Raw genomic sequence first — 279010 nt, forward strand, 5'->3', positions numbered from 1 at the left:
TGATTTAACCCCTCCTTCCATATTATAAATTCCATTGTGTATTTTCTGTAGTCGTCAGGATCATAAGATTACGTAATTTTAATTTTTAAATCCAACGTTGGACTTTGACTATTGGATTGTTTTTTTTTCAATTTGGATCCATTTATTTGAGTCCAGACATAAGAAAAACGTCAGAACTATTTAAATTTTTTGTTTATTTATGTTTGTAGTCTTGTAAATGGATCGGAGTATATTTTTCCCGATAAAAGTGTGAGTTGTCTCTTCATAATTTTATATGCTGTGCCTAAGTTTTGGTTAATACGTTTATATTTTACTCCTTTTTCATAATAAAAATATTAATTATGCCGTCTAAGAAACAAGGCTATGCCCAAATAATAATTCTACCCAATCAAAATTCAATCTAAATCCATATCTAACTGGCTATACACTATCTTTATCATCGATTTCCACTAAATATTGCATGTAAGAACATGTTTAACGCGTATAAGGGAAAAAAAATATTATGTTAAAAAAATAGACTAATTCATAATGTTAAAAATTCGAAGTTATAAAATATAATACTCCTTTATCAAAGTAAAATGGCTAAATATTTAGAATCGACAATGAACTTTAGTCGGTTTTCTAGGATTAAGGGTAGTTATACTTTTATAGTCCATAAAATGATTATTGGCTTAAACATTCTGATAAATGCATTGTTTTCAAATGGATTGGATTTAGTGAGAAGAATATAAAGTGAAGACCGCTCAATTATAACAAGTGGCCCACCCAAGTTAATTAGAAGTATGAAATTATAATAGTACTATTTGAAATAGAAGTATAAGTGTGGAAAATGGATATTGGAGAAAAAAAATGACAAATTCATTGAATTTGAAGAATTTTTATATCCCACTAATCCATTATGGGCACCCAATTTTGACTTCACCCTTTACCTTTATTTTTCATTAGAGAGAAAAGAGAAATTAAATCCTTTTTTTATTTCTTTACTCCTTTGATGATCTAGAGCTATAATGCCTAGCGAGCATTGTGAAATTTCATTTAGTAGTATTTAACTTCTAAGTAAAGGAGATATTAAGTGAAACTTCAGCTCAGTATACTACGTGGGTGTTCGGTTGACAAGATTAAATCTCATGATTAAATATGTATCATGTTTGGTTAATAAGATTGAACCCTTCAACTTTTTTTTTAAAAAAGAAAAAATTAACTTCATATATTTATATCATATATATGAAGGAGGAAATTACAAATTAACTCCTATAACAAGGAGGAAATTACAAATCAACTCCTATAACAAGGAGGAAATTACAAATCAACTCCTAGATGGATAGTCTCATGATAATTAGTCATAGGCCCCTCCAACTAAAATAATCTCATAACTTAATCTTAGATGGATAGTCCCATGATATTAGCCATGGCAACCGAACGCCACCTACTAGTACATCCTGCATTTATATGGCTTACTTTGTTATGCCATATATATAATCCAATAAAAATTGCATAGAGTTGTAATTATAATTATGAGTTGGAATTTGTGCTCTTGTTATTCTGCTGTTTTCTCAATAAAAGACAGCTTATATGGCTATATGCTTTCAGGGCCGACTCTCATAAAATTAATCAGAGAAAATTATAATTATGAATACTAAGTATTTTTATTTACTGAACAAATTTGTGCGTGCCATTCACAACCACCAGTCCTTAGTTTTTTTGTTAATTTTGACCAGTCTCCAGATTTTGTATACCAAAAGAAGATGGAATTTGAATTTACTACTTTTTTAGGTGAGACGAATCTATACTTGATTATTAAAATAATCTAACATTGTTGGTAAAGTTTAAGGCGGCACTACTATTTCAATTTTTTCATAAATAGTAGTATGATACATCTCTCTCTATATAGTAGGAGTATATACTAGTCAATTAAAATTTAAAGTTAAAAACATTACATCACATTGTTTTTTCCACTAATTACCGCCTTGAAAATGTTTTTTTTTCTAATTCCGTCAGTTATGTTCAGTTTGCACGAATTTCATTTATATATACGCGATGATTAATGATATTTACATTTATATTACGTACAAAGACTTGTCACCTTTGATTATACTACTGATCTAAAAAATTCCATCAAGACTTGTCAAATTCAATTCATATCTAGCTACAGTCCAGTAAACAAAACATAATTTTTCAACGAGATTCACAAATTAGACAGTTAAGCTCATTACAACTGACGAGACTTTTAACAAAATAAATATACATATAAAATTGAATGAAAATTCGATGAAGCAACTGTTATAAGTTTCATAATGGGTTAGCCGTGGGTCATGATCATTAACAACTATGGATTATTAAAGCTTTTCAAGTCAAAAAATGGAAATAGAAAAAAAAAGAGAATATTAAAAACGTTGGATTATTCCCAATACGCGCCACGGATATCGTTTGACTCTATCCATGACCAATCCAATCCCTATAAATACCCCCAAATTCATCTCCTCTTCACCATTCAATCCAAACTAACTAACATTTCACCATTCCCACAAACATTCCGTTATTACGATGCCCTCCACCACAACCGATCACGGCGGCGCCGCCACCGAAATCGCCGCCCTCCATCCCGACATCATCCAATCCCACATCCTCAACCGCCTCGACGGCCCCACCCTCGCCTCCACCAGCTGCGCCTCCGCCCAGCTCCTCTCCCTCTCCTCCGACGACCTCCTCTGGCGCCATATCTGCAACTCCACGTGGCCTTCCACCGCCCACCCCACCGTCCGCGCTGCCATCTCCTCCTTCCCCTCCGCCCACCGCTCCTTCTACTCCGACTCCTTCCCCTCCGTGTCCTCCACGCGCCGCCGCCGTACCTCTCACGCGCCGCAAACGCAATTACTGATCTCTGCTATCGACGTCTATTGCGACGACAAATTGATCTATTCAAAGGTGAAGGAGACAGACACCCTCTCCGGCTGGTTCCAGAGCTCCCCCTTCCGGATCGACCTCGTCGATCCGAAGGAGGCCGTGAACGCGCCGCTGAAATTCGACGGCGATGACGGCGCGTGCATGGAACTCGCGAGGGCGCGTCTGAGGGTGAGCTGGATCCTGATCGACGCGCGGAAAAAGCGCGCGGTCAACATCGCAAGCGCCGCCGCGGTGGAGGCACGGCGCCACTGGCTCACCGAGGACATTCAGCTGCGCTACGCCACCGTCGTCGACGCCGGCGACGGGGAGCTGGTGCAGTGCGCGGCGTTGCTCACCTTCGGCGGGAAGGACGGCGGCACGTTTCAAATTAGAGAGATAAGTATGCAAATTGAAGACATGGAGGGGAAAATCCTCACCGGAGCCCACAGTTTGGGGGTAATTGACGCCGCCATGGACGGCCGGAGATTGAGGAGTGAGGTGAAGGCGCAGAGTGAGGCGTTTGAGATGTTTTTGAGGATGAAGATACAGTCTAGAGAGAGAAAGCAGAGGAGAGAGAGGAGCTTGGACATGGTCTGCATAGCCGCCGGAGTTGCTATTTTCGTCGGGATTTGGGCGTTTGTTTTGTCAAGATGAAAATTAAATTGAATTTAGATAAAAAAAATACAGTTAAAACGGGTAAAATATTCGGAAAAGTATTGTGGAGTATTCATTTTTTTTGGGGTGTGAAGATAAAGATAAGATTGATTATTATTTTTAATGAAACCCACCAGCTAATTAAGATCGTTTGGTGCGGTCACGAATCATTAATTCGTGGTTTGATATTGTATTAGTATTTCATTATCAAGTCAGAAATTAAGTTTATGTGAAAAGGATTTATGCCAAACCCTATGGTTACAAAATCATAATCACTATATAATTTTCTCTATGCTAATTGCCTACTATTATACCAGATGCTAATTAAATAAGATTAATAATTTAATATTGTGTTTATTTAACCAATATAGTCAAATTTAAGTTGGGGATAGCTCTAACTAGTTTCCAAGAAGATAATTGAGTTTATGGTATTAGGTTTAAATCACGATAAATAGTAGTATGGGAGTTTCATCTATCTATTATGGTGGCTCCTTGTGCGCGCCGATAACATCATCGTTTCCTTAAGAAACAAACTAAAATTTACGGTTTCGGTATTCTGTCGGTCCAGGTTAGAGTCTTGGGTCATGGAATCACATTTTTTTAGTTTAAGATTTAAATTCTGGCATCTAGTTCAACTGGTCTTCAAGAGGGTAATTGAGTTTAAAGTTTCAGATATAATGTTGGAATTGTGCTTGGTCAAACGACTTTGAATAATAATAAATGTTACAAGACATTTAATTTTGTGAAATTAAATGTAATAGCGACGATCTACGTTCCGAGTAGATGACCGTAGTATATTCATTTTCTCAAATCCGATTCCCGGTGAATGAGAAATAATATATTAAAGTTGGTCACAATACAACTAAAAATGAGCTATGTGAAAAACTAAAGGATTAATTAACTAAGTATTAATTATCCCACATCGGGGATGATAAACTTCTTTGATGAAGTATTTAATAAGATGAATTATTATGTGTAATAATTATCGTGGAACAAGACGGGTGACAAAGCCCACACGCGCGCACCGCTGTCGCCGGGAGCCGCGAGTCGCGCACCGCGACCCGGGTGCCTTGTGCCTTGGTCTTTGGGTGGTCCTGGTCCACGTCATGTTCCCGGTGGACCCCGACGCATAACGGGAGACAAAAGGTCCCCGATGGACCCCGACGGTCCATGGTGTAGCATATCCAGGTGCGTCGTGTCTCTTCAGCTCCCAATGGCTAGTGCACTAGTCAATAACCCCCGGCGGTTACAGTCAAGCCATAATGGCACACATAATGGCGGTTGACTCCATCAATGCCCTTGCGGGTGGACTTGACCTATAAACAGGCATGCATCCATTGCATTCAGTATAGAACATACACAAGCATTCTTGCATACACGCTCTCTCCCTCTCTGCATAATCTTCTCGTCTCGCTCTCTCCCTCTCTGCATAATCTTCCCGTCGAAGCTCTGCCCCCGCCTTACTCCCGTTCGCCGGAGCTCTGCTGCTAGCGGTTATTACCGGGGCGTATCTCGTCTTGCGGAAAGAGGACTCCTCGACTCGGCTTACATCTTTACGGTTTATTGTTTCGAATTCTTCTTTGTAATTTCAATTCAGTTTATTTCCGTTTAATTTCTCAATTCTTCATTGGGTTGTATTACACCCGATTAGTGTATCTTTGTATCACAGTCATTCTATAACCAACAATCGCAAGACGAGATATACTTACCGTTGAAGAAGGAGTTTGGACTTAAATTGAATCTAAAACTTTCGAAACTAATACCTTCCTTAGCATGGAGATGGATCTCGTTGCTACGTTCGCCGTCGCCGCTTTCCCTGACTCCAACACCGACGTGCCCATTGTTACCCGCTGGCTTCCCGTCGGGTCCCCGCCATGACCACGACTCCCGTCGAGTCCACATCATTACCTATGACTACCCATAACGCCATGAGAAATTACTAACCCGTTTGGGTTGATTGGTGCATCCACCTTTGGTGGCACCGATGGTTCCACATTAAGTGGTTCCATGGGATCCTTGATAGGATCGATTGTTGGACCTTTCGAGGTCAACACAGGTGTCGGGGCCTTCGGGACCAACACGAAGAATGACGGTTCCACTTTTTGTGGTTCCGCGAGATCCTCCAATGGATCGTGTGTTGATTCCTTTGGGATCAACACGAGTGTTGGTGCCTTTGGGGCCAATACACAAATTGACGGTTCCACTATTAGTGGTTCCTTGAGATCCTCTAACGGATCAAGTGTTGAGGCTTTCGGGATCAACACGTGTCACGTGTGTTGGGACCTTAGGGGCCAACAAGAGAACTGGGGTTCCACTTTTAGTGGCTCCATAGAATCCTCTAATGGATTGAGTGTCCGGGTCCAACACGAGAGTTGATGCCTTTGGGATCAACACGACTGGCTTCAATGTGGGGGAGAGACCTCTTGAATGTGAATGGTCGGTAAGTCCTACGGGACGTCTCCCGTAGTGCCCATGGATAAGGTCGTTGGGCGTGTCCCATTGGTCTCAAGGGACGTCTCCCGTTCGTCGGGAGACATGGGAGACGTTTTGATCCCGTCCGTGCCTTAAAAAATGTTCGAAGACATTTGGCACACATTGGTCCCAAGGGACGTCTCCCGTTCGTCGGGAGACATGACGGACATTCGACTCCCGTCCGTGGCATGGGAAATGTTGGGAGACATTTATCACCCGTTCGTGCCTTCAAAATGCCGGGAGACATTTCGCTCCCGTTAGTGCCTTAGAATATGTCGGGAGACGTATGGCACACATCTGTACCGTGGGAAATGTCGGGAGCAAATTTTGCACTCGTTGGTCTCCTGTTCGTCGGGAGACATGGGCTCCCATCCGTGCCTTGGGAAATATCAGTAGACGTTTTGCATCCTTACATCCCATGTGAGATATCGGGAGAAATTTTGCACACGTCTGTCTCTTAGGAGATGTCGGGAGCAAATTTTGCACCCGTCGGTCTCCCGTTCGTCGGGAGACATGGGGAGACATTTGGCTCCCGTTCAGATGTCGGGAGAAAGATGAAGCCACCAACCAAGAAGCTTGGTGGAGCCAAATTTATCAAACATGCCAAAGACAACATAGCCGTCGTGGTAACTGAAGAAGTCAACCACGTCGAGGACAAAGGTGGTTGGTATATCGACAGGGCGTCACTGCTCACGGGTGTGCCGATAAAAGTAAGTTCTACACTTACAAGACTGTTGAGGGGAGAAATCTCAACATGGGGAACCAAGTCTCGTCCAAATGTGTCGACTTTGGAGATGTGGTCCTCAAGATGACGTCCGACATGACAATCACTCTAAGAAAATGCTACATGTCCCGGACATATGCAAGAACATAGTTTTTTGATCAATACTTGTAAATAGGGGTTTAAACTTGTATTTGGAAAACCCATCGGAAAATGTTATGTAACCGTGGGTTCTTTTTAAACTAAGTGTATCGGCTATTCATCGCATTGAAAAACCATTGGCTAATAATGAAAATGCAATTACTTCTTCCTATATGTGGCATTATAGATTAGGACATGTGAATCCTAATGCTATAAAAGTTTAGTAAACTTGGATTTACTAAAGACAAAAGAAGTCAATACCCAAAACAAATGTGAGACTTGTCTTGAGGCCAAAATGACTAGATTATCGTTTCATTCTATTGAACGAAACATGAAACCCCTTGAAAATTCACATTGATGTATGTGATTTAAAATTCGTGCAAACTAGAAGTGGTATAAAATACTTTATCACGTTCATAGATGTTGCACAAGATGTTGTTATCTTTATTTTTTAAGAAGTAAAGATGAAGCAAATGAAGTGTTCAAAAATTATAAGAACGAAATCAGGAATCAACTTGGATTGTAAATCAAAATGATTCAAAGTGATAGAGGAGGTGAATACGTAGCCCCGTTTGAGGAATTATGCAACACAAGTGGTATAATTCTTTAAACGGTTGCACCATATTCACCACAATCTATTGGTGCTACAGAACGCAAAAAACTGAACTCTTAAAGAGATGATAAATGCGTTACTGATTAGTTCAGGGATGCCCCAGAACATGTGGGGGGAAACTGTTTTGACAGCCAACTACATCCTAAACAAAATCCCACTCAAAAGCAAGGATGTTACTCCTTATGAGTTGTGGAAGAGAAGGAAGTCGTCCTACAAATACCTCAAAGTGTGGGGGTGTTTGACAAAGGTGATGGTTCCTCTGCCGAAAGAAGTTACAATCGGTTCTAAGACGGTTGATTGCATCTTTATTGGGTATGCACTTAATAGGAGTGTTTATCGATTTGTTGTCTACAAGTCTGAAATACCAACTGCGACCATAGGAATAACAATCGAGTCAAGAAATGTAGTATTTCTTGAAAAATATATTTCCTCTCAAAGACAAGGAAAATGTTGCATCCAATTCTGAGATGAGAATTGAGGATGAAGCCACTAGTTCTGAATCAGCGGATGAAGAGTCAGAATCGCACAAGCGAACAAGGCCCGATCCAAACGATACAATACTAAGACGTGGTAGTAGGATCAGTACACCAAAGACAGTTGGTCCTTACTATAGTGCTTTTATGTTGGATGAAGAACTAACATTGATAAAAGTAGCCTTTGCTGGGCCAGACGGGCTGCATTAAAGAGAAACTGTTCAGAGCGAAATTGATTCAATTTTGCTAAACCACACTTAGGTGTTGGTTGATCTACATGAAGGTGCTAAACCTTTAGGATGCAAATGAGTCCTTAAAAGCAAGTTTAAGGTCGTTGGAACAGTTGATAAGTATAAATGGTGACTTAAGATGAAATCTATATGGAACAACCTGAAGGTTTTGTAGTACCTGGACAAAAGAGAAAGGTTTGCAAACTGGTTAAGTCCTTCTATGGATTGAAACAAGCGTCGTTGCTTGAAATTTGATAGTGTGATGTTATCAAATGAATTTAAAATCAACGAATGTGACAAATGTATCTACATTAAGAACACTGATAATGGATACGTTATAGTGTGTATCTACGTTGATGATATGTTAATCATGGGTAGTAACACCTAAGTGATTAACTATACGAAAACCATGTTAAAGAGAAACTTTGACATGAAGGATATGGGTCTAGCCGATGTGATTTTTGGAATGAAAAATTCTAATTCAAAGGAATCATTTTGACGCAATCTCATTATGTTGAGAAAGTACTAAAGAGATTCAAAGCCTTTGATGGCATGTCAGTTGAGACACCTATAAAGCTCAATGTTCACTTGAGCAAGAACAAGGGCGAGCCTGTTGCACAAGAAGATTATGCACAGGTCATTGGATGCATTATGTATTTGACTAATTGCACTAGACTTGACATTGTTTGCGTAGTGAACAAGCTGAGTCGTTACACGAGCAATTCAAGCAAGGAGAATTGGAAAGCTCTTGTAAGAGTTTTGAGGTACTTGAAATATACTCAAAATCATGGGCTATAATTCTCGATATACCCCCCTGTACTTGAAGGGTAATGTGATGCGAACTGGATATCCGATAACAAAGACTCACTTTGAACAAGTGGATATGTCTTTACTATTGGGGGTACTGTCTCGTGGAAATCCATGAAACAGACATGTATAGCCCGATCAACCATGGAATCGGAATTCATAGCTTTAGACAAAGCTAGTGAGGAAGTCGAGTGGCTTAAGAAATTCCTTGATGATATTCTATGGTGGTCTAAGCCGGTGCCTCCAGTGTTGATTCATTGTGATAGCTAAGCTGCTATAGGAAGGGAAAATAATGGCATTTACAATGGTAAGTCTCGACATACTCGTCGACGACATAATACCATGAGACATTTGATCACAACAGAGGTGATTACATTTGACTATGTGAAGTCATTGGGTAATCTAGCAGATCCGCTAACCATATGGTTAAATCGTGATCAAATGAATAGATTGTTAGAGGGAATGAGTTTAAAATCCACACACTAAAGAATTGTCATAGTGGTAACCCAACCATGATGACTGGAGATCCCAAGAACTTGGTTCAATGGGAAAACTAAGCTATGAGAGTTCGTGTGAAACACTCATCTATATCTATTCCCTAGAGAGCAATAGAGTGTTGAAAAACTTGTCTAGTGGCGAGGTTAAGTCTATGACTTTTAATGATCCCTAAAGGATCTCGTTGAGATGAAGTTCTCAACGAGACCAAGTATGACAAGATACTTAACGAGGAATCACCTATGTAAGTGTGAAGTGGGGCCGCTTCAAACAATACACTTATGAATCCAAAGTGGTGTCCAAGGCCTGAAATGGACACAAAACGTGAGAACGGATGAGGTTGAGGTGTTTAAGTGTTAACATCATTGTCTCGGTGCACGCCGTGGAGGAATAGTTCAAAGCATCGCTCTACTAGTTCGCTTGTGTATCCGATGGTGTTGACTATGGATGGTTCAAAGACAAAAACTACCTATCCTTATTCTTACATACCTCTTGAGGGTTGAGCTTGTGTCTACATACATATGCATTTGGCAATTTCCACTCATGTGGGAGATTGTTGGAATCGTGCTTGGTCAAACGACTTTGACTAATAATAAATGTTACAAGACATTTAATTTTTTTTAAATTAAATATTATAGCGACGATCTACGTTCCGAGTAGATGACCGTAGTATATTCATTTTCTCAAATCCGATTCCCTGTGAGTGAGGAATAATATATTAAAGTTGGTCACAATACAACTAAAAATGAGCTATGAGAAAAACTAAAGGATTAATTAACTAAGTGTTAATTATCCCACATCGGGGATGATAAACTTCTTTGATGAAGTATTTAATAAGATGAATTATTATGTGTAATAATTATCGTGGAACAAGACGGGTGAGTGCGCGCGCCGCCGCCGCCCGTGAGCCGCGAGTCGCGCACCGCGCACCGTGACCCGGGCGCCGGGTGTCGGGTGCCTTGTGCCTTGGATCTTGGCAATTGGTCTTTGGGTGGTCTTTGGGCTGTTCTTTGGAGCTGGTAGTTGAGCGTGGTTCAAGCCCCGCTTATTCTTTTTAGACTACCTTAAACTCCACGCTATCCCCGGCGGGTCCTGGTCCACGTCATGTTCCCGCTGGACCCCGACGCATAACGGGAGACAAAAGATCCCGCTGGACCGCGACGCATAACGGGAGACAAAAGGTCCCCGATGGACCCCGATGGTCCATGGTGTATCCCGTCATGTAGCATGTCCATGTGCGTCGTGTGTCTTCAGCTCCCAATGGCTAGTGCACCAGTCAATAACCCCCGGCGGTTACAGTCAAGCCATCATGACACACATAATGGCTGTTGACTTCATCAATGCCCCTGCGGGTGGACTTGGCCTATAAATAGGCATGCATCCATTGCATTAAGTATAGAACATACACAAGCATTCTTGCATACACGCTCTCTCCCTCTCTGCATAATCTTCCCGTTGAAGCTCTGCCCCCGCCTTACTCCTGTTCGCCGGAGCTCTGCTGCTAGCGGTGCTGCTACTTCAGAGACGAAGCCGTTTTATCTTTGGGGACGACACGCCAAACCGTGAGCGCTACCGGGGCGTATCTCGCCTTGCGGAAAGAGGACTCCTCGACTCGGCTTACATCTTTACGGTTTATTGTTTTGAATTCTTCTTTATAATTTCAAATCGGTTTATTTCCGTTTAATTTCTCCATTCTTCGTTGGGTTGTATTACGCCCGATTAGTGTATCTTTGTATCACATTCATTCTATAACCAACATATAAATAGTCATTCTATAACCAACATATAAATCCAACGATAGTAATATGAGAGTTTCATCTATTATGATGGACTGCTTATGCTTGTCAATAACCTTTCTTTAAGAAATAAACTGAGATTTACTTTGATTTACCGACTCAAGATAGAGTCATGTGGCGAGGGAATCAGTTTTCTAGTTTAAGATTTAAGTTCCGCATCTCTTCGCAAAATTGAAGACGTGTGTAGATGCATCTTTCTTTCACGAGACTTTCATTGATTCCAAATTAAATTAGGTTTAATTCAAATATACACAGTCTATAGCCATAGACAGGTTGTTACTACTTACTAGTCGTGGTTATCGGGAATTATAATTTTTTGACTCGTATGCATGGTTTAGCTTTAGCTATGACCCAGTATTTTACTTTGCAATATAATTGATGACGTGAATTTTTGATTAATTAAGAAGCACTCCATAAAACCTACATGTAATATAATATTAAATGATTCAAAGAATAAGAAAAATCCATACTGACCAAAATCTCATGTTTTTTATAAGATTTAATTATTTTATTCTTGCAATTTAAAACAGAAGGCTAAAACTAATACTCATATTACATTTATAACTGAAAAGAAGATAAAGAAATTAAAATGCCACCAAACTTGTCAAAGATGGAATGATTTGAGATAAGGCGGGCATATGATGTCAAAGTTTCACCATATTGTTTCCTAACTAATTAATTTGATAACATCATAAGTATGATTTTGATTTTTGAGCTATAGTGATATTTTTATTTAGGTACTATCTGTCATGCATAAGGTACACGCAAGCCACTTAATTAAATTTGGTTTCTGGTTTCTGGTTTCTTTCAATACACTAAAAAAATCTAGCTATTTGATTTTCCTTGACAACCATATGTCATCTTATATTTTGTTAGGGAATACAGATGCAACATTTTTTATGGCGTCTGAGTGCACGACTTCAACGCAATTATTTGCAAATTATACTTAGAATATATTTTTGTTTCAAAATGATTCACTCCATTACTAAATCATTTTCACGGAAAGTACTCCCTTTTGTTCCATTTAAAATGTTCACATTATGGAGTGATACAAAATTTTAGGAGAAATTATTCGGTAAAGTAAATAAATAAAAAATGTACTAGTTAAAAAACTTTAATGAAGAGAGAGGAGATAAGTATTTATTTATAAATATAAAAAATGAATATCTTGAGTGAGATAAATTAAAAAAGGAACGTTAATATTTTGAGTGGGTGGGACGAAGAGAGTTTGGCTTAGGGCATCCGCAATGGGCGGACGATAGTCACTCCCTATCCTCCGCGACCGAAGTATAGGGAGGCGGACGATGGCACGCCCGATGGCGCGCATCGTCCGCGCCATCCATCGTCCGCACCCATTGCGGCTGTCGCGGACGATGGCCATCGTCCGTGCCATCGTCCGCCCCATTGTGGAGGTCGCGGACGATCAACCGCGGACGATGGCACGCGGTTTCGTTTTTTTATAAATACCGTTCATTTGTAACATTTCATTTCACTCGATTTCATTTTCGAAACTTACAATTACATAATTACTACGAAATGGATTCAAGCCCCAATAGTCCTACGTTTAGCGCAGGGGCGCATTGGCCGGGTACAGAACCCGACGATTATCGTTCGTTCGACACCAACTCCCATTACGATCCTGATTTCAGTACGGAATCATATGGGTTGTCTGACATGGAGCCGTCTCCGCACCGCCCAACCTCAGCGGCCGATCCCGACCCCGCCGCGACCGCTTCTTCCCCAGCCAGAAAGAAGCGGAACCGGCAGCGGGCGCAGAAGTTGCCGCCTCCCGGTGATTGCGATGAGTACGCCCCCGTCCGTACGAACTACAACGACGACGAAACTCTCACCTTGGCCCGGTGTTGGGTAGATATATCGGAAGATCCGATATTCGCGAACAACCAGCGATAGATCGCGTACTGGGAACGCATCGCGGACCTCTACAATTCGGTGAAGCCGCCGACCGCGTACAAGTGCAAGCGTGAGCAACTCCGCAAGCACTGGGATCAAGTCAAGAAGCAAGTGAACTTGTACGCGGCGGAGTTCGAGAAGTTCACGCGGTCACAGGGGAGCGGCGAGAGCGCGAGCGACGTGCGCACTAAAGCGCTGTTGTCGTACCGGTCGATGTACGGCGACTTCAAGCACGAGGCCATCTGGGCGCTCTTGAGGGACAAGCAGAAGTTCCAAGGTGGAATTCTGCACACTGGTGCGCCGAAGAGGACGAAGACCACTGAAGCTGGTGATACACGAGCATCGGCAGCGGCAACCACCCGGTTGACCTCAACCGGACGTACGTGGATGAAGGGAGTTCCGGCACACCGGTGTCCTTCCAGCGTCCTCCCGGCGTCAAGGCTGCGAAGGCCAAGGGGAAGGCGACCGCGACCTCATCGTCGACCGCTGCAACCCAAGCTCCGGTCTCGGTAGAGCTCCCGACCCAGACGGCCACCACATTTGAGTCATTAGCAACAGCGTCGATGGCAAGGACGATGTTGCAGACGCACAGGGCCCTCAAGAAGTGTACCGACCCCGACAAAGCCGAATATCTCCGGGCGTTACTCGATGAGCTGCGTCGGAAGTTGGGAATTGGTCCGACTTAGTTTTTTTTTTATTAGTTCAATGATGTAACTTTTTTTTATTTAAACTTCGCCGTTTATTATTTAGACCGTTTTTTATTTACTCGTTACTTGTTATTTGAAAACAGTTAAATTAATTAAACAAAACAATAAAATGATGATGTGGCGCGCCATAGGGCGCACCTTAGGGCGCCCCACTGCAGGTGGGAAGTTAGGAGGATAAAACTGCTGACGTGGCGCGCCATAGGGCGCCACATTGCTAATGCTCTTAAATCAACGTAACATAGCCGACTACACAAATGAAATTTAATGAAAAGTAGTACTCCTACATTTAATATCAATTCTCTTTATATCATGGTATCAAAACAATTTATTTACATAATTTTGCCCTTAGTCAAGAACATGATTAGTATTAGTGAGATTATAGATGTAGAACATGATTTGCATATAAGACTTCAATCTAAGAAATAGTACTATGAAGGAATATTTTTTTTGAACGAAAATCCCATTCATGAACTTCAAGGTATTTTCACCCAAAAGAGTTTAAAACAGTTATAAAGTAGCTCAAATAATATTGAATCAAAATTAATGAACCTCAAAAGATATTTTTTAAAAGTTGTATACCAAAATTAATATCTGCAAAGTTCGACGACTAGAGAAAATATTTCCTCCAATACTATTGTGAACATACACGTAGTAGAAAATGTACTCCCTCCGTTCCCTCATAATTGAGACGAAACTTTTCATCACAGAGTTTAAGAAATAGAAGTTGAGTGTATTAAATAAATAAATAAAAAAGTAAGAGAGAATAAAGTAAGAACGGAAAAAAATTACTACATATGAAAATGACTCAACTATGAATGAACTTTTTAAAATAGAAAAATAACTTAAATATAAGGAACCGAGGGAGTAACCAATTTTTCGGTAAGGAAGAATAGATGATTGGGTACAATTTTCTGGATGGTTTTCTAAATTATGAAAAAATTAATCAAAATTTATGATTTTATTTCCATTCTAGCTTTGATTATATAAATTCTAAAGTAGTTAGAAATTGTACAGAAATCGGGATCCAGTTTTCTTGAGCAGAATGTCTACAGAGAGAGAAGTGCAGAAATCAATTGAGAAGTAAATGTGAGATTCGTTCCACACGTGTCTTATGTTGAGCAACACGTGTTTTATTTTGAAGTCGTACGCGTACAACACGTACGTTTGTAAAATCACCACGAATGGCCACGTGGCGTGCGCCAGAGCCACGCGTGACTCCACTAGCCGGCCCGGGAGTGGGTGTCGTCACGCTTACCAATAAATAATTTTTTTAAAAAAATTGAATTTAATAAAAAAAATTTAAAAATAAAAAATGGTCGTATGACAGTTTAACGGTCATTTTTAATTTTTTTTTTCTTTTTTTTTTAAATTTTTTAATCAAAGACGCCCTTTGTGGGCGGGGGTTTAGGCAGACCCCCAACCCGTAAATAAGATCAAAATGTAATGTTCTAAAAACATGATCTTAGCCCAAAAGTGACTAAGATCTAAACAAGAACATGAAGATGTAAAGTAGAAGTCCCACAAGTCGGGATCCTCCAATCTATCAAGTGGAAAACGGATGACTAAATACACTAAAGGGATAGTCGAAAAAGGACCAAAATCAACCACCAGAAGAGCTAGATCAACCCACATCTCTACGTCGGAAACGAAAGTTAGGATATCCCAGCTGATCCATCAAAACCCGAATCATAGCCAAAAGCTCCGCTTCAAAGCTCGATGATGCAGCTATCGGAGCACAAAAAGCCCGCAGAAGGCCTCCATCAGAACCACGAACCAGTCCTCCCTCCCCCGCCGCCAGTGTCGATGTAGAGAAGGCCCCGTCTGTGTTCAGCTTCACCCAAGGTGCATCAGGTGGATGCCATAGGACCATGAGCGACCGCAGAACACGCTGTCTGGGGAGAAAGGCATGAAATCAACTGACGGCGAGCATCCCCTCCAATGAGTCGAGGTGATCCTGCCGGCCAGAACAAGTACATGCAGATGATGAGTGACCTGCCAAATAACATGTGAATAACGAAAAGGACGACCGCCATGCTTGCAGCCGTTCATCTCCGTCCAAAGAAACCAAGCAATCAAACAAGGAACAAGAAAACTAATATGCATGGCGGGAGCCCTCTCGAAGGAGGACCTCCGCCAGTGACCTAGTCTAAGTGCAATATCAGTGCTCGTGTGAATCGGTGTGTGCGATGAAGGAAACCAGGCATCGAAATACTCCCATGCAGAAACCGCCGACTGACTTGAAAAAAAGACATGGCTGAGAGACTCGACCGAATGAGACCTACAACACTGACACCTAGACGCTAACTCAATTCCCCTCCTCTGCAACTTTTCATCCACCAGCATCCTACCAAATAGTAACCTCCAAATGAACACCGACATGGTAGGAGTCAACCCTTGGTTCCAAATAAGACCAAAAATCTCCCTCTTCGGCAGTCTAGTCCGGATGCTCTCCCAGGCTGAGGTCACAGAGAACTCGCCATGGCTAGTCAGACTCCACCGCCTCACATCCTTCGCCCCTAACTCGATCGGCGTGGCTTTGATCTGGTCTATCACATCGAGAGGTACGCCAAACCTGAAAGATAAACTATGCAGCATATCCTCATCCCATGCATGCTCATGCCAATATGATGCAACGACCTGAGATAGGGGAGGATCATTTCCCGGGACGCACAGACTCCGGATAGAGCTAGCCCCAAGCCAGACATCATCCCAGAAGCTGATCTTCCCCTCACCCAAGGACCAACGAATATACTCATGCATGTATGACCAAATACGATGCAAACGACGCCAGGTAGGACTATCATGTGATCAACAAGGGGATGTATGCAAATGACAAGGAAGGATACTATACTTCTGGGTCATGAACTGGGCCCAGAGAGAGTCCTGAGCTAGCAGTCTCCACCACAGCTTGAACCCAAAAGCCACTGCCACCTCCCTGAAGCGGCGGATATCCAAGCAACCCTCATCACAAGGCAAGCAAATCTGTCTCCAAGAAATCCAGTGCAACTTCCTCTTCTCTCCAACTGTGCCCCAAAAGTATCTAGCCAATATCTGTTCCAACTCGTCTAGAAATCCAAGCAGAGGGTTCATAACTTGTAAGATGTGTAGCGGGATGGCGGCCAGGGTACTCTTAATCAGAGCCAAACGACCCCCAAAAGCAAGATGTAGGTGGGACCAGCTGTGGATCCTGTCCACCAGCCTCTGCCTAAGGGGCAAAAGATGGTCTGCCTTCCTCGCTCCTCGGAAAATCGGCACCCCAAGGTATGTAAAAGGCATTGCCCCTCTCTGAAATCCTCCAACCTCCTCCACAATGTCAGCGAACTCAATGTGCTCATTCGCCAAATAGAAGTGTGTCTTCCCATTGTTCACCAGCTGACCAGATACGGCTATGTAGTGATCCAGGCATCCAACCAACTTCTCCACCGCCTCGCTATGTGCCCCCGAGAAAATGATGATGTCATCCGCATAGGAGAGGTGAGTGATAACAGGGGCCTTTTTCCGACATCTATAGACCATCTCGCTATCCCCTTTGTTCAATCTGTAAAGACATCTCGATAAGTAGTCTGCCGCCAACACAAAAAGGGAAGGTGATAAGGGGTCTCCTTGCCTCAGCTCCCTGGATGACTGAAAGAAGCCTGCTGGGCCACCGCTCACCAGGACAGAAAACCAACATGACGAGATGCATCTCCTGATCATATTCACCCAGGTCTGTGAGAATCCCATCGTTTCCAAAACCTTGAGTAGAAACGACCACTAGACTCTATCATACGCCTTTGCCATATCCAGCTTGAGAGCCAGATTGGGCGATCTCCCTCTACTCGAGAGCTCCTTACCAGGTCATGTATCAACTCTTGAGCCAGAAGAGCATTGTCGCTAAGCAGGCGGCCCTTGATGAACCCACTCTGATTCGGTGCAATGACAAGGGGTAGTAGAGGTGCAAGTCTCGAGGCAAGGATCTTTGTGATGATCTTGTTCGTAATATTGCAGAGGCTGATCGGTCTAAAATCTCCCCAAGTGACCGAGTTAGGCTTCTTCGGAATGAGGACGATCATGGTCGCCGTGAAGCTTCGGGGCATAAACGCCCCACTGAAGAAGTCTCCCACAGCTGCAATCACATCCCTCCCAACAGTGTCCCGACATGACTGAAAGAACAATGAAGTGAACCCATTCGGCCCGGATACACTATCACCACTGATCCCAAACACAGCATCTCTAACCTCCTTATCCTGCGGCGGCGAACATAGAGCCTCCTGATCAACTGAGTCTGGAAGTGTATGGATAAGAGATAAGTCGGGCTCTGCAAGGTCCCCCCCACGCCCGATGTCAGAAGCTGCTGAAAGAAGGCTGTCGCAGACTTCCTGATCTCTGTCTCTTCTGTCAGTGCCTGCCCCCCAAACTCGACTGTATGTATCATCGACTTAACTCTCTTCTGTCTGACCCATCCATGAAAGAATTTGGAGTTCCTTTCCCCATCAGCAGCCCATCTAATCGATGTTTTTTGCCTCCAAAATTCTTCCTCCATCTTGGCCGTGATGATGAGGTCTGCAGACACTTTACTGAAATCGGCTCTATGTGCAGGGGTCGGGTCAGAATCATATAGAATCTGTGCATCAAGAACTGTCTGCTCTGCATCCTTTAGGTTCTGGATGATGTTGCCAAACACCTCTCTGTTCCAAACCTTTAAGAACTTCTTGGTCCTGATAAGCTTGAGGTGGAGGTTCATCATGCCATTGTATCTTGTCTCTGCCTCCTAGATTCTGGAAATCTCTCTCCTAAAAGTTTCATGTCTCACCCACATATTCTTTTTTTATTCTATAAATACTCCTCTTTCACACACACAAACACACATATATTCTTCTCAAATCATCTCTCTTTCCACTCCAATTTTCATCTCAAATCATCTCTTTTATTCTTCTCCCAAATTTAAGTCATTCATAGATCCATTTGAGCAAATGCGTCGAATAATGGAAGAATCGCTTGAAGAAGATCGACGTAGGGAGGCGGAGGAAGCCGCGCCACCCCAAAGACGATCCCGGACTTGCATCCATCGTAACCGGGAGGAAGCTGTCGCAAGGTTAGTATGCGACTACTTCCGTGATAACCCGGTATGGGGAGATACCTACTTCCGTCGCCGTTTCCGCATGCGAAAACCGTTATTTTTCCGCATCGCAAATACATTGCCAGCCCGGGAAGAGTTCTTCCAAGAAGGGTTCGACGCCGTTGGCCGTCCCAGCCACACGACGCTGCAGAAATGTACTGCAGCAATCCGTCAGCTTGCTACTGGACAAACGACTGATTTGTTCGACGAATACCTCCACATTGGAGAAAACACTGGGAGAATGTGCTTGATGCAATTCTGCAAAGGCGTCCGGGCAGCCTTCACCACGGAATTTTTCCGGAAGCCAAGCACGGCAGATTGTCAGTTTCTGCTCCACCTTCACGAAGAAGTGCACGGATTCCCCGGGATGCTTGGCAGCGTCGATTGCATGCATTGGCAATGGAATAATTGCCTTGTAGCGTGGAGGGGGTCATACACGAGCGGCCACAAAGGCACCCACCCCACCGTGATACTCGAGGCCGTTGCCGACTACCGGCTATGGATTTTGCATGCGTACTTCATCGCTAACAACGACGTCAACGTGCTCAACCAATCCGACCTCTTCGCCGAAGTTTTGGATAGTAAAGCGTCGGCCATCAACTTCATCGCTAACAACCGGCGATATAAAATGGGGTACTATCTTGCCGACGGCATCTACCCGAAGTGGCCAACCTTCGTGAAGACATTCAACGGGCCGGTGAACGAAAAACAGGCTCTTTTTGCGCAGAAGCAGGAGGCTGCTCTCAAGGATGTGGAGAGAGAGTTTGGGGTTCTCCAAGTGCGCTTCAACATTATCAAAGCCCCGGCTCGTACGTGGTTTATGAAGAGTATGGTCGACATCATGTATACGTGCATAATCTTGCAAAACATGATTTTCGCCGACGAAGGACCTGAGGCGGGAAATTGGTTCGACCCTGAAACCCCCGGAAGCTCTACCGCAAGTAGTCCGCCTCGCAGTGGAGTGCATCCGTCTTTGCAAGATCGGTTGGTTATTCGGGCAAGGACACGTGATTCTACCGCCCACGCCCAACTCCAAAATGATCTAATGGAGCACATTTGGGCAAAATTTGGCAACCGGTAGAGAGAGAGAGCGGAAGAAATTAAATTATGTATTTTTTTATTTTTTAAAGATTTTTAATTATATATTTTTTAAATTTTTTAAGAATTTTAAGTTGTAATTTTATTTTATTTAATGAAGTGTGTTTTTATTAATTGAATTTGTTGGAAATAAAAATAAAAAATAAAATTGAATGAATAGTTAAGGGATAAGATGATTAAGAGATGGTGGGTTGCAGGTTCTGTCTCTTAGTTAAGAGATGGAGTGAAAAGTACAGTGAGGCTCATGAATAGTTAAGGGATGAGACGGTTAAGAAACGGATAAGAGACAGCGTTGCAGATGGTCTTATGTTTGGTATTACTCAAAAATAGTCTTTATTGATGCACGACACAGATTTTATAACTAAATTGATAAGATTTTATAACTAAATTGATAAAATATGAGAGAAAAGAGATAAATTAAATAGCGTCGGAGAAAGAAAAAAAGTGAATAAAAGAATGATAATAAATTGAGAGACACATTCTATTTTTGATATGAGAGTAGTTTTGATGGTCTGAATTAAAATGGAGTAATGTGATTATTTTTTATGGACGAGACACATATTTTTTCTGAGGTGGCTAGAAAACCGCGGTTCAGGTGTGCGGGAGAGGGATATGAGATTTGGTTTATAATTTTCAGTTGAAACCTAAACCCCCTACAAACTAGGTGACACAAATTTACTATGAATCGAAAAGTTAATGATTTTTTAGGGTATAGAATAATCGTTGAAATATTTTGAAGGTGGGATTAAAATTGCAACACCGTCGAAAAGTCGAGATCTAGAATGAATTAACTCAAAATATAACTATAAAGTATAACCCCCCAAAAAAACTATAAAGTATAAACCCAAAAACAATTGGGCTCTAGTTGCCGAAACTCATACGTTTGGTCCAATTCTCAACAACCCCATATAAATTATGGTAGCTTTTCTTTATTTAAATGTGTTTGCTTTGCTTAGATAGATGCATATAGTGCTCATTAGCTGGGTTTATTAGGCGTTTGGTTTGGCAATTACGGTGAATGGAAGGCCTGTCGATAAGACCCAGGCCTGTTGAATGGACGCCGATACACACAGTTAGATCGACAGGCATGTTGAATAGACGCCGATACACACAGTTAGTGTATCTGCCCAAATTGCTACGTTAGTTATCAGCCCTATGTACAATGACTCAGTTAAGAAGTGCAAATTACCAGTATACCCCCACCTTTATTACTGAGTGCTCACCCACTCACATTGTCTGCACTGAATTTTTCTTACGAGAGGTTAAGCGCAATAGTGTCTGAAGACGAATTAGTTGCAAGGTACTTTCCTAATCTGATCTTATATTATCCTTAGTCAATTGTGCGCCGCCGGTCGTCACAAATTCCGACACAACAGTTCCCCTCAACTCCACCGGCCGACGACACGATCCTTTTGTGGGTCTAGTTCCGTAAATGGGGGAAGGAGTGATACCTTCTTCCAATCGTAACTTCTGCCAATGCTATCTCTATATATTTTATGCTCTCTTCTCGGACGTTTGTGTTGAGGAGTCATTTGAAAAACATTACTTCCAAATATTTGTAAGCTTTGCTTAAACAATTGTTCAATGTTTGTTATCTTTGACAATGTCACATTGCACTTGTATGCACTCAATAAAGTGTCGAGGATGTAACTGGAATTCCATGGTTTTCTCCCATTTTTATCAGACAAGGCAAACATCATTAGTACTTAATCTGGAAAATCAAACGCTAGGTAAGAAAAGGCTATCTACCAATTCAAACTCACATTATTAGTACTTAATGATGCTATAATTAAATTGTGAATAAGTTAGATGTATGAAGGTAATAAGTGTTGGAATATGATTAAATAAACTTGATTTTGTAATGAAAATATCTAGATATTATACAAATATCTAGATATTATGTAGAATTATCTAGAGCTAGGCATGAGAAAATATCTAGATATTTGAGTAGAATTAACTAGAGATAGAATTCTCTAGAATATAGATACTCCCTTCGTCCCTAAAAAGTTGTCACCTATTTCCTTTTTCGTCTGTCCCTAAAAATTTGTTACCTTTCACTTTTACCATTTTTGGTAGTGGACCCTACATTCCACTAACTCTTTTATATTCACATTTTATTATAAAACTAATATATAAAAGTAGGACCCACATGCCACCAACTTTTTCAACTCACATTCAATTACATTTCTGAAAACCAGTGTCAGGTCAAATGGTGACGAATTATTAGGGACGGAGGGAGTATTATTTAACAAATATCTATATTTTTAGAAAAAAAATCTAGATATTTAGAATATAAAAGAATTAAGTAGATAATTCTATAATAGGAAGTGGATGCCTATAAATATGAGAGATGTACCATTTTGTATAACTTGAGAAGTTTGAGAATAAAATGTTCCTTAGTTTTCTCACATCACCAACATCCCCTAAAATATTTCTCATATATTCCACTCATTCTCCCCTCGTATATTTCCTCCAAATTAAATTACTCCTCCAACATACTATCTTCGTCCCACATTAAGTGTCACATTTTGCCATTTCGACCCGTCCCACAATAAGAATCGCGTTTCACTTTTACCATAAATGGTAAGTAGACCCTACATTCCACCAATCAATTCTACTCACATTTTATTATAAAACTAATATATATAAGTGGGACTCATTGTCCACTAACTTATTCAACCCACTTTTCTTAACATTTCTTAAAACTCGTGCCTACACTAAATGTGACACTTAATGTGGGATGGAGGTAGTATATCTTATATTTCAACAATAAGTTGGGATAACTTTTCATGGAAAAAAGATTGCGACGAGAAGATATGCAATCAATTTTAGGGTAATCCCTTGTATCATTTTGTATCTAATTAAATAGTAATATAACTATATGAGTTAATTATTTGCATATATCTTATTTCAATCTCTTAAAAAACAATTGAATCTTCTTTGTTTTCTGATATCGATTTTTATCATTCCACGAGATAGCAATAAAATATTTTATAGCCCAAATTTTATTTTCATTTTGTTTTTCCTTTATAAACAATAAATAATTTTTAAAAATATCAAAATTACGATATAATCAGTTGTTTTAAAAAATTGTGGGATTGACTAAAAATCATCAAATTTGATGATATAGTAAGTCATTTTCGAAAAATATCTAAGTTATAATATAATAGGTCACTATTGAAAGTTGTATGATAGACTAAAAATTATCAATTAAATTTTATGATTTTAATTCAATGACAATTGACAGTCAATTTTCTCCTCTGCACCATCTGAAAATTTGAAGATTTTAATTGATGTTAAATTTAAAAAATCATAAATTTGTGTATTAACTTGCCATGTCTTGAATTTATACAGTTTAAAAAAATGAATAAAAATATTTATAATTAGAGGCCAATATTATGATTTTTCCCTTTTTTGTTTGCTATTGGGCAAAAGTAGTGGAGTTGGGATTTTCAAATATCCCATATTAATTTTTTCATTCGAACGAGGAATGTTTTTCTTTTGAGCTGGAAGACTGAAGTTATTTGATCAATAACTTCTTCTTTTATTCATTTGAGTCTCACAAATATCATTATATTCATTTTTTTCATTCGAACGAGGAACGATTTTCGTTCACAAAGTAATCATCCCACGGTTCTCTTTTGTTGCATTTTCTTTTGGAGACAAAATAGCGTCAATCCGTTTCTTCTTCAAGTCCAAACTCCAAAGTTAATTTCACTTTCACTGGTCCTTGAATTACACATTAAGAAAATAGAGAATATATATTGTAGTTTTATTAATAATTGCTACTCCCTCCGTCCCATTGAAGATGATCCGTTTTTCTTTTTTGTTCGTCCCAACCAAGATGACTTATTATTAAATTTGAAAATCCATTTATCTCTACTTTATTGCTCTCTCTTACTTTACTCTCTTCACTTAATACACAAAATAAAGTTGCATAAAATCTCGTGTCGCCCAAGTACTATAATAAATGGAGTTGCAATTGTAATCATTCCACGGTTCTCTTTTGTTGCATTTTCTTTTGGAAAAAAAAAGCGTCAATCCAAAGTTAAATTTCACCTTACTGATCCTTGAATTACACATTACGAAAATAGAGAATTTGAATTGTAATTTTATTAATAATTATAATATATGTGCAATATATGATATTGTTAAAAATCTTAATTTTTAAAATAAGGGATAATATGAATAAGGTCATCTCTTAAAATAATATAAAAATAATATTAATAGAATTCAGAGAGACATCCTTATGTATTTTTCAGATAACCTATTTACTCCCATTTTACCAATTAGTAATGTTAGTAGAAATATGTTCATCTCTTTCAGATATATACGCGCATTCTATACACATTAGGAAAAATATACACCCTATGGACAATTGATATGACACGGAAATTGAGACAGAATTGTTAAAGTAAGAGAGATGAGGAGAAAAATAGTTAAAGTAGTATTAGTGGATAGTGAGACCCACATTATTAGTACTAATGTTTAATGATGGTATAAGTTATAAATAAGTTTATGTATAGAGGTAATAATTGGCAAGTGTAGATAGCCTTCTGCCTAAACTGTATCTAAGCTTATATCAAGATACCCTAAATTAGAAACCAAACACATAAGGAAATTGTAAATATTTCATGTAGAAGTATTAGAAATACAGTATATATGAGTGTGAATTGGCAAAGCAGTAGAGATGTTAATGTCTGAGGTGGCGCGACCTTTAAATTTATGTTCATTTACCCATAAAAAATAGAGACATACGATATATATTCAGGATTTAGGATATATTCTAACTGCACTTTTCTTGTATAATTAATTGCGCTCGTATTACATCAATCTATTGTTTATTCACATATAAGAAAAAAACGTTACAAATCATTTTTATTAAAGAAAGTTGAATCACCGCCTGATTTCCTTATAATTTTAGTGAAATTTGAGATGTAAATAAGTGAATGTGTTCGAAGCTTTATACACAGTAGATAATTCATCTAGTGATGAAATTCTATACTTCATTTTTGTTTATAAAGTTCCATGCCAAATTAGTTATCCACACTACTAAACATGCGCTAATATTGGTATACGCGAATAATTCCGTCAGAATTCATAAAGTAAACAAATTAAACAGTAGTTAACTTATCATTATTGGACGCCTCAATTCTAATGTACTGTATTCTTTATTTATTTATCGACATTTGACTTTTAGTTTAGTAATAAAAAATAAATGGAGAAACTATTCAGCTAATCAAAATTGATTAAGTATTTATTTCACTCGAGTGGAACTGGAGATTGAATAATCATTTTATACATTTCATTGATTATTTTTTTAAAAAAAAATACTATGATAAATACTCTTTCATTCGTTAAAAAGTGGCATAACCGAAACATACAAAACATACCTTCAACGACCAATATTACACAAGCGACCATTTTATTATTGTAATTATAATTTAAAAAAAATTTATTTTATTCACGTACTATTTCAATTAGGAGTATACGAAATTAAAAATGATTACGTAAATAATGTATGAGACATATATGAGATTACGTAAAGAAGGGATGGCAATGAAATCGGTGAGAGACATGTGTTTGTGTTCTATTATTCTATCCAATAGTAGAAAATGACAATAGTTCTAATTTATTTTATTTTGGGTAAAAACGACAATATATCAAAAAAAGTTGGCCACAAATAAGGAAAAGACAGCAGGTTGGTTTCGCGTGTCGCTGAACAGCAAATCTGGCCTTCTTCTCCAGCTGTACATATGAAACTCAATAATTGACAGTTACCACTGAAACTCAATAATTGGTCGCCATGAATGGGTACCGCAAAAGGCGCGGCTGATTATAGTAATTTTTGACTGATTGGGAATTCGATCATTCTTTCACTTTCGATCACAAAAGAAATCAAAAGCAGAGCTGCGGTGGGTGCAGGACTACTTTCGCTTTTAATTTTCAATTTCTTTTAATTCGAATATACATTCCCCCAAATTATCAATTAGTAGGGTTCAATTTGGAAGCGAAAATGGAAGGACAGAATGGGAAGGTGAGGAAGAGAGGACTCTCATCGTCGTCTCCGTCGGCGCAGAATTACAGGTTGAAGCGCACCTTTTTAATGGGGAAAAGGAGGGGATCCACCACTCCCGTTCCCACATGGAAAATGATCGCCTCTCAATCTCAATCTCTGCAACCCTCTCTCTTTGGGGGAAATGCCAAGGATTTGTCGGTGTCGGCTCGAAAACTCGCTGCCCTTCTGTGGGAGGTTGATGGGATACATTCGCCTACACTGAAAATGGAAAATTCGGAGGGTGAAAAGACTGCAAACAAGAGGATTTTTGAGTCATCTAAATTGAGCACTGTTTCTGAGGTGAGCCACTGTAGCTGCATTTCAATTTTTTCTTTTCTGGGATTCATCACTGGAGTTGAATGTATATGCAGATTAGTTTAATGGGTTTCCTTTTAATTTGAATGCTCCAGGTGATGTTGGATCCGGCTAAACTGTGCAGCTGTAGAAGAAGACAGCCATCTGATTCCCAAAAGCCACAGCGAGCTAGTAGCAATCTGAGAAATTCCACTTCCATGGAACATGTATAATTCTCCGATTTATTTAGCTTTAATAAATTGTTGTTAATTTTCAGTAGTCTAGGCGTTCCTGGTGTCATTTGCTCGACTTCATATGCTTTGTTTTAGGGCTCGTATATCTGTATATGAAATATGATTGGTTTCGTTGCTTAATCAAATCGACTGGATAATGTTTTAACTGCATTGGCAATTTTTTCGAGCTACACTTTCGTATAAGTTATAGTGAATTGTCTGTGCACATTTTGGTGGTTCTTAATATGTTGATGTCAGTTTTTTTTGGGGTAGCTCTTGATGAGATATTAGTATGTTGTTTTGGCCAAAAAGAAGATGATAGCTTATTCTTGGACGTATTTTTAAGTTTTGTAACAATGAGATCACCTTAAGATGAGTCATATATGCTACTATTGTGCCCTTCATCGTTGTCTTTCTCGTTCGAATGTGTGTGCTTGGAAGGTGTTGTTGCTGACTAACATGTAAAACCTAGGTTGATGGAAAGCAAAATCATGTCCATGTGCTGAAGAATGATCTCAAGGATGTATACAAGGGTCTGGCTGCTTCTAAGCAGCTGCTTGATGTATTGTGTCGCGTTGGGGGTCTTGAGCAGCCTGAGAGTATTAGCTCCACGCTCGTCTCAGCTCTGGGATCTGAACTTGACCGCTCGTGTAAAAGAGTGAGTAAGCTAATCCATGGACAGACGAAGACGGAGAGTAGTGTGATTGATGACGTGTTGAAGCAGCCCAAAAATGGCATTCACCATGCTGTTCCATACCCAGTTGGAGAGCTCGAGACAGAGAAGAAACTAAGGCGTAGAATTGAGAAACTGAACCGGAAAACTGAGGCAGAATTAGCAGAGACAAGGGCATCTCTTGCAAGGACGGCCAAGGAGCTAGAGAGCGAGAAGAAGGCACGAAGAAAGGTGGAGCAAGTGTGTGAGGAGCTGGCACGAGGGGTATGGGACCTCAAGAGGCAATTTTCCAAAGTCCGGGAAGAAGTGGAGAAAGAGAGGGAGATGTTCCATTTGGCCGATCTGCTTCGCGAAGAGAGGGTGCAGATGAAGCTCTCCGATGCTAAGTGTCTGTATGAAGAGAAGAACGCACTTGTTGACAAGTTGAGGAATGAGGTTGAGGCCTATTTAGAAGGCACAAAGTGTGGGAAAGAAGGGGATGGCTCTCCTAGGCAGGACAAAACAAACGAACTTGAGAAAATGTTGAAGGAAACGTTTCAAGGCTTACAACAAAACCAAGGTAAAGAAAAAGGTGCAGCTGTGAATCAAGAAGAAGAGGACTCAGATGATAGTGATCTCCACTCCATTGAATTAAGCATGGAGGAGATCAGCAAGAACTTGATATGGGGTGATGCTGTCAAAAATGGATCAAAAAGGAACTTTGTTGATACATCAAGTAAAGGGAGAATATCCAAGAAGCAACCATTCATTCAAAACCAGAAACTGCAGGTGTCATTGTTATCTGAATACAACACAAAATGAGCAAGAAAGAGTTTGGGATTTTTCTGCAACTATTCAGGAACCGGAAAATGAGTTCTTATTTTCTTTCTTTGCAGAAATCAATTGTATAAATCAAGCTACTGTCTGCAGGCAATCAAATGTCATATCTTGTGATATTTTTTTTGAACTCCATTGATCATTGATCTTGTGTGATCATTTTATAACTCTACCATAATAGAATTTGACTGAAAGGCCTGAATTTTGGCATTACTTCTTGTTTGATCCACCATGTTCAAAGAAAACGATAGCACGACAAAATCGGCCATAACTCACATACACATTTGTATGCATCACATCATATCATTGATAGTATGATTTTTAACATTTTATGGGATATTGTGAAGGGAAGAACACAGTGGCAAAGCCATCACAAAGAGATGGATGCCGATAAAGTGTTGGTTATTATACTGTATTGAGCTTATTGTTACAAGGTGATTTATTCAAGACAACAAGACAGGGAAAGCTGATGCAATGGTAGTGTCATTTGTGGGAAGTGAAGGTAACCGGTTTCATAGCTCGCTCGTTGACAATGAGGCTGAGAATGTCCGGTCTAGAATAGTGGCCAACAGCATCAAACGAGAATTTGGCACGCGCCACATCCTTCAGATCCAAATCAGCAGTGAGAAGTCCCTCCCCTTCGAAATTGGGCCCGGCTAAGACCTCCCCGGAGGGGGCAACGATGACACTGCCCCCAGCGGCCACCACAGAATCTGGTTGGAGCTCGTCTTCCCACTCTGTGAGTAAGTACTCAGGAGGGGGCGGATAGTCCTTCCTGAGGCAGAACTGACCAGCAGAGAGCACGAAGACGCCCCCTTCTATGGCGATGTGCCTCACCGTTGGCTGCCAAACTTCTCTGTCATCTGAGTTGGGTGCACAGTATATCTCGATCCCTTTAGCGTACATTGCTGTCCTCAGCAGAGGCATCTTGTTCTCCCAGCAGATAATGGCACCCAGCTTCCCGATGGGGGTGTCAAAGACAGGAGTGGTGGATCCATCACCAAAGCCCCAGACGAGGCGCTCGGCCGTGGTGGGCATCAACTTCCTCCTCTTGCCGAGGTAGCAGCCTTGAGGGTCAAAGAAGACAACACTGCAGTATAAGGTATATCCCTCTCTCTCGATCACTCCCGTCACCAGATACACCTTGTAGTTCTCCGCTATGCTCGCCAGCCGATCCATCTCCGGACCTGCACATCACAGCACGATATTATCCGCTTTGGACTAAAGTCCTCACGGCTTTATTTTTTGGACACTTCCCAAATAGCCTCATACTAATGGAGTTAGAGCCGTCCATATATATTGTTTTTCAACTTTACTAGTTCCCGAATGTGGAATATGGTTTGCACCCCCACACAATTTTATACTAGCATTGCTGCTGAGTGAGTAAATACGCACCGGGAACGTCAATGGCGGAGTCATAGTATTTGCGGAACTGTTCGCCGGCAGTGGGGGTGAAGTGGCCGATGGTGGCCCCGAAGATGGATCCACGTGGATAGCCACCGATGAATGCTTCGGGAAACACCACCAATTGTGCTCCATTTGAGGCTGCTTCCGCCACCAGCCTCTCTGCTTTATCTGCTTTGTCATAAAAAAAAATTAGCGTTCGTTTGCTAGGGTAGATAACTCATCTATCTTAGAGTTATATGATAAAAAATGATTGGAGCCGGCTGATTAATGATAAATGTAACCGAGAGTGGCAGGGGTGTCGTAGAAGACACTGGCGGCTTGGACAACCGTGGCGCGGATGGTGGTCGGGGCGGTGGCCTCATCCTTCACCGTCGTCGGAGTCGGAACTGAAGCCATGTTTTGAAGTGGTGTTGGTTTTTTGTTGCTAAGTGATCATGTTTGGTTTAAGGAAGAATCTAATTTATAGGAACATGGCGGCGATGTGATTTTAACAACTTGGTATATGCTATTGTAAACTGTAAACCGATTTCAATAACTTGATACGTAAGTGATTACGAAATCAAATCGTTGGCTGCTTAATTTAAATACGACAAACTCTTGGCTGCTTAATTTGTTTATTACAAACTAATGAAAGATCGGTTTGATTGTGTGATATCAATGATTATTTTAAACTAGTTGTTCAAATTTCAAAACTAGGGAAATTATCGACTAGTATAGTTTCTACTAAAATCCAAGTCTGTATACAGTATATTTTGATCTAGAAACTTTGGAATTCAAACAGAGGCAGGTTAATAATATAATAATTGATGCGTTCTTCAACGTATATTCCATGAAGCCTTTGATAATGTGCTTTTCTTGTTCTTATAGAAGAATAAGTTGATGGGCTTCGGTTGTAAACTCGAGCTCAAGATAAGTAACGTCAAATGAGGTATTTAGACTTATATGCTTGATTTGTTGAACTTTTTTGTCTAAAATTATGTTGAACTCTTTTACTCGGCTTGGAGTCGGAATGGTGAGCTTACAAAGTTGGCGATCAACCGGAACGATACAAGGAGAGTTTTGGACTAAGTTAGTGGAGCAATATAGGAAAAAAAGTCGCTTTTAAAATGCCTCCACTGACTACTTTGTTTATGAGGGAGGCCATGGATGACATTAAACTATTTGCTAACCTCATTATCATTTTTTGGCACAATTCTCTTTTACTGGAGTTAATAAATGTCCTTTTTCATCATTATATTGCTTTTTAATCATAATTTAATGTAAATATTCAGTCCTTTAATAACAACTTAGCTTATGAATAATTTTTTACTTTATTTAACCATGAGATAATAGGAAAATGATCAATACAAAATCCAAACCTTGAGATTTGCCAATCTAATAGTCAATAATTAAATAAAAACACGGATGGTCATTATAAAGTAGTTTTAGGTCATATTATAAAATTCGGGTTTGAGGTCATTTTAAGATCATTTTATGTCATCATTACTATAATGACGTAAAAATAAGCTTATGATGACTTAAAAATGACCTTTGTATGCTTGGTTTTGCATTTTTGTATTAAGAATGGGCTTTGCATAGATTACAACCCTATATTTAAATTTCTTATGAGGTACTCCTACTTAACGGAACATAAAACATTATTTTTCCTAGGCCACGTGTATACGAACTCCATAGTTTGAGACTTTTAGTATATGTTGTATGGAGACTATTGCTAGTACTTTCTTGTTAAACTGAATTCTCAGAGTGAAAGCAACCAAATTTATGTTGATATCGTTGAAAGTTTTTTTGATGGACCTTTATGGGGAGAGACCATACATTCTAAGTTTCCGCCATTAACAAGTTTTGAGTTGAGATTTCAAAAAAACTTTTACATAGGAGTACTACTTACACACAAGTTGATACAAGGAGATTTATTCAAGACAAGAAGAAAAGAAAATATTAATGCAGTGGTAGACTAGTGTCATTTGTGGGAAGTGAAGGAAACCGGCTTCATAGCCCGCTCGTTGACAATAAGGTTGAGAATATCTGGTCTAGAATAGTGACCAACCGCATCAAAAGAGAATTTTGCTCTCGCCACATCCTTCAAATCTACACACAAACAAATACTCCACCTCATTACAAGATTATCAAAATTAAGTAAACCAAACCAAGACAATATAATGTACCTAAATCAGCAGTGATAAGCCCCTCCCCCTCGAAATTGGGCCCCGCCAAGACCTCCCCTGAGGGGGCAACGATGACGCTGCCCCCCGCGCTGACCACAGAGTCCGGCTGGAGCTCGTTCTCCCACTCTGCCAGCGAGTACTCAGGAGGGGCTGGAAAGTCCTTCCTGAGGCAGAACTGGCATGCGGAGAGAACGAACACGCCCCCTTCTATGGCGATGTGCCTCACCGTTGGCTGCCACACCTCTCTGTCGTCCGCGTTTGGCGCGCAGTATATCTCGATCCCTTTCGCGTACATCGCTGTCCTCAGCAGCGGCATCTTGTTCTCCCAGCAGATCACGGCCCCCAGCTTCCCGATGGGGGTGTCGAACACGGGAGTGGTGGATCCGTCTCCGAAGCCCCAGACGATGCGCTCGGCTGTGGAGGGCATGAACTTCCTCCGCTTGCCGAGGTAGCATCCTTGAGGGTCAAAGAAGACAACACTGCAGTATAAAGTGTATCCCTCTCTCTCGATCACTCCCATCACCAGAAACACCTTGTAACTCTCTGCTATTCTCGCCAGCCGATCCATCTCTGGACCTGCACACCAAAACTCCACATTAGTATGATGCTCGTCTGCTTTGGACTATTGTAAGTTCTCATGGTTTTGTTTTTGGAACAATTTTCAAAATTCTTCATTCTAATAGAATTAAGGTAGCCTTTATACATTGCTTGCAATTTTACTTATTTTTCGATATATGATCGAGGCATCAAAATAAGTTCGCTACTAATTTCGGCTGGTAAAATTACTAGGGGACATTCTGAGGCCAATCCGCTACTAATAGCGACAAACTATATCTGCTACTAATTTTTGCTGATAAGTTTTTATAGTGTGGTTTGCACCAAAACAATACTAGTATTGCTGAGTGAGTAAATATATACCGGGAACGTTGATGGCAGAGTCGTAGTATTTGCGGAACTGTTCAGCGGCGGTGGGGTTGAAGTGGCCGACAGTGGCTCCAAAGTTGGATCCGCGGGGATACCCGCCGATGAATGCTTCGGGAAACACCACCAGTTGTGCACCGTTCGAGGCTGCTTTGGCTACCAGCCTCTCTGCTTTATCTGCCTCGGACATGAAAATAAAATGTGTAATATATTAGTAACTTTTTATGTTGAGTTACACCATATAAACTAAATGTTTCAAATTAGTACAAACCGAGAGTGGCAGGGGTATCGTAGAACACAGTGGCAGCTTGGACAACTGTGGCACGGATGGTTGTTGGGGCGGCGGCATCATCCTTCACGGTCGGAGTTGGAATTGATGCCATATTTTTTCAAGTGGTGATGGGTTTTGTTGCTAACTGATTATTCATACGTAGAGACATTTTATTTATATAGGAAAAGCGCGGCTGCTTTGATCAGCAACTTGGTTTATTAAAGTGCGACTTCAACAACTTGCTATTAAAAGTAACGCGACTACGTGGGCCGCGAAGAAAGTAATGGAAGATGCGTTTGATTGGGATAATATCAAAGATTATTTTCAATTAAAAGTAGGGAAATTATTGACAAGTTTGTAGTAGAATCCAAGGGCTAAGCAGTATTTTAAAGACCTAGAAACTTTTGAATTCAAAGAGAGGCCAATGTCGTTATGCATATCAGTGTGCATGTATCCACCCTCTTCACTATTTGGCTGTTTCTATAACAATTCACACTATTTAACGTTACATATGTTTGGGTAGAGACGTAGATAAATTAATAGTTCGGGCCGAGATTAAAACGCGGACCATGTTTTACTTAAGCTCGGTCCAGGTCTGCAATATCAATATATTTAGAAAATATCATTTGCTTAAGTTTTATATTAATAAACACACTATAATTATAATAATTATTACAATAATATTTATTAAATATAATGTATATACGTCTAAAAATATAGTACATAATAACTTTTGTACAAATAGTACATATAAACAGAATATTCCATTCGTCCCATAAAAATATGAGCATATGATATGGCATGGGAATTAAGATAAAATTGATAAAGTAAGATATGTGAGAATAAGAGTAGTTAAATAGTGTTGGTGGATAGTGAGACCTTATTATTATTAATGTTTGAATGGTGGTGTAAATAACTTATGTATAAAGGTAATAAATTGAGATGAGCGAAAATGGAAAGTGCACATATTTTTATATTTTATGGGATATAGGGAGTATTAGATTTGAATTTAGAATGTCATTTATGACCTTAAATGATTAATAGATATAGTGACAAAGAAAAAGCTGTAAATGACCTGCCTAAAATGTGATAAATAATTTTTTAGAAACTTGTGATGGTATTATTTCAATTTCACACTTAAAATGCAAATATTATTTTCAAAAATCACCTTTTCTTTTAACACGCTTGAAAAGAAAGAGTGTGATTTTCAATATTTTTCATGGTAGATAACAATGCACAAGAAATTATAATTCACTTAAAAAAAGTCACTTTGTAGACTCGATTTTTTTTCACAAAATTATAGACCCAATAGAACCTTTTTTATGTACTCTCTCCGTCCCATAGTAGGAGGGACTCTTATTATAGGCACAAGATTTAAGAAATATAAAGAATAGTGGGTTGAAAAAGTTAGTGGAATATGAGACCCACTTTTTTTTTATACAGTATTGATTTTATAATAAAATGTAAGTGAAGCGAGTTAGCGGAATGTGGACCGGACATACTTACCATTTATGATAAAAATGAAGTGTGCCACTTATTGTGAGACATACCTTGTAGGTGAAGGTGACACGATTGTGATTGTGGTGCGAATGCCACTTATCATACCCGTTAGCCACATGAATGCGGACTTGGGTGAAAAAATGAAGGTGAGAGCGGAGATGAGGGGTTTTAAACACGCATTCCCGGCCGGGTACGCATTTTTACCAATATTCGAAACTACTACAAAAATAGGAATCACCCTAAAGTAGAAAACCAGGTTTCAATTTAATAAATGCATTCTTATATTAGTATATACAATGAAAATTGTGAATGATATTAAGTTAGTTAGTGGTAGTTTATAAAAGTATAAGCACAGCTTTGAAAACGTTTTTAATTAGATCCATAACGTTCATTTTTTAAAATATACTGTAATTGAACTTTGCTCTTTTCAAATGTTAGCACACATCTCCAATTTTACTATTTTCGGGCACAGATCCAAACTGCGGACCATAATAGGAATAAAATATCAAGTTCAACACTTAAAAAATCAAGAACAATTAACTTAAACTAGTCATATTCGAATACTAACGTTATACTAGTACCCTAAAAAAAACATTAGGAGAAAATAGAAAAATAATATTATCATCTCAAGTGGTCAATGTTACTTTACTCTATAAAATATTGACAGTCAAAATATTCTGAATTATCTACAGCTTTGCCTTCCTCAATCCTTTCTGTCAAAATTAGGGATTTGGAGGAGTACTATTTAAATTGGTTCTATCTGTTGGGGATTCTCACTTCTGCAGTCCTCATTCATACGTTGTTACAATCACTTCCAACTCCATTTTCCGATCCCGAGATGTCTGAATCACCGCTCCCGCCCAACCCGCTTCCTCAGCCCTCCGACCCGGAGCCCAGCCCCACCTACCCGGAATCCAGCCCGGCCGACCCGCTTCTGGATACCGATGCCTACATCGACGACCCGTGCCGGAATAGCACGGATGCCGCCGAAGCCGAGTTGCCCAAGCCGGAGTTCGCGCCGGGCGTCGTGATTGCGGCTGAGCCTATCTCGATGTATGTCCCGGAGGAGGCCGCGCCTGAGCAGCCCACGCCGCGGACGGCTAGGCGGAGGGATCCCGAGGAGATGGCCAAGCGGCCGAGCTGGCTGCCGGAGGACTGGAAGATTGAGTTGAAACAGCGCGTATCTGGAGCCACAGCTGGACTCTATGATCCAGTAGGTTTTGTTTTTTAATTCTCTTTTTTTTAGCTCAATTGATATGTGTTGGAGTGAATTTGCTGTGATTGATTGAGAGATGCTATTTTGTGCAGTTTTGACCTAAATTTTGTTATCTCGTTTGGTGAAGCTTGCTTTTGTTTTAACCTAGCTTTGGATTGTTTGGTTTTTATGATGTGTGCAATTGAATGTATTTGGTTTATTGTTTATTTTTCAGTGTTTAAGTAGCAGTCTTTGTTAAGCAGTGAGCAGATTTTAGGGTTTTTAGGAGTCTCGACTTGAAGGCTTGTTAAGTTGAGTGGGATTATGTTGAAATTGAGAGTACAAAATAGATAAATAGCAATAACTTAAGACTAAGCTTGTTGGAGTTTATGGTTGGTTTAATCTGAGGTGGCTAAATGAGTTAAACCTAAGGTGGCTAAATGAGCTAAACCTAAAGTGGCTAAATGAGTTCAACCTAAAGAAGAATAATCAGCGTAAACCTGTATTCAAGTTTGCTCGCTTTTTCTTGACCGTGTTTGTCTGTTAGTATTAATTTTCTTGATTATTTATGTGGTTGGTTTATATATAGTAGACACGTGGTAAACGCGCGTCTGGTAGTTTTTATTATCTTTCCTTTCCTGAGAACATACTTGCCGTTGTAGGATTTCTAGCTTCGAAAAATGTTTCTTCCTGTCCACGTGTATATCCTCACTTTGGTTGCTTATGTTTAATGTTTTGTTGAGCTGGAACTCAAAGTTTGTCGTGTATTGTGGTTCGTAAACTGGAATTCGCTTTTTGTCATGTAATGTGTATTAATGGAAGTTGGAAAAGCTAATATAAGAAGGAAGCTCAAGGGAAATTAGCTGAGCATGTAGGGGCTGGGGAAATATCAAGTATTTGCCTTTATTTATTGTGGGGCTGCTTGAAGATTAAGCTCATTAATTGGATCGTTTACGTGTTTTAATACCATCCACATGCATTTCTAATTCTTTGTGGTATTAATAATTGTACAGGATACCTTTTTAACCCTTCACCCTCTTTAATATGCCAGTAGGGCATAGGCCACACGTGTCAGTCATTGCTCGTGTCTTATTCGAGAACTTTACTTTTAAGGCACTTTTTTAGTATCTGCTAGCTGTGTCATTTACTTCGTAGGTGTCTTTTTCTTCCATTTCCAACTTATTGCTACTTGTTTAGTAAGAATGCTCCTTAAACGTACTTAATTGGTGACATGAGCTTCCAATTATAAATTATCCTTCTCTAGGAAATAACTTTTTCCCCCCTTTTCAAAAATAATGATGCATACTAAGACATGTTTTCTTATTTTTCTAAAACATTGAATATTTTGGTTAGCCGCGATTTGGGGTTACTAGCATTCCTCCCCCCTTTAGTAAGTGATTTTTCCATTTTGCACCTATGACCTTCCAAGAGTGAAGCTACATAGCCTACATTGTCTGCTCATTTGGTGGATCTGATCCATTACAATTACATTAATTAAATATGTGTTGTTTCTTTCTCTAAAGTGTCAATTTCGTAGTTTGAGCACTTTGATGCACTCATTTACTTCATATGAAGTGTCTTTGTGTGATTCCTGAGCTTGTGAAGGTAGTGGGTATGTATTTGATATGTATGCTGCTAGATAAAATGTACAAAAGTTAATAGCTTGGTTATAACAAGGTTTGTTTAAGGAAACCATACTAGACATAGGCTACTGCTGTGTTGTATGCTTCCTAGCATCCTCCTTTGGAAGTATAATTGTCTGGTGAGAATTTGGCATCTGAGATCAGCATGGAGTGATCAGTTTAAAGTTGTATTTTATACTTCAGTTCGTTGGTGGCATGTTGGTCACTTTACTTTTACATGGAAATAACATTTGCATCGATCCTGATTCTGCAGTATTACTGTGAACCAACGGGGCAACACCGTTTCCGTTCGAAGGTAGAGGTGCTTCACTTCCTGGAAACAGGAAGTAAGCCAACAAAGAGGAAAGCGGCCTCTGAAAGTGAGAGTACTAAGGTGAGTAAAAATCATTCATTCTTTTGCTACACGGAATTAGAATTTAATTGGAATTAGAATTCCACGGTTTAATTCCAAATCCTTTGTTCGGTAAAAATGATATAATTGATATGCGTGTGTAGTGTGTCCGCAGTGTCTGTGCAGTGTATGTGTGTGTGCAGTGTGCTTGCAAATCTGTGCAGTGTGTGTAATGTGTAATTCAAATTATCTTCTTTTGATATGAAATTCAAATTATGGAATTGGGAAAAATTGGAATTGTAATTCAATTCCAAATATTTCGAGGAACCAAACATTGGATTTGGAATTGAAGACTCCAATTCCAATTCCAATTCTGCAGCCCCAATTCCATGATACCGAACGAAGCTTTGGTGTCACCAACACTGCTGTTGAATTCTTTTTTCTGGAATTTTTTGCTTCCTGAATTCTTTGGTGCTTATTGCTTCTGCAGCCTTCGAAGAGTCTGGCTAGCCAACCGAAAAAGAAGTCCGCCACAAAGCGGAAGAAAACAGAGGCGGTTGTTGCTAGCAGTGAACAACCAGCGCCTGCTGTTAATGGCGCCCAGGAAGATGCCGCCCAACAGGCATGAAGTGCGCAGATGGTAAAGCCAAGCGCGAGCATGACAGGATCTCTAACTGAAACTCAGCGCTTGTTTTTATTACCATACTTCAGCATAGATTCTGTTGGTAGACATTTGCTTATGTAGGCTTAAAACATTATTTTGCCATTGTTTGTGGTTCAATTTGAACTAGATTAGACTTTTCATTTTTAGGTCTGTGGAATGTGAAGAGAACTCTTCTGTATTTTCCAATTGAAATTATTTTTGGAAGCCCTCTTCAAAGATAGTTTGTCATAGAAGTTTCCCTGTAGAAGTAAACCGTTGTAGAAACTCTGTTCCAGCTGGTTAAGTGCATGAGGTTGCTCCAGATTTGGACATGGAATTGTCCATGTGTTAAATAAGGTTGGGTTAACTTGAGGTCAAAGGTCTCGAGTCCGAATTCTGGCCTTCGCCTTTGAAGTCAGCTTTGGCACATTTGGTAGGGGTTGCAGGTCTCATTCATCATAAAGAAAAAAGGCAACACCTGCTTGCAGTGTGCAGAAGATATAAATAAAGAAACTAAAAACTTAAGATGAATTATAGTATTCAAATCGTTGGATTGTCACAACTCACAAACATGTATTGTTAGGTATTCTAGGAGAGTTAGTTCATAAAATATAGTAAAGAATTTTAATTCCAATTCCTAGGTAGTCGAGGAATTGGAATTAAAATTCTATAGAATTGAATTTGATGGAATTGAATTAAAATATAAATCCAAATCTTTAGCTTGGTATATGAAATTAAATTTGAAGAAATTATATAGTGTGTGTTGTGTGCATGTGTAGCGTGTGTGCAAGTGTGTGTGTGCACGCGCGTGTGTGTGTAATGCGTGCAGTGTACCCAATTGTATTCTATTTATACTTTTGATATGAAATTGGAATTGTTACAATTCAATTCCAAATTCAAAATTTTTGCAGTACCAAACATTGAATTTGAATTTGAAGTCTCATATTCCATGATACCAAAATGATCGCTCTATGATTCTTATAAAGTTTTCATAATCCCAATTCAACCTAAATGATTATAATAATTGGTTGATTACACATTCAAATTTTCATATTTTAAATATCAATAAATTGTCAAATAAATCATAAAAGATTGCCAATTTCTGGTTAATACTTTTTAAGATATGAAAAAAAAATCACAAAAAATTAATTTTTTCCAATTATCTCATTCTTCTCTCTTTTTTAAAAAAAACTCCTATATAAATGAGGAAATTACAAATGATGTCAAAAAGGACTCGAACTCGACACCTCATACAATACAATAATGTCTAAGAGTGTCCACTATGGAGTGGACGCGGCTATAGCCGCGAGGGTGGGCGGTCGGCGGGCGGACTATAGTGGCAAGGTTGTCCGCCCTGGGGGCGGAAGCGGCGGACGTGCGATCGCCGGGTGAGGGGCGAGGACGCGGCGAGGGGGACATAGCCGCTCCTATAGGCGCGACGACTATAGTGCGGAGACGACGAATCCATCCACTCACAATACCACTCCCCACCACTTATTTTTCACCATTTTCACAAAATCCATCCACTCACTATCTACACAACCACTCTCTAAAAAATGCACCGAGGAGACGACGAATCACCCGACTCTCAGGAATCGGGATATGGCAGCAATCCATCAAACCCCTCGGCCTATCCTTCGCAGCCATCGGGTTTTGGCTGGTATGCTTCTCAGCCGTCGGGCTTTGGCGGATATACGCCTTCGTCCCAGCATTAGAGTTGGAATCAATCTCCCTCACCGTGGGCATCGAGTCCACAAGAGGCTCATCACTCGGATTGAGAGTCGACTGAGGTTGGTTTATAATGCGCCTGGGGATACCGCTGCCGGCAGCAGCGAGAGAGAAGAAGAAGAAGAAGAAGAAGAAGAAGACGAGGAAGCCGACTCCGACTCCGACACCGAGTAGACGGTGACGGAGTTTTGTAGTTGTATTTTATTTTAATTATTCGTTGTATATTTTTACCGGTTTGCAATACAACGAATATTCGGCCCTAATTACCTCATTTTCTAGTTATTTACACTGCGATTATATAAATTACAGTTGATTGAAACTAAAAATATTTTAAAATGAAGATTGATTATAAAATGTGGGGGCTATTGGAGGTGTCTACTATAGTGGCGGAAATAGAATTTTGGGGTTGTGGACAACAAAATTGGGGCTATGGACAAAAACTGGGGCGGGGCTATTGGGCGTGTTCGCCTTATAGTGGACACCCTAAGCACCGCTAGGACAAAGGCTCTGGACATCTCATTCTTCTCTCTCCCTGTCAAATTATATGCTGATGTGACAACCAATTTAAAATACGTGGATAAAACGTTGGTTCAAACTTAATTAAACATTGCCATTTTATTCATGTATTTTAAATTGATTGTCACGTCAGCCGGACTAGAGTAGGATGAGATCATTGTGAAAATTTAATTTTCTCAATTTATTTTTCATATTTTGAAAAACATTAAAGTTGAACGAATTAAAAGTTTACCCTTTTTTATGATTTATTTTGCAATTCTCCATTTAAACAATAACGAAGTTCGATTTCTAGAGAGGTATATATTGCACATAGAGCTAGTACGGAGTACTATAATTTAAAAAAAAAAAGTGTGTTACAATTTGACATCAAAATGACAACCTTATCATGTTATTGTTAAAGCTTTCGATTTATTTTTCTTAAAGAAACTAAGAAAAGGAATTATCTACTAAGTAGTCCATCAGATACATAAAAATATAGATATTTTTTATTTTTGTTCATCCTATAAAAATATAGGCCTTTATATTTATGAAAATTTATCTCTAACTTATTACTTATATACATCAATTTATTTACAACTTATATCATTATGATTGACATTACAACTTATTAAATACTAATAATAATGCATGTCTTAGAGCATCCACTACGCGTCCCGCGCGGCTCGCGTTCCGTCCCGGAGGGACGGTTCTGCCGCGGGACGCGTTGCAACCCTCGTCTCGTCCCGTAGCCCGTCCCCAGCCCGTCCCGTAGCCCTCATCCGCGAGACAAGGGACGCGCCGGCCCGTCACGCGCCCGGGCGACGTGGCGCGCCCCCGATGCATGCGTGACGCCCACTCGCTGGCCCGCGAGTGGGCGTCGTCACGGATGACGCAATAATTCATTTTTTTTAAAAAAATCGATTTTTAAAAAAAAAAAACGAATTTTAATAAAAAAAAAATTTCAAACGGTAATGTTACCGTTAATTTTTTTAATTTTATTTATTTATTTACTCTATAAATAATCCTATTTCATACTCATTTCACACACAAACACACATCTATTCCTCTCAAATCCTCTCTATCACTCCAATTTCCATCTTAAATCAACTCAAACAAATGAATCCTTTTGAGCAAATGCGTCAATTAATGGAACAATCACTTGAAGAAGATCGATGACGAGAGGCGGAGGAAGCCGCGCCACCCCCACGACGCTCCCGGAAGTACATCAATCGGAACCGGGAGGAAGCCGTCGCACGGTTAGTACGCGACTACTTCTGCGATAACCCGATTTGGGGAGATACCTACTTCCGTCGCCGTTTCCGCATGAGTAAACCGCTATTTTTCCACATAGCGAATACTTTGGCGGCCCGGGAAGAGTTCTTCCGAGAAGGGTTCGACGCGGTCGGCCGTCCCAGCCATACGACGCTGCAGAAATGTACTGCAGCCATCCGTCAGCTTGCGACTGGACAAACGGCCGACATATTCGACGAATACCTCCACATCGGAGACACCACTGGGCGCATGTGCTTGCTCAACTTCTGCAGAGGCGTCCGAGCAGCCTTCAGTGACGAATTTCTCCGGAGGCCAAGCACGGACGATTGTCAGTTCCTCCTCAACCTGCACGAACAAGTGCACGGATTCCCCGGGATGCTTGGCAGTGTCGATTGCATGCACTGGCAATGGAAGAATTGCCCGGTGGCTTGGAGGGGGTCCTACACGAGCGGCCACAAAGGCACCCACCCAACCGGTACTCGAGGCCGTTGCCGACTACCGGCTTTGAATCTGGCACGCGTACTTCGGGGTCCCTGGCTCGAACAACGACGTAAACGTGCTCCACCAGTCCGATCTCTTTACCGAAGTTTTGGATAGTAAAGCGCCGGCCATCAACTTCGTCGCCAACAACCGACTGTATAAAATGGGGTACTATCTCGCCGACGGCATCTACCCGAAGTGGCCGACCTTCGTGAACACGTGCGGCAGGCCTGCGAACCCAAAGCAGGCTCTTTTTGCGCAGAAGCAGGAGGCTGCGAGCAAGGATGTGGAGAGGGCGTTTGGGGTTCTCCAAGCGCGCTTCAACATCATCAAAGCCCCGGCTCGTTCCTGGTTCATGGAGAGCATGGTCGACATCATGTATACGTGCATAATCTTGCACAACATGATTGTCCGAGACGAAGGACCCAATGCAGGAAATTGGTTCGACCCCGAATCTCCCGGAAGCTCAACCGCAAGTAGTCTGCCGCGAAGTGGAGCGCATCCGTCTATACAAGAACGATTGGCTATTCGGGCAAGGACACTCGACTCTAGCGGCCACACCCAACTCCAAGAGGATCTAATTGAGCACATTTGGGAAAACTTTGGAGGAGAAGATTAAATTATGTCATTTTTTATTTTTTTAGAATTTTAATTATGTCTTTTTTTCTTTTTTTAAGTTTAAGTTGTAATGTTGTTTTAATTTTAATGAATTGTGTTTGTTTAAATTTAATTGGGTTGTAAAAAAAATAAAAAATGAAATTGAATGAATAGTAATTAAGGGACGGAGCGTTGCAGGTTCCGTCCCTTAGTTAAGGGATGGAGGAAAAAGGACAGTGGGGCACTCAAATAGTAGTCAAATAGTAGTTAAGGGACGGTATAGAGACAGCGTAGTGGATGGTCTTATTATCCACTAAATTACTTTAACTATCATTTTCCTTCTTTTTTTCCACTTAGTAATTGTGAATTAATTCCTATGTCATTTTAAATACATAGTACTATATTTTTATGGAACAAAGGGTAATACTTTTTCTGAATATGTATTTAACTAATTTAAAAAATAAACTGAACACAAAATTTAATTAGGCGTTAATCGTGCTCCCAATCTCCATATAATGCAGAAACAGAGAGAGTAACCCAAAGCCAATTTTGTTCTCATAATCTGCTGCCATTACTGACTTCAACAAATTGTGGAAACTTGCGCAATTTGTGCTTTCATCTTCATTTCTTAGCTTTAATCACTTTGCTTTCCCTCCCAGTTTTCACCTTACGCTGAAGCAACCACTTAGACTTTTCTCAATAGCTCCGTGCAACCAAACAAAGCGTTTTCGATGATTTCACTACCTATTTTGATTAATTCCGATGCTGTTCGCTACAATTTTCAGTTTTGATCTGTAAGTTTGTTTTCTGCTCGACTTCAATTCGTTTTTCTTCTCACCATTTAGACTTTGTCAAAGTTATAGCCAACTGAAACGCAAATGAAAAATTAGAGCTTTGAATATGAGTTTTGATTTGGCTAATATTGTCCCAAGGTCGGATTTTAAGTTGAATGTGGAAGGTATAAGTTCATTACATTGGAATTGAAAAATATTGATGTTGGGTAATGGGTATGGATTATCTTCAAATAATTTCCTCTTTTTGATTTAGGTATTTATGAACTCTCTGTGCACACATCATTTGTTATCATGATTATTATTGGTTATCAATTAATTTTGTGGTTTCTGGTGTGTGTGTATTTACTATTTGTGTAGGTTTTGGGGAAGACGATAGATAGGTCTACAGGAATCATGTCGAGACCAATGCTACTTGTCTGTCTGTTGCTGATACTGATCATTACATCCCAATTTGAATGGAGGCAGCAATTAGTAAGTGACATGGATACGAATCCGGCAGAGTCTCAGAAGCAACACCAGATCTCAAAAAGGGAGGAAGGTGTCAAGGAGAAGGTATTTGTTGCTTCCTCTAATCTGTATTGATTGGTTATGTTTGTTCTGTGTGCATTTTTTTTTGGTTTTTGAGGTTATATATGTTTGTCATATGTCTCTGTTTCTGATGGTGAACTCTAGTTCCTGTCATGTGTTACTTGTTGAAAGTGGATATTATACACTATTAAAGCAATTGAGCAATTTCCTTTTTGCTATCTTCGCTTGTTTCACTTTGTATCAGTATTAAGATTTAATCAGCGTGTACTCTTTCCTCAAGCACATTTGGTGTATTCAGTGTATATGTATAATGTATATCACTAATTCACCAACCACCTGTTTCTCAAACAGAAATTGGAAGTACAATACCAGAAAACATCTTAACTGAATAAATGAGAAATGAATTTCCTAGAGATTCTTTTCCTTTTGATAGGGTTTATTGTTACTCTCTTGTAATGGCTGGGTACTTAGTTACGTATTTCTGCGCTGTATGCTTAACGATTAAGGGGAATGGTGCATTGTGTAACTGCAAGGGCTTATTTGATCCTCTTCCCGGTGATGATCTCATGATAGCTGCCTGCGCCAACTAGGCAACTACCATCTATCCCTCCAGGGATTTCATATGATTGACGCCGGACATTGAAGAGCCTCTTATTTCAACTAACATTCACATATCATAATTGTTAGTTTTAGCAACTGCTACACCACCTCCTCAATGTTTTCCTTGGCCATCTGTTATCAAGAAAGTTAACTCATCCTCTTCTCCATTACTTAGAGAAGTGACCTAAGAAAAGTGCATAATTGCAGCTGTGCCAAAAACTTTAGTTTGTTGTTGCGACCTTGGGGGATTAACAAATAACGAAAGAGCATGTAATTCCTCTGAGCCAAAAAGACCAGGTTAGAAACACCAGAGGAACTATAAAAAATGAAGCCAGCCTCCTGTTGTTGGATAGCGAACAAGTGCTTCTTCACTGAGAAGTGGTATTTCATGTCTCACTATTACTAACAAGTGAGACGATAGACCTTGAGAATGAAAAGGGTGTCCAAACTTCCATTTAACTAGTGTGCTAGCCAGTAGGAAAAGGCATCTTTTCCACTATAGGGTGGTTGGTATTAAGTAAATGACACATATTGGGTTATATTTCGAATAAGGAATTTCCTTTCCCTTGGGTCTAAGTTCTGTGTGTTGTGTGTGTAGTGATTAAATTTCCTTCTATTCCGTGGCATAGTTGACTCTTCACCCCCAGCTTTAAGCGCTGGAGCTAATGCCACTCTGACTTAGAGGTGAAATCAAACCAAATCCAGTCAATATGTGTTACTCAAGCCCGACTTAGTCAATCATAGGTTTACGGTTTACCTAAAAAACATCCCTCCTCAGCTTAATCAAGTATAGATATTTGGGCTCGAGATCAACTTCATTGTTGCCATTATCAGATAGACTGATTGTAGGGGCTTGATTATATGATCTTATAGGATACATGACTGTAGAGATTCTCTTTACTTGATTAAGTATCTTAAACAGTTTAATTATTTCTAACAAATTTTCCTATCAGTATACACAGAATCCCTTGGTCTTCCGTTGAGTTCACAACTGTAAACTCGACAAACTCGATTCAACTTGCTTAACTGAATTGCTTACAGAAATTTTTGAAGACCTATCACAATCTCGATTAGAAAGGCTGAAATGTAACTAACTTCATGCCCATTCATGGTAAACTGTCCTTAAATAACTAAACACTTAAACGGTGAATTGGAAAATATACTAGGTTGTATAAAGATTGAGATTGTATTTATCCAAGGATCGTGTATCTCGTTCTTCTCGGGAGTTACAACTTGATTAATTGTTACCAAAGCACTGTCCCAAACCTTAATAGCTCAGAGGTTGGCATGGTTCAGTTACTCCTCACTGACTCTAGTCACTCTCTACCTCCCTCTTAAGTTTATGAACAAATGAAGTAAGGTTCTAAAACTCTTCATATAGTTGCAGTTCTTACTGTGAAGGTAATGAGTAGCTCGTATAATATAATGAATTTAACTACAAATTAGGAGCTTGATCTTTCTGCACTATCGTGTGCTAAACAAGGCAAGGATGATTACTGAGCTTTGTTTATTCCTGTTGGTGCAGATAATCTTGTCACAGGAAAAGAGCATCCAGAAACTGAACGAGGTTGTCAAGAGTCTCAGGGAACAACTACAGCAATGCCGGAGCAGTAATGAAACGACGTGGAATGCCACTTTCAGCTCCTTATCCGAAAGCATGACTGAGCTTGAGCGCCAACATAGTTTAGAGGACTGAACCCAATGTCTTCAATTTACAGAATGCTTGTGTAATGTCTGAATTGTTTTTTGTTTTGTTTTTGGTCCAAACTACTTTGTTGTAATCAAATTAAAATGCACCTCTTGTGGTATTATGTGTTAACAATTAATTGTAGGATAGATTGGGTGATAAATAGATGTTGCTGCGGCTGCCACCGTCTGTCTTTATTGCCAATTATAGAACGTTGAAGTTGCGGAAATAAGAAAGACATGGATTTCATTATCGTACAAGTCTAGAGATGAGGCGATGTATTAATAATTAATTAATGAGGATGTATTATGTAGGTCAACTGTCCTTTTCTAATTACTTAAGTTACGCCCATATTAACTAAATGGGTTAGTATTTTTTTAATTCTATTAATGCCTTTAAGTTCAAAAGTTTTTATATTGTTTTGATGATAGAAACTGCGAAAGTTGATATCAAATTTATACGCACTATATTTTAAATATTGTCATAAAACTGAAAAATGTGTGACTGGTTTTAGAAAGTGATAATAGTTAAATTTATTAGTTATAGCAAATTTAGTCTCTATATTTTGTCACTTGTATATTTGTGTTGACATGATACAATAACAACAAAATAATGATACGAATTTACATGATTAAAATATAATTTATGTTAACCTAACATATAAGATTATATTTTTAAAAATAAATAAAATAATAGTATTACTCCTATTATTTTTAATGGATATACCCAGACCCAACTCGTTCTTTTATGAACCCAGCTCGAAATTATCAAGTTTCTAACGGATTAACTCGATAAGGACACATATCTAATAAGATTTGACTTAATTAAACTCAATAATTTTGTGCATGTTTGTGTCAAATTCGTGTTACGTCAAAATTGCAAGAGCGGGAAAAGGGAGGGTTTGATAATAGAGAATTAGTAGAATCCAACATGAGTGCAGGTTTGATGTGATATGACGTAAGGAGGTGGAACAATCCATTATCAATATGGTCGAACATTACTAAGGTTGGTTGAAAATAAGTACCTCAAACGTAAATTGAGTATTTATGGATCGATGAAAATTAAAGAAAGAGCCATACAAATAAATACTACATGTATATGTCTTCACTCACCACCATATTTAACTACCCGCTTCACATATATTTAAGGATTCTGTTTCATCTTCTTCAATATGTATGTCACTATGTGTCAGTGTGGGTTGCTCCAAAAAATTTAAAGTTTCTATAAATTAATGATTATATATAGTCTTGAATTGTTCGATAAATAAATATACCATGACCATCCCTACGTCCATGGCATACTGTCGAGAAGCTGAAAATATTAATTTGGGATCTTCTATCCCACATTTGGTTTCACACTACCAATTTTTTCGGATTTTTATAATAATTTCCAATTTTAGTGAGTAATTGACTAATAGGATTGATTATTTTATAATGGATATTGATACCTAATATCATGGAACTTTCAAAAAGTTGGGCTTTTCCCACGAACTTTGAAATTAACAAATAATATCACGAACTTTACCATGAATTTGTTATTTCCCACCAATGCAAAAATTAAGGCAAATAATTTTATTTTACGATTTTTTTTCGTAATTTCTCGACAACAACTTCGAGAGTTTCAAGTTTTTCAATCTTTGAAGATAATTTTTCTTGAAGCACGCCCTCCAAAATTGCTCTTCAATCTATTAATATAGCCAGAATTTTTTCATTGGTGGGAAATAACAAACTCAGGGTAAAGTTCGTGATATTATTTACCAATTTCAACGTTCATGGGAAAACCCAACTTTTTGAAAGTTCCGTGATATTATGTGTCAATATCCCTTTTATAATTAATGTATAGGAGTATTATATAATTTAAACTTTAAATTTAGTACTAATAAATATTAATGAGGATTTATTCCATAGCAATAAGTTTTAATGCTGTAATGATTATTAAAACTAAAATTGATAGTGGGGTTCGTGTTTGATTCGAAATAGTGATGCATGGTTAAATTGGAATCATATTGATAATTTTGATTTTATAATCAAAACTATAAAAATAGACCTAACTGAAATTAGCTTTGTAGGTCAGGCATTCAGGGTTCGCTCGACTTCATGACCAAATCTCACTCGGCCGAGTAGGTTCCTCTGACTCCCTCTTCCGCGCCTCTACTCGGTTGAGTCGCTTAAGGGTCAAAATGCCACTCGATCGAGTTAAATTCTCTAATTCCCTCTTCTGCACCTTTGCTCGGTCAAGTGACTTAGGCCATCTGCAATGCTGTCTCTTATCCGTCTATTAACCGTCTCATTACTTAACTATTCATGGGCCCCACTGTACTTTTCAGTCCATCTCTTAACTAAGAGACAGAACCTGCAACCCTCCATCTCTTATCCGTCTCTTAACCATCTCTTAACTTACTATTCATTCAATTTAATTTTTTTTATTTCCAACAAATTCAATTAATAAAAACACATTTCATTAAATAAAATAAAATTACAACTTAAAATAAAATTACAACTTAAAATTCAAAAAAATTTAAAAAAATACATAATTAAAATCTTAAAAAATAAAAATTACATAATTTAAAATACAATTTTATAGAAATGAAAAAAAACTACTCCGCCGGCGAATCATCCCCCCGAAGGCGGTGGCAGTGCACTCAAGCTACCTGGATGCGGAATATCAATTTGTCTTGCCATATACTCAATTCCGGCAAGATGGGCTTGATATTGTGGAGGCGTCGTGCGGGAAGTGTCCGCCATCGTGGCGGTCAAGTACATGGACAATAGGGTGTTCAAGCCCGAGACCGAGCCTGCCTGGCTTGATTTGCCTCGGCCCTGGGTGCCCGGCGTCGACGAACCGGAGTCGGAACCACCCAAGACATTGTAATGCCCCTCAGTCGCCAAATGCGTTGATGTCAAACCCGCCGAAGCTGCCACCGCCATAGTTGCCGTAGCCGGGCATTTTGTGATGACAATTGGAGAGGTTAGATGAAAATTGAAGAGGAAATGTAGATGATTTGGGAAGAATAGATGTGTATTTGTGTGTGAAATGAGGATGAAATATGAGTATTTATAGAGTAAAAAAACGGTCGAAAAACGGTAATATTACCGTTTTCGATTTTTATTTTTAATTTTTTTATTAAATTCGAATTTTTTTAAAAAATGATTTATTGTGTCAGCATGACGAAGCCCACTCGCAGGCCGGCGAGTGGGAGTCACGCATGGCGCCGGAGCGCGCCACGTCGCGCGAGCGCGTGGGGAGACAGCCCGCGATCCATCTCGGTGGGACGGGCGTCTCGGCGAGACCGGGACGAGATGGGACGCTGCAACGCTTCTCGCCGCCGTCTCGTTTCGGCAGGACGAGATACGAGCCACCCGCGGGACGCGTTGCGGGTGGCCTCAAGGGCAAAAGTGCCACTCGGTTGAGTTATATCCTCTGACTTCGTTTTCCACCCCCTTCACTCGATCGAGTAGTATTGTGGCACAAGCACCACTCGGCCAAGTCAACTCTTATGTCTCTCTTTCGGTAGTGCCGATTCGATTGTGTGGCTTTAGGGAAAAAGGCCACTCGGCCGAGTCACTCCCTCATACTTTCCTTCAAGTCGCGTCTACTCGGTCGTGTGGATCGTAGGATGCATGCCACTCGACCGACTTCAAGCAACATCTTTTTCGGTTCATCCTTTCTTAATCATTGATCTTCTCACTTGGATGACGCTCCAGGTCGCCTTGATGGTGTTGTTCCATGATGCGAGGTGCCTTGATTCACATCAAATTGTCTATCTCCAATATTTTGCTTTGGTTCAAAGAATGGACAACAGAGAAGAAAAAGGGAAATGAAGTGAAAAGAAAATGTTTATTTTAACAAAACGATTTCATTTTGCAGCGATACAAAAATGTGTCGTTTAAGTAGTTGGATGTTTTGTCAATGTATAAATTGATTATTTTTAAAAAATTCCTCCAAGTTATGATATAGTAATATTGACTATTTAAAAGATTTTATTAGAGATTGACCAAACTTGGTGATTTTTTCGTCAATAGCCTAACTTACCTCCGGCTTAGTATATGGATTGAACTCCGGCTGAACCCCTATTTAGTGTGAAATTTGTTCGCATGTACATCATCATAAACAGCTATATTCCTCGAAACAAAGCAAAATATTCATGATTCAATAAATATTCAACCAAACAATTGATTCCAGGAAAAAAGTAGTTGACATTTTGATGTATGGTGCTTCATCACCTAGCTAACTATTATCGCTTGATAAATTGTCTCATGGCTAAAGAGTTCTACCATTTTTCATTAAAGAGAATTCACAATAAAACATATAAATTGGTATGGTTGTTAACAATTTGAAGCAAATGCATGCCATGCAAATGCAGTTCTTGGTGAATCATTTTTGAAGTTGAGGTAGGCGTTACAATCTCCATATAGTTTTCCAATAATTAATATCAATTCAGATGGCAGTTACGCAATTAATGAAATTTGAATTGCTTCTGCAAGTACTAATATGTTAACCAACAAATTTCAGCATTAAATGTAACCATTAATTAGGCACATCATAGCATGTAGTTGCAAATATTTACTTAAATCCCAGCAAAGTTCTTGTGATTTCAAACCCTATAATCAATTTTATTCAATTCATTTTCTCCAAACCTATTCACCAATCTGTGTACCCTATTCGCATGCACAGTCAATTCTTGATTTTAATAGGATTTGGTCCCAATATATGCTCTCCTCTCTCTCTAAAGTCTATATATATACAACCCCCTTAGACAGCTTGGACACACACCAACAATTTCAAATATACATATTTCTACAGATCTTCCAACACCTCTTAGCATCAAGAATCCCAAATTGCATGCAATACAACTCTCTAGTAGAAGGTATATAAATTCTTAAATTGTCACTTTTTCTTGTTTCAAAATTAGGTCATGAAAGTGGATTATTATATCTTCTATCTTTCCATATTTTGTTTACTCAATTTGTTTAATTAAGTGATTCTAAGTGTACCCTTATACTTGTTTTAAGCCTTACTCCAATATTTGAACTCAGTTTTAAAACTATCATAAAATAAGAACTTGAGAATTTATCAGTTTGAAGTACAAAATATAAGGTGGTACAAACCACAGAGTATATCAATTGACAGCACAAACCATATCAGTTTGCAACCGACAAGTTTTCAAGTTCTCATTTTAGATAGTTCTCAATTAAACCATTCGCTATTCGACCTATATAGTTTTCACTTTTGTAGCAAAGATGAAGTATGATTGTGAGAGCCCACAACTTGAGCTGAAACTGAACTTGTCCCCTCCGGGGGAACACCGACAAGTGGTGTCACCAAAAGGGTCGCCCCGGAGCTCATGTGTGTCGCAGGAGACAAGCCCAGAGAGGTACTCGAGCAGCCCGGAGGCGATGTCGATGATGCTGGTGGGGTGCCCTCGCTGCCTAATGTATGTCATGTTGTTTCGGGATGATCCAAAGTGCCCTAAGTGTAAGAGCACTGTTTTGCTCAATTTCTTAAATGACAGAACCAACACCAACTGATAATATCATCCCTCCTAAGCCCTCCTATATTTTGTTTTGTTATTTTTGTTTTCCAACAAAAAATATCAGTCTCATCTTTTCTTGATGTGTAAGACGGATATAAGAAATGAAGAGTGAGGGGTTGGTTTTGTAATTTCACTTTTTGAGTTATGCTTATGCTGCTACTTCTGTATCATAGCAAATATTTTTAGACCCGTGTTTTGTTGTTGGACTACCACTCAAAAAAACATCAAAAAAAAGAAACAGAAAAGTTAGAAGAAAAAAAGGATTGTTGATGGGCTAAATGTGTGAATTTTTCCATAGAGGAGCACTACACTCCCTATACTCATATAGATACAACATCCTACCAATCTGGACCCCTTTAATATTGAGATGTGTGGTGTAGATTCCATAAACTCAGCTTGCATCATTTATTCAATTTGTTGCATCGAAGGGTAAAATTGTCAGTTCCCATATGAAAACAGGTCTTCCAAAATTGAAGGCGCAAGATTCAGGATCAATCAATATACATCCCCATCAACTCAAATTCAATTGAAACATCTCAACTGAATCTTTCTACTCCCACCATAATCGGTCACATATCTCCACTCCTACCAAATTTGATAAACCTAGATGCATCTCATTGTTTTTCCACACCCCACCTAAAAACCTTCACGAAATTTAGATACGAAGTTGCATCTCCTAAAAGAGAGCGCAAAGAAGATTATGTTGGATACAATAATTTTATCCACACATAAAGCCATTTCTTTCTTCTGCTTTTGACATGTAATCTCAGTTCCTTCAATTTTTTTAATCGATGTTTAGACAATATTTTTTATTTAATTTTATACGGTTTTCAGTTTGTTCTCAATGGCTAAAAGACGCGGTATTTAGAAATCCCCGGCGACTGACGGCGCTGAAACTTTTGGAATGGTAAGTTTTGGATTTGTTTTCGGTAAATTTCTGGTGTGGGAATTTAGGATTTATATCAAATTGGAGCACAAAGTGATCTATGCTTTCTGGGGTGGGGGTGGTGATTTTTTTTGTTCGCAATCGCACAACGGTTTGATATGATATACATGTATTCCAAAGATTGCTTAATTTGAGCCCGACTTTGCTTAAATTGTTGGAAAGATTGCTAAATTTGAGAGTAGAGAGGTTTCAATTTATTCGAACGATTGCTTATTTTGGGTGAGAATGTCACGACCACCCTTTAGGGTTAACAAAACGGGCGATCGTGATTAAAAGAATTTAATAAATAGACGAAAAGAACTAGGGTTTCAACACAAGTTGGACCAACAATTAATATCCCAATAAATAACCATGAGTTTGGTATTATCCAACAAGAAATTCAAAATATCCATTATCCTAACAATTAAAGTTGTCGGCCCAAATAAAACATAATTAAACGAAACGTCACAGCGGAAACGACCAAGAGTAAGAGTGACGTCATGTGTGAAGACACAACGACACTCAAGGTTCAAAGACAACAATAATATCTTAAATTCACTTGCTCGACACCACCACATCCTCGTCGCCGCTCAACCTGCACATAGGGAAAACACATGCAGGGCTAAGTATTATAAAAAAAAATACTCAGTGGCTCATGCCGAAAACATTTTCAATAAATAGTAATTTATCATGCCATTCACAAGTAACCACCGGGGTTTAGCTTTAGAAATGTCCGAGGCACTCAAAATCATTTCCATTTAAAACGTCGCCTGATAAGTCATTTTCCCATTGACGTTAGCCATATCTGGTCATACATGACTTGGAATGTGGCCACAAACCAAGCCACTAGACCGGTCAGCCCGTACGCTAGCACACAGTCTACCATAGGTGTACACTAATCCAAGTAGGGTTTGCGGCCCTACGAGGACCCGAATTCGATTTAAACAATATTGGCCAGAGCCACATCAGATAGGCACGTTAAAGCAAAACACGGCATGATAAACACATTTTCATTCTCATAAATAAAACATTTAGGACCTTTGTCCTTATTTAAAAAGGAAGCCCACCTCGATTGCTTAATCCGAAACTATTTTCTTTCCTTTGCGTTCACGATTCCCTTGCGAGATATCACCTTTAGAATTAAAATAACACATAAATCAACATACTTTCAAATTAAATAAGTAAAAATGCATGCATCCTAAGCGAAGTTATTTATCTCGGTTTTCGATTATTCGGCGGCCGCTTACACCCCTAATTCCTCCGTTAGCTCCTCGTATTTTTTCTCAACGATATCGAAATAAAATTCCCAAAATTAAAAAAAAAAGTAATTAAATTATCGCAAGCATTTTCCCCTCGAACTATATTTATTTCGGACTTAGGATATAATTATTCATTCGTTGAAATATTCCGGAATTAATTAAATAATTCGCCACTATTAATTATCGGCCCAAAGATTTATTTAAAAGCCTCAAGTTTAATTATTTCCCCCACTTTATATCTCCAATTAAAATTTTCAAGCCCAAACAATTAAATGAGAGCCCAAACATCCAATTTATATTGTTGAGGCCAAATTTCTTTCCTTAAAAAGACACAAGCCCAAACTTAAATTAAATCCCACAAATTATAAGGCCCAAATTCTAATAAAGAACAAAAGCCCAATGTTTTGAAAACTACTCCCACCCCACGTCTGTCACACTCTCTCTCCTTCTTCTTCTCTTTTCTTCTCTCTCGCCCAAATTGCAGTCAAATTCCCCATCGTCGTCGCTTCTCCGATTCACCCTTCGCCGGCCGCCGCTGCTGTGGGAATCACGTCGTCGCTGCTGTCGTTGTTCGATCCAGCCGGGGAGTGCCGCTGCCGGTGGTCGTGCAGCCGTCGCCGGGAGGAGCTGCTGCTGCCGTCGGGAGGAGGCTGCTGCACTGGACCTAGCCGCTGCGTCGTTGCTGCTGCTGTACCGGGATCGATATCGCGATGCCGCTGCCCCGCGCACACCGCCGTCGCTGCCGGGAGGTGCTGCCTCCGGTCAGCCCCCGATTCCGCCCCGATTTCCTCCCCGAAGGTAAGTTCTTTATTTGATTTCGTGAATTAAAATTTATTTCTGTAGTTTAGTTTGCTTTGATTCATTCGATTAGGAGATATATCACAGATTGTGGCAACAGTAGGGTGTAAAATATATGAATGCAGTAGTATGAAATTGGAAATTTGGATGGGAGAGGTGTATACCTTCAATTTGCAGACGGATTTTGAAAGAGTAGATGATGAATCTTTTCCCGATTTTAATTCTGGTTTTCTGTAGAGAAGAGTGAATGAGTTGATTTCAGAGCATGTAGAATAGAGAGAAAAATTCTGCAGAGTTTACCTTGAATTGAAGTTGTGAAGAAGAAGGCTTGGTTTTCTTGCTGCAGAGGACGTGTAGAATAGGCATAATGAATTGGTTGGGTGATTAAATTAAAGGGATGAGTGGTTTGGATGTGGGAGAGATTTAAGGGAGTGGGGAGAGAGGGGAGAACGGTTTTGACGTGTGTGAGGGGAGGAAGAATTCGAAATTCCCTTTTTTTTCTTCTTTGAATTAATCTGAATTTATTTGGTATTTATTTGCAGTTCACGGAAGAGGAATATCTACTCACGGAGGAGGAAAATCTGCGTAGAATATTTAATTAAAGATATTTTATTTTAATTAGTTTAGTTTAATTCACAACCCATTGTATTTTATATTAAATTGTGCAGTCCGCAACTTATTTATCACGGACTGGATTTTTATAACATTTATTTAATTTATCGGATCCAACACAGAATTGAGTCCAATAGATATTCTTCACGGACAGGAATTAATTAAATTCGCGCAGTCATTTATTTCACAAATCTCTAGTCCAGCAACAATTAATTCACGGACTTCGCAAAATAAAAGCATTAATACAAGTACTTTAGGGTTCGAAAAGTGGGGCGTTACATCCTACCACCCTTAACAGAAATTTCGTCCCGAAATTTTTACCCTCAAGTAAAGAGTTCCGGGTACAATTCCATCATTTTATCCTCATTCTCCCACGTGGCTTCTTCATGCCCATGATTTTCCCAAAGTACTTTCACACAAGCAACAGGTTTATTTATCACATTCTGGATCTTTCGGTCCAGAATAGATTGGGGTCTCTCCTCGTAGCTCAAGTCTGGGTTCAACGCGACTTCTTCGAAATGGATCACGTGTTTTGGGTGGAACACGTATTTCCGTAACTGCGACACATGGAAAACGTTGTACACATTTCCAAGGCTTGGTGGCAGCGCCAATCGGTATGCAACGGGGCCCACTCCTTCAAGAATTTCGTAAGGTCCAATAAATCGTGGCTTCAATTTGCCCTTGACGCCAAATCGTGTTATCCCTTTTGACGGAGATACCTTCAAGAAAACTTTATCGTCAGCTTGGAATTGTAAATCGGTTCGTCGGACATCCGTGTATGATTTTTGTCTGTCTTGAGCTTCTTTTATCCTCTCACGAATTTGTCGAACGATTCCCACCATCTCTTCGACTGCATCAGGTCTGAGTATTCTTCTCTCGCCAACTTCATCCCAGTAGAGCGGCGATCTACACTTTCTTCCGTATAATGCCTCGTACGGTGCCATGTTTATCGTTGCCTGAAAACTGTTGTTGTAGGCGAACTAGATCAGTGGTAGTGCTGCCTCCCAACTTCCTCCTCGGTCGAGTACCACGGCTCTCAACATATCCTCGAGAGTTTGGATTGTTCTTTCGGACTGTCCATCGGTTTGCGGGTGAAACGCTGTACTTCCAAGCTCCTTCTGTAAACTTACCCAGAATCTTGAGGTGAATTTCGGGTCACGGTCGGACGTGATAGTCACTGGGACTCCATGCAATCGAACTATCTCCCTTATGTAGATTTGAGCCAATTTGTTGGACCCATAGCTTATGAGAATCGGTATGAAATGCGCACTCTTGGTAAGTCGATCTATAATTACCCAAATGGCGGTGTTCCCTCTCAGAGTCCTTGGCAAACCTGTCACGAAATCCATGGCTATGTGCTCCCATTTCCACTCAGGAATTTCCAGTGGTTGTAGCTTCCCATACGGTCGTTGATGTAGAATCTTCACTTGCTGGCAGACTAAACATCTCTCGACGAATGACGCTATATCCCTCTTCATACCATTCCACCAAACGCATCTTGCTGAACTCGCGAATCAGGCTTTCCTCTTTGGTGAGAAAAGTGGCCAGTTGGGAATGGTCCTTCCGGCTCAATGCATCTGCCACTACATTTGCTTTGCCGGGGTGATAATTGATGCCACAATCGTAGTCCTTTACCAACTCGAGCCATCTTCGTTGCCGCATGTTCAGATCTTTCTGCTCGAAGAAATACTTCAGGCTTTTGTGATCCGTGCAGATCTCACATCGGACTCCGTAGAGATGATGTCTCCAAATCTTTAAGGCGTGCACTACCGCTGCTAGCTTCAAGTCGTGGGTTGGATAGTTCAACTCGTATGGCCTCAATTGTCGTGACGCGTAAGCAATCACTTTGTTGTTTTGCATCAACACACATCCAAGTCCCACCTTTGAAGCATCAGTGTATACCACGTAGTTCACTCCAGGCTCTGGCACAGCTAGAATCGATGCACTAGTTAGCTTTTCCTTCAACAGCTGGAAACTTGCCTCACACTCTGGGGTCCATTTGACTTTTACCCCCTTCTTGAGTTGTTGGGTCATGGGTCTCGCTATCTTGGAGAATCCCTCTATAAACCTTCAGTAGTATCCTGCCAAGCCTAGGAAACTCCGAATCTCGTTTGGTGTTGAGGGTGCTTTCCATTATTATACCGCCTCAACCTTGGCGGGGTCCACTCGGATTCCCTCTGCTGACACAACGTGACCAAGGAAGTTCACTTCCTTAAGCCAAAACTCGCACTTGCTGAATTTGGCATACAGTTTCTCACTCCTCAACGTCTCCAATGTGATTCGCAGGTGTTCCTCATGTTCCTCCTCGTCCTTCGAGTAGACAAGTACATCATCTATGAACACCAAAACGAATTTATCCAAATATGGATGGAACACTCGATTCATCAAGTCCATGAATACCGCACGTGCATTTGTCAATCCAAACGGCATTACCACAAACTCATAGTGACCATATCTCGTGTGGAAAGCAGTCTTCGGTATGTCTTCTCGTCGGACTCTCAACTGATGGTATCCAGACCTTAAGTCCATCTTTGAGAACACACCAGCTCCTCGAAGTTGATCGAATAGGTCATCTATTCTCGGCAGTGGATATTTGTTCTTGAGAGTCATCTTGTTCAACTCTCTATAATCGATACACATTCTCATCAATCCATCCTTCTTCTTCACAAAAAGCACAGGCGCGCCCCACGTTGAAACACTGGGTCTAATGAAACCCAAGCCCATAAGCTCTTGTAGTTGTATCTTGAGTTCTTCCAACTCTTTAGACTCTATTCGGTATGGGGCCTTGGACACCGGTGCCGACCCTGGCTCTAGGTCAATTGTGAACTCCAATTGTCGATCTGGCGGTGGACCAGGCAACGCTTCAGGAAAGACGTCTGGAAATTCTCGTACCACAGCAACATCCTCCACTTTCCTTTCTTTCTTCTCATCTCCTTGTAGATAGACTAGATAGGCAGGACGCCCTTTTCTCAACATCATTGTGGCTTGGAGTGCGGAGATGATGGACGTTTTTTTGTTCATCGGGATTCCATGATACACGATTGGTTCCTTTCCAGGGGCTCGTAATGATATTTGTCTCTCCTTACATCGAATCGTAGCAAAATTTGCAGTCAACCAATCCATTCCCAAGATTACATCGACATCTTTCATGGCCATAACTTGTAAGTTGTGCGCGACTAGCCTAAGTTCTCCCATAACAATTTTTACGTTCGAGCATATTTGAGAAATCTCTATTACCCCTCCCACTGGTGAGGTCACCATCATCTTATGTTCAGATTTAGTAACTGGCAAACTTAATGTGTCCACACATAGTTCCGATATGAAAGAATGTGATGCACCCGTATCAAACAACACAATAATAGGTGTGTCGAGAAGTTCGCCCATACCTGCCAAATTCCAGTTCTCGTAACTCCCTTGTTCAGTCTTGGGTTGTCTAAAACTCAGCGCATATGCTCTAGCCTGGGAGGGAAGTCTTGGACGGTGAGGTTGTTGTTGTCGCGGAGGTTGATCATGATTCGTCCTTGGTGGTGCTGGTGGTGCCCTCGACTGCGGACGGAACCCTTGGTTGTTCTACCTTGAACCCATCCCCGCGTTCTTGCTCGGACACTCTCTAGAGAAGTGGCCATTTCCACCACAGTTGAAGCACTTTGTGGTGTTCTGTATTCTGCATTCTCCGAAATGGTACTTGGAGCACACATTGCATTGTGGTGGTCTGGGTCGGAAGTCACCCCTCTGGCTAGAGAAATTCTGTCTGTCTCCATATTGTGGTCGGTTTTGGATAGGCTGGTACCTCTTGTTTTCATAGTGGGTCTTGTTCCCATCCCACTTCCTCTTCTCCCGGGAATGATGTGGTGGGGGTAAGGCCAGTGTAGCGTTCTCCGTCACTCTCTCCTTGGGCATAGCTGCCTCAACATCTAACGCAAGGCCCAACGCTTCTGCATATGTATGTCTTAGACCCTCACGGAACTTCTCGGCCAGTTTCTCATTAGTATCAACTTGTTCAGGTGCATATTGGGTCATATCGCAGAGTGTGCAATCATGTTCTGTCACTGACATGCGCCCTTGGGTTAAGTTATAGAACTCAGCCGCCTTCGCCTTTCGGTAGCTCTTTGGCACGTACTTGTTATATATTGCCTCCTTGAAATTCTCCCAAGTTATTCTACCCATTTGATCTCGTGGTGTGGTCTTCATCTTGGTATCCCACCAGAAGTCAGCTAACCCAGTTAATTGGTAGGTCACACAAGCTATTCGTTCTGCATCGTTGCACATCAGAATCGTGAAAATACGCTCCAAAGCGCGTATCCAACTTTCAGCCTTTTCCGGCTCTCCCATTCCATCGAAGACAGGTGGTTTTTGTTTCAGGAACAACTTCACAATTTCTCGGTCTACTTGAGGCGGAGGAGGTGGTGAAGGTGGTTGTGGGGTTGTTTGCGCTACACTCTCGTCTACCGTCGTCTGTGGTGTAGTCGCCCGGTTCCCATTCCTTACTTTACGTCTTGGCGGCATTCTGATTCATTACCAATCAAACGGGTTATTATCGCACTTATTCAAATCTATCAATAGTCATGTTGTATAGTTGGAAGGGTCATATAATATTTCACAAGTAGGGATCAAGGGACAATTGCACAACAAGACAAAAGATAATTGTGTCATGGATAGAGTAGGACCATTGTATCATGGTGTAGCAAAAGATATTCGCTCAACAGGATTGCAAAAGACATTTGCACAATAGAATAAAGAGAAACAATTGTATCATGGATTAGCAAAAGATGTTCGCACAATGGGACAACAAAAGACGTTTGGACAACAAAATAACCAAGGGCGGTTACACAATAAGATATCAAGAACAATTGCACAATAGAATATCAAAAGAAAATGGCCCAACAAGGTAGCAAAAGTAGAAGTTTCCATAATAAAACGTTGCCTCTAAGAGATCTCAGTATCAATCATAATCAAAGAAGGGGAAGCCAAAACGTGGAAATAAAATGAGTAATAGTCTTGCAAAACAATATGGTATCAAAACAAGAGAGAAACGAAACAATCTATCCCACGACTATTGTTCCTAAATTTCTCTTTCCTCCCTCTCCCCCTCCTCCTTCTCGGTCTCACCATCAGTCTCCATATTCGGGTTCCCTTCTTCCTCGAAGGGTTCCTCCTCTTCCTCATCTTCTTCTTCTTCAGCGCGTACTGGTGAAGGAACTATCGTGATTATCTACTCGACCTCCCTTTCTATTCTTAAAGGGGCTGAAGTGCGCATCCCGAGCCTTGTTCTTCTGGGCACGCGTGAGACATGTGGCTCACTATCGTATCAATACTTCTTTATGAGAGCTTGATCCGGCGGAAAGATCTGCGGAGGTGGGGAACGTGGCGGTCCATCGGTTGCCCTCACTAAGGCCGGAAGTAGTATCTCTAGAAGGCCGGGCAAGTCCCCTCGCGGTGTGTACTCAAGCGGACTATACCATATGAACGATTCTTCCGCCTGAGCCACCCATTGGCTCCAAGATGGCGGTAGGGTGTGAATAAGCTTTACAATTCCAGCATGGTGGGTGGCTTCCCCGAACGCATAGGAGTCCATCCACAGATCCCAAAATTCGGCGACGTAACTCATGAGATCGACCTCTCCATCCCATTCATATTCTCGGTACTTCTCAACGGGGTGGTTCCTATTTTTGGCGTAACGATTACGCATTTAAGCAAAGTACGATCCGGCCATCTACATAGAAGGAAACCTCAACATCAGCTCAAAGATAGGAAAGAATAAGGAAGATATATGGCTCAAAATGATGCTGAGAGTAATAAGTAGATGCATATGGATGTGTATATAAGATAAGGGTATGATGGTTGTATCACTCCAAGAATAAACTTTTGCTCTCAAGGTAAAAGGTTCGCTCATTTTGTTTGATTTTGTATCTCATCATATCACAGTACGTTGAATTCTGTTTCCCATAGGCTACTTGCCTCGTATTTAGTACTTCCACGTTTATTTCCGTCGCGAGATTATTTATTACGTACTCAATAGGTACATATGGTTAGACGCAAGAAGTTCATCGTCATAGGCATGTATTTCATATTCTATATCTTTGTACCTATCAAAATTGACATGTATCATACCCGACGTTCCACAACTCCCAAGACCATGTAAATCCCACCATATATGGGATAAAATAAAAATTACCCAAACGATCACGAAAGTTCAACAACCTTCGCATACTTTTCACAAATATACAATTTCTCATGCTTGACAATAGTCATCATATTATGTTTCACAACCAAACAAGAGCAATCTTATATATCATACCACATTTCGAAAAAAGTAAGTTTAATTTCAAAACCATCGTATTGACTTCAATCTCCAAAATCAAATTCTTTTTCCATTGCAACTTTCGACATTCAAAAGTCCAATCCCATAGTCACCAAAATACTTTTACCTCTTTCTTCGCGGTTGGGCGTGACGAGTTGTGGTGTTGAGCCTTCGATGTTTATACCTTAGTCAATCAATACAAGAACAGATTTTGACTCAAAAGGACTCTTGGGTACAGAGCGGAAAGAAACTCAGGCTCTGATACCAAACTGTCACGACCGCCCTTTAAGGTTAACAAATACGGGCGATCGTGATTAAAAGAATTTAATAAATAGACGAAAAGAACTAGGGTTTCAACACAAGTTGGACCAACAATTAATATCCCAATAAATAACCATGAGTTTGGTATTATCCAACAAGAAATTCAAAATATCCATTATCCTAACAATTAAAGTTGTCGGCCCAAATAAAACATAATTAAACGAAACGTCACAGCGGAAACGACCAAGAGGAAGAGTGACGTCATGTGTGAAGACACAACGACACTCAAGGTTCAAAGACAACAATAATATCTTAAATTCACTTGCTCAACACCACCACATCCTCGTCGCCGCTCAACCTGCACATAGGGAAAACACATGCAGGGCTAAGTATTATAAAAAAAAATACTCAGTGGCTCATGCCGAAAACATTTTCAATAAATAGTAATTTATCATGCCATTCACAAGTAACCACCGGGGTTTAGCTTTAGAAATGCCCGAGGCACTCAAAATCATTTCCATTTAAAACGTCGACTGATCAGTCATTTTCCCATAGACGTTAGCCATATCTGGTCATACATGACTTGGAATGTGGCCACAAACCAAGCCACTAGACCGGCCAGCCCGTACGCTAGCACACAGTCTACCATAGGTGTACACTAATCCAAGTAGGGTTTGCGGCCCTACGAGGACCCGAATTCGATTTAAACAATATTGGCCAGAGCCACATCAGATAGGCACGTTAAAGCAAAACACGGCATGATAAACACATTTTCATTCTCATAAATAAAACATTTAGGACCTTTGTCCTTATTTAAAAAGGAAGTCCACCTAGATTGCTTAATCCGAAACTATTTTCTTTCCTTTGCGTTCACGATTCCTTTGCGAGATATCACCTTTATAATTAAAATAACACATAAATCAACATACTTTCAAATTAAATAAGTAAAAATGCATGCATCCTAAGCGAAGTTATTTATCTCGGTTTTCGATTATTCGGTGGCCGCTTACACCCCTAATTCCTCCGTTAGCTCCTCGTATTTTTCTCAACGATATCGAAATAAAATTCCCAAAATAAAAAAAAGTAATTAAATTATCGCAAGCATTTTCCCCTCGAACTATATTTATTTCGGACTTAGGATATAATTATTCACTCGTTGAAATATTCCGGAATTAATTAAATAATTCATCACTGTTAATTATCAGCCCAAAGTTTTATTTAAAAGTCTCAAAACTTAATTATTTCCCCCACTTTATGTCTCCAATTAAAATTTTCAAGCCCAAACATCCAATTTATATTGTTGAGGCCCAATTTCTTTCCTTAAAAAGACACAAGCCCAAACTTAAATTAAATCCCACAAATTATAAGGCCCAAATTCTAATAAAGAACAAAAGCCCAATGTTTTGAAAACTACTCCCACTTCTGTCACACTCTCTCTCGAGAAAATCGGGTTTCTAGGCTATTTGGCCTTTAAAATTACGTAAATGTACCCATTTTGTTATCAATTCCATTTATGGGAAAAACGCCAATGAGAATGACGTGTTTTTAAAGAAAAACGCCAGTGATATTGGCGTGTCTATACGCAAAACGCCAACACAGTTGGCGTTTTATAATGGCACCGTATTTTGCTCGTATTTTTAACCAAAATACTTAAACTAAAACACGCCAATTTTTTTGGCGTGTTTAATACACAAAACGCCAATCTTGATGGCGTGTTTAAGTTATAAAACGCCAACTTCACTGGCCTGTTTAAAAGTAAACCCGCCTTCCGCAGTGGCGTTTTCCCTTTCAAGTTAAAAGCGCCAACTGTATTGGCGTTTTTCCTTATGAAACATATCATGTATGTCATGAAAAAGTAGCCGATATTATTCAACAAGCAACAATCCCATCAAATTCTGCAAAAGTGCAAGCAATAATTTGATTCTGAAATCACAAATATAATGTATTTTTTTTACAAATATAATGAATTTGAGAAAAGATCATTATATGATGTAGGAAAACGAGAAACAAGACCCATCTTATTTATAACACTGATGTAGGAAAACGAGAAACAAGACCCATCTTATTTATAACACTGATCTATACATTGGTTCTTATTATACTAATTTAATAAAAAATATACTAATTTAATAAAAATATACTAATTTTCTTTTATTTCTCAATTCCCCATGTCATCCCAACCCTTTTCATTTCCATCCATGTTTACATGATTAAAGAATTTTACAAAAGAAGAATGAATGAAACTTTAATAATAAGGGGTAATAATTTAAATTTAAAGAAACTCAAGTTTGAAGAAAAATAGTAAATATTTTTTCTACTAAATCACCCATTAAGAATTTGAGAAAAGATCTTATTTGTGATTTCAGAATCAATTTATACATGCATAATCATATGATTATACAAAAAAAATGAATGATGGTGAGAGTGAGTGAGAGAGCATATGATGGTGGCAAATGGAGTTGAGATTGTCAAAAAGGAACATTTAATTTGGTGTGAAATCTGAATTATTCTAAGGTATAAATAATCAATTGTTAAGACTAAACCATAGAATTATTGAATTTGCCGATAAAAATTTTTTTATTGAATTTGCCGATAAAGTAGTAGATTTGTCCCTCCAAATCCAAACCCACCAATCATACATCACATTTAATTAAATATTTTCCCAATTAATTTAATAAATATAGGATTGCGTGACCTCCATATACAATTCCTGCTTTTCACACCTCTCCGTTTCTCTCTCTTGAAATTGCGTGAGGTTTCCGTGAATGTGACCCCTGCGTTAACTTTCATATTTGGAGCGAAATCTGCTTCCACTTTTGCAGAATTTGATGGGATTGTTGCTTGTTGAAGAGTATCGGCTACTTTTTCATGACATGTTTAACTTAAAGGAAAAACGCCACTGAGGAAGGCGGGTTTAACTTGGGAAAAATGGGCCAGGCGAGTTTAACTTGGGAAAAATGCGCCAGATTGAAACACGCCAGTGGTGAAGGCGTTTTTATCCAAAAAACGCCAACAAACTTGGCGTGTTTTAACATACTGCATTTCGATACAATACGACGACATACGGTTCTAAATTGTAAAACGCCAATGTGGGTGGCGTCTTCACTTATAAACACGCCATTGTGGGTGGCGTTTTTCCCATATATGGAAGAGATATCAAAATGGGTATATTTACGTTATTTTAAACGTAAACTACCCTATAAACCCGATTTTCTCCTCTCTCTCCCTCTTCTTCTCTTTTCTTCTCTCTCGCCCAAATTGCAGTCAAATTCCCCATCGTCGTCGCCTCTCCGATTCACCCTTCGCCGGCCGCCGCTGCTGTCAGAATCGCGTCGTCGCTGCTCCGTCGTCGCCGCTGCTGTCGTCGTTCGATCCAGCCGGTGAGTGCCACTGCCGGTGGTCGTGCAGCCGTCGCCGGGAGGAGCTGCTGCTGCCGTCGGGAGGAGGCTGCTGCACTAGACCCAGCCGCTGCGTCGTTGCTGCTGCTGTACCGGGATCGATATCGCGATGCCGCTGCCCCGCGTACACCGCCGTCGCTGCCGGGAGGTGCTGCATCCGGTCAGCCCCCGATTCCGCCCCGAAGGTAAGTTCTTTATTTGATTTCGTGAATTAAAATTTATTTCTTTAGTTTAGTTTGCTTCGACTCATTCGATTAGGAGATATATCACAGATTGTGGCAACAGTAGGGTGTAAAATATATGAATGCAGTAGTATGAAATTGGAAATTTGGATGGGAGAGGTGTATACCTTCAATTTGTAGACAGATTTTGAAAGAGTAGATGATGAATCTTTTCTCGATTTTAATTATGGTTTTCTGTAGAGAAGAGTGAATGAGTTGATTTCAGAGCATGTAGAATAGAGAGAAAAATTCTGCAGAGTTCACCTTGAATTGAAGTTGTGAAGAAGAAGGCTTGGTTTTCTTGCTGCAGAGGACATGTAGAATAGGCAGAATGAATTGGTTGGGTGATTAAATTAGAGGGATGAGTGGTTTGGATGTGGAAGAGATTTAAGGGAGTGGGGAGAGAGGGGGGAACGGTTTTGACGTGTGTGAGGGGGGGAAGAATTTGAAATTCCCCTTTTTTTTCTTCTTTGAATTAATCTGAATTTATTTGGTATTTATTTGCAGTTCACGGAGGAGGAATATCTACTCACGAAGGAGGAAAATCTGCGTAGAATATTTAATTGAAGATATTTTATTTTAATTAGTTTAGTTTAATTCACAGCCCATTGTATTTTATATTAAATTGTGCAGTCCGCAACTTATTTGTCACGGACTGGATTTTTATAACATTTATTTAATTTATCGGATCCAACACGGAATTGAGTCCAATAGATATTCTTCACGGACAGGAATTAATTAAATTCGCGTAGTCATTTATTTCACAAATCTCTAGTCCAGCAACAATTAATTCACCAACAATTAATTCACGGACTTCGCAAAATAAAAGCATTAATACAATTACTTTAGGGTTCGAAAAGTGGGGCGTTACAGAGAATTTGCTTAAGTTGTTGGAAAGATTGCTTAAATCGAGAATAGAGAGGTTTCAATTTATTCGAAAGATTGCTTATTTTGGATGAGAATTTTCTTAAGTTGTTTGAAAGATTGCTAAATTTGAGAGTAGAGGAGTTTCAATTTATTCGAAAGATTGCTTATTTTGGGTGAGAATTTGCTTAATTTGTTTGTAATTATGCATTAATAGTTTGCTTGTTTGAAAGATTGCTTACTTTGTGCTAAACTAGCATCATACATTTTGGGTTTTTTGTCATAAATTGCTGCACATTTTAAATCATAGAAAATGCAATATTTTTTTACTGTTGATGCAATAAATGTGTATTCATTTAAGAACTGCAATAAATTCTCCGAAAAATTTTGCGAGTCTGATTGCAACAATTTGAAAAGATGTTTCCTAATCTTAATGGAATATGCTCAGATTGAAACACCCGGGGATGGCTCAAACCAAAGATTCAGAGTTTTGTAGACTACGTGTCTAATGTCACCGAGCACAATTGTAATTTTGTAGTGGAATTGTGATGTTTTTATGATCCATTATTTTGGACTGGTAGAATGTCTTTTAATATTGATGCATTTCGTGACATGTTGTGCAAATGTGTATGCTCATGTATTTTTAGACGAGTATTGTATCCAATATGTTTACTGATGCAATTTTATTGGTATTAAATGCGCACCGTATTTGTTCCAGTGCAACGTATATTCTGGTACAATGAAATGCGATGACATGATTATAATGGTGCAATGATTTGAGTATTGTAAGCAACCATATATTTTTAAAATGCAAGCAATTTCTCGTGTATTAAATGTAACCTTTTTTTTAAAGCATACGATGCACTTGGTAAAATATAAAACTTAAATAACCTTATACATTGCATTACAAAAAATTTAATCTTTTATTGAAACTGAAAACGAAATAAAATACTTAAATCCGGGATGAATTACATTTTTAATTAGACCGAAATATTACATTCTAATGAATTATTGATATTCATGAACGCTGTTGTGAATGAAATTATGGAATTCGACATTGTAGAGTTTGAGGTCTTACAGTTAATCAGCAAATTTTTATTTAGGATAATTATAATTAATTTGGATTTGTGATTGCGAGATTTTATGTGTGGAAGAAATCATATAACCTTAAAAGAAAGAAAAATAATTTCCCATATGTAAAATAGTTAATTGATGAGTCTCGTTCTCGGCCTTGGTTACTAGTCAGTATAAGGTGCTTTATCGGATAATATCTGCAAAATAGTTGTTAAAGTGTGCAGGTTGAAGTACTAAATAAGGAGGAAAGGTTCAGAAGGAATTCGAGTGAAAAAACTGCGAAAAGTGTGCAAACTGGTTAGTATGAGCAGAAAATACGCAAACTGGCCAGGATGGATGCTGCAGAACTGGACACGAGAAGGAAGGACTTGCTTGGAATAATCACCTATCTAAAGAAGGGCAAAATTGTCATTCCACATGAAGAGAAAGCCCTAGAAATTAGGGCAAGCCACCCTATAAATAGGAGCTGAACATAAAGAAAATGGAGAATTTTGACACCACTTCACTTAGGACTTATCATCACTACTACATCACTTTTGAGGAGAATAGCTCCACTAGCTCTTAGTTCCATCTAAATCCAGCAGCCTGACTTGAAGAATCCGGCCACCTGCCGGCGAGAAGCATCATGCCTGATTCATTCCAGCCGTCGTAGTTCCAAAAATTCCTCCAGTTTCAGTTTCCGATGAGCCAAACAATCTTTTACTTGCTTTGTTTTTAAGATTTCTTAGTTTAAGTACTTGTTTTTGTTTGCCTTTGACTTGGATTCCAGTAGCTACTTAGTTGGAACATCTTTTGGGTGATAATCTTGAATGCAATGAAGTTTATTGTGGTTTTATTTTGTGCTTCAGCTTGCTTATTATCTCTTTCTGCCTAGTAGCTAGATCTGATAGTTTTACATTGATTTCTGTTGTTTAAGTGCTTGAATCTGCTTTGCTTAGTTAGATCTAGTTTTTCCTCAAGTGCTTACAAGTTTTAATCGATTTAAGTTTCTAAAAAATGCATGGAATTCGTTTCTGCTTGTTTATGTCACCCTGTCCCGCTGACCAGTTTGCGTAGATCTCAGTTTTCTTAGCTTTCGTTCTTGATTTCAAGTTAAATATTGCATTCACGAATTTTCAAGCTTGAGCATTCATCAATGGAGTTTGTCAGATCTTGTTAGTTTAGCTTGGTGAAGAAGAAAATGTCACAATCAAAGAATGGGACCACTTGTGTTGCTTTATGCTTTTGTACTTCTGCTTTTCTGCACACCCAGTAGACAGTCTGTCAGCATGTCCTTTGATTCCATTTACCTTTTGTCTAGCCATTTTTAGTAAGTTTTGTCTAGTAGCTTCTCACATGCACACTCGCACCCTAGTTTATACACACATTTTAATTTCTTTTAGCATGCAGTATTTAGAGCCCACCCTGGCCTACTGGTCAGGAGGGGTATAGGTTCCATTTCATTTTCCGACTAGGTAAAACTCAACCCAAAAAAAAAGCGTGGTAGCTAACCAACCGCTCCCAGAATGTCATCGCAAGTGTATCTCGCCTACATCCATCTCTGTGGGATTCGACCCTTACTCCACTATACTAGCCAGTAGAAGTGGGTTGAGGTATTTTTTTGTTGATAGGAAAGATAGACACAGACCCAACGACACAGCTAGATCTAGGTACCCTCCTGGCCAGTTGACACACATACAGAGTCATAGTCTCATCTTTTGCCTCTATCATTAATGCATCAACAATACACGAGAAGGAAAATATAACTGATTGAATTGATTGCCGTACATATAGGGTCAAAATTGCAAGACGGTTTTTGTGTTTCCTTTTCTACCCTTTAATGCAATAATAAGTATATATGTTGCACAATAACTAAATCCTAGGTGGATCTTTCCAGATCGTCCAACGTGTTAATCTAATGGATGATATTTGTAGGAAGTTGTGAACTCAAAATGTGATATTTTTGAAGTGCATCCCTTTTTCCATATTATGAAATTATAATTTGGACTATATATATTTGTGTAATTAATTCTCCGTGTCACTATATTTAATTTATAAATTTTATTTATATTTATTCATATAACTTGTTTATACAAAATTTGAATTCAAGAGAATGTAACCCAGAGGTTGAACCACTATGCACTTCAAGTAAGATGTCCTTATTCACCCTTTCTGGGAAGAGAACTCTCATTTCCAATATCACTGATATATTTATTCCTATATATGGTTTACATATGCAGCGTTCTAATTTAGTTTTGCAGCAATATTTTTTTTTAAATGATTATATAGATTGGGTTATCTCTACTAATTAATACAGAAGAAGAGGGGACAATGGAGATGAAATGTCAACTTTGAAAGTAATGTAATGCACATTTAACATCGTCATGATTGTCATGTTATTAGTTAAAATAAATTTGAACTTCCGCATATACATTTGAGTCATGCATTTAATCATAAAAGCACAATAGGAGAATTCATATCACATGATTAATCAAACGTGCAAATATACAAGAAACATGGTCATTTCATAACTCCACTGAAAGACCATCGTCTCCCAATCTTGTTTATTATCTCTCTTCCACAAATGTTGGTCTCCTTATTGATGATGGATATAAATACAGATAAATTGTTGAACGAATAATAAGATTTCAATGATTTCAAACAATAAGATATATTCTGGGAGGAGGAAGCCGGAAAGGGAAGCACACGCTCAACATACTTGAATCAAGAATATCCAGAAGAAGATATCGAATGAAAACAAACACGAGATGGAAAATATATTACGATTTCAACCATCATGCAGCAACCTGACCAAATAGGCTCTTGCGTATCTGCATACAAATGTACAAGATTATGTGAAAGAAGTGAAAATGGTAAAATCGTACTCCTACTTCCTAATACATACTACTACATGTAACACGAACCCCCCAAAGTTTACGGACATCTACATGCCCTCAACTGCTACGGCACTACTAGCACATAGTAATATTTGAATTCAGCAAAAAATGTTCATGCGGCTAATGCCAACAACTTTTCTGATACGGAAGGTCTCTGATGATATTAAGTTGAAATGTGTTTTTTTAGTAAATGAAATCTTTACCGCTGAGAGCAAGTTACTGTATACAAATTAAGAGGTATTTCGTACATTCTGAACGATGAAGAAAGAGATTTCCTGAAAGTAAATATGATCTTGAATTTACATTTTACAATTTTGAGTGTGTAGATAACTACAACAGATGGAAAGATGATAAGGTTATCGCATAGAAAATGAAAATAGAGTACCTCTGGTAGCTTTTTCCGGAATACAACCTCCAGTCTAGCATCAAGAGAGTTCTCAAACACAATTTTCCCATCTCTAGAAGCCAAAACTACACCTCCAGAACTAAAACAGAAAACAGGGACAGAGTTACATTTGAGCTTGCTACAATTTTCAAAAAGAATATCAATCACTTCAATAGCTCAGATACTACATGCTTAACAAGCAGAAGAGAAACATGACTAAACCATTATAGGTAATTGTAGCCTAAAGTTTGTTTAGCTGCATAGTTAGCATAAGTTCTTCACATAGTTATTGTTATAAAGGTATGGTGTAACAGTTTAATAGTTCTTAGTTTTACCAGAAACGGTCATGAGCATTGTGATGAGTAGGAGCAGGTGGAAGGTAGACTTGGTCAACTACGATCTCAGGAGAATGAACGTTTGCCTTGTTGGCATATTCCTCCTTTGCTGTGTCCAAGATGGGCTCCACATACTGTAAGTCAGATTCACGACAGCGCAATAACACAGATGGCTCTTTTAGCCTCAGCAAACCCTGCAATGCAACAATACCATTAGAGCGACGGCAGATGCATGAGTGCACGAAAAGAATTAGGTAAATATTCGAACATAAATTAATATCTTAATACTAAAAAAGTCATACGCACTGTACACCTAATTGCCACTTGAAAGGTTATAGAAATTCAAGGCAATGTAGATAAAGAATGGCTATCAAAATAGTGATGAAGCAGATTGTAGAAAAGTGAATGTTGCATTTTGTCTTTCACCGATATTCACATTCATTACTCATATAAACACAGTGTTGTTAGGGTCGAGGGGCGCACCGGGTCGATGGGGTGAAAATTCGGGTCGCGGGTCGACGAGTTGACGGGGTCGAGAGACCCACAAAGCTAGGTTAATTTTTTTGCCTTTTAATATTAAATAAAATAAATATATTGCTCTAATGTTTATAATATATCAAATAATATAAATGTAGACGCAATTCATGTGAATAGAGATAAAATGGAAAATAGAAATGATCAAAATATCAAAACAATTCATAAGTCATAACACAATAAATAATTGAAACCATTGTCTGAAAATATCAAAACAAAGGAATATATGAAGGGTGGCAGCAACAGATCTTTGAATTGTTTATTTGTTTAGGAGTGAAGAGGCCGAATTCTAAAGTGTAGAAAGTAGGTTTGAAAAGTTTGATGTGGTGCATGCATATATATAGAGAATAGTGATTGAGAGAGTCAGAAAACATGTGAGAGATTTGAGAAAATCAGAGATAGCATGTGTTTAGGGCGACCCAGGCGACCCACTCGACCCAGCCGACCCAGCGGCGACCCTGTATCTCGATCAACCCACCCATGTTGGGGCGGTGATGGTCTCGACCCGGGCGACCCGAGCGACCCGAACGACATTTTGACAATACTGTATAAACACGATCTATGTAACATGATTAAATAGTTGCACCACCTGCTACAGTGCTACTAGAATAGTTTTGTGAAAGAAAATAGGGTTATGCACAACCTACTAAAGAACGGCTATTTAAATAACCATGAAGTAGATTATGAAATATGAATATTGAATTTTGTTCCACACAGATTCACAATCATAACTCGCATAAACAAGATCTATGTAACAGGACTTCGCAACAATCTGCTTAAGGACTGGACGAAACTTCGATATAATGAAGTTTAATGATAGACGATAAGTCGCTAACTACAATATACTCAAGGAATCAGCATGCCAAACCTGAACAATGAGATCCTTGAGGAGTTTCTCATAGTTTTGCTGGTCACCACCAATGTTTAAAAGCTCCTTTGACGCAGACTCCTTCATGGAATTGACTAAATCATCCTGAGCCTGAAGAACCTTGAGCCGAGAAGCATTCAGCTGCATAGAGTACTCACTGCAAGAACAGAAAACGAGCATAAATTTTATCTCTACACATGGGCGAATCTAGCCTATTTAGGTGGTGGGGCAAATGCCCCTCCTCAATTCTTGTTTGCCTTTATAAATTTGTTATAAAATTTTAAATATATGTTAAAAATTGCACTTATTGCCCCTGCTCAAATATAAATTTTTTTCCTATATATATCATTTTGCCCCTCTTACAATAAAATCCTTGATACGGCCCTGTCTCTACACATCCACAATACTACTAATGCGACCATATTTACTTCAATACTCTAAGCAAATAATCTTAAGCAGAAAGTGATATCTCTAATTTAATTGGGGAACTACATTGTATTGTCCGCAATTTTCTCCCGATCACTTCTGCAGATCATTCAATTACTATCTACATAGTCTAGTTCGCATCTTAAACATACTGCATTGACAAAATACTGAAGAATTTAGATAGAAAAGAAGTTTGACAAACCAAATGAACTCACATTTTCTTCCGAACTTGGACTTGTTTGTCTTTGCGCTCATACTCTTGTCTGATCTTCTTCTTCTCGGCTTCCACTAGCTGCAACTTCTCGATATTGAATTCCTACACAAACAGCAAAATCAAATCATCCTACAGTTGCAAAAAAAATTAACTCAGCGAGTCTGATGAATAAAATACGGTGACCGGAGACAATAGAGAAGCCGTACTTCCTCGGCGGAGACGGAGATCTCGTTCGCCTTCTCCTCGGCCTCTTGGCGGATGAAGCTGACCATCTGCTGGATCTGCTTCGATACATCGGCGTCGTTCATCTTCGGATACGAATGAGTTGATAATTTGGGTCGGATTGTTCGTTTCTCTGCGGAGAATACTGAAGTAGAGATCGCGGCGATAGAACGGATGCCAAAAGGATTGGATTTAAAGTGAAGGCGATTCTGATTGATTGCGACGACAGATATACTTTCATGTGATGCACGATTCTGTTTTGCTATTTCTTTTATTTCGGTTTTGCCCCAAAAGTTCTTCTATTTGCGATTATATATCTATAGACTATATACTTCATTCATCTCATTAAATATGCAACATTTGTTTTAAATATGCAACATTTGTTTTTCGGCATGAAATTTTATATAGTGTTATTTTGTGAGTTAACGAAGAGAGACCTAAATCTCTCATAAGTCCAACTTGCTTCCTGATCGGGAAGCTCTTACACCCAAATTAGAATTTCGCCAGTAAGATCATCTAGAAATGACTTCCAATTATAATATAAACTTTATATTTAATGCATATTATGAACTTTATAAATTGTTGAAATATTGGTTCTATAATTATTTCGATATAAATATAATCTGCAAAATGGGCAGCAGCTCTACCAGCTCTAACTTTGTCAAATATGAGCTATGTATGTGAAAGAGCAACTACAACACTGTTTATGAACAAAAATGGCAGAGGCCAAGCGCCCCTTATCAGCATTCTATGCGAACGGCCCCGCTCTCTGACGACACAAACTTGGGTTTCCTGTTCACTTTGACCAGGCACTGAACCACGTCCCCAACCTGTAAATCGTTGCAGTCCTCGATCATGAGTCCGCATTCGTTGCCCTTGCCCACTGCATCCACATCCCGCTGTTCCCGTTTCAGAGATGCGCAGCACCCTTCGTAAACAACTTCCCCACTTCTAAGAAGTCTTATGATTGAAGCCTTTGTGAGCCGACCGTCCATCACCCTACAACCTGCGATTTTCAGATCCACTCCTTTATCTTTGCCCTTTCCCTTAACAGCGAATATGTTGAGCACCTCAGCTTCTCCGCCCACCTGTGTCTCGAGAGTTCCTGGAGCCTTTTCAACAATAAAGTTACCGATATCCTCCAAAAGATGATAGATCACTTTGTGCAGTTTTATCTACAACAGTGTCAGTGTGGGTCAGTAAAACTAGCCTATTTATGTTCAAAGTTAGCAGAGGACATCATACCTTAATCTTTGCTTGAGTAGCTGCGAGAGTGACTTCAGCAGGGGGGTTACGAACATTGAATCCAACAACACACGCATCACAGGCTGCTGCCATATCAACATCAGACTGGGAAACAGGACCAACTCCCGCATGGATGATCTTCAAATAAACCTGTAACAGTGATCAAATCTATGAGTCCCGACAGACACACTTGAACCAGATAATATTTGTATTTCAAGAATTAATACAACCTGTGGACTGTTCAAAGTTTTCAATGCATCGCTGACTGCTTGAACAGTGCCTTGAACATCTGCTTTCACGATGATTGGGACTTCAACTCTCTTCGACCTCTCCTTTTCATCTGCATTCTCTTCATTTTCTTCACCTTCTAGCATCTCTTGCTCCAGCTTTTGCCTCTCATCTTCAAGTTTTTTGAGTCTGTCCTTCTCGGCTTTCTTTTTCCTACCTTCACTGAGCATCTTTGCTCTTTCCTCAGACTCAACAACAACAATGTCATCCCCTGCCATCGGGAGCCCCTTTAACCCTTCAATCTCAATAGGCATGGCAGGCGTAGCCTGTGATATCACTTTCCTTGCCGTGTCTCTTATACATCTAATTCTTCCCCACTCAGAACCAATGACAACATACTTCCCACAAAGCAGAGTCCCTGCCTTCACAATCGCAGTGGCCAGTGGACCACGGCCCTTATCAACCCTTGCCTCAACAACATAAGCTTGGGCAGGTCCATCAATGCGTGTCTTAAGATCCATTAGCTCGGCCTGCAGTAGTAAAGCATCCTCCAAATCATCAAGTCCGCTTCCTTTTATTGCAGAAACTTCAACAACCTGTACATCTCCACCCATCTCCTCCAACGGTAACCCTTCAGATGCGAGCTGGACTTTTACTCGTTCAGGATTCGCATCTGGTTTGTCACATTTGTTGATAGCAACAACAATTGGAACATTAGCTGATTTGGCATGAGCAATGGCTTCGAGTGTTTGAGGCATCACACCATCATCTGCAGCCACCACAAGCACCACTACATCTGTAACTGCCGCGCCTCTGGCTCGCATAGCACTAAAGGCAGCATGGCCTGGAGTATCAAGGAAAGTGATGGATGCCCCTGATTGCATGCCAACCACAAATGCTCCTAGATGCTGCGTTATGCCTCCAGCTTCTTTAGCAGCCAATGATGTTTGGCGAAGGGCATCCAATAGAGACGTCTTCCCATGGTCAACATGCCCCATAACAGTGACAACTGGAGGACGTGGTAACATTTGATCACCTTCATTTGAGTGCATCCGACGGACATTGACCCCAACTTCCTGAAGACATCATTTCCAATTATGATTATAAACAGGAATGATATACTGAAGAAAGTGAACCAACAATTCTTAGAACCAGTTCAACTTTTAGTTTCTTGTCCAGGGTTTTTGTCTTTAGGTTCTTTCTCCAAAAAAGTATTTGTGATGCTTCCTAAAAACAAATAATCAAAGGTACGCCTATATTCATTACGTACTGTACTACCTGTGGAATATTCTGAAACCCAAGACTCAATTTTATAGTTTCATACTCATTAAAAAATTAAAACAACCAATTTGAAGCTAACATAGCATCCAAGTCCAAGGGATTACCATTGCAACAAGCTCTGCTATGTCAATGCTGAGACTTTCGAACTCTGAGTCAGCTTTCTCACCAACATTAGTGATGATGTTCTCAATGGTAGAAATCGACTCTCCAAAACGTTTGGCTAGTTCTACAATGGTCATGCCTTCAAATATTTCAATTGTTTTATCCAAAGATTTTCCAGTTCGTGTAAGTTTAGGCGGCACATAAGGGGTCTCAACTGCAGGTTTGATCTCTTTCTTTCTCTTTGAGAACTTCCCACTAGTTACAACTTTTGGTCTCTTGGAACTCTTAAGACCCATGGAATCATCCCCCCTGTGTCTAGCCAGAAGCTCTGAGCTTGCATGAAAATGCCTGGAAAGGGATATTCTATCACCATCCACACTAACATGATGTCTAATTTATATGGGGCTAAAGAGATATTCTATAACCATCCAAGCTTAAAACTTCAAGTAATGTCAGGTATCTGAACCCAGCAAAAGAAACACTATCTCAGAAATTACTTTGATTGTTGGCTAACAGGCAGAATGTTGCCAAGCTAAAGCTTGAATTATTTATGTTAACGGGCTAACTAAAAAACGGTTTTCAGAACCAAGAGCCAAAGTAATAGGGGTCATTTACAATCCAAGCCCATTCATAATTGCCATAAGATTAAACTCAAAATGAAATCCAAAACAAATAAAAATGTACAAGTATGATTACATGGTAAATCAATAACGTTTTAAGGAAAGCATGAATAAGACGATAAATCTCTGTAGATAAAACTTTTGCAAAAATTATGTACTATGTGCTTGTCCAAATGCAACTCGTAATTGTTAGTAGAATTATTTCCATCCAATCCTCATTTTTCTTTTACTTCTAGGGACATTTTTACAAGATGAATAAAAATACAACTGAAGCTCAAACAAAATACAATTGAAGAAGAAACCAACTAATACTTATTTGCAAAGATCTCTACAAATAAGTCATATGCAGCTTGACAATAACAGTATAACACTGAGTCTGAGTAGAAAGGGTCTAACTAGGCTTTTCTTGAAAAAGTTATACATGGATATTATTTAGATGCTTCCAAACTGATAATAAGATAGATAATTTTCAGAATTATAAGCACATATATTTAGATGATTAGATCACATGGCCTACAAAGCAATAAGAAATGCATTTGCTCAGATAAGTTATAGCAATAAGAAATGCATTTGCTCAGATAAGTTATAGCCATCTTATTTAATATAGGAGATGATGGCCTTGTTTTTTAGAAAATATTACCACACATGGATACACATTTTTCTAAGCTGTCAAATATTTGTCAAATGCTATACGGAGATTCAACTCGACAAAAAGTAAAAAATGCTTTTACAAAGATGAAAATTATAAGAGCAGTGAAAAACTGTAGTAAAACTAAGTTCGCCTCATGTATAAGTGGACTTTTCAAGTATCTAAAGCCTCAAATAGAAAACGAGACTCTAGTAATTTTAAATCAACAAGGCTTGAGATACTAGAACAATTACTTGAACAGATAAATCATATCTTCTAGCTAACACAAACTTGAAAGGTAAAGAAAAAGCAATCATCGAGGTCCTAGAACAAGGCTTGAGATACTAGAGCAATTACTTGAACAGATAAATCATAGGAGTATCTTCTAGCTAACATGAACTAAAGAAAAGGCAATCATTTAACATGCCTATTGCCTAATAAGCAATTATAGGGCTCTGTGATATGATGGTTGCACAATTCACAGAGGCACACTTACTGAAACTGAGTATCCGAGAAGCTAACCGTAGTCAAGAATTCTTGCTACATTGATTATTAGGTAATGTACTAGGAGCAATGAATAAAGCAGCTTTACCTAATTAAACATCTTGTCGCTGGGAAATTGAGATCTTTGTCAGCACCTATAATTGCTGCAGAGTTGCCTGAAACAGATTGGGACACAAGCAGTAACCAAAAATTAAAGTCGGTCATAGATAAATAGCTCTTGCCAATTCATCAAATGCTCCAACTCGATACTCCACATGTTACTGAATGTCTAAATGATATAAAAGAAAAAAGGGGTCGTTAACTAGTCTATAGCCTAGTGCACAAGTTGCAGTTTTCTCTTAATTGATACAAACTTGTAGAAACTGTAATGTACTACAATACGACAATGGAGCTACCGAACCAAATGAACATAAACCTTCAGCGGAAAATAACCATCCATACATCAATGGAACTTAAAATAGGAGCAATTACTCAGCAAATAAATAAGCACCGTTTTACCGTGCAAATGTCTGCAGGAAGCAGATAGAACTCTAGCAACATCTTGACTTTCACATTTTGAAATCGATGCAACAGAACATCTAGTCAATGCTTTACTGAAACTAGCCGAAATACCCTGCACGAAGATTCAATCGACTTAGACATTTTTGCCACTAACATTGATTGAGACGAAGTTGAAGACCAACAACTAAACAACTTACAACAGTAGAAGCAAAGAAAATGAATCATAATTTTGATAATTACAACGGAACACAAATTTTCGTAAAAAGGGATTTCGAGCGACAATCGGTTGAATGCAAAAAAAAGGGGACATTAGACATCCTCAAAACTTTCATTTAGGGAAATTTTCATAAGGCATCAGGATGGTGGGGAAATAAGCAACCTTTCTCCCTGCAGCCCTCCACGCCATTCGAGGACGCCGATATCAACTAATTCAATCGCGGGAAATTCATAAAAGAATGAATCCGGGGAGTGCGTTGTCTATAGACGTTCAGGTGTGGAGTTGCTGTTGCTAACCGGCGGAGTAAGGATGGAGCTAAGAGCGTACGACGGCGGGCGACGAGGCGGCGGAGGTTGGAGCCGAGCCGTGGAGGGATCCAGACTTGAATTCCAATTTTATTATATTTTGGCCACTTTGTATTTTTAATTATTTTTACTCATTTTCTTCGTCCTGTTTAATTTCTAATTATTCTCATGTACAAGTAGTTAGGTCATTCACATTTTCTTTAAGGTGTATAAAATCTTTTGTTTGTTTAATTGAGCTTAAATATTTACGTTAAATTTCTAATGTCTTCACAATTTGAATGTTATTTCCTGAAAGTCACAATAAAAAAGTTTGAGGATTAAACTGAACAAAATCAATTTCAAATGCTAATAACATGAACCACTTGTGAGATTAGTTTTTTTAATAACAGTTCACAATATCATAGTACTCTCACCTCCATACTTTCCTCCTCCATAGTGGTGAAATCATTTTGTCATTTTACCATTTTAATATGTTCCGTAAGAGTGTCCATAGTGGGAGGACACGGCGCCCGCCGAGGAAGGTCGCTGGGTCGCGCCTCCCTATAATGGAGGACGAGGGCGGACAGGGCGGTGGATGGAGCCGCGGGCACGCTGAGTACTCGGCGGGGGACACGGCTGAGTGCGAAGGGGGGCGGCGGTGGTCAGGGCTCCTACTGCACGGTGCCGACGAGCCGCGGAGAGGACATGGCTGTGGGAGAAGGGGGTGGCGGTGGGAGGCGGCTTGTCCAACCACTGTGGACACTTTAACAGCAGAGTCATTTCCCTTTTTTAATAAAAGTCAATACATTTCATCTTACTTACTTTACTCTCTCTTACTTTATTTTCTCTCCATCTCTCTGCCTTTTATTTTCCTACTTTATTATTCATTTATTTAACTCATTAAACACAATTTTTCTTAATCTTCGTGCCAGAAAGAAATGTTTCCACTACTACGGAACGGAGGAAGTATTTGTTAGAAATACTACTCTAGTTTATTAATGGATTAAGTATATATAATCCAATGTCTCATATATCTAAATTTTACATGTATAATGGCTAGTTTATTGATTAAATTTTTAAAAAAGTCTTATCCATACGTTTAAAAGTGATGGATCCATTTTTATTTGTTATATAGATAATAATGCAATCACGTCGATATTGAATCCTTGGCATAACTTTTTTGAATCAGAATTCTATGCATAATTAAATACATATAAGTTTCACAGGAGATTTATAACACCCTTCATTCCCTCAATAGGTGATGCATAATTCTGGTTCATGAAGCGTGGTAAATTTTAAAATCAAGACTTACTATCACTAATTATCTTTTACAAATTGTCTTAATATTATTTTACAATGCTACACAATAGGTACCTAACATGCCATATTTACTAGAACCAGTAATATACTCCAAAAGAGTGTATCAGTGACCCAACGAGGATGCAATGCTGCCGAAGAAGCGAAGAGAATATCCACATAAATCAGCCATACTTCTCCAACAAGAATAAAATTTCGAACAAAGAAGGTTAGGATTTCTGGGATTTATGTTGCCCCATAAGCCATAGGAGAATGTTTCACTATTGAAGCCAACAATCTTACAATACCATACCAAGAAATGGCACAATCTGATTATTACAGACCAAGAAAATCATCCTCTGAATGCTATGTTACATTACAAAAACAAAGGAATAAATTCCTAGGAAATTATCTTGGGTGATGATGTACATGATATGAATTCTTACCGCAGTATTGATTTATTGCTATTGCATTTGTACCATCTACTTTGAAACTGTACAGCCAAGACCACCATATACCTCTCTACTACTCCAACATATCTACAATATACATCCAATATATCGGTAGAGATGACCAACCTTTCACCATCTAATGTACAACAATGCATATTCGTCCAAATTCATCTTCAAATCCCAGTCGGAATGGTTGAAGGAGGCTTTGTGGTCGCAGGTGGAATTTGGTCCGTTGGCAAAGCAGAAGGCGTGGTAGCTTGAACTGGAGACGCTGCAGTCATGTTTCGTGCTGGAGTTTGGGCTCGTGGCGTAGTGATGCCTGCTGTGGCATAATCAGGCACATCCAAGCTCTCCCAGTCGTCGATGATAGCTGTGGTAGGAAGTCATGGAATGCGGTGTAGGATAAGAATGAAATCTATAATAGGCAAAAAAATATTTATACATACATTCTACGCTCCACATGTCAGTGTAGCTTATATCCGCATCCGACGACAGCCAATAATCAGCACCGCTCTGCATAAATCAGATATCAGATTGGAGTTAAAAGAGAAGTCAAGATGCATGTGTTCAGATGTAATGTAGTTTGTTTCTACTCCCTCCATCCACGAAAAATAACCTCATTTCTCCATTTTGGTCCCTTCCATCTAAATCAGTCTCATTTCTATTTATAGAAACTTTCTCATCACTTTGTTTTCTCTCTCTCCTACTTTAGCCACTTTTTCTATTTCTTTCTCCTACTTTACCAATTGTGCATTGAAACTAGTGCCATCCACAATGGGACTTTTTCGTGGACGGAGGGAGTGATATAGTATATGTTTACTCTTGTCACTTCATATATCAGCATTTACTAAGTCATGTTTATCTGCAGTGACTTACATCAACTTCTGGCACTATCTTGAGGATTCCACTCACGAAATCATGTGATGTACTCGCATCGGGACACATCCTTTGAAGCTCTTCTCCCTGCATAGCAGTTTCACTACCTCCAGGATTTGTCCTTGGAGATGGTACAGAAGCATAATCATTAGCCTCTACTCCCAGCACAGCAGGAATGCTTGGATGTTCATCGACAGCATCAACCTCCTCAAATTTTTCCTCATATTGACTGAAGAAATGGGGATAGGAAAGAAGAATAAGAAGAAATAACTCTGATACTACAAATACAATAAATATTTAGGACGGATCAGATCATCACATCCAACTACATTCTGACGAGTTGTAGTATAGTCTTTACCTAGGGAAGCTAAACGAGGAAACATGAAAAGGATGGAGAAAATAAAACATGCCTGACAAGGTAAACGTCGATAGGCCCCATTGTGCTCCGAAGAACTATTCTGTACCTTCTCTGTGGATAATCAACTGCCTGTAGGAGGTTGAGTAACGAATGTTCACTAGTGGTTACATCAGGAACTGTTTCGATTCTCTAAGTTACTCCAACAAAAAGAAGATTAAAAAAAAGGTACCTCATCAGGGTCTGGAACTTCTAAAGTAGTGCCATGAGGAGCTTTGATTGCTATAAGAGTTTCATTCTGGAAGACGCAATATAACTACATTTTAGATCTTAAAGACTCAAAATTTAGGGTAGGGTACACATTGCCAAGCTCATACCTTGAAGCAGGGTAAGCATTTTATATCTTCTTCTGTGACAAAAAGCCACCTAGGAAAACATGCGATAAATGGTTAAGACATACCCCGATCAGCTTAAATAGTTCAGTTCCATGAAAAATAGGTAGATCATTATGCTACCTTTCATTGCCTTTGTCTCCAATCATGCCCCTCAACTTTTCCTGCATTTCTCTGAGATAAAAGAGAACTTATTAGAAGACTTGCACTCTAAATAGTAAATGAGGATTTTGACATTGAGTTTTGAAAGTGTATGAACCTTATGCGGTCATCTAATCGGGACTCCTCGATGTTTAGATCTTCAAGCTCTTCCTGGAGAAAGCAAGTAAAGTCAAGGACATATCTAACATCATTTACAATAAGACTAGTGGCATTGAGGTAAGCCATAAAACTCAATAAAGCTTGCTCAAGGTTATAGTGGTTCCCACAAATATTTTGTAAATGTTCTTGTACATAATCATTAAATAATGTGTTCCATATCTTATGATGCAAAAATATGTCACACTACTCAGGTACTTGGACTCATCAATAACATAATGGGACAATCCAGATGATATGACACTACCAGAAACAGCAAATAGCAAAGAAACAATGAGGTAAAACCTAAAAGGACAATGAAAATGAAGTGAAACAGTGAAAGAAAACTTTGTGCAGCTATACAATTCGTACATCTAATGTTAATTTACCTGTAGAGCAGGTGCACTCTCATCAGCTTCCCCTGGTCTCGCTACATCTAAACCCCTGCCAGATAGGAGGGTAAACATTACTTTCATGGTGTTATCTTATTATTCTTATTGATTCTGAAGGGAATGTGAAATGTTAATGGCAAAACAGAAAACAATTAAATTTAAAGATATTGGACAAGTCTTTTCATACTTCCACTGGATTCTGTTCTTGAGATTCTTCTCTATAAGACCAATGCCTTCAAGAACATTAGTAATATCATATATACGCCTCTTCTGTACCTGTTGAATAAAAAAGATGTCAGTAACAAAACATGGTTACGTGAATCATTGTTTATCAACATAATTACCTCTAAAGTATCTGCAGCTTTATTCAAATCTAGAACACCATCTTCTGCATGTTTGATTAGATTGATGAACTTTTTTGTCAAGAGACCTGAGAGGGTAATATATCTGTTAATGACTTCATCCTCAGATAAACAGAACGAATTGGGACTGGAAGAGTTTCAAGTGAGAGTCACGCAAACACATGAATTCGACAAGGGGAACGGAAGAATGATAGCAACACTAGCATAGGGTTATTTCTCATACCTAGTGAGCTATCATAACGACAAGGACCAACAGGGGTGAGATTATTGCCACTAGGAGACCCTGCAAAAAAAGTGTAAGAACTATTATTTCTAGCCCAATTTGCAAATTTTGGACAAAATAAAAGTATGATAGGAGTATTCATGAAATACAGTTGTGAGTCTAATAAAAAGATATTGCTAGAGAGTTTCAGTAAGAAAAAATTTGATCAAACTCCCACTCACCAACATTTGGCATGGGGGTCTGAGATCCGGCCCTATTGGCCTTTGTCCTTGAAACCTTTTGTTTTCCTGATTTTGCAGGTGGTGGTGTTTGAAAGGGACCTTTCTGGGCATTAACATTGCCAGGACCTGCATTATTGTCAGCAGGTTCCGCTTCAGGTTCTGCTACTCCAGTTTTCCGCTTTAATGGCTTACAGAAAAGAAATAAGCAAACCAAAATCAGCAGCAAAACTGAAAAATTATCCCTCAACAAATTAAGCTTCTTGGCAAGAATAGAGGAGTCCCAAAGGACCATAAATCACATCACATGTCTATGAAAACACTACATTATTCTAGCATAACTATAAACAATAGACTGGATCTATATGGTAACCATGAGCGCATATTCATTGGATTCAATAAATAGCAGTCAGTCATTTAGCTATTTCCTTTAGATCCGAGACCCCAGTTATTTTCAAAAACCAAAAAATACCAAAGACCAATACTCCAACCTTTATCAGCCACATTAGTAGAACAGACCGATCAGCAACCAATCAGAAAGATAAATTCAAACCAATATGGTTCCAACGCCCCAAACCTAAATTGTGCCGACCAACAGTTTAACACCTAGGTTATAAAAGAAGATCGAAGTACTATATAATGAAGTCTACTATGTTCATTGGCTAAGGAATAAGACCAAACGCTGAGAGAAATAATGTTGACAAACCAGAGCTAGAGTTATCATAAGATGCTTCAATTACTCAATGGAACGAAAAAACACAATCTTGTATCTGGACATTACTTCCAACCAGAGTTTTCAACGAGTTCAATTAACTCAACCTTTAGATGTACCCTTGGACCTAGATGAGCCAAATCAATGCAGTAGTTAAAAGTCCAATCAAAAATAGAAAAATTCTGAACATATGAGCAAGAGAGGATGACCAATCGTGCAATGCATCTAAAGCACAGATCAGGTAATCAAGCAATCCAGACAAAGCTGAAGTGTAACACGGATGAACATGAACCAAGCTGTAGATCAGCACCACCCTAAATAACACATAAACAGAACATTGAGGATGAATCACAGGATTATGAAGGTCTTACCCTAATTTATTTGTTATTCAAATAGGCAAATAACTCAGATAAACGCAAAATTTTATGATGGCCTTGAATGAAAAAAGTTCAGCGCTTTTCAACTATAATAGACCTGATCCTACAAATAAATTGAACCTGCTCATTGCAATTTTTTAACATAAACCATTCATCGTGTTATACTAATTGAAAAAGCTTCAAGACCATAACAGAGAAAATCAATGTATACAATCAGATCCCAGAAGAAAATCTATACTCAGACCCTAAAACTGAAAAGTAAATAAGAAATGCTTGAAAAAAACCCGGAAACATTCATCAGCTATACTTAATTCACAAAATACACCAACAGAAAAAGCGAATGCATGTCCATAAGAAACCCTCTAGTCCTATTTCAACGACGCAACTAAAACTGCAAGTAAACACGACAAACCCCAATTCCAAGTTAAGAAGGAAACTCGGAACACTCACAGGGCGCTTGTTGACGATAACGGCTTCAGAAAAATCTTGATCAGAGCGCTGAGCATCACCGCTAGCAAAGTGGTGGTAGTCGCCTCCTCCTCCACCACCAAAAGGCGGCTTCATGGAAGTGAAAGGCAGCTGCTTTCTAGAAGTCGAAGGAGGCGTCTTCCGCTGCATGATGCGATCTCTTTCTGTCCAGCTAAAAAAGGATTCTTGAATTGTGCAATCAATCCAATAATTGATTTTGGAGGTTTTAGGGGTTTGATGGGGAAGGAGTCGAAGGGGTGAAAAGAGAATGCAATTGTGGAAGGTGATGAGAATTGGGATGAGAATGAAGTGAGGGTTTGGAGAGACAACAACAGTAAAAAAGAGGGAAAGAAAATTGAAGAAAACGAGGGAATGAGAGTGAGAGATGCAATGTGGTTCGGATATAGATGTGGAGGGAACCAACTTCATTTCCTTTTTTACCCTTTCCTATTACTCCAATTTGTAAGTAGATTTGTAGTTAATTCTCAATTACTAATATGTTTGATTTATTTTTTAGTTTTAATATATTAGAATATTAGACTAGTGTGACTTTGTTAAATTTACACCTATTTTTTTTGCCATTGAAAAATTACACGGCTTGCTTTATCAAAGTCAACTTCAATCAGTTACTCGATTGCATTACTTCAATATATTCGATTCAATCTGCATGAGTCCATGACTTGCTTTATTAAAGTCAGTGTCATCCAATTGCAATTACATTACTTCAATATATTCGATTTGATTTGTGCTACATTCAATATGTCAACTCTTCGGTAAAAGAAAAAAACATTAGAATGTTAAATTTGTAATAAATCGATATTTGCCATCGAAAAATTAACGTGACTTGCTTTATTAAAGTCAATGTCACTCGATTGCTCGGTTTCATTACTTTAATATATTCAATTCAATCCTTATGCTTTGCTTTATTAAAGTCAACATCACCTAAATATGGTTGCATTACTCCAATATATTCGATTCAATCCGTACTACTTTCAAAATGTCAACTCTCTTAAAAAAAATTGGGATATTAATTTTGCAACAAATTGATATTCGTGGCATTTAGAGTTATATGTTAAGATTCAACTTAGGTAAATGATTATGCATTAATTTCTTAAACTAATTTTTTGATAACTCCAATCACTAGGATGTTGGACGCTGGCAAGGCGAAGCCAACCAATTATTTCAGGCTTTAGAAACGTCAAAGCATAGTTAAATTAAGTAAGCCAGTATAAAACGTTTTACCCCAAAACTAATTAGTATGTTGACATTTTTATGTCATCATAGTGGTGGAGTATCTATTCATGTTCACTATATCGTTGAAATTAGCATTGGATTTTAGATGTTGTAAAATATTGAAAAATATAAAATAAGTATAGTATTTATTATCTAATCAGTCACAACTCTGTGAATTAATACAGTGAAAACTTAAAATTTAGTAGCTAATAGTAGTATATATAATCAGCATTTAACAAAGCCAATGACATATATAGTAAATTAACAAATAATTAAAAGAAAGGTGACTATTGGGTTGTGTCAAAATTAGAATAAAAAATAGCTATAAGTTTCTGTTTCCATTAGTTTTATTTTAATGAAATGGGGAAGTTGGTTTATAAGAAAAAGTGGCTAAATATTCGCGCCTTAAGTTTGCACCGTTAACTACGCGATATTTTGGCGCGTATTTACATTCAATCGTGACACTTTTATGGGCCTTTGTTGGGCTCATTTCTACTTAGGCTAAACAATTGGGCTCAATATGCGGCCCTTCATTTTTCTTTTAATTCTTTCTATTTTACCAGTTGTATTATTTGTTTAAATTTTAGGTTGATGAATAATGACGTAGAAGTCTTGATTTATTAGTTTATTTATTATTTTAATTATTCAGGCTTTTATTGGTATTTATATATTTTTGTGTAATTTACGAGTGCTCCAACTGACCGTCGTTATAAATTATAAGAGCCCTGGTTTGCCTGACATGGCAACAAAATGAAGTTTTATATGGTAACTCTCATTCAGTGGAGGATCCAGGACCCGAAAATGGCGGGGGCGGAACTTATATTTAAATATTAAATATTTAATTTAATATTAATTTTAATAATAAAATAAATAAATATTATATTAATATTTAAGTAGCACTAGCTTCATTAATAAAATATAAACATGCTTCAGCTTGCAAATATGTATTATTCATTTTAAAATAAAAAAATATATAAATATAAACATGCTTTAGCTTGCAAATATGTATTATTCATTTTAAAATATAAAATTATTGTAAATATATGTACATTTTAAATCACTGTAAATATTATATACAAAAGTGATATAAGTAGAGCACTAAATATTTATATTTCAAAAATATTTAAAATGTTTATTTTGTTACATAGAGAATAATTAAGATGCATGGATCAAATTATAAGTACTATAGGATAAAAAAGACTTTAACACAAGATTAAAAATGATTTTAACTAAAGAATAAATATAACAACATAATATATGCAACTTAGTAAAAGTTTAGATTACATAAAGTATTTAAAGGTATTATTTTGATAATAAGAAGAAATATGAATGGATAAAATAAAAAATGAAAAATGAAAAAAAATATGTTTTTGTTGAGGATTGAACCCTAGACATCTTAGTTAAAAATCGAACAACCAAACCATTAAACTACTACATTTTATATGACATTTATTGAAAACAAAAATATTTCTACACTCTACGAAGGGGGCGGATATGCTATTTTCGGCTTGATTCAATGAAAAATTTAGGCTCTCCGGACGGTCGGGTAGGGGCGACCGCCCCCACCTGCCCCCCTGGATCCGCCACTGCTCTCATTGTTTGGTTAAATTGAATTAAGAACTGGGGGACTGGATTGATAGACTTATATTTTATAACCCTTTATTCCCCTAAAAATAGAGATAATAGTCCAAAATTTAATGCAAAATTGGTTAAATATGACAAAGATATAATTATCCATATTTGACCACCATCATCTTATCAAAGATATAGCACCAAGATTTCATTTTCAAGATACAATAAAAATGCCCCTGTTTATTTCACCACCATCATCTTATCAAAGCAACAATTCCCCTGCCCTTTTCATCCTATCATCTTATTGCAACAACATTTCTATTAGCCCATACGAATAATGAGGTCAAATTCGAGCTCCCACAATCTTCACTGCACCAAAATTTTCCATCGTCTTCAGTTTTGGGAGATTCCAGTGGACCCTTTCGGAAAGTTTTCAAGATGTCATCTCAAAAGGTCGGGGCAGCAACATCCGGAGCCTCGAAAGAATCGAGCCCAGACAGCGAAATCTGAGCCCCGAAGCCCGACATGATAAGAATCTAGACATTGTTTTCGGGGTGTGGTATTTTCAACACATCGTTTTCAATATTCACACTTGTGTCAATATATAATTTCCAACTAAATTTACATGCGCATATATCAACTAAGTGAGCTCCTCAACTGTGGAGAGAGGAAAGAGGGCTTCCAAAATACCCAGGCAAAGAATCAAAATTGTATGAAAAAGATGATCAAGAATCCAAATTATCCTACACAGTTTCCACCACCACAATAGAAGTCATGCCTGCTTGCTATTGGATCTTTCCAGTTATTGTGAAAAGGGTAAATACAAGTTGAGGATAAAGTAAAATAAAATAAAATAAAACTACATATACATTCTAGTTGGAGTAAGGCCATCATAATACTATACTCATAGTATGACAAAATTCCCACCATAAGATGCATATGCCAGTGTATCTGAGAAGGATTACAACATCAGAGACTGACAACCACCATTTATGTTCTATCCACTTCCACACCACTATAAGACGGATAATAAGCCTATATTGGGGGAGGATTTCTACTTAAGAAATGTTAAATCATTGAAAAACTATCTTGCCGAACACCATGGAAAATGAAGCATTTGCCGATTCTAGACTGCTTCAAGAGCTGATAAACCTCTAGGTTCTGTGAAAAAAGTATCTGAGGTTATTAAACTTTATCCTACCCCCGAGGCAACACTCAGTATTGTGAAATTTAAATCGGAAGTAGCAGGAATGTGCACGGAATAAGCAAAAACTATCTGAAATAGCGCATCACGCATCCTAGCTCTAAAATGATGTGGTTGAGCAGAAGCAAGAATAAACCTAGAGCAGAAATGGTAGTGCAACTACAGCACGAACCCGAATATACAGCCTTTCAGGTATGGGAGGATTTAGCACTGACATTATTAGCGGCCCTTGACCATGACCACGAGCCCTAATCCAACTTCTCTCACAATATGATTTCCTTATATTATCAAATCATGAAATAGCCATCCGCTCTTTAGCATACAAAACCACAGTTTCTCCCTTGCACCACAGTTTTCCCATAAATTTCAACAGAAACATGCATATATACCAATGTACTGAAGAATAACTTCCATTTATTGGTTGATGCAAGATTGGACATAACAAATCCCATAGAAGCAAGACCTAGAGATGACGTATGTCGTCATGGAGGAAAGTACTGTAATTTAAAATCCACAAACCAAACTAATTTCTCACACAACAATTCCTTATATGAATTGAAGAGATTCAAATCAATGTCCAATGTCCTAACGTTTTATTAGCAATTTCTCCTCTTATGCTATCCCAAAAACAAAACCCCAACAGTTTTGCCCCACAATCGAAACCTTCTCTAGAGGCAGAGGATGTAAGGCAATCAATAAAACTAAGAATGACAAACACAAGCTCCATTGCTCTAAATCTAATAGAAAATTATAATCAACCAACAATAAAAAAATCAAGAGCAGTTTCTACTCTTACGCTATCCCAAAAGCATGACCCCAACAGTTTCGCCCCCACAGTCGAAACCTTCTCCAGAGGCAGAGGATGTAAGACAATCAATAAAACTAAGAATGACAAACTCAAACTCCATGGCTCTAAATCTAATAGAAAAAATTTAATCAACCAACAATGAAAAAATCAAGAGCATAGAGAGTTCCATCATCCAACTATACATAGAACAGGGTTAATCTAGGAATCCAATAGCCTATATATCAAAATACAGAGCCAAATTAGATTCACACCCATTCAACGTCAAATAGCAAAAAGAAAAAGATATCCAACAAATTAAACCTAATTAGCTTTACCAAAGAATCCTCAATTCACCTCAAATCCCGACGCGGCACTGCCTCGCTCCGCCAGTTAAGGCCCCCGACGCCCCATTGGTCGCTAATCCAAGCACCAGATCCCCGCAAAAAACCTTGAGAAACCTCCTCCGAGTCCTCCACGCCTTCGCCTCGAACCTAACCCTAGAAACCACCCTCACATTGAAGTTGACATTGCCATTCTTCCCCCTCTCGCGAGTAATCCCATCCACCGCCGACTTCTCCAGAAAGCTCCCGGCGTCGGCGAATCTCGCCGTGAGAGAGGTCTCGTTCCTCGTGCCCTGGTAAAACGGAGCGACGGAGGTCTCGGAGAGGGAGTACGCTTGGTAGAAAATCGCGGTCTGGACTTGGTCGTAGCCGAGCGTCATCTTTTTGTTAGGGTTTCTGGCGGTGAGCTTGACCTCGGAGGTGAAGGAGGTGAGCGAGTCGTTGCCGATCGTGAAATTGGAGATGGAGAACGAGTCGACTCGGAACTCGGGGAGCTGGGGCCGGAGGACGAGCCAGACGATGAAGGTGACAGTGCCGAAGATGACGACGAGGCCGATCACGAAGGCGAAGATGCGGCGGAGGCAGGTGGCGCGGTGGATGGACTCGGCGTCGTACTGGTAGTTGTGGTGCTGGTAGGGGTTGGTCTGGTAGTAGTAGGCGCTGGGGGGAGGAGCCGCGGCGGCGTAGGGATAGGCGGTTCCGGCAGGCGGCGGACCGGCGGCGGAGTAGCCGTTGGTCTGCGGATTTGCGGCGGGGTAGCCTGTGACAGGCCTGTTGCGGTCGTCCATTGCGGGAATCGCGGCGGATCGTCGGAGAATCGGAAAATCGCACGCAGTGGATGTGTTTTGCGTATTTTTAGAGAGAGAGAGAGATAGAGTTGATGCTAACTATGTTGACACTGCTCTGTAAGCAGAGATTTGGGTGAAGAAGAAAATAAAAAGAATATTGTTGTAAATCTTTTGCTAAATAGGAGTATTCATTTGTGAGAGAGACAACTTTCATTCCTATGTAGGGATTTCTTCATTTATTCGATTAATCTCAAAGAGATTAATAATAAAAAAGGTATAAATTGGGAAACAAAAAACACGGATAAAATACTATTTGATTTCATATAAATGACACAGTAAATGCATATATTGATTACTTAGTTGTTATCTCTTCGATTTTTGTCGCGATGAATTGAAAATGGGGTATTCCTAACTCGGTTGACCTATTATTTTCGTATACAAAGAGGTCGTGTGATTTTTAGTTATAGAGGAAAGTTGTTAAAGATGTCAAATCAAATGGCGCCTTTCGTTACAAACCAAGGCTACTATAACATGGCTTTTCTTTTTTTAACTTATCTTAGGAAGTCTTAATTGTATTTTTACTTTTAAGACTCAACATGTTAAGCCATGCTAAGTTCCACCACCTAAATTAGACCAATTTCTAAATATCAAATGTTTCAAACATTTAAATACTACTCAAATTTTAAGAAAGGTAGTTAAAAAAGAGTGGAAAAGATGAGTAGAAATAGTATTATTCAATGAGCAAAAATTGTGTAGCTTATACCTACCAAATGACGTCATGAATGGATATGTTTAACATTATTTGACACGTGGAATCATAAATAGGTCATGTTTTAACTGTACGTATAAACAAATGAATGCAAATTTAAATCCATTCATAACACCGAAATCAAGGGCTCGATTGTTTGGCAGTATAGACCAACATGTGTTTGCATATAGTCAATACCATATTGATGTTGGCTGAATTGTATAGTTATCACCGAGTGATGTTTGTTTGTCAATATAGTACACTTGTGTTTGTAATTTAGCTGTTTGGTATGGCACACCCATATGTATGATTCCTTTTTAAATTCCCCAAAATAGCCTCATCAATTTCTAATAATTCCAGAAAAGCCCTCCGACAATTTATTTGGCGCGTACCCAAAATTAAGAATGGCGCCTCATATTTTCGTTTTTCACTCAAATTGGGAATTCAACACCCACTTCAATTTATTCGAGCTATTCTGCGATTCCCAGCAGGAGAAAGCTCTTCCAGATTGTGGCGAAGCCGACCGGTCATCGATTTCATCGATTTCGAGTTTCGGTGGTATGTTCGCCTATCACCTGCTCAAGCAATAGAAAATTATCTTGTGTACTGTATAATTGAACATATGCACAAATGAAATAGGGTTAAGGTTCTAAATTTCTGTTAGGTGTTTACCATTTCATTGCCTTCGTCTTTTGCAAAAGTCCGATTATATGTTTTATTATAACCTGAACCAATTTCCCCATCTACACGATAATGCATTCTGAGATTCATAATTTGTGTCGGTTTTGTGGTCATTCTTTGGTTGGGTGGATTACTGATTTATTGGTTCCATGCCTTTTTCTGGGTGAATGTGTAAAATATTAGTAATTAGTTGAAGCTAGCTCCCATGGGTTCCCAACAATTGAGTGCCAATGACACCAACGACAGCCCAATGACAGATGGTAATCCCTCTACTTGGATTTCCTTCATTCCGGTATGATAAGGTTTTCCATAACAATTGACTGGACGAAATGGTTTTTTCTAGTTGATCCAGATCCTCTAATCGGCCGAGGAATTGCAGTCGACAAGTCAAGACGTGTATGGACACAACGCGAGGAGGAGATCCTTATGACAACAATGAAGGAGCTGGCTGCTTCTGGATGGAAATCGGATAATGGCTTCCGTGCTGGCTATTTAACCCGTGCAAAAGAGGCACTTCGCCGCGAATTCCCAAAGACCGACTTATGTGTTCACCCTCACATCAAGTCTAAGATATCTACTTGGAAGAGGAACTACTACTCGCTAATTTTAATACTTGACCGAAGTGGTGTGGGTTTCAATGCAGATGGCAACTACAAAATAGACATCGATGATGAACAATGGGCACAAGTCGTGCAGGTTGCGTCTTAATTGGGAGTTGTGCATTTTTCTGTGTTAGCTTCCTAACTAATGTTTTCTTCCATGTGTATGTCAGAAAGACAGCAATGCGAAATATATGAGGAACAAGTCTTGGCCCTTGTTGAACGACTGGAAAGAGATATTCGGGAAGGACCGCGCGGAGGGAACTCGGGCTGTTGACACAGGGGATGCGGTTCACAGGATCTATGGCTCCAAGGTGCCTTTAAGTGAAGATTCAGAAAAGTATTCCCCACTGACCTTAGACGAACTCTACCCCGACCACGTCTTCCCCGAGGGTATGATACCTGAGATGGTCGACGAGAGTACGTCGGTTCCTGTTGCAGCTGCTCCGCAGGTGCCGCCCAACAAGAACAAGAAAAGGAAAGCTGTTAATTCTATGGACAAGGTAGACAAGATTGATAGTGTCCTTAATTTGATGACTCGCATCCATGAAGACACAAATGACCGGTTGAAGGAAATCTCGAGTCGAATTGGTTATGAGTTCGACCTTAGCACGAAGAGAACGGAGGTGTACAATCAAGTGAAAGGTATGATCGGCCTCACCATAAAGCAACAATTTTATGCAGCCAAAAAGCTTGTGAAGGAGCCCGAGCTTATGGATCTTTTTCGGGGTCTGGATGAGATTTCTCGGCCGGCATTTGTGCTAGATCTTCTGGACACTGATGGGATGCTACATTAAATGTTGGGGTCGACGTATCCTATTATTTTGTCGTATAGGGCCACTACATTATACGTAGTACGTCTTTTATGCATTTGCGGTAGTATATGAAGAACTCCGAACAATATATGAACTCTGTTTAAGATCATGTTATCCATCCAGGCACATGGTAATGTGTGAATGATGAAATATGGACAGTTTTTGGTTACAGTGTGATGCTTAAATTTTGAGATTAGCTCTTGCATGATTGACTATTATATTTGTCGATTATAAAGTACTGGGATTAGCAATGTAATTAACATATGGCATACGCCCAAATTCTTATATAGACTTAAACCATCGATACCTGCATTCCCAAATTACATATCAGTATACAGATTCGACCCATCCGTCGACAAGTACATTCGACGTACAATTCTATAGATGATGCCATAAAAACATAACATTGCTACCCTAAAGTTCCTACTAATTTAAGGATACGACTACTAAGGATGAGGAATTTAAGCAAAACATTACGACATAAGTACCTCACCTTGCTAAACTTACGACAAAATGCATACTATACGGTTGAAACTACATCGACACGACCTATGGTAACGTCTTGCGAGACCTTGGGAGCGGGCTGCAAGAAGCCCCCGAGGAACCTTTGGGTGAAGACACTGTTAGCTTCTTCGCAGGTATGACGCGGCTAGGCGAATTTGAGGATGATAGGTGGTCTAGGTCTAGTTTCACCGAATCAAAATGAAATAGCTTACGGCGAACACGACATGCTGCCCCAGGCGAGGGTGAGTTGACCTCATCAAGATCCACATCCAATTGTTGCATACGCCCACGAACGGGGGCGTTTGGCTCGACAGTGTCAGTAATGACTACGATCTCAGTGTTGTCGGATATGGTTATCACCTCGGTTGCATCCTCTACCTTCACGTCATTGTAACCGAATATAGTGGCTAGCTCGTTAAAATGTGGTTCGTCGCGATGGTAGTACGCACCGGCGAACGCATTCAGCTTGAAAAAAACAAAACGGTTGTTCATAATCCTTTTAAAGAAACAATCACCAATACATGAATTAAAGATGCATATGCGCACCATGAGTACCCCCCTCCAGACTTCTTCATTGGCCACCACGATTTTGTCGGCCTGTTCCCAACGAACGCCGTGAGTGGCGACCAACACCTTGAACGTTTCATATCGCTGCTTCAGAACCATGAGCCGCGTATTGACGTCGCTGCATGAAAGTTCACAACCAAAACGACGGTTAATCAATTTAACACATAATCTAATCATATAATTGGGGAAGGCTGCATCGTCCCTTCCAATGCCATTCCTCATCTCGATGAGGGTGGTGAGCAAGACATAATCCATCTCTTGGATCCATTTTCCACTATAGAAAAATGATGCTTGAGCTGGAATACGGGAGAACATTTTTCAGTTGTTTGTACACAAATGCAAATTTATGGCTTGTTATATAGACATTCTTCCGTGGAAGCTCTACTAATGCATTTGAAGGCGGATTGGAATAGCATTTACCATATGGTAGATATTTGTCAAATCCATTAGGTTTTGGAATAGCATTTACCATATGGTAGATATTTGTCAAATCCATTAGGGTTTTGGTACAAAAAACATTTAATATCTCGCCGGCCTACATTGTCTTTAACATCAATCTTGATCGGACTGTGAAAGCTATATTTTATGATATAGCCATATTAAATGGAAAGTTGACATACTTTGACTTCAATGTGCATGTATTCAAATGCAACGTGGAATCTGTATAGTTACTTAGTTATTGTTTCTCATTTAAAATGTAACATATTGCGCCCTATTTTACTCAATTTACCCCATCCACTCATCTATACATACGAAGAAAATATGTAGCCTCATTAATATGGTCTGTGATTTAAACGTTATGCACTCCATTTATATCAACTCCCACCCACTATCGGCTTTGCAGGAAAGCAATGTATAGGCATGTTCAACTCCTCAATTTATTTTCCTCACCAACCGTCTCAGATATCATAAATTATCTCCACTTTCTCCCACACTTCTCTTTAATGCATTAGCTTGTCATTTCTCTATAGAAAATATGTATATAATCCTTATAGCACACTTCATCGTAAGGAACAAAGCCTAACTTAAAGTTGCAGCACATACACATTCTAATGGGAGGCGAAGGTTCGAACTCCATCCCGAATGTTGATCCGGACTACCAACGACTACCCTCCTTCATCAAGGTTTTCCACCAAGAGCGTTGCAAAGATGACATGGTATGTTGCTTTCACCCGTTCATAAAAGGCAAACTCGCCGGTATGCTCACTACATAGAATCTTATATGTTGCAGCGACTTCCTCCGGAGTTCGTGGCGATTCACGGGTATGACCTTCCGCTCGACTGTAGGCTCGTCTGGCCGAATGGAGTACGATACACGGTGCGAATTCTGAAGCTATCCAATGGGTTCTTTTTCTCTTCCGGATGGCGCGAGTTTGTTCGGGCTACTAATGTCATACACGGAGATCATCTGACCTTCACTTTGGTCGATGTTGGGGTTTTCAACGTGAAGCGGTTTGATAGCGCCACACACTGTCCACCACAGGGAGACGTTGACGGTAAACTCACTTGCCACATTAAAGTTTGTTGGTATTTGGGGTCATATCTGCACAACTCATGAAGTGAATGTAACCGAATACGCAAATTGTATTAGAACAGATGGAAATTTGTTAGAATTCAGTTTTTAAATTTGTGTGTTCGAGGAAACCTTTGAGCATGAATCAAATTTGCATCAACACTGTCATGGTTCTTCCACTTACTTTAAGGGAATAAAATCAACATTGTCAAAACTCTGATTTGGTGTGATTTGATTCAACTCAGTTCAATCGACTGAGCATACTTGTTGTTTTTTCCACTTCTGCTATAAGCTGTCATTGCTTAACCCCTATGAACTCAACGTTGACCGCATTTGATCATAAGAGACTGAAATATATGATCCTTTGTCTGTGTAGTTGTTGTAGACGACGATGAGGCAGATTGTTACTCCCCGGACATCGATACGTCCGACGATTACGTGCCATCGGATATTGAATCTGACACAACCGTGGATGAGGACTACGCGGACGATAGCGGGGCACTAAGCATCGATGGGAACCCTACATTCATCATTGAACTAACCCAGACGAACATCGATCGCAGCATTGAGATCCCGTTATGCTTCTGGAACCGCCATATCCCAATGGGAGCTATTAAAGCGGGAGTGTGTCTGGTGACCGAATGAGGGATGTGGCGATGTACATTGAAACACAGCTCGAGGAAGATATGGGTGAAGCATGGATGGGCACGGTTCAAACACGAGCACAATCTGGTGGAAGGGGTGCGTTGCCATTTTGAGCTCGTTGATGCATTGCTTGTCCAATTTTACGTGTGGTTTGATCATCCTTAGGACACGTTGGAAGATGGGATGGTAGTATATGCAGTACTAGTTAGCTTAATTTTATAATATCGTTTGGAGACTTGATGTGTGTATGCTCAATTGATCCTCGCAAATTTTCGGGTGGTGTTGCTAATATGCTAGATCAGTGGGTGTAATGTATGGTACTGTGGTTCGTATTAATGCTATTATGTTTTTAAATGGTTCCAGTTCTTATGAGATACACAAGGTGGAGTATATTATAATGCGCACTATACGTTACGCAATATATTTGTATCATTACTCATCGAGGTAGTGTGGTAATTTAAACCCTCAGACCATTTCTGGGAAGACTCTCCCAATTTGGTAATGCTAGAATTATGAAGGTAAGAAAAATATCATACCATCATTGAAACAACAATATAATCATACGGATTCATACTTAAAATTGAAAATACGCTAACCAATAATATATTAGTAATACAAGATATAAATGTTGCAACTAAGCAATACATATCAAAGTATCACACTAGAAAATGTAATCAGTTCATAACCACCATTTTTTTGTCCAGTAGGAAACCGCACTTACATAAATGCAAACCTCAGTAATTCAGAATCGAATGGTACCACTTTCACCCGTTCATCCTTTGACCCCACATTGCAGCCGCCAAATCATCCCTCTTCTTCGTCCACAAAGCTGTAGGCGAGACAACATTAATGGTATGCACAACCGGCTCTTCATTGTCACTGGTACCCCCGTCATCGGCTTGAGAAGGTAAGAAGTCCTCGATGGGATCCACTTCTGCATTTGTACGAATGAAGTTGTGCAGCAGGAAGCAAGCAATTATCAAACCGGTTTGCACATCGATAGGGTAGAAACTCGGGCTGCGCAAGATTCCCCAACGCATCTTAAGAACCGCAAAGGCACGCTCAATCACATTCCTTGCTTTTGTGTGCTTCAAATTGAAAAGTTCTTCAGGAGTTTGAGGAGCTTGTGTTCCAGGTCCCCACTCCTTCAAATGATATCGGACGCCTTTATATGGAGTGATGAATCCTTCACTGTTACAATATGCATTGTCGCATAGGTAATAGCAATCTATAAAAAAGGAGCGAAGGTGCATCATAATCATCGCATTAGGACAATATGTAATCATATTTATGTTTTGCATTATCAATGAAAAATAAAAAATTTACACCTTTGGGAACTTTAAGTCCAAGCGGCCGGCTAATAGCATCACGTAAAATTCTGGAATCACCTGCTGAGCCCTCCCATCCCGGCAGTACGTACACAAAGCGGAGTCGTCGATCACATACCGCAAGTGTGTTTGTTGTTACCTGCCCCTTCCTGTTTCGGTACCTTGGGGTATCTGCAATAGGAACCCTTACGTTGATATACGTACCATCCAAAGCTCCAAGACATCCCTAGTGTTTAGTGTCAAAATTAAGGGTCAGACATTGGGGACATTTAAAGAACAAGTCTAAAACCACATGCCAGTTCACATAGTTAACAGACCTTAAACCAGCTCCATCTTGGGTCTGTGCAAGCATCATCAACCGGCTCGGGTTTCACTAAAAACACCTCGTTCAGGGTAAGGATTCCACGGAGCACAATATGCATATATTTCGACACAGTTTGTGAAGAACGCATGAAGTTGTGACCAACAATCCGTGTCTTTTTGTGGTGGGATAGAATGCATAAAAACATAGCAACTTGTTCTTCAACCGTAACAAATTTCTGATCTATTAACCCAACTCGGTCACGCAAAAGGCGACATAATCTACCAAATGTGTTTCTATCCATTCGAAGATTGTCTATACATGATTTATCATTTACACGGACAAGCCTGTCTAACTGTTTTACATGGTATGGAATGGACTCAATCAGTTTTTCTGGTGCATCTCTACCACCACGTTTCCTTTTATTCGGGTTAGGTCTAATCATAGTGAGTAGCATGCTTACCAAGAGGAGATTGATCCTTAGGTTTTTAAGTACTTGCTCAAGCAAAATCAGAACGGGGGTCGATTCCTCACCTTCCCGGTCAACCTATACGGATGATATACAAAGCAGACATTTTTCAATTACAAATCTGTAATATAATTAGAAATTACATCAAACCACATACATCTTAGCCTGCATATTACATACACACGCAACAGATAAGTAATATCTCCAACAATTGTGTATTTTGTGCATAAATAAAACAATGCAAACACAAGAATTGAAGATGAGCATTATAATCCAGCATTTTGTAAAACCACATACATCTTAGCCTGCATATTACGTACACACGCAACGAACAATTATTACCTCCAACAATTGTGTATTTTGTGCATAAATAAAACAGAGCAAACGATCGAATTGAAGATGTGAAAGTAATCCAGCATTTTGTAAAACCTTACCCGCATAATTTGATTTTGCTCGGCCATGGCTCCTATGGGTTTTTTTGGTTCGCCCTAACAAATTAATTCGCCCTAGCTTTTATGCCCACACTGATCTCCGAACTCGATTCGATTCGTGAATCAATCACTAAACCCGACTACTCCACCAATTCGTCACTAAACCCGAATACTCCACCAATTCGTCACTAAACCCGAATACTCCACCAATTCGTCACTAAACCCGAATACTCCACCAATTCGTCACCTACAAACTAACCCCAACCAAAGTCCGGGTACGAGCTTGGAGCAAAGTCGCCGCAGACTATCGAATCTAGGTGGGAATCGGTGAAGAAGGATGGTGGATTTAAAATATGGTGGGGGCAATTACGTATTTGTGCAAGTGTGAGTCCTATCACTCTTTCCTTCTCAAAACTCTAACTCACGAATCAATGTGGACAGAGTTAACACATCATTGGGCCCTAATAAACACAACTCGAAGCGGGTCGTGTGATTCAAAACCGGGTCCAGTGTATTACAAACATGCCAATCAAACACATACATAAGGGTTGATAGTTGCCTCTATCCACCCACAAACACACCAAACAAACGTGCCCCAAGCATATAGAATTACCAAAGTAATGTATACTGTTTTACTAAGATAATCAATTGAGTAATAAAGATCAAAGTTTAGAAATATACTATTAAATACTAAAGTTTTTTATTTTATAAAATAGGATCAATAATTGAGTAATGGACCAATGTAATTGTTCAAGAAAACAATAATCGGTAATAAAATGATAATTATTCTAAAAATAATATGCTAAGCAGTAGCACTATGACTATATAAGGCAATTAATTGCGTACACTCCCCAATCAGTATAACTGAATTAGGTATAGATTTTCTGCATTTAATGGTACAGTTAGCAAATCTAGACTTGATGTCATCTATCATTTTAAATATAAATGCCTAGATTGGATCAATTTTTTTATGGGAAACAGTGCCATTTTCTACCCATTAAATACATTCTTTTTCTCATTTGTATATATGTTTGCAGTTGAAAACTCAAATGTGTCTAAAAACAAGCAGGCACAAGATGATTGGGTGCTGATAAAAAAAATCAAGAAAAAGAAAGAAGATTTGTATCAATCAAATCTTTAATGATGGCACAAAGTAACATAACAAAATGGGATAGACAGGTACTAAGCCGAATACCATGCACCATTGAAGCAGAAGATTTTAAAAAATGGAGCTCAATATCCCAAGAATCTCACACAGATCGATTAAGCATCATGTTTTTACATAGCATTTGCAAGGATAAGGCAAAAAAGATATTGAGTTGTAACATTATATACAATATGCATTGCACTGACAATAATAATAAATGAAGAACCAATTGAGAAATGCTCCAACTATATACTGTAAACCTCAACTAAGGAGCAGGAAAGGAAAGAATAGATATACCGGCATTTACAGATTGCGTCCGCCCTCTTCCAGCATCATCCCTTTGAGACTTTTAGCCAGCCAGATCGCTGTATCCCTCGGGGACACCTTCTCCCTTCCGAAAGGTTTCAGGACGACCATGAGTTCTTCTAGTCGATTCTGCTGAAGCAAGTCAGCAGACAGCTCTAGCAGTCCCTCCAGTGCCTCTGCTCTTTGCCTGCAGGAATTGACATCTAAAGTTTCCTTTACCGATGCCACTGCTTCTTCCCGGTCTGGAGAGGGGTTTGTTTTTGCTGGTTCGGGTTCAGAAGGTTCCAGTGTTGCAACCATAGGGCAGGCAGTCGTAGTTGTCACATCTATTTCCTTGGTGACAAGGTTTTCAAAGAGATTTGAAGTAGGAGTTGCATTCTGAGAGCAAGTAGATTTTGAAGTCGGAGTTTCAGAGGCTGAGGCTGTGGATGGTTGTGGAGCGGATGAAACCTCATCTCCAGTCAGCTCTATTGTTTTTCCAGATTCCGAATCTTGATTGGTTTGTGCCACATGATGCTCAATAGCAGTTTCGACGCTGCTGTGACACACCATGTGTATTACATCATTTGGAGCTGGTGCACCAAATGTATTTTGCTCCACAAACCCTGTGTCTTGCAATAAACTCTTCTGGTTTGGTGAAATGGAAGGGACAAGCTTCTTGATCATGAACTCTTCATCAGCGGTTAATGGTAAGGTGTGGTCCAGCTTGGTCACAGGATCAGGCCTACTGACGGTCCCAGCATTTTCTCCACTCAAAGGTGTATCTTCAGTGATGCAAAACGAGATCTCCATATTCGCAGTAAGGCTCGTTCTCTCATCAGAAGCTCTTTTGACATTCATAAATTTATCATCTGATCGTTCTTGTAGTTTTCCAGAGAAGCATACTGCTGATGCATAGTTACTCCCGCGACATCCAGGTGAAAAAATTTCTACTCCTTCAGATTGAGACGAGGAACGAGTCGAACAGCTGGGTCTAGACTCGTTTATTTTAACTTCAACGGCTTGCTGCATTCTAGTTTGGCAGTTAGCTTCATGATGCTCCCTGAAGCAATTTCCTGTCCTTCCTGGGGGAAAAGGAGAGTCAATAATTTCATATATGGCAGCTTGCTCGGGAATCTGAAGCAACTCTTCAGGTGAGCTAATAAACGCATTCGTTGCATCATCGGAGAGCTCGAAACCTTGGATAGACACTGAAGACGAAGCGGAGTTGCTGCTCTCTGTCTGCATTCTCCTAGAACCTGCAGATAAAGACCTTTCCAAGTGCAGCGTGTTTCCCCTAGAAATATGTGCAGCGCAGCCATAAGGCACTGATTTCGTGATTTCAGCATCTTGAACATCATTAGGACCGGTCTTCGAGTTATCATTTATACAATTCGGAACATCACCCGCTGTTTGCCGGATGCGTACAGGAAATGATGGCCTCCTGGACAGGGCAGGAGGTGTTTTCTGTCTCATCCTTGTTGATAATCCTTCTTCAGCAATGAGCTTTACTTGACCAGAGGGAGGGATACCTTCATGTCTAGCCTTTGTCTTCGGAGGGGTTTCATCAGCAGGTAGCTACAGAGGTCAGTCAACAAGAATATAAACCAGTTTCGGTCGAGGGGAGGGGGAGAAGGACAACGAATGATCCTAAAAACTTTTCGTACCTGATGCTTCAAGGAAGGTGTTCCTTGAACTCGCTTATTGGAATCGACGTTCTTCTTTGATGGTGCTTCTGCATTGCCCTTGGGAGCATAATTAACGAGATTTGGTTGTTTCGTGACTCTTGGAGATGCTTCAATAATCATTCTCTGGCTGCTACCACTGCCTGGTCTCGAGTGGTGGCTTCTATGTGGAGAAATATTTTCTCTCTTTTTTCCTTCCTTAAGAGCTATCATTATATTTTTTATTGTTTTGGGCTGCTTTGCTTCATTGCTCTTTCTCTGCTCCTCAAGCAGTGGCTCGTCGACAACATGTTCCTTGGCATTAACAGGCGACGAGTCCAAAACTTGTGTGACGTCTTCATCAACTGAAGCCGACTCCACCTCAGGGGCCTTATGGCCACGGTTCACTATGTTCTTCTCGCTTGAGACTAAGCTGTCCCTGTCACTGCATGAACTGCTGCTACTTTGGCTCTCGGCCATGTTCCTTCGACTTATGCGACCAGTGGGAGGAGGTGTAATTGCAGCAATCGGTTTATAGGATGGGCGATATTGATCCACGTAAGGCTGAAGATATGGGTGCTTCAGTAGTTCTGATGCCTGACCAAATATTCAGAATCAGGTTATAAGAAGGCATTGTTTACTAATAGCATCGAATACAGAAGAGCGTAGAGGAGGCTCTTACACTTGACCGATGTTCCGGGTTTTTTCTTAGCATGCTCTTGATAAGCGTCTTCCTGTTAAACAAAACACCATTGAGGTGATCCTATATTTCATTTCTAAAAGAAAATGTTTAAAGTTCATTAAAGAGCAATAAGAAAGGCAAAGAGAGGCCATATGCATCTGTAATCAAGTAATATAATGAGAATGATCAAAGATATTATCATGGAAAAAGGAAACAAGGGATCAACGAAGATCAAATATGCTTACAAAGATGGAGAGTAGCAAGGAGGCAATGGGCCGATAGATGATCGATTGATCTTGCTTATTAGTCCAGCCATATCCTGAGACATGAATGCAGTTATTCATTATAAAGACGAGTCCAGACAAAATGCTGCTATATTTGAAAACAAAAAAGGTGATGTCTATTATCGCCTGGAGAATAAGGCCATGATTTTCAAAAAATTTCAAAGGCAATAGGAAACATGGGTAAATTATGCAACTGAACACAATAAGGACTAGAAATCTTACAAAAGCCTTGAAAGCAGGACGATGAGCAGCCATTTCATACATACAGCAACCTAATCGACAAATGAAATGTTACAAAATGGCAAGCCTTTTTCAGTGGGGGTTGAGAATTAAGAGAAATTAATCATCAACATACCAAGAGACCATATGTCAGACTTAAATCCATATGGAATGTCAGCCAGAAGTTCAGGGCACATGTAATTGGGAGTTCCAACTACCTGAACAAAAAATAAGAAAAAGCAGCTTGATTTCAGTGAAATAATACTGGAATTCATTGCATGATAAAACCATTGAAAAGTATGATATTGCGAGATGCTATGCTACATGAAATGCAATACAACATTCGTTGCTTTAGGATGATAGGCTAGTACGTTGTTAACAACCTCGAGCAAATTTTATAAGTACAATTAAAGAATCTTGAACAGACAAAGACCCAGCAATAAATTTCAGTTCCGAAACTGCATCTGTTTGTTCTTCTCATCTAGAATTAGCTGAAATCATTATCCAGTAGTCTCAGCACTGATCAACGCACTTATCAAGCAAAAGACCTATGATGCATTCACTAAAACTTACTATTACTCTGAGACTGCCCCACACTCTCTGCAAATGTTAGTTTAAAAGAATTGTTCATATTCCATTATAAATTCCAAGAAAAATTCTACTATGGAAAACCTTCTACAGGTAATACTTTCTCTGTTGACAGAAGTATTCTACAGCTGCATACTCATAATATGAAAAAAACATCGTAACTCATTTTCTGAAGTAAACTCAATTTCTCCTTTTCTAAATATAATGGGATGATAAAATATTATCTGGATTACAACAAAGTATACAAGGGAAAAACAACCAATACATAGCATTTAATAAATTCCATAAGTATAAATGTACAATCACAAACAAAGACAGAAGGATTTATGCAAGTAAACACATACTGAAGAAGCCAAGTCATCTGCCTTCAATGTTTTGGCAAGCCCGAAATCACCTGATCGATAGGAAAGTTCAAAGATATCATTTTCTGAATATTTAGTCAGTAAGTAAGGTTATGAAATTCAGCAATACAAAAATCATCTTCTAAGCTTACTGCAGAATTTAATTTCATTTTCAGAAACAAAAGTGAATGCTAAGGAGAAATTCTGATTATCACATTTTCTATTAAGCATCATCTTTCAGGGGAGTTGATTAATTCTTGATTAGTATTGAGATTGATTTCTTTTCCTTGATGTAATTTAACTTATTCGATACTATTGTCTAGTGAATTATAGAATTTTCTCCTGAGTCTTGGTTCTGATTTTATCATGAAAGTGAAGAAGTATAACTCACGAAATACTGCACAACTTAAGCCTTTGGCACTAGGAACATGTAAATAAATATGACCAAATAGTGCCTTTAAAGAGCTAAACATTTTTTTAAATAGAAATAAGTTCACCATGATAAAACTAAAGGCTTTGAAGCACAATTGGCATTTTATCTAGAAGAAAATAGAATCTGGGATAATTTCACTAATTTACATCAGGCAGCAGGTATCCTCAATAAGCAGTTTACAGAAAATTATTAAAAGAATTCAGTTCCAAGCTACGCTTAATCAACACTACTAGAATTTTATATTCTCTCTCAAACAGAAGATCAATATTAAAAATTTAAAAGTCGGGATTGTGAATATGTGTTTGTCATTTTCTATTAGCATCATGCTAGATAAAATTTTTTTACTATCTATATGCTTAGAATGGGATTGATTTAAATTCCATTTACTATACGCGAGTAATCAATATCAGTCTCAGAATCTTCATTAACATAAAACAATTAGATTCCTTTCTTCACTTACCTAAACGGACACCTTGATCTTTGGTAAGAAAGATATTTGAGCACTGCAACAAAGGTGCTAAGGAGATCAGTCTACTAGAATCCCATAAGACTACTAAAGGAACATACTAAATAATCTAGTCAACGATGCTTACTTTGAGATCCCGGTGCAGAACATAGTTGGAGTGCAGATACTCAACAGCCAATAATAGTTGAGCAAACCACTTCAACAGTTTCTATAGAGAGCCATAATTAAACAGAAAGACATATTTACAAAAAAATCGTACTATAGATCAAAAAAAGAGGAACACATCTAAAAGATAGGGACTCGAACCTCCTCCGGGAAGTACTGCCCGTTGGCTTTTTTCATCATCTCAGCCCTGTTACAGTTCAATCATAAAAATCTTGAATGCACGAATAAGTATTGAAATGTATTTAGTATCCCAGTTAGAATTGCATCATAACAACACTTACATGTCACCGCCCTCACAGTAGCCAGTAACAATGCAGACATAACAACCCTGTTTTATTTTACGAGAAGATACGTTCAGTCAAAACCAAAATTAGTCATGGAATTATATTGGAGACAAGAAATTAGAAGATTCAACGAGAATGACCTTCTCTACCCAAGCTTCCTTGAACTCAACAATGTACGGATGTTGTATCCGTGCAATTAATGCCATCTGCGTATTTCAAACAGCCATAAAACACCTCTATCAGTTCCTAGTCAAGCACCAGCACACATCAGCCTAAAAATGGGTGATCATAGCACATGAAGTTTGAGTAAGGAAATTGACAACATTGCCTTATCACATAAATCCTCATACATTCTTCAAACAGACAGTGGAAAGTACTTAAAACAAACCAATATTCCCAAAAAATTGGTAAAAATCAAATACAGAAAGAAGGTCAATTTTGAAAAGTATAGATAACATTAACTAAATCGATCTGAATAAGTCAAAAGAAGTCCAATAGAATTCAATAGAAAGAAAAAAAAAAGCAGTTTCACCTCTTGATGAGCTGATCTCCGGCAACGCTCCGTTTGCCGAGCCAACCGAATCTTCTTGAGCACATACCTATGCAACATTTCCAAACTCAGAAAAAAGTTCATAGATTTTCCATAAACTGAAATTCATCATTAGATTGTCTCGTTTCAAACTCTTACTTTTTCCGTTCCAATTTGTGATTGACTAAAATGGCAGCACCAAAAGCTCCACGCCCAATCTGCTCCATTAACTCATACTGATCCATTTTCGATTCCATCTTCACCAATGTTGAATCCCCAAACCCCTCCCTCCCTCTCACTAAATTCCTGATATTCTAAAAAGCTCGCACAGGCATCGAATCCTCAAACACAGAGGAATCTCCGTCGCTCTAGTCAAACTAGTGATTCAAGACTGAATATAAAGCAAACACATGTTACACGATGATGCAATGACATTTAACCTAATTTTTGGATCTTCTGCCGCTTCTCCTTCCCATGCGCAGATCAATCCCAAAGAATGCACATATTTATTCAATCAAATCAAACTCCACACGAAAATTAAGTAAATATATTTGGAACTGAAGCAATTAATGAAATTCCACCAATTCGGAGGAAAGCTGGGCAGTCCAAAAATTGAACTTTTTTGAATGGGTCTTAACCAAAGAAAGCTGTAGTTAATCTGTGTTGCTTGATTTTTTGTTTGTTTATCCATCTCTCTCCCTCCTCTGTCGGGATTATTTTTGAATATTTTCTTGATGTGTTTATGAGCAGTTTTAAATTAAGTGATTAATTACATAGTTTAAGAGTTAATCGTAGTTAGGTTGGGTGGTTGGTGTTATAATTACAACTTCCAAATAATTTAATCGGCCGGTCTTCATGAATATTATACATATAATTAAAACTCAATCAACATATTTAATGTCATTAACATTTCATTTAAATGTGATTAACGTTGAGTTTTCATCTGATGTAAATTTAATTGTCTAATTTAGTGCAAAATGGTTTATTCACTGCGACAGGCCTATCCTATCTTCTGTGGAATGTCAATCAGCTGAAAATGATTTTTTACCGAAACAAAGAGAATGTTTTGCCATAAATTTAAAATGTCAGCTTTATAGGTGAATATTCAATGCATTTCATTACTGCTAGCTAATTGCTATTTTAACTACTATGGGTGCAATTACAAGAATGATCAATTATGAACTCGGTCTCAGCTCAGTTATACTATTTAAATAGGTCAAAATTTTGTTGTGCTTAAATAAGTTATCTGGTTTCACTTGTATATTGTATGTGGGTACGCCATAATTGCAATATTTTTAGACATCCATAAATTTATTTTTCTCAATTTACCAAAGTGCTAATGGATAGAAAAAACTCTCAAATCATCCAATCCTAATAAATGGAAAATGTACTTTAATGATCCATACAACAATATTTAACCCAGTAATTAACATTATCAAGAATTGACTCTGTTTTGTGTTACCTGTTCACCAATCACCATTATTGGATGGTTGGACTTGGGAGCCTTATTTTCCATTAAAAGTAGTACTATAATCTCTGTTTATATATGTATTTTATTTATTTTCTCTCAAAAAAGGGGGGATTGACAAATTCAAAGTTTTAAATAAATTTAGTAAAAGTCAAGATAGATATGACATTTAATCCTAAATAACACAAATACTTATATGCATACAGTATAACATAATAATTGTATATATATATTAATAAAAGATATAGTAGGAGTAGTACATAATTTAAGTGGATGATATGAGATGGAGTACAATTATAAGTGTATAATGGAGTAGGGGCGTCGGAGCAAGAGCACGTGCTTTGCTCCCCTGGCTAACATGTGATGCGCACGTGGCACGTGCTTTGCTTACTCTTCCTTAGTTAATCACCTCTTAGATCAAACCAAGAATTTTAATTGAAGTCCCAAATTTCGACTATAATGTTTCTGTTATTACGTCAAGTTTAATGTACATACTTAGTATAGTTTGTTGGTAGTTGCATAAATGCGATATTTTCTGTTGAAAATTAGAATATCGGATCTATCCATAGCAACAGTGAAAAATTCTGTGATTTATTTTTTTAAGTTTGAAATATGTGAAAAGAATAAAATCTTTCTCGTGATTAGTTTGCCTTATTTATATACGACTTGAAGTTCATAAAATGAATTGTCTAACTAAAGTATTAAACAACATTTAGAGTGTCCACTATAGTATAGGTGCGCCGGCCGCCCCGGCGGGGGCGAAGGCGGGGCAGTCTATAGTGGGCGGGACGTCCGCCCCGAAGCGGACAAAAAAAGGGGCGGAAGGCCTTCCGCCGAGAAATGTGCGAGGACGCGCCGGCCTATAGTGGGGGCGGTTTGCGGCGGGGCGGACGATTTTTTATTTTTTTTAAATTCAATTTAATTTACCTATAAATACACCGCATTTCACTCATTATTTTTACATCATTCCAATTCTTCACTCATACCTTCTCTCACTAAAATTTGTAGATTTCATTGGTATTTAAAATGAACGATTTGTGGAACGAGACGTGGAATTCTCTGATTCAAGAGGTGCAGAACGACGCCGACGCGGAGGATGCGGCGCGCGGCGTAGATCGCGGAGGCTGCGATCCCTCGTGCGATTACTCGTCGTCGGACAATCCAACGAGACCATAGCGGAGCGCACCAGCGTCTAATGGCGGTGTTGCCTCCGCGCCGATCCAGATGGGCGTACCACGGAGCAATGAATATTTGATCCAACGTTTCACTGATATGCGCAGGAGCACAACACATACCGCACTCCAGACCGATTTGATTGAAGAAGTTTGGGCACGTAGGGGAGGTGGCGGCGCAATGTGAACACCATCGTGATGGTCAATAGATTAATATTTCGTTGTATAATTTTTTCAGTACTTAAATAGGACGAAAATGTAGTGTTTAATTTTAATTTCTTCACTTATAGTCGTTTTTTTTTCTAATTACGTATAGTCCGATAATTTTAATTATAATTGAATTAAAATAAACGAAAAAAAATTAGGGTTATTGGAAGTATCCGCCTATAATGGCGGAAACCTTTTTTTTGCACAGATAAAAAAACTGGGACTGTGGACAAAAGATGACAGGGCTATTGAAGTTTTCACCTTAAAGTGGATACTCTTAATTTTACAAACCTTACAGTGATATTTTATAGTACTACTATAAATAGTGGCGATATTGTGTGACAGGAATAATGATACATAATTAGAATTACAAAGATATTTTATACGAATATTAATGATATTACGTGGTAGTAATGATGATATTACGTAGTGATGACGATGATATCAGTATAATATTCATTTATGTAAATATATGCAATTAGTATATACGGACTTCTCCATAATGTTTGATTTCTTATAAAATTATTTTTAATTTAATATTTAAATTTTATTAAAAATAATTTAAGTCAAGAGTGTTATATGAAATTTAATGTTTTGATATACTTATAGGGGTTAGAAAGTATAGTTAGTTTTAATTAGTTGCATAATTAAATCGTTTATTTTTCCATCTGGATAATACTACTATTATTTTTATAATAACAATTCAATATTGTTTTGATAATTCGTGTAAGGTCAATAATTATGTCTTAGTTATGAGTTAAGGAATTGTTTACACTACCGTAACTGGAACTCACAATCTGATTAAAGGAAGCAATCTTATTCACTAATTTAATGATGCTATTACTATATAACTATTCTTGATTAGTTTTGAAAGGCCAAAAAAGCACCCCCTAATTTCCCATGATGACCATTTACTTTATGGTAATTAGAAACCAAACAAAATTCAAGTTGCATAGAAAATTAGAAATGTGTAGCTCATTCCAGACCTTCAAGACCCCACTAATTAATTAGGGAATCAAATCATTAACCACATCAATCATATAATAATAGTGTCATGATCGATTTCTCAATGATGATTTCCCAAACAATGTTTATTTTGTTAATAATTAGGAAGCAAAAAGATGCCACGGTACGATATAACAGAAGAAAATGATCGATTCATTAATTTTAGTCAAGTTTTCACCAACAGAATTAACCATAGAAAACTAAGACGCCATAATGTAAGGAAGTGATAGTTTTTTTTTATTATGTAAGGAAGTAATAGTTCTTGATTAATTGGATGCTAGTTTTTTGTAAATCTTAATTTCCTGTACTAAATTTAAAATCAAGATTCAACAAGACTAACTGAAAACTTTTTAAGCTTGTTATTTAAATAGTCCTTCCATATTATCATTGGACGTGCATAATGTGTAAATTGAACTGTGAAAATCCTAAATCACGTGCCAACTTCTAATTAACTTAATTATTTAACCGTTACACATGTGATGACGAAATTAACAACACATGATTGCAATTAAGCAATATATATGTTCAAAAAAGCCTTCTACCTATTTTGAGTTTCGATGTCTCGTCTAAATCTAGGTCCAAGCGCTCGCTGCATCTTTCTTCGGCTTGAGCATTTCTTTTGTATAAAAATAGACGTTGGAAAGATAAGTTTAAGTTGCAAATGAGGTTGAATTGATTGCTATATATTCGAATGAAATGGAAAACAAGATCAAATATTCATACTTTCATAGACATCATGATGTGTTCTCGTGCGGATATATGATATTAATATATGGCACGCCCAAATATTATTCTGAGAAGAAAAAAAAGTATGTTGGGTGTACCAATAAATGAATTACCAAATCTATTGTTTATTTGCATGAAAATGAAATAGGACCGAACCTTGATGAATAGACATATCTTGGACCTGCCAAGGCCCAATTTGTTTGTCAAATGCAATAAAATTGTTTAAAATTAAAGACATGCATCTAGTCTTTTACAACTAACTAGTATTAATACCGGTGCTATGCACGGGACATATGATTTTCACTTAATGAATCATTCTATAAATTATAATTAATTCAACAGAAATAAAAACTTATATCTTATGTACGCTTTAAAAAAATGTACTTCTCCCTTCTCACTCTAAGTGAAACATTTCCAATTCGGCATAGTATTTTATATTTTTATTTTGTGAGTAGAGTAGATAAGGAATAAAGTAAAACATACTATAACGTAGAAATAATTATGTTTTCATTTTAGTAAATATGTTAATTAGAATAAGACATATCTCATTCATATACTAACACCTTATTAAAATCCATATTTTTTAAATATTAGTTATTTCTGATATACATAAGTGTAATGGTTTAATAATATTTACAATAAAAATTGCGATAAGTAAACATTTTAGCATATGTTTATTATCTGTAGCTTTCAGTATATACTTAAAATTACAACTAATAAAATAATTACTTTTGTTATAAAAAAAGTAAAAAATTATCATTGAAATATTCAAGTATGATATACATTAATGTATTAAAAACTAATTGCAAATTGTACATTCTATATTTATGAGCCATAAAATGATATAAAAATAAAAAATCAAAAAATATTTTCCCAAATGATTTTTTCTATTTTATTACTGCAAATAAAATATTTTTATAGATGAAATAAATTTGATATTTAAATTGAGATAGTTAATCGTGTAAAAGTAATACTTTATGTGGACTAAAATGTATTTTTGTAGACTTAATTTTAATTAATAGTACTCGTATTGTTTAATCAAAATTTAGTGTAGATTAGTTAGAAATGATAAGTACTTCATGAAACCATGTAATTTCATTCAAGTAGTGTGGATCAATATATTCATATTAAATTTATTGAGAAATAAAGAAATAAAAGAAGTCCACTACCTTCATTTTTCTTCACTAAAACGTCAATATAAAAGATAAAGTACAATTTTTACCTCTACATAAGTAAATTGGCTTTCGTTATTTGGGGTAATTACATGTTTCATACAAAATGTTTTACCTTTGTTTCAATTTAGTACAAAAATATCAAGTTTACATATTTCATATAAAAAGTTACATTAGTGTTTTAAATTAATACATTCCGTTAAATATTTTAAACACTGTCAGTTAGTTTATAATTTTTCCAATTTATCATCATAATAAAGGAATAATTAGAGATTTAATACAATTAATTACTCTAAAAAATAATAGTCAATATTAATTCTTCCAGCAATTGATCGTGGTTTAAAAAAATCATGTCCCTCAATATATTCTATTTTTTAATTGTATTCTTTATAGAACACAGTATAAAATAAGTCCATATTTCATCTTTACAAAATGACTAATTTGAGCTTCAAACAGTCAATAAGTCAATATTTAATTTTTACAAAAAAAATTCAATATCTTTTTAGTTGTATTATCCATTGTTACATGAGAAAGCTTCGACAATAAAATGCAATTCGTTAATTTAATGGTGAAGAGTGGTGACTTTTTTCTATGTGTTTTTCATTTTTGTGAGTAATAAAAATAAATGTGTTTGAAATAATTAATGGAAAGTTTTAATTTAAAACTTTTTGTATAAATTTGAAACATTGATGAAACTTTTTGTATGTATAATGTAATTGGAAGTAACGGTGTTAGTAGGGACTTAACAGAATGCATTAATTTAAAACACTAATGTAACTTTTTGTATGAAATATGTAAACTTCATACTTTTTGTACTAAATTCAAACAAAGGTAAAACATTTTGTATGAAACATGTAATTACCCCTCGTTATTTACTCTTATTTCGGCTTTGTTAGAAACACCAACCAGCCCATAACCGTGGCAAGTATATATACCAAGTTTATTTCTTTCTAGGGTTATGAGGAAAAAGCGCCTCCCAAATCCTCTCCAAAGCCGTATACACACACACTCATCTTCATACAATTTGTATATTCAATCGTTCCATTCTATTTCAGTTTTATATATTAAGTTCTTATCAATTTTTACACATTTTTGGTTAAATTTTGCATTCGTCTTTTGTAAAACGAATTTGTAACCCTTTCTTTTGTAAAACGAATTTGTAACCCTTCAAACTCTACGCCCAAAGTATATAATTTGGCGTATTACAATGCCCAGAAACATAGATCTAAAAATAAATTACTTACTTTTTATATATTGAATTGTTTTTCGTTTAATTAGGATATTATTTTTCATTTCATTGTATTTCATCTATTTGGTATTCTACTGTATTTATATATTTGGAATCAATATCTACAAAAGAAAGTGCATTTTTATGGAACTTGACAACTAATGCCGATTAAAAGTAGATCTATAGAGCCATCTCGATCATAAAATTAATTTTTAAATATACAATTTGATATGTATATCTATTGATTTTGTTTCATTCAACTCAAATCTTTTATTATTTGGAGTTTCGATCAAGCCCTGCACAATAAATTGTGCTGTAATTTGCAGGAATTAGACCCGAATTTTTTTTTTCATATTTCTCTTGATTTTCATAGTCTTTTTGATAATTTTTATGTTTCTACGGTTTTTTTTATCAACAATTTATTTGTGCATGTCACTAAACTGTATATACCAAGATTTACACTTCATTCGCAGTGGGCAAACAAATCTTGTCATTCTCAATAGCTCTGCCCTTTGTTCAAAGTTAAGTTTTTTAATTTTATATTGTCATTTAATTTCCATTCAGATATACAGTTGTATAGTTTTTCAATTTTAAAAATTCTTGTTTCATCCTTGTTGAAAATGTCTTGTTTCATCCTTGTTCTCTTCCAAATAATCTTTTATTCTTGTAGGGTTATTGGTTTTTGAACTTACCTTGCATGATGGAGGATTTTATTCTAAAACCTGTCATGGTGGTAATTGTTTTAGCCATTCTTCCCGTTGGTAATGAATTTCTTTTCATAGAATTGTAGTGGAAATGAGATTATTATAAATATATAATTTCAATTCTATTTCTTTGAAAATGATCTTTCTTTACCCTTTCAGAGTTTATAATGTTTAGTGTATTTCTCTTTGAGATTCTTCTCAACTTTTTGACCTCTTCCGCAAAGATTTTTTACAGTTACCTCTTCCACATCTGAAAATTTTCATCTCGTCTGCTCTACTTTTGATCACTTCTTCATCTTCCTCTTCTTCTTGTTCTCCTTAAATCTGTAAATCTTCTTCTAATTATTTATCTCATTTACATTTACATCAGTGCAAATAAACATCATTGAAAGAAAAAATAACTAAAACAGATTCATGGTTTTCTAAAATATGAACCATTAATTTTTTACAACAAATTGAGAGAAAAGAAGTTGATTTCTTGTTTCGAAAATATGCACACCCTCGTTTATGAGAGCTGGTATTTATAGGCAAAGTTTTAGTAAGTCTTCAATAAATTTTAGTAATAAATTCATTTCAGCCTTCAATAAATTTCTGATAGGCTTATTTCATATGCAAGCCCCTGAAGTGAAATTGTTCATGTTGATTGACAGTATATTGATTCAAAGCACATGGGTGAAGATTGAAACTAAATGTTTCTGTAATACTATTATCTCTATTACTCAATATGTAAAATTGGCAGTAATGAATCTATGTAGTGTATGGACAATTACTTTGTATCGATTTGACATATATCTTAAATGACAACTCCAAAAGAATGTATTATAATATTTTAGGTATGCTTAAAATTCTAAAATAAGATTTGGGTATCATTTAATTAAGTTTGGCGGCAAAAAAGTGAATAGCCAAAACTGTGGCTTTATATATTTATGGATGGATAACATAAGATGAATTATCATCAAACAAAAAATTTCAGTGTACTCATAATACTGATTTTTGAAATGGTATCCAATATGATAGTAATTTCGATGCAGTATATGTACCGACTGCATTTCGGCTCGATCTTCAAAACATTGGACTTGATCTAACATTTATCAAATTTCTCGAAATTTATCAAAATGGTGGAGCACCAAACTTTCTAATTAATATTCAAACATTTATGGAAAATTCTTCTTGACATTAGGTATATTGCCCTCTTCAGCATAAAATACCATATCAAGAAAACTGACATCGTATAATTTTCACCACTAAAATAATAAAAAAAATCCCCAAAAATGAGTTAAAACTAAATAAAAATCAGACAACCAAAATCTCAACAGCAGATGATTTAGACTCTTGCTTAACCTGATCATCAACTACAACACTAAAACACGAGGTAGCTTTTTCATCTTTATTCTCCGGTTGTTTGAATCGCGCAAGCGAACTGAGCTCATCAATGGCTTCCGCGATGGCTTCAACGCAGGAAACAATATCACCGAGCAGAGACGCGACTGCAGCAACCGGTATCACGAGCGAGATGTCTGTTTGCTCCTCCCAGAAATCTGATTTCAGCAGCGAATGCAGATTCTTAGACGCGATCCTGAGGTTCGACTCGTGGGAGTCCGGCCTCGTCATCGTCTGCACCGTCCATGCAAGCTCCTTGAGCGCTTTCCCAGATTCTGTGCTCATTCTTGATATTATTTCTTGGATTTCTTGTGGTGCCTGCAAATTCTACCAAAATAAGTCTTCATGTTGTTGTAACAGTGAATTTATAGAAGAGTCAGGATCACTAATTTATCGATCGGGTTTTAATAGTAACAAACCAAAACCTAGCTAGCTAGGGTTACAAAAAATTGACCTAATTTTGGTACATACTTGAGTTTCAGACTGAAGATAGGCGTTGAGGGGTTCGACACGATAGGCGCAGTGTCTCGTTAAGCTTGCGATCTTCAAGTACTGCTTCCATGGATGCCGGTACATGAACTTCCCATGCCCGGGTTCCCATCTCGCAAAATTTGCCTACACAGAGTTTCGCCAGTTATGCGTTAAGATTTAGTTATGCATTGATCAGAACCCTGTATAGTTATGTAGTATATATTTTATATATACCAATGTTTCTTCGCTGCTTTTTGAATCGAGAATAGCCTGCAACCCGACTAGAGCCGGCCTAACACCCTCCGGCCTTGTGAAACACTCGTCGCCAAAAGCTGCAGATTTAACGGAGAGATATTTGTAAGGTTGAGATAAAGGTTGTGTTATTTCATGCAATAAGTAGGTAGGTAGGTTGCTACACTACCTTCCAAGAAATTGCCTAGTTTGTCCATGTTTTTAGCAACAAGATTGTGGAGATCTTCCCCGGCCCACACGGGGTAGACGAGGATGGATATAACGACACAAGTGGTTGCTCCGATGACTATGGTTGAGAATCTCTTTTGCGCTAAATCCACTATTTCATCGGTCCTCAAACCGGATATCGAAACCAGGCAGAATGTCAAGATGAATATCAGCACCCCATAATCATATCTTGCCTTCACTCTAGGAAAAAATCGTATGAATGTCGACGCCACAGCTGCATCAATCACCAAATCGCATGAGTTATCTACCCTACCAAACCGCCACTAATACTCTAGTATAAATAAGTTACAACTATTCATCCATTTATTTATACCTTGTACAAAAACAAACAATCCTATCAAAATCGGCTCCCACGTTTTCCCCGTCACAGTAGCCAAGTGATGAGCCCCGAGCCCTAGTGCACCGGCCGCCAGCGTTGCCAGCCCCCTATTCACCCCTTTCCCAAGCGTCGCGCCTAAAAACAATTTAAAAAAAATAAATTCCAAGACTGGATTTTTTTTTATTTTTTAATAAGCAACTAATTAATTAAGTACGCACCAACGGAGAATTCGAAGACAACAACAACAGTCATGACGGCCCACATTGCAGAGACGCCGAAGCTGCTATAGAGGGGCTGGAAGTAGTAGAACAAGGAGACCAAGGTCAGAGCAAGGCCAACTTTGAGTGAGTGGATGAGCTTCCTCGGATCGTCTCTAGCAATCTTCCTAGCTTGCTCAGCAAACCCGACCACAGCTGCACCTGCATTCAGTGGGATGCCTTTGAGCCACTGCAACCCACTCACAAAAAAGCCAACTCTCTGAGTCTCAATCTCCATCAACACATAAGCTATCAAGAGAGTAGTACTAGTTTTTTACATGAATGACAAGTTGGGGAATAAAGCACTTATATAAGAAGAGTTTTGTCACAAAGAATATATGCTATTTATTTCGTAGAGCGATTGTGTATGCCTTAGATTAACTAGGCAAGTAGAAAGAAGCATAATGTGTGTTATCAAGTGGGGTTCTAAGTTGGGATTGTTTTATCTGTTATCCACAAACAAAGACTCTAACTAAAGGTGAAATGTAAAGAAAAGGGGTTTCACAAGTTGGCATGGTACAAGATTTTTACCAGGAATGGTAAGTTTTTTTGGGCCACAAAGGATCTTGTGATGATGGTTTCACCCCAAGTTTCACAGTGGAAGTGTTTTTATGAACTGGAATGCATACGTTAGTCGAAATCTGCTGTGTATTCCATGAACCTTACATATCACCAGCCATACAAATTGATCAAGTTCATACATCATGGATAACTCAGCACGAGTTTTACTGTATTCGGCCACAAAATTTAGGCCTTATCAGATACATTTATAGCATATTCGTACCCGAATATAAGCAAGTGGATATGCCTTGTTTCCATTTCTCAACATCTGAAGCATTGCATATGAGTATATGACACATGGTAAATATCAGACGAACTAATTAAACGACGGTTTAAGAGATGTATAATCAGAGGTGATTGAAGTTCAGAGCGCTTTTCGTTTGATATGAAATTGCATATCTTGATAGGACATGGCATTGAATATGTTCTTTGCAATAAAGGGTTTCACCACTTTCTCTTCTGAGCAGTTGTGTTTCAGCCCTTGAAAGAGAATATCAGAAGCTATATATAAAAAAAAACGTTCCCTAACTTGCAAAGTTTTCCGAGGCTCGTTTTCTTGTTGCGTATATGTATGTGAGACGAAGGGGAAAGATCCTTGTCCCAGACATGATCTATGGCGTGCAGGCTTTTTCGTGTGGATTTGAGGTGGAGTGATCACAGAGCTAAGCTGCTGCAATATCTCATGCCCAAAAAGGCTAAAACTATAGTCCATTGAATATGTTCTTGAAATGAAAATTTATCACCTTAGAACCCTTGAAAGAGAATATAAATTGTACAGATTTGTAACATTTGATGCCAAGACCACCTACTGCTTATCTTCACATACGGTAGCAGCATCAAATCAGTACCGTCATACGCGCATATATACGTATCTCTTCTTACAACTCAATATCAGAAACCAAGCCAAGAAATCTGACATTCATTAAAAAAACCAAACTGTGAAAACATATACTATTCCCTAATTACAACACCTCCATCAAGATAATACAACAACAAACAAGTTTGGTCTATTTTCCTTATCTACCACATTTATATCCCACCCAAATTCGTATATATATAGAGAGGGTAAGAGCAGAAAGCAGGAGAAAACATATGACTATTTACCAGTTCAGAAGATAATTCTATAACACTCGGCTTAAGCTGGTTCGGACCCTTCGTTTCTCTCGTAGCTGCCATCAAAACCACACAACTGATTTTCCAAGGAAATATATAGTCAAGGCAAGCTTCGGATTTGCTCACTCTTAACTGATTCCTAGCAAACCAAACCACCAGAAGCAGGAACAGAGCTGACTTCGCGAGCTTCTTGAACCATTGCGTTGTTGGATTGTGGGATGCCACTTTTTGTGTTTTGCTCCAAGAGGCGAACTAAAGAGAGAAAGATCTCCATCCTTGTCACATTCCTATTAGCCTGTTGAAGAGTGCATGATTAAGTAAAAAGATCAAAACAAGACCAACTATTGAGAACCAAAGATTTGACTTCTTTCCACAAAATAACTTTAATAGATAAAATCCATTGGTATATTTATTCCTCACAAGCATTACCTCAACAGCAAAGCGTGCCCAGATCTTATCGTTCCTAGTGTCCATGAGCCCCTTCAGAATGGTTAACCCCATTCCCCTAATAACATCAGCTATATCCAGAAACAAACCTCTTTCTTCACAGAGCATCTGCCACAAATACAGAAAACAATGAGAAAAGAAGAAAACTCGCTTATAGAGTGGCAAGTTTTATATAAAAGAAAGGCAGGCAGCTGCAATCTGTTTGCAGGCATCAAGAGTATTACCTCCACAAGCATTTGATGGGGCTGATTTAGATCCTCAACGATGATAGGGCACACCATAGATTGCGATCCTACTTCATATGCCCATGTTGCTCCCCCAAGATTATCTTTCAAAACTAAACCACCATCCTTGCTTATAATCTGAAAGTCCCAACAGAAGACGAAAATGAGATTTCATGTTTATTCGACTGTCATGAATCGCATATTGAAGCTATTATATTTGACAACATTTATGAAATAATCTATACAAAGGCGTAACATCAGCAGTTCTGAATTCTATCTCATTACAATTTGCACATATATTGCACAGTAGGCGAAGAAAAGGTTCATTTTGCACCTTTGAATCTGCATTTTGCTTGAGCTTGTCTGCATGCTTTGTGACACTTTGCAAGAAGAGCATATGTTTGATAGTACGTTCCAGAAGTGCATCGATGCTACACTGTTAACATAACAAAGATATGCATATAAGTGCCATAATCAAAGTGATGAAGTGCTTTATCACAACATGAAATCAATGCGTGTGTATAAATTATTGGCAAGTTATGCATCACCTTAACTCCATTAGGCACAATTTCCCTTAGCTCCTTTACACGATCCTGGATCATTTGACGGTCTTTGGGCCTTGGTCTCGGATTCTCACCTGGCTTAAGCCTCTTACGATTTGTTTTGTTCGGTTCATGTGGTTTTGTAGAATATCCAGTAGGGACACTGTTACTCTGTCTTATATTATGACCTCTTCCGTTCCATGGGTCATAAACGGAACCACTCTGGCCATAGATTCCAGAATCTTCTTTCAAAGACGCTCCTGTCAGTGAGGAAGAGCAAATTATGCCAGCCTTGGCTGTACATTTTGGCATGCCCAATAAATCTCCATCCACATTATCAGAAACACCAATACTCTCACATGGAAGCAAAGCTTTCGAAGCCGACAAGCCACTTGTATCATTCATACTCATGCTACAAGAAATACCGTCGTCCAAGCTCTGCTTCAGGCAGGGATGAGCCTTAGAGACCACAGCATCCAAGAGATGGCGAATTCCAGGGAAAGCAAAGACCCCACTATCTGACTTTCCTTGACTAGAAGAATATATGTTGGGATAAGCCAGAATATTTTTAGATGGAGGACTACTTGTATCAGAGTTATGTGTGGTTGTGGCTGTTTGATCACTCAAAAAAATTTTCCCGCCACTAACAAACCATCTATCCTTAAACTCAGCACCCAAAATATCGAACAAGTCATCCCCAGATTGATGTTTGAAGCATGCATCATATTTGGGCCTATTTACTGGATCACGCTGACGTTCAGTGTTCAGCTTTGCATCATCCCCAGCAAAACCTGAATTTGTTTTTACTTCGGAGACCTGAATGCCAGGTAGAACAGGTTTGACAAGATGGCCTTCACTTACATTGTCTGACAATTTTTTTGGTTCCGTGCATTGTATGGCAGCATGGGACAAAGTAGAGGAACTGCAGAATGATAAATCTTCGGTGGACCTTGTGACGTTCAGAGGAGAATATTGGTTCATCTGTGCAATTGAATTTGAAGGGGTGACTTCAGCCTTAGCCAGTCCATTCATAAATTGGTTCGGAAAGGAAAAGGCTGACATGTTTCCTTCCTCATGGCACTCATACAGCTTGTTGTAAAACGAGCTTGAGTTTGAAGCTTGAAAAGCTGCAATACTGGACTGCATCTGATTTTGGACTTCTCCCGCGAAGTGAAAAGGTATATGACTATTGGATGCAGAAGTCTGGGCTGAGCAGCCAGCGTAGTTTAAATTGTGAGCAAAGAAAGAAGACGCATCGATCATATTTGATTCAAGAGGCGATTCCTTTGGAGCAAGTTCGCTTGATTCATTGTTGGCAGATTGCAGGGCACCAGGTACACTTCCTAGCTCAGCAATTAATGACATCACACCATTGACGAATCCTATATCCTCAGCGATCTGAGACAATAAATACAACCACATTGTCAATTAAAAGGCATCAAGACAGCCTAAGAACATCACATTACATAAGCGGGATAAAATAGCAACTGGCTCCAGATAACAGCAACTATTCTGTAAACGAGACAAGAAAATAACAAAAAAGAAACATTACAAAAACATATATTGCTTCTATTCAGGTATCTAGACGTTAATATTAGCGACTGGAAATAGCCAAACAGAGGATAAGCATACACCAATTTTTTATCTACTAAACAATGTCCTTGCTGCCATAGTTCTACGTGAATAACGACAAAACTGCACAGTGACTTACAGGCAAGTATGAACCAAACTGAGCTACACCATGAGGAAGAATGGGAATGACTGCAACCGTCTGATCAAGGGAATATATTGGAATTAGTTAGATAAGAATATCCTGGTTAATTTACACTAAGATAGTCATAAACATATAAATCTTTCAACCTGCATGCCAGCTGAGAACTGTAGGCAAACGTCCTTCAGAACCTAAAAGGCCAAACAAACGATAAAATGATTACTCCCTGTTTCCATCTGAGAAGTCTATAAATAATCAAATAGTACTATCTTTTGAAGCACCTAGGGCAACTAGAAAGAGCTTATAAGCAAGCCAAACTGAACAGCTAACAAATACACATAGGTTTGGCTTTATACGAAAGAAGTACTGCAACTGTGACAGTTTAAATTGCGTGCTTATTTGGTTAAGGTTAAAAATACAAACAGAAATGTGGCAACACATAGCTCACTGTCACATTTCAATAATTGATGACAGTCAAGTATGAAGAGAGAGGGGCATGTAGCATCATACCTCTGGTGGATGGGTTTCTCTATAATAGTTTTCAGATAGTATCCACTGATGATTACCAGTAAATGCCACTCTTCCAACCAATCTAAGAAAGAAAAAAAATCACATCAGTGACTTATATGTGGAAAGAATTACTCACAATTAGGCGCTATATTCTTCTTACCCTTCTCCTACAACATTAATATGATTGTCTGCCATCATCTTGTTAACAAGCAAATGTACCCTGTTCCCTACTGGTACACCATGTTGTAAATTCGAAGTTTCACTTGAAGCCGAACAAGCATTGTGATCTCGATAAGGAATTTTTGAAATCCCATTTCCAGAAATCCAGGGACGTCCATAACAAGGTGTGGGTTTATAATAACAGTCTTCCCATATTAAAAGACTGCAAAACCAAATTCAACTCATTACGAACAAGGCAATTAGAATACAAACCGAACACGTTGTGCAAGAGTTCAGAAAAAGGAAACACAATCTAGGATACAGGAAAGTTTTGGACAATAAGTTAAGTACATATAGATACAAACAAGAATGCCAACATCAGAAATGAAGCACCGGATATCATAATAGTATTAGAAAAAGCTCCATCAGATTAAAACAAATTATCCTACCACTAAGATTCTCTAGGACAAATTAAAATGGACAGACCAGAAAACTCCAAAACCTAGAGAAAAAACAAAGAAATGAGATAAAGCAAAAGGGGAAAAGAAACAAAGAACGTAACCTTAAATCTATATCATGTCAAATCAAATCTTCTAAACCAATAAATCTGGCATCTTTAGTCACATACCAACAAATAATTGAAGATAAAACTTAGTACTAGTATACTGTTGCGTTCAACAAAAGTAAAGAAGACAAAAGTTGAAATAATTCATGGGGGTTCAAAATTCCGGGAAGAGTGAGATTGCAGAACCAACAACAACTTAAGAAAAGTACACATTAAACAGTACCAGAAATGCAGAAAATCCAACTAAAATCCTATCATTAAGAAAAATTGGGAAAATCCCAGCAACCAAGTAACAAGATTGAGGAGTACTGCTATAAAACTTAACTTTTTTCTCTCTTTTTTGTCATCAGAACTTAACATACACATCCACACAAGAGAAAGGAAAGAATAAATATCTCAAGTTGAGCAAACTTACTTGGGATTTTGGGAACCAGTCTTCCAAAAGACAGCGTAGGACCAATGGTTGACGCCACAAAGAGTCTTTAAAGCCTCTTTGAACAAGTAGCCCATTGTAGCTGTTTAGCAGAATATGAATATTCTCAATGTAGAAATAGATAGTAGTAATATACCCAAAGATTCAGTTTTGAAGGAATGGCAAAAGATTATTCCCCCAAAAGTGAAAGCACAGCAGCCTAACTCCCTCTGCAAGAGCCGCGCCCTGCCTGTTTTGCTCTCAAACCGCCGCTCCTTTTCCTCAATGGATCCAAATTCTCAACTACCAAGAAGCTCCTGCAGTCCATTCCTCGGAGAGAGAAAGAGAGGGAATGAAGGAAGGGAAAGAGAGAATCGGGGCTGAAAAAAGATTGAAACTTGGGAAAGTCTACACTATCCCACAAGCTTTGAGTTCGCAATTGAAGACAACAACTTTCTCCATCCTAAAAAAAATGCAATCTTGCGATATGGGAATTGCTGAAATGTGAATGCTGGAGGTTGGAGAAGTGGGGGGAGGTGTCGGGGTGGGAGAATTCTTGTTTTTGTGGGAGGAAAGTGTGAATGATGCTTCTGCAGCTGCTGCTTTTGCTTTACTTTTTTTTCTTGCACAGATGCAGAGGAGAGGAGTCGATGGTGACTCAGCAAATATGCTTCTTCAAACAGGTCGCTACGTTTGGCTGGAATTGCAATTTATGCCACTTTGACAAGATCGATTCTTACCACCAAATTGCAATTACTTTTTCCCTTCTATAATTAAATACTGTAATAATCAAAATTTAATACTACTAGTACATGTAATAAGAAAAGTGGAGGGGGTGTCAGCTTTTTCTGATATTACTCAATAATTTTGAGGGTGTTGTTTGGGGACCAAGAAAGAATCTTGGAATTGGTTTAGTCAATAACTGTCATTTGAATTAAATTAGTACAGTAAAAAAAAAGAAATTCAAATTAATTTTAAAAATGAAATGCAATAAACACCGCTTTCAAATAAGTTTATAAAGATCTGCGAATTAACAGTTTGGGGTTAGGGGGTTTGGATTTCCATTCTTGAATGTTGTTGAGGAATGATTATGACGGTGTTTATAGTCACTCAAAATTTTGGATCACTTTTGTTTCAAACATCTTTTTATTTGGTTTATAGTTATGGAGAAATGGAGCAACATCAGTGTCGTGTTGTTCGAGTATGATCACTCTAACCTAGCAGTAGGTCGCCGGTGGTACGAATAGCAATGGTGGATGAAATAATTGCAAAAATTTCAAACTTTGTGATTTATTTTTTAGATTTTGAATTAGACATACCAAAATTAGACAAACTTTCATGATTGAATCGACAATTTTCCGTATTATAATATCAGAAATGAAAAATTGAGATAATTTACATAAGTTCCAAGGTTTATCACTTTTCTTAAATACACATTTAGCGTTGAAAATGTCGCTATGTGGAATAGGGTTAGGCTTTCATATACCCTCCCGCGGCTGTTGATTTTTAGGGCCAATTATCGACATGAAACATTTTGTTTTGGTATTAGGATGTTAGGATTTAAAAATTGTTAGATTCTTTTAAAAAAAAAAATTAAAGGCCGAGATATTAACTAACCAAACTTGTAGGCTTGGATTGATGATGAATAGGCACAATTACAATTAAAACCGATGGTGGGGATGATGGTCGCCTTAGGGTATCCACAGTGGTGATAGCCCAGCCATAGCCCAGCCACAAACTCCTTCTGCCACATCATCAATACTAAAAATCCTCCTGCCACATCAGAAATAGCCCAGCCATAGTCTAGTCATATCATAAATAGCCCAACCACATCAATAGCCACATCACTAATAACACAATATACGGAATTTAATTTACGAGACATATACGGGAAACATTAATAATACTATTTTAATTTTAAAAAAAGTACAATAAATTAAAAAAGTACAATAAATTTAAAAAAGTACTAAAATTTTAAAAAAGTACATTAACAATAAAAATTACATTAAAAAAAAGTAGATTACTTAAAAAAAATCACTCGGTGGCTCCCTCGATTAATACAAGTGGTGCGAATGAAAATGAAGTGCAAATCGCGTATATATAGTGTCTCGAAAATTTAAAAAAAAAACAAAAAAACCGCTGGGCGATGCGTTGGGCGATCCCGACGCTGCAATGGCGCCGAGCGGATCGCCCAGCGCCCGTCGACCGCCTAGCGCTAGGCGATTTTTAATTCCGAAAAACCGCTCGGCGGTTTTCGGAAGCTGCAATGGTTCGCCTAGCGACCGCCTAGCGCCAGCGCTCGGCTAGGCGGTGCGCTAGGCGCCATTGTGGATAGCCTTATAGCAATTTATTGCCTTGTCTCTCCAAACAAAAGGAGACAATCTTATTCCCAAAACTAACTACCTAATGTTAAATTCTCTAAATTCTGTCCTACATCGACTTGGTGAAGATCCAATCTAATCTATATAAGTGTGGATAACCCTCCCCCTTATGAGGCCTTTTAAGGGGTGAGTGGCTCATTTCTAATACCTAACAAAAAATGTGAAAATCAAATATACTGCCTGCAGGTGGAGCAAAAAGATGCAGACAGTATGACCACCAAATGCAGAGCATGATAACTACTGCGTTCGAGCAGGCGGCTGAGACGGGATCTTGAAGACGATCTTGAAGCAATGAAGGGGCTGAGCAAGAGCAAGAGCTTGGGCGACGAGGGAGGCTCGGAGCTGTCGAGGCTGAGGTTCGTGGATCGGCAGCAGGTAGGGAATGCGTGGAGATCTCGCAAAGAGGTCTACCTGAGAGAGCGGTGTCGCTGCTTCGGGCTTGGCTGTTTCAACACTTTCTTCATCCGTAATTACTTGCTTTAATTAATTTTGAGTTTGATTAATGGTTAGTGTTAATTAAGTTAATTTGTGCTGTGTGAATATTGTAGGTACCCTAAAAACTCAGATAAGCGAATTCTGGCTAAGCAAACAGGGCTTACCAGGCAGGAGTCAGGTATGTTAATACCGGCAATTTTTATTTTTATTTTTTATGGTAAACAAGAAATTTAAGTAATACTATAATGGAGTTATTAGGGATTAATTATGTTATTGTTGATTAAAAAGATAATTTTATGTGAAGATATATATTAATTATTTAATTGTACGACAAGCTGTACATACAGTTTATTAAATTCATTAAAAGAATGTGGCAAACTTGAGATCTATTCTAGACAAGATTACATCATACAAATATAGAAGTTCTATCTTTATTTCATCAAACTTTTTCTTCTTCTTTTTTTTTGAAAAGACCTCAACTTTTACAAATTTGGAGGTCGTCTTTTCCTTTTCTAAGAACTTCATCCTTTTCACATTACATCAAGTCTAGAATGTGTCTACTCTCTTACAATTCACCACCCAACACAACAACTCAAACCACAAAGCTCAAACTTATATTTAGCACCCAAATAGTAGCAAGGTCTATTGATGAGGCTAAAATGAGGCTTATTTCAGTAGCTAAGTGATTGGCTAAGTGTTTACACAAATAGTAGGGAATTAAGCTCAAAGTGGCTTCTAGAGGATCATTTGATGGACTAGGCATGTGATCATTTGGCCATGGAGTTCATCCTAGTGCCTTATCCTCCCAAATCATTAACACACATGAATGCAAGCACTTCACTCGATAAAGCAAATCAATCCAAAATAATTTCCACAAGACATGCGATTTTCATACTCTCCTCAACTCAAGAAATCGATTGTAATCACAACATGCTCTTTCAAATAAATTCATGCACAAATTCCATTCATCCTAAGCTTCAAAGATCAAGTAAAATCAAGCGAGATTTCCCAACCAGAAAGCCGAAGATAAAGCATGCACCCGTCAATTACATGATTCAAAACACCTTTATCATACAATACACCCAAAAAAACATGCATCAAACATAAAAATCATTCACAATCCCCCCACACTTGAATGCTACATTGTCCTCAATGTATGCAAAGAAGAACATATAAAGTAAAGGGAAAGAAGACTCCCCCAAACTTGGCGTGATATCCAAAGTGCATTCGGGTGGGTGGGTGTATTTTCCTTTTAGGTGTGCTTCCTCATAAGCTCGAATGTGAATCCTATCTCTCCGTTGCTCCTACAAAAAGAAAATTTAAAACAACAAAAAGAAAACAAAATACTCAATTCATAAAAATACATCGAAGGAAAGAATTGAGCGAACAAAACCCTCGATTTATTAAGAGAAAATAAAGAAAACTAAAAACTCATTGGGTTGCCTCCCAACTAGCGCATTTGTTTAAAGTCGTTGGCTCGACTTAGCCTTCTAGCTACAACTCTGAAACAAGAAAATAAAAAGTTAGAAAACTATACAAAAATAAAAACAAAAAGAATCCTAAATTAAATAACCAGTTGCCTCCCCGGCAACGGCGCCAAAACTTGATGTGGTTTTTTCGAGCTTTTAAATCAATGAACTAATGACACACAAGCTTAATAAATTAGCTCTAAAATTACAACCTTTCTGCAAGAGTACAGACGTAGTTGTAGTAAAAGAGTGTCGATCCACAGGGAGGCGTAGGCTATTTAATTCGAGATTGATAAGATAGAATTTGAAAAAAACACAAAACGATAAGCAAAAAATAAAATTTAGAAAATCGGATAAGAAGAAAGCAATGCTCCTATATGTCTCGGGCATATGAATTGGGATACTTCGATGGATTACTACGATCAAGACTATGCTTAAGAGGATTAAGTTTGTTTTACGCTCCCTATCCGCTGAACACTTCAAGGGAATTGTATACCTAGGATAAGCTGAACACGTCTCCAAGGTTTTACTCACTAACCTATCGCCCCTGCTAGGTCGCGCAGCAAGCTTTAGATTAGCTTCTACAATTGTCAAACACGATAATTAGATCATATTAACTTAATGCCCACGCGGAAGCGCAACAGACATCAAACCAAATTCACTGATTAAACTATCGATCCACTCGAGACTATCTCTCTGAACAAGTATCAAATCTCGAGTTCCTTGCACATGAGTAACGGCCAAAATCTATGCTAAAGAGGCAATAGAATAAAGGCTACAAAGTTCTACCTATCTAAACGTCTCAAGATTAGTAGAATAATTAAACCATTCATGAACAAGAACCACACATAAATTAAACCGTAAAAAATCATCAAAGTATCCACAGTTCACCCTACAACATATTCGGAGCAACGAAGGAAATCTAGCCAAACATACTAAAATGAATTACACCAAAAGAACCGTGAACTACATGGTGTTCTCCAAATCTAGATGATGGCTGATCTCCCCCGAGATGGAGTTTGGACTGTTCCTTCCTCTTCTCTCCTCTTGCCTCTTTCTCCTCTTTCTCTTCCCTGTCGTCCCCCCTTATCTGTCGTCCCTTCCTTGTTTTAAATCATCAAAATCGCTGAGAAGAAACCGCCAAAATGCAGTTGGAATCACCATGCCCGACCGGGCGAAATTGGAAGTGGAAATCGCCCGACCGGGCGAAGTTTCTGGAGGCCTCGCGGTGAAACGCCCGACCGGGCGTTACGAGCCATGAAAATCGCCCGACCGGGTGATAAATCTGTCCTCTCGCTGCCTTTCGGAAATCACCCGGCCGGGTGGCCAATTTTAATAGCTTCCTGCGTAGATTTTCACCATCCGAGCTTCCTTCTTTGTTTCACCATTTATTCCTCTTCCTACACCACAAAACATCCTTTTGCAAGCATCAAACGATATAAATCATATAAAGTTAAGGTAATAAGAATGTACAATTTGATTCACATCAGAAAACTCATCTATCTCTCACATACCAGGCCCGATATTGCGTATGCCGTGGGCATCGTGAGTCAGTTCATGCACCTACCTCAAGCTAATCACATGGAAGCAGCATTGAGGATCGTACGTTATCTAAAAGGAACTATAGGATATGGGGTTTTTCTAGCAAAGAGAGAGGACTTGGAGATTGATGGATACACCGATGCCGATTGGGCAAGCAACCCAGTGGATAGAAAATCTACGGGAGGCTACTTTACCTTCATAGGGGGAAACTTGGTGACTTGGAGAAGTAAGAAACAAAAGGTTGTAGCACTGTCTAGTGCTGAAGCTGAGTTCCGTGGAATGAAGAGTGGACTCATGGAAATCCTATGGCTAAGGAGGTTGCTCACAGAAATCGGGTTCCCACCTACTCGAAAAAGTCAGCTCTTCTGTGACAACAAGGCCGCCATCAGCATCTCAGAAAACCCAGTGCAACACGACAGAACGAAGCACGTGGAAGTTGATCGGCACTTCATCAAAGAAAAACTAGACGGCGATATTATCGAGTTTCCGTTTGTCCGTTCGGAAGAACAACTCGCGGACATACTAACCAAAGCAGTTTTGCCGAAAGTCTTTAAGGAAACATTAGACAAGTTAAGCATTGGAGATACCATTGCTCAACTTGAGGGGGAGTGTCAAACATACCAAAGTTGAAGAACATAATTAGAGGAGAAAGATTTGTAATTGATATAGAATTAATATGTAATACATTGTCCTAGAATAGGTTGATCTCTTACCTAAAATACATTGTATTCTCTCCTACATAAGGAGGAAGGACCGAGACAGACTAATACAATTGAAAAAGAATAGAATCATCTTCTCCCCAAATACCTTCGCTATGAGCCTCAATCGCCTAACTCTCGATTACCATCTCTAAGAGCATGTAGTTGTGTTGAAGATTAAATCAACTAGAAGTCTACATATTTACAATCATAAACCAATCGCTGATAGAAGTAGTGTGATTTATGATAGGAGTTGTTGATATTTGATAGACATTCTTACTAAGAGCTAGTAGTTTTTTAAAAGTTTGCATTTCATGAATAATTAAAGATAAAAGTGGAGTGTATAACAGTATTTTTTTTAAAAAAATATTCTCTATTAATCCTTCACAATTTTCAATTTCTTCAAATATACTACTACCTATTAATGCTAATTAGTTACACTAATAACATAGCCCATCAAGCAAATGGGCTGCGGCCCTTATTAAAGAAATCAATTGAGTCAGGATTGAGGCCCTTTCTCGGCCCATAATGGGCCCATAGGCATGAGTTGTCTAGTTCGGAGAAGAGATTAATTCAGATATTATATCTTATTTATCTAAACAAATCTCACTTGATCATAAGAAACTACCTATACTCTCTCGAAAAACAAGATTATGATTATCTCTCTGACATGATATTGTTGTAAAAACAAGGAAATATCATACATACATAAATTTTGTTTAATGATGATTTCTAAGAAAAAATATAGCGAGCTTATTGACACATACATAAATTATATTTGAATTTAGTTTCCAGTTAACAACATTTGCTCTAAGTATAGGCTTGTGCTTGGAAGGCTTTGCTAAACTAAATCTGTGTGTGTTTCATATGTTAAATATTCTAAATTGATGCTTCAAAATTACCACGTTTCTGTAGAGAATAGATGACGTGTGTTGAGAACATGCATGAGTTCACATTAAATTAAAGTGATTGCTTAATAATTTAAACATAGGCCTAAATTAGTTTCATATATCATCGATGAAATTAAGTTAATTTGATTGAAATTTTTTCGAAACTTAGTGTCATAAATTCGAGCATATCTGCATATCTGAAATATTCGAATCTAAAATCCAAAACTTTTATAATTATATCTCAATCAAAACAAAAAATCTGACAAATTCAAAATTATCTGAAGATGTATTTTTTTAATTTTAATACTAGCTATATATTAGGTTTAAAATATAAGAAAAATATTTTTTTAAAAAATATTTTAATTGAAATAAAATTATATACGTATTAAATATGGTTTGGATTTTTTGGCTTTGAAAAGTATCGATTGGAACCAAACCTAATGTGTGAATTAGAAGAAAAATAAATTTGATATGATCCAACAATATCAAACTGAATACTATTATCAAAATACTAGTAGTTGGCAAAAGTCTCAAGTATGGTTTACAAATACTTGAAAAGGATTTGGGTAAGAATTATTTGGCCTAAAAAACAAATACTCCAACTACATAATTACTACAAAAGGAATCTGGAGTAGTATATAATTGGGGTGCCATGGATTTCAAAATTTACCAACTTATTAGGTGGTGCCAATTTTTACCAACTAAACGTAATTTGTATATTAAAGAAAATGAAGCCTATAAACAAATAATTTAGTTAACACTAGTAATAAAGAAAAAATAATTCTTCAACAATTATCATTATTTTCTATTAGAACCTTAATTTAACTCAGAAAATATATTCTTTATGTTGTTAGAGGGAAACGTGTGAAAATAAAGTTGTGATGAACTCTTAATTCTACTTAGTTTTGTTGTATTGGACCCTATAGGAAAGATCTCCCTAGAGCCAATGGCGTAGCCAATGGCTACGCCATAGGCTACTTTACTGAAGTAGTAAAATATCATGTAAGTTTTTTTAATTTTTTTTATTTTATGTGACAGTTATACATGAGCTAATTTACATTTTTAAGAATTTCCTCTCACATATTAACATGACTGAATCAATTTCATTTCTTCCCAGGAATTAGCTAAATATCTGCCGAAGTCATGCACACGTAGACTGGCTCCAGAACTGGTTAGTGGATATATTTTTATCAATCTATCTATATAGTACTTATATACTACTATATTATCTCATTATAATTATATCTGAAACATGACTAACTCAATGAGTTTTTTTAATATTCTCAGTGCTTTTTTCCAGAGAATGTAGTTAATGATATCGAGACGCCATTGTTTCTGTTAAATCCTGTTTTCGACACATATCAAGTAAGTTTTTTTTATTTGCAAAAATATACAAACTTACATGAAAAAAGATAGGGTAAAAGATTTTGTAATGGTATCGATCCATTTCTATATTATGAAATCTTATCTTCTTTTTTGATGGAATCTTATCCATATATTTGGAGAGATGAAATTGAAAACTGTTTATAGAAATTAAATCATTAGCTTGGACAGTTTGAGTTAGTTCATAATTGGTTCCTGTTATATATAAATGAGTTGATATATTCCTGACCAAAGTCGACTAAAAAAATTATTAATCCCATTAATTATAATAAGCAACTAATAATTATGAGTTAATTATGTAATTTCCCAGATATCTGCACTCGTAGTACCAAATCCTCCAATGGACAAAGGCTGGAATTGCACGATTTTTTTTGCCTTTTTTGGCGAATTGCACAGCCGACCAACTACAAATCATTATGGGTAATAAAAATCATCATTACTATTTCATTAATCTTCGATTATGATTAATAGTTCGTACTTTATTTTTTGATTAATCTTTTCCTGCATAATTATTTGAATTTAATTTCAAATTTTCAGACTATGTTTCTCAAGACACTGGAGGGACTAGATGATAATCCATCAAGAGGATTATACATCACTTCGTGTTATATTCACACTATTAGTTATAATCCAAAAAATTGGCAAGGACCACCCACTTTGTAAAATAAGGTAAGGTTTATGGTTTTATTTGTATTTTTGTTTCATACAATTTACCAATAAAGTTGCTTTTTTATTTATATAATGAAACTAAACTAAGTAAATTTTTGTGATATTTCTTTATTATTGTTTTGGGATTTACAGACAGTTCAACAAGCCATAGGTGACTGGTATTTCGAAAGAAACAATGTCCAATTCATCGATCAACATTGGCATCCTATTGATTGCAATAGCACAGCATAGGAATATAGAGCAGTTTCCTGAAGAATAATGAACTAGCTATTGTGCATAAATTATGGTAGTATATAGTGAACTAATTACTATTGCTGAAGAATAATGAACTAACTATTTTTTTAAATATTGTTTTAAATCTTGATGTATATAATATGCAATATTTGGTTTTTGGCACATGATTTTATGCAGTGTTGTTTTGTGAGTTAATGAAGAGAGAGTAAAGTAAGAGAAGAAGAAAAAGTAGAGATAGTGTTGTTTCCGTTTTATAAAACGTTTTATTTTTATTGGGACAACTCAAAAAGAAAAATGTTTCATTTCTAGTAGGACAGAGGGAATATTATCTAAATTTAGTTATTGCTAATGAAATTTATGAAAAATGTTACTCCATTATATACATAAAGTTTTTGTTGCTCTTGCCCCATTGGAGGTGTGAATATCAATGTCATATTGTAGAGATGTTATGTATCAATTGATAAACTCCTAATTTGGTTTGAGTGGCCATGAGAATTTCTTGAGAATTCTATTACTTTTGGTGATAAAGTGGATGTTGATTAATGATTTATTTCCCTTTTTATATCCTTTTTAATTCCACCTCTAGTCATGGTTTTCTGGGTATTGCTATCCTTAACAAAGTACGATAATGACAGAGTATTATTTTTGTTGATAGTTTATAATTTATGCAATTTTCATATTTGTCATCATAGTCGTGATGATTTTTCATTGCAACTGTAATGAGTGTTCATTACATGTATAGTATTTTCATTGATAATATTTCAGCCATTCCAAAGTTACAGAAACTAAAAATAACTACAATTCAGTACTATTTTTCTAGTGAAATTTATGAAAAATAACTACAATTTCAAAAGTTGTTATATATTTAGGACAAAAAGTAGTTAGATTTAATTAACTATTCAGTTTCTATCTTATATTAATTCGTAGTATTTCAGTAGGCTTGTATTGATATCTGTGGATAAAGTTTAGGTTATTAATTAATTTCACAATCTAATAGTAATTCACATTAAGTTTCGTAAATGCATTATGTCTTTTGTTTTTTCTTAAATGGAATCAATGATGATTTTCCATCTACTCTCATGCATGCATATGGCATATGTCAATCACCCATAATTGTTATGGGGATAAATATATTTGCAGTGTGATGGCACACATTTGATGCTATGATGGTGTAAATTCAACTTTACAATAAAGTAAATTTAATATTATAATGAACTGTATTTTCGAATTTCACTTTTCATTCATGGGTATGTCGATTTATCCAGTATAGATAAAGTGATTAATGAGTTTCACCACCAAATCAACCTTAAAAGAGAGTTGGACTTTCATTCAAAATATATGGTCGCCTAATGGTTCACAAATAAACTGAACCAAAATTGGAACCTCTAGCTAGTTATAAAATCGTACTACTATGGTATGTAAGAGTCACATTTTATTATTTTGGTTTATCCCACAATAAGAGTTACATTTCACTTTTACTATAAATGGCAACTAAGATTTACATTTCACTAACTCATTTCATTCACATTTTATTAGAAAAATAATTTTAAAAAATGAATTTCATATTCCACCAACTTTTTCAACACACTATTTTTTTACATTTCTTAAAATTTGTGCAAACACTGACTCCTAGGTATTACTCCCTCCGTCCCACATAATTCGGGTCAGTTTGACCGGGCACGGGTTTTAAGAAATGTTGTTTGACTTTGATTTAAATGAATGTAGGTAGTGAAAAGTGGGTCCCACCTTGTGTATTTATCTTGTATTTTGATGAATATCTTGCATTAGTGATGAATTGAGGATAATTAAATTTGGAAAATTAAGTTTTGTTAATTGTAATTAGTGTTTTAGTGTGCATAAATTGAAATTCAAAGTCCTCAATTGACAATGCTCCAGATTATACACATTCACTGCTTTTTCAAACCAAATTGCCTCTTCTATTAAACTCCACACACTACAACTTCTCAATGTATGTCTGCTGATGATTACAACTGCTTGGAGGGAAATCTAAAATCAAACTAAACTTAAAACAAATTTTTTTGGAGGGAATGTAGTAGGGTATGGCCAACTATCACTAGCTACAAAGGCATACCTACTAAACAAAATGAGATTAATAGAAGTATTGCCCTCAGAAAATTTTCATCATTGGGCAATGGAGTATGCTGCTGGAGGCAGTGCCGGAGACAGTGACGGAGATATCACCGGCGACAAAAACTCGCGCATTGTAGGAGTGGACACCAAAAATCTGATAGCTCAAAGGCTGCTACAACTGAGCCATGAAGGTAAAGTAGCATATGGAGGTTTTGTGAAGACAGCAAAGGACTTTGGAGTGAGCACGAAGACTGTGCACAGAATCTGGGCAGAGGCAAGCCACCAAATCCAGCTTGGAGTACCTGTGAGCATACAAGATCGTGTTAAAGGATTCAAGCGCAAAGATAGAATTCAGCTTGATTCAAACAGAGTAAGAGCTCTTTCATTCCTTGAAAGATCAACCATCCGCAAGTTGGCTGCCAAACTGGAGTTAAGTAAGAGTGCAGTCGGCAGAAAAGTGAAAGCAGGGGAACTGAGGCCACACACAAATGCTGTGAAACCCCAACTTACTGCCGCAAACAAGTTAGCAAGAATGAAATGGGGTCTCATTCATGTTCAGCCTCAGGTGCACAATGGTATGCTCAAATACCACACAATGCACAATGTAGTGCACATAGATGAAAAATGGTTTTTCATGACAAAGACTACGGATAGATACTACATGCTGCCAGATGAGGACGAACCATATAGGTCATGTAAGTCAAAGCGGTTTATAACAAAGGTGATGTTTATGTGTGCTGTTTGCAGACCATACTTTGGAGAAGATGGAGATGTCATATTTGATGGAAAAATAGGCATCTTTCCATTCACAACAAAAGAGCCAGCACAGAGAAAATCCAAGAACAGAGCAAAGGGCACCTTAGAGACAAAGCCAATTCAATCAGTGAACAAGGAAGTCATGAGAGACTGCCTTATTCAAAAGGTACACTATTTTTGTTCCCTTTTCATAATCCAGAACTCACATAAGCACCCCTTATGCAGATCATACCAACAATCAAGGCTAAATGGCCAGATAACATAAGCAAGGACATATTCATACAACAAGACAATGCAAGACCCCACATCATGCATAATGATGCAGAATTTCAGGCAATTGCAAACACAGATGGCTTCACATTCCATATCATTTGTCAACCACCCAATTCCCTAGATTGTAATGTCTTGGATTTAGGTTTTTTCAGAGCAATACAGTCTATACAAGATGACAAGCTGGCTAGGGGAGTGGATGACTTGTTGAGCAATGTGCAAAGCTCATTTGAAGAACTTAGTGCACAAACACTCAACAAAGTGTTTCTAACTCTTCAAACTTGTTTAACAGAGATCTTGAAAGTGGAAGGGGGAAATGGCTACAAAACTCCACACATCAACAAAGATAGGTTGTCAAGGATGGGCATACTTCCACACACTCTAGAGGTTGAAGAACATGTTGTCAAGGCTGCAGTGGCATACCTCCAACAGAGTGAAAATGATGCTGGCACAACATATGACATCTCACATATATGTAGGGCTGTAGGTTTATAATTTCAGTCATTAGGAAGCATTTTTTGGCAGTTGGGTGTGTAAGCCTCAAGATTAGGTGTGGCTTATGCTATCAACTGTTTTTTGACATCTTTTGTACAGCCTCCAAACCTACATGTATAGGGGTGGCTTCTAAAATCCCAATCCCTCAGAAAATTATCATCATAGGGCAGCCTCCTAACCTTGTAAAGGGGTGGCTTCTGAAACCTAATCCCTCAGAAAATTGTCATCATAGGGCAGCCTCCAAACCTTGTAAAGGGGTGGCTTTTGTAATGTCAGTGTATGGCTTTTGTAATCCCTCAGATCTTAGTGTTTATATGAACTCACAAATAAGCCTCCATACCTAACTAGAGGGGTGGCTTTATCATGCATAAAGTATCAGTAATATCAACACACAACAAATCATCACAGGGCCAAAGAGTATCAGCATGCAACACATCACAAGGAACAATATACAACCATCAATTAATCCAACAACCAGAGAACCCCCAACAAATTAACACAGCCTCCAACCAACCTCCAACCCACACAATCACTCCAACAACCAAACTCCCCTCCCCCAAACAAATAACCACAGCCTCCAACCCACACAATAACTCCAACAACCATACTCCCATCCCCCAAACAAATTAACACAGCATCCAACCCAAACTGACCCAACCACAGCCTCCAACCCAAATGACACAACCACAGCCTCCAACACAAACAAACACATCAAACACAACTGCCTCCAACCCAATGACACAATCAACAACACAACCAAATTGAGGGACAACATACTTAGATTAAATCTAAAAACCCAGGCAGCAAAATAGCAAGAATCTGCCTCTCGAAGTCGGAATACACGATGGGGGCGGCTGTAGCTTGGACGTTGGTGGAGGATGGTTGCCCATTGTAGGGGGTGGCTGGTGGTGGTGGCCCGGCGTAGGGGGTGGCTGGTGGTGGTGGCCCGTAGTAGGGGCAACCACGGTCATCGTACACGATGCCACAGTGAGAAGGCCACACGTCTACGGGTATGAAGAGATCAGCTGGGGTTTCGGGGACAACGGTGTCAACTTGATCTCCGGCGTCGAAGGCGAACTCAGAACCCCATAGATGATCTGGGGTGTCTGGGACGACGAGATCGTCCAGATCCATCGATAAAAAACGAGTTGGAGAGTCGGGATAAGCATCCATCGATTTGTGTGGAGGCGGTCGAATTTGTGGAGGAACCCGTGTAGATCTAGGGTTTTCACAGCGAGTACTTGGAGTGGATGAGGAGGCGAGGTATGTGGAGACGGTGGGATTTGAGGGGAGAATGAGTGTAGATCTAGGGTTTATAGACGGTGGGAAGGAGTAAATTGCAATGAGAGCCGAATTGAATGGGGGAGACGGTTGGGAGGCGAATTGAATGAGTGAGCCGGTGGGAGGTGTCTTCAATGAGAGAGAATTGAATGGGGTAGCCGAATTGAAGGGGGGAAGGTGGGAGGAGTAAATTCCACCAGAGGAGAATTGAAGGGGAAGAATAAAGAAGACGAAATGAATGGGTCATTCGAAATATGGGATACAGAATCAAAGGCTAATTAAACACTTAATTGCATTAATTGTGTGATTTGAGTTCCCTTATTGTAATTAGCATTGGTATGATTTTTTTGCCATAAATGGAAAATTTGAAGTGGGACAAATTATGTGGGACGGACCAAAATGGAAAACTGGGACGAATTATGTGGGACGGACCAACATAATGTATTTAAAAGTCAACACAGTTTATTAAAATGTCTACACAAATATGTGTTAACATTTTTAATGTGATCGTGTTGACATTTTTAATACATTATATTGATGAGTTAGCAAGTTAGCAATTTAAGAAAAGTTAGCATTATAACGCACTCCGTCTGGAGCCTTTGTCCTAGCAACAAGGAGCTTAGACATTATTATATGAGGTGCCGAGTTCGAGCCCTCATGACATCAGTTGTAATTTTTCTTCTTTCTATAGGATTTTATTTGTAATTTCCTTCTTCATAACTCCATCTTCCACAAATTTATTATACTGACTACGTCCCATTTCAGATGTTCCTATTTCCTTTTTATTTTGTCTATGTCCATCATTTTATATTTGCAAATAAATTTTTCTCTCCACTTTTTCTCATTAAAATTTTCAACTACATTTTTCTCTCTACTTACTAAACCTAACATTTCCTTCTAAAATTTCGTGTCACTCAAGAATATGAGAATCTTCAGTGGGATAGAGAGAATATAAAACATGGCACGTAGACAAGTCTGATTTAACGTTAACTTATACTCACTTTGTCCGCTATTAGGAGTCTCATTTCTTAGCGGCATGAGTTTTTAGAAATGTTAAGAAAAATGAGTCTCACTTATATATATTTTGGTTTTAAATAATGCGAGTGAGATGTGTTAGTGGAATGTGAGACTCTATTACCATTTATAGTAAAAATGAACCGAGACCCATATTCGTGGACGGAGGGATTATCGATCATAGGAAATTAACACCATTCATAAAATTTGTAATTTCTATATTACTTTTAAAATTTACAGAAAATACTCAGTTTATTATGAGATCAATTATTTTTATGAATTTATTATTGTAGAAATAGAAGAAAAGAAAAAAAAACGAAGGGATCGCGGAGGCACAGTCTGTCATAAAACAAAAAAGAAAAGAAAAAAAGGTTACAGAGACGGCGATGGAGAGCACGATGCCCAACTGGACTGAGAAGGTGGAAGACCTCGTTCACGCCGGAGAAGTCGACCAAGCTATCGCTTTCCTTGAATCCACTGTCTCCAATCTTGAACACCAATTCATAACTCATCAATTTGGCCGCGTGTCCTCGCCCTCTTCCGTACCTCATCAGTTGGCCACTGCTCTTCAAGACCTCTCCAAACTTTATTCCGCCCAAGGCTTCTCTCTCAGAGCTGATCAAACACTCTCCCGCGCCCTCCAAATCAAACTCGCCAAAGGGTATCTCCAATTAATATGAAGTTCAAGAAATTGTTCTACTTTACTGTATTTGATGATTCGCTTTTTTTTAGCCAATTTAGAACCTTGCTGAATTGGATTCAAGAATGCATATGTTTTGGGGTTAATTTCTTCGAAAATTGAGGTTTGAGTAAGAAAGTAGATGATGGATTGTGTTTCTTGTATTAGAAGAAATGAGATAGGAACAAAGTCTGAATTGGGAATTATATGTTGATAGAGGAGAACATCTGTTAGTTCAACTGATTTTTGGTTGTTTTCGATTGGTTTGGTTTTCAGGGGTTCACGGGATGAAGTTACTTCTGATGATAATGCAGGACATGGTTTGTCTCTTTGAACTGTTGTGGCTTTGTCTTCTCTACTTATATGTCATTTGTATAGGGATGTTTTATTTTTGCCTTTGTCTTCTTAGTTAGCATTGATTGGTATTTGAAGTGATTTTTCATATCGTTGAATCGCCTAATTCAGAAGAACTGATTGTTCTTTACTTTTGTTGCAAAGGTTGTGGTGAGAGTTCTTCTTCACACTTGAAAAGTGATGGCATCCCACTGGAGGATGATGCTGAAGACGGTAACAACTATTGATCATATTGCCTCTCTAGCCTTAAAATTTCTTTTTTTGTTATTCTTATAAGTTATACAGTAAGTTATAAATTATGCTAGCAGTTTGCTAATATCCTGGTTAATATGTTAGTGCATTGATATTTTTATGCTCTGAATTGTGTTGTGCAATGCGTTGGATATGGTAAAATATTCGTATTTTTCTCAATAGCAGGCTAGGGTTATGTTAGGGAAGTTATGTTTAATTAAATATGCTATACAGTTTAACATGCCACTTTTGTAGTATTTGACAGTTTTACATTGGCATATGCTTGCTCAAATTGTTCAAATGTGTCGAAAAATGTAAATCTAGTTACGATTCCTGTTTAGTTTGGTTTCATCTCATTAAGTTTTACCTGCAATAGTCAAGTAAGGTCAAACTCTCAAGCATGACAAGAAGTGTAAATGAAACTTGAACAACATCTTTGTGGCTCAACCTGATTATTTATGTTGCAGACTTGCATCCCTATACTATATTGCTTAGGCTCATCTGTGGGGCATATGGCACAACTATGTGTACTGAAGCTAGACTTCTTACATTTTTCAAGATTCAGGGTGCTTATATGACTAAAGTGGAACCAAAATTAGGATGCAGATACATGGATACTCTATGCATACACATATGCAAGATTCTTGCTATATGCGTTCACAAAATGGTCACATAAATAAGAGCTTGCACAGACTAGGTTTTCTATAGTATTCTTCGTCACCAGTGGTGGATCCACTTTTAGGGCAAAAGATCTGGGAGGGTCGTTTACCATATTCCGCGACATGGTGCTTGAAGCTTCCCTAGCGTCAGTTCTTGGTAATGGTTCAACTGTAAGCAGAATAGTTTTGGGAAGCCAGTAGTAGACAAATGAACAATGAAAAACTTTACACGTTTCTAGATCAGAACTTTCGCTGAATGCTAGACAAGTTTCCTTTTCATAGAATCAACAGTATGGCTGAGCTTGATTTTGAATTGTAAAAGGAAAAGGAAAATACATGAATGGTTATAGTGATCCATGATAATTTCTGCTAGCTTCTTCATAAGGTAAAAAGGGTAAAGCTAGAAAAATGCTTTAGCAGATTTTGTGCTATTCTATTAATTTTATCATGTAATCTACTCCCTCCGTCCCACAATAAGAGTCATATTTCACTTTTACCTTAAATGGTAAGTAGGTCCCGCATTCCACTAACTCGCTTCACTCACATTATTATAAAACCAATATAAAAAAGCGAGCCCAATATTCCACTAACTTTTCCAACCCACTATTCTTTACATTTTTTAAAACCCGTGCCTACACCAAATGTGACTCCTATTGTGGGACGGGGGGAGGAGTAATACCTAGTCCGTCTAAGTTGAAGTATTAAATAATGTATATGAAATTAGTCTTTCCTTACCAGTGAGTGGTATGAATATAAGTCGATTGGTCAGTACTGAATAAGATTCAGAGGCATTTTGTAGGTGTTGCCTTTTGCGATCTTGTCATTACTTTGTTTAACTTAACAAGATTCTTTTTGCACTATCTTCTACATTTCCTCAAGATTAATATCTCACCTGGGATTAGAGCTAATGGTATTTCAATTTTCAGATTGGGAAGCTATAGCAGATTGTTCCCCAGAGGAGTTACTTTCCCCACAATCTTTACCAGGGATATCAAAACTTTCTCTGGAAGACTCAAAAGCTCAATCCACCAAGAGGCGAGGAAGGGGAACATTTTCATACAAGAAGCAGGGCCTTTACAGTGATAGCCAGTCTAATGAACCTTGTATAGATGACTTCGAAGATACGTCTTCATGCCAAGAGGAAGACCTGGAAAAGAGAAGCGGTACGTTTCTAGGCAGTTCACATTGGACCTGATCCATGCTAAAAGATTCTCGAACCTACGTTAGCATATATTTTGACTATTCATTTTTTAGGCAAGACAGAAAACATGGCAGAACTCTTTTCCTACGCATGTTTGTTGTATTTATTTATACATATAGTTTAGTCGTCATTCTTGCGAAGTGCTTCTTATCATATGAGCTAATCAGGAATGTTGTATATTTGTCAAGTCCTGACAGTCTCTTATGGCTTTGGTTTCGGTTTCAGAAATGTATGGTACACGCCATATTCTTGTTCTAGCTAGCTTGAATCTAAGCACTAGGACGACTGACCTTGAGAGGTTACTGGGGAGCTTCAAAGATCGTTTTGTAATTCGCTGGGTGAATGATACAACTGCACTAGCTGTATTTAGAACACCATCTGATGGTATGATAATTGCTTGCTTATTCGGTTTTGTGATTTTTAACCAACTCAAGTCATGATAGATGCAGGATGCCATTCGGTAAATCTACTGAATGGGTCTAATTTTAAGAAAATATAGTGAAACTTACTCTCCTATATACGAATGCGCCTATTTTGCTAGTTCTAAGAATCCTGGTGTTTGTGCATCAGTTTATTTCTGACTCTAAACCTCTTTAAAGGGAGTACTACATTTTAGCCTACAGCATGCTGATGCTTTTGATTTCTTGATGCAGCTCTTGAGGCTCTCAACTCCACCAGATGCCCCTTTACAGTCCGTCTACTTGACGAGGACGAAGAACTTTTCAGCAAAATTCCACCAAAAGGTAAGAGAGATCAGTGTTTTGTGTATCTTCAGAAACATGTTCATTTCTTTTTCTTTTTTTTGGCTGGCACATTTCTTTTAATTCTAATGTAATTCTAATGTATGGTGTAGTGAATGGCTTTGAAATATGAACTCGAACATTCGTTGGTGTTATTACCCAAAATATACTTGGAATGTTTGATTATTAGATCTGATATACTATTCTCAGATTTGGAACCACCCCGGCAGCGGCCTCAGACATCAGCAAGAACTGCTCAAAGATTGATTGCACAGAGCATGGGAATAAAACTGCCCTCGTCATTTGGATCCAACGAGCTACGGAAGCAAGAACAAGCCAGGAAAAATCGGATAGTCTCGAGGCAAAATATGCGGGATGATGCTTGGGGTGATGAAGATCCAAAGTAACTCAGTGTCTCAATTCCCAACTTTTTGAATGGATTGAAATGGATGAGTGCAGCGAAAGGGGTGCTTCATTAAGAATTTTGTGAAACATTCACTCGGTTTTCTCAAATACAGTACAGTCATTTTTACAGAGTTATTGAAATGCTTCCTAATCTTTTTAGGTTTGATCATACTCTTACTTATGTAAATTCAATTGAAAATGATCGTCAGATATGCAAAATCGAGAATTTTGTGTGCATAAGTATATACACCCTCTGGCCATGAATAGGAGTCCTGTTTTTTCATTTTTGTCCGTTCGTGAATACGAGTCCCGGTTCATAATTACTATAAATGGTAAAGAAGCTTCACATTCCACTAACTCACTCCACTTACATATCATTTAAAACTAATATATACAAGTGAGAATCATATTCCACTAACTTTCTTCCACCCACTTTTCTTAATATTTCTTAAAACTCGTGACGGATAGGAATCTCATTCCTATTCGCAGACGGAGGGAGTAGTATTCATAAAGTAGCAGATTCAGATCAGATACAATACTCCCCCTTTCATAAAAATACTTAAATAAGGATACTTTTCATTTTTTTTCGTCCCACAAAATTATCACATTTTCATTTATGGAAAGTTCTCCAAACTTATTATTCATATACATTAATTTATTTACGATTTATACCACTAGGACTATCATTAAACACTAACAAGAATATGAATCTCACTATCCACTAACACTATTTTAGCTATCATTCTCCTCGTCTCTCTTACTTTTACCAATTATGCATTGATTTTCGTGAGTCCCAAATGTCTTTATTTTCTTGGGACGGAGGGAGTATTATAATACTCCCTCTGTCCCTAATAAAATACCAAAGATGATCAAATTATATTATGTCACATATTTTTCAAAATCTAAAAAAATAGTACTAGTAAATCAATGAAAATTTCTCAATTATCTCATTCTTTTTTTTCGGCCAATTACGTATTGATATGACAGTCGGTTTAAAACACCTAGATAAAATGTTGTTCGAACATAATTAAATATTGTTGTTTTGCCAAACATTGTTTTATCCACGTGTTTTAAACTGGCTACCACATCATAATTTGCCGAAAAAGAAAAAGGATGTGATATTTGAGAAAATTTTTTTAGCTAGTGATTTGTTTATATGATTTTGAAATGCGTGGGACAAAATATAATTTGACCATTTTTCGTGTTTTAGTTGAAAATTGTTGGAAATTTTTGAGATACAAACTTGCCGGGTGAAAAATACACGGAAATAAAAACAAGGAAATTACACGGAAACAACTGAAAACAAAATTACACGGAAAAGTCTGTGGAAAACAGTAAGCCGAGTCGAGGAGTCCTCATTCCGCAAGATGAGAGACGCCCCGGTAGTGCTCTCGATTTGGCGTGTCGTCCTCCAAAAATAAAACGGCTTCGTCTCTGAAGTAGCACCACCGCTAGCACCAGAGCTCCGGCGAACGAGAGTAAGGCGGGGGCAGAGCTTCGACGGGAAGATTATGCAGAGAGGGAGAGAGCGTGTATGCAAGAATGCTTGTGTATGTTCTATCTAGAATGCAATGTATACATGCCTATTTATAGGCCAAGTCCACCCGCAGGGGCATTGATGGAGTTAACAACCATTATGTGTGTCATGATGGCTTGACTGTAACCGCCGGGGGTTATTGACTAGTGCACTAGCCATTGGGAGCTGAAGAGACACGACGTACCTGGACATGCTACACGACGGGATACACCATGGACCGTCGGGAATTTTTGTCTCCCGTTATTCGTCGGGGTCCAGCGGGGACCTTTTGTCTCCCGTTATGCGTCGGGGTACAGCGGGAACATGACGTGGACCAGGACCCATTGGGGATAGCGTGGAGTTTGGGGTGGTCTAAAAAGAACAAGTGGGGCTTGAACCACGCTCAACGACCAGCTCCAAAGAAAGGCACAAGGCACAAGGCACCCGGCGCATGGCGCGGCTCGCGGGCGGGCGGCGTCGGCGCGCTCGTGTGGGCTCTGTCACCCGTCTTGTTCCACGATAATTATTACACATAATAATTCATCTTATTAAATACTTCATCAAAGAAGTTTATCATCCCCGATGTGGGATAATTAACACTTAGTTAATCTCTTAGTTTTTCCCATAACTCATTTTTAGCTTTATTGTGACCAACTTTAATATATTATTTCTCATTCACCGGGAATCGGATTTGAGAAAATGAATATACTACGGTCATCTACTCGGAACATAGATCGTGGCTATTACATTTAATTTCACAAAATTAAATGTCTTGTAACATTTATTATTAGTCAAAGTCGTTTGACCAAGCACAATTCCAACAAAAATTTACCCTTAATAGTGTATTATCATTGTGGTTATGTCTAATTACTATAATACTATTTCGTACATTGGATATAACCTGCTTGTGGATGATGTACTTGTACATGAATTTCATTGAAGTGTGAGTTTGCCCAATTTACACTTCATCTCATGGCGCGTGGATATTTCCAATAACAATAGTTTTCCAATTTCTAATATGCACTTCAAGTGGCAACTGCGATTTGCTAGTTATTTCAAAGGCACAAAATTTGTTCAAATGAATACCTAGAATAGTAAGAGTGAGTTGCACGTGGTAGAGAGTGATAAATATAAATAAATATTCATGGATTGGTTAGTCAGGCATTATGAATTTATGACATGATTCGTCACGAATGATGAAAAAACAAATCTCACTTGTGTATGACCACTACCATTTAAAACTAGTTGCCAACCGAAATTAACCTCCCACTTCATTTTGCCGCCAAGAAACATTGCCTTCCCCATCTCCACCACTCACTGCCCGCCACCTGTCCCTTTTTTGAGTTGACTATCTCTTTCCAAAATCCAAACCATTGAATTTCTCATGGTGAACTCTTCCTTCTTTTATTCTTATTAATTTATATTATACATTTCCAGTTCAATTCAAACGCCGCATTCCTTTACTATAACAAGTCACAACTATAATACTTTCGTCTTTCCCGGAATATAATTCAACCGAAAAAGGAAACATTTTTCATAAAATGGGTGAAGAAATTGAATTTCCCCAATACTTCCTCTGCCCAATCTCACTCCAAATCATGAGAGACCCCGTCACCACCGTCACCGGCATCACCTACGACCGCGAGAGCATCCAGCAATGGCTTGCCACCGCCACCGTCTGCCCCGTCACCAAGCAGCCGCTGCCGCCGACCTCCGACCTCACCCCCAATCACATGCTCCGCCGCCTCATCCAAGCCTGGTGCACCGCTAACGCCGTCGATCGCATCCCCACCCCCAAATCCCCTCTCCAAAGATCAATCGTCCTCAAACTAATCCGCGAACTCAATCGGAGACCAGATGCCGATCGCTCGACTCAGATGAACGCTCTCACCATAATCGACAAGCTTGCGGCGGAGAACGACGGCGTTAATCGCCATATCATGGCGGAGGCCGGCGTGCCTAATGCGATGCTCTCGTTTATCGTGAAATCCTTCAAAATCGGCGAGATTTTGGGGGTTGAGGAAGCGCTGAGAGTTCTCAAGCTGACGTGGACGCCGGAGGCTGAGATCGGCTTCGTCGGAGACAATTCCGATGTAATCGAATCAATCATGTGGATTTTGAAGATCGAAATTGAGGATTCAGCGAAATTAAACGCGCTAATAGCCTTGAAGAATCTGATAGAAATTGAAATCTCAACCCTAATTGAGAAGCTAAGTTTCGAATTCTTCGAGGAAATGGTGAGGATGATTAAGGAGGAAAAATTCGCGCAGGCGGCGATTCAGGTTCTGATAGAGACGTGCTCGTGGGGGCGGAACCGGGCGATGATCGTGGCGGCTGGGGCGGTGGCGGAGTTAATCGAGATGGAGCTGAGAAGCAATCAGGAGAATAAGAGGGCGACAGAAGTGGTGTTCGGGCTGCTGGCGCAGCTGTGCTCGTGCGCGGAGGGGCGGCAGGAGCTGCTGAAGCATGCGGCAGGGATGGCGGTGGTGGCGAAGAGGCTGCTGAGGAACTCGGCGGCCACGGACGACCGCGCGCTGTGCGTGATGGAATCGGTGGCGCGGTTCGCGGCGACGAAGGAGGTGGTGGCGGAGATGCTGAGGGTGGGGGCGGTGGCGAAGCTGTGTATGGTGATGCAGGCGGATTGCGCAGATTACTTGAAGAGAAAAGCGAGGGAGATTTTGAGGCTGCATTCCAGTGATTGGAGCAATTCGCCTTGTATACAAGTTTATCTTCTAACTAGAAACCCTAGATAGCATGTATATTTGGATGTTTTTGTGCTAGATCGTCTGACGGGTCAAGATCCGGAGTGTTTCGTATATCGACAATGTTATACATATATACCATCGGATATGAGCTTGGGTCCGAATGTAGACGGATCTTAACCCGTCAGATAATCTAGCATGTAATTTTGTATTTCATTTTTATATAAATTAAATTTAACTATAAAAAATATGTATATATCTTTGAGCTTTTCTTTTTCCTTTTACATGAGATTATGTTGCACTTTTGTGTTATTGGATCGTTTTGCACTTGTGTTTTTGTTGTTCCATTCATTTATTTTGATGAAGATAAAAATAAGTATGGGATCACATTAAGGTTATTTTGTCTTTTTGTTAACTGAAAAGTTATTACTGTATGCACGATGACAAAAACTTAAACGAATCATTATTCTATAATGATATATATGTACGAAAGTGTTAATCTATTAAGGAATGAGAATGACTGCCATAAAAAAAGTGTTAATCAGTAATTTTAAAAGGGTGAATATCAGTTAAAGGCTTAAATTATACTCCATACTACTACCATTGATAATATGAAACGAAGTCTGAATTGTGCAATTTGTAGCAAATATAAATTGATTTATGTATGTTTTCTATCACAAAAAGATGGTGTGTATATTTATTTTCGACAACGTATTATACTTGTGTAATCAACAACTTCTTTTGGTTCATCATGTTGATCGTACCATGCATATATATGTTTCGTTTATTGAGATATTAGCTAATGCTTACTGTGTTTTCACTTATTTCCGTATATATTTTCTTAAGGATATTATGTACATGTAATTTACGTAAATGTATCTTTATTCTTATTTTAATTACTACAAGATTAAGCAGTCAAATCTTATTTAATCTTTCTTCTTGAAATAATTAATGTTTAGGAGCGGGTAGCCGCAATAACAATCGGTCTAACATCTCATGGATATATAACAAGTACTCCTATTTTTATTACTTTTTTGACCGTTGAATTGACTTTCAAAATTACATAATACTACTAGAAACTTGGTCACACTGAATAAATTATATAATTAGTGGTAGCTGCATTATATAATATATTTAGAGCTGTTACACGTACTTAGAGTTGCTTATACATTTTCTCAATAAGTTTAACTAGATCTAATAGTCCTAATTTATCTCTAGTTATTTGTACAACAACGCATCTCATCAAAAAATTATATTTAATGAGTCTAATTTGGTCTCTAGTTCGGTCTTTAAAACTGGTTCAACATTGATCACAACTCGAATATGTTATCTTTAACTTTTCCTAATAAAATATCTGATAATTTTTATACGAAGCTTTTATTAGTCTTAATATGACAACATTAGAAAAGCAATCAAATTTGAAGACGACTGGGAAAACGATATATATGCGTTTAATTTATAGAATTATAGTAAATCTGTTTTTATATATATATTAGAGCGGACTAGATAAAATAATCTCTAAACTTTGCAATTAATTAGTAAATTCATAGTCTCTAGGAAAAAATATCATAAGAATCTCAACTTTGCATTTTGTACTTTTTAAATTTTTTTTGAATAAAAATGCCCTTCAAGTCATGAAAGTCGACACATGCATCCTTTTGAAATTATTATCCTTATGTATTTGTTGTAGAGAGACAATCGGACTATAGAGAGAAGTGAATATTTTTTTTATAAATTAAATATATTACTACTAAATTAGTATAAACCAATTGATTTTTTATTTGATTTAATTCGAAATTATGATAAGTCACAATATAGTTGAATAATGGGGTGTGTTATATTGCTAACTACAACTAAATGATATGCATTGGATCACTAAATCAATGCACAAGATCATTTAGCCATAGATATCAATACAATGTGGAAAAAATGTCAATTAAGGGTATTAATATCAATTAACAAAAAATTAATTAAAACTAACTTTTAAAAAATATATCAAAACTTTAAATGAATATAACTATCTTAATTTAAATTATTTTTTACATAACATATATCAAATTTAAGATAATTTTATAAGGATTCTTACGCGATCTCAGTTGCATATGTTCTGATGTTCAAATTTGAAAAAAATTCTTGAATTTTCATATTTTTCAAGTATCAGTATTATGTCAATATAGCTATTATAATATATCAATATAATACATATAAAATATCAATGCTAAATTGTGTTGACATATTCAATGAATAGTATTGATATGTTTAATACACTATATAGACATTTTGATCTAAAACCCTATATTTGGTAGTTTTCTAATCTTTTTAAATTTAAATATTAATAAAACGAAATTACACATGACAATTTATAGACCACTAGATCTCTACAATCTTATGATTTTAAATTAATTGTAGTTAGTAATTAAAGGTTGAGTTAGCAATTGATCCATCCCCGTTGAATAATAGTATCACTTTTATTTGTATTGTTGAATACATATAAAATTAATATAACTTATAAGAGGGGTGTGTTATATTGCTAACTCACCCTTAAATTGCTAACCATAACTAAATGGTATGCTTTGGATCATTAAATCAAGGCACAAGAGCGTACAACCACAAATATCAATACAATGTAAAAAAATGTCATTTATGGGTATTATTGTCAATTTATGGGTATTATTGTCAATTAACAAAAAATTAGTTATAACTATCTTTTAAAAAATATCTCAAAACTTTAAACAATTATAACTATCTTAATTTCAATTATTTTTTCACACAACATATATCAAATTAAAGATAATTTTATAAGGATTTCAACGAGATCTTACATGCATATATTTCGATGTCAAAATCTAAAAAAATGATAAATTTTCAATTTTTCGACAAACCGCCTAATATCAATATAGATAACATAATATGTACACATAACATGTATACAATGTCAATATTAAATTGTGTTGACATATTTAATGCATTGTGTTGATATCTTTAATACACTATATTGACATTACTATTCAAAACCCTAAATGTGGTTAATCTTATATTTTTAATATTAAAATATGAAAAATGAAATTACATATGACAAATTATAGATCATTAGATCTCTTAATTCATATGGTCTTAAATTAGTTGTAGTTAGCAACTAAGGGGGTGAGTTAGCAATTGATCACTCCCCATTATTAAGATATCTAATTATTAATATGTGAACTCACTCATATATAAGAGTATCATGCATAATTGCTATGAGAAATAGTAGCACTAAAAAAACGTTGAAGACATCTTTTGATGCAATTAAAGACGTTACTTTGTGTTTATAAATGTACCACCAATGCTTTAAAAAAACAATATTATTATTAGTCATGTCTCAATTAAAATTAGAGGACGCAAATGGATCACTCATAAAAAGTAGTAAAAGATTAAGTTAATTTGTCATTAATTTCTGAACGTATTCTTTTGCGTCCTAAATAGCTGTTATTTTTTTAAAAAATTCAACGCAAATAATTGTCCTATTTACAATTGCAAATTTAAAAATACACTTACATATTCATTTTTATCGGTATTATCGTACATTGAATGTAGGTCATTATATATATTGAACTCGAGTTATTATAAGATTACAACAAACGTCAATATATACAAATTGTTGGAATATGACCATTACAAACTGGAAAATACATTTACATTATATGATTTGTTAAAACAAATATAAATCAAGAGAGTTATATAAAATTAATTAAGATGATAATACGTAACATTAAAGATTCGAAAAATCTACAACATGATAACAAAAAATCAACTTCATTATATTATATACAATAAACCTATAGTATTATAATAATGAATGAACATAATTGTAGATTATTCCATAACTATCAATAAAAGTGAGAAACTAATTTACTCTTTACTGCATTTTAGATATTCCACGTGACAAATTTACCCTATGGTGTGATACAATCGGTTAATCATGATAGTCTAAAAGTTACAATTAATCTTAGTTTTGATATAATATACTTTTAGAAGAAGAGCAGAATACTTAATTGGAATAGAAAACGAAACTCACGCCAGCACGTAAAACACATTTAAGTTTTCATTTTCACCTTTTGTTTTACGTTATCAGTGAGATAATCAAGTGGATGCGTTTGGTCATATTTCCACCTTAGAATCAACTCTAAAATTTGACGAGAAGTCATTCTTCTATTGTGTGTTACGGACTCAATTTCCACATCGGTTATGAGAACAACTGATGTGGAGTATATAAACTAAATGAACTCTTTTTTTTAATAGACTAGTTTTTTGGGATGAATTCTCATGTTTGGTCAGTAATATGTTGTTTCAGAAATATTTTACTAACTAATTCATAGAAATATTGTATATGAAACTATGCATTGTTTACTAAATATAATCGTAAGAACAGTCTAAATAAAAATATAAAAATTAAGTCTATGCGGAATTTGGTTAAGGTATAAATTATTAAACTAATTAAGACATTATTAATTAATGGGATTCGAGAACAGTTTGACTAAATGTGATTGTCTTATTCTAACCATTATTAACATGGGCAACATCTAGTTGGAGACATTTAATCATGTTTATAAAACTTGGACTATTTGATCTTGACCTATTCCTTGAAATTAATTTCGTTGATGAAAAAGAATATCAAAATAAATCACAACTCACAAGAGTGAATCGTGCAATCGTGAAAATACCACTATATATAATACAGTACCAAAAATGACATTTAATTTCTGGAATAAATAATTCTACAATATTAATGTTATTGGTATGAACATAGATATGACTATCGGGATGATCGACATTTATGCAATAATTGGACGATTTTGTCGAGCCATAAATTTAATTGAAATGACCAATTCAAAGTATTTTAAATTAGTCAAATATATATTCTTCCCAAAAGCATGGATTTGGTGGTCAGAGTTGTCTCACTAGCATAGCTTTCAATGATTTTCGAATTTCAACTATACTTTTTAAGTTTTTGGGCTAAAAGTGAGCAAGGTCTCAATCCACTTTTTCCCATTTTTTTTCTACAAAAGCATTCAAAACATAAACAAAAACAAAATGCAATAGAATTACAGAACTATCGTAGAGATACAAACAAAGTTGTAAAAAGTAGTAGACGAAAACCAGGAAAATAGGATAAACACAAAAATGTAGTCATGCACCTAAATCTCAAGTGATGTTTGTTGATTTTTTTTTTCTCATTTTCTTTTGTGTTGGTGCAGGCAGTTGTTCTTTTTATTTGATTGTGGCAAGCTTGTTGTTTGGTTGGTGTTATAAGTTGCATTTTCCTCACTGATTATTCCTGGAATGAATTTGTCCAAATTCTGTAGCCGATTCTCACTAGCACAATCTTATATAGAATGTTAAGTTGTATTTCTAAATACATCCACACTTTAGAAAATGTCTTCTATCTTGGTATAGCAACTAAAATTAAGGGATGGAAGCGTCTCGGAAAAATAAAAGATTAAGGTGTAGTGGACAATTGTGTCTTCAACGAACACTTTTTTTGTGCCCCCAAATTTTTTTTTCCAAACACATGTAATTGTGTCTTTAATTTTGTATACTTATAATATAAATTTTAATTTTTTTGTGTGGCATACAATTTCTTAAAAATTAAACATGCATTCCCAAATAATAGTTCTCCAACCAACCTATATATTAATCGATTTTTCAACCAAAGAAAATATCTAAATTCTCAAATAATCGTTCTCCAACCAAACTAGCGATATAAATCGATATTTAATTTACAAGCACAAAGAAAATATCTAAACGTCTTCTTCTGAAGGAACAATAAGCTAAGGACCTAAAATCTGTGGTTATTGAGATTATATTTGCACAATAATGAATACTTTCAAATATCGTGATAATTTTGATATTCCATCTATATATGTTGGGACTTTAATTGAATCTAATTTTCAATAAAATATCATAATAGTTCTATCCGGACAAGTTGCTACTATTTCCATAGCGTCGCTGAAATATTTAATATCTATTAAAAGTCCAACCTAGCTAGTTGTTAGCACTTTATTTTTATGATGTAACAACTTTCTAAGAAGAACTTGAATAGATTGATGGGCCCGCCCTTGCCCAACGTAACTATAGGTGGTTTTATTATACATCAATATTAATTTCTAATGCGTACGGTCCAGCTACTTGTTGAGTAATCATCCACACTTCTTTTTTATGAGACCATTTAAGATTATAGAAAAAGGAGTAACATTTTGGAATGGTATCAAAGTTGATATATCCAAGTTGATGCTAGATTTCTTTGTTTCAAGTGTAAAAGTGTATATTTTGGATCATATGTGTGGGCGTGTTAAAACCCACAATTATTGTCTCAAATTGAGTTGATACTGATCATGTCTTTTCTATATAAAAAAAACCATGTCTCTCTTATAGATAATTGAATACCCTCTTAAGATGTCTTTTAAGGGGTAAGTGACTTATTTTCATACATGTGGGGGCATATATGTTGAAACTCACATTTCTTGATTTATATCGATTTTGTAGTGATCTTGTTTCCTTTATATATATTTGGATAAGTAATTTTGTTATTCTAAATGGTGAAAGGAGGGGGTCAAAATTAATACCATCAAATTTGATCGCAATATAACATGAATATATATATAATTAATCATATATATAGATGGCGCTCTGGCACCAAGCATGGCCCATATATATATATTACCTAAATCAACAAAATCGGTTCTACTTGCATGGCATGCAGATCTTGCTACATCAGGTGTATATTTATGAATATGAACTCACATAGTTACATTAAATATTTAAATACATTGCTATTTTCACACACCGCCGACTGAAACAAAATTATTAAAATCCCATTTTATCAACTAGAGATTGACTAAAATATTCTGGACTCTAGTAGAAGTTTGCTAGTTATATGGTATGAATGTTTACGCATGGCTATTTAAAGCTCCACCACTATTTATTGTGCATAATATACAGATCACATGCATTACATCCTCCGCAGAGAAAGCTGTCTTGACATTCACTTCTCCTTCATAAACATTACTATAATGAAACTATAACAATCAAACTTTCTAGCATGTATAAACTCATAGTGTAAGTCAATTCTACACAGCTCTCTAGGTATAAGTAAGAAGTAGTGCACACCTTTTTTTATAGTTAAATGAATAAAAATTTAAAGATCACATCATAGTAGACTCTCGAGCGCACACATTTAGTAACACAGAGAGTGAGGATCGTATAAAAATTCCGTTGATGCACTTATATTATTTCCTGGCTTCGCTACTTGTCAATGAGGTTAAGAAAGGAAACATCCCATGTATGTTTGGCATGAGATGACTAAGATGGATAAAAAGAAAGCAAATGAGGTGGTATACATGAAGATTCCTTCCAAACCCTAGAATGCAATCTCAAAATCTCCCTAATCCTCTCTTTAGTCTTGTGACTAGCCACTACCTGCAACACCAAGCACAACTTAGCAACCACCCCGACCTCCACCATCTCCTCTAAAACCCTAGAATTCTCCGAATACCGCAAAATCAGCCCCAAAATCCTCACCCCCCTATCACTAACCACCCCCGAAACCCTAAGTATCTTCTTCGACACCACCGCCAATCCCGCCCCGTGCTTCAGCAGCTCCGCCCGCCCCTCCGCGCACCTGCACACCTGCTCCAGTACCGCCATCCCTAGCTCGCACTCCCTTCTCTCCCCGCTCTCCAGCAGCATCTCCACCACCGCCGCCACGGCCCCAGCCTCCACCGCCTTCACCCGGTTCCTTCCCCACGGGCAAAGCTCCACCACCAGCATCACCGCCGCCTTTTTAGAAACCCCCTCCTTAATCATCCTCACCGCTTCAACGAACACCTCCTTCCCCGCCCCGATCAGGTGGATCGGGTCGGCCACTGCGTAGGCCTTTCCGATTAGGGTTATCGCGCTTGCTCGGGCTCCGGTGTCGCCGTTTGTTAATTGTTGGATCAGTGTTTCGAGAATGCTAGTATTGGCGGTGAAGAAGGACTTTAAATCTGAATCGGAGGGTTCGATTTGGGAGGGTTTGGGGTGGGGCCAGGTGTGGATGAGGCGGCGGAGAGTGTGGTTGGGGGTGAGGGCGGCGGCGGAGGGGTTTAGGGGCTGTTTGGTGACGGGACAGGTGGGGGTTTTGGAAGAGGATAGCCATTTTTCGATGCTGTGGCGGTCGTAGGTGATGCCGGTGGAGACGGTGACCGGATCGATCATCGCCTCCATTGAGATGGGGCAGAGGAAGTAGCATGGGGTTTCTATTTCCTCCATTGATGGAAACTTGAAGAGTACTTCAATTTAATTAGTATGATAATAGTAGTGGTAGTATTTTTATAGGAAAGGGTTGAATTGAATTTTCTAGCAACCTTGAGAGATTGAGCGGTGGAGATTGTGGTAAGAGTAGGATTGGGATAATAATAATAATAATAATAATAATAATAATAATAATAATAATAATATACTTGTATATAATGCAAATTTAGGCATACTTTTGCAAGTTGAGAAATAATGGTGAAGCCATTTATCATGCTTGAATTCAAATGAGAGAGGGGAAGTTGATGGTGGACTTTTTCCAAACTCAACAAGAGATAAAGAAATACTACTAAGAAATTAGACTTTTTATATTTATGGGGAAAAAAGCAACCACGTCGGTGTTGGATTGTGCCCACAATGAGGGTCATTTTGACTATCTAGCCTTTTCAAATCTATTGCTATTATTTAAGAAAATAGTTAAGACAGTTTGGTGAAGACTAGCTGTATTATTCAAGTTCAAAGTGTTATTTTTTTTGTAACGAGCCTTAATTGTCGAGTATTGTATTGTGTTTGAATTGAACAAAGAGACAAAACTTTGATTTTGAAAATTGAAGGAGGGGCCTTTCATGGCATTTTTTCATAGAAGGGGTGCTTGATCCAGTTGAGAATAGTATTTCTATTTTTGGAGAAATGTATTGTATAACAAGCCTTATGTAAGAAATTCTAAATCTTTGTGCAAATAATTTTCAGCATTTTTTTGAAGTTAACAATTTTTTTAGCACATTAGTTCATTTGTGCACTTAGTCAAGACTCAAATCCAAAAATTTAATGATACTTAAACTCAAAATAAAGGTCGAAAAGCTCTAATAGTATCTCCATACCATCATCTTAACAAATACATTACCGTATTTATTTAATATATAAGCAAATCTTATTGTATTTTTCCATATGATTTATTGATAAAATATTTATGGAGTCAATATCTAATTTGGATATACTATATAGGCATATTCGAAAAAATATAGTAGTATAAATAACTGGAGTAAAATCAGTAATTAATTTGATGTTTATTGAAAAATAGATTTGGATTTATGTAGATGACTGGATATGGCTTTAGCCTTTAGCAATTAATTAATCAAATAATAATTCCAAATAAATTAGGTGAAAAATATCCCAATAAGGTGGGATGAAAGGAGTGAGTAAAAATTAATTAGTGAAAATAACAAAAATAAAAATTCAAAACCCGTCAACTTAGATAGAAAGGATAAGAGCATCCGCGGCGGTGGCGACTTTCGCCACCGCCGTCCGCGCCGTTGGCAAGGCGAAGGACCGTCGCCGCTGCAGCCGCGCCGCTGGCACGGCGCTGCTCGATGTATCGAGCACGTCCGTGCCAGCGGACGCACACGTGTCGCGCTCCCATTCGTCAACGGCATAGCCGTTGTGTTTAAACTTTTTTTAATTTTTTTTTAAAAAAATCGGTTTTTTATTAAAAAAAACCGATTAAAAAAAAATTTTCACTTGCCCAAAAAAATATATCCGTTTATAACCGTTTTTTACACCTTTTTAATTTTTTTTTCATTTTTTTTACCACAAAAATACACACTTTCATCTATAAATACCCCCAATTTCACCCCAAAAATTCACATCAAACTACACAACTCTCATCATCATTCTCCAATATCCATTCTCATCTCCATTCTCTCATATCCATTTTCATCTTCATTCTCTCATACCCTACAACATCACTATGTCCGGCCAAGACGATAACCCTTCGGGCTCCCACGGTTGGAACCCCGAATGGTTCGGTTCACAACCGTTTCCTAGTCCGGAAACGGAATATTCGGCCCCTCCTCAAACCCAAGATTCGGCCGTTCCGAGTGGCTATCGTCCATACCCAATCGACGACGAAGGTGCCTCCGAAGGGCGCTACGGGTGGACACCGGAGCCTAGGCATCGCGCCCCTTCCCAAATGCCGATTCCTCCATCTTGCGCCGGTGTCCGCACACTGTACTCACCGGCGGAGATGGAAAGATTGTTCAAGGCGTACTTGGAAATCTCCGAAGATGCGGTGGTTGGAACGAACCAATCCGGCGATCACTTTTGGTGGAGCGTCTCTAGCCGGTACAATGCAAACCGGCCGCCCGGAACGATCGAGCGCAACGAGAGTATGGTGCGCAACTGCATCGGCCGAGCCAACGAAGAAATTGGCAAGTTCAATGGCTATTTCATCCAGGAGTCCTGGAATGCCGGGAGCGGCCGAAGCGAGGTCGACATCATCACCGCCGCGCTGAGCACCTACCAATCCATGAACGGTAAGTCGTTCAAATATCTTAACATTTGGCAGGAGACGCGGACGCACCCGAAGTATAAGGGAGGCATAACATCCTCCTCTAGCGGCTCCTCCAAACGATCAAGGTCGGTAGCCCAATCCGACTCCGGCTCGGAAGAAGTGGCTAGCCAACTCGCCGGAGCTAACTTGGGTAGCCCCGACGCTGGACCGAGCGGTTCCCAACGCCGCCCCCAAGAAAGGAAGAAGGCGGCGGCCAACCGTCATCGCGGCTCGACTCCCGAAGCCACTCCCGAAGCCGCTCCCGCTCCCTATGTGCCACCTCCACCCCCGAACAACTCGCTGTGGATGCTCTTAAGCCAACTCAATATGGCCGATAGGTCATCTATGACCCCCACGCAACTTGAAACACACGAGACCATGATAAAAGGTCTCCAAAAACAATTGGGGTTGATCCCGCCGGATGCGTAGTCTTATTAGGAGTTTAATTATGTAATTTTTAATTTTTAGGATTTTAATTATGTAATTTTTAATTTTTAGGATTTTAATTATGTATTTTTTAATTTTATTTGTAATTTGTAATATTTATTATGGTTTTTAAATGGATTTTAATATTATGGAAATGTTATTGTTTAATTGAATTTTATATTAATTGTGCTCGTCCTTGCAGAAGAGCACAGTTGTGGATGTTGTGCTCTTGCCAGAGAGCAGGCATGAATAGTACCGCTCGGGCCTACAACCGTGCCGTTGGCAAGAGCATGGTTGTGGATGCTCTAAACAGCAAACTCTCAGCGCTGATGAAACTGTCTACCACTTCCAAATTTGGATTTCAGATCTCTTAATTCAACACTCATTTCACCATGTTTTCGCCGTAATTTCTCCTTGATTCTAACTCCTGCCCGATTTCGTGCTTCGCTACAAAGGTAAATCTCTTCCCCTTCTCAATTCCGTCGTGCTCGGAGGATTTGACTTCGATTCAGTCAATCAGCGTGCCGCCGAGTACTCGTAGTTGGAAATGTAGCACCTTTTGTGGTTAGTTTTGATTGGGGAGCTGTTTTTTTCTGTGTTCTGAGGATCGTACTGGAAAAGATTGAAGGGAATTTGGGTACATTGTGGCTATTGTTTGGCTCTGTAACTGTTGATGGATTGACATTGGTTTTTCTGTTTATTTGTTGTTTGCGATGTTCTGATTATCTGCCGCAAGTTTAGGAAAGAAAATCAGGTTTGAAATATGGAAGCTTTTTGGTTTTATTTTTGGGATTTTAAGCTGATTTACCGAAAATAAGTTTTACTACATTTGTTTAAGTGTGCTCCTTCCAGACTGGTTTGGTGCGTTAAGAATTTCTGTGGGAATTTCTGCTTCTTTCTATGGCTAAGGGGAATACCGCAATCATATTTATTATGGATATGAGGAGCTCACATTTAATGTAATTAGTCTGTGTAGTCTAAGCATAATTAGGCTGTTAAATTCCTTGCGTTGTTTCGTCTATGGGCTGTAACAGTGGAGATGGGGAAGTGGGTTTCACGGAAGTGGCAAATTATGATCTTCTTATAACTTCCTTGTACCAGGACTGACAGAAATGGGTGCACCAAAGAAATGGGAACACTGCTTGGTTTGAAGAAATCTGCTAAATCACAATCTTTCGAGATTGATGAAAATGTAGGTTATGTCCTGTGATTATACTCCCCTATACACCACCGATACGGTTCCTTTCTTTGAATTGTCTGAATTCTGTTGTTTATTTTCTGGATTCTTGATATTTTAAGCTAGTTTACGTGGTCTTAGGGAAAAGCTGCACAAGGACAATCTCACTGCTCATTAGTGGAGAAACTTTTAGTAGCCCTATATGTTGAGTAATTGATGTTAACTTCATTTTGTTATATGGAGTACTAGTTAATATGTTATCTGCATAGTCCACCTTTATACTTCAGAAACTTCTTGGATCCTGTTCTTGTTGGAAAAATGATTCATATTTTGACTTTCTTGATCAGATCAAAGAAGATGTGTCTAAAAGGAAATACTTTTTCGTTCTGAATGTTTGCCTTTCTCTTTCCACCTCTCACATCCATTTTAAAAGCCACCTGCTTGCCAGTTGAACCATGCATTGCTTCCTCCACGGATCCACCCAGCATGTACTCCTGAGTCCTACCATTGATCGGAAGCATCAAGTTCAATTAAAATCCCTAAACATATTTCTTTTTGTATGCATGTATATATGCATAGATATGCACATATTTATTTTTATATTTGATCCATGTGTGTCAATTCAAAATTTTCATTCTTGAATTAAGGCTGTATCTTTATGCTTAGACCTCTTAAAATCTTTTGGCCTTTTAAAATAGTTACATGTAGATTGGTTCCTAATGGTATAAAATTTGATCAACATTTCATAACTACAATCTTGAATTTTTCAAACATTAGAGATCTGGGAGTACTGGCAAAAGTCGCCACCGAAGAAAACACTCCATTGAGATTGATAGTCATGTACTTGAAAATAAGTTCAATCAAAATGGGGTCACATCAATTGATGAAACCAAAGCAACAAATTTCCAATCGGTCTCAGAATCAGCTAGCTCCCTGTCTACTTCACTTCAGGTTCAAAATATGCCTCAAATTCAACAGAATATTGGAGAAGAATGGGCAGCAATACACATCCAGACAGCCTTCAAAGGATTTCTGGTAATTGGGCAGAAATGCAGGTCCAATCTTTAATAGCAAGATTACGCATTGCATTTATTCCTTCGCAAACTGTTCCTTTGTCTATCAGGCAAGACGAGCTTTGCGTGCTTTGAAAGGATTAGTGAGGCTTCAAGCTCTTGTCAGGGGTCATGCTGTAAGAAAGCAAGCTGCCATTACACTCCGATGCATGCAAGCTTTAGTCAGAGTTCAAGCTCGTGTCCGAGCTAGGCGTGTTCACATCGCATTAGAGACTCAGACAGTGCAGCAGAAACTCCAGCAACAATTTGAACACGAGGCTCATGTTAAAGAAATTGAAGTAATCTAGCTCTAGATAAAAACAATTATTTTTGTTAGCTAACTCACTACTGCATTTTTTAGAACCCCCTTGCTTAAGATTTATCTCCATCTTTTGACTGCAAACTAGGAAGGGTGGTGTGATAGTCTTGGATCTGTTGAACAAATTCAAGCCAAGTTGTTGAAAAGGAAGGAAGCAGCTGCAAAACGTGAAAGAGCAATGGCCTATGCTTTAGCTAACCAGGTACGCATTCTATTATACTCAGTTCGTATGTAGCTTGACCATTTTATTACTGAAAAAAAAAACAAAATGCAGCCATTATATAATGTGCAGATAATTGAATATTGCTGGAGTACTATAATATAAAAGATAATAATTGTAACATGTCGCACCAATTCTTTCTTGTTCTTTATTCTCTGAAAACTGTTGTTTATATCTCTTTACTTTTTCTTTAAAATATGTTGGGGATTTATTTATTATATAAGTAAATCAAGATAAGAAAGAAGGATATGGTTTACCTTGCCTTTCTTGGCCCTGTTGTCCAAATCCAGAAGAAGGTCTAGTTTTTCTCTTCTAAGCAGGGTCTGAGTTAAACTTAAAGATGTAGTAGTAATTTTATTTTCCTGTTTCAAAATAAATGGAATTTTTTTGTCAAACTTTGTACTCCCTCCGTCCCCCATTTATCGTCCACTTTCATTTTTTACCATAAATGTTAAGTAGGTCCCACATTCCAATAACCTTTTCAACCCACTTTACTTTACATTTCTTAAAACTCGTGCCCAACACAAAATGGACAAAATGGGGGACGGAGGGAGTAATTAAACTTGGAAGATGGTTTTATTGTTTGTTTGTCATAATTTTTTTTATTATAGTGCAGCTAGCATTTTTTTAACATGTATATGTAAAGCTAGGTTGTCACCTTGAAATATGCCTCAAGTAGAATTACTGTGATGCAGTGGCAAGCCGGGTCAAGACAGAACGTTACACGTTCTGGCTTTGAACCTGATAAAAGCAACTGGGGCTGGAATTGGTTAGAGAGATGGATGGCAGTGCGCCCATGGGAAAACCGGTTTCTAGATATTAATCTCAAAGATGGTGTCAATATTTCTGAGGATGGACCAGCCGATATGAAGAATGCAGCTGCAACTCAATTCAATTCCACAGGAAAGAAACTTGCTAACGGGAAGGATAATTCACGTTCTAGTAATAACACCATTTTTTCCAATGAAAAAAGAGCTGCTTCCAACTCCGAAGGCTGCAGTTCTTCACCCAACAAGTCACTCAATGTGCAAGAAACAGCATTCACACTTTCCTCCGCGCCTAAAACAGTTGTTGAAGACTTGGTTGAGGAAGCCACATCATCACATAAGGTTGTTTCAAGATCACATAGTAATCCGAAAGAGAGGCTCACTCACACGGATAGACAAGGAAAGAAGCGGTTATCTCTCCCTGCTAGTGGTCAGTCTCTCTCTCCCTCTCTCCCCATTATATTCTGAACTGTTTCCTAATGTGCAGTCGAATATCAACAGGACTGGGGCAAGTGGCCCAACCAGTAAAGCCACTCAATAAAACTAGTGTTAGAAGGTCCCCTAGTGCCACAAACCCCGTAAAGGACAAAGTCAAGCCGAACGGGCTTGATGCCAAGTCCTCTAAACTTAGGCGACAAAGTGATCATTAGGAATGGCACAAGTTCCTCAACCATCTACTGCTGGTGTAGATTGTATGTAAAGAGCACATTGCTTGTGATGAGTGACAGAGTTGTTGCAGAATAAGAATGTAGTGTCACTGTTTAGCGGAAAATGTGTATTTATTGGTTAATTAGCATTGTTTACAGCTGCATCGTTGTTTGTTTCTGTCAATAGATTGATTGTTGTTGCCTTTGCCTTGCCTTGAGATTCATATGTATATGTTGTAAGAGTATATGTATTTAGATAGTTTGTCTGCGTAAACTATATTGTATTATTTCTAATACAGTTTTCCTCCTATTGTATATAAAAGACGATTGTCAATCTGTATATATGATTTATTATCGGAAATACTATTAGCTTTCTACAAGTCAAGTGAAAAATAATGAAATCACGATTATCAACCTAATAAAATCTAGAAATGGGAAAAATAGAAAAAAATATCTAATCTGCTAGTATTTGAATATTAATCTTCTGCACCCAATATGTGGCTTAAGAATTCATCACGAAACGTTACTGAACCCAAAATACACAGTTTTCTGTTTAAAAGAATTCATAGCAAGGTCGACCTGCAAGTGTCCTAAGTGAGATTTTAATCGAAGCCCGTATCCCAGACCAACACCGCTGCCTGGTTTACCATGCCTGAGAGATGGGTTTCCTGAAAAAGGAACAAAAATGATGAGTGTTTACTGTTTAGTTTACACGGCATGGATGCAAGTTATGCAAAAGAATAGATCGCAATGGGAAGGAAAATAACACAAGAATAGAAGGATGTTCACAAGATCATTCATAAAGATGAAGAGCACACAGGGAAGCTTATATATTGAATAAACAGAGTTCCAAGGCTATCAATTAGCAGTGGGCACAGATGATCTTTTTCTAATCAGACAACGCCCCAAGAATTTGAGATGCACATATTCTTCAGAAAATAACACTTACATAAATGTATTATATCCATTTCCCAATCAAATGATGAGAGCAAAGATAACATTAGGAACATTCTAGATGAATCTCCAAATCTAATTAACCAATTTGCAGTGTTTTTTTCTTCATTTCCACCAAAATAGTATTGCCCACTGAAACCCCATAAATATGTTTCAAAATTTCAATATGAATAATCATAGCAACAATCCATATCTCATGATTTCTATATTTCAACAGAGACAAAATGAAAAACAGTAAAATCAGATGCCAGCAGTCAGCTTAAAGTCTTAATGAGAGTATAGCAATGTTGAAGATAAGTTAGCCAGTTGAAACTAACCAGGGACATGACGGCCAGAGCCCAAATCAGATCCACAGTCTAAGAAAACAGCACCTTCAAGCATTGAGCTCTGAGAGAGGGGAGAGGGGATTAATAAGCTCGCGAGAAAATAGAAAATAAATCTTTAGCTGCCTTATATGAATGCATTCAAACCTAAATTGACACCAGGCTGATCTTGTTCACAAACAATTACAGCAAATCGCATGAACTAAAGGGCGTAAGAATAATTTTTGTGTTAAGCTTAAGCAGCGTCTACTCGAGTGTAGATTAGAAAAAATCAATGGTATACCAATGTCTCATATTTCAGTTGGCAAAGTTCATCTCTCTTTTTTGTTTCTTCTCTTTATTTTGTTTTTGCTTTTTTGGGTGGGGCCTGTTTATCAGTTAAGCTATGAGCACTGTATCACCCAACTGTGAATAGACCATCCCATCATACAAAGTAACAATACCAATAAACTTCAGATCTGAAATACTAAACAAGGCACAACTAAGCTAGACTCATCTGAACCAAAATCTCACCACTCCTGGTCCATTATAAATCATCTTGCCAAACCAATTGCTGCTAGACTACTACCATAGGGGCTATACATGGCAAGTAATTTTCACTAGTTCTTTAGTCAACTAGACATCCAATAAAACCTCTTTAACTTTTGGAAACTTGAGTATCAGTATGTAGAAACTTCAATTATCAAGCTTAATGTTACTCCTTCACACACAAAAATTAATGCTTGATCTAACAAAAAATCTATGCTCTTTAATAGGCAGGACTTTCTAGAGCTTATATAGTGCTACGTCTGTGTTTCTTTGTCACAAAAGCAGCAACCTAAATTAAACTTTCAATCTTCAGCAGTAATTTGATTTCTTTTATATATCTGGATCCTTATCAAGACTTTAAGCGAAAAAGAATGATGTCACGGTAAAGGTGAAGAACAAAAGAGTGCAGATTAACTTCTTCTGATAAAATTACAAGATACCATACCAGTGGCAGTGTCAATTCACTGTTAGCAACTAGGCATGATCTGCCAGATCCAACAGCCCCGTCACCATAGCCCCTTACACTACCTTGTCCTCCTATGGAAAAGGCTTGATAAGGAGCTATGTCTCCTACGATCGAGCCGCCTGTGAGGCTGTAACAGTGAAGTTGCAAGTGAAAAGAAACATTAGTAGACATTAGTTATTAGAGACAGATCATTACTAATAGAAATACCATATGTGGTACATAGAGATGGTTTTCTGGAATAAGAGTTATTAAGAAAGTACAACTCAAATCAAACTTCCTATTCAGAACTTTGGCAGAATCAAGTTCTTCCTTGTTAAAGAACAATATCATATTCCAAATTCTTAAGCAACAGTGGACTTTTGGGTGTGTGTGTGTGTGTGTGTGTGAGTGTGAGCGTTGAGGTCTCTAGTATGGTTTTAACACCACCATGCTATTTTGGTGTCTTAGTGTTTTTCATCAAATAAAGTTTACTAATAAATGGGTGGAAGACAAAGTTTTCTTCTTCCAGTTCTCCATTGTTAACTTCACCTTCAACTTCTCAATTTGAATACCAACTCATATGCCACAAGTATTGATCACCTTGTCAAGAAAAATGCAGGCCCAAGCCGTATACCCCTTGAAGCAGCAAACTTGAATCGGTTAAAGATTAGCCACTTGGAAAGAATTGGAATCCCTTGTTCAATTTGCACGCTAAACTACATAGAATTTCATGTAGAAAACATCAAGACACTGACTAAAAAATTGTACAAAATTGCATAATACTTATATTGGTGGCAAAATATGTATTTACTCGAGTAAAGCTGTGATCAGTTGCTTTGGCAAAGCGAGATTCCTGTTTGAGCACTACCATACTATCATGATAATCGCCACTGGGGAACAAGTATCAAGCAGAAAATTCATCAGTCATGGAAAGAAAAAAGACTGACGGAAATGATCAGTAGTTGTTTAACCTACCTGCAAGTCACTGGAAAACCATGAAGATCTCTGCTAATAGACCGCCCATCATCATTAACAGGACGAACATGCTGAATTGAGTTTCTCAGTTCATGTGAGAAAAGAAACAAATATTTGGACGCAGAAATGCAGATCAATAGAACCTAGTAACTTTCAGTGATAGTACGAGACACACCTCAAACTTGATACTGGTTTTACTGCTCCAATTGGAGCTTGCAGGCTCACTTAGGTCTACACCAGCAGATAAACGACTAAGATTGACACCTCCACTTGCTGAACGAGAAAGGTTTTCAACCGGGATGCCATGAATTCCTATCTCGGGGGAAATGGAGTGCTGGAGAGCAATGTTATTGTTAAATTAGATCCATATTTGGTAGAAAATTCTTGATAAATCAAAAGTGAAGCTTTTACAAGTATATAAAATCCCTGTCGTTGAATATTTATATCACTCTCTAGCTCATATGCTTGAACCAGATCCATGGAGCACAACCCACTAAGACATTCATTACAAGTATATCAATGCATATGTTTCTTTCAATACCAAGTCCTATTTTAGTTTATAATTTTAAGTACTTACAAATAAAGTCCTCTCTAAGAACCAAACTTCATGTTAGTGATCAATTAATAGTGAAGAGAAGAGAATGCAGAAATCAACTTTGACTTTCACATCAAATACTCCTATAAATTATCTTTATTAAAAAGTAAGCTTAAAGAAATAATTTAACACAAAAATGGGTTCAACGGCCAAGAATCCAAGAAAATAAGATAGCAACCTGAATAATGAAGGCATGCTGCGAAAGCCACTCCGGTCTTGGCTTCCGGTAAGTAACCAATATATTGGAATCACAGAGTCCTTTATCCCACAATACATCAAGCTTCTCACTCTTTCCAAATAGATTTGGATGCTTTATGCAAAGGCTGTCGAGAGGTGAAACAGTTCAATACAAGAAACCAGATTATTTTCATCATAAAGTAGAAAGAACAATAAAATTACCTCCCAATAACGAGTGAAAGTGGACTCCATCCACCCGCATTTCTGTTTCACACAAGCGAATGAAATAATCATAAAACAGAAAAATTAAGGAGAAAACTCACACAGAAGAAAATCAAACCTGAGAGAAGGCAGCATCAAGGCAGCGCATAGTTTGTGTGTGAAATCAACATTGAAATCTACCTTGGCTACACAAAATGAGAATGAGAAAAAATTAAAGAGGTGGTCCAGTGATCTGAAGAGATGAGGGAAGAGTCACCATTGCCGGCGTGAATGCTTTTCTGTGCTCCCATCCAATTACCATATCACGGCCTTCTTTGCCTATCCGCCAATCAAACTAAAATCTTGATAGTATTTCAAAGGCAATAAACTGGGAAAATGGAGAAATCTTGGGCTGAGAAATTGGCCGTTAATAAAAGGCGTTGGAAGGGAAAGAGAAGAAGGCATAAAATCGTGTTTTGTGAGGAATTTATCTCTTGCTTTGAGAGGAGGGGATTGAAATCGCACGTGGACTGTGTTGGCCTTGTAACGTTCCTTTCACTTCGGATCTTTTTCTTCTGGGCTTTTCCACCATTGGGCTAGATTATTATTATAGTGGAGCATAATTGGTAAATTAATAAATAGGAAAAAAAAAGAATAACTAAACTAGTAGTATTGTTAATGAAAAGTGGATTCCACTTTGTCGGAGAAAATAGTTTTTAAAATTAAATGAAAGCGTACTAAAAAAAAGTGCAAGACTTTTGTGGGAAGTATAATAACAATAATAATAATATTAGCATTATTTATTTCTTTTTATTTTTTATTTAAAAAAAAATTCTTCCAAAACTCTAGGAATGAGGAGGTGCATCTATCGACCTCAACGCGACGAAAGATTGAACCCTCATCAACATGTCGAAGAGAAAGGGAAGGCTCCGATGGGTCCGAGCACTGAACCACCCCCATCCCACCCAACCCTTCTCTAGATCATGTGGCTGACTCTACCGGTATTTGCACGCTCGAGATTAGTCACTTGAAGAAACTAATGAAGGATACATTTGAGATGAAAGATGCACGAAGTGATGATTGAGTCACTTGAAGCCAACTTAAGAGAGGCCTTGTTGTTTTATATTTTTACGATTTTTCATTTTAAATTATTTTTACGAATTTTAATCTCTAAATGATTTAGTTTGAACCAGCTAATAATTATACTGTTGTTGTGATTTTTTTAAGCCAAATTGTCAATGAGAGAAATGGAGAAATAAATTTAATTTATCAAAGAGTATAATTAGGTAATACTGCAAAGCCACTAATATCAATTTGGGATTTGGGAAGCCCTCCGCCACCACCGTCACTGCTCGCCCGGCCATCCTCTCCGGCCTACAGCCAGCCAGTCTCAGAGAAAGGATCAAGATGCCCAAGGGAGAGAAAATCGTCCTCGGACGAGCTTTAGTGAAGCACCACAATCAGATGATAAGGGAGACCAAGGAGAAAGGCAAGTTATACCGAACCCAGCACAAGAAGGTTCTCGAATCGGTGACTGAGGTCAGTGACATCGAAGCCGTCATCGAACAGGCCGACGAAGCTCACCGCCTTTACTCTTCTCTCAATCCCGGCCAATTCCCCATCAATTTGTGAGATTCCCTTTCTCTACTTTCCAACTAGGTTTTTGCGCTCTGGAGGAGTTCATTAGTTTGTTTCAATTGTTAACTTTGTCGAGTTGTTCATTCTTCATTTTCCTTGATGGGTAATCAAAATTACTGCTGTGGAATTTTGACAACAACTTAAAAGTGATTTAGTAGTTGCATTGTTGGTTGCGTTAATTTTCACGCCTTTCAGTTATTCTTATAGTCACTAATTGAGCTAAATTATTGTTGTTTGGTCATTTTCTCTGAGTTTTTTCTTTTCTTCTTCTTTTATATGTTTGTGCTTTTTAATTATGTCTGTGTGTCTTCTTTCAGGGATTCTGCTTCCAGCACAATTGATATGACACCAGAAGAAAGAAAAGAGCAACAGAAGAGGGAGGAAGCTTTGCACGCCAGCAGTCTCCGTATTCCTCGAAGGTATGATTTGTTCTGTCGTCTAAATTTTGTTTTGTTGTCCTTTGTTTGTGCAGGGTTTAATGCTAAAATGTCTTATCCAGGCCACCATGGAATGCTAAAATGTCCGTTGAAGAGCTTGACGATAATGAAAAACGAGCATTTCTAGAGTGGCGCCGCAGTCTTGCAAGGTCAGCATTTGGGAGATAATAACACAAATAGGATTTGTGCAGTGTATTCATGGTCCATGATGATATGGTGTTCAACTGTTCATATCTTATTGTGTTTGTGGTTTCTTATCATTCCTTTATACTCCTATTTATTATAATATTATAATCATCATTTCCTCTTGAATTCTGACACAATCTTATTTAGGTTATTTTATGTCTGATTTATGTGTTTGACTGTTTTCTAGTTGAGATAGTAGACTTTTTTTGGAGAAGTTAATCATACATATGTGGCATGCCCCAATTATACATGTAGACATTTCCTGGTGTTTTAAGCCTCTTGATAGCTTTCTCTGGTTGAAATAGGGCCACTCTCGAAGTCTTGTAATGTGCATTACGTTTATGAAGTTAATATGTTGTTGATTTTTTTATTTGCTAGCGCTTATACTCTTTTCATGGCAGGCTCGAGGACAATGAGAATCTAGTTCTTACTCCATTTGAGAAAAATCTGGATATTTGGAGACAGCTTTGGAGAGTGCTTGAACGCAGTGACCTGGTGAGACAATAGATTCTAAAATGCTGCTCTTTTCTGAATTTTATGAATGGTTATACTGCCTTAATATGCCATTTAATTGTATCAAACTTACATACTTAGCTAAGTGCTTGAAGATGAGAGGAGTTGCACTATATTCTTAAGATTCTCACAAAAAAAAAGTACTATAATGAGTCTATCTTGATTGCTAGTTGCCACTTTCAAGTATTTCTTTCTTCACGGTTATTTGGAATAAGAAGAAATAACAATGTTAACCGCGAATGTGCATGAATATATCAAATACGTGCTGAATCAATAGGCACAAAGTATTTAACTCAAATGAGAATGCGTCGCATTTTTTAATAAGTATACAACTTCCTATTGTCTCAAGTAACTTCTCATATCTGTGGGTTTTAAGATGATAAATGCCTAGAGTGATGTGCAATCTAATGAAGATGGGCTTCGAAGCGAAAAATTGAATTGTTTGCCTAGAATCAAAAGAAGTAAAATGTTTCACTTTCTTATTATACCATGCTAATAATTACTGCTGTTTGCTGACCCCTTTTCAATTGTTTGTCCTTGAAGATAGTGATGGTTGTTGATGCAAGAGACCCGCTTTTCTACCGTTGCCCCGATTTAGAGGTATTATTGCAAGCTTGATAAAATTAAATGTTTGTTTCTTCTTGTGAATTTGTAATATAATTCTCTAGATTTTCTATTGGATGAGTCATCAACATTAAAAAAAGTGCTGAATTGAATAGCACTGGCTTTAACTGCTGCTCAAGAACAATCTCTACTAGACGCGTGTCTTCTCTACTTATTTTCAGAAAGCTCGCTGACATTTTTTGCATTTTACTGTACTAATATTTTGAGTAAATGTTCTAACCTGGCATGGATGTTACTAAACTATAGGCATATGCACGAGAGATTGATGAACACAAGAACACTTTACTCCTTGTGAACAAGGCAGATCTTCTGCCATTCTCTGTTAGGTTGGTATTATTACAGTGCTTGTGTTGATTCCCTGAATTTTCCACTCTTTAGTCCTTTGAAGATTTGTTGCATGAATTTTGTGTAGGGAACAATGGGCTAATTACTTCCATGAACATGGTATTCTCTTTCTTTTCTGGTCGGCTAAAGCTGCGACTGCTGCTTTAGAGGGGAAGGAGCTCAGTTTGTCCGTTGGTACCCAGCAAGACTTAGCTAATTCTGGAACGAAAGTATATGGTAGAGATGAGCTACTTGCGCGGCTGCAAGCTGAAGCTGAGAATATTGTCTTAATGAGAAGCCGATCTAAGTCCACTGACGAGGACTTGTCAGACGTGCATTCTCATGATGAAAGTGTTTCCGAGCACGCACCGCCTCGCAATGTAGTTGTCGGATTTGTTGGATATCCCAACGTAGGAAAGAGTTCCACAATAAATGCTTTGGTGGGAGAGAAGAGGACCGGTGTAACCTCAACTCCTGGGAAGACCAAACATTTCCAGACATTGATAATATCTGAGAAACTTACTCTCTGTGATTGCCCAGGACTTGTGTTTCCATCCTTCACTAGTTCAAGATACGAGATGATTGCATCTGGGGTCTTGCCTATCGATCGCTTGACAGAGCACCGTGCGGCTGTGCAGGTGGTTGCAGATCGAGTGCCAAGATCCGTTATTGAGAGCGTCTACAAAATCAAATTGCCAAAACCCAAGTCGTACGAGCTACAATCACGGCCCCCTTTGGCAGCAGAGCTTCTAAGAGCATACTGTGCCTCTCGTGGGTATGTAGCCTCAAGTGGACTACCAGATGAGACCAAAGCTTCACGCCTGATGCTCAAGGATTACATCGATGGGAAACTTCCCCATTATGAAATGCCACCAGATATATCAAATGATGAAGATGATGGCGAGGATGCAACCGAACACAGCGCGCCACATGAATCAGACCTATCTGCCGATGAAGACCCTCCAGTTGCTGCAGATGAAGCTGCAGCTGGTCTGGAGCACGAGCTGAGTGATCTGAATTCTTTCGACATCGACAATGGGTTGACTTCTGCCAAGACTGCTGTTAAGAAAAGGGAAACTAAACCTCATAAACAGCATAAGAAGCCCCAAAGAAAGAAGGATAGGACGTGGCGGGTAAAAGACAACGATGGAGACGGGATGGCGGTAGTCAGGGTAGTCCAAAAGCCAGCAAGTGGAAGAGGCCCTGTTATTGCTTAAAAAGGGGGTCGCTCTTCTTGTAAGATACTTCTCCTACCCCATTATTCTTTACTAAATTTTGACCTTGTTTTGTTTTGTGTGATATATAAACTCACTTTCACTGGTGACTTCTGGTTTCTTACTTTTTACTAATTAGTAGTAGTAGTACTTATTTGTGGGAAATGCTTCATTTGTTGTGGTATAAATATCCAATCACTTACTGTGTAACGAAAAAATGTGCAACTTGTAATTTAATTTATTAGACTACATTTCTGGAGAAAAACATACTAACTCATTTGCAAAAATTTTAAAAAAAATATGCATTGCCTTTGTGTTTGTCACACATTACTTGTAAAAGGAAAAATCAAACATCTTGTCAAGATAAGTAGCTAGTTCATCTTCTTTGCTCCTTCAAACTCTACTATATAAAAGGGTGATATTTGCAAAGCAAATCCCACATCCCATCTCCTAAATTTGAAAATGCATGCCACCAAATTAGTTGTGAATATCAAAATTGTTGGCGCATTAACAATCTTTGTTCTACTTTGTTCAACAAAGAGTAGTGATGCAAGAGTCCACGTCCAAGTGATAAACGAGCTGGAGTCGGGGCAGCGGCTGAGCGTGCACTGCCGATCAAAGGAGGACGACCTCAGCCACCGGATCTTGGAGGCAGGCGAGGCCATGGAATGGAGTTTCAGTGTCAATTTTGTGAGTACGACTTTGTTCTACTGTGAGGTGCAGTGGGACAACCTGCATTGGTACCGTTTTGATGCGTATGATGCTAATAGAGATTACGGTAGATGCATCTCCTCGTGTCGATGGATTATATCAAAAGAGGGTTTGTTATATGGATACGATGAATTATCAGGGTTTTGGAAATTGTTCCCCTTGCAACCTAGCTAGTTGAAACTGTAAATTTTGTAACGGGTAGTCTGGTAGAATAGATAACTCATCTATGTTGGAGTTATATGACAAAAAAAAATGATCTAAAATGTGTGTTTCTATCGTGTTTTATTTATTTCTCTAACAATTGCGATAGTAATATATATTTCTAGTCGTCTTTCACCCAAATTCCATATAACTTTTCTTGTGTATTGCTCCTGTAAAAATAAAAAAATTCAACTATAATATAGAAGAATATCTTTGGAGTAGTATTCTTTAAGTGGAGGTTATTTTTAAATAGAGGTCTAGGATAATTTTTTGTTTTTATTTTATTTTCAAATGCATGCTAAATATATAAAGGCTATAATAGCCACATAAATGATAAAGCTGAAATATTTAACCCATCAATTGATGTAGATATTTGGATTAATCAGGAATGTAGTTGTGTGGAAGAGCAGTTTGAGCATGCAAATTAAAGGTGTAGTTGATCCCACAAACATTTCTCTTATTTATTCATCCTCTTCCATTATTCACGACTTTCATATCTTAATTTTTTTTATTTCTTTCTTATGTTTTACGTATACTTGAATTAATTAAAAATTAATAATTCATATGGAACTTAGTAAGAGAAAATAGAAAACTTTTTGAATTCATATCCTAGTTAAATTTAGAGTAATGCTATGTGGCCATAATGTGGCCAGCCACACAATGACATTTTTGTAAATAATTATTAAAGTGAATGCAATAAATTAATAATAATAGTTAGTGCTAAGATAATTTTACTTAATTACCCTTTTCTCATTTTTTTACTTCAAATTTAAATTTACAACATTCTCTCTCCATAATAATTTATGCACAATTTATTTTGACTTACCTTTTTATTTGTCTATTTCTAATCATTATTATTTAGCATTCTCTCTACATTTAGCATCACAATTTACGAGCCTATCAATAATTTATGTATTAAACACTAAGGTGTATTATAATCTAATAATAATATATTATAGTGTACTATGATATACGATTATTAGATTGTGAAATATTATGACAACATAGTATTGAAACTTAATATTAAGTTATAACTAAATTATGAATTTATGATAGCTTTTTCGTCATACTTAATTTATAAAAATAAAAATAATAATAGTAATGATAAAAATATTTCTTAAGATTACAGTATATGTCGAGTAATATTATTTTAAATAAACATCTGAATAAAAAGCAAAAGTATATAAAGTACTCTAATAAAACGTAAATATCTTCTAAAAATAATAAAAACATTGTTGGATGGATGAATATAAAGTACTTACTTTATAAACTAAAGTAGGGGGTAGAGTTGTCTTAAGAGTTTTGATACTTTTAAGGTGAGTTAATTATTAAGTGAACTCATTTAATTTTAGCTAAAAGACAAATTATGGCTGGCCATAATATGACCATTTAGCACCACTCTTAAATTTATATCTAATAAAAATTTAGACATACTATTTCCGTTCCATTTTTTCAAAAATCAATATCTCTACTTCCAAAAAAAAATTTATCGTTGTTGTGGATACTCATATCCCTTAGGGCAATATTGCCGGTGCCTGGCCAAAGACCAAAACATTATAGAATTGAGTGTTTTTTTTAAAATTCTGATTCATTATTACGATCAATTGGAGTAATATTTTTATCTAGATTTGAAACAAATTTGACAAAATTCAACAACTTGGGGAGACTAATTTGAAAGCATCAATTATGGTTGCACCACAAACCTAGGGTAATAAATAACGAATAAATGCTTCAACTAAAAGTGAAGAATAAATAAGTAAGATAGAGATCATAGAGCTTAAGAACTGCCTATTAGCATGATCAATTTAGCATGGTCCACATAAATTAGTTGTGTTTGGATAAAAGCATTAAGCCTCCAATTAATAGTTGTTGGACCCTTTTCACTTATACTCCTACAAATCTTTCTATGTTGTCCTTGTCTTTTAATGTGTCTTCGTTTATTATTAAAGATGGCCTTTGAAAAATGGTAGATATACTTTCATTCAAGGTGTCTTTTATAATTGATATTCTATTGTAAGGACCATTATTTGTTTTGTTCAGTTAAATTTTTGCAATATTTTTTTATGTCATTTCATTTGTAAGAGAAAAATTAGATATATCTTCTGATTATTTACAAAATTATTCCCGTTGAATCAATTTATTTAAAAAAAAAATACATTTATCATGAGGTGCTCTCTTGTCGTTGGCATGCCCCATGCGTACAAAATATAGCTGAATAAATATATTCACTTACATTTATTTTCAACAAATGAAAGTAAACGAATAATGCTATTTGATATTACCATACATGTTCAGACACATATATTTCATATACAAACAATTTGTTTAGGAAAATCACAATTACATTATTCAATAATAAATACATAAAACATGAAGAATATCCAACATAAATATTGAACAAACACACTTCATACAAAGGAGAATATATTCAGATTTTCCAGTTGCCTTAACAATCGTGATAGCAGCGGGTTTACAAATAAAAGGGAGAGATTTATGAAAATTAACTTGACACATCAGTAATCGCTCATATGTTGCTCACATATAGATATAGTCCCTCATCCTCTCTCAATATCTATTATTAGGATAGGTAGAAAGTTATTAGTGAAACAAAATAATTAGGAAAAATGGTATCTTTTAATTACATCTAGGAATCTAGGATTGAAACAAAAATCACCACAAAGTGATAGTTTAGATATTTATCCATTATTCAGCATATTTGAAATCGAAATGTAATTTTGAAAGCGACAGGAAAAACATGGAAATATAGAGGGTTGTACAGTGTGGAATGATGGTTGTACTAAGAAGGGATTTAGACCATCCACAACGCGTCTCGCGCCGGGCTCGCGTCTCGTCTCGGAGAGACGAGACCCCCGCGAGACGCATTGCAGCGCCCATCTCGTCTCCAGCTCGCGACCGTCTCGTCGCGTAGCTCGTCTCGGAGAGACACGAGACGAGCTGTCTCGCCACGCGCCAGGGACACGTGGCACGTCCCCATGCGTGCGTGACGCCCACTCGCTGGCCCGCGAGTGGGCGTCGTCACTGATGACGCAATAATTCATTTTTTTTAAAAAAAAATCGATTTTTAATAAAAAAATTTTTTTCAAACGGTAATATTACCGTTAAATATTATTTTCATTTTTTAAACGGTAATATTACGGTAATATTACCCGGCTCGTTCGTGGTTCATGGAGAGCATGGTCGACATCATGTATACGTGCATAATCTTGCACAACATGATTGTCCGAGACGAAGGACCCGATGCCGGAAATTGGTTCGACCCCGAATCCCCCGGAAGCTCAACCGCAAGTAGTCCGCCGCGAAGTGGAGCGCATCCATCTATACAAGAACGGTTGGCTATTCGGGCAAGGACACGCGACTCTAGCGCCCACACCCAACTCCAAGAGGATCTAATTGAGCACATTTGGGAAAACTTTGGCGGAGAAGATTAAATTATGTCATTTTTATTTTTTTAGAATTTTAATTATGTCTTCGTTTTTTTTAATGTTAAGTTGTAATATTGTTTTAATTTTAATAAAGTGTGTTTGTTTAAATTGAATTGGGTTTTAAAAAAAATTATAAATTAAATTGAATGAATAGTAATTAAGAGACGGTATAGAGACGGTTAAGAGACGGAGCGTTGCAGGTTCCGTCTCTTAGTTAAGAGATGGAGGAAAAAAGGACAGTGGGGCCCTCAAATAGTGCTCAAATAGTAGTTAAGAGACGGTATAGAGACAGCGTTGTGGATGGCCTTAGACCATCCACAACGGGTCTCGCCGGCGTCTCGCGTCTCGTCTCAGCGAGACGAGACCCCGGCGAGACGCGTTGCAGCCTCCATCTCGTCCCGTCTCGTCGCGCGTCTCGTCGCGCGTCTCGCCTCGGCGAGCCACGAGACGAGCTGTCTCGCCACGCGCCTAGGCGACGTGGCGCAGCCCGGCGTCGTGCGTGACGCCCACTCGCCGGCCCGCGAGTGGGCGTCGTCACGTGCTGACGCAATAAATAATTTTTTAAAAAAAATTCGAATTTAAATAAAAAAAAAATTTTGTAACGGTATTATTACCGTTTTTTTGTTTTTTTTTATATTTTTTTGTTTTTTATTAAATTTTTTACTCTATAAATACTCCTAAACCCATCCTCATTTACACACAACTACACATCTATTCTTCCTATCATCTAAATTTTCTCTCAAATTTTCGCTGAAATTTTCATAACCCAACTCAAGATGTCCGGCGACGGCGAGGGCAACTATGGCGGCTCCGGCTCCGGCGGGTGGGATCTCAACTCATTCGGCGATTGGGAGAACATGATCAACACATTGGGCGGTGGAGGTTCGTCAACGCCGGGGACCCAGGGTTCGGCGACGCCGGGGGGGGGGGGGTACCAACCACCCAATTTTGACCTTGATGCATATGTTCGTCCCAACGTCCCGCGGTTTTCGCAGGGATTATCCCAGATCCGGGAGGATTTTCCAGTTGATCCCACGCCGGGAGTAGGCCGAGGCGGTGGAAGTGGGCGAGGCGGTGGAGGTGGCCGAGGCAGTGGAGGTGGCCGAGGCAGTGTACAACCCCAGACGGGCGAGGACGAGGAGGAAGAAGAGGAAGAGGATCTTGGCCGACATCCGTACAACAACCTCGAAACGATGGCGGTGTACAACGCCTGGATCACGGTCTCGTACGATCCCATCGTCGGGAATCAACAAACCCGGAAGTGTTTCTGGGAAAAGGTTGTCGAGGTCTACCACCAAATAAAGCCGAACCGCTCCCGCAAGCGCACAGTTAAAATGATCCGCTGTCACTTTGACCGAGTCGACCGACAGGTCAAAAAATTCTGTGGCATCTACTCGGCGGAAGAGGCGCGCTACCAAAGCGGCGCCACGGCCACCGACATTTTGACGTCCGCTTTGCGCGCCTACTACCAGGACGAGGGACATCAATTCAGATTTGTTGATGTTTGGCGCGCCATCAAGGACGAGGAACGATGGGCCGGCGGTTTCCGCTCCAGCTCGGGCTCAACCTCGAAGCGCACGAAGCATACGGCGAGTGGCCTATACTCGTCTAGTGCTGGTGCGTCTGGTGGTGACACTGCTGAAGGCATCAGCCAACATGATGTTGAATCCCAGGAGTTTGCGGGTACAGTCGGCGCTGCAGGAGGATCCGCGAGTGGGCGCCGTCGGCCGCAAGGGACGAAGGCGGCGAAAGCGGCTAGAGCAAGGAAGGGCCGAGGCGAATCAAGCCAGTCGGCCTCAGGATCGGGCTCGGGAGGAGGCTCGGACACACTTATGGTGGCGTACATGACCGCCACAATGGCGGACACTTCCCGCTTCTCGCACTCCCAATTCGCGGCCTGGTGGAACGGAATTGTGCATATGGCAGCACAACTTGGCCTTCCGACTCCCCCTCAACCTCGACCGCCTCCGGAGGATGATTAGCCCTTCCGATTAGTTTTTTTTATATTTTGTGTGTTTTTTTATTTTGTGTTTTTTTTTTAATTTTTTTATTTTGTGTGTTTTTTTTTGTTTTAATTTTAATAAAGTGTGTTTGTTTAAATTGAATTGGGTTTTAAAAAAAAATTATAAATTAAATTGAATGAATAGTAATTAAGAGACGGTATAGAGACGGTTAAGAGACGGAGCGTTGCAGGTTCCGTCTCTTAGTTAAGAGATGGAGGAAAAAAGGACAGTGGGGCCCTCAAATAGTAGTTAAGAGACGGTTTAAGAGACGGTATAGAGACAGCGTTGTGGATGGCCTTACCAAGTTTGGTATCCCGGAAGATCTCGTTATTCCGCCGTGGCAGTGTTTAGTCCTCGTTTCATTGTCGGAGTCTTCACAGCCGTGCACACACTTCACCCAATCATTTCTACCAATTTCACTCAAATTTATGTAGAGACGTTTGGATTGCCTCCCCTCCATCACGTCTTCAGAGATAAATTTTGAAGGATCGGAGCTAGGGCTTCCTTGACTCTTCCCGCAGAATGAAGATTCAAAATGCGAATTGTTGAGGATTTGGAGCTCCGATCTTGTTGTAAAACTTGGAAATTTTAGGGTTTTAAGGTAGAAATGGACGTGGATGCGGCGATGCCTACGGAGCCCGATCACGAGCCCGCCACGGCTAATGGTGGGGACCACCCGACCGAATCCGATTCCTCGTCGTCTCATCAGCTGCAAAGTAGTAACAGTGATGATGTTAATGATAGCACTAGTAGTGGTGGTGGCGGAGGCGCCGGGGTGCGCTGTGCCCCAACCTATACTGTGGTGTCCGCTGTTATGGACAAGAAGGAGGATGGTCCTGGGCCGCGATGTGGCCATACGCTGACTGCGGTACCTGCCGTTGGGGAGGAGGGGAGTCCCGGATATATAGGCCCCAGACTTATTCTTTTCGGAGGAGCCACTGCACTTGAAGGGAATTCTGGCGCATCAGGAACTCCCTCGTCAGCCGGAAGTGCAGGGATTCGTATGTGTTGTTTAATTTCGTGATGTTTCCGATGATTTCCGATTGCACATTTTAAAGGGATTTACCAAGTTAGAGATGCTTAACTGTATGTCTAATTTGTTCTTGAATATGCTGACAGATGATATCTATCATTTCCGATGATTGATGTTGAAAGGATTATCTAGTAGATTTGGAGTACTAGTGTGAATTCATTTGTTTATTGAGGATTTTATGACAAGAACTAGAAGTGGAGATTTAAAATTTTGTAGGTTTTCTGTATTTTTTCTGAGAACATGTAGGTTGTCTGTGTTGGTAAAACATTATCCATGTTTTTGTTGTGACAATGAAAGACACAAAGTTCTGTCATTACCTGTAAATTGGTTCTGCTGTAATTCTTGAATTCAAATATGTCAATGATAATGAAGCTCTGCTTTGTAGGGTTGGCTGGTGCCACTGCTGATATACACTGTTATGATGTTTTGACAAATAAATGGTCTCGGTAAGTCTAATTAACTAATAATATCATGTTCTCTACTCTTCATTTCTGACAGTTTTGTGCATGTTTTCTGTTATTTTGAACTTTTTGTTAAAGGTTGTAGCTTGATTCTTTACAGAATTACTCCAATTGGAGAACCACCCACACCTAGGGCAGCTCACGTGGCAACTACTGTAGGTACCATGGTTGTTATCCAGGTGTGTGAAAAGTTGCCGTGTTTTAAAAGTAGCCTCACTTTTATTCTATTATGCAGCATACATTCTCACTTTGTTATTATTTTCCTTACAGGGTGGGATTGGTCCAGCAGGTTTATCCGCAGAAGATCTTCATGTTCTGGACCTTACGCAACAACGGCCGAGATGGCATAGGTTAGTGTTTGCTACAACTGAAGTAATGCACATATATCTGTATTTACAACTAATTCACACATTTCTTTTTTTAATAAGAAAATTATATTATTCGCTCCAATTCCTTTTCAATTATTAATCACCCGAACTTTCCTTAGGGTTGTGGTTCAAGGTCCTGGGCCGGGGCCTCGCTATGGCCATGTCATGGCTTTGGTTGGTCAAAGATATCTTATGGCAATTGGTGGAAATGATGGTTAGCATTCTGGTTTCTTCCTTCACTAATTTGTTATTTCTGTCAGAAAATAATCGGTGCGTGTTTCTCAGGTAAACGACCTTTGGCTGATGTATGGGCTCTGGACACTGCTGCAAAGCCTTATGAATGGCGGAAACTGGAACCAGAGGGTGAAGGTCCACCACCTTGCATGTGAGTTTGTAACTTCTGATCCCCTTATTTCCCAATTTCTAGTGGAACTATGGTCTTCTAGTGGTTTGACTTTCCATTGGGTTCAAATTGAAAACATTTTATTTGTATCCTCTTGTGTGCCGCGTATGGAACTCACTCCTGTCTAAACTGACTTATCAAAAATACCTTTTCTTGCATCTCCAATTGTCCAGGTATGCAACTGCAAGTGCACGCTCTGATGGTCTTCTTCTGCTTTGTGGTGGGAGGGACGCGAATAGTGTGGTTAGTTTGGCGACCAAAATGTTTGCTTAATTTTCCTGTTATGCTCTATTCTTCGCATGGCTGCTTTAATCATAATATCATTTGTATTTTCCACTGAAATGATGTACCTGTATGATATCTGGTTGCTTTTCATAGTCTCATCACTACACTTTTCTACGAGATGTCTAAAATTTTGGATTTGGTGTCTATGATGAAACAGAGTTGTTACTTTTGTCATGATTACATGCTGCCAAGTTCATATTTCTCTGCCCAATGTAGGGCAAGGAACCTGTATTACAGTAAAAGTGATGGTAGCTGTCTTTCAGAATTAATTTCATATTCTGTTGATGTTTTATCTTCTTTACTGAAATCACATTGAAAAACTGAACGCAACGTGTCCGCAGATGTCTGCTATTGATGTTTTAGATTCCTTACTCTTGTAAGTTAGTTTCATCTTGTGAAGTATAATTGTTCTGTAAATAATCTTTACATTAGAATCTGCAGATGTGTCTTCGACTGTGGTTGGTGGCTTATCATCTCTTTGTTATAGGATAAAACTTTGTGGGTCAATTTATTGAGAGTAGATTTGTAGGCCAAACTTACTGTAATCCTTGATTAGTACATACTGTAGAGGGTTCCTACTACATGTATAGTCTGTTATTGTACTGCCTAACATATTTGTGTTAGAGCTGCCCATGACTATGTAATTTGGGGGAGGGCTAGAAGTTCTTGTTATCTCCTCATTGATGCATGAGCAAGTGTAATAATATTCCTGAAACCAATTTGGCTATTAATAGAAAATACATTGCAGCCTCTTTCTAGTGCATATGGGCTTGCCAAACATAGAGATGGTCGTTGGGAATGGGCCATTGCTCCTGGTGTTTCTCCATCTCCAAGATATCAACATGCAGCTGTAAGTTCTCTATTGTGCCTTTATATGTTATATCACTTGATTTTGCTTTAAGTTGCATAAACCAAAGGTTATTGTCCTTCATCCTCTCAGTTGACAAACTTATAGCTGCATTCTTTTAACTAGGTTTTTGTTAATGCACGCCTTCATGTATCTGGTGGGGCTCTTGGCGGTGGTCGGATGGTAGAGGACTCATCAAGTGTGGCTGGTACTTATTTATAAAGATTGCTATTAAGACGTCTCCCCGTCTACCTAAAATTGAGGGGTTGTTTGGTTTCATTCAGTTCCAAGTTTTAGTTCTAAGCACTTCCACTACAGGTTGTAAAGTTGTATTGGGTATAGCAGTAGTATTAATCAAGTGTGACAGTTGTAATGTTCTTTAGAGTTTATAGGTTAAAATTGAAATATGTGGTTGATTGTATATGTTGGGATTCGCACACACAAGGCTTTCACACACTCAAGAAGATCACACACACACTCACTGTTGTATGAGATCACACAATGCAGAAACACACACACTCACACTTTGAGTATTGAAGATGATAATCTTGGAGAGAAACTGGAAAACTCTTTATTGATAAAACTCCTAAACTACATACACGGTTTATGAGCTATTTAAAGCTCTACAAACAAGTAGCAACTGCTACTAACTAACAACAACAAGAATCAAGAAAACAAGAAGAATAACCGCTACATCTCAGCTAACTAACTGCTGCTCCAACGGCTAGTTCGGCTAGGTTGCTTCTTCCTTCTCGGCTCAAGACCGAACTCCCTTCTCGGCTCAAGACCGAACTCCCTTCTCGGCTCAAGACCGAACTCCCTTCTCGGCTCACAACCGAACTCTTCTTCTCGGCTAGTTCCAGCTCAAAGCCGAGCTTACCGAACTCTGCCTTCTTCTTCCAACTGAAATGAGCACTCCATTATTACAATTCTCCACCTGAGGGCTCATCTCAGTTCTTGCACAAACATTGATCAACTTCTTGCAATGATCAAACTTGTCTCTACCTAGAGACTTTGTTAGCATGTCAGCCGGATTGTGCAAGGTGTTAATCTTAATCACCTTCACTCTCCCCTTTTCAATCTCATCCCTAATAAAATGCAACTTTATGTCTATGTGCTTGCTCCTTTCATGAAAACCCGGATGTTTAGCCAAGCACATAGCTGAGCTGCTGTCACAATGAATCACCATTGTCTTTTGGTCAAAACCAAAATCAGAAATCACTCCCTGAATCCAAAAGCTCTCCTGTACAGCTGCAGTGAGAGCTATATACTCTGATTCTGTTGTTGAGAGAGCAACAACACTTTGCAAACCTGATTTCCAGCTGATTACAGTTCCAAACATGGTGAAAAGATAACCTGTTTGGGACTTTCTGTTGTCCAGGTTTGCAGCATAGTCTGCATCACAATAGCCCTGCACAACCTCCTCAGATTCACCTTCCCAGCCATTGAAGACAATTCCCCAGCCACTGGTTGTCTTCATGTACCTCAATATCCACTTAAGAGCATTCCAATGCTCCTTCCCCGGGTCAGCCATGTATCTGCTAGTCACTGAGATAGCATGTGCCAGATCTGGTCTGGTACAGATCATAGTATACATAACACTTCCAACCACACTAGCATAAGGAATAGACTCCATCTCCTCAGCCTCTTGCTTAGATTTAGGGGCCTGCTCCTTTGAAAGCTTAAAACTCTGGGACAGAGGAGTTGATGCAGCTTTTGCATTTTCCATTTTGAATCTCTGCAAAACTTTCTCAATATAGTCAGTTTGAAGCATCCACAGCTTCTTGCAGCCTCTGTCTCTCTGAATGTGTATGCCTAGGATCTTCCTTGACTCTCCTAGATCCTTCATTTCAAAGCTAGACTTCAAATCCTCCTTGACTTGCTGAATTTCTGTCATAGAAGGTCCTGCAAGTAGCATATCATCCACATAGAGCAATAGATAGGCAATAGGTGTTTTGCCCTTCCTCTTGATGTAGATGCAATCATCAAACTCTGATCTAATGAAGCCAATCTTCTTCATTTGTGCATCAAACTTCTTGTTCCACTGTCTAGGACTTTGCTTAAGACCATAAAGACTCTTTTGTAGCAAGCACACCTTGCTTTCTTCACCACTCTTCACATAGCCCTCTGGCTGATCCATGAAGATAGTCTCCTCTAGGTCTCCATTTAGGAAGGCAGTCTTCACATCAAGCTGCTGCAATTCCCAATCTAGCTGATTCACCACAGCCAACAAAATCCTAATAGAAGTGTGCTTAACAACCGGAGCAAACACCTCATTGAAGTCAACTCCTTCTTGCTGTGTAAATCCCCTTGCCACCAGCCTTGCTTTGAACCTGATTCTGTCTTTATCAGTGGTCTCTACCTTCTTTTTAAACAACCACTTGCAACTGATCAGCTTCCTCTCCTTTCCATCTGTATTCAGCTTGGATTTGTCCACCAAAATCCAGGTTTTGTTCTTGAGTAAAGACTCTATTTCTTCATTCATGGCCTCTATCCACCTCTCTCTGTCCTTGCTTCTCATGGCCTCTTTATAGGTGAGAGGATCAGCAATATCAATATTCTCAGCAGCACACAGTGCATAATAGACCATATCTGCAAATTTCTCAGGGGGCTTTGCATTTCTCCTTCCCCTATCTCTTGCAATCTGGTACTCTCTGGTAGGATCTGCTGTAGGCTCATCATTTCTTCTACCTTGAGCTGGAGCACCATCACCCTCTGGATCAGGTTCATTTTCTGAGTCAGTGACTCCACCTGCTCCTAGGCCAACTCCCATAGGCTCCACCTTGAAGAAATCACTCTCAACTTCACTGGAGTCACTGGAATCCAGCTTATCTTTCAAGTAGGGCATCTGATCCTTCAAGAACACCACATCCCTACTCACCACCACCTTCTGCCTACCAGGCTCAATACACCAGAGCCTATACCCCTTAACACCCCTCTGATATCCCAGCAAGATACATTTCAGAGCCCTAGCTTCAAGCTTACTTTGCCTAGCATGAGCATAGGCTGCACACCCAAACACCTTGTATTTTGAGTAGTCACTATGAGCTCCATACCACATGTAATCAGGAGTTTCAGATTTCAGGGCAGTAGATGGGCATTTATTGATGAGATAGGCTGCTGTATACACTGCCTCTCCCCAGAACCTGCTGCTCAAACCAGAACCAAGAAGCAGGCACCTCACCCTCTCTAGGATAGTCCTATTCATCCTCTCCACAACACCATTTTGCTGGGGATTACCAGGAACAGTACGGTGCCTCTTCATACCCTTCTCTTTGCAAAATATATCAAATTCAGCAGACAAGAATTCCAAGCCATTGTCAGTTCTTAAACATTTAACACTCCTTCCTTTCTCTAGCTCCACCTCCTTACACCATATCTTGAACTTAGTGAGTGTTTCAGATTTTTCCTTAAGAATATATACCCACAACTTCCTTGTATAGTCATCAATGATAGCTAGATAATACTTTCCTCCACCAATTGAACACACCGGTGAAGGCCCCCAAAGATCACTATGTATGTAGTCTAAAGGGGCTGCAGAAGAGTGAATACCTGTAGGATAGGGTGCCTTCTTTGCTTTTCCAAGTATACACTGCTCACAGGGGTCCATCTTGTTGAAATCTCCAGAGATCAGGCCCTTCTTGATGAGTTCTTTCAAGCTTCCTTCTGCTGGATGGCCCAGCCTCTTGTGCCATAGCATTAGGGAATCATCTGACACAACATTGCTTTCTCCATCAACAGCCTTAGCCTTCAAATAATAGAGAATATGCTCTCTGTCAGCCTCCATCATCACTGCATCTCCAGATTTCACAAACAATTTGCCTTGACTCATTAATATAGTGAACCCCTTCTGCTCCAGCATTCCCAATGAGATGAGGTTCCTCTTCACTTCTGGAATATACCTCACCCCAGTCAGGATCTTCACAGAGCCATCTTGTAGGCTTAGCTTCACCTTCCCTATCCCTTTTATCTGACAAGTATGATTATTTCCAAGAACAACCGTACCCGATGCTTCTTGAAGATCATGAAACCAGCTTCTATTGGGGCACATATGGAAGCTGCACCCCGAGTCCATTATCCACCTGTGACTGACCCCACTGTCACTAATATTCATAAGTTGAGCCGGGGGATCAGCACTCTCCACACAATCAGATTGGTTGTGTCCCTCAGAGGCCATCTTTCTCTTCCATGCATGACAATCTTTCTTCAAATGTCCAGGTTTCTTGCACCAATAGCAAGTTCTGGTTTCCTTCTGAACATCAGAACTTGAGGGTTTAGGGCCCTCAAACTTCTTCTTGAAGTTCTGCTTCTTGAACTTCTTCACATTCAAGGCCTCTGCAGCTTGAACATTGGAGCTTGCAGAGCCTCTGTTGGCTGTCTTCTGGAGTTCTTTGGCCATCAAGGCTGAATAGACTTCTGCATAGGTGATAGGTTTATCTCTTCCATAGATAATTGCATCACTTAACTGGTCATACGAGCTAGGCAAGGCATTCAATGTGAGAATGGCCTTATCCTCATCTGAAATCTTGACATCAACAGATCCCAGGTCATCAATGATCTTGTTGAACTCCTCTAGCTGCTCAATGATGGACCTATCTCCAGAAAAACTATAGGCATACAGCCTCTTCTTGAGATACAGCCGGTTAGCCAAGGATTTGGCCAAGTAAACTTCATCCAACTTGTCCAAGATCTCCACCGCAGTCTTGGCTTCTTGAACATCCCTCAAGACCTTATCTCCAAGGCACAGAATCACTGCAGAATGTGCCTTGAGCTGCATCTCCTCCATCTTTGCCTGAGCTTTATCATCAAGCACTGGAGCCTTTCCTTTCTCCTCTGGTTTTGCAAGAACTGCGGCCAAGCCTTGTTGAATCAAAACCGCCTTCATCTTCATCTTCCACAGGCTATGAACTTTTCTGCATCAAGCCTTGCTGCCATCTCTGAAACCGTTTGATCCTCTGCAAATCAGCTTCAATATCCCTTCCCACAGACGGCGCCACTTGTTGGGATTCGCACACACAAGGCTTTCACACACTCAAGAAGATCACACACACACTCACTGTTGTATGAGATCACACAATGCAGAAACACACACACTCACACTTTGAGTATTGAAGATGATAATCTTGGAGAGAAACTGGAAAACTCTTTATTGATAAAACTCCTAAACTACATACACGGTTTATGAGCTATTTAAAGCTCTACAAACAAGTAGCAACTGCTACTAACTAACAACAACAAGAATCAAGAAAACAAGAAGAATAACCGCTACATCTCAGCTAACTAACTGCTGCTCCAACGGCTAGTTCGGCTAGGTTGCTTCTTCCTTCTCGGCTCAAGACCGAACTCCCTTCTCGGCTCAAGACCGAACTCCCTTCTCGGCTCACAACCGAACTCCCTTCTCGGCTAGTTCCAGCTCAAAGCCGAGCTTCCTTCTTCTGCCTTCTTCTTCTCGGCTAGTTCCAGCTCAAAGCCGAGCTTACCGAACTCTGCCTTCTTCTTCCAACTGAAATGAGCACTCCATTATTACAGTATATTCATTTGTTGGTGTGCCCACTTCAAAATTTATGGTTAATCTGACACGAAAAATATTTAAATGGTTGTAAAACAATGAAACAGGATTATGTTGATGTTTCAGGCTTGAAAAAAAGGTTTGTGATACACGAGTATTAACACAACTGAAAATTGAAAGAGGTGGTTCCAAAAGAAACATTAGTTGTTCTGAAAGAGGCGATGAAGTTAATATTTGAAGCAAACCTTTTATACTTACCTTTCTGTGTAGTTTTGGATACTGCTGCTGGAGTCTGGTGTGATACAAAGTCAGTGGTTACTAGTCCAAGGACTGGAAGATACAGTGCTGATGCTGCTGGTGGGGATGCAGCAGTTGAATTGACGAGGCGGTGTAGGCATGCTGCTTCTGCTGTTGGTGATTTGATTTTCATCTATGGTGGTTTGCGTGGTGGTAAGAAAAGATACCTTTAGCAAAGAAATGATATACACTGTTTAATTGACATACTGACTTTTAAAATTTTATTCTAACTGTGATATTATACTATAAATAAATTTTATTAATATTTTATCACCGTAAGGCATCAAAATATGTTAATCTAATTATCGAGGAAGCTAACATATTTCGAGTTGGAATTGAATATTAAACTGAGTCTGAAATGGCTTCTATATCTTCTCACTGGTAGTTCTCACTGGTAGTTGATATGCTCACTATCATTAGTATGTTGCTATGCTGTCAAGTTGTATGATGCTTGTGTTGGACACAAATTTACAAGATCATTGTTGATTTCATATACTTGGATCTTTGTCACTGTTGGTTGTGAAATTTTATGTTAAGCTGCTTCTTTATTGCAGTCTTGGGAATTTTATTTGCCTCCTTTGCTCTTACAGTTAAGTGGGCCCTAGATCATGAACTTGTTCTGGAATAAATTATTGTATAATCTTTCAGTTTGCATGTCAATTATTTATCAAAAGTCGTGAAGCTATATGTGGATACCTAGTTGTTTAAAACAAATATGTCCTGGATTACGCCTTTAACTCTTTTTGTGACATTGGACTGGAACAGTTTGCATTGAACCAGAATGTTGTACATTCTTTTTCAGGTGTTTTTGTGCATACTGATCTACATTCCTTTTTGTGTTTCGTTTTAGTTTTGGACGTTTGGTACAGTTAGTAGATGCATGATGTAGCTCATTAGACAAAATTGGCAACATTTTTCTGCTTGTTTGGTAATAATGGCAGTCCATACTAATAGTTGTAATATGTGTTACCACAGGGGTGCTGCTAGATGACTTGCTTGTTGCTGAAGATCTTGCTGCTGCAGAGACAACTAGTGTAGCTTCTCATGCTGCTGCAGCAGCAGCTCCATCCAATATGCAGCAGGGGAGGTTACAAGGTAGATATGGGTTTACTGAGGACAGAAATGGGGAACCTGTGCCTGATGTTGCTGCAGATGGTGCAATTGTGGTTGGAAATCCTGTTGCCCCCCCTGTAAATGGTGATATCTATACGGATATAAGCACAGAAAATGCAATGCTCCAAGGTTCCCGGTAAGTATATGGACTGCTTTTTGTCATCCTTCAAGTTCTGTTACTAACTATGATATTCCTGGACAGAAGATCTAGCAAAGGTGTTGAGTACTTAGTTGAGGCAGCAGCAGCAGAAGCTGAGGCCATCACTGCTGCACTAGCAGCTGCCAAAGCTCGACAAGTTAATGGAGAAGTTGAGTTGCCAGATAGAGATCGTGGAGCTGAGGCTACCCCCAGTGGGAAGCAAATATCCTCTCTGATCAAGCCTGATTCCATGTCAAATAATTTAGTTCCACCTGGAGTTAGGCTTCATCACCGAGCAGTAAGTACTGTTATAACAAAATCTGTCTTTAGACTACGTTGAGTTATTTTACTGCCTAAGGTGGTTTTCTCTGTTTTTAAGTACCTGCTATTGATAATTCTCAGGTGGTTGTAGCTGCAGAGACTGGTGGTGCTTTGGGTGGTATGGTCAGACAGCTTTCAATTGATCAGTTTGAAAATGAAGGCAGGTGTGTCAGTTATGGAACTCCAGAAAGTGCAACAGCAGCGAGAAAACTTTTGGATCGGCAAATGTCAATTAACAGTGTACCAAAGAAGGTATATTTTCCATAACGCAGTAAAAATATGCTCTGGTGTATGCTATCTGGCTGATATAAGGAATATACATGGGATGAGTTTTGATGTTAATACAGTGGTTATAGTGTAACCAAGTGTAACAAAAAAAAAACAAATGTAACTGCATTAGTGACAACATATTTCTTGAACTGTCAAGGTTAACAAGATAAACTAGATATTTGCATTTTTTGATTCCTAATAGTTTCCCCTAAGATTTGCTCACTAAGTTGTTTAGTTATATAGCCTGACATTTTACTTGTTTAATTAACCTGAGATCATGGTAGTTTTATCATATATTCTATTTTGATAGAAAAAGTTTTTTAAAGTTGAAGTCTATTGGACCAGGTGATTGCTCATCTTTTGAAACCTCGTGGCTGGAAACCTCCAGTTCGTAGACAATTTTTCTTGGATTGCAATGAGATTGCAGATCTTTGTGATAGTGCTGAAAGGATATTTGCAAGTGAACCTAGTGTACTGCAGCTGAAGGCCCCTATTAAAATATTCGGTGATTTACATGGCCAATTTGGGGATCTGATGCGACTTTTCGATGAGTACGGATCACCTTCGACTGCTGGAGACATAGCGTATGATCTTATACTCTATAATTTTATTATTCTGCTTGAGTATCCTGACTAATTTCTGGTCTTTCAACATGTACTTGCATATCCTGTAAATATGCCTCTTCGATTTGGTACCATTATCATCAGTGTTGACACTCTTCACCAATGCACAACATCTGCTGCATGTACATTCCCTTTGAGTTAATATAAAGATTCCATTTACATTCGAGAGGGGAACCTGCACTCTCTCTCTCTCTCTCTCTCTCTCACACACACACAGAACGCATATATGTGTGTATATATAATGCAGCAACATTGGTTTTTTGCACTAAATGCATAAATTCATGGCATATGCACACTAAACACGTCACTTGCAAATCTTCCATCTGTGTAACTTTTGTACCATCTGATACTAAGTTGCTGACTATGTAAAGTCTATTATCAGATATATCGACTATCTGTTTTTGGGAGATTATGTTGATCGTGGCCAACATAGTTTGGAAACTATAACTCTTCTCTTGGCAATGAAGGTACTGGTCAATTTGTCAACTTTCAATTCATCCAGTACATATTGACAAACTGCCTTCACAAATATATAGGTTGAGCATCCCAATCAAATACACTTAATTCGTGGCAATCATGAAGCTGCAGATATCAATGCACTGTTTGGCTTTAGGATCGAGTGCATTGAGCGTATGGTAAATCACAGAACTTCAGATACTTGTTTCTTTACATGGGATAAATCCATGGGACTTCTAATGGTTTTCTTGAACAGGGTGAGAGAGACGGAATATGGGCATGGCACCGGATAAACAGACTGTTCAACTGGCTTCCTCTGGCTGCTCTGATCGAGAAAAAGATCATTTGTATGCATGGTGGTATTGGGAGATCGATAAACCATGTAGAACAGATTGAGAATATTCAACGTCCAATTGCAATGGAAGCGGGATCTATAGTTCTTATGGACTTGTTATGGTTAGTGCATTGCGTGTGCTTGTAATTTTTAATGATTATTATAATTTCTTAATTTGTAGCACTGATGTGGATGTTTCCTTGTAGGTCTGATCCCACTGAAAATGACAGTGTAGAAGGGCTGCGGCCAAATGCTAGAGGTCCTGGGTTGGTAACCTTTGGGGTGCGTTTCCTGCAACAGTTGACTCTCTATCTCTCTCTCTCTCTCTGGATACACACACTTGTATATATCTGTGGACTTTGAAAAATACTTTTGAAGAGACATATCTCAACTGAAAATGGTTTTAAGTGCTTCAGTAGGACTTCTCTTTGTATATCTAATCAAATTCAAACAACAGTTGCAAGAGCCATCAACTTCATTACCTTGAGATCCCCATGAGTCATTTCGATTTATCACATGTAATTATCTTGAACAAGATGAGTTGATTAAAGTGTTTGCAAGTTAACTCTAATAGCTCCTCATATTCTTTCTGTTTGTGAAGATCTTCTTAAATCCCCATGTATTCAATTTTTTTACGTTAAGGTGTTTTGTTATCTAGTATAGAAAGGAACAGTGTTCATCATGGGATCCCAGTTGTTTTATTGCTAATAAAAGTTCCCTTTTCCAGCCTGATCGTGTTATGGAATTTTGCAATAACAATGATCTCCAGTTAATTGTTCGAGCACATGAGTGCGTGATGGATGGATTTGAAAGATTTGCGCAGGGGCACTTGATCACACTCTTTTCAGCAACGAACTACTGTGGTATGTTCTGACGTACTGCAAGCGTTATGGCCAATCTTATTTCCTCTCTGCAGTTTTTATATTTTGGGGGTTATAATATTATTGGTTTTCAAATGTCTGTAGGTACTGCAAATAATGCCGGTGCTATCTTGGTCTTGGGGAGAGATTTGGTGGTTGTACCTAAACTAATTCATCCTTTGCCGCCTCCGGTTTCATCACCTGAAACTTCTCCCGAACGCCAGATAGAAGACACATGGATGCAGGTACGATACTTAAATTATCATGCATACATTCTTAATCTGCAACATGTCGTTGAAAGCATCATATGCAACGAGATTGATCATCTCTCCCTTTGGAATCAGGAGCTGAATGCCAACAGACCACCGACACCCACCAGAGGCCGCCCTCAAGTTGCTAACGATCGAGGTTCTCTCGCTTGGATTTAGGTTCCACTTGCAGAATGTTTTCATACTCTTCTTCTAAGCTCATGCTAACACCTGGGATTTTCAGTGGCTTGTCCATAGCATGATACCTTAATGGAGAACTCTCTCACGAGCTTCCAGAATCTTCCACATTTCGAGGACTTCACGAGATGACTGGAGAAGTCGGACCGCACTTGGCCATGATGCAGGCGAATCGGGTCTCCAGAACGACCTTCTCTGGCATGCAAAGTCGAGTGGTAGAGTTCACTGCGATAGCTGCTCAGTCTCGTTACTCGTTAGCTCTATTATTTTTGGCCGATGTAGATGTATTGTCTTTTTTCGTCATTGGTGATATATGAGATGTCGTCTTCATGTATAATAGATGGTGCTTGCGCTTGCCTTGTATAATTCTTATTTTTAATCACTACTGTGTATCAAATAGAAATATATCCCCTTTTTTGACTGACATTTGGCTTTCAGACCTATCAAATGGAAATGGAGCTTCTTAGCCCTTTACTTCCTCGTTTCCTATATCGAATTATGCAAGCTTACTTATATAATACTACTACTAACAGCCAAAGAATTACATGGAACTATGATAAGCAACTGGTATTAATGAATATTGTACACGTCACCATAAAGGTGTTTGTCTTTTGTTTGAGAGATGACTAGTTAAATTGGGGCACAACAGAGAGGCTAAAACAGTTACTAGCAACACTACATCTCAAAGCAGACTAGTTTCACCCTTGTTCGAGCGGTCTTTGAACATACGACTTGTTTGGATCCTCCATCTTCAGCTTTGGTGGTCGAAGCTCACCCTTCTTAGCCTGTAAAATTACCAATGCAAGTACTAATTTAACTTACTACTGCTAACTAAAGGAGTGAATAAAAATTTAACGAAACCATATCATAACTTTTGGTATGATATAAAGACCCCAATGTATCATAACCAAAAGTAAGAAATATGATCTTACCTTCTTTCCTCCCTTCATGAAATCCCTCCAGCTATAAACCTGTTAATTGAAAAATGAAACCTATAGTGAAACCAACACCAAGTGAACTTCAATGAATATCTAGTTTGCATTTATCGAAAATGAAGAACACTTCTGTTCATGATTGCTTTGTAATGCAGACAATGTAGTACATGTACGGGACACTAACCCTCTTTTCTCTCGTCCCTTCCCACTGCTCCTCGTGTTCACGCTTTCGTTTCCACATTTCCTTTGTTTCTTCTTTGTCTTTCTTTAATCTACCTTCTTCCTCTGATATCTATGGCATTTAGAACAAAACAGTAAAACAACCCAAAAGAGCCAAGTAGAAATTCGCCTGTGAGTTATATTTGCAGAGAAACTGAGCTAAGTTATGATGTAACAAGTAGGTTTGAAGTTCCTAGACCGGCTTGAAGGCATACCCTCATCTGCATCTTTCTTCTCCTCCACTCTTGGTCTGTTAAGAGTTCTCAAACTTTCAATTTCAACTGCTGCTGGAATTCCACTGATCGTTCATATTCATGCTCATATTTCCCCTGTTGTTGCATAGAGATGCAAATACACAAGAAACGTTTTCATTACGAATGGAAAGAAATATCGGCATGTGAGGGGGATATGTGAAAATACACTCATTAAAAGACAAAAAGATGTTATTTACTTCTGTGAATATAACTAACAAATTCAGTAGCTTAATAACAACTGATAAAGAATAATGAAAGCTACTTGAATTGAGCCAATGCTTTTACCTTATGAACTAATGATTTTAATTTGGTAGCAGTGTCTTTTTTAAGCTGCTTCTTCCTTTTTTGCTCTAAGTTCCTCTGCAAGGAATATTAGATCATGATCATGAGCCTCTTTCAGAAATTTGTTATTGTATACTATTATTACAAGCCAAACAAACAAAAGGAGAGACGGTGATGAACAGTGAGAAAAGTAAAAGAATAGATTACTGTGAACCAGAAGCTCCCTTGACTACCCCCAAGCCTTTCTTTTTCGATCAATTAAATCGTGGAGTAGTTAGAAGAGATAGTTTTCATGATTTTTATCTTTATTTTACAGAGTAGATTTACTATAAACAGAGATACCAAGAAATGTTAGTAATCTCTTGTTAGTAATCTGTTCAACCTCAATGTTGAACAGATCTGTATCAGTTGACTCCAAACACACGATATTAGTAGGAGATAACTATGTTGGATGAGGAAAAATGGGAGAATTATATCTTGCAAAAACAAAGAATGAAAGGAATAAGGTAAACATAGAAAAATAAGCTCAAAAGATCCACCTCGTGCAGCATTAACCTGGTTCAGAATATAATCCCTCTCTTGTTGGTCGAGTAACAATTGTTGTGCTTTAGCTAAAGCTGTTCAGAGAAGCAAAATTCCAATTTCAGAACTGAATCATTATTTTTATAAAATGAAGAGAAAATAGTATTTTTCTTACCAAATTAGTAACATGGAATAACATTGCAGTATAGACTGTACTCCCTCCATCCACGAAAAATAGTCCCATTTTGCCATTTTTGGATGTCCACAAAAAATAGTCTCATTTATAAATCTCTCTTATACGTTTGGCACCTTTTCTTCTCTTTCTCATACTTTATCTACTTTTTCTCCCTATCTCTCTTACTTTACCCACTTTTTCTCCTCCTCTTTCTTACTTTATCAATTTCTCATTAAAACTCGTGTCGTCCACAAATGAGACTATTTTTTGTGGTCAGAGGGAGTATAAACTAGTTGGATAAAGAGGGAAAAGAAGAATATATTGAACTATTAGAAGAATAAAAGGATGTATGCACCACATGTTTTCTTCAGAAAAATAATATGGATGTTTGCATTTATCAGGGGAACAAGCAATGATAACTGCAAGAACAAAGATAGAGTTGCACCTGCAATTATTTCTCACAGATACCAATTAACCTGTGCTTAGCAATTTCATAAAAACCAGAAATTCACCTTTCGATATTGCCTTTTCACGTCATCTACAGAGGATGTAAATGGAAGGTTAAGATACTCAAATGCATTTAACTTGAAACATGAAAGGATCCTACAGTAAACATTTGGTTATGTCAGCTGGAAGTAAATCACTAACATACAAAATTGAATTGAAGGAGAATAAAGAATAAGAAGAGCAGCTAGCAGATAGGAGACTGCAACTTTGAAAAATATAACAAACTCTGCTCCAAAATATCATGCTCAAAATGCTAAATTGAGCTTACATTATTATGGATAATAATCATCCCATATTTTCAACAAGGTAGCACTAAATCAGTAACCAGCCTGTCCCATCTCATGCTTCATTCATGAATATATAAATGACGTCACAAACAAAGACAACATATTTATAGTAATGGCATCCTCAAACATACATAGCACAAATTTACTAGATGAGACATGTTTGTTCTGAACAAACAATCAGAAACCTACTAAAATGCAAGTGAGGCAATCTTGGTTTCATCCCCAACTGTTTTAGATTCTTAGACTCAGTTATTCAGTAAGAAATCTAGGTCCTTAGGGAAATTACTTATTAGCTAGAAATTCCAAGTATCCAAAAAATTCCCAATTTCATCAGCTCAAGATTCAATTTTAAGGTAGAAGCAGCACACAATTCCATTTTCAAAATCTCTCTACCTTATCGCCCCCAATATCTAGTGAACAAATACCACTAGGTTGAAAACCATCTAGATATGCGTCCAAGGAATACATAATACATATGGAAGTACATGATATAACAAGTTCACGCTCATTCTACCAATATTATGACCAATTTCTTCTGACAAGAAACAAAAACATGCTGCGAAGAAATTAATTTTTTTTAACCAACAAGTATTCGTTCAACATAAACCTGCTAACTTTGTTATCGCGCTCGACCTCGCTGACCTCAGCGAAGAATTCCTTGAGAAGAAGATCATCGTCGGCGGCGGCTCTACTGACGGCACCCGTCGGAGATTCTGATCTTCCCTCTTTCAAGAATTTCCGTTTCAATAAATAAAAGTAAAGTGAAAATACAAAAACAAAATTTTAATTTGGGCTTCAGATCCTGTCTCCTGAATTCTTAAATTTGGGCTTTGAGTTGAAATACAAAGGCCCATTTAAGACATAATTTGAACATTAATAGCCACGATTGAAAATATATTATATACTCATGCTTGATACACTTCTTTTTAGGTACTCGTTCTCTGAAAAAATAATACAGTACTACCTCTGTTCCGCATTAAGAGTCCTAAATGAGTTTGGCCGAGCTCGAATGGAATCCGGATGCACGCCAACTACGATCTCGTCACCGGATACCTTAAAAACACACTCAAATTTGAAGTAAACATGCTGCTGCTTATTTTGGCTTCCACTTGATGAGAATTAGGCCTAATGATTTTTTTTTTCTGTGTGTTTGAATCTTGCAGGTCTTCGTGATCTGCGATACGTGTGGCATTGATCGTCTCACCGACCTGCCTCGTTCGAACTATACCTAATCTGTTCAAGTTAGCATTCTACTAAGCAAAGCATGTTTGAACAAAGCTCATAATCATGTGTTGTCTGTGAAAAATTCGTAGATTATGGAGATCATCGAACGTTATCCCAATGAGCAAAATCAACGACGCAGTTAGAAGATTGAAAATTGCACAATTTAATTAGCGTCCTTGAAAGGGTTATAAACGAACTGTGTTGGTAGGATATATATTTGTAGTATGGAATTATCTAAGCAATAGAGTACACCATGATGAATATATTGTCACATTATTATTTTATAACCATATTAATAGTTAATTTTTCACATCATATAATGTTCACTACAACACAGGAGTACTAATTTTTTTATGTATAGAGAGATTTACAAATGACACTAACTAATGTTGTGATGTATTGTAGGTGGATAGTTATTGTGTCACAAAAATAAAGCATGTGACAATATATAATGCTATTTAATTATGTAAGGACTTAGCTGATTTTGTGATTTGTAAAGATATAGTTATTTTTATTGGGCAGTGATAAAAGGGTAAATTGCTTCTAAAATCATGAATTTTCACAATAGTTTGGTTTTCTGTTAATTTTAAAAGTTGCGTCAAAAATCATGAACTTTGCTCTCGTGTACCGATTTCCCGAGTGGGTTATTCCGGCTAAGTAGAGTGCTGACGTGTTAAGTGTCTAACATAGATGATGTTGTGGACGCTGATATATGCAACGACATGGATTTAAATTTAAAAAAAAATATTTTAACTATAGCTGAAAACTTAAGATACAGCAATGCAATGCCTAAACAGACTCCAGTTTCAAGAAACCCCCAAAATTAAATTTTCTATGCAATTGAACAAAAATCTGAGAAATTACTTAAGAGCAAGCTGCCTAAAGGCCTTCTTAATCTCAGATTCAAACGAACCAGGGCGAATTCGCAGTGTCTGGTACGGATCAGCCACGGTAGAAGACACACACGAAACCCTAAATCCCTTACTATCGCCATTTTTATTCCTCAAACTTCTTCGCGACGAGATATCCTTGAATTGAGCCCAGGAAGACCCACAACCCACAGCAGCAGCCATTCATTCAAATTAAATTAAAGAAATTCAAAGCAATTTTATGCCGAGTTCTATAAATTTCAATCGGGGTAGTCGAAAGTAGAGAAAATGAAGATGGAAAGCGAAAGCTTGATTAAAAAACAAGGTTTGGAAATGAATTATTGGATTGGAATTTTAGGTGATATTCAGAGGTGATATGCAGCGAGATTTTAATTTTTGTTTTGTGCAGCGAAATTATTTTCCTCCAGCAGTGAAATTTTAATTTTTTTTTCGCCACACACAATTCACAAAACGACATAGTTTTGTGTTCCAGCTGCCTAGTCACGCTTCCGGCTGCCACATAGGACAAGTTTATACTGGAAAACTACCGGGTCGGGTCGTTTGGGAAATTTGCACAACCCGGTAAAGTTCATGATTTTTTATGCTACTTTTAAAGTTCACGAGAAAAACTAAACTATTGTGAAAGTTCATGATTTTAGAAGCAATTTACCCGTGATAAAATGAAAACTCATATATTGTACAAACTCTCAGCTATGATTTGGACCATTGAAAAATATTAACAGATGACAAACTAGTAGCAACTATAAATGTCAACACAGTGTCAACACAATATCAACACAGCATTAACTGTTGACACTGTGTTGACATTTTGTGTTGCTACTATTTTGTCATCTGTTGATATTTTTTAATAGTTCAAATCATAGTTTGGAGTTTATACAATATTTAGGGTTTGCATTTGATTACATTCCTATTTTTATGATATGTGAAAATATAATTTTTTACGACAATATATTTTTATTATTTATTGAATTTTTTATTAATAGTAAAATTTGTGTATTTGCATAACAAAAACATTTTTTGATAATTTTAGATGTCGAATATTTTGTTATTTTATAAATTCCACAGAATTCCTTTCATTTAAAATCGTACTAGTATTAAATTTTATAAAATATATAAACACTGAGTGCAACTAAATGTAGTACAGGCAGCTCTTAATGTCATTATTGTGATATAATTAGACATTTGGTTGTAATGATTTATAAATACACGTACCATCATTACCACAATAACATAAGACTTCAGAACTCTCAACTGATTAAAATCAAATTAGAAAGGGAGAACATATTACATTAATTTACCAACAGGGATACATCAAATGCAAATTTTGTTTTTAGTTAATATATGTATGGAGGAGTATTATCAATCCCACAAAATACAAAGCGAGTGGGCAATAGGCATGAAATCCATCATCGAATTTAATAATCTAGCATTACCACACGCTTATTTTTGTAATTTAGCAAATTTTCTTTCACAAACACTTATTAATTAACTGATCATGACATATAATAATATTATAACATATAAAAAAACACCCCTAGTAATCTTCATGGCTCACATCTTAGCTTGTTTTGTTGAGTCCAAAATGAATCTGAGGAAGATGTGCCCACTGCATTAATTCAAGACAAATAACAACAATTTTAATTAGTTACAAATAAATGAATAAACTAATTCATGTAGTTTATAATTGTTAATTAACGACTTACATTTTTTGCAGCTGAGCTGAAAGCTTCACGATGAGTAATTTCAGGATTGCTAGCCTTTATCCTCTGAATCTCCTCTCTGCAAAGTTATTATACATATAGATGTTGAAGCAAATTGGAAAATAAATAAAACTCATTATTTTTGGATTTTGCTATTGCGAAAAGAACTTACTTTATGAAACGGTTGTATGCTGACGGAACACGTTGCCTCTTCTCCGGTGCTGTAAAAATTTCAAAGTTATTTAACAAATTTAATTTAAGATAAAAGAGGTGCTAGTATTACATTATGAAAAGTAGTGTAATTAAAAAAACATTTTCATCTTTGATGATTATATAATAAAACGAGCAAGGTATGAGCATAGTTTTTAATGATCAAACATGGTATGAGCATAGTTTTTTTTAACTTCTTGTATCAGCACAAATAAGTTTGCATATGCATGAAATAAAACTCTTTAAATTTATGTTTTTAAGTTGAAGGGGGGGAACAAAGCAAGGTTTCTTTTTGTGTAAATTTAAACATTTTATCTAAATACAATCAATTTCTTAGGCTATCCACAACGCTGTCACTAAACCGTCCCTTAAATTACTATTTGCGGCCCCACTGTACTTTTTTACTCCATCCCTTAACTAAGGTACGGAACCTGCAACCCTCCGTCCCTTAAATTACTATTCATTCAATTTCATTTTTATTTTTATTTCCAACCAAATTCAACTAAAAAAACACACTTCATTAAAAATAAAATAACATTACAACATAAAATTCGAAAATTTTTTTTTAAAAAAAACATAATTAAAAATCCTAAAAAAATTAAAAATACATAATTTAATTTCTTCCGCCAAAGTTTGCCCAAATGTGCTCCATTAGATCATCTTGGAGTTGGGCGTGGGCGGTAAAGTCATGTGTCCTTGCCCGAATAGACAACCGTTCTTGTATAGACGGATGCACTCCACTTCGAGGCGGACTACTTGCGGTTGAGCTTCCGCGGGCTTCAGGGTCGAACCAATTTCCCGCCTCAGGGTCCTTCGTCTTGGACAATCGTGTTGTGCAAGATTATGCACGTATACATGAGGTCGACCATGCTCTCCATGAACCACGTATGAGCCGGGGCTTTAGTAATGTTGAAGCGCGCTTGGAGAACCCCGAACGCCCACTCCACATCCTTCCGAACAGCCTCCTGCTTCTGCGCAAAAAGCGTCTGCTTTGCGTTCACAGGCTTGGTGCACGTCTTCATGAAGGTTGGCCACTTCGGGTAGATGTCGTCGGCAAGATAGTACCCCATTTTATAGCGCCGGTTGTTAGCGGTGAAGTTGATGGCCGGTGCTTTACCATCCAAAACTTCGGCGAAGATGTCGGATTGGTGTAGCACGTTTATGTCGTTGTTCGAGCCGGGGACCCCGAAGTACGCATGCCAGATCCATAGCCGGTAGTCGGCGACGGCCTCGAGTATAACGGTGGGGTGGGTGCCTTTGTGGCCGCTCGTGTGCGACCCCCTCCAGGCCACCGGGCAATTCTTCCATTGCCAGTCCATGCAATCGACGCTGCCAAGCATCCCGGGGAATCCGTGCACTTCTTCGTGAAGGCGGAGCAGAAACTGGCAATCTGTCGTGCTTGGCTTCCGGAGAAATTCGTCGGTGAAGGCTGCCCGGACGCCTTTGCAGAATTGAAGCAAGCACATTCTCCCAGTGCTGGCTCCAATGTGGAGGTATTCGTCGAACACATCCGCCGTTTGTCCAGTTGCAAGCTGACGGATTGCTGCAGTACATTTCTGCAGCGTCGTGTGGCTGGGACGGCCGACGGCGTCGAACCTTTCTTGAAAGAACTCTTCCCGGGCCGCCAATGTATTTGCGATGTGGAGAAATATCGGTCGCCGCATGCGGAAACGGCGACAGAAGTAGGTATCTCCCCACACCAGGTTATCACAGAAGTAGTCGCGGACTAACCTTGTGGCGGCTTCCTCCCAGTTACGATGGATGTAAGTCTGGGAGCATCTTTGGGGCGGCGCGCCTTCCTCCGCTTCCCGGCTTCGATCTTTTTCAAGTGATTCTTCCATTATTTGACGCATTTGCTCATATGGATCCATGAGATCGATTAAATTTGGGGGAATAATAAAAGAGAGATGATTTGAGATGAAAATTGGAGAGGAAATGTAGATGATTTGGGAAGAATAGATGTGTAGTTGTGTGTGAAATGAGGATGAATTATGAGTATTTATAGAGTAAAAAAAATAAAAAAATAAATAAAAAAATTGAAAAACGGCTAGAAAACGGTAATATTACCGTTTTCCACTTTTTAAATTTTTTTTATTTCAAATTTTTTTTTAAAAATTGATTTATTGCGTCAGCGTGACGAATCCCACTCGCGGGCCGGCGAGTGGGCGTCACGCATGGCCTGGGAGCGCGCCACGTCGCGGGAGCCGTCCCGTGCCGCGTCTCGGCGTGACGGGCGATCCGGCGAGACGGTGACGGGAAGAGACGCTGCAACGCGTCCCGCCACCGTTCCGTCACGGAGTAACGAGATTCGGGCCACCCGCGTAACGCATTGCGGGTGGCCTTAGAAAAAAAAAGCAACATTTTACTTTTATCTATATAAATGTATAGTAAAAACAAACGTCTAAATTAGTGATATGGTAGAAAAGATAGTACTGTCGCAGTCACAATAGGCCAAGAGTGAAGAGAACGATAAAAGTGAGTGCTCATTTTTCATCATTAACTTGAATAAAAAATCAAAGTGGAATTTTCAAGATATATAGTAAATGCATGGGAGATTTTTTACAGCACATGTTGAGAAATGATAAATTTAATAGAATGTCAATAAATATAAGAAAACAAATAATGGGAAGCTAAGGAGAAAAAGATAAGAGAACATTACGGCGTATTGGAGGCATCTTAGGTTGTACTTCATGTTGAGTCTGCAATGGACCATATCTATTAGTATTATATGTTGAAGATGAGCCAATATTCACACTTTCTTTAACAGCAGCCTCTCCCATTGATTGTTGTTTCTGCATGTGAAATTTAAAATATTCAACAATATCTCTCTCAAATTTGGAATACTATAAACTCCAATTTCAAAGTTGGAATGATTTGCATACAATATATAATACCTGGAAATCTTGGAGATAAACAGACTGGAGCAAACCTCCCATACTAACAGACAGCAAATTAGCACAATGCCCACATCTAACAGTCACCACATTCAACATGTTGCTTCCTGGAACATTCACCTACAATCATTCACTTCCTACAATTAATTTCTTCCTACTATTGATCCAAACTTGAGGTTTCAAACATCAGTTTCAGTTGCAACTAAACCCTAATTCAGGAAAATGTTATTCTTCTTCACTGCACACTCTATCTAATTGGGAAGAAAAAATCTTGATTTTAAGAAAAAGAAATTATATTATTCCAGTAATAATTAGAAGGCTGCAAATGCAAAGCATTGATGAGAGTGTAACGATATTATTGACTGTAAAAATGATGGCAGTGGTAGCAGGCACATAAGCAATGGCTTGTGCTAAACATAAAGTCCCATTATCGTCTCTCCTTTCACTTTTTCCTGCTTTCTCTCTCTCTTTACCTCTTTATGTGTATCAGAAAGAGAGAGAAGAAAACGACTGCTCTGGAACGGAAATCATCGATCACCTTATATCATCATCATCTCAATTACCACACTGTCTTTGCTCATTTCTTCACAAATAAATCATTCCCTTTCAGAGTTTCTCGAATAAATGTGTTGTAGTATACATTTAAATCTAAACAAATCAACCGTAGAAGTAGACAAAAACTTCAAAAAGATAGAAAAAGCTTTCAAGAACCCTAAAAAGCCTAAATCCAAGATATCCGACAAAATCACCTTAAAACAAACTAGTGAGATTCATGCTATTTTTAGTAGATCCCTATATTTTCCAAACCCTTGAATCTCAAGTGAAATACTCACAGTATTTTTTTAAAATGAAAGTAGCATAAAATATCAAATACTATTTATATACGTTGAAAAGGAGAATGAGAGATCCAGAGTGTTTCTCCAGCATTCAAGACAAAAAAACATCAAATTAAATTCTGAAGCAAAGATCTCTTTCAATTCCCCCAATTTATACTGCTAAAGTTTCGGGGGAAACTCCCCTCAAAATTAGGTCATCAATTAGGTCATCTTCGATCTGAGCTGTTCAAATCACAAAGCAAATTGAAAATTAAGACATAGATATCATACCGCTAAAATGGTGTTGCAGAAGTTGCACTGAACATAACAAACTCGCTCCGAACTCATATCAAATGACATTCTTTTACCGGATCTCGGTCGCCACAGATCTATCAACAAACAAAACAAACTGCCTTAGGTTTAGAGAGGGAGAGAGAGTGTGTATTATAGCTCATAATTTCTGTGTGGAGAGGGGGGGTTGGAGTATAATTGTATAAAGGTATATGTTTAAAAAAAAGTTTTGTGTGTATGAAAAGAAATGATGATATGCGAAATGGGAGGTGTGTTTGTGGGCAAGTTGTGGGGTTTGTGAAAAGAAAAGAAGGTTTCTGTTTATGGAGACATGGAGTTTAGAGAGGGAGAGAGAGAGAGAGTGGGTGGGAGTCATCTATCAAGAAGGAGAGCTGGAATGTGCCACATTTAATCCTCAAGAATGTTTTAGGGATTAGTGTATCAGTATATCTCTTCTCAACCATATACATAAGCCTAGATTTCTGAATTCTCACCAATTTAGCATCGAATTTGTCTCTGTAAAAGTTATCACGTGACTGCTGAGAAAATTTTGGAACTTCATGATTTATAATTCAAATTTTAAAAAGTATAATTTAGACAATTAGAATTTGACCAAAATAATTCTATAGGCAATTAACCCTACAAATTAGCTTTGAAATAACCAATAACCAAAAACCAAAATCAAGTTATTTATTATCGATTATATATAATTAAAGGTGTAAACAAATTAAAATTTGACTAAGTTTCTTAATTTTATAGGCAATTAAGCACACAAATAAACTTTGAAATAACCAAATCAAGTTATTTATGATCCATTATTCATATAAATATATAAATAGATTGGGTTGGTGAGTTTAACTGAAGAAATCATTGAAAGAATAAAAAGAAAAAAGAGAGACGAAAAAGACGAAATCTTGGAGTAGATGAGCTCAATCTAAGTTATCCCAGAATACGTCAAATACGAAGATATGTGTGACGATGTGACAGATGAGACCCAACTTTAAACGATGGGTAGAGACTTGACAGTATCCACGTGACATGTTGCTCACTTTTATTTCACTTCCTAATAATTATAATACGACAAAACGCAATATGGAATATTAGTATACACTAACCTACTTAATAACATGTCCCTAAACTGACTACTACTCCAAATTTGATCTAACACTTTGTTTTAAGGTGTCTGTGATAATAGACCTGTGATTGATTTCCCATTCATTTCTAGGGTTTGGAATGTATTTATAAATGCCAACTTATATTAAAAACCATGAATTATGACTGAATTCGCTAATTTCCTACAAATTAGACACCTTTCTTTCCGGACCGTCTACTTTTCTCTATTTTACTCCAAATAGTCACTCTCACCACGAGTCCCAAGTCATTCCTCAAGCATGTTTAAGACATTATGCAACTCATGTTAGGATTTATAATCTCGACTTCAGATAAAGTAGCATGTGCAACTAACTGTCTCCACCTATAACAAATGAAGTTAGTTCGAATTCATCAAATAACTCATCAACACTGTGTAATAACTATCCATGAGTTGTGAATCATCATAAAACTATGTGAAGAAGGCGTTTCGTGATAGCCCTCATATGAGTGTATGCCAAGCTGAGGGACGTAGGTCATAGTGATTCTTCGATACCAATCCATGTACTCCTCCGTCATACGTGAATCTTGCGACTCATACTCACTCCAAATGTGGCAAAGCTTATCATGACAATGTTGAAGGAAGTCATTGTGATTGCATCTGGGCGTCACCGCTCAATCAATGCACTATTTAGATGATGGTCAAGGTCTTTCGATCTTCAAATTTAAAAGACCCTCAAATCCCATATTCATGATCTACAACACTCGAGAATGGATGAGTGTCAAATCTCATACAAGTCCATTTCAATAGAGACAATTCTTGCCCAGCTCACTGTGAGAGGTGTGATTGTACATCGAGTTCTTCAATTTTACATCGGGTTCTATATCAGCTCTATCCCTCATCTTTCCAAGTTATATTATCGTTTTATTAGTTAATTTTGATGTAAGTACATGTTTTATCACTGAGTCTGCAGATGAACTCACTTCAACTTGGAAATTTGATATGAAAAATGCTTTAAGATTAAATGTTAATGAAACAGTTGAGGCTTTCTTAACATTAAAACTTGAAAAGTATTAGAATGATGTAAAATAAATACCACATATGTTGAGTATGAATGTGAAGGATTAGAGTATGTGAACATATATGTAAAGTGACAATGAAAAATAGATTTGAAATTCTAGTGATCAAAGGCAGTTAATTATGATGAAGATGATGGCTGGGTCAGAGGATCAAATTTTTTTGAATCCCTACAGAAAATGATGCCAACAACCCCCATCAAAAATAGCTAATATAAAACCCCAATTTTACATAAATAAACCATCAACCAACACCAAAAGGTTGATAATTTGCTGCTCATTCCAATGGAAGGCTCGCTTATTAGTTTGCACGAGTTCAACATACATACATAAAACTATAGAGGATTACAGGCCAAAATTTACAGCTCTATATTTGTTTATACACTGAATTTGGGTTTCAAGATCCTTAATTTTTGCAAATTTGCACTAAACTGTCTAAATTACAGTATGAATTGGTGGATTTAGCATTTACCATTAGCCCCAGACGTCGTTGCAGCAGCAGCCTCTTGGAAACCTAGTGATTCACCTGATAACGATAGCTCAAGATCAACAACACTAGGGAGAAAAAACTAGCAAAAGGTATTACTATTAAGAGAGGGGGCGGCTCAATACAGCAACTGAATTGGTCTTTGGATATAATCTTCAATTTATGCCACATGTCAAAAAATAGAAACATGTGTATACTTTCAAATCCCCAACAATGTCATGACATATATCTTTAGGGTGAAAATAAGATAAGCTACACATTCAAGAAATCAGAAAGAGGGTAGTACGACTTCTAAAGAGAGCTAGATTTTTTTGGCAAATCGTACTTATGCTACTATTTGAGTATTAAAAGCCTACGCCTTTAACACCGTTTACATAATTCTTCGAGACTCATTTTTAATCAGTCCAGTTTACATGAGCCAGACTTTGAGTATCTAGAACCAATTATACAAGGCAAACCAACCTAGTTCCATGGATCCCAATATAGAGGGACAAGGAAAAGGGGGATTGCCATCACAAAACCAAAGAGACCATAAATTTTGATGGAAATCAACAGCGATGCAAATTTTGAAGGACACATAGATCCACCATCACGTGACCAGCCTAAGGTTGATTACCATCTAAAACATTTCATTGTAAAGCATATATTAATCGTGCAAAAATACTTACTGCACAAAAGAAGTGCAATGAACTTGATGAGATCAGCACTTAGGTTGATGCAGGACTAGCAGCAGTTGTAGCTTGTGAAGCATCCTCATTCAAAGAAAGGCTGCTCCCCATCACAGAGACCTGCTGTTCACTAGAATCCGGTGACCTGGTATCTTCTGCAGCACGTGAGGCAGTAGATGTGTTGGTTCTACCATGTTCTGCTATTTGAAGATGATCCATCACTCGTGATAGAGTAGCAATTCCAGGACCATTAGCATTCCTTTGGTCAGCTTCACGAACTTCACTGTTGGGTTCAGGTGTAGAAGTGTTGCGAGCAAAGAGTCTCTCCTTCCAGCCCCGTGTGCTCTTTGTTATGGACTCTTTGTATCTATGAATACAGAAGAAGAAAATCAAATTCAGAAATATAATCGTTAAACCAATTTTTTTTTAACTGCCTTGGTCCAAGTAAAGGTCTCTACTTGAAGACCAAATTTTCTCGAGCATTACAAATTCCCAAAACCAGCATCCAGTTTTTGTATGTTTTCTTCCCTAATAATGACTTGAAAAGAAAATCATATAGAAAAAATTCCTTGTACCTGGTTGAAAAGGCACTAAGCCGGGATTTCAGAGAATCGGAAAATGTCTGGAAATCTGAAGGTCCACCAGTTCTATCTTGACTATTGGGAGAAGTATGGGCAGGAGACCTAGAAAGAAAATATGATTGTTAAGTATGACCGAGTGAACTTTTAAAGGTAAAGTGATAGGAAACACTAGAAATATGCACACTTACCTATTGCTTGAAGATGTCCCGTGTTGATATGCCCCAGGACTTGATCCTGAGGCTGTAGTCCCGAGCTGTTCAGCTTGAGCAGTAGAAGACCGTGCAGCATCTCCTCCAACAGTCATATATGGAGAATTAGAGCCAGCAGTTATAACTTCAGGTGGGGGGCTACTGCCTTCTCTCTGAGAAAGTGGAGATGCAGCTGAAGCCTCATTAGGATTAGCTGAGAATACCAAAAAACGAGGACGGCCTTGAGAAGATCTAATCCTCTGACCCTCTCTCCTAGCGAGCTGACGAGCCCTCCCCATTGCAGCAGCAGCAGCTAAGTGCTGAACAATGCGTTCTTCAAGTTCAGACTCACTTGCATTAACAGGCAACTGCATCCCAAATATCAGATGAAGACCATGTAACTATTATAGCCATTTTAAAAGAATATCAAGATGAGAACGATGTAGAAAGTTATGGGAGTAGCTAACATGTTGCAACTCAAAGTCCCCTAAACTTGGATGATGAAATATAGTTGTATTTCTAGGTGGATTCATTCGCATATTCCTCTCATGCTCCACAGCATCCAGAAGTTCCTGACTGTCAAATAACCACACAATGAGAACCCTACTCACGGAGTTAAAGCACCTGAAATAAACGGCAAGTATACCTGCTGGGATCCTTCAAGCCAATAGACTGCCAGCACATCGGGCACTGGGAACTTCTCTGGCACCTAAGGATGTATTCTAATGTCATGGCTAATTCATCCACCAGTAGTCAAATTTAAATAAAATAAAACAAGAAAGAAGAAAATTAGGAAAACTAAGTCAGAAGAGCACAATTTGGAAGCACATGGCTGCGTTCAGTTTTCATTAAGCACACTTTAGTTTCAACAGCAAAAAAGCAAAAGTACATGTCACAAGCAATAATTCTTCCAAAAGGTGAATGTCAAGTTCCATTAGTTTAGCAGTCCATCAAGTATCAAATCTATCTACCCATTGAATTTTACAATCTTAAACCAAAAGCATTCATAATCAAACACCATATATGAATGTTATATACAGTAACAATGGAAAATTATTCAGCCTTCTTATATAGGTTCAACAGGACGAGTTTTATAGACTTGAAATGTAAATCCAATATTGGCAGTTGGTAGGAAATATAAAGCAAAGTCTCATCATTAGACATGGAAAATACCCAAGATATCAGAATACCAACATTGTAAAAGAAATGAGTAGGAACTTTATTTATGGAAAAGGAAGTTATGTACCATTCAAGAATGCACTGAAGATGAAACTCGTGCTTGCAAGTAGTCAGCTGAAGCAGAGAAAAATTAAACAATTAAGCATAGGCCAGTTCCAATTTTCCGCCATCAATGAAATAGACAGTAGTTTGAACATACCGTAGAAGGGTCACTATCACAAAAGGCTTCAAGGCATATACTGCAAGCATCATCGCATGCTTCCTGAATTCCCCCTTCCACAAAAGCTGCAGCAGAAGTCAAACTGCTTGATACATTTCCTTCTTCCATCTGTCACAAAGTTTAAGTATTTAACAAAGCAGATTGTTCAAAATTCCTTTAAATCAAATTTGTGACATATCAACAACCTGAAAAATAAAGGACAGTAGAGCTCAATCAAGGATATTCAGAGAACGCAGTCTCATCATTTACCATAAAAAGTAGTAAGTGGTAATGATACAACAGAATGCAAACAAAAGCAACAACACTAGACTTCAAGGAGATCAAATCACATACATCAAAAAGTAAAGACAGAAAAAGGAGCACAAATTAACTGTAAAACTACCAACCATCAATTTGGATTAAGGAAACTGAATTCACTGCTTATTAATGCTCGTTTACAGGAAAATCTTATTTAATGGGGGCTTAACACTTTAACAGCATGTTGGAGAAGATAGTCTGAGTAGTATCTAATGTTGCCTGCCAATAAGTAGAGCCTTCACTTACATGTTATAGTTTAATCGCCAAAAAGAAGTAACTACACTGATGAACTATGTCTAAGCTCAAGAAAACTACATTAGACTGAATTATAGTACTAAACCAAAACATCGAGCACCACTGTCACCAAACAATTCAAACACTAGCACCATAACAAAGGAAAATAAAACAAAATATATCAATGATAATTCATGTCATATTAGAGAGGTACCAAGAAGATACACTTGAAACCTACAATGGTTGTTTAAACCCCAATTGTCATCAACAAAATGGCTACAGATAAATGGTAATGTTATGCTGGTGAGCGAGCAAAAGAAATTCTCAATACATTCAACCAAATCGATATTTGAAGAATCCCAAAAATTCACCTAAGTCTTAGTCTTTACACCAGCAAATTGGACACGACCCAAATTCTGAATAAAGCAAAAGATATTCCATTGCATTTTCAACGAAGATATTAAAAAGTAAAAACCCCATATTCGTGCATCCAACTCAAATTCTGCCGACATCAACAAAATAGAGGGAAGGCCACAAAAAAGACTAACACTCTTATGATAATTTGAACACCGCAAATTAGTTGGATAAAACATTCCCAAACATTAAACAAAGATTTCTAGAAGCCCAATTCCATCATCCAACTAAAGTACTGTAACAGCAACAAAATAAACATAAACCCACAAAAAGTCTCAACCTTTAATGTATCGAGAATGAATACAAGAACAATCAGTCCAAGAAAGGGCGAGAAAACTCAGAATATAACCCTCTAAGAAGATGAGTAACAGTTACCTCCAAAAATTAACAAATTGGGGCGATCAAACAGCCGATCAAAGCCGAGCAGCGCAGAGATAGATAATTAGAGAAAAGAGGAGAATATTAGATTATAGAGAAGAAAGAATTGGGGGTTGAGAAAAGTAAGAATGTGAAGAAAGTGGTGTGGACTTTTCTTTTGTTGGTTCATGTAGAATTATTTCAATTTTTACTTTTATTCCTACATTTATTGCTGTGGTAAAAAGTACTTCCATCATTTGAAATTAAAATAATTATTAGATTCCACTAAAAAATTATTGTTTTAAACGTGCAAAAAAATTTATTCATTTAATTTGAAACAAAGAGAGTAATTTTTAACTAAAAATATATAAATTTTATATAATTAATATTTTTTTGGTAGATTAATCATGTACCCAGTAATTATGTTTGCGGTTTGTTAATAATAAAAAAATATATACCATCGTACATGCACAAAGATATAGTCAAACAAAAATATTATGAGATGAGATCGAATAATACAAGAACAATTAAAATGGATATTATAAGTGTAAGATTTAAACGATGTGTTTTGTATTTTTATATGAATTATGCAAGTATTTTTCAGATGAGAAATTTGGAATTGCAACTACAATTAGTTAGTACTACTACATATTAGGAGTAGTATAATACTGGTACAATAAATTACTAACCAAAAAAATCTATTTATTTGGATGGTGCATAAATAAATTAGTTGGAAAATATGTCAATTTAGTACGGCGTTGTCAGATGATAATTCTTTCTGCACAACTTGACAAAAATAGTGACACCATATGGGTCAAATTATTTTGAGGATCTATGTGTATTGGTACTTCCACCCTACTTTCCATAATTTAAAGAACTATTTTAGTATTATTATCGATAATTTATAGAACTATTTATTTATTCCATTTTTAATATATAGATCTGTCATTCCATCAATTTTTTTATACTCACCATCTAATATAAAACTAATATTTTAAATGGTCTCACTTTCCACTTACTTTTCCTGATTACTTTTTTTTTATAAAATCAAATACTTTTTAAAAACTCATGTCTAGTAAAAAAGACTCTTTAAATGGTGGACGGATGGAGTAATATTTATACTAAATAAAATATTTATATTTCGATAAAAGTAGTAATTTATAGTGTTTAGATTCAAAATAGTAATTCTCTTCGCAAATCATTAAAGCTTATAAAAAGTTCAAAAAGTAAAAATTTTTAGAAGGTACTCCTAATAAAGTTATGTAGTTTTTCCCTACAAAATAACAAATGTATGTAGTTTTAATTGGTTACGGACAAGCATGTAGGAGTTGCTAGGTCAACAATTCATTTGTAAGGCATCAAAATTACAGAAACTAAACTTTCTTAGTTCTCAAAATGACATATAAGTAATATTGTTCAGTCAATTAATTAGATATATCATACTCATTATTTCTGATGAAGAAATAAATACATAGTAAATGTTAATGGAAGCCTTTCCTCCTTATAAATGAAAAAATACAATTTAAACCTTACACTTACTTTTACCAAACAAAAAACGAATAAGTCAAGAAAAAAAAAGCATCTCATCGACTAATCAGCCACATATTCATCAGTATACATCCATCCATCTACTTGCCCACGAACCCAAACCAATGAAGAATGACTGCTAAAAAGAGCATAAATATGGCCAACAACATTCCAGATCTTCCCAGAAAAAAGTTCTTTGTCTTCTTTGCACCTTCTACACCGCGTTGAATCCTATCGGCCCATTTCATCTGTAATCATATAATTATTCGGAATCAGCATTGAAAACACCAAGTCATTAATGAGCATATTGATTCTAAATGTCAGAGTGATGGCATTCAGGTTAACAGAAGCCATATGAAAAAAACACAGCGGGTTGAGTGAACAATTAACCATATTTGATACGTACCATGGTGTCCAAAGTATCAGGCGACAAAGACGACATGGCCTGCTGAGCTTTCTCTGCATCTTCGCGTGAAAGCTTGAACCCAAATTGCTCGCTCATGTTAGCCATCACGTCAGGGCTCATATTTTTCATCATTGATGTCATCATCTGCAAAATATAATCCGAAACAGAATTGAGAACACATTTTCTACAACAGAGAAAAGCAATGATTCAGAATTACATAAGTTTGCGGACTTCATTCCATTCAGTGGTCTAATTACTAAAGCTATATACCGGGTTTTCCACAAAGCATACAAGCATAAGCATTTCTTAATTTGAAAATGGGGCTATGAAAAATTAAATATAGGAGTAACAAATATGTATTGCAGATGCAAAACCAGACACACCACCCAAAGGACAATGAAACTGGCCATACTACAAACTGCATTATAAACAACCAAATTAAATTCAATCAGAAACATGGAATAATTGAAGCATAATCCAATCATATCATCAATTTCATACATTTTTCACGATATAAAAAAACCAATAGGATCTATCACATGTATACTTCTCTCCTGTGAGTAAACAGAAGATTGAGATTAATGGCCGAGGAGAAAACAGAAAAGGCAAAAGGATGAAGCAGCAAACCTGTCGCATAGCTGGATCCTTCAATTGGTTTCTCATTTGCTCTTGTAGATCACCACTGGAATTTAGGAAGTCTGGTCTTGGAAAACTTGAATTAAGATGTTGGGAGGAACTACTTTCACCAGCGTCACTGTCGTTTACTGACAGATTCTCTCGAGTTTTAGATTCATCTGATCTTACTCCATTGTTTGCAGTTGATGATGGTCGTTCCTGTCCTCTTATGGATGAAGCCATCTCAAACATCTTTTCGCGCTCTTCAGTTGGCATCTTATTCATCATATCAGTTGCCATTTTGAGCATGTCTGGTGTCATGTTTGGTGGAACTGAACCAGGGAAACCTGCTGATGATGATGATGCTGCCTCATTCCCTTTCAAAGATGAAGCCATCTCAAACATCTTTTGAAGGTCTTCAGGTGACGTTTTTGCCATCAGGTCAGTTGCAGTCTTGAGCATGTCAGGTGATAGATTTGATGGAGTTGCTCCAGGAGTAAAACTGCCACCATTTTTCTGTCCTTGGAAGGAGGAAGCCAATTGGAACATTTTATTGAGTTCTTCAGGAGACATCTTGCCGATGACATCAGTGGCAGTCTTTAACATATCAGGAGAAATACCTTCAACTTTTCCGCCATTCATAGCAGACAATGTCTCAGGATCAGTCCTAGAAATGAAGTTCTGGAAGGATCTACAGTACAATAAGAAAAAGAAAAACTTTTAACTTATTGAACTTGGGCATTACCATTAGCTAATACAAGGTCTGTTAAATACTTCAGCACAAAAGCTGTAGGAAGAGAATATTACAAACGAAAAATAGGATATATAATTATATATCCAAACAATACAGATGCTGTTAAGCCACATTCATGAAAACATAAATTTGAACATACTGTCAGCAATGCAAACTTTTACAACTTGCACAAGAAAAAGGCAAAAAAGGAATTGAGTGCCATGGAACCTGATAGATTCCGGGTCATCTTTTAGAGCCTTAAAATAGTCCTGATTAGATGGCTGAGGCTCCACAACACTAGCAGATCGAGTAGATTTAGACTGACTGGTTTCTTGTTGTGATAAAATGGAAGATTTTGATGTCAAATTCTCAGAGTTATCAGATGATACTGTGGCTTCTTCAGTTATTTCTTCAATAACCACCCCTAGAAACATATGAGAAATTGCATTTATATAAACATCATTCCAGGAATATCAGTCAAAACATGAAAACTGAAGTACAAGCCAGCATACCTCTTGAATGAGTCCTGCCTCCTTCTTTATTCAATCTTTCCTCAACATCCCTACGTATATTTAATATCAAAGAACATCAGTCAATAATATCAAAAGAACAGCCATAAAGGTGTGAAACCTGACCAAGGTGCAGAATGAGAGGAAAACCAGCCTCAATGCAAGCTGGATAATATTATTATTGATCAACAAGAGAAACTTAGGGAACAGCCAGATACAGTACCTTAAGCTATCTGCAATAGTTTCATCCCCAAGAGATACTTCATGTGCTTTACTCAAGTCAGACACAGCTTCCTGAAATCATTCAATGTGAATAAGGATTAGAGAAGAAAATATCAATAGTGGAGAAGTAATCAAGCTTACAAAAACAATACACATCAAAGAAATTGAAAACAATTACTCACTCCTAGTTTTCCCAATTCCTTGTATGCTTGACCTCTTCGGTAGAGAGCTTTAGGGTTCATTGCATCATAAGCCAAAACCTGTAGTACAGGAAAGTTATTGTACTAGCTACTGTTCATTGGTTACTCCAGGTCATCAATGCAGGTCACTATAGAATAAGAGTTTTTTCGAAAAAAAAGAAGAAAATGTACATAATTTTTACCAGCAAAATACTTTTATCGCATATATGTTTAGCATTTTAGGCCCTACCGCTAGAAATAATATTTACCCACTGTTTGGAACACGCCAAAAGGTTAAATAATGATATTAAGAATATATGGATTAACAAAGAAAATGAAAAAAAGTTGAATCTATGCTTACCTCTGTACCTTCCCCAACACACTCTTCATACTGCTTGGTTTTCAAGTAACATGACATCATATTAAGAGAGCATGCTAAAAGGATATTCCTCCCCTTTGAAGTAGGAATATCTTTAAGATTTTTCTTCGCCTATATCACCCAAAAACAATGAAGATTAAAAATTCCAGCTCCAAAAAGAAACTCATGTGCAACCCATAGACATAGATAACAGGCACAAAAACTAAACTTACACGCATATATTTCTCCAGTGCCAATGCGTACTTTCCCTGACTGTGAAGTTCATTTCCCTGAGATTAGATATAAAAAATAAGTGCGACAAAAACTCCAGAAAAAAAATTAATGAATTACTTTTAAAAGTACTATTCACATCCTCCAATTTAATGTTATTCCACATATGTTTATTTAATCAAGAATAGGTGCATGCCACATTGAGGAGGCATTACACATAAATCAGGGACAATATTAGCATGTTTAAACTTGGGTAAGAATAACAAGATTGTGTTATTTTTTCTGCCAGAAATAATTAACTTATGCACTGAGATCCATCCTGTGTGATGCTTGAAAGACATTTATTAGAATTAGAAATACATAATATATGGTCAATCGCAATCCTCAACCAAAGATGCTTTTACAAAGAGCGTAACTAAACAAAAAGATGGCTTCTTCATTTGAAGAAATCATGTCTGACAATCATTGAGCAATTGAAATAGCAACTACCAAAAAGTTAGCTTGATTGTACTAAAATGTCACTTGCGCATAGTATAATAGGAAATATGTGAAAAATAATCTCTGGTAGAACGACAACAACTCAATACATCTTCCCACTGTCAAAATTACCTGTTTTTTCAGCATCTCGGCTCCATTAATTTCATAAGACACCTGTGCATCCATACGAGCACGCATAGCAGCTAACTCTTCAGGTGAAGCATTTGCCATCTTCTCACTAATCTCGGCCATGTCCTCTGGACGAGCGTTTTTCAACTTCTCAGCAGCATGCTTGAAATCTTGTGTATTCAAATTTTGCATTCCTTCAGTTGCCATCCTCATTAAATCCGGATTGGACATCATCTGCGATAGAATCAAGTTAGCCTCCACCATAAGTCATTGGTAGTAGAATTTAGCCAGAAATAGGAGTACATAAAATCCAGTCAACTTTTGTAAATAATGAGCACTAGACTGAAACAGCCGCATGCATCAAATGTAAAGCCCCCCGAGATTTTCAGGTTAGTAAACAACTACACATCAACTAAGCACAAAAGAGGAGCTGCAAATCCACCCTAACCTACAAATAATCAAAAGAAAGAATAAACCATTAAAGAGAACCCTAAAGCCACGAAGTGCTTTACAATATAGCAATCTCTGCAATGAATCCACATAAGACCCTCCACGTTAATTCATTGAATTCCCCGAAAAAGGTGACACAATCCGAAGATCAGATTCAGACCACCGACATCACCTCAACAAATAATCGAATAATTGGGACAAGTACCTGCTGCTGAATCCGAGCCAAATCAGCTGGTGACATCCGACTCATCTGCTCCTGAGCCATCCTGATCAATTCGGGATCCATCATTCCGTTGAACATTCTTCCTAAAACCCTGGAACCAAAATCGAGTAATCCGACCCAATAAATTACGCGGAATGGAAGAAAATAAATAAGTCGTCGAATTGCGGGGAGATTTGATTTGGATCTTATGTTCAAAATTCAAGTAGGAGTGGATCGATTTGGGAATTTCAATCTGGGGATGAACAAGATACAAAAGATTTTGAATAAATTAATTGGGAAAAGAAAATAAAGTGGAAAAGTCGGAATTGGTAGGAGTAGGACGCCCACCACGCTACAACAAAGATGCTTCTTTCCTTCTTCCGAATCCGACTCTAGTTTTCATTTCAATTTCTTTATTTTAATACTTAATCTATTCATATTTTTGTTTTTAATTTTTTATTTAACTTTATTAATTCCTATTCGGCCATGCCAATCACTATCAATATATATACTTACAAAATTGTGGTGAGATTTTAAATTATTTTAATTTTGGGGATAACTATGGAGTAGTACTATCTAAAATTATATGTATTTTTGATCTGACACTTATAACATTGCAAGTAGGTACAGGATATTTCAATTATTGATTGGATGTGAAGGTATTCGAAAAGGAGTATTTTTTTATCTAAAATAATGCTGGAAAAGTGCAAAAGCAACTGAAACAGCAAATGATAGTTTGCAAATATAGTATAGTTACTGCCAACATGCATTAGTGAAAATATAAAGCTTTAAAATGTCCACTTACAAAATTTGCGCTTCTGAGTAGTAGAAAATTATAGTTTGGTTACTTGAGAATTAATAAGTTCCAGTTTAAATTGATACAATGTGCGTATTAGGAAAAGTGGATAAAAATACTACTATTTCAAAGTCTAAACTAGACAATGCAGAAACCAATAATCAAGCTATAATATAAAAGTACTAATATTAGAACATCATCATGTCACACATCCACTGACCCCCTTAGGTCTAACTTATTTGAATAATCAATTTTGCCATTAAATTTAGGGTTAATAGTGTTTAGTAAATTCTGATTTGTATCATGAGGTTTTAAATTATAATATTAAATTATGAAGTTTTTATTTTTCTTAATTGTCTTTTTCTATATACAAAATGTCATCTTCGGCGATGTCTAATTGTAACACCCGACTTTTTTGTTTATTTTCGAAAGGACATCGTTACGCATCTGAAAATTTTTCGCCTTTATTTATTTGTCGAAATAAGTATTTCACTTTTAGAACCCAATTGTTATGAGTCCAAAATACATTTTTATTTTTTCCGTTTGAGCCCAATTTTGGAAAAGCCCAACATAAGACCATACCCGATATGCTTCTTCCCAAATCTTTTGTTCAAATCTGTTTCCTTAGAAATAGGAAGCAATCAAAAAAACAATTTCAACCATGTATATATATTCACCCCACACGTCACCCAGTAAAAAAAAGAGAGAGAAGAAACCTAGAGAGTTAGAAAGGAGAGAAGTGGGCGGCGCCGATTGCCGCTGAGGTAGTAGGGCGAAGACGATGACGAAAGCCAAGCTGAGCGACGGTGACGGCGGTGCTGGAGTTTCACGACGGCGTAGCAGCGGACAGCAGATACAGAGGCGGCGGTGAGTGGCGATTGACGAGCAGGCCCGGTGCTGAGTCACCGTGACCAAGCCGAGAAAGAGGAGGTTGATGGGGTTCAATTCAGATTCTCTATTTTTGCGGCGGACTGAGAGCAGCAGCGGCGAGCGGACTGCGCAACCCACGAACCGAACAGCAGCGGCGGTGGGAGAATCGAGCGACGTCGGCGGCGAACAGGCTGACCGACGGGCAGCAGCCGACGACAACCGATCTGGACCGCGACGGCAGAGCTCCTCCACTCCGACAGCGATGATGACCGATCTGGACCACAACGGCAGTGTTCCTCCACTCCGGAGCGACGGAGGAACAACGGCGGATGCCACTACACGAGCAGCAGACAACAGCAATGTCACGAAGGAGGGACAGCAGCAGCGCGAGGAAGGCATTGACGGAGACTCGCCGCAATTCAGATCCGAACGGCGGTGCTTGATGCAGCAGCTCGCGTCGGCGAAGAATGGTGGCAGCGGCGGTGCCGAGTTTTGCCGAAGAGAAGATTTTTGAGAGAGATGATAGACGGAGGGAGAGATCGAGAAGAAGAAGGGGACTTCAAATTGAGTTCACTGTCCATGTAAGTTGAGAAAAAGTGAAAAAGCTTTAGTCCTTGTTTTATCTAATTTTTTGGGCCATATTAATAAAATGGAATATTGAGCCTTATTGATTTAATTCTTTGGGCCTAATGCATTACTTAAAATATTTGGGCCTACTTTTTGATAAGGAGTTAGAGTAATGGAAGATTGGGCCAGAGTACTTTAAATCTATGGGTGACTTCACACACGCTTTTCAAGGACAGAATGACACACAAGTTAAATCTTTAAACGAACGAGGTGGGCTTTCTTTTTAAATAAGGGCTATGCCCTAAGTATATTTTTATGTGAAAATGATATGAATATTTGTCATGCCGTGTTTTGTTTTATTCTATGGAACCTATCTGATGTGGCTTTTGCCATCAATGGATAATCGAATTCGGGTCTGTCTAGGGAGTGAGTCCCTATTCAGGCTAGTGTACACCTATGGAGATCGTGAGCCGTCTTTTGGGTCGGCCGGTCTAATGACTGGGAATGTGGCCACATTTCTTGTCATCAATGGATCAGATATGGTAGACATCTATGGGAAAATGACTGCAGTCACGAATTTTACAATGGAAATGATTTTAGTGTCTTGGGCGATTTCTAAAGTTAAAACCCCAAGGTCACTCAATGGTGGCATGATAAATACTTTTTATAAAATGTTTTCGGCATGAGTCCACTGAGTGCATCAAGTACTCAGCTCTGCTTTTTTTTTTTAAAAATTGCAGGTTGAGCGTGACGGGTGCGGTGGGTGTTGAGCAAGATCGTTGAAGAAATTTAAGTGTGTAGAATGTGTCATGTCTTCATACGTGGCATATTCATTCTCTCAAATGCTTCCGCTAAGTAGTTGTCCTTCTTTTGAGTTCTTGCATCGTTGAGATAGTATTCATTTTGAGTTGTTGATTGTTGAGATACTCTGATTTTATTCGAGCTATTCCTATTTATTTCGATCTTTGGCCGAGTTGTGTTGTTTTCCCCTTTCTTCCCCGCTTCTTTAATCCTCCCCTAGTCGCAATCAACCGTGTTTTCTATCCTTAGAAAATGCGGGCGTGACACTAAAACAATATTTTTCATTAAAATAAGAAAAGAAAGAAGAAGAATAAAAAAACATACTTATTTTAAGGGTGTCCACAATTAGTGCTGGGGAAAAATATCGGAAAAATGATATATCGCTCGTATCGTATTGAAAAATATCGAAAAATTATTGGATTTTCGATATATCGTAATTTTCGATACGAAACGATACCGTATCGCAAGTTTTTGATACGATAACGATATGAATTTCCTTATATCGCGATATATCGTTTTATATCGAATATACGATATATATCGATATTTTCGATATATCGTTTTATATCGAATATTCAAATATATCGTATATATCGAAACATATTGAAATTCAATAATTTTCGATATACAGGTATTCGATACGATATCGATATTTCGATATATCGTACCGAAATTCGATATATCGAATTTCGGTAAGATATATCGAAATATCGATACGATAACGATATTGATATTATCCATATCGAAATTCGATATATCGAAACTTTCGATACGATAACGATATGAAATTCTTTCATATCGATATTTTCGATACGATATACGATACAACGTTTTCGATACGATATCTCGTATCGACCCACCCCTATCCACAATGGTGACCCTTGAAGGCCAACAAATGTGGCCCGGCCACCATTCGTGGCTCTCTTGTGGCCCTCTGCAATGGTAATTAACAAAATTTAACAAAAACAATAAGGGCCACCAAATGTGGCCCTCTAAAAAAAAATTAATTTGTTCACTTTTTTTAATGTTATTTTTAATTTAACTATATTAAATTTTATTAGACTTTAAATTTATGATATTTATAAATTTAATTAAAATAAAATAATTTGGATTGTAAATAAAAAAATTCACAACCTAAAAACAAAATGTAACAAGAACTTCGTTGTATTATATTAAAATAGGAAAATTATACAACGAAAGTTTTCTAATTTAAAAACAACAACCCGAAAACCCATATCACTCTGCGGCACCCCTTCTACGATTCCAGACCTCTTCAACTATATCAGCCTGCAGTGATGTATGTGATATTTGGCTCCGCATATCGGTGTACCGCTGGATCAAGTATTCATTACTACGTGGTACACCCATCTGCAGGGGCTCCATGGCAATACCCGAGCTCGAACTAGCACCATCTTCCGGTGTCCATCGCTCTGCAGCAACTCCTTCGTCATTTATTATCATATTGTGCAATATGATACATGCAGTCATGATGTCTGCGACATCATTTTCATGCCATTGTCGAGCCGGGCACCGTATAATGGCCCATCGCGCTTGTCTGCAACAAGGTTTTGGAACTCCAGATCTACCGCTTGTTGGAATTGTTCATCGTCGGAATCCAAAGTTGCAAGGTTGAATTGAAATTGGAAGGAAATATTGGAAAGATTGGAGGAAAATGGAAGTAAAATGGAGTTGAAAAATGGAATGGAAGTGTAGTATTTTATAAAGAATTTTCGAAATTTACAAAAAAAAAATTAAAATCCGCGGCCCACCTCTCGGCTCTCTGCAATGGGGGGCCGCGCACCGAGCCGCGGCCCGCGGCTCCCCCATTATGGACACTCTAATTAAACACGTCATTTTGAATATCATTAGAAGACTACATATCATATATATATATAGATGAGGTAATTGAGAAAAATGATAACTTCATAATTTAATATTCCAATATTAAACTATAAGAAACATAATTTGACAAATTTTCATGATTTAAAAAAGATACTTGTGGGTCCGTTGTATTTCATCAGCTATTTTCTTCTTTATGAGGGTAAATTCCGTTTTGATATTTCAAGCAACCAAAGTCCAAAACTATCGGTTCATATCATTTTGGGAATCATTTTATCAATATTTTCTCAAAATCATTGTTGCATCAACAAAAACAAATATGAACAAATAACCAGAGTAAAATCATGCAATCATACAATAACAGTAATAGAAGACTAACCTTATCGTTTTAGAATCTACAGAAGAATATGCTGTTATTTCGAATGATTTTGGCATGAAAAAATCGATGTTATGTGTTTTATCAATTCAAATTGGCGTAATGATCCCTAAAATTGCAAACTTTGAACGAAAATTGGTATTTTTCATAAATTGAAAACTATTACTATCATTTATCATCAACTTATTACGCCTTGTAGCGAATTTCTCTTGAGTTTGTCCTGAATTTAATTTTCAATTTTTGTGAAACTCGATCATGGCTTAACCATTCTTCCTAAACCTGTAAACCAATGACAACACTGAACTATCCATCTTAATTAATTTATGACAATACCATCTCCTTGTCCAACACTGAACTATCCATCTTAATTTATGACAATACCATATCCTTGTCCAACAATGTTAGAAAATTCACAGATCAATGAATTCCACAAGCCAAATTCATATAGATTGAAAAGGAAGTTCATTCACACAGATGTTGAAGCAAAGAGCTCAACTCTACAACTGATGTTTGTAAACTATCAAGAGCTGCCTCCACATTATCCGACACTAAGCATGTGTCGCATGACATGGCGGCTTCAACCAGCTCTGTCTTTCTTCGTGTTACTTCATCTTTTGCCATCTGCAAACCTTCTACTTCTCTTGCTTCTCTCAACAGCTCCTTGTGCACGATTTTGATCTCTTCTTCTTTCAGTTCTGCTGCGAAAACACTCTGATGGTACTCGACTACTATGCTTTCGAGTTCATGTTTACCATTTTCTTTAACCTCCACAAGCATTTCTTTCTCCCGAAGAGAGTTTTGAAGTTTGACATTCATTTCATCAACAGCGAGCTTTTCTTTCTGCACTTCTGCTTCAAGCGTCTGTATTTCGCTCTCCACCTTGGCCAGCTTGCAGTTCATAGCCTCGCATTCCTTCCTTACATCGCTCAGCTTTTCTCTGTTGAGTTTCATTTGATTTTGCAGATTCGTCTTCTCTTCCTCAGATTTGAGCAAAGCAGTGGCTTTGCCTGTAACTTGCCAATTTCTGTTAGAGAGGTCATTTGCTGGTTTCTCAACATTATCTATTGCAAAGAGAACTCTCTCACTTTCCAGTTTCTGATTTTCCTCATCCACTTTCTGTTTCAAGTTTTCTCTGATGCTTCTCAGTTCATTCTCAGTTTGTTTCATATATGAAAGGGCGTTGACTAGTTCCCACCTGGATGTCTGAAGGCTGGCTAACTCCTCTTTTCTTCGACTAAGACGTTGTGTAGAAACCTCCAGTCTTGAACGTGCCATAGCCTCACGCTGTTCAAAGTAACTCAGAGAAGAAGAGAAGTTCGTCAAAGAGTGCTTCAAGGCCAGCAATTTCTTGTGAGCCAGTTCTTCTCTCTCATGCAGCTTTGATGAGAGTACTTGTAGGTGTTGACACTCCTGTTGCTTAGCCTGTTTACTGCATTCCAGTTTCCCAATTTGTGTTGCAAGAGTGTCAACTTCAATCATTGCTTTCTCAAATGAGCCAAATATTCTTACTGCTTCAGCAGAGTACGAAAGCTTTTCTCGTGATTCAGCAAGCTTCATACTTATCGACCTCAGATCTTCACGCACATGCATTGGGAATGTATTAGGTAAGTTTTCCTGCATTTCCAAATCAGTTCCAGCAGTTGGATTCCCAGTGCTCATGCAATTTGATTCTTTAAATCCCAACATACAACTTTCTTCTTGTTCTTCAAGTTTTCTTGGCTCATCTATTTCCATTTCGTCCTGCTCAATTGGTTTTGCAACATAATTCTTCCTGACTTCTTCGTATGACACTGTATTTGCTTCATTTGAGTCGTGCAGTGGTGAGTCTATGAAACATAGGTTATGCTCATCCTGCACTGGCACTTCATATAAGCACGATTCTACATCAATGTCCGCATTGACATTATCTACATTTAGCTCATTGGACTCCACTTCCTTTAGCTCGTGTACATTCTCAAGAAAACCTGAAGCTGCACCAAAACTAAGACGTTGACCTTTATCGACTTCAACAAGCTTTTCTGGAAAGCTATTATCTCCTTCATCATCTGCATGCTTCACCTGGCCAGAAGCAATTACTTTTTTCAGATCATCTCTCTCTAGCATTGCATTCTCGTATAGACTCAAAAGCTTATCATTTTCTTCATGCATTTCTGTAAGTTGACATTTTAGCTTTTCAAACTCTGCCTCTATCTCCACTCCCCTGGTCTCATCTACTTTAGCAGTGTTATCACTGTGGTCTTCTGTGGTATCTTGCCAAGGGATTTCATCAGAGCTCTTTGTACGTTTTTCTGCAACTGCCTTTTCATACAGGTCAATCAGTTTATTGTTATCATCAATCAACACCTTGAGCTTCATCTTCAATTCATCATTTTCTTTGGACAAGAAAATTGCCATTTCATGTGCTTCTGCTTCTCTTTCGCTGGCTGCTCCAATGGCATCAACCATAGTTTTTAGTTCTATTTGATCACTTACTCCCATATTCACGAGAGAAGGAACTCTAGGTTCTTGTTTCTGCGCCTCAGCTACTATGGCTTCTTTTGACAATTGCTCGGCCTTGAGCTCTTTAACCAACTCATCAACATTCCTGCCAAATTGTCCATATGTTAAAACGCATATAACTATTCAGGTCCATTGCACAGGATGCCTATTTTTGACCTTAAGAAATCCTAAGTTTTCAAATATCTGAATCAGTAGAAGCCATGACCAAATCATTGAAAAAGTTGTGGGGTGTATTAAAAGGTGTCCTTACCTTTCTAACTTTTCTTTCTCACCAACAAGGTAGTCAATTTTTCGGTGAAGTCCATCAATCTCTGATTGGTTTTGAATGGCCTGATAGAACAAAAAATTCAGTTGACATGATTTAATTTAGGTAAACTAATCATAAATAGGACGGGGGTTGAGGAAGAAGATAGAGAAGACATATAAACGTCATTCTCTTCACTCATTCTATTATCTATGTATACCTGCATGCGCAAGAACTCATTCTCTTCACTCATTGATGTGCGCCAAGGTGATGCTGATTCCTGCAAAAGAGACAACTTACTTAAGTAACAAAATCTCCTGACTAACTTTATTTGAATGCCGTTCAGAAAATTCTAAGAGCTGATCAACTATGTCTATGTGCACGCAATGTGACAGGTGAATAAAAAGTTGTATTTTATAAACGTCAATGTAGTTTAGACCCAAAACAATGCCTTCGGCTAAAGCAAACTATGATATATTCTTATCCTAATTATTGCACAATTCATCATTGATGAAAAGTGAAACTGATCCCAATTAGTCAAGCATTGTTTGAGCAACGTCTAACAGTCTGCAGATAGAGGAAAGATACATAAGTATATCAGAGAAACCTTCTTGCATTACCTTATTGGAAGTCAAAAAGTTATTAGCATTGGGAGTGCCCAATACTGAATCATTGATTTCGTTCTGTTCCATCAATAAGAGCCATTGTTAGCTTCAAAAGTTACATATTTTAAAAATTATACTTACAAACTCACGTAAAAGAAGATAAGCACCTGACTGTTAGTGCAATCCGACTCATGCATAAGTTTCCAATCAAGAGCTTCTCGCAGCTGCAGAAAGCACAAACTCATAAATTGATAACTGGTGATGTGTGCTAACTTCAGATCCTAGACAGCAGGAGGAGATGATAAAAAGCTGCAAGACATTACCTCTTTCTCTAGTACTGTAATCTGTTCATGAAGTCTTTCCCGTTCACCTTCCTCACAAAATGACTTTAGTCTGAATATACCAAATATTATACCAGATTTGATTAGCAAATAATTAGTAATAAAAGGATGCATATACCTAGAAAGAGAAAACACAAATACGAAGCAGCTACTTGAACTGAAGTAGTTATGATATGCCAACAATATCCCTATCAAACCAAAAAAATTGAAGAATGGCTAGCACTGGTTGTACTTCAACTAATAGTGCAATATACTAAGATTCATTATATAAATCATCACTTTCAAACATGAAAGTCGTGAGCAACAAACTGGAAATACTTGCCTTCTGATCTCTTCTTTCAGTCGCAGATTCTCCATAGCAAATCTTGTTACCTCCTGGTTACGGTCTACCTGAGCATGCAAGACCTCTATTACCTTTAAATGCTCTTCTCTTTCTTTGAGCAAGTGAGTCTCAGCCGATATCTTTCCAGAAGCAACAGATTCTAGTCTCTTTATTTGAGCTTCTCGAAATTTCAACCTCATCTTCAGACCTTGAACCTCATCTTCTCTTTGTTTGGCCTGATGATGCAAAAATGGTCATAAACTCAAACTGATATCAGAGATTTAGAAGGGGAGTTTCTTTTTTTCCTTTGCATAATCTCAGGTAGCGCAGATGAAGTGAAAATGGATGCAGCAAAAAATTTCCCTATTGCACAAATAGAATTTGTAACTGTAATTTTCATTTCTCATAGTTGACAACATGGTGCTCTTAAAGACTAACAAACCAACAAATTTATGCATAGATTGATACGATTTTCCACATTATTAGACTCAACCTTTCTAATCATTAGTGTTCTTAAAAATATCCTACAGATGTAAACAAAATTATTTACTTTGGACGGTACGAAAGCAATATAAACATTTCCATTCACCTTGCTCCTCAATTGTGTTGTGTGAAATAATTGGATATGTCAATTCTCGTTTTAAAATCCATCACCACAATAGATTTTACTAGCAGGCAACAGGTATAAGAAAAATAACAGTCATACTGTCATAGAAACAATTTACTATTTAGAGAACAATAATATCAACAAAGAAACTTAGCATTTTGTGTTTGTCATTTGAAACAGAACTAGAATTGACAGATATCATCATTGGGGTCGAGGAATAAACAAGCTGTACATCATTCCTGTATGCTCAAATCTTCTTCACAGGTAACATTCAATTTTCTAATTGTCAACACTTTCCATAGCATTCGTTTAAAAGCTTCCTCGTGGCAAGAATGCAGTCTACTTGTTAAGATCAAATTTATGGAGTATATGATAAAATATGGAACTGAAAGCGTCAGATGGGAATACCAGCTGCAGAGCTGCTTGATTTTCTTCTGCCAAGGACTGCAGAGCAGTGTCCTTGTCATTTTCCCTCTGAAGAGCTCCGACAAGAGCAACTTCATAGTCCTTTTTCTGAAGCAATAAAGGGTAAATTAAGTTAGAAAGAGAAACCATGCAAAAATCTCATTCTCATAGTGGAGACATTTCAACCTACATGTAACATCTTTTTCTGTGATACAATTGGACTGGAAAATCCTTGTTGCCCATCCCATTTAAAGGTTCCTGGAGATCCTGGAAATGTTATTGAAAGAGCATCTCCATCGTGGCTTTCAGTTCCACCATTTACTAGGCCCCTCAAACGAGATACTTCTTTCTAAAAATTGCATGTACCAAAATTACTAATAATGAAAAATGGAAAATTACAGGGTACGTACAATACAAAATAGTCATTGCAGGAAATAGAACAAATACAATGGGATTAAACCTTTTCTAGATTGATATGAAATCATAATCTACATATAGAGTTAGTTCAATCATCAGAACTGTTTACAACACTCGAATGTTAGAGATTTTCTGAATTCAAAAACGTTATAGACCTTTGGACATGAAGAGAACTATTGGTTTGTCCGTTTGTGTAGGTGTATGCCAGAGATAATGTGATAACGTCAAGTGGTTAAGAAATTTTGTGGTTACCTTGAGGTTTTGGTTTTCAATCCTAAGAGCCAGCACATCACCAGAAGCATCTTCATTAACAATAGCCTAGTGTGGTAACAAAATGGAGAATTAGCAAAGGCCAGTATAGTACTCATGTACTAGCAACACTGACACTATAATAAAGAATATAACATCAATGAGCATAATAACAGTTATAGGCTTAAAAATATACAGCATTAGCAACATTGAAAGACAGCTTTTCATGATCCTCCATCAGTATAAAATTAGGTGATTATAGTGAGGAAAGCTACTTACATGATTTTTTATAAATTTGGCACGTTGGGCAAACTTTAATGTACTCAAAGTTTCTAGCGAGCAGCTGCAAGGGGACAGATTTATGTGAATTTGAATTTGTACAGTAACTTAAACAGAGTAGGAACTACTGGGAAAATGAAAATTATAAATTTTGGAGAGCAGTAAGTATATCCATACACTTAATAGTTCAGATCAAGAAAATTTTACCTAGTCGAGGGACTAATGTTTGCAATGATTATTGTCTTTGCATTTCCCCCCAGAGAGTCCTGCATAATATTAATCAGAAATAGAAATAAGGCTCATAAGTATCAATACCAAAAAACAATCCAGTTTCACATCGATCAGTGAGCATAACAAATGGATTTTCTGAATATTTTCTCACACACACAAGAACAGCACTTATACGCTGTATATATTTAAACCCAAATATAGCTTTGTCATGATCTGAAAATAGAATCATCAACCTGAAGCAAAAAAGTGAGCTTGGAATCCCTGTAAGGAACATGAGGTGTCCTCCCATTGGATATGCTCACGAGATTCATTATCACGAGTCTGCATATTAGATATATATCCATTCTCAGTTTGTAGCCCATAGGCAAAGCATAAAACTAAGATAGTTCAACATAGCACCAAAAGCAAGCATACCCTAAAGTAGAAAGAGACTTGTTGATATTAGTAGCTTCCTTCAAACGTTCACCTTCTGCACCGGAGCTCTTTTGCCTGTAGTTGAAGCAAAGAATGTGAGATCAACATAAAGTTATTTCTGAAGCAGCATGATTGACCTCGGTCTATAAATTTCACCCTCTCTTTCTCCTACATAGTTTCAGTTTACCTTTCAGATCCGGCTAAATCCACAAGATTAAGACGTGCAAACCGGTGATGAGTTACCCCCTCAGACTCCCACTGGAAGAAAGAATGTGTTAATAGTTCAATATAGAAGTTCGAGGTCACAATTGTACTATCCAAAAAAAAGTTTGACAAAAAAAAACAAAGAGTTATTTTTTTCACCTTACTCTCTATGGCACATGTGAATACACTATGAGAACGACTACTAGCATGGTTCATATTTGTTGCAGCTACCTTTCTGTTGACTGAACCCTGAAAGTATAACATTGACAAATGAATAGTAAGAACTTTTAGAATTAGAATGGACATCATGTGATAGGGTTCATCAGGTGACAAAACAATTTAGTCTGCATAAGGGACCTCCAAATCCTTCAATCTTATTACTTCGTGATCATGATATATTATCTAAACCAAACTCATGGTCTGTGGTTATACTATAAAATATGGAAGCAGAATATCAGTGAAAGCAAATTCAGTTGTCTCGTTCCAGTCATGCATATATGGCCATTTTGTTAATAATGTAACAATCTATATTGCTTCTGCATCTTTCAAGTAAATATAAACAGCATATAAAGCCCATTTTTGAAACATGAAAGAAAAATCAAGTCATGAATAAAGGAAATCATACCTGAATGAGTTGTTGGATAACATCACGAGCACTCGTGACTTCTACCTCAGTGACATTTTCTACGTAGATACCTTTATTAGTGTCTTCTCTTATCTGCAAAAACCATGTAACAAGTTCAATCAGCTAAATCATTTGTATTCGCACGACAAAAGGACCATAGAGCTCGGAGCCTATCCAATGCAGATTTTGGAAATTCAAGAGCATGAAATTGCAGGCTGCCCGAGAAGATTATAGTTTAAAATAGAGTTGATGTTAAATTTTATTTCACAGGTTGAATTGTGAAGTCCATACACGCAAACTAAACATGGCCTGCAAGAATCCGATTACAGCAAATTTCTGAGGGCTAGTCTCATAAATCCACATTTTCACATATCTTAAACTAAAGTATGTGGTTTAAAATGCACTTAAATTTCTGACAGTTCTAAGAGGTTGAATTGTTACAAACACAACTAGTATGGCCTAATTTATCAAATTCTTGGGACCACAGTAGGTGTACTGGTGTACATTCTTTATCCAACAAAAAGGTTAAAGTCTCAGCAGGCACCTGTTTCTCAAAATGTGAAACAAAGATAGAATAAGTAACTGATACAATCCATACTTAACGTGAAGAATTGTGATTGGTACCTGTAAATTAGAAGATGAGGGATCCAAAAGATCAAGAATCTGTTCGTTGTAGATTTCTATGAAGGAACATCTACATGTAAATTTTATTTTTTCCTCCCTTCTAGCATCTTTATCCTGTGACATATAAAATAACTAAAAGATGAATTTGACTGTGGCATGTTATATGACAGATATAGACAAGTAATAAGCTAGAACAATCAGCATTAGCAATGAAAGGCAAGAGCTCGCAGAATTAACCTAATTGGGCAACTTTAAGACAATGTTGTTGGCTCTCTCTAGTAGAATCCAACCATAAAATATTATTGAATTTTTTTGGCTCCAGTGGTTGATTTCTCGTAGATAAATTTCAATCCAAAAAAGAAGATAATTTTATACTAGAAAATACAGTAATGGCGTTAGTTCTACTTCTTTTTTGTTTTCAACATAAATATTATGATCATAGGATAACCATACCTTTTGAATCCTGGAGAACAAGTACTCAAAAACTCTCGGTGTCATCCCACAGTTAACACTGTGTCTCCTAGTTCCTCCCTCAATGTCTCCCAGCATTGTATGAGTTTTGCCACTTCCAGTCTATATACATCAAAAGTGAACGGGAAAATAAGGAAAGTTACCTAGTATACGACCATAAGCATTTCCAAAATTATAGAACACTAAGAATGGGAGCAATTAATGTTGGAGATTTATATGTTATCCTCAAAGCCTACATAAAAGTCCCAATGGTACCAAATGCCAATAATATTAGAATGCTTAAAAACACCGTAAGACTTACTTGTCCGTAAGCAAACATGCAGCTGTTATATCCTAGCATGCAATTTTCCACCATTGGAATCCCAGCAACTTTAAACAGCATTTCCTGTTTAAGGAACACCAACATGAAAATACAAGATATATAAAACCTTATTTAACGAAATCAAACACGCAACAGTGAAAAAAAATACCTGGCTAACACTTTCATCTGCAACAATGTCAAACGTAAATCGGGATTCTGGATGTCCCGTCCACGTAATTGTCTGGGAGCTATCCTGCCTAACACATCTGTTAGAGCCTTGAACAGATATCTCGGAGCTGCTCAAAGGCCGTAACCGAATAATAACCTGCAAATCACCAAATTGACAGTCACTGCATCTTTAATCATTGTCAATTTTACCAAGACTTCCAAAATACTCCTGAAAATTTCATAAATCGCACAATACGGTAATCGAATTAAGAGCAAGTAACCGATTCAGCTTAATGCATATTGTGTAAACCGAAAGCCTAACCTAATTGATACAAATTAAGAGAAATGTACCTGAACATTGTGGTCCTTCCAAAAGTTAGGGTCGAGACCGAACTCGAAACTGCGTGCAATGGCGGGGGCGGTCAAGGTGGTTTCGACATCGTCGGATACAGAATTATCTCTACGAGCTGATCTGAGAGTCAGATCTGGAGTGCTGGCGGAGTTCTTCATGACGGGGGTTGCCGAGTCGGCCAATTCGGGGTGGTGAATTTGGCCATAACCAAAGCGCGACCTAAAAGCGGACATGGCGGATTCGGTGTTGGAGGAGAAGAGCGGCATTTGGAGGTCTCCAGCGGATTTGATGAAGAGAAATGAGTTCGATGAGATAGACGGAGTGAATAAGAGAGAGGGGAAGTGGAAGAGACCGTTGAAGAGTTTGAAATATTTTGAATTTGAAAGCGTGGATCCAATGTTGCAGATTGCAGGAAAGATATATCGGCTTTTCGAATATCAGATTTTCATTTATTTATATATGGGTTAATTACAATTTACAACTAATAATTGTAATGTATGACAACTTTTATGAAGTACGAGTACGTATCGATTTTTAAATTATTACCGAATTAAATTTTCGGTATTTTGATATTTTTAAATATTGATCAACTAATAATTGTAAAGCTTCCAAAATGAGAATGATCTATTCATATATAAAGACTTCAATCTTCATTTATCTTCTACTTTTCTTTTTTCAAATATTAAGGCCCATCCGGAACGCAAATCGCGGTTGTCAGCATGCACTACAATTGCGGTCTTATTGCAATTTGAGAATTGAAGTGATCGTTGTTATTTTAGCTGCAACCTAGGTTGAATGTCGGTTTTTTTTTAAAAAAATTAACTCTTATATGAAAGAGAAAATTACAAATAAACTTCTATAACAAGAAGGAAATTACAAGTGATGTTAAGAGGATTCGAACTCGGCATCTCATACAATAATGTCTAAGCTCCTTGTCTATTGCAGATTAATTGACAATCGCAGATATTTTTATATTTTTAATATTATTACTTTTTATCTGTATAAATCATTTCATCATATTGTCTTTCTATTTTTCCATAGGTTTTGGCAATAGATAACAAACTTGTTGGTCCATCAATTCATCTTATGGCTCTTGGCGGCTCAAAATGCTTTCTTCATGTATTGTGCTGGAATGAGATGAGATCACGATAATGCAGTGACGTGGCACCACAACTAGGGGTATCTCTACTCTATTATCTCACGTACTTTATTTTGTCTATCCAACTCACAAAACAAAACTGTATAAAAATGTCAAAAAAGAAATGTTTCACTTAAAATAGGACGAATAGAATACACTCTTTTAACCAAAGCATAGAATTGAAACATAATTTCATTCTATCACATCAAACAATGCAATAACAAATCTTTTACAAAGTTGAAAAAGTAAAAACTCAAATCACACACAAAAAATACGAACAACAATCAACAACAAAGTGATAGAAGAAAGACATAGGAAATAAGTGACTAGAGAGAATTGTGTGCAATGAATTTGTTGATAAGGAGCATTAGATGCTGAGATGGGTCTGAGAAAGGATCGAAGGTGAAGAAACCATGTTGCTGCCCTTCAAACTCCACATATTCAATCTTCTTTCCCCATTTCTTTAGCCTATTTGCATACTCCACTGCTCTATCCCGCAGCAGATCGCAGCTCCCAACAATTAACAGAATTGGGCCCAAATCCACTGTTTCAAGATTTGGGCTGCTAGGCCCAAATGGATTCACTAGTGGGTGATCTGTTGTTTCTCCAACTGGGATTGACAATCTCCAAAACCTATTCACTTTGAAATCATCATATAGTGATTGTAGTGTAAATTGACAAAAATAACTTTAGATGGATAAATTTTGGTCAATCCCACACTTTTCAAGATGTGAAAATTAAAAGATGACAAAATTTCACAATCTTCTCATTTGCCCCATTTTCCGACAAAATAATGATATGGCAAATCTAATTTTAAACATGTCACCCACCACATAAACATATAGTATCGCCTTAAAGAAGTGAACTAACAAAGTCGTAACACTTCTATATGTTTAAAACCAATTGTCACATCACATATTATGGTGGAAATGAAGCGATTGAGATAATTACAAAATTTTCATCTTTTGTGTTTCAAGATTTTAAAAAGTGTGTGACACACCAAACTTTAACCATATATCATGATTTATTTGGCAAGTTGCCGTCATTGTATTAAAAATATAAATCTTGTTTGATTTTAAATGTTTCCTTCAATTATTTAGATTCTAAATATTGAAATTCCTTAAAAAGTAAGTTTCAATTTAAAAAAAATACAAGAGACCTGTCAATGAGCTCAAGGTTAAGGAATGCATCCTTTGGTCCATTAGCCTCAAACTCAGTCCTCACAGTCCCACCAAAAAATGGAGCCAAATGCACATATCCTCTCACTTGGACAGGACCCAGCCACCCTAACTCGGCTCCGACCCGAACGGCTAAGTGGTGCGCAATGTTCCCACCGGCCGAGTCACCCGAGATAAACACGCGGCTGAAGTCCGCCACGCCCGTGAGCCATGTATCTGGCTCCTCAGCCGTGGCTTGGCCCCGGAGCCACTCAAGAGACAAGTAGCCGTCCTCGATGGCCGCAGGGAGCCGGTTCTCGGGGGCCAGCCGATAGTCGGGTGCGACAACTACGGCCTGGAGCTGGGAAGCCAGCGCGAAGCAGTAGTTCTGGCAATTGGGCCATGTCCGGGAGCCGATGCAGAAGCCGCCGCCGTGGATGTAGTAGAAGATCGGGAGCTTGGGCGAGGAGGGGTTAGCCGGCTTGTAGAGGCGGAGCTGGAGGCTGTGCGAGTGGTCGAAGACGGCATCCTTCCATAGCACGGAGCCGTCATCTCGCACATCCACGTGGAAGCTCGGGTTTTCGGAGCGCCATATGGAGCCGTCGCTGTAGACTCGAAGAACGCCGCGGCACTCCTCCACTTCATAGAACGGAGGAACGCCTGTGGTGGCGGAGGCAGTGTTTCCCTCACTCATAGATTACACTTCTTCAACTATGATTCTCCCTATCTCTCACAACTCATTAATAGGCAAAAAAGATCACAGATAAATAACAACAGAACTCCAATGCAAGAGTTAGAAAGTGTTTAGGCAGCCGGCCAGTTTTGTCATTACCATTATCTTTTAAACATTCATAAATCTACCAACTATGCAAAGGACAAAATCTTCCAACCAACTATGGTCAGGTTAGGTTCCTATTTTGTCACAATGATAAACAATTCTAGGGATACCAAATTTCGGACATGATTCATTTCAAATCTTTTCTTAAAGTGAGGACATAAACTATATCAGTTCGTAAATACATTAATATTAGTAATAGACTCAATATTAGTTCGTTGATTCATGAATATCAGTCTTTGACTCGATATATAAGGAACTGATATGTTTTGTGCTGCTAACCCATATTAAATGTTTCAAAGAACAGATATGATTTCATTTTTTAGTTTAGAAAAGTTCTCACCGGAACCAACCCCTACCTAATATGTGATGTCACTTGTTCCAAATGCTACTTAGGTATCATACGTACGATGTCATATAATATACACGACGTGCTTTGTTGTTAGCGAGCTGTGTAGTGAAAGAAGCCGTGTTTGGACTAAAAATCGGGCCATTAAGAAACAAGTCTAAGAAACCATAACTCCAAACAAATGGAATCAACAATGGAGAATTAGTCTTACATTTTCAAGAGTGGAACAAGAAATAGAATGAGTAAAGAGAGCCTCAAAATCTAACTAGGCGTTATAGTCGCTTCGAATAACCCGATCCTCCACACTTCTTGCAGAGTATCAATCCTGTCATCAAATTTCATCACAAAATTACAAGTAATTTCAGTTTGCATTGACAAAAAAAACAAAGGAGCTTAGCTTAAATCAATCTTGAAGCTAAAACAGAAACATAAACAGATAATGGTAGAAGCATTAAGTAGTAGGAGTAATACCTGCACCCTTGCACACTTTACAATCTACAAGCCCTGTCTCAACCTTCATCTTACCGTCGTTGCAGAACACACATTTTGTTCCACCTGCTCATCAAAAACCAGTATATTATCATAACACACTTAATTAAGGTTAAGGTACAAGCCTCGTTAAAATCTATACGACAAAAAAAAAGTCCTACGAAAAACAGCACGGGAGGAAAAAGAGTACTCGTCTAAGAATGAAACAAGAAGAGTACAATCCCATGAAACACAAGATGCAAATGGGCATGTTTACTTGTGATAAAGGCTAATCTTATCTCTTGTTCGGTTGTCCGTTATCTAAAAAAACCACATGTGACAATGTATCTTTACCCTTGTGACTAATTAAATTCTACACAAATTCTATTTTGGTCATATTGTATCTTATTGTTATTTTGTTTAACTAACCGAACACAACAAAGGAATTGGAAAATAGAATTACAAATTTGAATCCATCAACATATAGCACAAAAAAACAATTATGATTGGCGATTTCAGTTGTATATTAAACTGATTATTAAGAGACTAGTGACAGAGTTGGAAAAAAAAAGAAATAACATTTCCAGCACATCTTTCACAAGGTACAGGATCTCCCTGCATATACAAAAATCTCAGAATATATCAACAAGCACATAAATTTTTATTCATTTTACTTTGAATTATGTTACGCATTGATTGCAAGGCAAAAATGTAAAATTCATTAGTATTATATTTTTCATTTGATAAAAAAGTAGTTAATGTTAATTACCTTGAGACCAAGAACGAGGGAGAGAGAAATGGCAACCAAAACACTAACAGTGACTAAGAAAGTCTGGGGAAAATCGGGTTTATGGGGCACTTTACACTAAAGATTACGTAAATGTACCCATTTTGTTATCTATTCCAAAAATGGGAAAAACGCCAACCACATTGGCGTTTCTATTAGTAAAAACGCCAACCTCATTGGCGTTTATCTTCGCGTCGTATTGGAGGTGTATTTTCGCCAAATACAGCGACGGGAAAAAACGCCAATGAAGTTGGCGTGTATACCAGGTAAAACGCCAATGTAGTTGGCGTGTTTAATTAATAAAAACGCCACTGAGGTTGGCGTGTTATGCTTAAAAACGCCAATTTGAGCGGCGTGTTTCTGTTGAACCATATCCTTATCAGATCTCCCCCAACATCGCGACCATAAACACTTTCCCTCCCCAAAACGCGAAAACCCTTCCCAAACGCATAAAAACCTTTCGCTCGGGTCGACCCGGTGGTGGATTTAAGCGTGGATATTTTGAATTTGGCTAATTCTTTCAACCATTAGTCCTTCTAATCGGTTAGTATATCAAATTTTAGACTCATTCTTCTAAACATTAGTCTTCCAATATTTGATTGATTGTTGTGATAATATATATTGTAGTGTAATTAATATAATAGTTTGACCAATTATTATGGGTACACTAATATTTTGATGGATTATTATGATAGTATATATTTTAATGGAAATATTTTGACCAATTGTTATGCTATTATATGTTATAGTATATTTTATGGATTGTTATGATAATACATATTGTAGTGTATTTAATAGAATTATTTTGTCAATTTTTTGGCTGACTCTACATAATGATGAATGTAAAAATAATACATATTTATTTGTGTTTTACATTATTGCAGATAGTATGACGTGGTGTGTCAATTTATATTGGGGTGGAAAGATAATTCCCGGAGCAGTTATTTCGTATGATCCTCCTTTTGCTAAAGGATTCATTATGTTGGATGAAACAATTTCGTACGATGACCTTGTGGAAAAAATTTGTGAAAGGATGGGGATAAGCATATATGAAAACAATATTCAAATAATATGGAAACGTACTATATGCTTTGGATCCGGAGTCACGTTTATAGGTGTTCAACTAGAAGAAGTATGCATGCAACTAATGTTTAGTGAGAGTATGGTTATTGGAGGTGTAATTGAATTATATGTTGAGTATTCGGCAATTACTCAACATCATAGTCATCATGTCATAAGTTATGATGCTGGTACGTCAACGAGAGCCCAAGAACCATATTTTGCTGCAACACAAGATTTTGATGTTGGTACGTCTACGAGAGCCGAAGAACCATATTTAGCTGCAACACAAGATTTTGAAGCTGGAGGCGTGCATTTAGGGGATCGTGACAATTGTGATGTGGTGGAGGACATAATAGGTCCTGATAAAGCCGACTTTCTTGATCCACAATCACCTTATAATTCTGAAGATTCCGACACGGTTAGTACAGACTCAGATGGTGATCCGTCGGATGATGAACAATTTGTTGCTTCAAGACCATCCATTCCACTTGGAGAAACAGCAGTTGGAGAAACATCAGTTGGTGGAAGGGCAGTTGGAGGAAGAGTAGTTCCACAGTTCCCACAGCCTGGAATCAACTACTTTCGCACCTTACCAGGTCCATATGATAGTTTTGATCCCAAAAACTTTGAGCGTGATGATCCCAGTGTGCATTATTGGAGTGAAAAGGATCCTACCAATGTCGGTTTGCATACTAAATTTAGAACGAAGTTGGAATTGAAGGCAGCTGTGACTCATTGGCATTTGGAAAAAATCCGACAATATACAGTTGTTGAAAGTAAAGGAAAGAGATGGCATGCAGTTTGTAAGTGGCCACAGGGAAATCCGAAAGATAAGTCCTTACCGCCATGTTTGTGGGAGTGCCGAGCAACACTGAGGAAGCATGATGAACACTGGCAAATTAGAGTGTTCAGCACTGCTCATACTTGCATGGGGGATCGTAACTATAATGGTCACGCTAATCTTTCGTCGGGTATGATAGCGTTGAGTGTTCGCCATCAGATAGAAAACGATCCTTGCTACAAGGTAAAAGCAATTGTGGCGGATATTGAAAATAGATTTCATGTCAAAGTTAGTTACAAGAAAGCATGGTATGCTCGGAGGACAGCGATTGAGCTTGTATACGGTGGATGGGAGTGGTCGTTCAAAGTTTTACCAGCTTATTTGAATGAAGTGCAAAGACAAAATCCTGGCACAATTGTGGAATGGATGCACGATGACATATTAAGCAATGGTATGAACAAGGTATTCAAGTACGTATTCTGGGCTTTTGGACCAGCTGTGGAGGCTTTTCAACTATGCAAACCAGTTTTAACGGTTGATGGAACTCATCTACGTGGACGATGTCGAGGTAAAATTCTTATTGCCGTTGGATTTGATGCTAATAAGAAATGTTTGCCTGTTGCATATGCCATTGTTGATGAGGAAACCAAAGAAAGTTGGAATTGGTTTATGGAACGCATTAGACTTCATGTAGCAAAGCATGAAATATGTGTCATATCTGATAGGCATGTGGGAATCATAGATGCAATGAATTCTCCCATATGGAAAGAAGAACCCAATGTGGGTCATCACAGATTTTGCTTGGTACATGTTAGAAAGAATGTTTTGCAGAATCACAAAGGTATCATGGTCAAAAGACTTGTTTGGAAAATTGGTATTGCTACCAAGAAGCGCAAGTTTAAGATCAGACGTCGTTTACTTCGAAACGTCAACAACGAGGCTTTGCAGTACCTTGATGCCGTGGAGTTAGAAAAATGGAATCTGGCGTATGACAAACACAAAAGATGGGGTGAGGTTTCCACTAATATGGTGGAATCTTACAACAATGTGTTGAGAGGCGCAAGACAACTCCCAATTAAAGCTTGCATTGATATGATATTCTGGAGGACAATAGAATGGTTCAATGACCGGTCAATTGCATCAACACAGTGTGCCACACCACTTACCCCGTGGGCGCATGAAAAGGTGTGCAAAAATGATGCAAAAGGTCAATTGCATAATGTGAGAGCACCCAACACAATTGCAGGGCATTATGTGGTTCGAACAAAGCGTCGAATTGGTGGAAAGGGCGCTAATAAGTGGAAGGTAAAGTACTTGGACTCGCACTGCAAATGTCAAAAGTGGCAGATGTGGAGACTTCCATGTTCACATGCAGCGGCAGTTGCGCGTTTTAGAAACGACAACATGCTGTCGCTTGTTGATCCCGTATACCGCACAAGTGTTTGGGTACACCAATATTCTACGGTGTTCAATCCACCCAGACACCAAGATTATTGGGCCGTGCCTGAATGGACTTTGCAATGTTCACGAGCTCAGTTAATGCCTAAAAGTCGCGGTCGATACCGTACTACTAGGATTCCTAATCAGATGGATGTCCGTGAAGCTGACCAGCCACGAGCCCGACGCCGATGTAAACATTGCCGTCAACCAGGTCACGACAGGCGCAACTGCCCGAATGCTCATTCAAGGATGGATACTCAGTTGGTAGATGATGCCGCTGACGATTTTTTGCATCCACCTCCACCAAGGATGGATAATCAGTTGATAGATGATGCCGCTGACGATTCTTTGCCTCCACCTCCACCAAGATATGCAGTTCGAGGTCGTCATTCTGTCAGTCACACTGATGATGTCGATCACGATTTTATGCCTCCACCTCCACCAAGATCTGCAGTTCGAGGTCGTCACTCTGTCAGCCACACTGGTGGTACAGGCGAACACATCGGTCTCAGTGATGTCCCACATTCTCCACCTCGGTCTTCTGTGCGAGACGAATATTTTGGGGTTGATTTAGAGAATGTCGTTGTGCGAGAGACTCCTCCGTCTAGACTCTCAACCGCCAGAATCGGGAAGGGGATCCGTAGCTTTTTTACGCGGAAAAGGCGAGACAATTGAACGTATGCATTGTGTAATATTGGATTTCTGTATTTAGCAAGATTTGGACTAATGTATAGGGTAATATTTGTATGTACTTATATATTGAATAATGATGAAATGATTAAAAACTCTTAGTTGTGGGAGCTTTTTTTTATAGGACACGCCGATGTGAGTGGCGTGTTTGAAGAGACGCCTACTTAATTGGCGTCTTTTCACTTTAAAACGCCAACGTGAATGGCGTGTTATTACTGAAACACGCCAACGCGACTGGCGTGTTTGTTCAGAATGTCCGCTTTCGGCGTAGAAAAAACGAGCAACGAAAAAACTAACTTAAAAACGCCAATGCCGTTGGCGTTTTTAAATAACACGCCAACGGCAATGGCGTCTTATTAAAAACGCCTCAGCCGCCTGCTCGGCACCTCGGCCGCTGGCTCGGCATCTCGGCCCCCTGCTCGGCACCTCGGCCCCCTGCTCGGCACCTCGGCCCCCTGCTCGGCACCTCGGCCCCCTGCTCGGCACCTCGGCCCCCTGCTCGGCACCTCGGCCGCCTGGCTCGTTCCGTGCACACTCACTTAAAAATGCCAACGGGAATGGCGTTTTTCAATAACACGCCAACGGGAATGGCGTCTTAATAAAAACGCCAACGGGAATGGCGTGTTTGTTCAGAATGTCCGCATTCGTCGTAGACAAAACGGGCAAAAATATAAACTAACTTAAAAACGCCAATAGCATTGGCGTTTTTCACAAAGACTTACATTCACAAAAACGCCAATATCTCTTTATTTGCCTGTTTTCATTTTCATTTCTACTAGGAAATAATAATTCAGACATCCAAATACTTAATCATAAAGACTTAAAATCAATGAGTTCAAATCAAATGAAAAAACATCAATATCAAATTACAGTAATATCAAGAGTTCAAATTAGTTCAATCGTCACGACGTTTCCGCATAAACAGACGCCGTATCCCCTTCCCAATAGTAGATGTAGATCTAGGGATCCTTGAGGGAGGAGTATCTTGAACAACAGCGTTCTCAAGATCCTCCTGCACAGACGACCGCGGTGGAGAAGCGGGGACATCACTGAGGCCAATATCTTCTCCGGTACCACCGGTATGGCTAATAGAATGACGGCCTCGAAGTGCAGAGCTCGGTGGAGGTGGGTCCTCAAAATCGTCATCGGAGTCGTGTACGAACTGAGATGACGACTCTCCGCGGACGGTTTTCTGCTTGGTTCGTCGTTTTGCCTTTTGCCTTATGGGTACGTCCACGTCCATTGCAGAGCGCTGCGAAGGAGGGTAGTCCATCAGCTGAGGCTCCCCGGATATCTGCAGTCCTTCTTCAACCATCCTCGAAATGGTTTCCATATCCGGACAGAAATGTCCTGTCGCAGCTCGACCACTTAGATAGTGACGTATTTTGTGAAGCGTCTCCACCTACAATTTTTCAAAGTTAAGTACATATCATAATATGAATTTGAATAAGTAATCAGGGTTTAGTTAAGTATGAATAATGTACCGTAAAGTTATGAGAAGATGCGGTTTCGTGGAATCCCTCTTCAGCATGCACGCCGGGTTTGGTTAAATACACCACAGTGATCTGGCGAAACCAATTCATATATTCTTCCGTTGCAACAGGCTCAGTACTGTCCTCCAGATCAGTCCATATCGTAAAGTGTCTGTTGTCCCATTCCTGTATATAATTGGCGTGCCATTGAACCCAATTCCGACCAGCTTTTCCACGGCGATCCTGTTTCAAAAAATCAGAACCGTGGAACCGGGGGAGATCCGGGATATACGGTTGGACAATCCCGAATTGGCGCAACACTCGGTGTGGCAGGTGTGGCTCAGCCAGATTCCAACAAATAAGCGTTGTGATCGACATCCATATAGGACGACCGGCATCACAACTTTCCGGCAACTCCCGGTGGAGATAAGGCCTCCAAATAAACTACATGTGATACAAATTTTTCAAAATATTTTCCATAAAAACAAAAAACAAAAAACCAAAAACATTTTATAAATATATGAAGTACCTGATTAGGATGCATCATGGAGAACTGATCTCGGAAATTTTCAACACAATGTCCGGGTGCTTTTACATATGACGCCGGGCCATTCCATCTAAAAAATTTAAATTATGAGCGAAGAACACGAAAATTGATGAACATTAAGTTTAAAAACGCAATTAATGAACAACTTACGCGCTTGCACATGGTAGATAGTCTGTATGCACGGGATCTAGCATCCTCGGTCTAATATTTGGGATTCTCTCCCAAGCCCAAAGTTGTAATAGAGTTAAGGCTCCCCCTACATCCGTCCTCTGACCAACGGCCGCTTCACACAAATTGTGGTACAAGCAAGCAAGCGTCGCCCCACCCCAGCTATATGTAGAACACCGTTCTATATCCATGAAAAAGTGTAGGTAGAAGAACGGAATTTTATTTCCGGTGGCGTTGGGGATCATCAGACCACCAAGTAATAGCAGACAATAGATACGAGCCCGCTGAGCATATATGTAGTGTTCGTGGTCATTAGACAGCTCAATCCTCAATTGGCGCGATAAGCTCGTCTGCTTAAAAGCCATTTCCTTCAACTCGGATGCTTCCGGTATGAATCCTAGAAAATCCATACACCTGTCCGTCCAATATCCCGCGTCCGTCGGGGGGATGTAAGTTGTCAGAGCCTCTCCATCAACTTTCAGGCCCCATAAGACCTCCACGTCTTCCAGTGTCACAGTCGCTTCACCGACTGGAAAGTGAAACGTGTGAGTCTCTGGCCTCCAACGTTCAATCAGAGCTGTGATAAGATGGTGGTCAATTTCTTTTGGTTTACCACACCTTAACATACCCCCAAACCCCATCTGGTCCACTATTGTCAAGACATGTTGCTGGATGGGAACATCCCAAATTTTTCCTTCAAATCGTCGGCAGCGTACATCTTCGGATGGAACTCCTGCCCATATGTTGTTAGAGACGTGTTGTCTCTGAAAATATAATACAGATGGATCCGCAGGACCACATGCAAGCCGACGACGAGAGGTTGAAGATGATGCCATAATTTACCTACATAATTCAAATTCAACAATAACCAACCATAACATTTAATCCAATTTCATAAACCAAATTCAACAATAACCAACCATAAACCATTTCAATAATTAGATACAATTTAATCCAATATCACAAAATTGAACACCAACATCAAATAAGCAAGTTACACAACATTGCACATTCAAAATCATAAACCAATTCACCTACACAAAATTAACAATTTCAATTAACAATTCGCCCAACCTACCAATTTCAATTTTGCCTAACCTAAACAAATTTAACAATCTAAACTAATCAACCAAAACCCACATAAATCAAAACAATTTGCCCAATTTTTTAGCTATAAAAACCCTAGGGTTTAGGCTTATAATCAAATTTATACACAAATTAACTTAAACCCAACACAATCCAACATAATAATCAACAATAATATCATTCAACCAATCCAAAATGCATAATATTTCTACTCAATTCACAACCCATTACAAACCCTAGCTATCCACCAATTACTATAATTATGTAAAAGGTAAGCATACTAACCGAATAAAATAGATGAATTTGGGGGAGAATAGCACCGATTGATGAATGTAGGCCGAAATCACGGAGAGAAGGCGCGCAGCTGGAGAAATCGCGAAGGCTGTGTGTTGTGAGGTTTTCGCGATTTGGGGGAGGAACGCCTGGTATATCAGTCTGATTAAACACGCCACTCAGAATGGCGTTTTTCATGATTAAGTAAATACGCCACTCCGGTTGGCGTCTTTTACAAAACGTCAATATGTTCGGCGTTTCAACAAAGAAAACACGCCATTTACAAATGCGTTTTTTTATTTATACACGCCAACCAAGTTGGCGTGTTTAATCGTAATTACAATCCGAGAGCATACACCCAAAATACGGCACAAGTATAAAACGCCATCATCGTTGGCGTATTTACCTTAAAACACGCCAATGACGTTGGCGTATTTACTAATAAAAACGCCAATGTGGTTGGCGTTTTTCCCATTTGTGGAATAGATAACAAAATGGGTACATTTACGTAATATTTAGTGTCAACTCCCCCACAAACCCGATTTTCCCGAAAGTCTGGGTGTCAACTATAGGCGGCGAGTCGATTCCGGTGAAGAGCAAAATGGGGTTGGTTGAAATGGTGTGGTGATGATGGAATTTGCTCAATTCTGAGAATTTTGAATTATATGACAACGCTGGGATTTCTGAGTTTGGGTGATGAGAGGGAAATAAGGGAGAAGAAGGAGACGGTGATGAGAGGGAAAGTGGCGGCGGCGGCGGTGGTGCTGCTGCAGCCATGAAGTGGCTGTCCTTTGGATTGAGATTCTAACATGTGGAGCTCCGAGCTTCGTTTCCAATTTCTTTTCTATTTTCTTTTTTTATTTTTTTCAACATTTTTTTCATATCTTTTTAGATTTGATTTATATTTCATCCAACTGTAACAAAAATAGTAACTTGTATTCTCATTGAGACTTATCTACCAAAATTAATTTCATAGGAGTACTAAAAGTAGATAGTTTCTTCCTCCCACCATCTAAAAAATACTCCTTATATTCCATTTAAAAATGAAAAGTTTTTCAATTAAAACACTACCAATTATATTAGTTTTACTTTTAACCAACAGTCCAAGACTAGGTATTCATTTTATTCTCTTTCTTCTCTTTTATTTTACCAATTTTATATAAAAAAGCATGCCTTTTATCATGAAAATATTTTTAATGAACAAATGGAATATAATTGTCTTCGGTGCAAGGAACTGACATTCTTGAACCCCAGGACTATAATATGAGTATCTCAAAAATTAATTCATTTTAAGTAAAAAATGAAAAATAGGAAGTACGTTTTTTTATATTATTACTTTTTCTCTTATATTACTCTCTTATCATTTTCCTAAAATAAATTATTAAAAGAAGCATCTATAGATTGAGATTTTGCTTGTACGTATGTGTTTTAAGTTCATATTTTTGCATTGAATTTTATGCAATTGTGTAAACTCCTAACGTTAATGTTAATTTCTTTATCTTGTTTATCTAGCAACTACTACCAGAAAAGCAAACAGCCAAAGGCGTATTAGCCCATTGCAGTAAAATAGAGAGAAATATCGAAAAGCTAAATAAAAATAGGACACAACACAAGAATTACCACAAGAATTATAACTCTGAAATCAAGTTCAAAGGTAGTTGTACAACATCCAAAGTTTCCTACTAGTTTTATACACATGTACATCTTACGATTGAAACCAAAATCTTGACGACCCTTTCTACAGCGCTAGCATACACAGGCCAAAATTTCATTCTAAGAACCTACGAATCAACAAAATTTACTAATCGAACCATCATCTGATGGAAGCCATGGTAATTTCAGACAACAAAGTATCCATCTGGAGAGATCTCATAGACTAATATCTGCTGAGGAGCTTGCAGCACCGGTTTTTCAGAATCTAACAAGTGAAATGCATTTCTGAATCAATCTGTGGTTTCTGATGAAGACCTTGCAACAATGAAATGTTAGAATCTAAACTGTGAAATGCATTTCTGAATCAATCTGTGGTATGCAACAATGAATGTTAGAATCTATACTGTAAAATGCATTTCTGACTCGATCTTTGGTTACAGGGTGTCCTTGGCACGAAAGGAGAAAGAAGTGCCTCTGGTAGTTACAAAACTCGACCACTCCAGAATCCTGTTCCATTACCCTCTTAATTGTATATCTTCACGGATGGTTGACGATACTGAAAAAGATTTGGTAACCACAGATATTAGTGCAACCTATCCACAGCATCCAAGAACAAGTTGTACACCATAGCAACTCCAATTTATGGCAATATAATAGATTCATAAGCAAAATACAACACTTCTTTTTAAGAACTACTACTACTTATAAACCCAAATGGGAGGTTGTTATTGAGGGTTCAATTTATGGTCCATCAAGCGCCCCATATGCAGACATGGAACATATATACACTCAATCATATAATGCATGCATGCCATCTTCATACCAACCTTTTTCTACTTTTAGGGATCTTCTTAATATGGGAGAGGTGGAGTTGGAAAAATACACCTCTATCATTATTGTTTTTGTTTTAATTATATGTAGAATATGTTAAGAAAAAAAACTGAATACTACTTCAAAAACCAAATATGAAGTGATGAAAGCAATATTTTACAAAAAGAAAATAAATATGAATTGCTATGACCTTAAAACAGATTTGAAACCAAAACACAACACATTTTAAGGTGTTTAAACTCAACTCATAGTTCTTATATGCTTATGTTTAGAAGAAAACTCAACACTTAGATCCTTACACGCTAGTTGATACTATAACATAATAATAATAATAATAATAATAATAATAAAGAATATAATAAGAAGAATAATAATCATATCTAAATCAAAATATATTTATAGTAAGTGGCGGCTGGAGTAACATATTAGTATAATACTAGTACTAAATACTTACTAGACAATATTTTCCAAAACATGGAAAGGATCGTGGCCTTTAGCAAGTGTGTATATACGTATGTAGATCTTGAAGCAAGAATCTAATATGTTGAAGGAATCGATTAATGTTATCCAAAACTTTACAGAGTTCAGGTAACTGATTGAGAATTGGCGTAGAAAAAGCAAACAAGTGCTGGTCCAGAATACCTGATTAGCTGCAAGAGGTCTTTTGTGTTCCAGCCCAAGATACTGCTCCCAAATATACATGCTTCTTGACTGCTGGCCCGAGATTCAGAAGAATAAATACGAATATTATGAGATGTTGGCTCATCTTAACAATATAATATCAGTGGATGCTCAACAGAGAAATGAGAGAGGTTTTTTTTCCTTTTTGATTGTGTGTGTAAGGAGAGCGAGAGGGAGAGTGTGTATAAGATACAAAAAGAGACCTGGAATCGAGAAAACAAAATTTCTGAATCCTCTAGGTACTCGGTTAGATCTTGTGAAACAAAAGCAAATTTCCACTGGCAAAAAGAAGACAAGACCAGGGGGCAATAAGTTATCAACAGATTTTTAAGGGTTAAAATCACTCAAGGCCTTAATGGAATTAGTTCTCAGGCATACAACCTTAGAGAACTCTTCATCTGATACTTGTAACTTTTTCTGAACACGAATCTTGACATTAGCTAAAATCTCGTCTGCATGAATGGCCAATAAAAAGGGCTCACCAAAATTCTGAATTTTCTGCCACAAACAAAGTTAAATATTGTGATAACAAATAACAAGGCATCAGAGTCATTATCCCAAGCATGGAACGGCTCAAAAGTCAAATCATAAGCATCAACTACAAGATAGGTATAAACCAAATGTACCGCTTTGTTCTGATTTCCTTCATTCATAAAGTGATATACATGAATCAAGCAATCATGGGGACCGAGATGTTTCTCTTCTTCAGGTATCTGCAGAAATAAGGGGAAACTGTTGAAGATAAAGAATGACATAATTTAGTTAGGCGCATGCAGGGGCAAAAAAATGGCAATTACTTGCGTATGGGAAATGATATTGAACAAGAGAATTGGAGACCATGGACCTTAAAAGCACTTGCATGGATGAGTATGTAATGCACCCACCAATCAAACACACACACACTCTCGTGGAAGAGGGGGGGGGGGGAGAGAGAGAGAGAGAGAACCTCTTCTGCCTGTAAAGCCAAATAGTTGTCATTTATGCGTTCTATCTTTTCACCTGAAGGAAATATCTGAAAAGAAGTCCCTTTTTAGTACAATATTACTTTCTGATACATCAAGGATATGATGTAATTAACAAACCAAAAAAAGCAGCTTCTTGATCTTTAGTCCATCTGGCAGCCTATGTCAGATGATTCAGATCACACACCAGACACAGGGCAGCTCTAGGTAAAAAACTAACCCAAACTAACAAATTAATCTGATTGTTTCAAAGTCCTTAAAGTTCACTTTTCCTCACAGTCACCTACCAGGCACCAGCTTAATGCCACTTACATAATTCCCTGCTAGTTTCCGACTTATAAAAAGGATGTAGCAACATATATTTCGTCGTTACTCCAAAAATAAATTTTATTTAGCTGGAAGCAATATAGAATGGTAATTGAACGTTTTTCTTCAACTATAAACATACTTCTCCAACTTCTTAGAATATGTGGTGATATCCATAGTTTTAAATGACTCACCAATCAAGTTAAAACATCCAAACCTTGTGTGAAATGTGAACATGGTCCTCAATTTTTTTAGTAAAGACAAACTAGTGATGAGGTCGTAACTAAATAAAACAATACATTTCTACCAATTTTGTTACTAATATAATCAAATGAGAACAAAGATTTATATACAAATAATGAAGATGGGAGCTGAAGACCTTGTAGATCTTGTGGGCGAATACTTCCAGCAATCTGAGTTCTGCATCAGGACGAGACAGCTGAATCTGAATAGCAATCAAAAGAAGCAATATCAGTCAAAGAAACACCAAAAAACAAATAATCCTAGGCACGTGAAGAAAGAAATTCCAGGCTTTGTAAGATGAATCCCAGTGAAATGTTGATGCAATGAAGCATCATCACTGGTCCCATAGTTTACCTTCATCCTGAGATCATCAAGCAAATCAGCCACAGTGCTATCCTTGGACCGTCTTATAGAGTTAATTTCCATCTAGAAATCAGAAAGTGTAGGAGAACAATTATTTTGTCAAACAAATAGCAGAGGGGTAGATGTGTATGCCAAGCACAACTAATTTACTAACTCAAACTAGAATATACTTCATCATTTGTCCCATGACGGAAAGCCACTCTAAGCGTTCTTAAGCCTTCCAATTCTGGCAGAGGTATATCCAGGACTTCGTAGTACAATATATCAGAAACCTGACCAAAACAATAACTATTCAATATTTCAAATAGTAAACATGTCAACTCAGACTCTTAGTCATACCTGATTGTAATGCAGTAACATATCTAGTAAAGTAACTACTCCTCTATACTTTATAGGATGAGGTTTAGGTTGTTGGGTGAATGAATTGCATGACGTGAGTCTAATTTTAGAAGGATCATTTAATCCAAGTCGGCGAGCCACTTTTTCTACAACTGCATCATATTTGTCAAGCTTTGACCTTCATATTGAATATGTATACATATCAGAAATTAATACACAGATTAATGTGATCAACTAAGACAAAGATGATGGCTTGAGTTCAAAATTTTGAATAATTTCGCACTTACAGTTCTAAACCAAATTCATATTCTTTAGTCTTTTCTAGGGGCCGAAAATGAATAACCTGCAAAATAGCCAAAATAGAAGATGAAAACGACTCCATACACAGGTATTCCACTATATTATTTATAAGTTAAGTTTGTTCGTGCTATCATCAGATCTAGATTCTAGACACGCAAGGTTCAGAAGGGAAACTGTTGATAAAAAAATTTGGGATATTGCTAATGACAAATGTGTCCCAAAAAAATAATCTCAAAACAACAATTGAGGAAAACATAAATTAACAGAAAGTGTACTCAATGGAACAAAGCAAAAAGTGTTATTAGTTCCACAAGGTAGAACCTTTATTTTCAATCATGCTTTACAATACAGGCAATGTCTCAGGAGTAGTAGCCTATTTTTATCTCTTTCCTCTATTTTTCCTTTATAACAGAGCAACTCAGCTGTCAGTACCAATTTTTCTTGTTTTGTACTCAAAGCCTAAGACGCTAATGGCAGTCACATTTTCGTGATGCTTTTCGCATGGTTTGGGTTTACCTCTGGGGTATGCTTGAAGAGCGGAACATGGAGATATTCCCTTTCTCTTACTAGCAAGATAACACTGCATCTATATCTTATACTCTATGCATATGCATGGTAGGCTGGTAAGACATAATAGCATCTCAGCAATCAGTACCAATTTTTTTGTTTTGTACTTAAAGTCTTAGACGACTAATGGCAGTTACATTTTTATGATGTTTTCTCAACGTTTGGGTTAACGTCTGGGGCATGCTTGATGAGCAGAACATGGAGCCATTCCCTTTCTCTAGCCAGCAAGATATCACTGTATATGTGTCTATATCTTATACTCTATGCATATGCATGGTAGGCTACTGGTAAGACAGGAGACGACCAGGATAAAGAGATAGATGTAGCAAGGATCCAGACTCAGTACAGCACCAGAGGTCCAGATCAATGGACTGTTTTATAAGATAATGTGTGCATGTCAAAGGAGACAGTATATCGATTTTCATTTTATGGGTTGAGAATAATAAGAGCTCAGGATGTAATAGGCAAAAAACCATCACATCACATAGGATTGAATCTCCGTGGATGCTAACAAGCACGCCTCAAAGCATAAACCTAACATAACTCAGTAATGACAAAGAATTGTAAGGTCTCATAGGTCATATCCATAAACCTAATCCACAAATTGTAAGTCTGTTACCTATGCAGGAGTGTAAGGTTAGGAGAGAGGAAGGTCAACTAAGAACTAACAGTAAACAAAGGACATGCGAAAGGTATTTAAATTCAATTTCATAATCCAACTAAGAACTACAAAAGTAGAGATCAGAATTGAGTCAAAAAAGAAATACATAGAAGAGAGGTAGACAGAGCGAGCGTGAAAAAGAAACAAAATTCATGGTAGGTGTGAAGGTCAGGAGGGAGGGGAGGGACACTTGAAATTTTCCAACAGATTCATCAACAGAAAAGTGAAAGGCTAAAAGCTATGTGCACCTCTAAACACGAAGTTTGCAATTCCTAAAAGACAATGTAGTGTTATACTAATGACAAGGCAGATCCCACAGGAAGAGAAATTTTCCATAAGAAATGAAAGAGATTTCAAAATCAATGGTGCACGGAGTAAGATACGAAAGGGATTTCAAAATCAATGGTGCATGGAATCTTTCCAAGGAGCGATGTAAAGTGAAAGCCGCTCAGAAAAGTCACAAAACTTTAAAGGATTTGAATGAATATACTAAAGATGTTCATATTGGACCATGAGTTATTCACGCCAAAATTATTTTTAGAATCCCAACAAAAATAAACAGGAGTTTGTGATGGCAGAAAGAATGCAACACTTGTAAATACATAAAATATTAATTTGGCATGAGAAATACGCAAAATGTATGCTATATGATATTCACCAAATTTTAAATGAAAAGTACTTGAAGATTATGGTGGTACTCAAAGAATGACCGAACATCAGGGCAACGAAGTTGCTGTTGCACTTCGGTTGGAAGGGACTTCTGAAAGCAAACTATGTCCCCATCCTCAAGCTGTAGTTAGAAGACAAAGCAAATTGATACCAACATTTTTTTCTCGCATAACGCATGGTATATTTACAAAAGTACAAAATAATACCTGGCTAGCTCTAAAAGTCGATCGCTTCTTCATATGATCACACAACACATTAGGATAAAATCTTATTTCCTGACAACCAGAAACAGAACAGATTAATACCATATGAAGACAGCATGTTAACCAATTACATAAAGAGACTTATTCTGTGAGTTCACACTACCAAAATACCACAACACACCCCAGAAAAACAATGCTGCCATAAGTATCTACTCAACCAGAAGATGAATCAGATGATGGGAAAGGGAGACTTGTCGTGAACATTCCAAAAAAATTGACAGTTGATATCCTGCCCCCAAATTCTATTCGCAAGTAAGAAATCAAATAGAGGTACAATAGGACCCTTCTTTAACTACTTGATGCGAAAGATGAGAATATAACAGCCAACACATTACGAGGATAGGAAAAGGGACAGGATGATGGTAGATGGTTAACGGGAAACAGAAGAGTATAAAATTAAGAAAATTGTGTTTAGCCTGTTGAGAAACAGACATATGCATAAACATGGAAGTGAGGCTACCAGTGGTTTAGAAAAAGCCAGTGCAGTCCAGTCCATCATATATTAGTTCTGATATTTAAGCAACCAACCTCATAAAGCTCAATATCTTCCTCAGGAGCATAGCCAGCCATCTCAATTAGTCTAGGAAAGATATCTACTGGCTTTCCCAAGCTATTCACAAAAAGTCTACCAACATATCTGGCATTAAACAAGGAAAAATAATGTCAAAGAATTGTTCTTATTTTCACCTCTTGGAGATGTCTATTTCTTTGGTTTTCTGGAGTGGTGTACATAAAAACATATCAAAACAATGTAATACGAACTAGAATAATACCTAAGCTCTTGCTTTTCTGGATCATAAAGCTTGAAGAATAACAAAATGTCATCTTTTTCCTTATTAGGGAGAGGGATAGGCAGTGAATCCTGATTAACAACATACAACGTTATTAGCACCAGTTATAAGGGGGTCTTACTTTCTAATAAAGAATGGTTTCATTACCGGCCCAAGTTCAAACTCAAAGAATAGCCTCAACTCTTTATTTTGAACATTACTAGCTATACTCATCAAATGCCCAACCTACAAACATGTGAACCCTCAACATGAATATACACTCAACATAGATCATTGTGACAAAAAAAAAATCAAAGTTGTCTAAATTTCATACAGGAAAGTACTTATACATGCAATACTCAATATAAACTGATAGGGCTTGAAAACCAATGAGTTGGTTTATACTTAGGGCGCAGATGGTAGCCTAGAAATACATTGAAACACCACTGTAGACAAATGGTTTGTAGCGCTTGGTAGCTGTGAAAACTACCCCCCCCCTCCCCCGACCCGGTACATAGAATTCGGGTTTCCACCCCACACATACTACTGTCTATGTATTCATGTCAACACAATCACACTCTAGAGGAGGTATTGGGCTTTACTATTTTTTTTTGTTGAACCAAACAACATACACAACTGTCCATGCATTTAGGAAAAGCCCACTATCTACAAACCCATGAAAATTAGTGTGCAGGGTACCATCCGCCCCCTAAGGGTAAAAGGACATTCATAAGTAGTAGTTGCATGATTATTAGACAAGGACAACAATTTGTTTAATTTGTCTTTTAAAAATTAATAAAGTATGTACTATTTTATGCTTGAATTAAAATGGTACTCCGTACGTCTCATTCAAGATGTCCACATTCTTAAATGGCACGGAATTTTAGGTGGAGTAGTTGAATGTGATAAAGTAGAGTGAAAAAGGTGATTAAATATTTTAATGAGGAGATAGGAAATAGGGATTTATTTACAAATATAGAAAGTGGTCATCTTAAGTGAGACAAACTAAAAAAGAAAGGTGTACATCTTGAATGGACATTTCTTTTGGGTACGGGATTAAAGTAGAGAGAGATGAAGAGAGGGTAAAGTAAGAGAGGGAATCAAGATTTTACCAAAAAAATAAATGACTCAACTACCTTGGGACAAACTAAAAAGGAATACGACTCAACTACCATGGGACGGAGGGAGTAGTACATATTAAACAAGGAATTATACCTCCTCGACATTGATAATCCAATATCTAAAATGTACTACTACATTAATAACTACTCCCCCCGCTATTTCTATTTTCGTCTGTCCCTTAAAATTAAGCAATTCTAGTTTAGGAAACTTTTTATAACATATTACCCTCCAACATCATTTTATTTAAAACTTATACCATTAGAATTAATAATTTAATATTTTGTGGACCTCACTATCCACTAACACTACATAAATAAACATTGTGGACCCCACAATCCACTAACACGAATTTCCTTACCCTAAACACTTTACCAGCAGTAAAACCCGTGCCATTTCAAAACTTGCTATTTTTAGGAGACGGGGGGAACATGAGATATGATAGCATTGTATTAGAAAACAAACTTTTTATCGCCTCAAAGAATATTGTCAAGATGTATATAAATATGATTTAATCAATATAACCATTTTTTTTATTTTCTTCATATATAACTAATTTAATGTTGGAGTTATTGGATGATGTATCATGTATAAAAGAGATTGAAGATCAAAACAGCAACGTGAATTTCCAGCGCTGGAGGATTGAAAGAATTTTCTGTCAATTGACATTGTTAGAGATTGGACGGTGTCCAATCTGGCTGATGAGGCCAGAATCAGAGCGCTTAGAAGCTATCTACACTGCACTTTTTGACACCAATTATATTAGGCTACAAAATCAGTCAACACCTGAGAAAATCTCAATATGTGAGCAAAAACGATAGCAATGTAGGAAGAAAAGGCCCTACATGCGAATGCAGAGAGTTCAATTATATTTAGTTCTGCGTGTAACACATAAAGTAAAAGATGAATCCCTAGCCACTGGGAGGATGGAGCAGCAGCTCCACAATACAGGAGCTGAGGTCATTTGTGAACACTCAGAGCATAGAACACTACACATTCTAATCAAAAGATCCCTTATTACATATATTCTAGGTGAAGGTTTTTTCCCCTTATTCTTAATGTGCTAAAACATTATTAGTTGAATTTAGCACCAATGATCCTTATTGTATTGCAAACAAGATGGATGAATAAAATTATAGTACTCCCTCCGTCCCACTCTAGGTGGAGCATTTCCTTTTCGGCACGGGATTTTATGTAGTGTTATTTTGTGAGTTAAGTGGAGAGAATAAAGTAAGAGAGAGGGAAAAAGTAGAGAAAGTGATGTTGCCATCTTTAGTAATGTGTCATTTGGAGTGGGACATCCCAAAAAGGAAAATGTGTTACTTAGAGTGGGACAGAGGGAGTATATGATAAGCCCAAAGTCATACATCAGTCAACACAACAGAAATACAATATAGTGACTTCGTAAGTGGTAACTTTTATAGGCAGCAAAAGATGCTTACAGTTTGTGCTTCCTCATCCTGTGTCAATGGACGGACAGGACGAAGAGTGTGATTTAGGCGCTTTTCCCACAGCCAAAACCGTTGGAATTGCACCGGTATACCAAATTCATTTTCAACCACTTCCTGAGGATTATGACAAGTTGATGTTAACAACAACAGAAACAATAATTACAGCTTCAACAACTGATTGTTGAAAAACACTAACATGTGAGATGACTTAGCCTGATGTTAACAACTGATTATTTAATAAAAAAATTATAGAAGTGTAAGTCCAGAAGAACATACTAAATTAAAAGGGCACAATCTAGCCTCAAGCTGACACTGAAACCCATCTGATATACATTTTCCTTCACTTGATATTTCTAGACAATTGTCTCAATTGGAACACTTATTAATTTAATGACAGACAAAAAAAGTGACAAAACCAAGGCAAAAATGTGAGACTTTTATTTCACTTGAACTGAAACTGATATGTTTTCCGGTTACAATGTTATATCATATGATTCATATTGGACGTTTCAGTCATAATTACGTTTTCCATCTACAGTTAAAGTTACAGGTGGTGGGCCTACATTTGAATCTAATATTTTAGACTTTTACACATTTAACTAGCAAACACCCTAGATGCAGGACGAGTCTTCACAACTAAGCATCCTACCTGCATCTTTCCGAATTGCCAATGACTGGTTAACATACTTCAGAGTAAATATTTCCTAGTAGCTGCTTGCCAACAACAATTCACCAAGACCAGTGTTAATCTTTTAGCAGAGTAGGGTACCAGTACCACATTGCAGCCACACTGAAAGTTTTACGTGGAAGTTTATTTAGTATAACAGTAAGAGGAACTATTGATAATCTTAGGAGTTAGGACAATTGTCCTTTCTTTAGGGATATGCACGCATCCATAATAATATTCTGGCTTCCACACACTCTATGATGAATTCTCAACTGTACAAGTCCAATAGCCGTTCACTCAAATATTAACCCTATTCACCACAATTATTTCCAGATAATCTAGCTCAACATCATAAAGGTGGATTTCTCATGCACTAAAACCTACTTCTAGTTAAGTGATACAGCAACTGAAGTATTACAGAATTAACCGTAGCGAAACATTTACTCATGTTTACGTACCTTGAAATCATTAAATGGCATCAGCTTCTGGACCCGGAGGCTCTTAACCATATTATGATTGACTAAATCAAAGATAACATGACGTCCAATCTGATAAAAAAAATCTTCATCACATGCTACCTGGAAGCATCATGCCACTCTCTTATTAGTTGCAAGCTCTTACATTAGAAAGGTTATACAGTTAAAACTTGCTCCTTAAATTACTTACCTTTACAATCGTGTAAAGATGAGCTTCAGATTTGTCTTTCCTTTTTTGTTCTTTTTCTTCTTGTTCTCTCTTCAGCTTCTCCTGTTTAACAGTTCAAACTCTAGTAAGGCCACATATAGTAAGTAAAAGCAAAGATTGTTATCTTTGAGAAATATGAAAAACTATATGCTGATATCAGAATCTAACCCTAAGATTCTCAGCAATATGCTTCTCATCGACATGACACATAATTTTATCCTTGACACTGTCACGTATATACACCAGCATATAAGCATTTGAGTGTTTGGTAAACTTGTTGACTCCCTGAATCTTCTGCATCGGTTGCTGAAAAGATAAATGAAAAAGGATAGTGTCTCACAAAACATAAGAATGCTAGCACAACCAAATCAATCTATATATCACTGAAAAATGATACCACAAAAACGTACTTCTTCTTCACCACCACCATACAGCTCATCTAATGCATTTTTCGCATCTTCTTTTGTCACTCGTTCATCATCAAACTTATACCTGAGAGATATTTAGGATTATTTGCTGTATGCAATTCAAAAAACAAATCCGTTTGTAATCATTCTGTAAAAAGCCCATGGTTAATACAATCTTCATGATTCAGCCAAGGGGTTTATGAAAGTTTTGGGGACAATGGTATAAGAAACCACAGTGAGGGATGCTGACTGCATAATTTTGTCAAAGGGACTAACTCTCCCGAGAATGAACAGCCATAACTATATTTTGATTAAGTGACGAGAATTGACAAGAGAATGACACAACAAATTCTTCCATTCAATCAACAAAAAGAGAGTCATTATTGCAAATATAATTCCTAAGCTCAGACCAATTCCCAAACAAGAGAACACATGAGCTTAATCCTTAATGATGTACTCATGATGTATCACAAGCAACTTGACTCGCTGAACGCTGTCAAACCATAGGAGTTGTGCGTTTTTTTATGCTGCAAACATGAAAAAAAAATAAGTTTGAGAATGAAGTGCATACCACTGGCCGGAAAGAGTAGGCCGTATAAAGGCATAATAGTGACCACCGTGCACACCACCACTATGGACCAAAACACTGCGTGTGAACAATATAAGTTGAACTAGTGAAAAGATATAGCATAAGATTTTGGATATATATATACATACATACATGGATCGAGAAAGACTATAATTAAGTTACACAGAAACAGATTTTCAAGATATCAACTTAGGCATATACAGAAATAAATAATTTATGAAAGTAAACCTTGTTCAGCATTTATAATCACATTCTGGGAGAATATATGTTTACAAGCTTGTTTGTGAAGCAGCAACATAATTCAATAAACCAAAAAAGGAAAAACAACAGTTTAAATAGAATATGGAATTCACACATATATATTTAAGAGTGAACAACAAAAATGGTATATGGAACTATGGATAATATACGATGCATATTTGAGGTACTTCATGAAAATAAATTACATCCGAGGTCCTGAACAATATTTTAATTCATTTGAGGTACTTTTTCTTTATTATATTTTTGCCCTTTCTTTACTTTTTTGCATTGAAGGGTATTTTAGTACATCTAAAGTATTTGTTTCTTTCTTTTCTAATTCATTTGAAAGTTATATCTCTCATATATTCACACTCTTCCAATTTATTTATGATTTCTATCATCCTCTTTATCTTTTCTCTATTCTTTCTTTTTTATTTATTTCATTTATCTTTCTTAAAATTATTAGTTATACTTCACAAATAATTAATATTCTAAAATACTGAATGAAAATAATATACAACGAAAAATAAATTTAATTTTATATCATATTTTAGTTTAATTAAAATAATAGTGTGAATAAATAGTACTATTATACAATTATCGTTAAAGAGTAAAAGCAAATGAAAAAAGGAGAGAAAAAAATAAGACTTTTAAATATAAATTTTAAAAATATGTAATTAATAATAATGTATTATCTATAACAATCTTGAATTTTGTAAAAAAACATATACAAATAATTGAATTTGAATATAAACAATATTATAAATTGAAATTAATTTTTCTTCAGTTGTAGTATTACACTTTCCATTCGGTGTTTTAAATTACTAATTATATGTGAAGTATAACTAATAATTTTAAGAGACTTAAATTAAATAAATAAGAATGAAATAAAATAGAAAAAGATAGACAGAAGAATTGAAATCATAAATAAATTGGAAGAGTAAGGAATGAAGAGAGGGGAGAGATAGAAACCATAAAAAAAATAAGAAAGAGAGAAGGTGATATAAAGAAAATGTCAATTGTGCACTTGAGGAAAAAAATTGTGAAAAAGCACCTCAAATGAATTAAAATTTTGTCCCGATACCTCGAATGCAATTTACTTTCATGAAGTACCTCAAATATGCACCCAGATACCATTTATACCATTTTTGTAGTTCACTCTATATTTAAAAATGAAAATATCTCTGAAATAATGGAAAGTAAACATCTTGCATTTTTCACGCAAGGCATAAAGGTTTAAGTAAAAGTGATTAACCCAAGAAATACTTTTATATAACCAAATCAGTTGAGTAAATTGTATTTTTCTCACTGTAAAGTTGGGACTAATGGTAGAAATCTCATCATCTGACCTGTGAAGTGTATAGAGGTTACAAACTCTTCTATCAGCATCAGGTGACAAGTATTTGCCATCATCTCTATCAAGATCAAGTTGAAGAGGGAACTCATAGTGGTCATTTATCTGTGTCATCGATATCAAGAAATTAGGTTACTCACTTTGTAGGATAAAGAACAACAAATACAAAGCATAAATATGCCATAAATCACAGCTAAAACCAACTACTAAAATGAAAAAAATCATATACAACAATAAAACAGCAGGAGCATAACTCAAACCTAAAATTTGGAGGCTCAACAGGAAAGATAACTAATAATTGACTCGAATTGCAATAAGTTCATCATTTGCATTACATAGCAAGTTACATTCAGCCAAGAATAATACCCATTGACTTCAAATTTGCAAAAATTTGGTCAATGATTTTTAAAAACATTCCAAAATATTCATCTACACTACCTTTGAACCCAATATTCATATTAAGTAGCAGACTATAAGTGCCAGTCTTTTCTACGTCTTTTAGTGGAACAAATATAGTTTGTAATGCAACTTAAGTAGAAAGAAACTATTATAGGCATTCTTTACTAGCTGTACATACTATATAACCATATTCAAAGTGGAATTCACTCTTCTTGTCACAGTGTATTGCATGTGGAAACTCTTCATTGTATGTGGAATGGAACTTCAATTTAAAAAAAAAACTATAACCAAGAAACATTACTTATGTTTTCCCCAATAACTAAACTAGCTACTAGGATCCCTGATTAGGCACCCTTGTTACATTTATCTGGGATTTTTCTAATTTGTGGTTAATCCAGCTTCCAGAAAAAAGGGCATAGAGTATGTGTTATCGAAAACACACTTTGCTTATGCGTTTTTAAAAACACACAAGCCGTGTGCATTTTTTCGCTTAATATAAACAACCCAATGGCTCCCCCCCCCCTCCAAATCTGCTTTAATACAACCTATACACACATTTTTGGGACCATTTCAAACATTTAGTCATGAATTGAGGTAAGTTTTGATATTTAATTATCCTCAATTTTTGTTAAATATTACTATATGTTGATGTCAAACTTAGGGTTTCAATAAATTAACTTTAGTTTAGGGATACATGCATATGGTTAATTAACTTATATTTAGGGTTGATTACAACTAAAAACTACGTTTTGGATTAATATGGTAATTTGGGGATGGTAATTTGGGGATGCAACTAAACACATATTGATTACACTATCTATAGAGAGGCTATTCATATCATTTGTATATCCAGATTCCAAGAGTGCTAAAACACAATGCTCAGACAACTATGGTTTTGGTATCAGAAAAAACGCCATTCCAACCTTGTACTGTGTGGCAAATATATAGTGAATCAGGAAAGCTCGTACGGAATAGAACACAAAATTATATTTTTTAAAGCTCACCTTTCCCATAACATCACACACAAAGTCATACTCAAACCGCTTTAAGTGAAGCTGGAGAACTGGGGGGAAGTCAATAAAAAGCACTCCTTTCTTAGCATCCTGAAATAAGCAGAGCATTAGCTTTGAGCAGACCAATTACCGAATTTCTTTTCTTTTTTAGGACAATATGATCATAAAAGAACAGGAAAACAAGGCCCCTGAATTGTACAATCACAAGAAAAGCATTGCTCATCATTGAGCTTATAGCTCCATCATTAATGTACATGAGAGTTAAAGCAACTAAAGTAGGCATAACATTGTCAAATCCAGTTAACTTGAGCACCTGCAAACCATGCTGTTCAGCATGATACTTGTTATCTCCATCTAGATTTTCAACCGCAACATACTTGTCAAAAGAAGCATAGACATCATGGCAGCCTTTGACATCGAGCTGAAGATCTGTGCCATGGAGGAGGAATTAGAACCGAGCATAAAAACAGCAGTAAAGTAATATCAACAGTAAATCTGATCATGTTAAGTACCATAGAATGACTCTTTTCTACTAGATTTGTAATCCACATTAATGCACTCAATGTAGTTCATATGGTGCCCTTCAAATAACTGTTGTATGGCACCTTCCACAACAGTTCTCTAATGACAGTATCACAATAGTCAGTGAGTAAACAGTATCCAAATTCGAGGAAATTGAGAGTACTAGAAACTAAGAACCTTCATTTTCTCTTCAAGCTTCGCGCAAAGAACTCTATTGAGTTCTTGTACGTCGTGTTGCAAGAAAGATTCATAGCTGTCCCATCCAAAGGATTTTGTCAACTCCTTTGTTGCAACACTAGTATCGCTGTACTGAAGCTTGTAAAATAAACGCTGCATAGCCAGAGGGATACTTGCAGATGGCATATCATTAACATTCGTAGGCATGTGGTACACAACCTGAATTCAAAAGCAAAGATGTATAAGTAAGATCGTGAAAGATAACTCAGATCCGACTACATAACCCCTAATAAATATTGTAACCTTTCTGAAGTAAGGAATATGGTACAGAGTTTGGAGGAGAGAGTTCATATAGCAGGTAGCCCCTTGGTTTTTAAGTCCCACGAAACCAGTTTCTTTCTTCGAATCATATAGCCACGGATCCATAGCTGTGTCCACCCCAACCTCAGCTTCAACTAAACAAGTGTCATTGACAAGATAACCCCTGCTAGGATCATAAAGCTCACCAAGTGGCATAAAGGATGCAAAGCCCCAATCAATTTTTCGGGCACTGAATTGGTATTGTGTTTCTGCACAATCAGTAAAAAATATTTCAATTACGTTAGTAACTAGATTCACATCTCCCTTAGAACGGAATATTATCTCTAATTGAAAGAAGCAGCAATTTGGATGAATCATTTCATGTTTACACCAAAGCGAATTTGATTTTTACTTGGTGAAATTTTGCACAACAGTTAAATTCTGTACAAGCTTAAAGGGGCCCATAATACCAGGAGCTGCAAAAGATGTTAAGTAGTATACCATATTCTGAAACAAATTTAATACTGCTTTCATAGCTATGTTATAATCAGCATATCCAATAGATATTGTCCTTTTTCCGGAAATGGAAACAATAAAAAAAGGTCACTAAGTTTTACTGGAGGTACTCAATTTTATACCTACTTACTCAAGGCATGACGGCACTAGTACTGACTGCTGTCCGTACATGTCCAGAGCCACTAAAACCTAGACTTCATAACAACACCACATATGCATATAGGTAATTTCACTTCTTAACTGTGGCTATAGAGTTTGCCAAAGCACGCCGTTCTTGGGGGAGGCTGGGATAGCAACTTTATATGCCGAATGATATACAAATACCAGAAGTATATAAATAGAGTTAGAACAGCCAACAAAAAATTGACCCAATGAATTTCGAACTATACAACCGAATGTTCAAAAAATAATTGATAAATGGACTGTTTTTCTCAATACAGAAAATGTGATTTACCAAACCAACTCCACACAAAAAAATATAAACCAAATGATGCTAATGATTATTAACAAGTAGGTCAATGTGGTATATTGGTTCAAAAGCAAAAGCTGCATCAATTTATATGGATAAAGAGGCATTGAAAGAGCTGACATTATTAACTTTCATTCTGACAGATTTCTATTTCCAAATTGATGAGGGTATGAAACATACAGTGCTACCAAAACCAACCAAGTTCAGTTGAGAAAAAAACATACTGAAGCTGGGCTAATTAATTTTCATGGTTACTGTAAATTATACTGCAAATTAAATTAGGGTAAGACGTACAATTTTAAAAGGTCAACCCCTTTTCATCCTGGGTAAGATAAGTTATCTGGTTTAGAATGGTAGCACTATAGAGAGACTAGAATCCTAGATTAATTCACTTTAAATAGTTGCTATGGACTAAACAAATAATGCAAACGCAATGAGCTATTTACTATTTTACAGGAAATAATATATTATCCTTTCATTACCCTTTCTGACTGAATACTTGCTATGGACTTGATTCACAATAGCCAAACTGAAGTGGGTATATCTAGTCCATCCATAAGGTAAACTGGCAGAATCAGTAACACCCAGATACATGGATAAGGCATCAATATCGTTCCCCTTCGGAAAAATTAAAATCTGCCTACAAGAAGGAAACATTGATGGTTAGCATTACATTCATCAAAAAGTCAATTGCATCAATTGGAGTTCTCAATTTTTAGGAAGGAATAGTTACCATTTGTAATCACCAACATCAAATATTCCAGAATAGATCCTCTTAGCAGTTATCCTAGAAAAATTCTCAATCTTCCAAGTAATTTTTTTTGTGCGGGGAACCTCTGTTGGTTGGTTTGCAGCGTTATTTTCTGTTGCTTCTGGTGCTAAAGCAAAGAATGGAAAAGAAAATGAGAATATATGGCTACAGAGAGAGTGAAAGAAAATCCAGCGAGGCACTGTCATTCATCTACGTATGCAGACGAAAAATTATCCTAACAAAATAGTACTAGTAGAACCCAAAATCACATCGCTCCCTCTTTTTGCCAATACGGAAGAAAACGTAATAAACATACATTTAAGGCATCACACCATTAGTTTATCCAACAACATTTGCCTTCTAAGCATAGCTGACACTACATGCACATAAAATAAACAAACAGGGCAGGTTACACGCAACCAGCTAATTGTTTACCATACATTTCTTGTGTTAGATTTTACGAATTTTCATGCAAACATTAAAGTCCGCATTTAAAACCAGACAGCGAACCACCCCGCTTCGCACCCTCATCTCTGTTTCCAGAATTTACACATAAAAGCGAAACTGTAAATGAATGCAACATAAAGAAAAACGTTTTTCTTGCAGAATGGCCACAATTATGAAACAGACCAAGAATCCATATTACCTCAACACAGTTGAATCGCTCCAAAACAATAAACAAATAATTGCGACATTTCTATCTACTTATTTGAGTTACCTTCCACTGCCATCGGCTGAGGTCCTTCCACCAAATCTGATCGAGGAACTAACATGTCCTCGTCCTCTTTCTGCCACCGCAAGAAAGAACAGAGATTAAATAAAATGAAACAAAAGAGGCGACATATCAAAAAAACATACTCGCATACACCCCAATCACTTGATCGCAAACTAGACCTAAACAGAGAGCAGTTGAATATCACTGAAGCTCGTTCTTGCACCGAAAGAGAGCTAAAAACACACATAAAAAAACACGCACGCGTGCGTGTTCTTCCTGCCAGTTCACACCATAAGAAAAACTTGCAGGTATTTTCGAAGCAGTAGTGAGTGAATACGGAAGGCGCGCGGATTCACAAACCTCGTTTGCGGCGGGAAGCGCTATGACAGTCATGAGAGAAGAAGTTGAGTAGAATTTGAGGCAAAATTAACCTAGATTGGACTGAAATTGGATTTTGATGGGAATTTCGCAGGTGTTTTCAGGTTTTGGAAATGGGGGGAAAAGGTGGTGGGAGAGGAAAAATCTAACGTGGACTCTTTTACACTTTGATTGATTATTTTTTTCAAAACAATTTCTCTATTTCTATGGACACATAAAAACAAATTTTAAAAATCAATTAATTTGACCTCGAAACCTTTGAATTTGATATGCAAGTCATATGTGATGTTTGGAGGATAGATGAACTTTCACCGGAGTATATGTTAGTACTCCACCCGCCTGAAAATTTATCACTTATTTCTATTTTTTTATATCCTTAAAAATTTGTCACCTTTCACTTTTACTATTTTTTTTGGATCTCACGTTCTAATAACTCATTTTAGTCACATTTTATCATAAAACTAATACACAAAGGTGGCACTCATATGCCACTAACTTTTTCAACACACTTTCTATGATATTTCTTAAAACTCGTGCCGGGTCAAATGGTAACAAGTTATTAGGGTAAGGGGAGTAGTATTTTTTTAGTTGGGAAAGAGTATTAATACTTCCTTTGTCCACGAATATACATACTATTTCATTTCATGTGTGTCTATGATTACTTGTTTCATTTACCTTTTATAATACTCACAATTCACTATATATATTTTTTTAAAGAAGATCAACAATGGTTTATCATCTACCTCTATGATGATTCGAACCCTCAATCTATTGGTTGGTGAGGAATTGTCTTACCAATTGAAATGTACTTTGTAATCTTTCATTCTACTCATATTTTATTATTTTTCGAAACATGCATTTCATTCATATTTTTAAAAATTCAAACTGAGTATGAATTCGAACTGTTAATATTTTTAATTAAGTAAAGATTAAAGTTTGTAGAAAAAACTCAACTTTTTGAAATTTCATGATATTGGGGCCAATATTCCTTAATCTTTTTAGTTTTGAATAAGATTTTTTCTTATAATGGAGTTGGGAAAATAAAAACACAGGTTTTATAAAAAAAAATTGAAAATCTATAAATTTATAGATGTGTGAACCGAACCTTTAAATTATTGGAGTGAAGATTATGTACGGTGTAGTAGAAGTGAAGAAACGCTTGAAATCTTTTTGCTTATTTCGTGTAGTAGCTCATAACCATGCTTGTTCTTGTTGTTTATGTTTGATTCTCCGTTGTTTAGCCAAAACCACAAGCTTTATAACCACCGATTAAAAGAATTTGAAGACTATGCACAGTCTACTTTTATCATTAATTAAAAGAAATTTGGACTTCATATAAAAAATTTGGGCCTCAATCTGTAGCAGCCCAGTGACAGGCCCACTTACTAACTACGCTCTTCAATATTCGAAAACTCTGTACTAATTCAATCTAGGGCTCGAATTTTCAATTCCCCATTCGCCGGGAATTGAATCCAGTAATGGGAAGGAGAGCAAGTTCGAAAGCGGCGAAGCTGGAGGAATATTCGTCGGAAGAAGACAACAGAAAGCGGAAATCCCCAATCGAAGCGGCGAGCGATGATGATGATGATGCCGAGGCTAACGAAGATCTCACCCTCAAAATCGTTCAGAAATCCATGCAGCGAGCCGCCAAGAATGATCCCCATGGAGACGGCATTGCGGAAGTAGTTGAGAATTTGAAGGAAGAGCGGAGTAAGAAAGGGAAGAAGAAGAAGACGAAAAAGAGCAAGGAGGCTGAGCTTAATGGAGATGCCGTAAGCATTGCGTCGAACTTTATGTATTTGAAAGTTGTTTACTGGTTAGTTTTCTTAAGTTCATGCTTAGTCACTTATTCAAGTAATCTGTGTCATGTTGTCAGGTAACAAATGAAATAGATGCGGGGTTTAGAGATTTCTGCGGTGAATTGTTTCTGGTATTTTACTACTATTAGTTAACTGGCATAGTTTGATGTGCTGATTATGATTCATGTTTGTATTCATACAATGGGGAATTATTATACTGCTGGATATGCCCCTCTGATGTGATTGGGTGAATTTGATTATTTTCTCCTGTTAAAAGTAACCAAGCTTGAATCGTAAATACGTTCTTTTCTGTTTTTTATTATTTAGGTGGATAAAGGTCAGGAGAACGAAGTGGATAAAGGTCAGGAGAATGAGGAACCAGAGATTGACAACACTGCCAAGGTTGCTAATATAGCAGTTGAAACCAATCATGTGGAAGTGTCAGATAATGCTGTCCTGAGGAAACTTCTTGTGAGTTTTCGTAACTTGTGCACAAGCATTGTCTTTGAGATGAGCGGCCACTCCTTTATGATTGTTTTCGTGATCTCAGCGTGGGCCAAGGTACTTTGATCCTCCTGATAACAATTGGGGTGCTTGCTATAATTGTGGCGAAGAGGGTCACACGACTGCCAACTGTACTTCAGCTAGGAGAAAGAAACCTTGCTTTGTTTGTGGGAGTTTTGAACACAATGCAAAACAATGTAACAAGGTATATACTCAAGAAAACTACTTACTTGCACTGGCTTGATGACAAAATTTGTGCTTTATTGTCTGGATTATTCAAGTGGTTTTATATTGTGGCTAGATGGAAAATAAGTGCATGTTATTTCTTTCTCATTTGATTAGTTGACTTCATTCGTAGGTTTTGTGCTCATGTACTTTGGATGGATTTCCTATTTACTAGTTCTATATGAACGAAAATTCGGGAATTTGGTTTTTAAAACATAACGCACAGTTTGAGTCAGCCTAGTTTATAGTACTCCCTCCGCCCCACAAGAATATGCACTCTTTCCTTTTTAGTCCGTCCCACAAGAATATGCAATTTCTAATTTTGGAAACTCTTTTTTCTCTAATGAGGTGGTACGTATTCCCCACTAATAATACTTTAATTACTTTTTCTCTCTACCTCTCTCTTACTTTACCAATTTTGCATTAAAACCCATGCTAAACCAAAGTGCATATTCTTTGGGGACGGAGGGAGTATTTTTTAGGCTTTTGGTTAATGTTTTTTTTGAAAAGCGTTGTGACTTAAGAAATCGTGTCTTTGGAAAGATATTGTTTGATTTTAAATTTTATTCTCTCTCCTTTAATTACACAGGGGCGAGATTGCTTTATCTGCAAACAACAGGGTCACCGTGCTAAAGATTGCCCTGAGAAGTACAAGAGTTCAAAGATATGTTTAAAATGTGGAGATTTAGGGCATGGAATGTTCTCCTGCAGGAATGACTACTGCCTAGATGATTTAAAGGTTCTCTCTCTCTCTTTTTCTCTCACGGAAGGTGAATTGCTGCATTATTATTTTGTTTTATCTTCACAGATTTTATGACACCTGAGTGGTATGCAGGAAATACAATGTTACATTTGTGGAATATATGGCCATCTTTGCTGTAAGGAATATGGTGATCCTGGGCACAAAGAACTTTCTTGTTATAGATGTGGTCTCTCTGGCCATACGGGTTTGGTAAGTTTGATACACATTAAATGCGTTCTTGGTCAGATCACGGGCATCATTGATCAAATACGAAGGCATGCCTTTATAGGCTTGAAATTTACAGTCTAACCTATTAACTATAGTTGGCTTTTGCTTATGGAGCCAATTATGCAATACTCCGGGCTCCATTAACTATGGCTTTTGTTTTTGCCCTTTATGATGGGAGATGAAAATTTTGGATTTATTATTACTGCTGTCTGTTTCATTTGCTCCTAATACTTGAAAGAGTATAATGTTCTGGTTTTAGCTTCAGAATTCCATTTTCTGAAGTAGTTTCTGATTTCTTCAGGCTTGCTCTGGCTTCCGTAGCCATCGGGATGTCAATGATAATGCACCTGATAGTTCCTGCTACAAGTGTGGCATAGTAGGACATTTTGCTCGCGAATGCACCAGCTCAATGAAGGTGCGTCACTATGTTCCCTTTAGTCTACTTTCTAATCTATCAATAATTGGTCAAGCTTGCTTATGTGACACTGAGTTTCGGGTATTTTCACCAGGCTAGTAAGAGAAACCATGAAACATCAACACCCAGGCACAAATCTCCAAAAAAGAAGCGGGATCGTTTGGAGACCCAGTCTGTCCCACGTGATATTGGAAAGTCACGGAAAGGGAAGAAATTCAAGGACATTGAGTTTCATTCAGCTGCAAAACCAAAGCATAAAGGTGGTTGGTCTACTGAACATCCTGGAGATTATCATAGCAGTAAAAACCAAGATAATTACTGGAGATCCTCAGCAACCCCAAGAGATAGAAAATCTCGGAATCCCTATTCAAATGGTGATTATGCATCAAGTTCCCATTCTTCCAAAAAGCCTAGGAAGATCAATTTCAATGATTCGCCGTCAAACGGGTTGAGTAGATTTCATCAACGTAAACATTCGACATCAAGATTTGGCAATAGAATCAATGGTTATGGTGGCACAGGAAGAAATGATGATTGGTGGTAGATGTTTTATTTCGAGGAGAGGTGGATGTGGCATTGCGATGCCGGCCTAGGCCATACACGGGGCTGTTGGAGGTTGTTTGCTTATTTTAGCCCTCCTGCAAGAATATACAAGGAGTGCTGAAAAGTGCTTTGTGAAAATTTAACCGTGTGCCGTAATACCAAAGCATGTCCCTCCTTGCATACAGGATAATAGTGTACCAATTGTTGGTTAATTTTGTTTTTTATTGGTAGTTTGTATTTTGATGCGTTCGTTTTTTTAAGATAATATTTTTCCTCATCTCACCCACATGGGTCTGTAATCTATAATCTTTAAAATCGTTAAAAATTTTCCAATGTCATAATTTGTGCTGTATGTTCCGAATTTCTTTATCTGGTTTCGTAGATAAATCATGCAGTGTGATTTTTCCTCCAGTCCATTGTCGACTATTTTCATAGGCGGATCTTTGATGTCTCTCGCCGTGTGCTGTAATACTTGTCACACATTCACTTATTTTACATAATTGAGTCATTTTTCTATTTTGATAAGTTTTTTTACTACTATTTGCATAACCATTATAAATCATGCAGTAGTAAATGTATGCCATCACCAAAAAAAACATTATAAAAATGAAGTAAAATGTAAAATAGATGTTGAAAATTACTAGATGCTATTTTAACGTATGAACACACGTAATATTTACTACTATTATTTTTATCATTAAACGAGTTATGACGTAGAAACAAACTATATTCTTGACGAAGTTGAGTAACAAAAACTTTAAAAATAATTTTGGTGTCATCATCTAGGTGAGTTGATAATGCATTAGCAATACACGAAAGGAATATAATTTGGTAGGGCTGGCAATTTTTGACACGACACGATAACACGACACGAACCGGCACGAAAATAATGGGTTTGGGTCAGAGCTTATTGGGTTCGTGTCCTTATCGGGTCGACCCGTTAAGGACACGAAAATTTTGTGTCGTGTTCGTGTCGTGTTCGTGTCGGGTTCGTGTTATCCGTTAACAATACGTGTCCGTGTCGTGTTCGTGTTATCCGTTAACAAATAATATTTTAATATTATTAATTCTTATTATTTTCATTTTTAATAGGTTTAACCGTTATCAGGTCGTGTTGTTATCGAGTCGTTATCGTGTCATCTCGTGTACGTGTTGTTATCGTGTCGTGTTGACCCGAATTGGTTCGTGTCGTGTTCGTGTCGTGTTCGTGTCTGAGGGTTTCGTGTCGTGTTCGTGTTCGTGTTTGAGGTTTTCTTAACGGGTCGTGTTCGTGTTTGTTGTTATCGTGTTCGTGTCGTTATCGTGTCGACACGATAACGACCCGACATGCACGATTTGCCACCCCTATAATTTGGTGAGCCAAATTAATATAGATGACTTAATATTGCACTAGTGAAAAATAAAAGTGCTAGGTCGAATTGGGCAATATGGCCTATAAAGAAGTTGACGGCTGAGAGTTTTGAGGTACAACCATGAGGAGAGGTGATGCAACGCATATTTATCCATTTTCGGTAGTTATTCATGCCTTTATATTATTTACATATTTAGAACTCTCTCGAGAAAGAGATACGGAGAAAATGGAGAAAAAAGATTGTGCAGTGGCCGGGGATGAGAGTCGTCTCGTGTTTGAGGTGAACGGCAAGAGATTCGAGATGGGAGAAGTTGACCCCTCCACCACTTTGCTCGAATTCTTGCGTTCCGCCACTCCTTTCAAGAGTGTCAAGCTCGGCTGCGGTGAAGGTTAGGTGCCTCGGCCATAGTCTATACTAAGAAATTTGGACAATTTTTAGTCAATCTCGCAACTTTAATAATTAATTGCTTCCACCCTTAATTTTAATTTTTATATGGGTGGAAATTAATAAACTCTTAAGATTTTGCAGTATAATTAAACTTAAATTGAAATATTTTTGTAAGCATGCAAATCTAGATATCTAAAATGAAATCAAAAAGGAAAAATGAAAGAAAGATCATAATTCCAAGTTATGCATTAGGATGTGCTTAATGCGTCACTATTATTCCGAGAATGTGTTTGATACCATAGAATTGATGGTGTGTGGATTTGAAATTAGACCATTTAATTACAAATAAATCTTTTAATATCTCAAAATTTTAGTTTTGGAATTGGAATTCAAACTCTAATTTCCTAATTTTACGATTTAAATTTTATAATCAAAATAATATATGGAATAATTACTTAATCACAATTATTGTGGAGGTTAGTTATCGTAAATATTAGATCTCACTTCTCGTTGTTGTGATTGGTGTCATTCAGTAGGTTTTTGGTGCGATACTAAAAGTGATACTCCTTTTTACTAACCCGAACATTAATCACTTTACTATTGAATTAACTCATTCGCATGCAAAAAAAAAAACTCTTTTTATAGATAAAAAACGGTCATCAACTATTCAATCAGGACAGGAGTAATAGAATAATTAGATAGTACTTTTTTTATGGATTGTTTTGCATGCACAAATTAGAGTATTACAAGAAGCAATGAATGAATTGTGTAGTAATTCTGTGATTGAATTCAGGTGGCTGTGGGGCTTGTGTGGTGGTGCTGTCAAGATTCAACCCTGTCCTCAACCAACCAGAGATATTCAGTGTGAGCTCTTGCCTCACTCTCCTTTGCAGCCTCAATGGCTTCTCCATCACCACCACCGAGGGACTCGGCAACACCAAGCACGGCTTCCACCCAATCCACCAACGCTTTGCGGGATTCCACGCCTCTCAGTGCGGCTTCTGCACCCCCGGCTTCTGTATGTCCTTCTTCTCCGCCCTTGCCAATGCCGACACAGCACCTCAGCCCCCAGCCCCCGGATTCTCCAACCTCACCACTTCCCAAGCCCAAACGTCTATAACCGGCAACCTCTGTCGTTGCACTGGCTACCGCCCCATCGCTGATGCCTGCAAGAGCTTTGCTGCTGATGTTGACATCGAGGATCTTGGGATGAATGTTTTTCCCAAAGGGGAGTTTCCACCATACGATCCTGAAGACGACGTCTGGCCATATGTACGAGTATGCAAACAAGAATGTAGCACAGTCTTGAATTCTGAAAGCATTTCTTGGTTCACTCCAGCTAGTCTAGAGGAACTCGGAAGCTTGGTGGCGGATGGTGCGCGGTTCAAGCTAGTCGTCGGGAATACAGGGATGGGATATTACAAGGAAACAGAGAGATATGATAAGTACATTGATCTTAGGTACATTCCTGATCTCTTGATGGTTAGAAAGGATGAAACCGGGATTGAGTTCGGAGCAGCTATTTCGATTTCAAGAGTTATATCATCTCTCAAAGAAGAAGGCGAATCCGACCTAGTCTTGATGAAAATTGCTCAGCATATGGAGAGGGTTGCTTCCATTTTCATTAGGAACTCAGCCAGCATTGGGGGGAATTTGGTGATGGCACAGAGGAGGTCTTTTCCTTCGGATATTGCTACATTGCTTCTTGCTGTGGGGTCGACTGTCGCCCTCTTGAGAGGCCGTGCACAGGAAAGGATGACTATGGATGAGTTCTTGTACGGGCCACCTCTCGCCCCCACAGACGTGCTCTTGAGTGTCCACATTCCTTTCTTTGGTTCGAGAGTGGGTTTTGAGAGCTACCGGGCTGCACCAAGGCCGCTTGGGAATGCTTTGCCATACTTGAATGCTGCTTTCTTGGCTGATGTTAGCTTTAAAGAAAGTGGTGGTGTTATCTTGAACTATGCTCGGCTGGCTTTTGGCGCTTATGGGACAGACCACGCGACAAGGGCTAGCGAAGTGGAGGAGTATTTGGCAGGGAAAACGTTGACCGTTGAAGTTTTGGATGAAGCAGTTAGATTGGTGAAACTCTCTGTCGAACCCAAAGATGGAACGACGCTTCCTGCTTACAGGAAGAGCTTAGCAGTTAGTTTCTTGTTTTCGTTTCTCGCTGCGTTTATTGATGTTTCTTCTCCCACGCTTGGTGTCTCATTTTCCGAAGTAGCTGATTCAAGCAACGAAGAAACTGGTACATACTATCCGGTTGGTGAGCCTATTCCTAAAGTTGGAGCAATCATCCAAGCTTCCGGTTCGTTCTCATCTTTTTTTCGTATGTAGGCTTTTGGAGGGAAGGAAGTTTGTTAATCTGTTTGTACGAACAGGTGAAGCTGTGTACGTAGATGACATTCCTTCACCTCCACATTCTCTACATGGAGCACTTATTTATAGCACGAAGCCTCTAGCTCGAGTGAAGAGTATCTCTTTCGAGGCTGTCCCAAAACCAAGTGGAATCGTTGATGTTATCTCTGCCAAAGACATCCCCCAAGGAGGGCAAAATTTTGGAGCCACGGGTCTTTTCGGATCCGAATATTTGTTTGCTGACGCTACCACTGCGTCTGCTGGTGATCTAATCGCGTTTGTGGTATATGAAACTTGTTGTACGGTACTAATTGTAACCGGTTGTTTGTCTGACTTTGCCTTGTTATATTCGTTAGGTTGCACGTAGCCAAAAGGAAGCCAACGTCGCTGCAAGAATGGCTCAAGTGGATTATGAGACACAAGGCTTAGAACCACCAATCTTGACAGTTGAAGAGGCTGTCGAAAACTCAAGTTTCTTCGATACATTTTCACCCTACGAACCTCGCTTAAAACCGGAAATGATTGGTGATTTCACCAAAGGAATGGCTGAAGCTGATCACAAGATTCTCTCTCAAGAGGTACTTCTATTGATTAGCTGCTTCAATCAGTTTCATATACTTCACATGTTTTTTTTAACATTCAGATCATACTTGGTTCTCAATACTTCTTCTACATGGAGACGCAAACAGCGCTTGCAATCCCGGATGAAGACAACTGTATGGTGGTGTATAGCTCAGTCCAATCCCCTGAGTTGGCTCAAATATCCATTGCACGTTGTCTCGGTGTCCCAGAGCACAATGTTCGTGTTATCACAAGGCGACTAGGTGGAGGCTTCGGTGGGAAGTGTCAAAGAGCAATGAAGGTGAGTGTGACCATCGCTCCTCTCTCTATATCTCTCTGTCTCAACAATGTTGTTGTTTTCAGGTAGCTACAGCATGTGCGCTTGCAGCTCAAAAACTAGGCCGACCGGTCAGAAGCTACATAGACCGAAACGCTGACATGATAATAGCAGGAGGGAGACATCCTATGAAGATAACATACACCGTTGGGTTCAAAGAGAATGGCAAACTGACAGCACTTCACGTCGACATACTTATCGATGCAGGCTTCTTTATCGACTTCAGCCCCTTCATCCCATATATGCTAATAGCAGGGCTGAAGAAGTACAATTGGGGAGCTCTCTCGTTCGACATAAAACTATGCAAGACCAACAACACAAGCAAAACAATGATGCGTGCCCCTGGTGACGTGCAGGGGAATTTCATCGCTGAGGCTATAATAGAGCGCGTCGCGTCTCTGCTGTCAATGGAGGCCGGTTCGGTCAGAGAAATCAATTTTCACACAGGTGAGAGCCTGCAGCTATTCTACGCTGAGGCTGCTGGAGAAGCTTCGGGCTACACCCTGCCTCGTATTTGGGATGAGTTGATTAGCTCATCATGCTATATGGAGAGGACTGCAGCGGTAGAGCAGTTCAACCGGTCCAACATATGGCGTAAAAGAGGCATTTCTTGTGTTCCAATTGTGTATAAAGTGACGGTGAGTGGGAAACCGGGGAAAGTGAGCATCCTTAAAGATGCATCTGTGGTTGTTGAAGTTGGAGGCATAGAGATGGGGCAGGGGCTGTATACAAAGGTGAAACAAGCAACTGCCTATGCTCTCAGTTTGATCAAATGTGATGGAATGGAAAACCTGATGGAAAAGGTTCGCGTTGTAGAGTCAGACACGTTGAGCCTCGTACAAGGAGGCATAACCGCTGGAAGCACCACATCTGAAGCATGTTGTGCTGCTGTGATCCAATGCTCTACTCTTTTAGTCGAGCGATTAAGCCCTCTTGCCACTACGCTGAAAGACGAACAGGGCTCACTCCAATGGAACGATCTCATTCTCGAGGTTTGTTTCTGCATTCAATTCACTTCATGCTACAATTTCCTTCCAAATAACTGTGTATTATGTGTTGTAATCAGGCACATAATCAGTCTATAAATTTGGCAGCAAACTCTTACTTTCTTCCCGAGTCCGGTTCGAAAGAATACTTGAACTATGGTGCTGCAGTAAGTGAGGTAACATTTTCTATGTTGTTATGTGTCTTCATGAATGGTATTTCTATAGTGAGTTTGTTGTGGTTGCAGGTGGAGATATGCGTACTCACGGGCGAAAAATCTATATTGAGAACGGATATCGTTTACGACTGTGGGCAGAGCTTAAACCCTGCTGTTGACATGGGACAGGTACTGTATATTCAAGAAAATGGTGTCTTTTAACTTATATGGATAATACAATTCATTAGGTTGAGTTTGATACATACAGATTGAGGGATCTTTCATACAAGGTGTGGGGTTTTTCATGCTTGAAGAATACTTGACTAATGAAGAGGGACTTGTTACTACAAACAGCACATGGGATTACAAGATCCCGAGTCTTGACAACGTTCCGAAAAAGTTGAATGCTAAGGTGCTCAACACCGGGCATCACCCAGACCGCGTTCTCTCGTCTAAGGGTAATGTAGTGTTTTGAGTGTGGGTGTTGTTGTTGTTGTTGTTGTTGTTGGTGTTGTGTGACGTGGTGCGTACGCGCAGCTAGTGGCGAACCTCCTTTGGTTCTCGCGGCTTCAGTATACTGCGGTATAAGAGCGGGTGTGGTGGAGGCTAGAAAACAGCTTAAAGGTTGGGGAGCCACACAAGGGACTGATTCTGACTTGCAACTCGACGTTCCGGCTACTCTGCCCGTTGTTAAGCAATACTGTGGTCTCGATTATGTCGAAACCTACTTACGCAGCTTGCTTGCTCCTTCTTGAAGCTTTGTCGTCGCCATCATCTATGTATTAATATGATATGCATAGAGTTGCAATAATGCATGCGCTATGCTTGTGTTATGTAAGTCTTGAATCGTAGTCATAATTTGTGCATGCAATCTATAAGTTTATTAATTCAAATAGGAGTAAAAGATTTACTAGTAATGTGTGTTTATTGTTTAATATATAAAATATCATTGTTGCAAATATAACTAGTTTTAAATGTTATGACAATATCATGAAAATATTAAGAGGGGACATCTTTTTTTAGTCCACAAACTTTGTCAAATTATCATTTTAGGCCCGTCAACTTTGAAAATATCATTTTAGGTCCGTCGACTATGAGTTTATATCATTCTAAGTACATTTTTACTATTTCCAAGTTTTCCTGGATGAAAATACCCTCAATACCTTGAAGGGTATATATTTTTAATAAACTTATCATATACTCATATTTTTTTATGAATATCTTTACTATATATTTTTTATGAATTTCTAAATATAATTTAACCTTCAATATTATCACTTAATTTTGTGACATGCAAGAAATGTTCCTTATTCAACTTTTTATAATTAAAGAATTTCAAAATATTTTAAAGATATGTATACTCGTAAAATTAATGTCTCAGTCAATAGGCGATACTTGAATACTAATATATTGATATTATTTTTAAATAATATATTAATATTCAAGTATCGCCTATTGACTGTGGCATTAGTTTTACGAGTATACATATCTTAAAAATATTTTGAAATTCTTTAATTATAAAAAGTTGAATAAGGAACATTTCTTGCATGTCACAAAATTAAGTGATAATATTGAAGGTTAAATTATATTTAGAAAATTCGTTAAAAATATGAGTATGTGATAAATTAATTAAAAATATATATCCTTTAAGGTATTGAGGGTATTTTCGTCCATAAAAACTTTGAAATAGTAAAAAAGTACTTCGAATGATATTAACTCATAGTTGACGGACCTCAAATGATATTTTCAAAATTCACGGACCTAAAATGATACTTTGACAAAGTTCGTGGACCAAAAAATATATTCCCTCAAATATTAAATATCATAACGCTGTTAGAGCACATACTAATATTTAGCCACAGTGAATTAGAGTATATGATGAAGATAAGGTACTACCTTTGAAAAAACTAAAATGCACTATAACACGCGCACTAGTGGGATAGTTTGTATCATCCACTTAGTAATTATATGTATGTTCAAATTATATGTATGTTCAAATTAGTCTTGAATTTTTTTCTTTTTTAATTTATTAAATTGTCATTGAAATTTTATGATTCCAAAATAACTAATGTATAGAGATTTTACTATAATTCGGTAAATATAATTATATAACGCTGGAATTTCGTCATTTGCTGTACTATAGTAGTTTGTTTTTAAAGAAAGTCGCTAGTATTTCTTCGTCATTTGTTTTAGTAGTCTACCCATTTTGCAGAAAATGTTTTGGCATTTTTTATCATTTCTTCTTTGAAGTTGCTCTCTAATTTTTGTAATATAGTAGGAGTAGTACTACTTTCTAATAGATACTATATTTTATTTGTACTACTAATCGTTTCAAGTGGGTCCAACCACTAGGTAAGTGCTCTCTCAAATTCACTTCAATATCTTATCAGTAATATAGATGATAATGTCAAAGTTCAAATAATGAGCTTTAAATAAACCTTCAATTAATTTTGAGTTTTGACACTAAAATTCACACCTAAATTTCAACTTCAATCTCATATAAAAAAAATCGATAAATCTAAATCGCAACAAATATTAAAATTAGGTCTTTATTGCTATAAAAAATCATGAGTAAATTGCAATTTACTTTTAAAATTTATACAGATAAATTATGGAAAAATCGATCATAGAACTTGATATAGAAAACCTGTTTTTAAAAAAAAATAAGGGCATTATAACATAAAGATATGAGGTGAAAAAATCATTCTCCAAAAAAATAACTATATTTCGATCAAAGAAAATAAAAAAATATTTTATATTTTATCTGCCTAGTTTCAAACCATGTAAACTACAAAAAGATTATACCCAAAATAATTTAATCATTTGCACTTATAACAAAATATCCAAGAATACATGTGGAAATACCTCCCACTAAAAATACCTTATCAGGAATCACTACTTGTATATTTATTCACACACTGGCACAGATACTACTCTCATTGAAATCTTCATAATCCTCTACAAAATATTTATAAAAAATCTTTAAATAGCTATCTCTACACCTTGCGTGCAACTAGAGGTATTACTTATTTTACTATGTTTCCCTAGACAAAATTAAATAATTGCATTATTTATTGAACATATATAGGCTGTGTTGCAGAGGTAATGATGAAGGTGGTTTCAAGGGGTATGAAGATGAAAATGATGGTGATGGTATTAATGGTGATAGTAGTTACAGAAGCAAAGGAATACATGAAATACAGAGACCCAAAACAGCCATTAAATGCAAGAATCAGAGACTTGATGAAGAGAATGAGCCTTGAAGAAAAGATTGGGCAGATGACTCAGATTGAGAGGATGCATGTCTCTCCAACTCTCCTCAAGAAATATTTCATTGGTAGTTCTCTCTTTTCTTAATTGTTTTTTGGCACCACCAACTCTATGGATTTGATAGTTTGGTGGAGGTGCAGGGAGTGTCTTAAGTGGAGCTGGGAGTAGTCCATCTCCCAAGGCATCTGCAGAGGAATGGGTGAAAATGGTGAACACTTTTCAAAAGGCAGCTCTTTCGACTCGACTCGGAATCCCTATCTTCTATGGCGCTGATGCCACCCACGGCAACAACAATGTCTACAACGCTACTATTTTCCCTCACAATGTCGGCCTCGGAGCCACCAGGCAAGTCTAACGTTTAACACAATGTTGACACGAAAATGAGATCCTAACATCAATGGTGGAATAGAGATCCAGCCCTTGTCAAGAGGATCGGAGCAGTGACTGCACTCGAAGTTAGAGCAACGGGAATCAACTACAATTTCGCACCCAGCCTTGCTGTAAGCAAATGATACCTAAAGTCCTAAACTAAACTCAACAGTGTTAAGTATCGGGTCAAGTCACTATTTATTTGACTACAGGTTTGCAGAGATCCAAGATGGGGCCAATGTTTCGAAAGCTATAGCGAAGATCCTAAGGTGGTTCGAGCAATGACAGAATTCATACCCGGTTTGCAGGGCGACATTCCTCCTGCTTCCAGAAAGGGTGTCCCCTTTCTTACTGGAAAGTAAAAATCTCCATTTCTTTCTGTATTTCAACCCAGAACAAAATTTTGGTTGCCTAACAAGTGAGGATATATATTTGTTTACCTAAGAAAAAAGGTCGCAGCCTGTGCAAAAGGTTTTGTGGGTGAAGGCGGAACCGTAAATGGCATTGATAAGAACAACACAGAGCTTGACTTTCATGGATTGCTCAGCATTCACATGCTTCCATACCTGGATTCAATCAGAAAAGGTGTCATCTCAGTCATGGTGGCTTATTCAAGCTGGAATGGCAGGAAAATGCATGCTAACCGTGATCTACTTACAGGTTTCCTAAAACACAAGCTCAAATTCAGGGTAATACGCATTAAATGATAGATATGATGTTTTCATTAAAGTTGCCCCGAGAGAATAAAAAGACAATACTGAGTGCACACATAAATTGCAGGGCTTCATCATATCAAGTTGGCTTGGCATTGACAGAATTACAGATCCACCTCATTCAAACTATTCCCATTCAATTGAAGCTGGTATTCTTGCAGGAATAGACATAGTGAGTGTTAGACATTTCCCGAAGCTGTAGACAAGACATTTAGAAAACAGCTAGCTACAACACGAAGATGTACAG

General features: G+C 37.8%; 35 protein-coding genes, 3 long non-coding RNA genes and 2 pseudogenes across 60 annotated transcripts in view; 15 read left to right on the forward strand and 25 right to left on the reverse strand.

The window, feature by feature from the left end:
* Window positions 1-2473: 2473 nt before the first annotated feature.
* LOC121810303 (F-box protein At2g27310-like) lies at window positions 2474-3787 on the forward strand. The gene has a single exon (XM_042211101.1). The coding sequence runs from the start codon at window positions 2545-2547 to the stop codon at window positions 3535-3537; it is 993 nt and encodes a 330-aa protein (XP_042067035.1). The 5' UTR covers window positions 2474-2544; the 3' UTR covers window positions 3538-3787.
* An 11737-nt stretch (window positions 3788-15524) lies between these two features.
* On the reverse strand, window positions 15525-18626 carry LOC121810304. Its single transcript, XM_042211102.1, has 5 exons — window positions 18406-18626; window positions 17737-18304; window positions 16755-17638; window positions 16197-16475; window positions 15525-15795 (listed from the first exon to the last, which is right to left on the reverse strand). The coding sequence occupies exons 1-5, from the start codon at window positions 18624-18626 to the stop codon at window positions 15525-15527; spliced, it is 2223 nt and encodes a 740-aa protein (XP_042067036.1).
* Window positions 18627-25794: 7168 nt separating this feature from the next.
* On the forward strand, window positions 25795-28386 carry LOC121811013. Its single transcript, XM_042211763.1, has 3 exons — window positions 25795-26457; window positions 26568-26678; window positions 27157-28386. Exons 1-3 carry the CDS (start codon window positions 26116-26118, stop codon window positions 28156-28158), a joined length of 1455 nt encoding a protein of 484 aa, XP_042067697.1. The 5' UTR covers window positions 25795-26115; the 3' UTR covers window positions 28159-28386.
* A 48-nt stretch (window positions 28387-28434) lies between these two features.
* Window positions 28435-30021, reverse strand: LOC121811014 (bifunctional nitrilase/nitrile hydratase NIT4B-like). Its single transcript, XM_042211764.1, has 3 exons — window positions 29862-30021; window positions 29569-29748; window positions 28435-29360 (listed from the first exon to the last, which is right to left on the reverse strand). The coding sequence occupies exons 1-3, from the start codon at window positions 29974-29976 to the stop codon at window positions 28657-28659; spliced, it is 999 nt and encodes a 332-aa protein (XP_042067698.1). The 5' UTR covers window positions 29977-30021; the 3' UTR covers window positions 28435-28656.
* Window positions 30022-31403: 1382 nt separating this feature from the next.
* LOC121811478 (bifunctional nitrilase/nitrile hydratase NIT4B-like) lies at window positions 31404-33095 on the reverse strand. Its single transcript, XM_042212347.1, has 4 exons — window positions 32938-33095; window positions 32664-32843; window positions 31746-32321; window positions 31404-31668 (listed from the first exon to the last, which is right to left on the reverse strand). Exons 1-4 carry the CDS (start codon window positions 33047-33049, stop codon window positions 31541-31543), a joined length of 996 nt encoding a protein of 331 aa, XP_042068281.1. The 5' UTR covers window positions 33050-33095; the 3' UTR covers window positions 31404-31540.
* A 2017-nt stretch (window positions 33096-35112) lies between these two features.
* Window positions 35113-38474, forward strand: LOC121742747 (methyl-CpG-binding domain-containing protein 6-like). The gene is made up of 3 exons (XM_042135988.1): window positions 35113-35650; window positions 37529-37648; window positions 38097-38474. Exons 1-3 carry the CDS (start codon window positions 35276-35278, stop codon window positions 38232-38234), a joined length of 633 nt encoding a protein of 210 aa, XP_041991922.1. The 5' UTR covers window positions 35113-35275; the 3' UTR covers window positions 38235-38474.
* Window positions 38475-43328: 4854 nt separating this feature from the next.
* On the forward strand, window positions 43329-46593 carry LOC121811332. Its single transcript, XM_042212169.1, has 3 exons — window positions 43329-43615; window positions 43973-44167; window positions 46269-46593. The coding sequence occupies exons 2-3, from the start codon at window positions 44009-44011 to the stop codon at window positions 46437-46439; spliced, it is 330 nt and encodes a 109-aa protein (XP_042068103.1). The 5' UTR covers window positions 43329-43615; window positions 43973-44008; the 3' UTR covers window positions 46440-46593.
* A 7362-nt stretch (window positions 46594-53955) lies between these two features.
* On the reverse strand, window positions 53956-55479 carry LOC121740818. 2 transcript variants are annotated; one of them, XR_006037680.1, is made up of 3 exons: window positions 55246-55479; window positions 55110-55176; window positions 53956-54020 (listed from the first exon to the last, which is right to left on the reverse strand). XR_006037680.1 is itself a non-coding variant. In XM_042133449.1 (3 exons), the coding sequence occupies exons 1-3, from the start codon at window positions 55309-55311 to the stop codon at window positions 54663-54665; spliced, it is 423 nt and encodes a 140-aa protein (XP_041989383.1). In that variant the 5' UTR covers window positions 55312-55457. The 2 variants fall into 2 exon arrangements, 1 of the variants encoding a protein (XP_041989383.1); XM_042133449.1 differs by lacking the exon at window positions 53956-54020 and adding an exon at window positions 54663-54952 and having other exon boundaries at window positions 55246-55457.
* LOC121740819 lies at window positions 54807-55748 on the forward strand. The gene is made up of 2 exons (XR_006037681.1): window positions 54807-54945; window positions 55488-55748. It is a non-coding gene; the product is annotated as an uncharacterized LOC121740819 (long non-coding RNA).
* Window positions 55749-60018: 4270 nt separating this feature from the next.
* Window positions 60019-66092, reverse strand: LOC121741006. The gene is made up of 3 exons (XR_006037744.1): window positions 66003-66092; window positions 65867-65933; window positions 60019-60064 (listed from the first exon to the last, which is right to left on the reverse strand). It is a non-coding gene; the product is annotated as an uncharacterized LOC121741006 (long non-coding RNA).
* On the forward strand, window positions 64689-66432 carry LOC121741005. The gene is made up of 2 exons (XR_006037743.1): window positions 64689-65702; window positions 66246-66432. It is a non-coding gene; the product is annotated as an uncharacterized LOC121741005 (long non-coding RNA).
* Window positions 66433-70125: 3693 nt separating this feature from the next.
* On the reverse strand, window positions 70126-73748 carry LOC121741004 (V-type proton ATPase subunit E-like). The gene is made up of 6 exons (XM_042133689.1): window positions 73521-73748; window positions 73316-73416; window positions 72675-72831; window positions 71273-71466; window positions 70938-71037; window positions 70126-70486 (listed from the first exon to the last, which is right to left on the reverse strand). The coding sequence occupies exons 1-6, from the start codon at window positions 73620-73622 to the stop codon at window positions 70451-70453; spliced, it is 690 nt and encodes a 229-aa protein (XP_041989623.1). The 5' UTR covers window positions 73623-73748; the 3' UTR covers window positions 70126-70450.
* A 340-nt stretch (window positions 73749-74088) lies between these two features.
* LOC121742394 (translation initiation factor IF-2-like) lies at window positions 74089-79272 on the reverse strand. The gene is made up of 7 exons (XM_042135517.1): window positions 79025-79272; window positions 78643-78757; window positions 78233-78299; window positions 76395-76740; window positions 75012-76085; window positions 74782-74931; window positions 74089-74711 (listed from the first exon to the last, which is right to left on the reverse strand). The coding sequence occupies exons 1-7, from the start codon at window positions 79049-79051 to the stop codon at window positions 74277-74279; spliced, it is 2214 nt and encodes a 737-aa protein (XP_041991451.1). The 5' UTR covers window positions 79052-79272; the 3' UTR covers window positions 74089-74276.
* A 1419-nt stretch (window positions 79273-80691) lies between these two features.
* On the reverse strand, window positions 80692-85922 carry LOC121742251 (transcription factor E2FB-like). The gene is made up of 14 exons (XM_042135339.1): window positions 85549-85922; window positions 84013-84199; window positions 83792-83851; window positions 83551-83636; window positions 83394-83482; window positions 83204-83258; window positions 82777-82829; window positions 82641-82691; window positions 82503-82551; window positions 82358-82423; window positions 82181-82257; window positions 81771-81999; window positions 81341-81407; window positions 80692-81264 (listed from the first exon to the last, which is right to left on the reverse strand). The coding sequence occupies exons 1-14, from the start codon at window positions 85714-85716 to the stop codon at window positions 81068-81070; spliced, it is 1434 nt and encodes a 477-aa protein (XP_041991273.1). The 5' UTR covers window positions 85717-85922; the 3' UTR covers window positions 80692-81067.
* A 4572-nt stretch (window positions 85923-90494) lies between these two features.
* LOC121742681 (NDR1/HIN1-like protein 10) lies at window positions 90495-91718 on the reverse strand. The gene has a single exon (XM_042135901.1). It carries the CDS (start codon window positions 91489-91491, stop codon window positions 90718-90720), a length of 774 nt encoding a protein of 257 aa, XP_041991835.1. The 5' UTR covers window positions 91492-91718; the 3' UTR covers window positions 90495-90717.
* Window positions 91719-94734: 3016 nt separating this feature from the next.
* LOC121741314 lies at window positions 94735-95712 on the reverse strand. Its single transcript, XM_042134036.1, has 2 exons — window positions 95385-95712; window positions 94735-95303 (listed from the first exon to the last, which is right to left on the reverse strand). Exons 1-2 carry the CDS (start codon window positions 95658-95660, stop codon window positions 94884-94886), a joined length of 696 nt encoding a protein of 231 aa, XP_041989970.1. The 5' UTR covers window positions 95661-95712; the 3' UTR covers window positions 94735-94883.
* A 2615-nt stretch (window positions 95713-98327) lies between these two features.
* On the reverse strand, window positions 98328-98825 carry LOC121810305. The gene has a single exon (XM_042211103.1). It carries the CDS (start codon window positions 98823-98825, stop codon window positions 98328-98330), a length of 498 nt encoding a protein of 165 aa, XP_042067037.1.
* A 2506-nt stretch (window positions 98826-101331) lies between these two features.
* LOC121741593 (serine/threonine-protein kinase Nek5-like) lies at window positions 101332-107903 on the reverse strand. 2 transcript variants are annotated; one of them, XM_042134432.1, is made up of 14 exons: window positions 107339-107903; window positions 107183-107249; window positions 106791-106856; window positions 106648-106694; window positions 106508-106553; window positions 106329-106409; window positions 106196-106238; window positions 105306-105355; window positions 104510-104591; window positions 104377-104426; window positions 104116-104189; window positions 103871-103922; window positions 103192-103785; window positions 101332-103075 (listed from the first exon to the last, which is right to left on the reverse strand). In XM_042134432.1, the coding sequence occupies exons 1-14, from the start codon at window positions 107434-107436 to the stop codon at window positions 101543-101545; spliced, it is 2883 nt and encodes a 960-aa protein (XP_041990366.1). In that variant the 5' UTR covers window positions 107437-107903; the 3' UTR covers window positions 101332-101542. The 2 variants fall into 2 exon arrangements, with proteins under 2 accessions (XP_041990366.1, XP_041990365.1); XM_042134431.1 differs by having other exon boundaries at window positions 101332-103102; window positions 107339-107902.
* An 8064-nt stretch (window positions 107904-115967) lies between these two features.
* LOC121741924 (aluminum-activated malate transporter 2-like) lies at window positions 115968-118137 on the reverse strand. 3 transcript variants are annotated; one of them, XM_042134883.1, is made up of 7 exons: window positions 118047-118137; window positions 117730-117958; window positions 117506-117646; window positions 117134-117406; window positions 116947-117044; window positions 116713-116856; window positions 115968-116568 (listed from the first exon to the last, which is right to left on the reverse strand). In XM_042134883.1, the coding sequence occupies exons 2-7, from the start codon at window positions 117773-117775 to the stop codon at window positions 116155-116157; spliced, it is 1116 nt and encodes a 371-aa protein (XP_041990817.1). In that variant the 5' UTR covers window positions 117776-117958; window positions 118047-118137; the 3' UTR covers window positions 115968-116154. The 3 variants fall into 3 exon arrangements, with proteins under 3 accessions (XP_041990817.1, XP_041990816.1, XP_041990814.1); XM_042134882.1 differs by lacking the exon at window positions 118047-118137 and having other exon boundaries at window positions 115968-116559; window positions 117730-118038; XM_042134880.1 differs by lacking the exon at window positions 118047-118137 and having other exon boundaries at window positions 117730-118038.
* A 1083-nt stretch (window positions 118138-119220) lies between these two features.
* LOC121741923 (transcription factor LHW-like) lies at window positions 119221-124751 on the reverse strand. The gene is made up of 10 exons (XM_042134879.1): window positions 124016-124751; window positions 123037-123258; window positions 122877-122958; window positions 122516-122557; window positions 122367-122426; window positions 120662-122053; window positions 120448-120549; window positions 120114-120251; window positions 119872-119997; window positions 119221-119737 (listed from the first exon to the last, which is right to left on the reverse strand). Exons 1-10 carry the CDS (start codon window positions 124108-124110, stop codon window positions 119582-119584), a joined length of 2415 nt encoding a protein of 804 aa, XP_041990813.1. The 5' UTR covers window positions 124111-124751; the 3' UTR covers window positions 119221-119581.
* An 11114-nt stretch (window positions 124752-135865) lies between these two features.
* LOC121810306 lies at window positions 135866-137325 on the forward strand. Its single transcript, XM_042211104.1, has 2 exons — window positions 135866-136726; window positions 136786-137325. The coding sequence occupies exons 1-2, from the start codon at window positions 135866-135868 to the stop codon at window positions 137323-137325; spliced, it is 1401 nt and encodes a 466-aa protein (XP_042067038.1).
* Window positions 137326-139949: 2624 nt separating this feature from the next.
* LOC121742551 lies at window positions 139950-144129 on the forward strand. The gene is made up of 7 exons (XM_042135714.1): window positions 139950-140281; window positions 140576-140619; window positions 140798-140866; window positions 142470-142706; window positions 142970-143128; window positions 143398-143487; window positions 143695-144129. Exons 1-7 carry the CDS (start codon window positions 140007-140009, stop codon window positions 143889-143891), a joined length of 1071 nt encoding a protein of 356 aa, XP_041991648.1. The 5' UTR covers window positions 139950-140006; the 3' UTR covers window positions 143892-144129.
* A 2770-nt stretch (window positions 144130-146899) lies between these two features.
* Window positions 146900-148162, forward strand: LOC121741307 (E3 ubiquitin-protein ligase PUB24-like). The gene has a single exon (XM_042134028.1). The coding sequence runs from the start codon at window positions 146947-146949 to the stop codon at window positions 148156-148158; it is 1212 nt and encodes a 403-aa protein (XP_041989962.1). The 5' UTR covers window positions 146900-146946; the 3' UTR covers window positions 148159-148162.
* A 6902-nt stretch (window positions 148163-155064) lies between these two features.
* LOC121741110 (E3 ubiquitin-protein ligase PUB22-like) lies at window positions 155065-156400 on the reverse strand. Its single transcript, XM_042133803.1, has one exon. It carries the CDS (start codon window positions 156391-156393, stop codon window positions 155446-155448), a length of 948 nt encoding a protein of 315 aa, XP_041989737.1. The 5' UTR covers window positions 156394-156400; the 3' UTR covers window positions 155065-155445.
* Window positions 156401-159445: 3045 nt separating this feature from the next.
* LOC121741834 lies at window positions 159446-163608 on the forward strand (annotated as a pseudogene).
* Window positions 163609-163756: 148 nt separating this feature from the next.
* LOC121741835 (outer envelope protein 39, chloroplastic-like) lies at window positions 163757-167976 on the reverse strand. Its single transcript, XM_042134762.1, has 11 exons — window positions 167788-167976; window positions 167650-167716; window positions 167532-167573; window positions 167311-167455; window positions 166713-166871; window positions 166538-166608; window positions 166374-166452; window positions 166163-166278; window positions 165563-165710; window positions 164584-164653; window positions 163757-163980 (listed from the first exon to the last, which is right to left on the reverse strand). Exons 1-11 carry the CDS (start codon window positions 167819-167821, stop codon window positions 163826-163828), a joined length of 1086 nt encoding a protein of 361 aa, XP_041990696.1. The 5' UTR covers window positions 167822-167976; the 3' UTR covers window positions 163757-163825.
* An 821-nt stretch (window positions 167977-168797) lies between these two features.
* Window positions 168798-173188, forward strand: LOC121742731 (GTPase LSG1-1-like). 3 transcript variants are annotated; one of them, XM_042135971.1, is made up of 8 exons: window positions 168798-169138; window positions 169466-169567; window positions 169648-169734; window positions 170173-170266; window positions 170828-170884; window positions 171155-171234; window positions 171321-172468; window positions 172987-173188. In XM_042135971.1, the coding sequence occupies exons 1-7, from the start codon at window positions 168918-168920 to the stop codon at window positions 172447-172449; spliced, it is 1770 nt and encodes a 589-aa protein (XP_041991905.1). In that variant the 5' UTR covers window positions 168798-168917; the 3' UTR covers window positions 172450-172468; window positions 172987-173188. The 3 variants fall into 3 exon arrangements, with proteins under 3 accessions (XP_041991905.1, XP_041991906.1, XP_041991904.1); XM_042135972.1 differs by having other exon boundaries at window positions 172992-173188; XM_042135970.1 differs by lacking the exon at window positions 172987-173188 and having other exon boundaries at window positions 171321-172607.
* A 5918-nt stretch (window positions 173189-179106) lies between these two features.
* Window positions 179107-193043, forward strand: LOC121741118 (serine/threonine-protein phosphatase BSL3-like). 3 transcript variants are annotated; one of them, XM_042133816.1, is made up of 22 exons: window positions 179107-179805; window positions 180223-180283; window positions 180399-180477; window positions 180569-180648; window positions 180786-180880; window positions 180952-181051; window positions 181243-181312; window positions 182103-182204; window positions 182328-182409; window positions 187981-188160; window positions 188983-189256; window positions 189323-189557; window positions 189662-189832; window positions 190196-190434; window positions 190856-190940; window positions 191010-191108; window positions 191186-191385; window positions 191470-191545; window positions 191991-192126; window positions 192229-192368; window positions 192468-192531; window positions 192616-193043. In XM_042133816.1, exons 1-22 carry the CDS (start codon window positions 179412-179414, stop codon window positions 192627-192629), a joined length of 2976 nt encoding a protein of 991 aa, XP_041989750.1. In that variant the 5' UTR covers window positions 179107-179411; the 3' UTR covers window positions 192630-193043. The 3 variants fall into 3 exon arrangements, with proteins under 3 accessions (XP_041989750.1, XP_041989748.1, XP_041989749.1); XM_042133814.1 differs by having other exon boundaries at window positions 192468-193043; XM_042133815.1 differs by having other exon boundaries at window positions 189326-189557; window positions 192468-193043.
* Window positions 193044-193114: 71 nt separating this feature from the next.
* On the reverse strand, window positions 193115-197622 carry LOC121742387 (annotated as a pseudogene).
* Window positions 197623-199119: 1497 nt separating this feature from the next.
* LOC121742484 (putative axial regulator YABBY 2) lies at window positions 199120-204204 on the reverse strand. Its single transcript, XM_042135624.1, has 6 exons — window positions 203775-204204; window positions 202669-202788; window positions 202434-202566; window positions 199737-199785; window positions 199568-199643; window positions 199120-199470 (listed from the first exon to the last, which is right to left on the reverse strand). Exons 1-6 carry the CDS (start codon window positions 203841-203843, stop codon window positions 199423-199425), a joined length of 495 nt encoding a protein of 164 aa, XP_041991558.1. The 5' UTR covers window positions 203844-204204; the 3' UTR covers window positions 199120-199422.
* Window positions 204205-206166: 1962 nt separating this feature from the next.
* LOC121811430 (E3 ubiquitin-protein ligase RHF2A-like) lies at window positions 206167-210735 on the reverse strand. Its single transcript, XM_042212284.1, has 9 exons — window positions 210584-210735; window positions 209243-209371; window positions 209111-209157; window positions 208511-208573; window positions 208332-208440; window positions 207865-208232; window positions 207671-207778; window positions 207096-207462; window positions 206167-206466 (listed from the first exon to the last, which is right to left on the reverse strand). The coding sequence occupies exons 2-8, from the start codon at window positions 209369-209371 to the stop codon at window positions 207135-207137; spliced, it is 1152 nt and encodes a 383-aa protein (XP_042068218.1). The 5' UTR covers window positions 210584-210735; the 3' UTR covers window positions 206167-206466; window positions 207096-207134.
* A 1254-nt stretch (window positions 210736-211989) lies between these two features.
* LOC121810234 (outer envelope protein 61-like) lies at window positions 211990-216985 on the reverse strand. Its single transcript, XM_042211000.1, has 12 exons — window positions 216952-216985; window positions 216607-216715; window positions 215955-216185; window positions 215348-215404; window positions 215118-215246; window positions 214760-214837; window positions 214579-214649; window positions 214359-214408; window positions 214075-214270; window positions 213126-213804; window positions 212499-212642; window positions 211990-212340 (listed from the first exon to the last, which is right to left on the reverse strand). Exons 2-12 carry the CDS (start codon window positions 216700-216702, stop codon window positions 212194-212196), a joined length of 1878 nt encoding a protein of 625 aa, XP_042066934.1. The 5' UTR covers window positions 216703-216715; window positions 216952-216985; the 3' UTR covers window positions 211990-212193.
* A 5292-nt stretch (window positions 216986-222277) lies between these two features.
* On the reverse strand, window positions 222278-231579 carry LOC121810926 (kinesin-like protein KIN-12E). Its single transcript, XM_042211664.1, has 22 exons — window positions 231210-231579; window positions 230860-231015; window positions 230691-230774; window positions 230372-230491; window positions 229919-230032; window positions 229295-229387; window positions 228829-228918; window positions 228653-228723; window positions 228466-228540; window positions 228285-228372; window positions 228028-228086; window positions 227821-227884; window positions 227545-227610; window positions 227066-227224; window positions 226879-226983; window positions 225864-226099; window positions 225524-225593; window positions 225368-225424; window positions 225216-225278; window positions 224816-224875; window positions 224602-224681; window positions 222278-224436 (listed from the first exon to the last, which is right to left on the reverse strand). The coding sequence occupies exons 1-22, from the start codon at window positions 231474-231476 to the stop codon at window positions 222315-222317; spliced, it is 4299 nt and encodes a 1432-aa protein (XP_042067598.1). The 5' UTR covers window positions 231477-231579; the 3' UTR covers window positions 222278-222314.
* A 929-nt stretch (window positions 231580-232508) lies between these two features.
* LOC121811217 (probable carboxylesterase 15) lies at window positions 232509-234378 on the reverse strand. The gene is made up of 2 exons (XM_042212028.1): window positions 233508-234378; window positions 232509-232981 (listed from the first exon to the last, which is right to left on the reverse strand). Exons 1-2 carry the CDS (start codon window positions 234197-234199, stop codon window positions 232675-232677), a joined length of 999 nt encoding a protein of 332 aa, XP_042067962.1. The 5' UTR covers window positions 234200-234378; the 3' UTR covers window positions 232509-232674.
* Window positions 234379-234833: 455 nt separating this feature from the next.
* Window positions 234834-244294, reverse strand: LOC121740993 (protein SPA, chloroplastic-like). 2 transcript variants are annotated; one of them, XM_042133672.1, is made up of 6 exons: window positions 244017-244294; window positions 235927-235987; window positions 235737-235772; window position 235512; window positions 235161-235244; window positions 234834-235014 (listed from the first exon to the last, which is right to left on the reverse strand). In XM_042133672.1, the coding sequence occupies exons 1-6, from the start codon at window positions 244238-244240 to the stop codon at window positions 234962-234964; spliced, it is 459 nt and encodes a 152-aa protein (XP_041989606.1). In that variant the 5' UTR covers window positions 244241-244294; the 3' UTR covers window positions 234834-234961. The 2 variants fall into 2 exon arrangements, 1 of the variants encoding a protein (XP_041989606.1); XR_006037731.1 differs by lacking the exons at window position 235512; window positions 235737-235772; window positions 244017-244294 and having other exon boundaries at window positions 235927-235994.
* Window positions 244295-245079: 785 nt separating this feature from the next.
* Window positions 245080-263982, reverse strand: LOC121740997 (ubiquitin C-terminal hydrolase 12-like). Of its 10 annotated transcripts, none has more exons than XR_006037734.1 (32): window positions 263805-263982; window positions 263448-263517; window positions 262712-262856; window positions 262461-262618; window positions 260997-261262; window positions 260694-260912; window positions 260507-260615; window positions 260308-260423; window positions 259986-260084; window positions 258578-258687; window positions 256971-257045; window positions 256403-256484; window positions 256161-256298; window positions 255975-256055; window positions 255767-255886; window positions 254633-254755; window positions 252240-252317; window positions 252075-252163; window positions 251830-251938; window positions 251245-251313; window positions 251049-251159; window positions 249129-249184; window positions 248842-249019; window positions 248673-248774; window positions 248494-248565; window positions 248276-248341; window positions 247575-247640; window positions 247255-247341; window positions 247010-247126; window positions 246590-246906; window positions 245521-245672; window positions 245080-245431 (listed from the first exon to the last, which is right to left on the reverse strand). XR_006037734.1 is itself a non-coding variant. In XM_042133676.1 (32 exons), exons 1-32 carry the CDS (start codon window positions 263835-263837, stop codon window positions 245640-245642), a joined length of 3321 nt encoding a protein of 1106 aa, XP_041989610.1. In that variant the 5' UTR covers window positions 263838-263982; the 3' UTR covers window positions 245080-245639. The 10 variants fall into 10 exon arrangements, 2 of the variants coding, with proteins under 2 accessions (XP_041989610.1, XP_041989609.1); XR_006037739.1 differs by adding an exon at window positions 263624-263720 and having other exon boundaries at window positions 245080-245672; window positions 262461-262614; window positions 263805-263959; XR_006037736.1 differs by adding an exon at window positions 263624-263720 and having other exon boundaries at window positions 245080-245672; window positions 263805-263959.
* Window positions 263983-265266: 1284 nt separating this feature from the next.
* On the forward strand, window positions 265267-268630 carry LOC121741875 (protein AIR1-like). 2 transcript variants are annotated; one of them, XM_042134803.1, is made up of 8 exons: window positions 265267-265594; window positions 265699-265752; window positions 265949-266092; window positions 266172-266330; window positions 266940-267089; window positions 267186-267302; window positions 267622-267735; window positions 267830-268630. In XM_042134803.1, the coding sequence occupies exons 1-8, from the start codon at window positions 265301-265303 to the stop codon at window positions 268277-268279; spliced, it is 1482 nt and encodes a 493-aa protein (XP_041990737.1). In that variant the 5' UTR covers window positions 265267-265300; the 3' UTR covers window positions 268280-268630. The 2 variants fall into 2 exon arrangements, with proteins under 2 accessions (XP_041990737.1, XP_041990738.1); XM_042134804.1 differs by lacking the exon at window positions 265699-265752.
* A 1146-nt stretch (window positions 268631-269776) lies between these two features.
* On the forward strand, window positions 269777-275328 carry LOC121741873 (aldehyde oxidase 4-like). Of its 3 annotated transcripts, none has more exons than XM_042134800.1 (10): window positions 269777-270018; window positions 270811-272322; window positions 272396-272655; window positions 272729-272950; window positions 273016-273234; window positions 273297-274262; window positions 274337-274423; window positions 274502-274600; window positions 274680-274869; window positions 274949-275328. In XM_042134800.1, the coding sequence occupies exons 1-10, from the start codon at window positions 269856-269858 to the stop codon at window positions 275164-275166; spliced, it is 3936 nt and encodes a 1311-aa protein (XP_041990734.1). In that variant the 5' UTR covers window positions 269777-269855; the 3' UTR covers window positions 275167-275328. The 3 variants fall into 3 exon arrangements, with proteins under 3 accessions (XP_041990734.1, XP_041990733.1, XP_041990732.1); XM_042134799.1 differs by having other exon boundaries at window positions 272396-272652; window positions 274337-274432; XM_042134798.1 differs by having other exon boundaries at window positions 269778-270018; window positions 274337-274432.
* A 1951-nt stretch (window positions 275329-277279) lies between these two features.
* The window catches only part of LOC121741874 (beta-glucosidase BoGH3B-like), a 2994-nt gene continuing 1263 nt past the window's right edge, over window positions 277280-279010 (forward strand). The window contains exons 1-7 of one of the 2 annotated variants that reach the window (XM_042134801.1): window positions 277280-277430; window positions 277512-277748; window positions 277822-278026; window positions 278091-278181; window positions 278263-278408; window positions 278496-278739; window positions 278831-278935. In XM_042134801.1, the coding sequence (XP_041990735.1) occupies window positions 277517-277748; window positions 277822-278026; window positions 278091-278181; window positions 278263-278408; window positions 278496-278739; window positions 278831-278935 (1023 nt within the window). In that variant the 5' untranslated portion in view covers window positions 277280-277430; window positions 277512-277516. Of the gene's footprint in view, window positions 277431-277511; window positions 277749-277821; window positions 278027-278090; window positions 278182-278262; window positions 278409-278495; window positions 278740-278830; window positions 278936-279010 lie in introns of those variants that run through there. The other variant, XM_042134802.1, reaches the window with a different exon arrangement.
* LOC121741876 (single-stranded DNA-binding protein, mitochondrial-like) overlaps window positions 278481-279010 on the reverse strand; it is a 2866-nt gene continuing 2336 nt past the window's right edge. The window contains exon 2 of the mRNA XM_042134807.1: window positions 278481-278616. The gene's annotated coding sequence lies outside the window, so the exon portion shown is untranslated. The remainder of the gene's footprint in view (window positions 278617-279010) is intronic.

This window comes from Salvia splendens, chromosome 7 (genome assembly GCF_004379255.2).
Source record: "Salvia splendens isolate huo1 chromosome 7, SspV2, whole genome shotgun sequence".
NCBI classification, from domain to species: Eukaryota; Viridiplantae; Streptophyta; class Magnoliopsida; order Lamiales; family Lamiaceae; genus Salvia; species Salvia splendens.

Excerpts from the sequence above, each read along its gene's own strand:
- LOC121811332 (XM_042212169.1), top strand. The coding sequence starts at position 44,009 with ATGTCGAGACCAATGCTACTTGTCTGTCTGTTGCTGATACTGATCATT. Across the intron at positions 44,168-46,268 it reads AGGAAGGTGTCAAGGAGAAG|ATAATCTTGTCACAGGAAAA; the intron begins GTATTTGTTGCT and ends CTGTTGGTGCAG.
- LOC121741873 (XM_042134798.1), top strand. The coding sequence starts at position 269,856 with ATGGAGAAAAAAGATTGTGCAGTGGCCGGGGATGAGAGTCGTCTCGTG. Across the intron at positions 272,951-273,015 it reads ACAAGATTCTCTCTCAAGAG|ATCATACTTGGTTCTCAATA; the intron begins GTACTTCTATTG and ends TTTAACATTCAG. Across the intron at positions 273,235-273,296 it reads AGTGTCAAAGAGCAATGAAG|GTAGCTACAGCATGTGCGCT; the intron begins GTGAGTGTGACC and ends TGTTGTTTTCAG.
- LOC121741593 (XM_042134431.1), bottom strand. The coding sequence starts at position 107,436 with ATGGAATCGAAAATGGATCAGTATGAGTTAATGGAGCAGATTGGGCGT. Across the intron at positions 106,554-106,647 it reads TACTGTGAGGGCGGTGACAT|GGCTGAGATGATGAAAAAAG; the intron begins GTAAGTGTTGTT and ends GAACTGTAACAG. Across the intron at positions 104,592-105,305 it reads CAGATGACTTGGCTTCTTCA|GTAGTTGGAACTCCCAATTA; the intron begins GTATGTGTTTAC and ends TTTTTTGTTCAG.
- LOC121742747 (XM_042135988.1), top strand. The coding sequence starts at position 35,276 with ATGTCTGAATCACCGCTCCCGCCCAACCCGCTTCCTCAGCCCTCCGAC. Across the intron at positions 35,651-37,528 it reads CAGCTGGACTCTATGATCCA|TATTACTGTGAACCAACGGG; the intron begins GTAGGTTTTGTT and ends CTGATTCTGCAG. Across the intron at positions 37,649-38,096 it reads CTGAAAGTGAGAGTACTAAG|CCTTCGAAGAGTCTGGCTAG; the intron begins GTGAGTAAAAAT and ends TTGCTTCTGCAG.
- LOC121742551 (XM_042135714.1), top strand. The coding sequence starts at position 140,007 with ATGGAGAGCACGATGCCCAACTGGACTGAGAAGGTGGAAGACCTCGTT. Across the intron at positions 140,867-142,469 it reads GGAGGATGATGCTGAAGACG|ATTGGGAAGCTATAGCAGAT; the intron begins GTAACAACTATT and ends TTCAATTTTCAG. Across the intron at positions 143,488-143,694 it reads CAGCAAAATTCCACCAAAAG|ATTTGGAACCACCCCGGCAG; the intron begins GTAAGAGAGATC and ends TACTATTCTCAG.
- LOC121811013 (XM_042211763.1), top strand. The coding sequence starts at position 26,116 with ATGGAAGGACAGAATGGGAAGGTGAGGAAGAGAGGACTCTCATCGTCG. Across the intron at positions 26,458-26,567 it reads AATTGAGCACTGTTTCTGAG|GTGATGTTGGATCCGGCTAA; the intron begins GTGAGCCACTGT and ends TGAATGCTCCAG. Across the intron at positions 26,679-27,156 it reads ATTCCACTTCCATGGAACAT|GTTGATGGAAAGCAAAATCA; the intron begins GTATAATTCTCC and ends TGTAAAACCTAG.
- LOC121810303 (XM_042211101.1), top strand. The coding sequence starts at position 2,545 with ATGCCCTCCACCACAACCGATCACGGCGGCGCCGCCACCGAAATCGCC.
- LOC121741307 (XM_042134028.1), top strand. The coding sequence starts at position 146,947 with ATGGGTGAAGAAATTGAATTTCCCCAATACTTCCTCTGCCCAATCTCA.
- LOC121810306 (XM_042211104.1), top strand. The coding sequence starts at position 135,866 with ATGGAGTATGCTGCTGGAGGCAGTGCCGGAGACAGTGACGGAGATATC. Across the intron at positions 136,727-136,785 it reads GAGACTGCCTTATTCAAAAG|ATCATACCAACAATCAAGGC; the intron begins GTACACTATTTT and ends CCCCTTATGCAG.
- LOC121810234 (XM_042211000.1), bottom strand. The coding sequence starts at position 216,702 with ATGTTCAACGGAATGATGGATCCCGAATTGATCAGGATGGCTCAGGAG. Across the intron at positions 216,186-216,606 it reads TGGCTCGGATTCAGCAGCAG|ATGATGTCCAATCCGGATTT; the intron begins GTACTTGTCCCA and ends ATTCTATCGCAG. Across the intron at positions 214,838-215,117 it reads GTGTTGGGGAAGGTACAGAG|GTTTTGGCTTATGATGCAAT; the intron begins GTAAGCATAGAT and ends CCTGTACTACAG.
- LOC121810305 (XM_042211103.1), bottom strand. The coding sequence starts at position 98,825 with ATGATTATGATGCACCTTCGCTCCTTTTTTATAGATTGCTATTACCTA.
- LOC121811478 (XM_042212347.1), bottom strand. The coding sequence starts at position 33,049 with ATGGCATCAATTCCAACTCCGACCGTGAAGGATGATGCCGCCGCCCCA. Across the intron at positions 32,322-32,663 it reads CTCTGCCATCAACGTTCCCG|GTCCAGAGATGGATCGGCTG; the intron begins GTATATATTTAC and ends TTTGGTGTGCAG. Across the intron at positions 31,669-31,745 it reads GCTTATCACTGCTGATTTAG|ATTTGAAGGATGTGGCGAGA; the intron begins GTACATTATATT and ends GTTTGTGTGTAG.
- LOC121811217 (XM_042212028.1), bottom strand. The coding sequence starts at position 234,199 with ATGAGTGAGGGAAACACTGCCTCCGCCACCACAGGCGTTCCTCCGTTC. Across the intron at positions 232,982-233,507 it reads AACCTTGAGCTCATTGACAG|GTTTTGGAGATTGTCAATCC; the intron begins GTCTCTTGTATT and ends CAAAGTGAATAG.
- LOC121811014 (XM_042211764.1), bottom strand. The coding sequence starts at position 29,976 with ATGGCTTCAGTTCCGACTCCGACGACGGTGAAGGATGAGGCCACCGCC. Across the intron at positions 29,749-29,861 it reads CGACACCCCTGCCACTCTCG|ATAAAGCAGAGAGGCTGGTG; the intron begins GTTACATTTATC and ends ATGACAAAGCAG. Across the intron at positions 29,361-29,568 it reads CTCCGCCATTGACGTTCCCG|GTCCGGAGATGGATCGGCTG; the intron begins GTGCGTATTTAC and ends TGTGATGTGCAG.
- LOC121741004 (XM_042133689.1), bottom strand. The coding sequence starts at position 73,622 with ATGAACGACGCCGATGTATCGAAGCAGATCCAGCAGATGGTCAGCTTC. Across the intron at positions 72,832-73,315 it reads GTCCAAGTTCGGAAGAAAAT|TGAGTACTCTATGCAGCTGA; the intron begins GTGAGTTCATTT and ends CTGTTCTTGCAG. Across the intron at positions 70,487-70,937 it reads TCCGGAAAAAGCTACCAGAG|ATACGCAAGAGCCTATTTGG; the intron begins GTACTCTATTTT and ends ATTTGTATGCAG.
- LOC121740993 (XM_042133672.1), bottom strand. The coding sequence starts at position 244,240 with ATGGCTGCAGCAGCACCACCGCCGCCGCCGCCACTTTCCCTCTCATCA. Across the intron at positions 235,988-244,016 it reads CCTATAGTTGACACCCAGAC|TTTCTTAGTCACTGTTAGTG; the intron begins TTTCGGGAAAAT and ends TTTTCCCCAGAC. Across the intron at positions 235,773-235,926 it reads CCCTCGTTCTTGGTCTCAAG|GGAGATCCTGTACCTTGTGA; the intron begins GTAATTAACATT and ends TTGTATATGCAG.
- LOC121741835 (XM_042134762.1), bottom strand. The coding sequence starts at position 167,821 with ATGGGAGCACAGAAAAGCATTCACGCCGGCAATG. Across the intron at positions 166,872-167,310 it reads AGCATGCCTTCATTATTCAG|CACTCCATTTCCCCCGAGAT; the intron begins GTTGCTATCTTA and ends ATTGCTCTCCAG. Across the intron at positions 166,453-166,537 it reads GGTTTTCCAGTGACTTGCAG|TGGCGATTATCATGATAGTA; the intron begins GTAGGTTAAACA and ends CTTGTTCCCCAG.
- LOC121741314 (XM_042134036.1), bottom strand. The coding sequence starts at position 95,660 with ATGGATTATGTCTTGCTCACCACCCTCATCGAGATGAGGAATGGCATT. Across the intron at positions 95,304-95,384 it reads TCTGGAGGGGGGTACTCATG|CTGAATGCGTTCGCCGGTGC; the intron begins GTGCGCATATGC and ends GTTTTTTTCAAG.
- LOC121811430 (XM_042212284.1), bottom strand. The coding sequence starts at position 209,371 with ATGGAAGAAGGAAATGTATCAAGCAGTTTGACTTCTGCTGCAGCTTTT. Across the intron at positions 209,158-209,242 it reads GTGATAGTGACCCTTCTACG|CTGACTACTTGCAAGCACGA; the intron begins GTATGTTCAAAC and ends TCTCTGCTTCAG. Across the intron at positions 208,441-208,510 it reads GGCTTGAAGGATCCCAGCAG|TCAGGAACTTCTGGATGCTG; the intron begins GTATACTTGCCG and ends GTTATTTGACAG.
- LOC121810926 (XM_042211664.1), bottom strand. The coding sequence starts at position 231,476 with ATGCCGCTCTTCTCCTCCAACACCGAATCCGCCATGTCCGCTTTTAGG. Across the intron at positions 230,033-230,371 it reads TGTTCTCCAGGATTCAAAAG|GATAAAGATGCTAGAAGGGA; the intron begins GTATGGTTATCC and ends TATATGTCACAG. Across the intron at positions 226,984-227,065 it reads CACAGAAAAAGATGTTACAT|AAAAAGGACTATGAAGTTGC; the intron begins GTAGGTTGAAAT and ends TTATTGCTTCAG.
- LOC121742731 (XM_042135971.1), top strand. The coding sequence starts at position 168,918 with ATGCCCAAGGGAGAGAAAATCGTCCTCGGACGAGCTTTAGTGAAGCAC. Across the intron at positions 169,735-170,172 it reads TGGCGCCGCAGTCTTGCAAG|GCTCGAGGACAATGAGAATC; the intron begins GTCAGCATTTGG and ends TTTTCATGGCAG. Across the intron at positions 170,267-170,827 it reads TGCTTGAACGCAGTGACCTG|ATAGTGATGGTTGTTGATGC; the intron begins GTGAGACAATAG and ends TTGTCCTTGAAG.
- LOC121741875 (XM_042134803.1), top strand. The coding sequence starts at position 265,301 with ATGGGAAGGAGAGCAAGTTCGAAAGCGGCGAAGCTGGAGGAATATTCG. Across the intron at positions 266,093-266,171 it reads CTGTCCTGAGGAAACTTCTT|CGTGGGCCAAGGTACTTTGA; the intron begins GTGAGTTTTCGT and ends TCGTGATCTCAG. Across the intron at positions 266,331-266,939 it reads ATGCAAAACAATGTAACAAG|GGGCGAGATTGCTTTATCTG; the intron begins GTATATACTCAA and ends TTAATTACACAG.
- LOC121740997 (XM_042133675.1), bottom strand. The coding sequence starts at position 263,837 with ATGACTGTCATAGCGCTTCCCGCCGCAAACGAG. Across the intron at positions 263,518-263,804 it reads CGCTTCCCGCCGCAAACGAG|AAAGAGGACGAGGACATGTT; the intron begins GTTTGTGAATCC and ends TTGCGGTGGCAG. Across the intron at positions 248,775-248,841 it reads TGTTACTGCATTACAATCAG|GTTTCTGATATATTGTACTA; the intron begins GTATGACTAAGA and ends TGTTTTGGTCAG.
- LOC121742251 (XM_042135339.1), bottom strand. The coding sequence starts at position 85,716 with ATGCAGCGGAAGACGCCTCCTTCGACTTCTAGAAAGCAGCTGCCTTTC. Across the intron at positions 82,552-82,640 it reads GGAGACAAAGGCAATGAAAG|GTGGCTTTTTGTCACAGAAG; the intron begins GTAGCATAATGA and ends ATGTTTTCCTAG. Across the intron at positions 82,000-82,180 it reads ATCGACGTTTACCTTGTCAG|TCAATATGAGGAAAAATTTG; the intron begins GCATGTTTTATT and ends CCATTTCTTCAG.
- LOC121742681 (XM_042135901.1), bottom strand. The coding sequence starts at position 91,491 with ATGGACGACCGCAACAGGCCTGTCACAGGCTACCCCGCCGCAAATCCG.
- LOC121741924 (XM_042134880.1), bottom strand. The coding sequence starts at position 118,006 with ATGGAGATTGAGACTCAGAGAGTTGGCTTTTTTGTGAGTGGGTTGCAG. Across the intron at positions 117,045-117,133 it reads ACTAGGCAATTTCTTGGAAG|CTTTTGGCGACGAGTGTTTC; the intron begins GTAGTGTAGCAA and ends TTAAATCTGCAG. Across the intron at positions 116,857-116,946 it reads AAAGCAGCGAAGAAACATTG|GCAAATTTTGCGAGATGGGA; the intron begins GTATATATAAAA and ends AACTCTGTGTAG.
- LOC121741110 (XM_042133803.1), bottom strand. The coding sequence starts at position 156,393 with ATGGAGGAAATAGAAACCCCATGCTACTTCCTCTGCCCCATCTCAATG.
- LOC121740818 (XM_042133449.1), bottom strand. The coding sequence starts at position 55,311 with ATGCCTATTCTACACGTCCTCTGCAGCAAGAAAACCAAGCCTTCTTCT. Across the intron at positions 55,177-55,245 it reads CTTCACAACTTCAATTCAAG|AAAACCAGAATTAAAATCGG; the intron begins GTAAACTCTGCA and ends TCTTCTCTACAG. Across the intron at positions 54,953-55,109 it reads AATCCGTCTGCAAATTGAAG|AACTTACCTTCGGGGAGGAA; the intron begins GTATACACCTCT and ends AATCAAATAAAG.
- LOC121742394 (XM_042135517.1), bottom strand. The coding sequence starts at position 79,051 with ATGGCGTGGAGGGCTGCAGGGAGAAAG. Across the intron at positions 78,300-78,642 it reads TTCCTGCAGACATTTGCACG|GCAACTCTGCAGCAATTATA; the intron begins GTAAAACGGTGC and ends AATCTGTTTCAG. Across the intron at positions 74,712-74,781 it reads CTACTCAAGCAAAGATTAAG|ATAAAACTGCACAAAGTGAT; the intron begins GTATGATGTCCT and ends ACACTGTTGTAG.
- LOC121741923 (XM_042134879.1), bottom strand. The coding sequence starts at position 124,110 with ATGGGCTACTTGTTCAAAGAGGCTTTAAAGACTCTTTGTGGCGTCAAC. Across the intron at positions 120,550-120,661 it reads TTGTGCCTAATGGAGTTAAG|TGTAGCATCGATGCACTTCT; the intron begins GTGATGCATAAC and ends TTATGTTAACAG. Across the intron at positions 120,252-120,447 it reads AGCAAAATGCAGATTCAAAG|ATTATAAGCAAGGATGGTGG; the intron begins GTGCAAAATGAA and ends TGGGACTTTCAG.
- LOC121810304 (XM_042211102.1), bottom strand. The coding sequence starts at position 18,626 with ATGAACCTCCACCTCAAGCTTATCAGGACCAAGAAGTTCTTAAAGGTT. Across the intron at positions 18,305-18,405 it reads ATGGAGGAAGAATTTTGGAG|TCGAGTTTGGGGGGCAGGCA; the intron begins GCAAAAAACATC and ends TGATACATACAG. Across the intron at positions 16,476-16,754 it reads GCCCAGTTCATGACCCAGAA|GTTTGGCGTACCTCTCGATG; the intron begins GTATAGTATCCT and ends TTTATCTTTCAG.
- LOC121741118 (XM_042133814.1), top strand. The coding sequence starts at position 179,412 with ATGGACGTGGATGCGGCGATGCCTACGGAGCCCGATCACGAGCCCGCC. Across the intron at positions 190,435-190,855 it reads TCGACTGCTGGAGACATAGC|ATATATCGACTATCTGTTTT; the intron begins GTATGATCTTAT and ends GTCTATTATCAG. Across the intron at positions 191,109-191,185 it reads TCGAGTGCATTGAGCGTATG|GGTGAGAGAGACGGAATATG; the intron begins GTAAATCACAGA and ends TTTCTTGAACAG.
- LOC121742484 (XM_042135624.1), bottom strand. The coding sequence starts at position 203,843 with ATGTCATTTGATATGAGTTCGGAGCGAGTTTGTTATGTTCAGTGCAAC. Across the intron at positions 202,789-203,774 it reads TCTGCAACACCATTTTAGCG|GTGAATGTTCCAGGAAGCAA; the intron begins GTATGATATCTA and ends GAATGATTGTAG. Across the intron at positions 199,471-199,567 it reads TCAGCTCAGCTGCAAAAAAT|TGGGCACATCTTCCTCAGAT; the intron begins GTAAGTCGTTAA and ends GAATTAATGCAG.